Raw genomic sequence first — 274,790 nt, 5'->3', positions numbered from 1 at the left:
ACATACCTAAACTGCCAAGCAAATGAATTTTAAATCATCCAATCCACAAAAGTCTTCATTTTATCTTGTTTGGAGCTATGTAATCACCACTGATATCCATAAATAACTCCAACAATTACTTTCATTAGTCAGATTTTTAAAGGACCTCTTGAAACTCCAGCCAATCACAAATCTGAGAGAATGTGAAAATAACACTCCCTATCCATTAAAAAAATATGATGACGTTTAAGACTGAAGTAGCTAGGGTCTCAGTCTTATTTCTATGCAATGGAAGCAATGCAGCATCTCCTAGACTAGACTAGCTCTCTGGTTCAATACTGACAAAAGAAAAGAGCAGCTTTTCACCACAGCTAAGTATCCAGTTGACTGGAAAGTTTAAGCCATTGCTATGGGCTCTTTCTAGCCTGAGAAAGTTATTGCCCTGAAATTCAGTGAACTTTCTTCCTACCTTGTATAAGATCCTTGGATCAGGAGGCAGGGAGGGTAATTGGAAACTCCATGCACATACAGCCAAGCTGTCCTTAATTTGGATAGTATTACCTTGAGCTGGGCAAGACATAGATAAAGAATCTATCCTAAAAGCAAATGGGCACACCAGGAAGATATGTCCATTTCTCAGCACTATGCTGATGATCAGCTGAGTAGAGCAACCTTTCAGAAATATACAGCACAGAAACAGAGATCAAGGCTCACTGGAGACAGTTCACTGAAATACATATAATCTGTGATTTCAATAGCGAGTTTGAACTAAACGCCTCAAGCACAGCCCTACAGCTGCTGTTTGTCAGAGAGGTGTCCCTTGGAGTACAAAGAAACCATAAGCTATCTAGGGTCACTACCGAGAAAGAATCATTTCCTGGTAACATAGAACACAGCACATGGCTTAAAAATTCACACAGGCAAAAGGTAACTGCAACATGGCATTATACATCTTTTAAGAAAAGCAACATAACACTTGTTCTTCACTTGCTTTCAAGAAGTGCGTTGATCTCTGTCACTCTCTCTGCTTTGGAGGTTAATAGGCCAAGGTTGTAGATATGACTCTCCTGGCACAGCATCCAAGCTGGTGTCCTTGTACACATCTATGTGGATGAAGTGAGAGTAGCCCCAATGGCTCTAGATGCTGGATTACAGCAGCCAAGCAGAAAGAACTACCAGGTCTCGGGCCCTACTGAACTCAGAATTGCTCTGCAAGTTGGCAGAGCTCCTAGCTCCTTCCCATCCCTCCCCCTCTCCTTTTTTTTTTTTTTTTTAAACACGTTTTTCTATACTTCTTCCTCTTGTTTTGGGCAAAATGCAGATACCTGACTACACCTGCATTCCTGTAAAAGGAACAGTGTCTTGAGAAGGTGCTGCTGAAGAATTAGAAAGGGCACATTTGTAAATATGCTGACCAAGGAGACAACAAAGCACTGTAGGCCAGCAGAAAGATGACAGCCAAAAAGATATAGCTACTTCGAAGGCAAGAATTTTCCATACTGTCTGTGTTGTAGGAGATCTCAAACCACAACTCATTTCTACAAAATAAATCTGAGACACCAACAGAGCTGGTTGCTCATTAACAGTCCAGTTTATTCCACCCACTCCCCAAAAGTCCTCAAGTTCATGTAAAACAACTTCAGAAAAGAAACAGACATCTACTTTAGCTTAGTGGCATACGAAGAGTTTTAAGGAACTTTACTCTCTGTATACTGCTTACTGTGATGGACAACGTCACTTACTGCCACGTATTTAAAAAGCAAACAAACAAAAAGAACCCAAAACCCCTGCTCCAGCAGGCTTAAGAAATGGTAGAAGATAGTTTTGTAGAGAGACTGCTTATAACCAGATCAGAATTTCCAAATGAAGAATAAGCAGAAAACACTTCTGTATTGCAGTAAAAGTGAAGTCTAGACAACAGCATTTTTCACCATGTTTACCCCGCACGTAGCAGAGAAAGCGTTAAAAATTTAGCCTTCCCCAACAAGAAAAGAACAGCTATCAATAGAGTTAGTCTGTATTATAGAAAGTTATTTTTGCATGATGAGTACAAGACAAGATCCCCAGGCTTCTATACGACTTATGTCTGTCAGTTCCAACGGGCAATATGCGTGCATGTATATATATACACATACATATGTATATACATACACGCACATGTGGATTTTCATTTCAAAATATACAAGACAATCACATGCCTTTAAGAAGCTGCTAAATTGCAAGACTACTGCTGAAACAAATTTGTCAAGCAGGAGAAAAATTTGCCCAATAAGCACAGGTAAGCAAATAAAAATAAATAAATAAAATAATAATAAAAAAAGGTCACCTAGACTTTAGGTTATTCTCCTCTTGAGAATTCTTCTAATTCAGAGGAGAAAAAAAAGATACCTTTTGGTCCCCAAAAGGATTAGTTATTTTCCATTATTCATTCCAGGTATTATACTAATCCTCCAGGCCCAATCAAGCAATTCTAGCTTGAAAGCCAAAGGGAATTTTGCCAGCCTAAAGATTACTACTACATCCTCTTGTTTGTATTTCACATATACCTACTCCCAACTCCTAATTCAGAATGAGAGATCTAATACATACACCTTAGCTGTCCACAGATTTCTAGTGAAGAGACGATTAACAGTCATGGCAGCCAGGCATATGAATACAAGTCGAGAATGACATTTTAGTCTTTAAATGAAGACAATCTAGTTATAAGACTTTTGTCTGTGGAACACTCCCTTTTTAATACTCCTCACTGGAGCACGCAGTATATAGTTTTAGAGCTACCGTCCTTTTAGTATTTATGAATATCTTCTGGGTTAAAAGTAAAATAGATTTTAGGAATGCAGTATAATTCACTCAAATCCTACTAATTCCTTCAAAATATTTAAGTTGAGTTTTATTAGAACTGTGATATCAATAGAGAAATTAAAAACAAAAAATTGTTTTTATGTGTATATATAAAGGATCGGACTTGTTTCTAGATTTGTTCAACTCCTGTACAGTTTCTCAGTATTTAAGACCAGGATACACTTTTATCCACTATCAAATCTGAAAATCCTAGCTAAATTAAGGCATTTCAATCCTCAGGTGAAATAAGTGCATATCTAAAGAGACAGAAAAGGAACATCTAAGATACCAGCAATATATGTGATGACGGCAACTGCACGGAATCACTTATGAAACACTAAGATGATCTTAGCAGGAGATTACACTTCAAAGTCCAGAGAAAGGCAGAATCTCACAGGGGAAATTCCTTCCTTACCCCTTTTATTGAGGATCCATGTTGCCTCAAGCAAGAGATCAGCTAGACATCTAGACATGACACTTTCTGATGCGAGTACAGGTTCTCATGAATGTGCTCTCCCCACCTTTAGGAAACTGTCTTCACTTCAGGAATACCTAGCTACATGGTGCATGGGGAGGTCAGGTTAAATTCTAAAGCCTATGCACTGATTACCATTGGCTTAATGCAGAACTGCAAGTATTACGAATGTCTCCCAAATCATCTACATTTGATCATCAGCTCCCCCCTTCCGCAGGCAGAGAATTTATCAAAGAACCTAGATGAAAGTGTGTCTTAATCATTAAGACAAAATGATGATGTAGCCACCATCTACCTGCATAAGCTTTTCCATTGTTTGATTGAATTCTTAGCAACAGGCTCAAGACTGATGTCCGGGTGAGTTTTTTTTTTTAATCTTTTGCCACTATGTGAAAAAGATATCTGTTTTCCATTATCAGAGTGTAAATAGGCATAGTGATCAAGGTACTGCTTTGTTTATTGAGAAATGTCTAAGAGATTTAACTCAGGCCCTCATCATAGAAGTACTTTCTAGATCCTTAGTTTCACAGCTTCAAGTGTTGGCACCAGAAACAAAATGCAGGATTTGAGATGGCTGCCCTACTTCTGTTGAATAGTCAGCTTTTAATACATCAAGGATCAGATTAGCACCCATTTGCTACAGCAATGCACAGAAAGCTTCTGTTGAAATAGTTATCTATAACACCCTTTCTCACTTCTCTCTGGGTACTTTGAGTCTTTGATTTTTATGAAAAAATCTTGGTTCTTGTTTCCCAAATACATGTTGCCCTGTATTAGGATTAAAAATACATGACAACCCCAAAGAATAACCCCACCACAAAACCCACATAACCTATAACACTGTGCTCATTTAAATGGGCAATTTAGTAGAAGGTCCAGTCTTTCCTGATCAACACGTAATTATAACCTGCAAATAAGCCAGCATGAGAAATTCTTCATAATTCGTTAGAAATTCAGGTACTTGCACAGCAAGCCACCTTCCTATACAGGTTAATTTCCAATAAATATGACTTTGTATTTTCCACAAGACTGGAAAGTTCCCATGGAATAAAAGTTTCATCCAGCTAAGAAGCCTTCTTGTATAAGAAGCATCTTGTATATTCCTTGATAGACTGGTAAACCCATAATCTGAAGTCCTTGCAGTATGGCTGACCAATGGTCAAATTGCTCTTATAAAGATGACATAGTGTAACACTCACTGTAATATTTGACCACTGCTGACGGAAGATGGGAGATCTATATACCTTGCTCAGTGCTGTAATTCTAATATGACTGAATTAGGTCTAGTATATAGTCTAGAGGAAAGCATAATCCTATATATGCTTTCTACAAAACATAACTGGGGGGCAAGAAGAGGGGAAGGGAGGAAGGGGGGCACACAACAGGGGGATGAGCTGTACCCAGAATTTGGATTTAACTTTCAGTCATTATTTGCCTGATCCAAGTTCCAAGAGTTCTAGGGCCCTGTCAGATCAGATGAACAACCTGTCCTTTGGGAAGGAACAGTTTTCTGAACCGATTCCTACAGCAAAACTGGTTCAATCTTACTGACTTACAGCCAACTAAGTCTTAGGCCAGGGCTTTCCCTGGATAAGTTTTTTTCTACTAGCCTTCTCACAAGTTTAAGCTATGCACTGTGAACTTTTCATGAACTTTTCATGACTTATAGGAGAAGCCTGCTCTGCAACGTGGGAATTTCATTTCATTTCTGAGCTGTTTCGGAAGGCTGCCATCACAGGTTTCCAGCAACGTATTAGTCAATAACAGAGCAAGAAACAAACACTCATTAGGCCAGATAGAAAAAAATGACCTTTTAGTCTGGAGCTTTTTGCTTTCTTTTTTCGCGTTACAATAAAGATGGTTTTGTGGTTAAGACTTTGGTCTGGGACCTTAATTAAAAACAAAAACAAAAAAACTCCAAAAAAGTTCTCAAATATGACAGACTGCATATGCAACATTATGTGAATCATCTCTTTCTGGACCTTTGTAACTATATATATATACACACACACATACATTTAAATCTAACTAACTATAACCATTAAAGTGGGGACAGGAAACACCACTTTCCATAGCTAGATCAAAGGAAAGTGGTAATTTTTGCCCCCTGTACAAAATAAAGATCCAATTTAAGAAGGATGTTGGTGAATTTTTAAAAATAATTTTGTGAGTCTTCTCACTTCCTTCCTGCAGTCCAATCATCTCTTCTGTTTAGGGAGAAAATCTGACCAAGAGATTATGAAATCTATTATGATCACTTCCAATTTTTTTCTGTCAGAGTGTCAAGCCAAGAAGAAGAAAGTTGACTTCTTAAGCAACCATTGGGGGAAAACACAATGAAACCAATTCTTCAGCCAGCTATGCTGAAGAAACTTAGGCTTATAACAATTCATTATCATATTTTCTACATATAAAAAAAGCAGGGTTTGCAAACTCTAGTCAGCTACTGCAGTGAATCCACTTGAATAAACAGCAGCTAATTAGAAATTTACTGATAAAATGACAATGAAAATTTCTGCTCCAATGATAGGGATTAAACCATTTACAAACTGTTAAGTCTGTAAGAAGTGCCATCTTTCCTCCTCTCCATTCAAGTAGCTCTTACTTGCATGCAGAGTGATGAAGTGAGATTATTTATTAGGACCAGGTGAGGGACATGTTATGTGATCTATTGCATGAGAATCCAGACAAAGTTCAGCCCTTTGCGCTTCCAAAGTAGCGTGAAAGCTATGTATGAAGAAGCATATTTCCAAATTGATTCTGAATCAATTTCTAGTACTGCTATTCATGGCAAAATTCTCCTTAAAGTTATCCTGTAAAAGTGCCAATTAGAATTACTAATTTGGTAAAAGAGTACACAAGATTACAAAGCTTTGGCATTTAATAAATTCCTTTAAATACAAAGTAGTAAAAACTGAATGACAACTTGCAAATTAACTTTCCTCTTAAAAAGAACCTTCTGAAACACAGATAAATGAAGAAGATTCAAAACGAGAGTAATCTTTTCTATACCATCCAAGAAAGTTATTGCTCCCACTAGCAAAATTCTGCTTCTTGTAAGACTCTCCTGACACCCCTCCAGCCTGTCTTCTCTTTACAACTGCATATGAAAAGCATGCTTTCATTTTGTTCCTTTCACATTAACATACCAAACAGTGCTGATGAACTGTAAAAATACAGATACACCAGGCAAATACTAGAACTTGCTACTAAAATATGTCAGAAAAATCTCTGGATATTCCTGCCAGTTCTTTCACATTAAGAGATACAGACTTGGTATTACACTCAGTTCTGCATTAGCTAGCCAGCACGTTAACAGATGTCCTGCGAGCCTAACATTAGAACCCACATGCTTCAGAAAAACAAAGTACAGAAAGTACTAGTCACACAGTTCTTTGGTCTCCCCTGCTAGCTAAGTTTGTGGAGCCTGCTGCAACTGGTTTGTAAACAGAAGTGAACAGATCAAATAGAGGTCTGAATAGTAAAAGTGCAACTCCAAATTTGAACAGAGTTGCTTCTGCTAATTCAAGCCCAAATTTACCTCAGCTTAACCAATTAAAAAAGTAACAAAGTGGTATCTGAGACTTTCTTAAGAGAACATTAAAAGTGTAAGCCTTGGGGAAGAAAAAAACTTGCATCCAAGAAAAACTGCGATCCCCTCGACTCTTGAGAGATAGAGTCACTTCTAGGAATTAAAACCGTGAGTATGCCGTCCTTTGCTGTTGCTGCTGTGATGGTGGCTGTCCTTGTTGTTGCTGGAGACGAACTTGCTGGGAGTATGGATCCTCAAGAGATTTAACAAAAATAGTTGTTTTAGGCCCAGTCTTCCAAACAATACCATTTGAATCTATTACAGAGGACTCCACTGTGATGTTATGGGTGCCAAGTATCACAAAGTTTAACAGAAACTGAGTGCTGAAGTAGTCGTTGTGTGGTTCCACCCTCTGTTCCATTTCATTGGTCATGTTGTCAATAGGAATCTGAGAACACATGGAGGGTTAAAATGTCATTTTATATAACCCATTAAAAGGGATCATCTGCTCTCCAGTCGAAGAAGAGAAAGATTGTTATCCTCAATTTTCCTAAACTAATGCACATGTATGTTTGAGCCAATCTTGACATATTTTTCATTGATGAATGTGATTTGTGCATCTACCAACAGAAGCAAGATAGCTAGCACCAAGTCTTTTTTGTCCCAAGGTTCTTTTTTTTTTTTATTGAGTAATCTAAGTCAGACTAACGTTAGACACTTCCTAGTCATGTTATTCCTTTAGAAGCAACTGAGTTTTTAAAACAAAAGAAACACACACAATAAAAAAAAAACCAAAAAAAACAAATGGGCCTTTCACTAGATATCATGTTAGCAAAACCTGAACTTCAGACATGCCATCTTTGATAAAACTGTTCATTTGAATTTACTATGTATTTCCTCAGGTGCTATTTAATTTGGACAGCCTGTCCTCCTGACTTCCATAAACAAACAAAAAAACTCAACACGAGGATTAAGAAGTTCTGGGGGCTAGGCAGTAGAGAATAACCTACTCTCACCTTTTTTCTTGGGAGTTTCTTTGCTGCATACTAGGTCAAATTTTTCTGATCTCAAGCAGATTCCTAATGACTTGTTCTTATCACAAAAATCTCTTTTGTTTGGAATAAAAGTTGTTGCTGAAAAGATATCGGCATACAGCAGGCATCAAAATCCCAGATTGCTTCCAGGGCCTATGCCTAGCTCCCACCAGTGCCTGAATGTCAACTCTCAAGAGTGAGAGGATTACAGAAGAACCCCTTCATTTCAACCTGAGAATTCTGCTAAACTACAAAGCCAAACAAAACAGCAGGAGAATACAGCAAGAAAGCTTAGGATACTGTCTGGCTCTATATTACCCATACCTTATAGTCTTGTCCAGATTTGCTCTGCAGCACTGAAGATACGTTTAGACAGACGGACTGGATTTTACGGAAGAGGCCTGGTTTAGAGCCATGCTGAACCACTCCTTCCACCTTTAAGGCCAGTTGCTGATTGTTCTGTACTGCAATAGGCTCTGCAGGGTTCCTTGGTGATGGGGATAGAGCAAGCTGTAATACAGAAAACCAGACAAAAATGTAATCTTATGCCTTCTGAAAAGCAAAGGCAATTCATACATGAAAGGAAACAGTTCTTAAACTTCAAGGAGGGGTTTGGTATGGAAAATAGCAGATGGAAACACAGAACTTAAAGCTGAGACTCATTACTATGACAATTAATAAGCACATCAGCAGTACCAGACAAGGTCTTTACATCTGTTTTATTAGTTATACACTTTTGAAAGGAGTGAACAGTCTTCTACAAAATATGCACAGGTAAGCTCCAAACATATTAAGCTGAACAAAGCAGTAAAACGCAGTAAGTAAACATTTAAAAACTTAAGACTCATTTTTCCCAGAAAAAGGGAGCACCTGAGTTCAAGGAAAAGTCCCCTCTTTTTTTCCCCCCTGCTCATGATGAAGGTTGCATATAGCCATTCTTACCCTGCCAACTGACAAATATTACAGTTCTCTTCCAAGATAGTAAATGCCATTTTTTAAAGGAAAAGGAAAAACAATACAAGCTGAGAAAAGTTGCTTTCCCAAGACTAGAACATTATCTACCTTTGCAGACTCAGAATCAAGGGAAGTTCCACAGTCAGTTTTTTACCTTTAAAGCTCTGCAGTCAAACTGAATCCTATTTGCTTGTCCAAGTCACAGACTAATAGTTCTTAATAATCTTATGTACATATTATTCTAGCTGATCCAAACAGGCAAACCCAAGTGCTATTTGCAGTTAAGTGCCTTTACTAAAAATGCCGAATCTCTGTGCCTTTAGTAAGGCTATATCAACCTTTCCTTATGAAGTAAAGATTCTATGAATGGAATTTTTAAACCACATTTGAGCAGTACTTACCTTAATGCTTGTAGACTGCAGTTTTTGAAAAAAGTACCTTTGAAATGAAAGGGGTACCTTCAACAAGGCAATGACAGCACTGCATAGACAAGCTGTATGCTGTAATAAATGGAGCCAAACCAAATGAGAAATCTTTTATAGCACAAAGAAAAGACATGCTCTTAAAGTACTAAAACTGCAGTAATTTCCACTGAAAGACTGGAAATACATAGTCAAAGGATAACAGCCACTATGATGAGAGAGACTACATTAAGCCTCTCTGTTTATTTTCTACCCTTTAAGAAAAAAAGTATTCCGCTCTGCAAAGAACAAGGAGGTGATGGAAAAGAAAAGCCCAAATCATTCCTGCTTTAGTCTAGTATGTTGTTAAAGTCACCAGCACAGTATTGCTAGGCCCTCCCACATTATTCTCCCCCCACAAACCACAAAAAACACCCACACCAAAATCAAACAAACAAAAACCCCCCAAAACCCCAAACAAACAAACAAAAAAAACAGTGAACAAGACTGGCATCTACCACAGCTTACAATAATTTAATTTTTAGCCTTTTGTCTACTCTTCCTTCCCCTACTGCAGCATACCCTCCTTGCTCAGGTGAACAAAGTCAACACTATTGAAGTCAAGGAGCTGCACTGGTACGGAACCTGTGACGCTAAATTTATAGGGTTTACCTTAGCTACATTTTACTTAACTCATTTTTCTACACAATTTGGAATTGGTAAGGACTGCTGAATTTAGAAATAGGGCAAATAGATGCTACCCATGACATATGAACTACCCTGTTTCCATCAGCATGGTCTTCAGCTTTATGATGTTCACTGACAGTAAAAGAAGACATCATACTAGCATTGTAAAAGGAGAACATTATCAGCTTACTGTTTGCATTCAGTACACTTTACATTGTGTTGTCTGATGACCTGTATTGATAAGAGAAATACTATACTCACAGAACACCACACTGTCAACAGCTCAGAAACTGAAGCTAGTCTAGTGCTGGACTCTCCAGCACTGTATGTTGCAGGGGTAGAACTCCTCTGTAACAACAGCACAAACTAACAGAATATGCTTCACAGCTATTGAATGCGAGTGTGGTGAGAGATCTGACAGAGGCTTGATATTACTTTCAGGTATTTTGACCTCTATCAGCATTTGCTATATTCTTAGTGTCAGGATTTCTAAAACATTACTTTTCATCAGACCAGTAAGGTTACAGATTTTGTAGCATTTTTTTTTTTAATAACTATTAAAGTCTCCTTAGAGATCACTTGTGCTATTAACAGGTTATGTCAATTAACTGAAATGTGGTCTTTGGTTTCTTGACCACAATGGATATATGGAGGTGGTCAGTATGGGGAACCTTCATTTACACATTTAAAAGCTGTTACTTGCCAAGTAAGACACAGGAGCATATTTCCTGTTGAGGGATTCCACTTCTTCCAGTACATGGTTAAATACAGACATCATTCTTCTTTCATATTCACTCTCAACATGCGCTGTTCCATTTGAATTATATTCTTGGAAACTAGAAAATAAAATAAATGTATTGTGCCCAGCATACTCCCCTCAACCTAGTCAGAGATGTTCACTCTCAAACATGCCCAAGACGACCATCCTCTATTACAACTTTAGTTCCACTAAGAAATAACTCTGCTTTTTAAACTGTTTACTCTGTTTCTCTATTTTTCCACTACAAGACTTGCTCTTTACATTTAAACCCTTCTTTACTATAGCTTATTCACCACTTTCTGTCCTGCTCTCTTGCACTTGAAGCAGTTACAGGACTGAGATTGAGCATGCTCAATTGCCCTAGCTTTTATTTAAGTCTGAAGTGTTTATAATGCTTTAAAAAGTCTCATAACTCAAGGAAATATGAGAATACCAGTTAGAGGCAGCAATAAAATTCAGATTTCCTGGCTCACAATCAGGTGCTTTGAAAAAAATTCACCTCCTAGACACCCAACTTTTTGAAGATCCACAGCTTCATACTTTTTACAGCAGTGGTTAATACACCTTCTAGATGATTCTTAATTCATAACGAGTAGGGCAGAGTCTCTTGGGATGTCCACTTTTATTCACAGTTACATAACTGGACATTTAAAGAGATGTTTAGCCACATTATCTTCCATTTAATCTCAACCTGGAAGTTTCAGAGACTGATTCAACTCAGTTGCTTCAAAGCAATTTTTGTTAGGGGGCATAAGTTATTGTAACTAAAGGGGATGGATTTATATTAGAAGTTTAAATTAATCTAAGAGAGAAATTCCCAGGACTCTGAAGGAAACCAATGTGCACTCGAGAGTGCCAAACAGTGCATATGACAGTTAACACAGAATGACACAAATTAAAATAGCAACAGATAAATAAATAGTAATAAATAAAATTTTCTAATCTCTTAATAGAGGAGATTAGATAGTTGCTTTTTATTTTGATGCAAATCTGTATTTAAGACAAGTCCACTATATCTCTCCCAAGAGCACAATGAGTATAAAGAGCAGAACCTAAAAGACAGTCCCTACCCTGCCAGCCTCAGCACAGGTGCTCAAGCCTGCCCAGAGTAGAATCGCAAGGGTCCCTTGAGACATTTTCTGAATTCCCAGGCTTGAAGCCCCAAGGATTTGGGAATGAATAAAAAGCAAAGGAGCAGAAAGTTAAGTACCAAACCTACCTTGCAGATTCTGGATCCAAGATCAGGGCTTCTATCGCATGTGAAATCAACAGGCAGCTCTGCTGTTGTCTGATATTAATATTAAAGATTTAAAAGACTTACAAACTTGGTACCTAAAACAGGAGATATCATATTTCATTACTGATAGTTTTCTTTGGTTCTCTAGTTTTCATGAAGTAATCCTACAATCACTATTCCTTTAGTAAGTATAGGACAAGAACTACAAGAATCCCAAACTTTATGCTATTGGAAGTTTTGAGTCCTAACTTGTTCAGAAAGTAATTTGAAATAATAGCACAGCAATACTTATTTTCAAATATGTTTTAAGCAGTTCGTATCTGATTTTTACGTTATTAATTGCTTCAGTATTACTTTGTGTCTGCCTTCATAGAAAACAGGATGGTTAAGCTTCATTTGGCCTGCACAAGAAGGAAGAGGGAAGTAGGCAAATTCTGAGCTTTTAAAAGGATACAATTCTACATTCCTTAGAGTTGCTGAGTCTGCGTCAAAAGATGACTGATACAGATCTCCATAACGTGTAGCCAAGTTTCGGAATTCCTCCATTGAGAGTTTCATCTACAGAGACAACGTTACTAGTCAAGAAACAAACAAGCCACCTTTTCCCCCTGCCCCCAACTATGCTATAACATACCACACTGGGGGAGTAAGACAATATATTGTGGCAGAATATCTATAATTCCTACCTCTTCACACAAAGTGCAGAGTGACACAGAATTATACATGCTCTAAACAGATATTTTTCCTATATCAAAACACAAATACACCCTTTGGGGGTTTAACTCACTCCTTCCTCCTCACCCTGCCCCCAGTGAATCTAACTGCTCTGTCTTTCAAAGACTGCCTGTGATTCCTTCTTGCAGGTTACATGCATTTCAGGAGCAGACTGCCTTGGTATTCCATACTGTACCAAGTCAGCTGTCAACACTCACCAAAAAAATATTGCAGCATGATCTTTAAGTGCATTTTCTTCAGTACCTGAGGTGTTCCAAAGCAAGATGGAAAGGTTTTGCTACAAGTCTGAGTGTTCTAAGCAGGTTGCTACATGCATATCCTTAGAAACTGTGTGTGCATGAATACGTGGAAAAACACGCCCATACACACAACCTCAAAACAAGGTCTGCTGCAGATAGGTATTTTTATAGCCACAATGGAAAAAACAAGGCCTACTATTTAGCAAAACACTTTACTGCCACTTTTCACTTCTTTTGTCAGAGATGAATTTTGCTTCTCAGCAGGTATGTCAGAGTCAAAACAAAACTGCACAAGAAAGTGGAACAATGAATACATGCCTGGTTAGAGATGCGCCCACACCTTTGGAGATCATTTCCTGATGTCATAGCAATTGTTGTGGCAATAGCTGGTGGTGGACTTGTTTTTAGGCTGTTGCAGGTACAAATGAGTTGAGAAAAAGCTTGCAGGAGGTCAATCCTGAGTTTCACAAACCCACACTGAAAGCTCAAAGGATTAAGTGGTGTACTGGCAGCCTGAAACACAGTAATAGGAATGTCTGTAACAGAGGTCAAAAGCAAACATGGCAAAATAATTTTGCAACATCACTGAACCGTCTCATCAAACAACAGAATTCTTTAATTCTAAAAGCCTTTTTAAAACAAAAAAACAAAAACCAAAAAAACAGCTAGCAGATTTGCTCCACTAAAATCATACTCAATACAAAGGACACAGAAGTTTGGGTAATTACTAAACTGTATTTCAAGTGCATCAGCCTTAAAACAAATGTCGCTCAAGTCGCTACAATACAATTAGGGCACCTATTTCCTCTTTTTCCAAGGCCAAGTCATCAGGCTTCAAATGACAGTAGTCCAGACATTCCTTAGCATGAGAGAGCATACTGAATCGCTGGACAGACAGAAATACAAGGACTGAAGAAGTGATTCTCTCTATCAGCCGGAAGAGAAAGAATTGGCTGAAGTAACCTGCATCAAGTATAAGGAATGAAAACCTTTGATTTTCCTGGAACTGTGAAGTGGACAGGAACATTACAAAGGCAATGAACCTTGCGTTTAATGATGGCAGAGACAGGTCAGTGACAACTGAGAATATTAAATAACGGAATGCCAAGAGGGAAGACATGCTGCTATTTTACAGAACTGTAATTTCTAAATAACTGTGTTCCCTAAGAGCTTATCTGACTTGCATAAGCATCTGTGACAGCTTAAGACAGCCAGGAGGGGGCAAACACTAGTCAAGCCAAAATTAATTACTTATTTTTCATATACTGACACATTTTGAAAACCTCCCTCCCTCCTCCCAGAAAAGCCAACCCTACTGGGACCTTCTCTTACTCACAGAATGGATGCATGATATACTTATGCACGATATACTTATGCACATGATTCTCATTCCTCATCAGGAAAGGCCACTTCTGGAGGCAAGAAGTTATGATCCCTCTCCAAAACCTTATCAAGAGCCAGTTTTTTACTGGCAGGAAAGCAAACAAGTGTATCTCAAAACTTCACATGTCATCTGAGAACTACCCTGCTATTGACTAAAGTGAGGAAACATCAGCCAACTACAACCATTTTAATTAAACTACTGAGCTAGATTTCAACCTAAGAAATGAGACTATTTCATCACTTGAGCCATTCAGCCCCTCTTATCACTTTGCTTTCCATTCTCCGAGGGCATTAAAAAAATAATAATAAAAAAGATACCCACAACATTTTAAATGGAAATTGTTCAAGAGTTTATTCTGGAAGGGTGCTTTCAAAAATCCTCTGTGGAATGGACCTCATTGTACTGTAATTGCTCTGCAGAGACTGCATGCTTTTATAGAGAATAAAGAACCAGTACTTTCGATCAGAAAATCCAGACATTTTTAGTAGCACAAATTGGAATGAATTCTTGTAAATAGAAATACAAGTTTGCTTCATTAATACTGCAGTTTACATTATCTTCTACCTATACAGCCATGGACAATAAATGAACTACTGTACTTTTTGTGAAAACCACAGAAAAAGTTCTTCAGCTTAATTAAGTTCTTTAAGTAACACCACTGTTATCAGCATATTTAGAGTGAGTGCTACTTAATGCTCTGTTCAAGTTCTGTGTCTTCTCTAGATTACCTATAGTGAAAAATAGGCATAAAACTTCCAGTGAGATGCAAGTTCTGGGCCAGAAAAGAGTAGGCCCTATCTCAAAACCTTTGATAACTACACAAAGAAGCACTCAGTGAGACAGATGGAAACTGTGGCTGATACACTTTACAACACACCTCCCCTCCCCCCACATCCAACCTCTCTTCTGTAAAGTAATGCAACCTTTTTCAAGTGGCGTAACTCACACAAAAGAGAACTTTGCATAAAGCAATGCAAGAAGGATGTATACCAAAAAGAAACTGAGTGACTTTGACCAGATGAGATACTGTCTGCATATTTCATCACTGCTAAGCTGGGCTGAATGAACAGCTGCAGATTACCAGTATTGCGCAGTATTTCCAGCTTCAGAGTGGGTAACTACATAGGCTTTGTCACATGTGCTAAGAGTCTGCAGTGCAGGCTGGGCTCTGCAGTACCTACAGTGCTGAGTCATGCTCTACAGTGAAACAGCACCAGGAAAGCTGACGGTGAAAGGGGAGAAGGCAGAAGCCTTATCACGCACCCCTTAAGACACCTTGCTTCTCTTTGAAATGTCGAGTTCTGTAGATGCAAGCGTGTCTCCTTTTACAGCCAAGACAAACAACGTTAGGAATTTATCCAGAGTGATGCAACGAGTCAGCAACAGTCTGCAGTAAAACCCGGTTTTGTCTTCTCTGGCCCTTGAAATCTGTACTTACTTCTCTAGACCATAACAGCCCATAGGGAAGTGCTTTTCTGGGGGCAATACCTATGCAATGCACAGGATGTGAAGTCAGCATAGGAGATGAGGACAGTAATACTTCAACAGGAGAAAAAAAAAAAGTCTAGGAAAAGGCTAATTAAATTACTGAATCACAGAATGACCTATTTAAGCAAATTATTTTTTCTGCCTGTATTAAATATTAACACTTAATTAGACGGGTTTCCCCTCCCCCCAGTCTTTTAGATGTTAGGGAAATCCTGAAATGGTGAATTAAAAGCCTTATTCACTCAGCCAACAAATTAAAGACAAATACTTCAGGAATGATGGAGTTTTCTCTCAAAGGACAAAGGCATGAAGTTCATGTCCTTCCTGATGATTCAGGGCAGTTTAATAACAAACACTAATATCTGAACTGTCTTGACACTGACAGTGCTGGTAATGGCAAAAAAAAGTAAGCAGCTTCATTCAAAAGACACACCCCCCTCCCCAAACCCTCTAGCTATTTTCACAACTTTAGATAAGGAGAAACCATTTGCTTAAAGAAGGTACCATCTGAAATCTGCTGACTTGAAGAGACCGACTTGTCCTCCCTCCTCCTACTGAATTGGCATTGCCTTATATTGGTTAGGATTCCTTAGGATCATATTGTCAAATATAAGGCAACGCCAATTCAGTAGGAGGAGGGAGTACAAGTCAATCCTTCTCCACATCTCAAGAAACTAGCAGGCAGTTTAGACAAATTTCCAAAATTTTGTTTAGACAAAATCTAGTGATTACAACAACACTTACCCAGCCAAGACAATGGGTGGAAAAATTTAAGTAATGTAATTAAAAAAAAAAAAATTCTGGCAAATACCAGACGTGATTTGAATAATGAAAGAAGTGAGGGGAAAATTCAAAAAAAAACCCAAAAAGATCTAGCAAGTCACACTTAAGTACCTTAGCTACAGGATCTTCTTTCTGAAGATGCTGTGGGTTACAACCAGCTTTTCCCTGTAATCCTTTCAAGAAGTCCAGCAGATGCCAGACAAACTTCAAAAGTTTTTGAGAGTTTTAAGAACAGAAACTGAACAGCTCTGCTACAGTATACAGAATCAAAGTAGAAGATCTATGCTAACCGTCAGTGATGCTATTCCCTTGTGATAGGATTTTAAAGCTTCAGCAATGCAAGAAAGTGCTGAACTATAGTTGTCCTCTTGCAAACCTGTCAAACACTGCTCTGCATGGGAGAACTCCTTCAAACTGTTCAGCCAGAAGTAAAAGTGTTCTGAAGCCACCTGAGTCAGCAGGCTTTGATACAGTTCTCTGGCCATGTCGTGGTTGCCCTGTAATGACATGAAGGTTTGGGAAATGGGACAAGAAAGAAGGCTGTGGGTTTATAAGTAACGCATACAAATAAGAGAACAGTAACACCTCCAGAACTACTCTTCACTTTAAAAATAGAAACAGTAAAACTTCTTCCAATCATTTGACAGCAGCAGCCCTAGAAATAAGTAAAAGCACAGAGGCTTATGCCGTAGACATAGCAGCCTGTATAATTATGTACACAACACAGGCCAACAAGGTGAAAAACAAATCTAGAAGTCTGCATTTATTTTTGCTGAAAACACAGGACATAGATGAAAGCATCTTCACAGTAACATTGGGTTGGAAACTATTAAATCAGCCCAGAGCTTAAAAGCAGGAGCTCTGTTGGAGTTACCAACATAGTGCTATGCTCTGATCTCCCCTCTGCAACGTGTACTTTCTCTGTCTAAAACTACCCCAGCATCCTGTGCTATAATACCTACATAATTCCAACACCAGCTGCAACTTTACTGGAGGGAAAAGAAGAACAGTATCTTTTACTTCCTTTCTTCACATTGAAGAAAGAGAAGCTCATAGCAGGAGGGCCTGTATCACCTCCCAAAGAGCAGTCAGTCAAAACAGATTAGGCACACGTTCAAAAAAAGTATGGGTCATTACTTTCTTCCTTCTCAAATATTTCAAAAAGACAAATGGCTAGAGAAGCCACCCTAATGGGATGACTGCCCTGAATGGCATTTATCTAAATCAGCACTCCAAGGAATTAAGACAGAAAATGATATATTTCTTTCCCCATTGGTTTCCTCCCTCTGAGCCTTGCCATTTTTCTTACTTCTTTCAGTTCAAAGAAATCACTAGGCTTCCTTTCACCACACCAAACCGCTGTGCACCAGGTACTTTCACTTACCATTCTGGAAGCCTGCCTGGCTATCCTGTAGGCTGTCCATCCATTAGAAGCATTCTCAAGCTGCTGTTTGATAACAGTTTTGATTTCTGAAGATAAAGCTTTCTGACTGGAAACAAATATCACTGTGGCAAGAGAGACCTAATGAAGAGCGGAGGGGTAAGGAAGAAGGTTGTAATTCAAGAAGGAAAAAAAATACCTGTTTCCTAAACTATCAAAAATGATCTGCTTGATTTTGGTCTTAAAACTTTATAGAAGACTAAATGTATATTTTAACTGAAAAAAGTTTTCTTAATCATATCTTTTAAATATTTATGGCAACTCAAGTATTTCTTGTAGATTAAAGTCTGACTTTCATTTAAAGAATCTTTACTGCTGCCCTTAACTGGTATTTCTGAACGTTCCAAACTGAATTAACAATAAACTTATCATTTCTTTCTTAAAATTCAAATTCATTCTCAAATAGACATAAGAGCATATTTATTACACTATATTAAAAGTCATGGGGGACTATACATAAATTGAGATAGTTAACTGCCATTTTGGTTTTCTAGAAGGATTATTTCTTCAGAATACCCCAAAAATTTCAATAGTTAGGTTTGTCTAAACAGTGCCATCTGCTGGAAAATCTGATGGAATATATTGCATAGTTCATCTATATGAGCTATGAGATTTTGATGTTGAACATTAGCATACATAATTAAAAGTTAAAGCAAGGCTGAAAATAAGGCTATAGTCTGACACATCAACACGCACACAAACAGCTTAACTGCCTTTTTAAATAAGAGGCATGTACAGTAGTTTCCACGGACTTTATCCTTTAAGGGCAATTCGACAGAACAAGGAGGTCTTACCAAGAGTTCCTGTTTTTTATCTGTGGCAGATCGTCCAATGACTTTGTAGAGGTCCATTAGGTCTCCCAGCATCCCATCTGCTAAGACAGGCAGCTGCATGGCAATAGCTGCTAAACAGTGGCACATGAGAATCCTAGCAGCATCCTGGGCACTGTGCAACTGGGTCAACAGGGATTCAACCACTGACTGGCTCAGGTGGGGACGGCACTTGACCAACTTCACCATACAAGTTAATGTAATCTGTAATTCACATACACCAACAGATACAATAAACATAAGGTCTACTTAAAACAAAACAAAAAACCCAGAGACACCTAACCGAAAGTACGATTACAGAAATATACAGGAGATGGTATTTTCAGAACCATGTACTGTACAAAAGATGAGATCTTCTAAGAGCTCAGGCCCCTGTCTCTGAGCTCACAGCACAAGAACATATCACCAACTCAGGAGACAATACTCTTCTTTCTCATATTAGCCTTTACATGTAAATAACCAGATAACATTACTGTTAACAGCTTATGGAGTAAAATGAAACAATAACAGTTCTTAAAAGCATTGTATTCATGTACATTGTGTCCCCATCTGCAAAAATGAGGTTCTTCCCAAGATTCTCTTAGGCTTCCAAAACCAGCTCCATCTCATTTTCAAGTCCATGTTTTACTACAACTGTTTTTCTAACTGGAAGCATTCTCTCTTTTCTTCCTACAACAATCAACTTACTCTACAACTCCTGAGCGGAGTTGTATTACAGCTGTGCTCAGTTCCTCTGCCACTCTGAACTCATATTACTAGCAGAGAACAGAATAATCTTAATCTTGATTTCTCTCGTGACAGTACACTATGCTTCCACCAAAGAGGAGTTGGTGTAGTGTTCTTTCTGCTATATAAGCTGTTACTTTAACTTCAAGCTGTGCCAATGAAAGACAGCATTACTGTCACCTTTAAGGTTGCTTGAGCTCCTGGACTGTCATCTTGACTACAAAGAACAAGAAGAGACTCTAATCCAAAAACTGCATCTTGCTCCAAAGGCAGGAGATCTAATGAAAAGAAACAGATCAAGTAAGCTCATTTTTATAGTTTCTAATCTTACTCGATGTAATGCTTGCACTGGTGCTGCAGTGATGACAGATACTTCCTAGCACTTCTAGTTTACCTTATTTTGTTTAGAATCAATTCTGACATTCCATCTCTCACAACTATTCTGCCGTCATGCCAACTGTGACATTTTTAGGGTGTGCATAAAACCCTGGGCTGAGACTTCTAAATGACACATTACTCTTCAACAGATTTTGTGCCAAAAGTTCTCAAAGGCAAGGCACTAGTCTACAGCAAAGGTAAGACAAGCATTTATTTAGCAGAGTTCTACTATGCCCATTAATTTTCTCTAAATTAGAAGATGATGGAATCTTCACAATCATTCATGAAATCCTAGAGAACATTTTCTAGTAGACTACAGTCCCCATTCCCCCTATTCTATGGAAGGATCATGCTAGCACAGGATGAGTTTGCGTGTAAGACTAGTTAATATGTGGTAAGTGCATAAGCCTGACCGTAATGACCACATTCCACTGTTTTTGCTTTTAGTTACCTTTTTCCTGACAAGAGGCTGATATATTGGTCAAAATTCTCACTCCATGAGCTGCAATGCCACGGTTATTATGGTAACAGCACTCTTGTGCTAGTTTTACTAAATCAAATGATCTTGCAGTTGTAGCAGCTGTTCCTAAATAAGGACAAGACAAACAGGACAGGAAACAGCACAGTCAATAATAGCACAAAATCTTTTCAAGCACAATTCTGCACAAAATCTACACCAACTTGGTTTAGTTTTTTTATTTCCTATATCTTCATCCTATCCTCTAACACACACACAGCCACACACACGCATGCTTATCTTCTACATATATGAAGGCTTTCCCTCCTTTCCTGAGCAGCCAACTCTATACAAGGTAGACATGAGAAAGCATATTCAAGTCTAAAGGCCAATATTTCTGGGACTTGGAGGTCTTAAGAAGGATTATATCTGATTAAATAAAGCTAGTGAACATATTAATTATTAAGACGTGCCAGAATGACTGAAGAGAATGTACTAGTTTTCTTCATTTCTGCAGCCCATATAGTTGGGCTCATCATACTCATTAAGGCAGTCTGGCTTTCCAAACAAACAAAAAACCCAAAACAAAAACAAAAAACAGTTTTATCACCATCTTAAGAACGTAAGAAGAAGGATTTCAAAATGTCTACTTTACTTCTCCAGAATACAGTCACAAGGCAGAAGGTTCACCTGGCACTGAGGCAGGTCATTCCCACAAAAGTGTCACACAGCTTCACTGTGCCAGGGTAACACAGCAGCCCACTCTCATACCGTAAAGCCTCCATGCTACATTGCTCCATTTATTCATACTAAAAAAAATCATGCACATCCATGGTTTCAAAGCACCTTAAGTAGAAATACACGTTTGCCATTTGAGAGGCATTAAATTTCCTCATTTCATAAACAAAAGCTGAAAACTCAAAGGTAAACAAAACTTTCACATAGCAAATTACCTCCCTCCACCCTCCCCAAAAAATCAGGAACAGAATCTGAGACCATGACTATTCTTCAGTATACATAATACCATTTCAAGCTGGTTCACAATGAACATGGTCCAACTCTCAGCTAGTGTTCTTGAATTCAAAAATACTTTATGACATAAGTAAAAAGTCATAAAGTGTTTAAATTAAATTATTAGCAGGTAGCCAAACCATCAGAAAAAAATGCTAAAGGTAATAACTTCATATAGTTTTCTTACCTGGAGCACTGCTGAAGTACTGTTTAATGGCAATGGTCCCTGATAATGTGGAAAGAACAGACAGCATGCCCAGTTTCAAGCTGTCATAAGGAGTGTGAAGAGCAGATTCACAGAGTGCCTAAAGATCAGAAGAAGGGAGAAGATATGGAGGGAAGGAGGCCCCAAAAGCTATCTCTATATAAAGGTTTAGTTGCATTTGCCCATGAGAAGTTTTGAGAATCAAATTCTTGCCACAGAAAATACTATACAGTACTGAATGAATAAGTTAAAAATCATTACTTGAAGCATCAGTTTTAGTAGACTGAAGACATGGCTTGCAGAAAAGTGACAGTGGGTCTTGTACGCTAGCAAATACCCAGTAAGTTATTTATTGATTAAAAATAACGTCAAAAAAAGAAAAAAAAAAAAAGAAAAAAAAAGAGATCAGGTCTCATTGATCAAATGTTGCAAAAGCTTTTAAGACAGTTCTCCAGTCTACTAAAGGCCTATTGAGTATCCTGCCCTATCTTCTGTGGTCCCACAGAGTCACAAAGATACTACTGAATATGAGAAAATAGTTCTCAGAGACAAAGTCAAAATTACATTTGTCCTTTTCAGTACAGCTTTCCAGATGACATAACTTTGCAAATCCCTTACAGACACTCTCAGTGTTGCAAGAGAGCATTAACACATGCTCAATATTGTAAAATGAATGAGAATATTCAGCTCTGATGCCTACTATCTTAGATGAGCTTGTCAGATAGAAAAATTATTTTCTTACTGTAAACATGCCTACTACATTAGATGTGCCTTTTTTCAGTTATAATATTTCTCAAATGTTCAGTAATATCTGGCTACTCTGCTTGACAGAGTAACTTAAGGATATGGAGATGCATATTGTTCCCTCCTTAACCTCCCCAACCTGTTCTTCTTTTAGAAAAGAATTCCACAACTCATTGTAAATTTTTACATTAAAATTTAGCTTAAAAATGTATAAACCTGAATATTTTCTCTACTCCATGTATGCGGTGTCTTATTGGCCAATAACTTTAAGTCCTGGATTGCAAGCCTCTTCACAGCCTTCCTGGGGTCATTCTTCAAGTACTGCAACAAAAGCTGGACCTATAACAAGGTAAATTCATTGTTTAAGAGGAGGAGATGCTACTAAAACGAAGTCTTTTCAGAAGCACTCATGAAGGAATTTTGAGCATACTCAGCCAAAACTACCACGCTTGATCTGTCAGACTGCTTGCTACCTGGCAAAGCCTCTACTCAGGCTGTTATTCCATGGCAAGTGAAAACAGTCCAACAGCTGATTGTCATCATTCTACTCTCCTTCTCGTTCATGCACTCTTCTCTGTATCACCCTCAGTACCTAAAAGACCTTGAGAGCTGTTTCAGCTCTTTTAACTAACAGATACACTACAAAACATTCCCAAGAAGCTGTGTAAACAGTTTATACTGCCCTGATTATGCTACTAGCAAGTATTCAGGGCATTTGAAACTAACTTAGGTGCTCACACAATCTGCAGTCAACACTGATAGCAACTCAGACATATTGTATATGCCTCAGTAGCTGCCAAAAACAACACGAACAATTTATCTTGATTAAAATAATACTTAACAACATCTCCTTTACCGTGTTCATTTCCTGCAGATTTACAGAGATGGAACAGCAAGCACACATGAGAGATCAGGAACACGTTAGCTTTGGTTTTGTTCTCCATCTCCACTCTGACTACATCACTTAAAAGCAGCATAGGCTGCTGCACAAATACAACCTAAAGCACAATGCTTACTGCCATTAAAAAAAAAAAAAAAGGCACATCAAGAATTTCAATGTTGTTTCAGTTGGCTTAGGTTCAATACTAACAAAAGCACCCTTTGAAATAAAGAAATCGCTCATACCAAGAAGAAGCTTCAGACAGATCAATCCTATTAGTCTAACAGTAACAGACACCGATCTCGTAGAACTATGGAAGGCTGAAGAAAGGCCAACAGATTTTCCTGACTACTTTACAAGAATGAGTTAGATGAATCACAAGTGTAATAGTGTCCTGATTTACTGTATAAATCATGCCCACGAAGCACATATTCAAAACATAAAAGCATTATATTTTTCCATTGCTACTTTCTCAAAACTTGATTTATAGTCCTAAATTATAGGCAATAGATTCAAATTTCTCTGAGTTCTTTAAGAAATACATTTTTAAACGCACTCTACACTGTTGAAATATTCATCTGCCTGCATGCAAGGAAGGTGAAAGGCACTCCCACCGCCCAAGAGAGTACACAGCAGTAAGAAGCCTGGGTTTTTCAGGCAAGATGAAAAGTCTTCATAAGAAGTAGGGGTGTTTCCTTTCCTAAATGCTAGCCGATTTCCAAGAAAGACAGGTTATAAGGTATAAAGGAACCTTCAGATGTTTGAGGGGATTATCTGGAAATGAGATCAGAGAGAGCAAAATATGAACGCAGCAGTTTTTAAGAGTACTCTTTCTCTATAACATATAGGGGTGACCAGCCCAGCGCATCCATCTTGATTTATTTTCAAGATCAGCTAGGATATGTTTTTTTAAACTTGTTTTGTACTTTAAGTTGAAGGAATGCATTTAAGAAGAATTACCTGTTTAGGAATATCAACTAAAGAGGAAGCAGCAAGCAGCGTAAATGTATGCAGAGTAACAATGACCATCTTGGTAGAAGGATATGATGTTACCAGCTGCTGAAGCAGCTGCCGGGAGCTGGAGGCCAGGCTAGCGTCATGATGCATGTGCTGTAGAATAGGGATCAACTTCAATTTCAAGTCCACAGGTGTGGCTAAACCTGTAACATGGAAGGAAGATGTAGCCAAAGTGTTAGCCCTTTGTGTTGGCTTTCGGCAGTTACTGAGACACACCATATATATGTGTTGCTATCATTGTTGACTGCAAATTGTGCAGACTCCTGAATTAGTTTCAAATAACACCTTAACGCTGGCTAGCAGCATAACCACAGCAGTATCAAGTGCTTTCAGAGTTCCCTGGGAAGGCAGCTCTTTGCTACACTGCAGGTAATATCCATATTAACTCATCTGAAGCCACCTGAGAACTTACAGAAGCTCATTCACCATACTATAGATATGTTTTGACTCTTTCCCAACCAGGTATTTTGAAAAATTACATTTTAAAGAGGACATATATAAGAACCAGACATTGGATTATTTGTTATAGCTCATTTAATTTCAAAACTGGAATCATTTGAGGATAAGGGCAAGGTATTCTGGTAATATCCACACAGGGATAATGAAGAATTTTCAAAGAAATTAAAGCTTTTCCCTTTATCATTCAACATACATATATACCTTGAATCATCTCACTGATCTTATTACATATTCCTGCGGCAAAATCCCTGCAGAGAAAAGACAAAGTACCAAGTGAAATGAAAATCAAATGGACCAAATGTTACTTTTTAATAATAATAAAAAATTTTACAAAGAGCATTTGCCAAGACTTAAAGTATTTTAGAAACGCAGGACGTGGGCACGATCAAGCGATACAATGGGAGCTTTTTCAAATGCGTCAACATGACAAACAGCAATATATTTAATTGCCTAATACATAATTTCTGTAAAATAATCCTTGATATTCTTAAAGTCTGCTCTTCCACTTGCCCTTCCTGTATTTGTGAACTTTTCAATAGTACTTCAGATTAAAAAAAAAAAAATCTATTAAATTTGAATTCAGATTTCCTACAATACTATTATTGTACATAATTAAATGCTTTGCTACAAATGACATCACTAACACCACAGAAGAAAATACTGGGTTTCATGAGTGATAGTATCCATGGAGTTTCCATTCTCTGTAATATGAAAAACTGAAGAATTTACATCTTACTTTGATTGCGCGGAAAAGTTAGCAGCGGCAAATATAGCAGCTTCAACTTCCACATTATCATGGGAATCCAAACTCTGACGAATACTGTGATGTGCATTCTTCCTTTCTGGAATTATAGATGCCATGCTGCCTAACATCCTACAGAAATAAATCACAGCAGAATCAGGAAGCACAATGACTATGAAGAAAAGCAAGATGAAACCAAGGATGTAAAAGGACTGGTTAAAAGACTCTGTTCATATATAAATAAATGCTCTTTCATGTCTATTACAGAGACAAGTGAATGATAATAATAGGCATGTAATTAAAATTAACAAATACTGGCATGTGGCTTCTGTTAGTGGTCTAATAAAACCAATTATATTTTAGTACAATAACTTTGTAGCTTGAATGGGCACAGTGAAAAAGTTTTCTCACCAAGCATTCTTATAGAATTAAGAGTGCAATATGGTGCTGAGAACACTGAGTATTTTTAAGATGCTTTTAAGTTCAAGCTTTGATATCAGCATGACAGATTTAATGCTAGAATGCATTAATGGCTGTTTTCATAAACACATGAAGTATACGTTATGGGATTTAAGATCATAAATTGGGTAGTCTTAGGGGATAAAAGAGCATTAAGAGAACTGTTTCCAACCTTTCTATCCCTCTTCCCACTAAGACTGCAGAAGTAAATAACTGACAAGCATCTAGAAGGTCAGAAATGTTAACCACTATAAGAAAGCAATGTTTCCAGAGTGTTACCATAACCAAGTAAACAAATATCAAGCTTTCATCATTTGTTTGTAAGATAATTTGCTGATCCGAGATATTAGTAATGGTGTAATCCCTTTTGTGTAACTGCTAAAAAAAGGAACAAATCAAAGCACCTATACTTTTATTAAGAATATCTCAGAAGTATCTTTCAAGCACGTAGAGTCAAGTATAATCCAATTAAAATCAGAATGAATACAGGATTTGAACTGATGGCAATTTTAGCCAAGACTTATATGTTTATATACAGCTATCTAGAAATAAAATTCCTACCCAGACACAAAGTTTTGTTTTAGCCAACTTTTCTTTTCACATGCTCCTTACTGACACTACTCAAGGAGGACAAAACTGATCAACCGAAGATTTTCATACTGCTGAACCAACAACTATTTTAACCTGTGTTTCACTTGATGTATCTTGTGAATTGATGAACAATTCAAGCGTATTTGCAAACTGAGCAAATTCCTGAGGCTTCTGGCAGTTTGTCAAGGTGGCCCTTCACACCAGTCAGCAAGCACAATTTTATCTTGGAATACAGAAGGGAAACTAAGAAAAGCTATAGATATACTAGACTCATGTATTTCTGAGACAGTAGAACATCAAAACATAAACTCAAATAATTATGTCAAAAGAAGAAAGAAATGTATGTACAAGCTAACAAAAAACCCCTCCTCTGTTAGTGCCTCCCATCTTTCAATACTGAAATCAGTAACAGTTCTGAATGGATAGAAGAAAAGAATAAGCAAGGGAGAGAGAAGAGTGCTTTCTCCACATTCGAATTCACTTGCATGGGAGCTGCAAGAGGCAGTTAAGATGATAAAGTTGGTCAGTGTTACAAAGACAGACACCAAGGCAACAGGTCATTGACATTAGAGAGAGCTTAAAAGAAGATTTTTCATTTGAATCTAGGAAGGCCAAAGCAACGGATAATACATTGGCACTTCCTTAGAAGTTTTTGATCAGAAATTGTCAAACAGGAAACATCCAGAACAATGATCATGAAAAATAGGTGCAAGTGCAACAAGGTACACATAAATAAATTTTGTTTACAAGTTAACAAAAATTATTTTGACACATAATGAAGCACTTTGCTTTTCATCCTTGTCTAATTCCATCATATGCAAATGTATGTTGCATATAGCTGATATCTCATGCATACAACACTTCCGTTCTTTGAGTATATAAAACTTCAGTGTTGCGAATTCAGTTTTGCCTGGAGCCATCCACACAATTCTCACCATCATCAATTGTTAATAATCTTGTTCTTCTGGTCACAGATTCTTATTTTATTTATTTATTTTTACTCCCTTTAAGATGGTTGTCGCTGCATTTATCTTTATGCTCAATGCGGAAAACACCTCCTACATTTCATTCATGGTAATTGCAGATTTAAGTTATTCTAGACTAGGATAACTAGCTAGATGAACCTGGCTTACTTGAAATCTCTGTTATAAATACATACCGGAGTGTAATGGCCCGAGCAACTGGATCATTGCTATGAATTACTGAGAAAATTCTTTTCACAAACTCATCCACATTTAGGATCTTCTCTAAGTGCTTCTCACTCTGCTGAGTAACTTTGAGCACACATAGCCTCAGGAAGTTGTTTCTATTAAAAAACACATGCTTATCTTTATTAGACTGTATTATAATAGAAATTCCAAAAAAACCCACCCCAAAAATAAAAAAAACACACTTTAAGTAAGCAAAATGATTAGTAAAGATATTTGAGTTAATTAAAACAAGGCAATATCTCTAACTTTAGAGACAGTATTTTTCATTAGGCTGATATAGTTAAAAAGAGACTATTAATACACTACTTCTGTTTTACAGTACAGTTAACATCAAATTTAGGCCCAACTCTCTTCCAGGGAAATTAACCTGTTGACACCAATGAAAATGCACTGACGCAGATACTGTGTTGTACATGCTTACAGATGTAATTCTGCTAGAAAAGTGCATCAAAGATTAAGACATGAAGTCTAACCACCTTTGATAGGTGTGAGTGAATTCCTTTTCCTTCCTCTTGGTTTCACCTTATAAATCCTTATTAAATGATTTAAAAATAAACTTTCTAAAATAGCAAAAATGTATTTTTTGCCACATGCATCATTTAGGCATCAGGCACCTGAAAAAGCTACACATTGGTCTTTGCTATTCACATCATAACAAAGCAATTTGCAGACTTGAATGTTTATTTATTTATTATTTCTGATTTGGAAGGTGCCTATAGGGAAGGATTTGCATCACTAAACTTAAGAGTTAGCAAGTGAAGAGGTGAATCCTCAGTTCAGGACAAGTGGCAGGAAAAAATAAGTGTCTCTGATCACTCACAGCCACTTAAGCCACTAAGGATGGAGCAGGTAAGCTTCAACGAAGAGCGCCCAGTCCTCTAGAGACTAACTATCACTGTGCTGTTATCAAGCAAGCAGGGAAACGCCAAAGCTGCCCAGACTCCAATGCAGCAAGACCCCAGGATACAATACATTACTACAGGCCAGAGATTTGAAGCATTACGAACTGACTGATACTACTTACCCAACTCTGAAAACATCAGCTAGCTTTAGGAAAGCAGAATTAATGAGAATAGGGAAGGGATATTTCTGGAAGAGCCTGGGAAAACGAACGACAGCTTCGCACTGCTCCCCGAGTTTGCCAGATCTGAGGCCTGCGTGAGACAACAGTAATTACTGCGGACACCGAAGCGCCTCCACCCCCGCTGGGTCATTCCCGCACTCCCGCCGGAGGTAAAGCGGTACAAAAGAAAGCTCCCAGGATTCGCCCTCGAGGGGGGCCAGAGGAAATGAGGAGCGAACGCAGGGGGGAGGAAGGAGACCGCCCGGCGGGCGCCAACGGCCCCAACGGCCGCCGCACATGCCGGGCGTCACGCGGCAGGCAGCCCCGCCCCGCGCGCAGTCCTCGCCCCGCCCCCCGCCGCTGGGCGGGGCCGGCTCCCAGAAGGCGACCCCCCCCCACCCCCGGCCGTACCTTTGTCCAGCTCCATGAGGGCAGAGTTAGCGTCCAGCTCCTGCTCCCCGTAGCCCGCATCGGCCAGGAAGGACTTGGCGCTGGCAGCCATAGCGACCCCCCCGCAGCCTCCCCAGCCGGCCGCCAGGAGCGCGAGGTACCCAAGCCGCCCCTGCCACCGCGCATGCGCACTCACCCTCCCGCCGCCGCAGCCCGGAGGCGCCTAAAGCAATGGCCGCACGACTTGTGAGCAGGCGCAGGCGCCACACGGAGCGCGCGGCGCTGCGGACGCGCCACTGCGCGTGCGCGCCCCAACCTCCGCGCTGCGCAAGCCGCGGCTCCGGCGGGCGGCTTCGTCCCCGTGAGCCGCCGGAGGGGAGGGGTGGGAGCGGCCTCGCGGCGCCGCCCCTCCACGTCGCCCAATGAGGAGCGGCGGGCGGGGCGCGGCGGGCGCCGGCTGCCCAATGAGGGGGCGAGGCGCGTTTGGCGGGTCGGTTGGGTGGCGGGAGTTGGCGCCACGGGGCGCGCGCCGAGCGTTGGCCATGCTGTGCCGCTCGCTGCTCCGCCGCGCCTGGGCCGCGCCGCCCCGTGAGTCCCGCACCCGCTCCGCACCCGCCCCGTCCTGCGCGGCGGCCAGGCCGGTGCCGTTACAGTTACAGCCTCTTTGTCTCGCTGCAGGTCAGGCCGCGCCGTACCCCCTGCAGCACCTCCTGGACAGCTACCAGTGCCGGCGGGAAGATGACCACCTGTCCCACGGGGAAGTGGGGGTGCCCGTTCCTCCCTTCGGCTGCGCCTTTTCTGCAGGTAAAGCTGCTTCCGAAAGGCCCTTTTAGGGTCCGGGCTGGGGATACGGCGCACGCGTGTGCTGTAAGCATTTTTTTCCAAAGTTCTCATGACTTGGTTTCATGGTTTCTTGTTACCTCATTCATTCACACGTGCTTTCTTACATCCAGGACAAAACTAATTACGCGGTCAGTTATAACAGACAAACTTCTAGGCCGAAACACCTTGTAATTTTTTTCAGAAATTCATGAGATGAAGTGTTTTTCCATTGAAGTGAGCTGATAACAGTGCAATTGCATGTAGATGTGATATAAATCGGGCCATGGAATTCCTATATATCCTAATAGAAAGCATTCAGCTAAAGGACTAACTACAAAGCATTTATTTTAATGGCTTTCTATTTCTTTGTCCATGTCAAGGTTTGTCCTCTTGATATAGAGCTATGACAGTACTAGGCTAAAGATTTGAAAAACGAGGCTTTGTGCAAAATACATAAAAGCCAGAGTAGGATGAAGGATAGTGAGTGGCAGTCCAGGAGCAGGATGTATGCCACTAGATGTCCATTAGTGCTTCCCCATGATAGATGTCCATGTAGTATTTCCCCATGATAAATATGTGATGAATGAAGTAAGCATGGAAACTTAGGTCTTTGGCCTTTAGGTCAAAACTCTTTCATTTGCAGAACTAGTCTAGTACTGGTGTGAGCTTATCCCTTTCTCCGAGGCTGCTTCCTGCTTTTCCAACTCAGACCCATAGAAAGCACTGGGGGTTGTAGAAGTTGGGTAGTAATGATGTAAAACGGGAACTATCATAGCTACCAAAAGAGGCTGTTTTCTCAGAATCTAGTCTTTGAGCCATTGGATCTCCCATATATAGTAATTCCTGAATGGGATGTCTAGAAACGTTGTTTGACAATATCTCTGCGTTTTGAAAATGTGAACTAATGTGTAAATATTGTTTATTTCCTCCTCAATCTATTTGTTCTGTTAAAAGTGTTTGCAGCCCTTGATCAAGGGTGGAGGGATGGCCATGAATTATCTACTTAATACACAAATAAATTTCAATTTCTTTCAGCCCCGAATTTGGAGCATGTACTGGCAGTTGCAAATGAAGAAGGATTTGTTAGACTGTATGATACTGAAGCTCAATCTAGCAGCAAACTAATCTTTAAGGGTAAATATTATATAAAATATGATCTTCATTTGATATGACAAGTACATGATGTACTGGAATAAGAGAAAGCTTCTCCTAAGTTGTTTAAACATAAATATGGACCGTACTGACATCCTTTCATATCCTTTCATGAGTGTTGTTTACAGCGGTGTGAACGTGTTCTTAGATAAGCAGTACTAAGTGAATTGTTCTGTGCTGTTTTTCATGCCTAAGGCAAGCTGTTGACAAGTAACAAATTTTCTGATTTCAGTGTCTGATGCTCTTTTGCATTCTGCAAAATATCTTCACAGTGCAATGCACTGACCTCATCTTGGCTTTTCTTTTTCTTGTCAGAATGGCAGGCTCACTCAAATGCTGTCTTTGACCTTGCCTGGGTACCAGAGGAACACAGGATTGTAAGAAGTCTTTTGCCATCTAACTTTATTTTTATCACTTTAGCAACTTGCTGCAGAGAATGACTAAAGCTTTTTATTCTTTCCTTTGAAGGTCACTGCTTCAGGAGACCAAACAGCCAAGGTGTGGGATGTGAGAGCTGGGGAGCTTCTTGGCATATGCAAAGGTCACCAGTGTAGCCTCAAGTCAGTTGCTTTTTCTAAGTTTGAGAAAGGTAAATGTTGATATTTCCTGCTCCTCTGTTTTTCCCTCTTCTTTTTCCCTAACACATCAATACTTATGAGAGTAAAAAAAGAGCTTTAGAAAGCGATGGTCACAAATAGCACCGGCAGACTCTGAGCAGTGACCTAGTCAATGAAGTGAAACTAACTTGCTGGAACTTCTTTTAGGGATAGAAGGCATGTTCACTGTTAAGCTTTGCTGTTTTCTGGGGAAAATATATTATGATATTATATTTTTGCATATATTTATATAATACTGTATTTTTACAATTTGTCTTGGCTTTGAGGAAGTTAGAGTTACAGTAAAATTAGGATCTTAGGTGTCAGATGCTAGCAGGTGATCTGATGCTAGTATCTGCACATTTCTGATCTTGGACAAGTTTAAGACATGATATTGGAATCATTTAGTCCTTATTTACATACATTAGCATGTAAATACTCTTTTCACAGGCAGTTCTTTCTGCAGTAGTAGTAAGGAAAGACTAGGCAGAGTAAGGAAAGCAGTCAAAAAGTGTTACAGAAATCAGACCTTGATTCTGCATACCTGGGATTGGCATCCCAAGTTTGGGGGCAGAAGAGCCAGAGGCACATATGTGGCATTGTATTGGATTCAGTTAATTAAATTAACGCTTTTGGATGCTAATAGCTCTCTCCTTCTCTCTCAGCTGTCTTCTGTACTGGAGGCAGAGATGGAAACATCATGGTTTGGGATATCAGATGCAGCAAGAAAGGTAACTGAACTTTCAGATATGTACTGGAAGGGCTTAGTATCTTGTGTAAGAAGTAATACTCAAATGTACTTGTTGGATTGAAGCTTTTGCCACTTTGTAACAGTTTCAGATTTGCCGCATGCATGGTGTCCTTAGAATACACTGTATATCAGTAAGGAGATGTGAGGAGCACAAAATATATCCTTGGGTAGGACATCACTGAGATAGATTGGATGGGTGATAGTGATTAGTGCAGAGCCATCTGGAGGGATGAAGTGAAGTTGGGAAGTCTTTAGCCAGAGCAGGAAGGAGGGCAGAAAGCACAGGAGCAGAGGAGCTTGTGACTCCTGGGAGCAATCGAATGTATTGTGGGAATACCTGCTGAGCGCAGGGTGAGCTGGAGGGCTCCTTCTGCTCCGCTTTCTGTTTCCTGGAGAAGGTCTTTCTTTTCCTTCCCAGGTCATGCCCTTAAATTTCTTCTTGGTTCCCTGGTCTGTCTCCAGCAGTTTCCTGGCATGTGCTGCCAGAATATGTCTCGCAGTTTCATCTCTCTTGGGTTCTCTAGCTCTTGACCCAGCAAGTGAGGGAAAAGGGAGGCTGCACCTGGTGGAAGTGGAAGGTACAGGGGAAAAAAAGAAAATTCACTATCTTCTATGACAAAGCTTGTAAAGCATTCAGAGTTTTATAAAGTGAGGAGTACAGGACAAAAGAAAAAGAAAAATTTCCTCATAGAAAATGAGGAAATAGAGTGGAAAAACACTGGAAACCTTCCTGTGAGTACAGTTCTGCTCTGGATGAAATCTGCTGAATGCTCCTAATCAGGATGCATGCTGAAGACTGCAGGGCAGTGATTTCCAAAGGCAGTTTGGCTGTACCAGTTTTAGCTTCAGTGGCCAAGTTACACTGACTGCTGCAAATTTCTGTAGCATATGCTCCTGTTTTATATTGTGTTCATCTCATCAGTATCATATGTAACTAACAATTTTTGTTTTCAGAATGCATTAATGATATTTAAAGGTCAGTCTCAACCATTTCTTAGGAAGTTTTCCAAGCTGCTGTCTGTTTAATAAAATGATGGTAAGATCATGTTGGCATGGAAGTTATTGATTTCTTTCAGATGGATTTTATAGACAGGTGAATCAAATTGGTGGAGCACACAATGTGATTGACAAGCAGACTCCTTCAAAAACAAAGAAGAAGAGACAGAACCTGAGAGGACTTGCTCCCTTAGTGGTAGGTATCTAGGAGACAAATAAAATGTTGGCCTCTGTTTGGAGGACAATGTTATGCATACTAGTCTTCCTAAGAAGTTGCAAGAAACATCTAACTTAAATATGGTAAATGCTTCAATTTATCTTTGTAGAGGCATATTTTTGTGTCATGGTCACCTGTTATAGCTAACTTTAGACACTGTTTAATTGTCTAACAACCCCCATAATTGAAAGCCATCACTGTGCGAATGCCATATGAAAATACACCCTTTTTTCCAGAGAAGAGGGATGGCCAGCATTCCTTTTTGGGGGGGAGGGAGTGTTCTAATTTTTTCTTTCATTTTGACCGTACAAATGTCTGCCTCATTGGAGTAAGATCTGGGTTTATTTAATCTATTAAGCTTTGTGATGAAGGCAGCTCTGGATAATAATTGGCAGCTCTGGTTATTGTCAGCAACTGAAGGGTATAATCCTAAGGTTCTATTCAAACACTTGCCATTCAGTGGCAATTTCACTGGTGGAGAGGTTTGAAGGACTGGTGTGTCATGAATGGCATCTGATATTCCAGCTTCTCCTGCCCGTAGTGACCAGCTTGCTGGAGAACGTGAAACTTATTCTGACAGTAGAGAAAAACCAAGAGGATTAAGCTGGTTCTAAAGCAAAACTCAAGCTGGCCTATGGCCAAGAGGAGTGTAGATTGTCTCTGGCTGAGAGGAGGTTTCCTCAGTATTCACTTGGCCTTGAACTAAGCAGCAAGATCTTGCTGACCTTGAAAGAAAACAAACAGCTCTTTCTTTTCCTTTAAGGACTTCCAGCAGAGTGTAACTGTGGTGCTGCTTCAGGATGAACACACTCTTATTTCTGCAGGAGCTGTTGATGGGTAAGGAGGGAGAATGCATGCTTTTCTGTGCTGTTCTGCATGTTCTTTGTAGCAATTGGGAACACAGTCCTCTGGCTCAAATTAGTCTTCTGGGTATTTCTGGTTTGCAATACGTTGCTTTTAAGCATTGCAGGTGACATTGACTGCTCAATTCAAATCCCAGAGCCCCTAAAAGCCATACTTAGGCCCTGATACTCTGGTGTACAGGTACATGAGATGCCCTCTGTGACTTTTTTTGCAGGAAAGTCAGCTCTATCTGACAATTAAAAAGAATTTTAACAGTACCGATGATAACATTGCTTCTAGGTAAGCTCTTTTCTAGAATAGACAGAAAAAGTTGTACAGCTTAGAAATAGATGGGTCCCCAAGGTACGGGGAAGCAATGGCACAAAGAAGTTAGGAGATTTTTCTAAGATCACACAGTGACCCACAAAGCTACAGTTGCTATGAGGTACCTATGTAGAATCAGCAGAGCTATGCTGCCAGCTTGCATTACCTTAGCTGAATGCTGCTTTTCTTTCTTACTGGAGCTTGCAGCACTGGGACAAATTGTGCTTATGTGGTAGAAGTTCATTTGAGTGTCTTAGCTATGGGGCAGAAGGAGAACAGTTCTTATCATCTCTGTCTATTCTTATAGGTCTATTGGACAACAAGTAAACAAACTATTGTTAGTGAGCTGTTTTGGGACATTAGTGGATGGTTGGTGCCTGGATATGTGTAGGTGTGCTTGGAAAAACGTTGTCTTGAGTCACAAAGGATGCATTCTTTTAGGTGCCAGATCTGTTGTAGCATCTTGGAGCTCAAGCAAACTGCATCACTGATTAACATGGAGATTATCCACTCAGGTCTTGATTCTTCAGCAGGCTCCATGTGGTCAAAGCCTTTCTGAGGCCAATATGATTATGACTTCTCTGCCTACAACTCATGATGGAGGCTCGCTCCTGGAGGGCAAGAAAAACATTGAAGCAATTGTCAGGAGTACAAAGGCATCTTTGCCATTTCCTTTTTTACCTGAGAAAAGTTGACTTGCAGGGTTATGTTGTATCTTATGTTAGTTACAAAAGACAATGCTGCCTCCTTATTCATTCCCAGCAGAGCAATTGTTTTGCTTTCAGCATGTCTCTGGTCTAGTTTTGCTCACTTGTGCTCCTTATCACTGGACACTTCTCAGCAATGAGCAATCTGTCTTTCTGTATTTTTTTAGAAGGCTCTACCACCATTGCAAAGCAGATTTAGAAGCTGAAGACACTTGTACTTTTATATTTCAGTGTGATCAAAGTATGGGACTTGCGCAGGAACTACGCCACTTATCGTCAGGATCCAGTGCCATTCAAGTCTTTTTGCTACCCTGGGACCAGTACTCGCAAACTTGGTAAGTTATTGGATGATGCATTTGCCAAAGTGCAACTTGAATCCGAGAATTACTGAGAACCCTATCTCTTATATTTATAGCCAATTGTATATCAGATTGACAGATTCAGCAGGATTTTTTCATTGCCAGTACCAAATTTTCAAGTTGAATACTGCAAGTGTTCCATTTCTGCATCATTGTAGCAATGATTAAAAAAAAAACTTCTATAGGCTTCAACAGTATATTTTCAGAAATGGAGCTGAGGGAATAATAGAGCTCTGTAGGTAGCATTTAACTAATGGTTTTGGTGCATGAGTTGAAATCAGACTGAACTCCTTTGCAAAGAGAACAGAATGGGCTGGGTTTTATCAGTGTAGTCTTTGAAAGCTGAGTAATACTTAAAGCTGTTTGTTACCATAAACCATAGTGTTCTTGTTTGTGCTGCTCTATACTTCTTTGTATCTTAACTCCTTACAATGCTGTGATCAACTACAGTAATTCCAGATGTCTTGTCTAATCAACTATCTTGATGTAATGATTGGTATCACACTCAGGAAGATGAGGGAAATCCTCTAGGAGCTGGCTATGAAATAACTTACTGGCAGGGAAAGATTCTTCTAAATCCTAAATCACTAAAAAATTAGAGAATGGCTTATTTTACTGAAGTATGAGGGTTTCTATTTATTTTAATCTGTTTCTACAATTGGATATTCCTGTTATGCATTTGTAACTACCAAATAACTGCTTGCCTGCTGTCAAGGTGAAAATTCTCTCCAAACCTCAGCCTGAATTGCCATAAGAAAATGTAGATATTGATCTAGAAACTTTCCTTCTCCAGCAACAGCTCTGTCAAACAAACAAACGCTCCCAATGACAATCTCTCTTATGTGATAGAAATTCTTTCCAAATTTCCCTCTCTAAGGATTCCTTTGAATGTTTCCCAAAATGTTTTTTATGGAGTTATTTCTTATAAAGAACTTCTGACTTTGTCTTTAGGATATTCTAGTCTGGTTTTGGATTCCACTGGCGCTAATCTGTTTGCTAACTGCACAGATGACAGTATCTACATGTTCAATATGACAAGTTTAAGGACCACTCCAGGTAAGAATGATATCTGTGGAAATAACTGCAAAAAAGAGTGCCACATACAGCAAGGTTACTAAACTCATCCACAAAACCAGGCATCTATAAAATCTAGCGGCAGGGAGCCTCGAATAGTGTTGCATGGATACAGACCTCTGCTTCAAATCTGATCTTGATCAGTAATGAAAAAAACATTTTATGAACTGCAGGTGATTTGTTGGTATAGGTATAAAGAGCTTAGTCTCAGCCTTGAGCGCTCATATCGTGCAAACCAGCATTGTAATTGCCACTTCTTGGAAGCCTGATTAGCAGTTCTCTTAGGCAGGCCAAAGACGAGGACTGTCATCACCTTATAGACTGATAATTGGCAGTGCTAACAAACACATCATGGAGAGTAACAAGACAACTTTCTCCTTTGCAGTGGCTTGCAGGGACAGCTTGAAGACATAAGAAACCTATTCCATTCTCATGAGTCTAAAACTATCTGGGAGAAAAGGCATCTGTTACAAGAGCTGTTCATATTTAGCAGTAAGCCACACAAGTAAAAGTAATAGCATAAGAACACATATAAGTGCAGATACTGGTTCACCTAGATTGAGGCTAACAATAGTTTGCGTATTGCTTCCAGTTATCTTGTTAGGAATGGTTAGCATCCAGCTGTTTTAAATCTGAACCGAGTTTGAATCATCCCCTTACTGACAGTCTCTGATTTTTCAAGCTCTATTAGGTGTGAATTCATGTAAAGTTGTCAGCTGGTATGTTGTATTCATATATTTTAAGATATCGCCCTCTTCAATTTAGCTTCTATAGCAGATTTCTGGGAAAAAGCATCTTCAGCATATTGTGGCATCTTCAGCTTTTTAGATTCCTTCAGTTTTGCATCTGTGACCTTTACATTGACAAGATGGGTCGCAAACTTTGATGGACTAAGCTTCTTTGTCATGGGCCAATGGATGCTTCTCAGAAAGCAGCAAATCTTATTAGATGCATTCCAGTCAGACAGACATATGATTTAGTTTCCACTGCCTTTTCTTAGTCTTTCAGTTAATTGAAATTAAATGAACAATGCACCCTTCTGTATGCTCTTCAGGAAGACAGTCCGGTGGGAATGCTTCCAAAGCTGAGAAGTGGTGCAAATGTTAAATATTAATAGATCAATTGTTGGTTTTAACCCTGGGTGTCACTGCTGAGCTGTGGAAGTATTCTCACTGGGCTGTGCCCCTAGAAGAATGGGTTCTCTCCAAAGCACAGGACACTCAGCCATCTCCCTCTTGCCTTAGTTTTTGCCTTGTATGTAACGGATAAAATCTGGAGAGAAATCCTGATTCACCCAGCCGGATTAAAAATGTGTGAATTTTCAGAATGGTTGTGGGAACGGTGTGCTGTTCCTCCCACAGAGGGCAGCACCAACCTTTGGGTTGGGTGTGAGTGGCTGGGGAACATGCTGGGCCTCTTTCCTCAATCGCAGCTACTCTTGTCTAATATTGAGACAGCTTTAGTTTGAAGGAGAATGTGAGGAAATCATTCTGTAATAGGATTTGCCTGTAGGCCTCTCTTAGGAGGATACTCACTGCTCTGTAACTACTGCATTGAAAGAGCTGCAGGTAAAAATCAAAGGGTCTTTTGGAGTCTGGCAACTTTTCAAAAAATGCCAAAGGCAACCGTGTGGTCTCTGCTCTGAAAGTCACCTTCCTTGCCAAAAACACTACGGAAAAGGGATTGGAAACCCTCCAACCATCTACTAAACTGCTGCTTTCTTGCTGCAGTGTCTTGGATCCTGCAATGTTTGTGGTGTCAACACTTCCAAGCTTCTTATGCCAGGGCTGGTAGACGGGAAAGTCAGTCACACGTGGTGCTAAATTGGGAAACTTGCCCTTTCTACCCTGATAAGAAGCCTGGATGTAGTGCGGCCAAGTGCTCTAGATCCACGTTCAGCTCCTGTGTTGGCTGTTGGTGCTTCCGGTTCTTGCAATAGGAAGAATGGCAGCTATTCAGGGTGATGGTTTCAAGGCTTTAACAGATCAGCCGAAGCATCACTGAGACTTTAAAAATAGGCAATAGACAAGCGTAGCTGACATAGTATATGTTTTGTTAACGAAATAAAGGTGCTGGCAGCAGGAAAAAGCAGTAGCAAATGCCTTTGTTGCTTCAGTGGAAGGAGGCCCTAGCTATGTCTTCTGCGTGGCTATCCCTGTTAATTTAGCAGGAGTGGTTAATTTGGCAGGATTGTGGCTATGGGAAGAAGAGACAAGAAATCTTAACTAGTGTGCTGGGGTAGCCCAGATGATGTCTTGGCCTGGTCCTGATATGAATGAACGAAAATTTTAATAAAATGGCCCCTGATTACTAGTGCTATGGAGAGAACTGTTCCGGGAAACCTGCTTTGTAGCAGAAGCTACAAGGGCTCCTACTGAATATTACTTCTTGGTGGCTGGAGCTTCAAGCCCTAGAGCAAGGGAGCAGCATAACCACTTTTTCTAGAGGATATGTGGCCAGGCAGGAAAAGCCTGTAAGATCAGCCCTGCTTATGTAACCAACTCCACAGCTGTACATTAAGGGGTGCTTTTATTTTCTTTTTTTGTCTCGCAGTGGCAGTTTTCAGTGGACACCAGAATTCTACCTTTTACATCAAATCCAGTGTTAGCCCAGATGACCAGTTCCTGGTTAGTGGCTCCAGTGACTGCAACGCGTACATCTGGAAGGTGAGATGCTTGGGAGAAACCCACGTTTGCAGCCCCAGGCTGGCTGCCCACAACTGCTCTGTTCTTTCATTTCGTTTGCTTTTCATGTTCGCACAGGACACTCCCTGCCTCCCACTCCTACTTATCGCAGCATGGGGTTAGCTCCTGGCATGTTGTGCCCAGAGTGTGTTGCTGTCAAAGCTCGATGTAACTATTTAATGTAAAACAGAGCTAACCTCCTGCCATCAATATGTCTCTCATCACTGCTGCTTATTGCAAGTTGCTGATCTTAATCTGGTTTTAATGGGCATTAAAATTCTCTTTCAATCCTGTTGATTCAGCCAGCTATGACAAGTAGACAGTTTTTGGTTCATATTTAGCAGTGGAGCGCACTAGCAAAAACCTAACAGTTTAATTGTCTTAAAGGGCACTCTTTTTTTTTTTCCTCCCCTTTTTTCCAGCTCTTGCTTCAGACATAGCTTTTTCTCATGCTTAATTTACAGTAGTTAAACCCTTTGTATTACAGCAAGGGCTCAGTCAGAGCCTTCAGCAAAATTCCAAAGCACTGTCTGACAGCTGAGAGGCTTAGTCACTTGGCATCTTGGCATCTTGCACTGGGGTGTAGGAAATGCAAATGTCACAAAGTTAATAGCAGAGACCTCAGATTGAAACATGCTTTGAGTTCTGTTCTCCATAATTTACAGCCGTATGGGAACAGAGTGGACTTTATATCTGAAGAAAAATAGGTAGAAACATAGGTGACTGAGATGTTTTACAATTTTTAGGGAATGCTGACTTGCTTACGCCTTTCATGATGAGTTTGAAAGTAAAATACAAACCTCGGAGCAGAGGGCCACCCTCCTGTGGTTGTGGTTTGAGCACATAGTCTCTTTGATTCTGAGCTCACTGTTCTTGTAAGCAGCTAGATTGCTTACTCAGAAGTAGTATGAGTATAGCAGCATGGCTAGTCCTGTGTTAAAACAGGTGGTGTAATTTTAGCCTTCCTAATGTTCTGAGCTTGTTCAGCAAAAATACCTGTGAAAACTTGGGTTGTGCATCTTGCATTCACGTTTTGATATTTTCCTGGAACACAGACTTGCTATCGCATGTGGGTGACAGATGTTGTTGCATATTTATTAAATAAATCATCCAATGATCATCTTTATTTTAATCCCATAGTCATGTTAGAAAGTGGGACTTTCAGTGGAACTCGATCTCATTTCAGATCTGTCTTATCCATAGACTCCTTAACTTGTTTAAATGTAGGCAGCTTTTACTGAGACTGAAATGTGTGCATCTCTTCCAGAGATGAGCACTTACTATGCTGTGAAAATATGTGGTTAGATATTTCATGAGCAGTTAACAGGTAATGTCGGAAAGAGCTTAATGAAAAGTGCTAGCTCTCCATATTTAGAGAGGAATGGAAGGCAGAGCAAAAATGTTGTCCACCTGATTATTTCTTTGAGGAAATTTGGCAGCAGTGCTAAGTTGCGTTTGGGTCAATACTTCCCAAGGAAAATCCTGAATGGACAGGAGTGCTGTTTCAGTCTGTTCCACATACAACATCACTTTCAGGCAATGAACATTCACTTTGCCTTGGTTTTTTTTTTTATTTTTTTTTTTATTACTAGTCTGATTAATGAACTGACTCTTGAACAACCCTAAGTTTATAAAAACCAGTGGGCAGAGAAGTTTCTCTCTACCAAAATGGTACATAGCTGGCATCCTCTGACTCCCTGAAAGTAGAAAATATCCCTTATAGATATGTGCTTCCATAGTTCCATTGGCCTTTGAATCCTCTGGTATGAGCTACTCCAAGGTGACTGTATTAAGTAACCCTTTGGTCTGTCCCAGTGTTGAGTTTTTTTGCTTCTGTATCATCTGATGCATAAAACTACGTGCACCATTTCATCCTGAATCTTGAAGATGGATACAACAGCTGTTTCAATGAGTAGGGCACCTGATAAAGCCTTATTTCCTAGGTTTTTCTACAGTTTCTCATTTATTAATAGCCCTAACCTCCCATCAATACCCTGTCAAATCAGGCAAAAAGGAGCATGAGCTGAGGCTAATCCTGACGTGTGCAGACTGGCCAACTGTCTTTGGCCAAACAGAATGGATGCTGCTGTAATTATGCCCACCTTACTCCATGGGAACATTGTCTTCACAGCCTCTCTTGTAAGCATGGAGCTGTTTCGAGATCACTGCCGTCTTTCAGGTGTGGACCTGCTGGCCAATTTCAGCCAAAAGTTGAAGTAGGTGGATGGGTCCCCTCATTGTAGAAAGCCTCGCTTTCTTAAGAAGCAAGGCTAAAACTGAGAGTTTCTGGACTCTAGCATTCCGGTGACATAAGGAAATGCAGACCTAGAAGTCTTGTAATTCTGTTTTTTCTAGCACTGAGGGAGAAAGACGCATTTTATTGACAATGTAGTCTGGCCTCTTTCTCCTTCAAATTCCAATGACTGCATCCTCCTTTTGTGCACAATAGTATAAATTAGGTGTAATTGGTTTAATTGACACTAGTGTACTGTAAAACCAGCATGAGTGTAGAATCTGGCCCAGCAAGTGTAATTCTCTTCCTTTGCTTTCCTATCAACAATCAATGGCCACTAGACTGCTATTGTGTCTATGTTATGTGTGTATAGCAAGACTGCTATTAAATGTAAATGAAGGTGTTCTCTGCACCAAGCTCTTCTGCAGTTTATTCCCTAAATAGGGATTTAGTTTCCATGGTATTGCATGTTTTGGCAGAGAAGGGAATACTCTGAACAAGGCATTTAGTAGATATTTAGTCAAGTGATTGCCTCTGCTATGCCAGGAAAAAGTGGCCTGTTATGATAAACCTGTTTATATCAGAACAACTTCAAGATTCGGAAGCTGGATATTCAGTTTTAGCTTTGCAGGCTGTTACAGGAGGGGATCCACAAGAGAAACTTGTGCGGAAACCCAAAGCCTTCCCTGTTGTCTTGCATCTTCCTTTGAAATCTATATTCCTTTTCCCACACAGTAAAGAATCTGTTCATTCACTTAGTCATGTATGCAAATCCTCCTCATAATGTCACATCAGTAATGGTGACTCATAGCTCCAGAAAGCTTTGCCTGCTGAAAGCATGCAAAACTTGGATGTAATCTGTTTGTGTGCATTTGTGTGTGTGTGTGTGTGTGTGTGTGTGTGTGTGTGTGTGTGTGTTTCTTCCTCAGGCCACCTAATGCTAGCTTCAGCTGTATCTCTCACTTATGTGAGCTGCAACTGAAGATTAATAATAATACTGTAGAATAGGAGAAAGCTTTTTATGAAGGGTATAAGAGAAATGGAGATCAGTTTAATGAACATGTGTGCTTTAGGGAGGTTTTTATGATCTCTTAAGAGGCTCTCTGCTCCAGTAGATTGGCTGGAAGAGGTGCTGCCACTTGGCAGCTACACAAATACCAATTCTAAAGCCAGTGAAGATTCATCTATTGGATTTTATTTATTTATTTATTTTTAATAAATCATTGAGACATTTGTAAAATAGCAGCAGAATATATTTGCCTGTTCTAATTCAAAGTAGGAGTTTCCCAAACTTTTAAGCATCTTACCTAGAACAGACAGGGTTACTTAGTGCAATAATATGCTCGCATAGTGTGTTGGGTTGACAACTCTCGAGGCCGAAGTCCTGTGTGCAGCAGGAATTAAACAAGTGCTTCCAGGCAAGTCAGTACATCTCAGTGCTGACCAGCTGCTTCACCTCTAGAAATGAAACACAAACTGATTCTTAGAGCTCAGTCAGTCATCACCTCAGAAAATCAGAAAAGATTGCCCATAGTCCTTGTTGTGAGGACACTTTATGGGTGAGGAAGAGTATTCAGATACTTCTGACAGTCCACGAAGTACTGAAATGAAACCATGGACTTGTACTATATGGACTACTGAACACCTGTCATGGAGTAGCTACCCTTACTAATGTCATCCCTATGAAATTAATTCCTACCTTGCTTTAAGACATTAAATCCTACAGAGAACATTGTTTTTCCACAACTACAAAGAGTACAGAAGCTGTGGTGATTTTTGGGAGTGTGACACCTCCCAAGATATCTTGTGCTGAAAAGAAGTTCTGTGAGTAAAGGAACAGGGATTTACAGCTGAGTTCTCCTCTCAGCTGTAATGGAATATGATGACAGGCTGAAAGCATTTGGCTTATCTATCTCATATAGAAAAGACAGAAAGTATTCATATGCTTCACAGGCGGACTGTGCAGTCCTTTTTTACTAATGTGTATTAGGCTGCATGTCTTCTGATTTTATACTTTTTTTCCTATGGAATTTTTAAGGTTTCTGAGCCCAGCCTTCTTCCATGGATACTACTTGGTCACTCTCAAGAAGTTACCTCTGTTGCTTGGTGTCCTTCAGACTTCACTAAGGTTTGTTTTCTAGAAAATTGTCTTTCCTGTGAAACAATATTTGTGACGTGACAACATCTGCTTTTCAAAATTTAAGTGGTGTTTATTTGGAAGGATGTTCTTAGTTAATAACTTCCCAAAATGTTCAGTTTTGGGGGCAGTAAACCAAACTCGTCATATGAATACAATATATCAAAACTTTTTTATTATTTTCAAATAATTTGGACTATTTGATAAGATCTAGCAAATTGTAAATGAACAAAGATGTCTCCTGATGAGAGCGTGTTACACTAACTCCAGGAGACAAAACTGTTTAGCTATTTCTTCAGGGCTTTCATAAGCCAACGGCTTGTTTTGTGGTTCCATGTTTATGTCTTCCTTACCTAGCTGACCATTGATACATGCGTCAGATTTGTACAGAGTGGCAAGCAGTTTCAAATCTCCTTTCAAGAACACATGTGGGTTCTTAAATTGTTATTTTTTTACTAAAGCTGAACTGTTCCTATGACAAATGTTTGTGTGTACACCCAAAAACCCATGGTGGAATTGTGTCAGTAATTATCCACTAAGTATCACTAAAAGGAAGAGAATTGTGGTAGGGAGCTGGGTAACATGGTCAGCCTAGCTCAGAATGAGAAATAACCCTGAAAAACCATAGTGTCCTAACCATAGCTAGAGTTTCTTTCACCCAACAGCATTAAGCAATTCAGCCACTTTCCCTAACTTTCATTATAGCACCAGGGCTTCAGAATAGCTTTGCAGTGCAGGAGACAGGAGTCTTGCAGACAAATGTAGGAAGAATTGTTCTAGTTGTAAGGGTGTGCAAGAATCTGTGAACTATCATTTTTAGATTAAATCTGTGGTATGTGTAGCCCAGCATCCTGATCATGATGGCTTGGAAATGCAGACCAACATAGCCTTTGAAATCTTTGTCAACACAGGTAAGAAACAGTTAGCTATCGTACAAATTCTGAAGCATGGAGACAAGTGAAAATGATAATGTTAAGAAAAGATGGGGATCTACTTGGAGTGATTTGAGAGGCAAAGTTGCTTTCTGTAGGAACAATATCGGTGTCATGGGGTCAGAGTAGAGACATTTTCCCATCCAGATTACTATGAACTTTGGCCACAGCATTTCTTTTTTGTTGCTGCTGATTCCCAAGTGAGTCACTAGACAATTGGTCCAAAGAGAGCCATAAAAGTGTGGGATGGACAGGTTCTGTTGCTTCTCTGAAATAGATGGCGTAGATCATTTTGGAATGCAAGAAACCAAGGCTGGAATCTAGACTAATGTTTCTAGCAGAGTTGATTTTTCTCTGCCAGATACTGCTAACATCAGAGTCTGTAGAGGTAGTGCTCAAGGCTAGTGCAACAGCCTTCCAATGTCACCTTTTCAGTGTGTTGCAAATGTTTGTCCCCAAGCAGAAAAGGTCCTGAATGACAGACGCAGCCCTAGATGCAGGTGCAGAAATGTCCCAAGTTGTTTTCAGTTTCTTGGAACATGTACAGTGGGGCATGACTGGATGGCTTTTTTGTCTGAATGGTTGAAATTTCAAAATATGCATTGGCCCTCCCTGAGCAGACTGTCATCTGTCACAGAGCTATGCTAACGCAAATGGTTACTAGTGGCTGAAACTTTTCTAGCAGGAAAACGTAAAGGCTTTTTGCCTGTGAGGCAGCCTTGCTCCTTTAAAATCAGTACACTCTGATACACTAAAGAAATAGGGTTGTGTTGTTTTGTTTGTTTTATGGGCAAATCCTGTACCCCCTCATCCAGGGTTTCACCCTGCATTCATATTGGCACGGTGTGTCAAGTGTAGCTGTTCTAGTTCAGTTGGCCTGTGAACCACTGGATGTGGCCTGGTTGCTTCAACAAACTAATTTATACTGTAGATTGCAACGTGCTCTGATGACAACACTGTGAGGATTTGGCGCTTACGACGTTGTGCTGAGGAGGAGAAGGCAGCATTCAGCAAAGTCAACTTGGTAGGCTGGGTCACTCAGAAGCAACCAGAAGAACAAGGTGGAGTAGGTATGGACCCTGGGGTATCTTGCTCTAAATTTTGGGTGTTCTTTGTACCAGCAGAAGCCTTCTGCCTGTCTTAGTCTTCAATTTTTTTCATATTAGTGAATAATTTGTATAACCAGCCAGATACTTCTACTGGTAAGTACTTCTACCACCAACTAGAGGAGCTAGCTGAAATATCTTACAGCTATGCTGAAGTCTCCATGACCAGACTGCATGGCAAATATTTATTAACACAGCTTATTGGGCAGCCAGATCTTCACTGGGCACCAGCAGGGTAATTGATAATTGATCAGGCAAAGCAGATGTCGTGCCTGCATGGACTTCTTTAACTGGCAGAGCTGGAACACAGAATCACAGGCTTCAGAACTGAGTCCTTGCAACTCCAAATAAAAAGGATTTGGTTATTAACTATTAGCAACACTTTTTTTTTTTATTTTTTATCACATAGTAGCTGAGAGCAGGAAGGTCATATGCTTCTTTGAATTTGATGTTTTACCTAGTAAAGGGCTAGAGGCACATATACAGCCCTGGAACTTTGAATTGTTTCCTCCTGCCCAGCAGATGAATTCTCCACAGTATTCTTTGCTACTGCTATTGAGTGTCACATTTCTTTCTTAGCTTCATACGGTCAGAGGTACTGACTGTGCTGTACCAATGGCACTCAGGGAAAAGACTTAAAAAATGCCCATAGCCAATCACCATGTGTATAATATGTTCCAAAAGTAATCAATAACATTCATCCATTCACCTGTTAAAACTAGTTAATAAATACCATACACTTCCAGAAAGCCCAGGAGATCAGATAAACTATGCAGCATACTTCCAAAACTAGTAGATGTGGGCTCTATCACTCTCAAGAATATCTAAGTTTGGTCTAGATCATTCTGATATATACATATAAAGATTTCCCAGCAGGAAAAATCTGTTCAGGATATATAGTGTTGCCTCAGTTCTGAACTGCTGCTCCTCTGCAGAAGAGAAGGTAGCCTCTGGACAGTAGTGCAAACCAAAAGAAAGGAGCCTTGCATCACAGCATTATTTTTAACTTGTCTGAAACTTGCATTGTGTTATGTTAGTGCAGGTGAATGGAATCCCCAAAAGTGAGATAAGATGAGCTTCTCTGTATAGTAGCTCTGAAACTAAGTATACTAAGTATACAATAGCTCTGCAGCAGCTGTTGATGTGACTTCCTGTGTTCCACCTATCTTTTCAAGCCACTCTCCAAATGAATTTCACCTTGGCTAACACAAATACAGGCTGAAGGTCTCCCAGTCCCACTAATGGGATAACATTGCATCTAACCTTTTGCTGGTGAGTAACATTCTTGCAGGAAGCTTGCAGGACAATAGGAGGGAGAGTGCCAGGTCTGCTCCATAGCTGGGAAATTGTGTGTGTGCATACGCTCTGCTTCAGAGAAGCCTGAGAAATCACTGTGTACTATTTTCAGCAAAAGAGAAGTAAGCCTAAATCTAGTCTAGAAGCCCAAAACCTAAAGTAGTTTGTACACTGAACTTTACAAGCCAGCCTTAGCAATTATACTAGAAAAATATCTTTTTTCTCCTTGTTCTTGCTGCATTAGAGCAACACAGGAGGGAAGAGGAAGTACACAGACCTTGCAAACGCAACGGCAGGCTTCCTGCTGACCTTGGCTCTTGAACACAAAGCACGTGCTGTTAGAATGTACAAGTTATCTGCAGAGACTGATTCAGAGCTGGCAAGCTGAGTACTATTTCAGACCTGCTGGAATGAGATCTAGGTAGTTTCCCACCCATTTATATGGCACAAATTGTGAGACTGAGGCTGTGTATTGACTGTTGACCTATATCATGAAGTGTGGCAAGCACAGTTTCCTTTTCTTTGGAAACTGCTTTTGTGGTTTCACTAAGTTGCACTACTTTCTCTATATTTTTGTGTAACCAAATTTCTGGAGCTGGCCTGTATCAGAAAAATTCATGACTCTTAAATCTGGAGGTTCATAATGTCACTCTAGAAAACTTACAGCAGAAGGGAGAGAAGGCAGGAAACATCTGAAATACCTGCTTTGGTGTTATGTAGGTGGACTACAGGTATTTACAGTATTCATTGCAAAGATGCTTGTGCATCCTAAATGGAATGGCAACATATGTCAAAACTGCTTGGATCTAGCTTAGCAGAAGCCTGAACAATGCATGCAATCTTACAGAAAAGTCTGATCTTTATGTTCTGTTTCCCAGGCTTCAGGGTGCAGTTGGTTTGCTTTTCATCATGGCATCCATCCAACCCTCCAAGACAGCTTTTTTCCTCCCCTGCCCGCCCGTTATCTGGTGACTCCACAGTGCAACTTTCAGACTGTGGCAGGATTGAGAATGCTCCTGTCCAGCTACTCATGCCATATTTCTGCTGTATGAATTTGCAGATGGTCATTAGGGATTGAGAGCTGCTGAGCTTGCTAGCTTTCTTCTGCCTCTAAGAGCTTAAATTTTTAAGTGCAACTAATTCTCCAGCTGAGATATTGTCTTGTAAGTGCTCATTAAAGTAAAGATTAGGAGAACCAATCTTGGCAGTGACGTTCTCTGCAACCAGATTGAAGCAAGTTGTTATGAAATAGCACATTTCTTCAGGAAAGGGGCCTTTAACTCTACTCTGGGCTTCAAAGTGATTTGTAGTGGGATCCATTAATGTGGGATCCTACTCAGTTTGCTGTGATGCACCAGTACTAATATGTATGTATATATTATTGTAGTAAAAGGAAGGACTGAAAGGAGATTAGTGTGGTATGTAATCAGGGTCGTGTAGGTGGTCACTCAACAGGTTACTTGAGAGAGTCTGGCATTCCAGAGAAATGGCAGGGCATTCCCACTATGCTTCTCACTGTCCTTATGAGGCACTTTACAGTATAACAGCTAATGCTGAGAATTAGGAGTTCTGATTAAGCCCCTGCTATACAGAAAACGTTTAGAGCCCTTGTGCTCAGCAGTAGAAATGTGTAAGGTAGCTAATGTGCTATCCTGTTCAACTGCATCACCTCAAGTTAGGTGAATAGAAAGCAGGCATTAAACAGACCCACTAATGTATTCTCTGCTGGAGGGTGATAGGGATTAAAACCCCTCTAATATTGCTGAGGACCAAGATGTTTGCTACCCATGATTCCCAGTGTTACTGTCGAGGTCCTACTGCCCCACTTGCAAACCTACCTATGACTACTTTGTTTCATGTTTTAAGAGGCTCAGCTCCTGTTTTAAAAGCAAGGGCTTTTACACAGTAGCTAGTGAGCTCTAAAGCCATTGTGACATATTTGTCTTGGAATCATTTGTTTTAGAGAAATAACTTAGCACAGTGAAAGATTTTATTTTCTTTAGAATTTAAGTCCTTGTGCAGGAGGTGAAGAATTTCTCACATTTGTCTAGGTGTGGTAAATAACTGGCTAATATCTTTGTACTAATACAGCATTGCAGAAAATTCTCTAGCAAAAGGGCAATAGGATGAAAGCATGTCCTTTCCTGTTCTTTTTATCTTAAAATATACAACTGTTAACACCTGACTAGGAGCATTATTCATATAGTAGGGCATTCTCGTATAAGGCTTCCTCAGTGTACAATTAGCTATGGGACCTGCTTACAATACCTTTGTCCCTCAACTCAGTTATGAAACCACTAAAAGATTTTAGTACAGTTAGGAACCTAATCTTGTCCTCAGGCAGCTTCTCAAAAGAGCTATCTGGACTAAGCCATTGCAAAGCTTCCAGCAGGGCTAGATAAACTTAGAAGATTCAAGACCTATTTTGTCTATCCATAAGTCCCTTGGCTGTAGTTCATGTAAGCAGTGCTAGTTACAGGAGGGATAGAAGTCAGACATCAAGTAAGCATTCTGTTTTATACTTACCAATATGATACAGTATTTTAAATAGGACTTGTGTTAGTTTAACTGAAATTAAAAGGATTTATGCAATTTGTAACTCAAAAGGGTATGTCTGAGAAGTGGGGTCAGTGCTAAATTCAGAATCTCCTACCTGGAAGGAGTATTTATAAAAGGGCTGTCTTTAGTCTGCTGTTCTGTGTTCCTCGTTAGACTACCTATTTCTCCTCTCGCAGGTCTGCCAACCAGCCCGCAGAGTACTCCTGCCAAGGTCTTCACAGTGGGCAACCCATGTATTTCCTCGCCACGTCCAGCTGCCTGTGCTCCCAGTTATTCTGGAGACCTTCCTCTTTCTACAAACACTCCAACAGGCTCTCTCAAAACCCAAATGGCCACAACCTGTACACCAGCAAAGCAGAGCAGAGCCAGCCCATGCACTTCTCCCAAACTGATACCTTCCTCCAAAATGTCCATTAAACATTGGGTTATTAGGACTCCGGGCTCTTCTTCTCCAGACGTGGGGAAAAAGGCTCCTTCTCCTAGGAAAGCCCTGGCAGAAGTCACACAAGGTCTCTTGGAGACAGCTTGCACTCCTAAAGCAGCGCACTCGCGGTTTGAAAAGCGTGCCAAAAGAAGGCTTGATTGCAGCAAGGAAGATGATGTGGGGCAGAAGTGTCTACAGACCTGTAGCTGCGTGACTGAACTGGACCATGTGGCTAAGAAATCCAAGTTAAATTTATGTCATTTGGCTGCAGGCCAAAAAGCTTGTGATGAAAGTTCTCTAAGTCTTGCTGAGTTGGATAAAGACCGTGAAGGCTCTAGCCACAGCCCAAAAGAGCCTTCTTTTCCTGAAAGCCCTATTAATCCATCAGGAGTTCAAACTCCCCCTCTTTTCAGATCTCCTTGCAGGAAAGGGGCTGACGTAGTAGATAAAGAAAATAGTTCACCTGAAAGAAAAAACTGGCTGTCTGCTCTGGGAGAGAAGCTAAGGACTGGCAAAGCTGGCATCCGGAATGCACCAAACAGCCCCCCATCATCTTGTAATCCCAGTGCAAAACGACAAGAGGCGGCAGCAGTGGCCACTTCACCGAAAGCTGTAAGTAGAACAGTTAGTCATGGTGGTAATGAAAGAGGTTATTGCTAGTTACCACTCTCTCCTTGTTGCGCACGTTTAGTTCTCTCCTACTCAGGCATTTCAAGAATTATCTGATCCATTTGATTACGACAAAAAAAAAAAAAGAGAGATGATTTCTGGCCTAAATAAGCCCCAATACTGGTCTAACAAACACACTAATGCTTTCATCTACTAATCCCCCCCATACAGGAAGAGAATTTTCAGAACCGTTTGGTCCCTCATTTGAAAGGGACTTAAAGCACATAGGATATAAGATAATCCTTGCAGTCCCTAGTTGGGTGTTCTAAGGATGTAGCCATCACCTGAAATAAAACTTTGCTCCAAGAAGCGTAATAATGACAGCACCTTTCCTGGCAGATGTACTGTTTATATGTGTTCACCATCATATCTGCCTATTTATGTTCCTGCAAAGTCACTTCAGCATTGGAAGAAAGAGCTAAATTTTATTCTAGTCCACGTAGCAAAAGAATTTGTTATCCGTGTTAAAACTGTGGGGCTAAATTCTGCCTTCGATTCCTTCTGTTGAAAACTAATAGAAAATGAAGGCATTGCAGAAGAGTCAGAGGGCAGGATGTGACCTACATAATCCTACTTTTGATGCATGAGAAGCTCATCCTAGGATCTGAAAGTTAAGCTTATAAAGCAGTTAAAAAGTTGGCATGGGAGATTGAGGGTTTAACCTGCAAACTGAGATATGATGATTACGTGTTCAAAACAAACTCATCTGTTCTGTGAAACTGGACTCCAAATCCTACAGTGTCTATAACTTAGATTCTTATTTCAGTAAATCTTATGTAAATTTTCAATCATCAAATTTTAGTTGTTCTCGCAATTGAGTATCTGATGCTAGAAGTTGTTGCCATGACTAAGGGTTATTTTGGTAAAATATCTCCTGCTTTACCTGATTTCATCTCTTTCAGCACTTCTGTCAGATGTGAAGTGGGCAAGCCACCACTCCTTACCTTTAAGTCATGCATAGGATTTGAGCTCTTAGTATTGTGGTTGGACCAAGAAATCTTGGTAATAATAAACCTAGAACTGCTTGTGCTTGATACTGTACATGTTTAAACAGAAGACAAAAAAGATTTGCCCTGGAGAGAGATTACTATGGAAGAATTCTCTCTCCACCCACTATGCTTTAGCTCAAATCTCAGGATGCTCGTGGCCAGTGTTGCATGCAAAGCCTGATAAGGTGCTTAGAGTGCCACCAAGACTCATTGATCTATTATATCTTGGAAACCTGCAGCTCTATTGTGTGCTGTAGACAAGCTCAAACCACAGCAAGAGTGCTTCTCCTAGGGCAGTAAGGCAGCCCCAGGTTTTAGCCAATGTTTCCTGTAGCTACTAAGCTTCTTATCTGTAAGACAAACAGATTATAGCAAAGAACCTCTCATTTAGAGTCTTATCTGAGGGACTAAACAAACTGGAGCAATGATGGAGGGGAGACTTTAAGACTCCTGCAGCATTTGAAGTGTTAATCTTGAAAGGTTTCTTCATATTGTTTTTTCTAGGCTGTAACCACTTCAGTTTCCATGAGGAAGATCTGCACATACTTCCACAGAAAGCCACAGAATGACTAAAGCAGGGTGCAGCAGTTGTACCTGGTGGATGTTGACACTGTGGTATCAAGACCAGATTTAGCAACACTGACAGAGCAATGCATTGGGATTACTCAGCTTGTTGTCAGACCTTTATAAACATGGATTTTTATTCTCCTGTTTTTTAAACCTGTTAACACTTGAAATCAGCTGAGCATGGAACACTTACCATGAGTGTCCATAAGCATTGTGTCTCTTAGTGAGTTCAGATGATGGATTTTTCAATACAGTTTCTCTTTTATAAAGAAAGCTGAGTATTGTTCATGTGGCGACTGCTGAATTCCAAAGGCAGGAGCATATTTGCTGTGCATTGTTGACAGGCATGCACAGCTTGTCAGTTCGTGTTACTAATCTGCTATTGAAATGCTCTCTTAAGAATCCTGCGGAAAGCCTGTGCACCCTCTTGAAGAGCATGTGTCAGAATGGCTGTGGAGAAGCTCTTACCGGGGGTAGACCTGAGCTGAGCCACTTTGTGCTGAGTGGTATTTCTACAGCTGTTCCTCTAGCACAGCAATGACTCTGATTTTGGCAGGAAAGTTATAAATGTGGCTTCCTGTAAACGTAAAAGACTTCTAAATGCCCTGCGTATCTGTCTCCATCTGATGGCACAGCTGGTGATTATAGGAGACAAAGTACAGTCAAGTATGTGATGCCTGTACTCCTCTTGCCATCCCCTTCCCTCTCAGTCTGAAAACTTCTGTATTTACAGGCTTAGCTGACTTTTGGGCCATCAGCACTACAGCTGTTAAGGCTGTCAACCTGTCATCTCTTTGAAATAAAGTAGTGGCAAGGTGTGTTACAAAGGGTTGGTTTAATCCATCCCAAATGGGCATTCCATAACAGATGGTTGCTCAGTGACCTCTCACAGATGCAGCCTGTAGCAAAGGTGCTAATAACTGCCTATAGAATAATTTCATAACACTTTTATAAACAGCATTTATAAAATAATAGTTTGTAAGTTTGGGGGGCACTTGACATTTTAGAAAGCACTTGCCAGTTTACATATTAATAATAAATGCTTTGCCATCTGTAAGTCATCATTGATGCTAATAGAAAAAGGTCACTAACTTAAATGAGATCACAGTCCTGCTGGCTAATGATACTAACTCCTAAGTCATTGGTTTCCATAGGAGTAGCTAATAGAAGATCCACATCTTAGATTGGAGCATTTAGTCTTGCTTCTGGTATAACGGTTCCTATGAACTTCTTAAAAAACAATCTCTGAATCTCTATAAAGTCTTCATACTGCAAAAGTATTGACGTAATTGAAGGGAATATAATCCAACTAATTCATGTTTTCTGTCTGCAAATTTCACACCTATTCTTCAGTGCCATTGAGTAGTATGGTACCTGAAAGGGATCAGAGGAAAACATTTTGCTTTATATTTTATTTTATTTTGTGGACTGTATTTTGCAAGGAAATAAATGACATGGGAGAAACTGGCTTTTGTGAAAGCTCTCTTACAGCTGTAAAGCAAAAATAAGTATATAGTGTGTTTTTAAAAAAAGTGGTTGTCATCAAATTGCAGCTTTTGGCCAGAGCTAAGGTATGAATAGGAACAAGAGCAACTTTCAGACGGACTTAATTCTGTCTTAATTGTAATTAATCGGAGCAATTGTGTATGGTTCAAAATGCTTTGCTTACAGCCTGTTTTCCCTGCAGGATTCTTCCATTCCAGTTTGTAAATAGCAGATTGCAGAGTAAGGAGATCTGGACGCTCTTGAAGTACCTGAGAGTCTGGTCAGCAATTTTGAAAGCAATAGGGTTTCATGATCCTCCATATCTTTTGCAATATTTTCCTCCTCCAGATATGTCCCACACGCAAACCATTATCTTCTGTATCTTGTAAATGATCATCTATGGTGATAAACATTAAGGGGTGAGCACTTGGATTAATCATCTTGCATGGGACTATGAGACTCTTCCTTCTTTTAAAGGGTATTTGTTTAGTGGAACAGCCTGTTTCATGGACCACCAGCCATAACTTCTTTCCTCTTAAGCTGAACTCAACTTGTCTGAGAGTCTAAAAAAGAAACTGAAACTTATATCCTATGGCCAAGCACCTTGGTCTTACAAAATCATGATCGCAGAAGCATAGAGAAAGAGTCACTGATAGGAATCCTACATTAAGTGGTTTAAGATAGCAAGTGCTGTCTTTACCTGAGATACTTGCTGAACTAAGCATCAGGACTTACGCCCTCAAGTACCTCTTGTTCTGAGCCAGCAGGCTGTATTTCTGAACTATTTTCTAAAGGATTGCCAAAAACTCTACTTCATGTTTTATAATCAAATGAAGCCTTTTGAGATATTGTTCCCAAGCCCTCTCTCTCTCTGCATATGTAGATGCCACTTTATGCATCTTGCTGGGTTTTCCATGCAGACGCTGCTGCTGCAGATGTCTCTGCCCTCAGTGTCTGCCTTCTAATTGTCACTTGGAGACCTGCTTGTGTATGTGTGTGTGCGCGTGCATGTGCATGCACATGCATCTCTAGGGCTGAGGCACCTGGAAGAGCAAGGATCCAGGACCAGCTACTGGATTCGCTGTGTGTGCAAGGCCAGTTGCTGGATGGATCCATAGTGTGCATATATGTGTGTGTGTGTGTGTGTGTGTCCCCGAGCGAGGTAAACCCCAGTTTATTGTTCTATTCTTGTTCCCGCAGGAGGTGTTAAGTATCTAAAAAATAGACTAATAATAGTCAGATGATCTCCCTGCTCCATAGGACTGTAAAGGCAGATACACCGTATGTTGCAGCGATAGCAAAGTAGGCCTGTGTTGACCAGAGTTTTGGCAAATATTGGCAGAATGTATTACTGAATTATTCAGTGTCACCATTATTTTTATTCTGCTAATTTTCTTGGATTTACTGAGGGAGGAAAGGAGAGTGTATGCAGTGAGATTAGAGAGTTGATTGGATTCGTTAAAGCAGCATGTGACAGAAATAAATCAAACAAGCCCTGATTTGCTTGAGTAGACTTTGATTTGGTGTAGGTAGCTGATAGCAAGGTGGTAAGTGAAAGTTAGAAGTGTAGCATTGTAGGAAACCGGTTGCTTGTACACAGGCAATTTTAAGAAGTGAGACTGGGGTAACAAAGAGAAAACTGACATTTGCAGAAGTAGGCAAGGAAAAAAAAATAATCCACCTAAGGATAAAACTAAAAGAACAAAGTATATTGCATAAGAGATACAATTAACAGGAGAAACTAAATTTCACACGCGTGTTACTTGCTTAAAAGAAAGAGTAGCAATTGGGAGGCCCACATGCTGCCTTTGTGTCAGCCTCCTGTCTAGATCCTGTAGTTTTTTCCTCCGTGAAATGGGGTGCTTGTCCATGCTTGCCCATTCTTTCAGATTAAGATAGAATATGAGTTTAAAGGCAGTTCCTGATCCTTTTGCATACTGGCACCCATATTCCAGAATAAGGAGTGCCTGGTCTGGTTTAACCTCATCTGCTTTCGGAAAGCAGTCGGTTTTGACAAAGGATTAAGATGAACCAGAATAAGGCTTCCTTGTTTCAGCATAAGCCTGTCTTTTCACAGAGTTATTCAGAAACAGTTATTCTGAAGTAACAGTTCTTCTGTAACTCCGTACGTAGGCGATCCTTAAAGAAAGTGATGCAAGACTGTTAGGTGAGCAGTATTATATAAAAGCAGTGCGTATTTTCAAGCGAGAAGGCAGCAGGAAAACTTTTCTGTGTGACAATTCCCTAATTTTCTTGTTCTGGCATCTCAAGCCGCGTCAGCTGGAAAACAGCGGCAAGGCGAGCAGCTCAAGCGGTGCACAGCAGCAGCAGCAGCAGCAGCACACTGGTTTGGCTGTTAACGTGCTGCTGCCACGGGAAGGTTAAGGCCCTCCTCTTGGCGCCTCGTGGCGAAGCCCTCGCCTCGCTGCTGATCGAGCAGGACTCGCTCGCTCGCTCGCTTCCGGGCATGCATGATGTCGTGTTCCACTTTCCCGTCGCACTCAGGCCCACGGCGGGTATCTCCTTCGGCTCCCACTTGCCCGGCCCCGGGCGCTCGCTCAGCCGGTGCCGGTGTCCCCTACCGAACAAGGTGTATGTAGCCTCCTTATAATGTTTTTTGCCTGGGAAGCAGAGAAGAGTGAGGTTTAAAAATAATATTGTGAGCTTAATGCTGCTAAGCAGAGCTTGCTCGATCGCAGATGGAGCTGTAACTCCCTGCTTAGTCCCAGCACAAGTGAGCTGAGGACGAAAGTCCTTCATTGCTCTTATGCAAAGAGACAATTTCGGTGGCAGCTGAGGGCAGCATTAGTATTCATGTCTTGGCTGCTCTGGCAGCAAGGCGGCTAACTTGATATCAACTGTGGCACAATGACTGGGTTTTATGGAGCTTGTTTTAATATATATCACAAGTAGCCGACCGAGTGGCTCTTTTTCCCCATTTCCTTGGGGTATCTACTCTTCTCTCCGATCCAGCAATGGGGCTTGGGTTTGTCTCACCATGGTGGTAGTTTTGAACCACAGGCAGGTTCAATGCCTGGTTGATTTGTCCTCATGCTGTAATACTGTATTGGTTTATTTTTCACCTGACCAAAGTTCCTGCTAAATTCAAGTCATCTGTGTTTACAAATACTTTATTGTGTAATACAATAAAGCTTTTGCCAGTGTTTGAGCAGGACCAAGGATTTGCAGCTGAGAAATTTCCACATTAGAAAAGTGTTACCCCAAATGAGTAATGGAAATTATTTCTGCTTCAGGAAGCAAAATGATGCGAAATGAAAGAGAGAAAGAGAGAAGACAGTTTATATGGGAACACAAGTACGTTCCCTTTTGCCTGGGCCAGCCGACATGGCCTCTGCCCTTCCCCCGGTTGTGTGTCTCCCTGCAGCGCGCGGCTGTGCCAGAACATGTTCCCACAACTTTTCAACCCATTCAGCACAGAGCCTGCCACTTTCCTGGCTATTTTTGTGTATTCCTCTCCACAACAAAGTGCTGAGGACAGTGATAACGCATCCTCTCACCAAGCACACGCAGCAGAAAGCAGCCTCAGCTGCACACAGGCTGTTTTTCCAGTTGCTCTTCCTAAAAACTGGATTATCAATATTTTATCCTTCTGATCATAAGGGCGTAAACTTGAAGTTGTGTTGTTCCTGGCCACAACTCTGTCTCTTAGTAATCCCATATTATTCTTGTTGACAGTATGATATCTGCATCTAAGCAAAGCCCTTTGCAGCCTGCCTTTGCCTATTACATAAATAAAGTGGCTCATCTACTGCTGAAGATTAACCACCTCTGGACTGGAGCAGGACAGCTATTTAATTATACCGAGCTAGAGCACACAGTGGTTTCTGTGACACCTCCATCTGTATAGCGGTATTTTAGCTTTGCTTCAAGTCTGTTTACCAGATATGCTATAACACTGGTAATGATTTATGCTTTGTAGAAAAACCCCTTTCTGCTATGATATGTCCCAGCTTTTTTATTGCTCAGCACCACTCAGGTGCTGCAAACCATTGCTATAGCAGAGCGAATAATTCAGTCTCACAGTGACCAGGTGTAGGAGCTAGCATCAAATCCCTGTGGTTTCCCAGACTTGGTGACACTGGTACACAGTCTCCTTTCTGGAGTTGAGGCACTGCAACACAGTGTAAATAAGCCACCACAAGTGGTTCTGTGATATTAGCTGCCAGTGACCAAGACACCACACATCCTTTGAGACCGATCGGCAGCCAACTGATGCCTCACAGCCCAAACTGGCACTGTTTCAGGCTGTATCCTGGTGAGGAAAGAGACACAAAAGCAAGAAAAAAGGTGGTGGTTCCACTGCACAGAGCGGAGGAACCTCACCCGCTGCAGCGGGGGCAGGAAGCGACGGGATCAGAGATCAGTTCACTGGGTTCCCACCTACGCAGAGGGACATTTTCAGGAAAGCCTCAGTCATTTAGGAGCCTGCACCCCGGGACTGCCAGGCAAGTGCCGACATGACACTTGGAAGCAGGAGTCTTTCAAGGAGCTTTGACCCTGACAAACATTTCCACGTTAAGGCCTAAGCCATGGACTAGAGTGGGGGTAATTGTAGGTGGCCAAAATCTGGAACTGGTCCTGTGGAGCCCTGGGGAGACAAGTGATGAATGGGCATTTTTCACATCAAGGTCACGCACAACAGGAAAGCACTCGCTGGTGGGTTAGCTCCAGGTTTGGGAGACACATCCACCAAATCCCCCAAGGCAGCCAGGGGAAATTTTCTATTCAGGAGCAAAAAATGAGACAGTTTTGGGAGCTGCCACCCATGGTTGGTCTGAATTATACAGATGAAGGCCAGACTCCAGCAGACGTGCACCAGCAAATCTCTACTGACACTGGAGCTCTGCGAGTCTGCACTAACTGAAGGTCCTGCCCACTGTGTTACAAGTTTTAGATTCTAATTTCTATTTACTCCCTATTTCCCTACAAGGCAAATCTCACCTATCACCAGGCTGTTGCTTGAAGAGAGAGTTGTGTTATGTCTCCGGTTTCACTTTAAAAAGTAAAAGCAAAACTTGAATGTAGTCCTTCCAAACTGCGGTATCAAAATACATACCAAAACTGTGCTGTAAAAATATTTGGAATGCTAAAAATAGGTTGGCATTTGAATAGCTGTCGAAAAGGGAAGCATTCCTATCCAAAGCCAGCATGACCAAAGCTGTTTATTTTACATACTCTTATTTCCAAACAGAACTGTCATCTCCCTGTAGGGTTTTGTAAGCCCAAGTACCACCTGATGGCGGTTCCCAGTGTAACTGAAGCTGGGTTTCCACTGCTGTCATCTGTCTTCCTGGCTAGACCTCCAACTCAGGCATCATTGTCATCAAATTGGAAAAATTTTTCACTGAAGGAAACTATGAAGGGTGAGTTAATGAGAATAAAAAATCGCAATTCAGTTCAGCCCCAGGACAGAAAAGACTGGTATCTTCATATTGAAGCCTCTGATATTCTTCTCTATTATCTTAAAGGCAGAACTTACTGATTTATCTAAACATCAGAGAGAACAACGCATGAAAACAGTCACTGTTCTCTCAGTGCCCTGTGTTGATGCACTTGCACTTTGCTCATTTTCCATTACTGAAGTCATGCTGTGGCAAATCAAACATTAATGTGTAAGTCTCTGCAGCATCCTATTACAGCAAAATAATGATACCTCAGATGCACTTTTTCCAACTGAACTGTAAGTACCAATGTATTTCTTATACCTCTTCAATCAATATTCATCTTTAAGTATGACAGACCTTCTGCACTTCTTATGAAAGCATTGCAAAGAGCCAGAGCACAGGGGAAGTAGAAGTCCCACATCACAGAGAGGGGGACTAATGCCAAAAGGTGTGATGAAGACAGTGCTGTGTGAACCCAGTGGAAAGGCGAAAAAGCAGCAGATGATAAATTTTCTTCTTTTTTTCTTGTCCAATTTAAGTCTCAAATGTTTTGTACCACATTATTAGCAAGAAAGCAATCTGCTGCCGGTAGAGTTTGAATATCTTCTATGGTACTTTACATGATCGTATGTGTGTGCTTCTAAATAAAATCACCTTTGCAGCAGATGACTGCAACAGCCGGATTCACACTTTTGCAAGGCAAAAAGCTTCACCTGTGTTCTTTCTTGCCAGTATGCCTCACTTAAATTGAGCCTGGCGGTTTGATGACTGCCTGAGGTGGTTTCTCTGTGTGCTAGGAGAATCATTTCAAAAGGCTTACTTGTTCTAAAGTGCACCAGAGGAAGGTGGGGAAGTGCACTGGCAAGGGAAGAGATAAACAGTGCAAACAAGAAGAGCAATTTAATCTTTTTCAACTGTATCTCATGTCGGCTGCAGTCCTACTTTCCCTGTGCAGCTTTGACATAATCACGATGCAAGCAGTCAAACAGGAAGTGCAGTAGCACACAGCCCCACCTCAAAATACAAAGGCTGAAACACCCACACAAAGAAGAAGAGGTACGCTCCCTTGGTCGTAATATGCAAAAAGTTCTCCTCTGCTGTGTTCGTGATTTCTCAGCAGCCTATTACATTCCTCTGTCAGTTACAGCAGGAAGCTACAGCCCTTGTTCAGGCTTACCACAGATATGTTTTTTGCTTAGCAAGCCTGCAGATGAATCATTAGATAAACCAGATCATGCTCTGCATACTAGCTCGCAGCCAGCACACCCCGAGGAGCAAGGGCAGCAGGGTGCTCACGCACCTGCCAATGTCTGCAGGACAGGACCTGAACACCGTTGAGCACCGTTCCTGCCAACAGTGCGGACATAGCAAGGTCCTTTGCGGGTTATTTGACATTTTTGTGCTTGTTTCTCCTCCTTTAGAATGAGGCTATACCTCTCTATTTAACCTAATGCTGGTGGAATCGGACACCTGCAAAATGCTTTAAAATCACTCCACAGAAGCCATGCATCCTCTGGAGATGTGCATTACGAGGCCAGGGTCCCTGGTGGAAAGAGAGAGAGTACATTGCCCCCAAATCCAAAGGGGTAACGTAACCACAAGCTTCCTGTCTCAGAGCTGGGGATGCCGGAAAATGCTTCCTGGGTAACTCTCACCCTTTCTGCCACTTTGCTGGGGGAGAGCTGAGGGGAAACCCAGGCAAGGGTCACTGCGGCAGAGCTTTTAAATAATATTTCATGCCATCAGCATCTTAAGACAGTAAAAAGGAGTGTGTTTTACAGCACCATTTCTCCATGGTGAGCATTTTATTACAGTGATCCAGGTTTGCTGAAGCTACCCAGAAAAAAAGTCATCAGGTCCAAACGAGCAGGTGCCAAATCACTAGAAAAGTTCTCTCGCTCTCAGCAAGTTCTTGGGGCGCTGCCGCAAGTCACCTGAGAAAGCAGGCAAGAAAATCACGCTCAGATGGTCCTCTCACCTCCGGCAGCGCCAGGCCTTTCACCGGCGAGGAGCCCAGCCAGCCCGCAGGGCTAAAGGGGCATTAGGCGCCACGCTTGGGGGGTGCTCCCGCGTGGCGGGTCTCGTGCCCCCACAGGCGCCCCACCTGCCCCTCTGCAGCACAGCGTTTCCCAGGCTGCGGCGCCTGCAAGTTACACAAGCTTCTCCTGTTTTGCTTTTATTCTTATGACTATTACGAGAACTTACGCGTTGACCAAAACAGGACGTTTCCTTCCTGCAGCACAGCAGCTTGGAAAAGCCTGGACCTGTTTCAAAAAAAGCCCCCAGAGGTGAATGAGCCGAGGTGTGTCACAGCTGGTTAACAAAATCCTTGAATGTGAGTAAGCCTCTTCTTCGAACTGCTTGGCAATAACCTTTAGCACCGATGTCACTCAAGGTCTGGGATATCAAAATGCAAAGCAGACAGGTCTCAAAGTCTCTTCCCCCTGTTCTTTCACCTCCTATATATTTTTTATGACTAGACATTTGCATTTTAAAGTAACAAAGGGAGGAAAATTACACCTTGTGGGAAGTAAGGCACTGTTCGCACAGGTTGTCTTCTTTTCTTAATATGACGTTTGCTGCACGTTAAGGGAGGCCAGTTTTTGTTTCTAGCAAAGCACATCCCCAGGAGAAGCGGGGACGAGAGACGAGGGCCGGGAGCACAAGAACAGGCCGTTTACACACAAGTAGCTAAATAGCTGCAGCGAGCAGAAGGCAGGAGGGGATTCGAAGGGAAGCTTCTCTCCAGGCAGAAGTCCCCCCTCCTTCTGGCCTCCTGCGCAACCGGCAGAGAGGACACAGCTTCTCTCTGCACGAAAACACATCCTGAAGCGGCAGCTATTTCTCTGAAGCATGATGGCGAGAGGCAGATTCAGCCTGGCTGGCCCGTAATCTTCAGCCTGGGCGGCACTGTGGTGGAGAGCAGCGCGGGGGGCCGCTGCTCCTTGCGCCCCCCTGGCTGCACCGAGGGACATCCCTCTTCCCCCAGAGCCACCAAGCGCGTTTCGGCTTGTGGGCATGCAAGCGGGGCTGGGAGACGTGGCTGCAGGCCAGGGTGCCATGCCCATGCTGCGGGCAGGCAGCCGGCACAGTCAGTCTTTTCATTTCATAAATATGGCAACAGAGTTTGCACAAGGTCAGAGCCAGGAATAAATTCCATTGCTCAAATAGGAGCGAGCTAAGTTTCATTCACCCGCGGCCCTTCCAGCTCCATGTCATCGCCGTTTGCTAAGGGTGACCTATTATGGGTGACCTCGAAGCTGCCCTGGCAACCAAATTCACTTGCTATCTCTCTTGCAAGCTTGCAAAAGCACCTCAAGTACAACTAGTGCCCTCGCACGCCCGGCACATTTGCTCCCAGCCAGGCATGCTTGCAGCCACCGTGCATGGCCTGTCTTTGGGCAGCAGCGTGGGTGAAAGCAGAGCACAGGGCGCAGCGTGCTTGGGGCCTGCAGGGAGGCTGCCCTTTGTGGTGGCACGCATATAACCAATGTGTCAAGCCCCTGGCCTTGGCTGACTTTTCTACGTCCGTAGATCTACTGCTTACTCCAGCCACTGCTCCGCCAGCCAAAGCAGAGACAGCGGGTAAGCACTGCTGCCCAGGAGCTGTGCAGCCCTGGCAGCACACGGCACATTCCCTTTCGGAAAGCGGAAAACTGCCAAAAGGCTTCTCTTTGGCTCAAATAGGAAAATTCAGTTTCAAGCATCTGGAAGTTGCAAATAGGTTTGAGCATTTGCCAAAAAACAGCAATTAGAGACTGTGCTAATACATGCGTGGAAGAGACAGAATTAAGGCATCATAGGCAGTTTTTTAAATCTGGCATTTCAGCAGCACTGAGCACTTGCCTTTGCAACTTAAAAAAGGGAGTGAAAGAACGTTAAATACTCTCTGCGTGTGTGTATGTTCAATACTGCAATCATATATTAAAGAAACATTAATCTCGCTCTGCTACATCTTTCCCAGATCATATAGAAAAGACTTATTTTGGAATACCTGAAATATGCCAGGGTCGTTCACGTTAGTAAATTATGGGCAAATCAACTGTCCACATGCATAGCAACTCATTGCTGAACATGGGTGTGAAGGAAAGGGAGAGGCAAAAACCTCTTTTTCCCAGAGCTGCTAGTCTTCATGCAGTTCTGAGAAGGAAGTTACCCGACAAAAACACATTTGATTTGAACAATGAATCTGCCTCACTTCTGCGCACCAGTGTTTGAGATCTGCTAGGATTAGCCCTATAGTTGAAGCTAAGTTAGTACTCACACACATTTATCTCTGGTGCAACAGCTGAAAGAGTCATTTGAGGTCATGAGGTTTTGACTAGAGAGAACATTTGAACACTGAAATAATAAAAGAGCTTTCTGCATTGCTGGACAACAGATCATATTGGAAAATATGAGTTCAAAGTCTTAAAGCTGTTTGGGTGAAAGAGAATTAGGTGGCTTCATCTTCATACTGGTTTAGATACCTCAAAAAACCCATTCTCTGTCTTTGCTATAGAGAAGCCTGGACTCAGCAAAACTTAGGTTGCTCCTTCCTAAATTATTCTCTGTTCATCACTTTAATTTAGATGAAAGGTGAGAGTGTGCGTATATGCTTTCCAAAAATAATGTAGAATTTATATACGCCAGGCCATGTGCTACTTGGAAACCCCTTAAGTTTGGCTGCTGATATGCAGATAAGTGAGTAGGTGGCTTTCTTCTTTCTTTGGAGTAATTTGGGTGCTTTTGAGATCTACAACACAAAATTTCTCAAACTCACTATCTAATAATCCTTTCAGAGAATAATGTCATTCTCCTGCTGTGATACATGGATAAAAAGGAAGAAGTTGTCTTCAGAATGGAAGGTGATATAATTTACACAAGGAAACGCTAACGTTGAAAACTGACTTCTGAAATCTGATAGTTCGCTACTGTGCAAATTTAGAGCTACTGTAGTCTCAGCCTGCAGAAGCAAATTTTGAGATCCTTCAGAAAAATTAAGCAAATTACATCCATTTCCAGTTCTCGTCACATACACTACTCAATTTTTAATTGTCGTCCATATGTGCACCACAAAGAAAGATATTTCCTGCCCTAAGGAATTGTCAAATCTAGGTAAAGGCTGATGAAAGCATAATATGTTTTAGGTAAGCCACTTACATATTTTAATGGTATCCAGTTAAACTTTAAAACATACCTGCAGAATTAGCAGGTACCTAATTGCTCTGAGCAAGAATATGTATGTTCAACGCACATTAAGGATACCTGCTGATAGCTTTGCGCTATATTCCTTCAATATCTCTTTGGGGGGCCTCAGGCCAATTTGAAATCTGTTTGCTGTTTATTTTCATCTCAGGCTCCCTTAGTGACCACATCATTTGTTCATTGATGGTGCACTTTGAAGGTTCTATCAGTATAGTTGTATTTACTTACAGACTCTCCAAGATCTTTTTAGACGCCAAGATGATAAGCATCACAGAGAGCTTGTGAAGTAAGCTAGCAGTGTTCACCTCTGATGAAAGCGCTAAGACAAGAGGAGCTAAGGTTATCACCAGACAGCATAAACAAAGTTATCTTCAAGGGGAGTAAACATCCATCTCTTGGCATGGATGAAGGGTGGGAATTATGCTGAATTAATTTTCTCTGTTTGCATCACTGTGGACTTAATGTGTTTGTATAATGAGTTTATAAAGAGATATTCAGACATTTACAAAGAATTTCTTCTTCTATTTTCTGTTCTAAATATGTTCTCATTTAAAAGACTGAGCCTTTAGCCAGACTCTGAAGTCTTTAATGAGAATTTTGCCTAAGTAATAAAATTAATAATGACTTCAGGTTTTGGCCCTGGATAAAAACAAATGTTCTTCCTGTGGCCGAAAAAAATAATCTATTGATATGAAGTATCTAAGTAGTCACTGACACAATAAATCATTTCAGAAATCACTGCCCACTGATCTTTTCATTGCTGCTTCTGACAGCACCAAACAGAGCCCTATAGTTTGAAACGGACATAATACATGCTTTAAAAAAACCCTTAATTACACAGTTTTTCCAGTGCAACTATTCAAACCTCTCATATGACTAATGCATGTTTTTAAGAGAAAGCCTCATATCAGGACCCCCTCGTGTGAGACATCTGTGAACGAGCAGCAGTGACGCTCGCCGTGATGCTGGCTGGCTCACCTGTAGAGAGCAGGAGAAAGCAGGAGCAGACAAGCACATGGTAAAGCAGGGATACACTTTGCACCCAGAGTACTTTTCACAGTACCCTCTCCTTTAGAGCAGATATTTCCTCTAGTTAGGGAATATGGCCACTGACATTTCTCTGCCTCAGTGAAGCAATATCCCTTTTTGAGAAGGGAACAGGTTATCAGGCCTACGATGCAGCGGCTCTCTCCTGGGCAGATGTGCTGGAAGAGCAAAGGGTGCTTCTAACACATCTGTCCAGAGGCAGCAACAATTCGGTCTCCTTATTGGATAATACCACGAAAATATTCATGTTGCATCATTCACTTCAATAAATCACCTTCTCCCTCATGACGTATTAGGTGATAGTACTACCTTTATATAAAGCATAATCAATGCAGCCAACTCAAACAGTTCCTAGTCTGGTATAACAGAAAGATCACCTTATAATTATCAGGGCTCAGCCCACACACATAAATACCAGTAAGCTAGAGTACTACATTGCAACTTCTGTCAATGACTGCTCATAGTTAATTATCTTGCCTACTCCTCCCTTTCAGAAATCTCTTCAGGGGACAGTTTTATTCTCCTGGATGCTGTATACCCACATAAATAGAAGGGACCAGCACAAGAGAGGGAAAAATTCCCAGAATAATCTGCTGAATTTTTTCGCTTTGTTGAGTTTGATACTCTGTTCCCTAGTTGTTCTAGCATCTCTGCACTATGGCAGACTTACTTCCTCTAGGTGGGTGAGGTAGAACAACTTCCTACGCATTTTCTGGCTCCTCTGAAGAATATGGAGTGAGATGCCTCCTCCAGAAACACAGGAACGGCTGGATCCATAAAGATGCTGGGTCGCTTTGTGTTTGTCAGCTCAGCTGTATGTCACCCGGGTGCACACGCTTTCAGGAACACGGATGAATGAGACACAAACAGAACAAAACATCAGGACTGGCCAAGCTAGATGGTACCCTTGCCTCACTGAGATATTCAGAGAAGATGCACGGGGTGCTACCAGGGAGGACAAACAGACATTTCACTAGACTAAAATCTACTCTTTTTTCCACACTACTGAGGGAAAGGACACTGATAAGTGACTATTTCCATAAGCTAGCCTTGTTTTAGAAAACATGATACATTCTAAAAGATCAAATTTTTGATGTTTTTCAGCAGTTTGGGAAAGCACTATCACTCTGCCAGTACCTCCAGTCAGTAAATCAGCCCATTATCACTGTGCAAGGTCTAGCATTTTAACAACAGGGCATTTTGTTGCCCAGGAGAACTGAGATGGCTTTTAAAAAAGACTGAAAGACTTTATTTCTCAAATACATAGGAGAACAAAAGAGATGGGTAGCTCTATTTTTGTAAATTTGTAAAAAGAACAATTCTTAAATTACACCATCTGCACACTCAGACACCTCTCTCTCTCTCTCTCCCCCATGCACTCTCTTATCCGGGGAACAAATGTCTTATCTTGGATGTCTTAAATCCTCCAAACCCATCAACAACGCAGTGCTCAGCGCTGTGACATGTAAATCTCCCATGTGGCTCAAGTCCCTCATTAGTGAGATACCCTGTCAGTCACTTCTGAAGTTGCAGGAAATCCCTCTACAGGCATGCGATTCTTTCTCCATCACTACTGAAATGTGTCAGTCTAATCCCCATCCCGAGGAAAACAGTGAGAGGTGGGTAAGGGACTGGCTGTATCTCCTGGCGGGAGGCGCAGCGCTTTGCCCTGTTGCTGCCGCCTGGCAGCCACCTCCGCGAGGCTGCTGGACTATCCCACGTGGCAGGAGCCGGGAAGTGGTGTAACCGAAGCACAGCTCTGTTGCATCAAGGAACAAGCTTGGCAAAAGCCTTTAAAAAGAAGACCAAAAAAATGTAGGCGCTATTTTTTCTTTTTTGCTGGTGACCACAGCTTTACACAACAGTGAAGGAAGGAAGTGAAGAAAGCGGGTTGTCTTGCTCTATCTCACCAACAACTTTCTGTGGCTGCTAGTGAGGAGGGCATCTCCTGAAATGTCTGTTAGGGTATTTAGGTAAACACAGCGCTAGGCATATCAAGAATATCATGGGCAACACCAATCATATCTCAGGGTATCTCTTTGCCCTTTTTAATTCGGCCCCTATATACAAACATTAGGCATATTGACAGATAACTAAGTGCCATGACTAAGCTCCCAGATGGGATGAAGCAGGATAGGGCCTTGCCAAGTGACTGCCCAAAGTTATGTTTGTTTTATGAACCAGATTTATCTGTGCACAGCTCACATGGAGATAAGAGTAAGATTTACCTTCCATATACCACAGCTAAATTAATTGCACATGCTTATTAGCTAAGTAGTTTGCAGACATTTTTTTCTTCTGTCTTAAGACTCATTTATGATCAGAGGGGAGATGATGCATAGATGCCATTTTCTTAATCAGTGTCTCTGCTCCTTGAAGGGAATCCAGTTTGATGGCTTTTACGGAGAAATCTTCATGTGACCTGTTCATACAGGATGTTTTTCCACAGTACTGGGGTAAGTTTCCCTCCAGCCTTTCCACAAGCTCCCTCAAGGCACTGGGACAGGTGTCTCTACATAGCAACCTCCACAGCTAAATCCTTCCTATAGGCAAGTTTTTTCCTTTCCACAAAGAGATTAAATTCCATCCTAAATACTAATCAGGCACCAGCTTCTAATTTAACATCCAAACCTCCATTTTCAAAAGTTTCCACCTTCTTTGTGCCATAAAGCTCGCTCTTCCTCACCAGCAGCACTGCTGAGTATCACATCAGCCAGTTTCCCGGTGGCTGTAAGAGGGGGGAAAGAAATGGAGAGAGACTGGCGAGGGTCCCCCCAGCGCTGGGCGTGTTTCAGCTGTTCCCATTTTAAGTGCAAAGCCTTCTGCATGGCAGTTGAACAGGAGACTTTCCAAAACCTGCAGGAGGCTGGGAAAGAATCCGTCATCACACAGAGAATCCCAATGGAGACAGAAGAGCTGGCAAGCAGGCGCATGTGGAAGGGACCCTTTTGTCACCGCCAGGCACTGTTTCCCAAACAAACACCCTATCCATTCGTAAAAGATCATTCATTACCTAGTGGTGTGTGTATGAGGCTCTCTGCCCAGCCAAAGACGGCTTGAAACCTTTTTTAACAGAAAATATTTTCTAAGATCCGGGACCTACAAACCATACTAGAGTCTTGCAAATAGGCTTATTTGCAGGGATAAAGGCTCATCACGAGCCTGAATTTTACAGGACTAGGCCTTATATTTCTCCTTGAAGTCCTTGCAACCGTTTTGTTCCTGCCAAATCCCTTTCTATCTAGATCCTGCTCTTACATTCAAACTCCATTTCCTGTGGCTTTGGCTTGGCTGGGTTTCGTGCTCTTTTTCCCTTCTTAATCCTTCAACCTTCTTTTGCTGTTTTGTTTTTTTTTGCACCTCTCAGGCTTGTAGCAGTTTGTGTAAGCAGACTTCTGCACAGCACTTAAACGGCAATGCCATGGGTCTGCCCAGAGTCGACAGCATTAGTTTGCAAGCATGGGAAGAGGCTGAGAGAAACCTTCCATGTTTAAATCTGAGCACTGAAATCATTATAATGGACTTTTTTTTTTTTTTTACAATGATGATATCTCAAATCGCCTACAAGATTTCAGGCATAGACTTTGTATGTCTGTGATATGCATTAAAATCAGTTCTTCCCAAGCTTTCTTTATAAGCAGAGAGCTTAAGTCTTTACTTTTCTTCACTTCTCTTTCTACAGTGGCTGCAATAACATCCAACTTCGAGGAGCAAAGGGCTCCTGCTTATGTCTATCAGTGAAAAACCAAAGCACAGAGGGGACCAGTGTTTCCAGCAGCACAGGCACATGATAATTAAACAGCACTAACTACATATCCATCAGTGCAGGAATGGCATACTTTCCTGGTGAGTTGGCAGTGGCAGGTAATAAAGCTTGCTTGCTTACACTTACATTATGAACAGACCTATTAAGAGCCTCTCCTCCCAGAGGAATGCTGTATTATATATTGAAATGAGTCTGTGGTCACCCAGCATTTCGCAGGTATCCAGCTGTGCTCTCAGCACACCCTGAGCATGCAAAGGTTTACCACACCTCCAGGCAGAACTTGAATATTCTTGCTTAGAGAAGCAGGATCCTCCTCACTGGAGCAAAGAGAAGGTCCTTTCACTTTTAGCAGGATCTGGACCACAGAACAAAGGCATCTCTCATTCTCTTCAAGGGAAGATGGTTGTACATATAAGCACAAGCCCCTACAGGGGTTTTCTGCTCAGTTTAAAATCCTCCCAATTACTTCACCAGTCTCTTAGCTAATAACTCATTGATTATTGTTGCTAGAACTCCTCCTAAACAGATTAAATATTTCGAGTGCCTCAGAGAAAACTATGTCCCCTCACTGCGCTGACATGTGTAGAAATGCCTCTCATACTTTTGGATCTAGCTTATCTTTCCCAAGGGCTGGGGCACGACGGTTCTTGGTTATTCTTACCCCTGGTATGCAGGATGTAACTTCTGCCTTCCTCCAGAGAAGAAGGAGGGCAGAATCTTCCCCCATTCATTCTGTTGAAGTTACAGTATTTCAGATACATTATTAATGTTAGTGTTATTAATTGTTTTAGAACATATTTTTACTGCCTTATGATATTTATGGACTTTATTGTGAATCATCTAACTACTACTTTCAGGCATATTTCCTTTGAAGTCAGAGATGCATCGTAAATGCTTGGAATCTCAGGAGCTGCTAGGATTTAGGATGTATGTGATGATGATTAGCATTTCCTTCAGGAATTTCATGTTTCTGGGATATTCTTAACATCAGGTTCTTGTGTCCCTTGGACATTCAAAACTCCCAGGAGACCTAGGGAAGTTACAATCCAGCCAAGCCCATATATTCCCACAGTCCACTTTCTACACCTCATTAAAAAAGTGATGCAGGATTTCTCTTCAAAGCTTCAGCAGCCCTGCACATTAAAAGGAAACCTTTCAGAACCAAACTAGCACACACAGTTAAGTACATGCAGTACTATGAGAAGGATTATATTGCAATAGGAGAATACTTCTGCATAAAAACTGTAACAGAGAAAATATTTTTAAAAAGTGGCACAAAACAAACGAGACCAGAAGCTCTGCCTGACTCCAGACAAGATTCCAAGGTTGTCAAGGATTCATCTGTGCTTATAAGTTCTGCTACTTAATTATGCTAACACAGAGCAGCGAGCCTTTCTGGCATAGCTGCAGTTACACTGGTATGGCTTAGTCCAGTTACACAAAGCAAAACAGGGTATACAGGCATAAAATATTTCATAGCTCTGTATGCAGAGTGCAGTTTTTACTGGCAATATATATCAACAGAAGAATCATATCCCTGGCAATAAAGTCTCAGTGTAGACTAGGTATAAATCCCAACTAAAGTCACGCTTACTTGAACCTGATTATTTCACTCTCTATCAGTTCTCCCAGGGGATCTCCTTATCATGGCTCTCCTTTACCCTCCCTGCTGCACTTGCATGTGCACTTCCACAGCTTCCGAACCTCTTCCCAGGTTTGAATCCAGCTTGGACTCCTCCCAGTTTTCTTGCAACACTTTCAGATCAAACCAGTCCATTTAAATTTCAGTTTTCTTTCCAACAGCCACTTCCTCTTCTTTCCTATCAGATGGGTTAACAAACCAGCTGCAGTAGGAGGCCAACACAAGCCCAGTTATTCCAGCAGGACAGGTGGGTCTTAGGCAATACTATTACCTGCTTATTCCTGCCTTTTGTATATTGAAAGATATAAAATGAATATAATTGAGGGAGGTGTAATTTTTATTCTTGGCATCAGACTGCCCACCAGCTTATTTTCCATTGCAAAGAGGTTTCCCTAAGAATAGACTATTTTTCCCCACACAAATCCTCTCTAAGGCTCTTGCACATTTAGATTTACCAGATATTTGAATAGGGAGTTAACAGCCACCCCACAAAACTGAGTAAGGTACCTACGTGTGTACGTCTACCTTCCCTACTAGTATTAGTGACGTGATTACTCCGGACCCTGGGAGATCACTGTTGGTATAACGCCTCTGTGCTGCCTGAAGGAGATGGGCACTCCCTCACCCCCATGCACGCACACCAAGTAAGTCCTTCTCTGAGGCGAAGACAAGCTGGAGGCAAAAAGGGACAAAGTCATCGATCTAAAGCAAAGTCTGCCACTGGGCTACCTCTGAGGATGTCTCATGGCACAGTTGACGCCAGTAGCTTGAAGAAGCGTAACTTATGAAAAATGAGTATGTGGCAGAACTGCCTACTTATGTTACTACAGCCTCACTCCCTGGGGAGATCTTCTCCAATTCTTGGTACTGGTAAACTTCAGAATTATTTCTCTGCCAGTTGTGTCAGCTGCAGGAGCCGGTTGTTTTTCATACCGGAAGTGAGGGGGAACTACCAGCACTTCAGCAGTGTCCTCCCTGCAGACAGGGTACCTTCCCAGTTGCCTCACAACAGGGCTCAGGGAACCAACCCACAACCCCAGCCAAGAAAACTCGCTTTCGCTCAAAACACCTCCAAACTTATATCTCTGGCAGCTGGGGAAGCAAACGGTCATGCAGTGTTGAGTACACTGTGGGGTTTTGATCCATGATTACTTGGTGTTGGTCATATAAATAACCTAATAACAAACCAAGGAAAGAGTCCAACTAAACTGACATGACTATTAAAGAAAAAAAGCCCAGCTTCAAAATTTGTCTTCCTCCCACTTTACTCAGCTTGAGTTAGAGCAGGCAGACTGCAAAACCCACAGCGGCAGAGGCAGGGAACAGGAGCGTTGTGTTGATTCAAGCTTTAGCCAGGACCCTGTGATGACCCAGCTCATAAAGATTAAAAGCACCCTAATCCTTGAGGTAATGAAGTAGGTGAGTGGATAGGACTTAAGATTGGTGGATACTTCAGTTACAGTTTCTGTACATTTTGCAATAAAGAGAATTCCTTTGACTAACTAATGAACTTATTTTTCCTCCTTTTTCCCAGCCTGTCTGGAACTAGAGTTATCCTCTCAAAAGGTCTTGATCCTGTCAACAATTCTGAGAGGGACACTAAATGCCACTATACAGAAATGGCTTAGCTTTCTCCTATCTGTTACTCATCTTTTATTTACACTGTAAGCTGTTCGACTAGAGCAGGGACAACTTCTTCTTATGGATTTGCACACTGGATTCAAACTACAGCTCCTATATTTCACTGGGACCACTGGCTGCTGCTGTAATGAAGGTAAAAAGCCAACAATACAAGGATATGCAGAGAGAAAGTCTAATGGTTACCTGAAAAAAGCAAAGAGAGATGGCAGTAGTCCAATGATAAGTGACATCTCGGAAAGTTACACAACAGTGATAGAGACAGCAAGCAAAGCACCAACAGCACTCGTTATCAAAGGAAAAATTACAGGACTAGCGGCTGCAGGCAAATACAAAATCTCTGTAGAAAGGTGGTTACTAACTGCAACTCTTCCAGCTCTCCTTCCAGACTTAATACTTGGGGGATCCCCTCCGAACACTGCAGGAAAGTACATCATCCTAGACATTTCTGTGGCTGCCAGCCTTGAACATATTGGTGTTTTGCAATCAAAGTAGCAAAGACTGCAATTACTCGCTCATCTTTCCAGTCTTTATTTTGAAGAAGGTAACACTCTCAGCTATAACCGAAACGATTAAGACAGCAGAAACTGTGGAGTAGATGAGTAAGTAATAACCAGCTGACTCATTTCCTAATTCAGAGATGTCTGGAAACCTAAATTAGCAAGTCACAGAGCAAAAGACTTTATCTTTCAGCAATTTCACGTTTTCTTTTTGTTCTACATGAAGAGAGAAGTCTGCAGTGAATGGGCCTTGTGGCAGTGCCTCCCTAAGGCCATTTATGCCTTTTATCCTGCACTTTGTGGTATTTACAGGCATACTATGTCTTGGTATGACAGTGCCTGGCTAGGGAATCTGCAATACACCTTCCTGAGCTGTTGGCACCACATGGCTCTGTATTTCTGGGCCTTTCTTACTCTCACAGCTGCAGGTTGCCTGTAGTTTGGGTTGTTGTTTTTGATAATGGTCAGTGGGATCAGGATTGATTTTAAAACAAAATTGCACTGCTGCAAGGAAGGTTAAGCTTTAATGAATAAATAGAGTGTGAATTAGAAGAACCCACAAACATAGAAGTTCCTGCTTATGTTCATGAGAGAACTTACTGTCTGAAGGTGGCCTAGCTGAAATGCTCAGATGTTTATTTGCATCAGATTCATTGAGGATTTTAGTAATACAATATTAAATATACAGCTTTTGTTAAATTGGTCTATGGATGTTGCCAGAACTTGAGCTGGACATTTCATAGCAGGGATGGGAGAAAGTTATTAAGGGGTCTTCCAAGGTAACCATCAAAACCAGGTATTCTTCCAATGTATTGATGGAGGTACATGCTGAGATATGAATTTAACTGTCTTGCAGCCAGAAGTGAGCCACTAAAAGCAACCAGAAACACAGAATTCTTATTAACCATAAGAAACAGGCCAAGATATCTGTGGCCCATAGGGATCATGATAACATGAGGTCTCTCAGATGCTGGAGTAAATGGTTTCACAGTGAAGATATCAGGCATGTTAAAGAGTGACAGGGATTTTCTCTTAACTGTAAGCCAATATGGAACAACTGAAATCTTTGAAAGAATTATTTTATCCTCCAGACATGACTCTAGGAACCTGGAGAGAACATTGACAATATAACCAGCACTGGTCATCTTCTGGGAGACCCCTCAGGAGCCAATCCCAAACAAATAAGGGACAAGATTGATAACAAGGCTCAGTCACCAGGTAGGCTGCTAACGTGACTAGGAGAGGGGCTGGAATCAGAGTGTGCTGGCTGGCCTCCTCAGATACAGGACTATCTAGAACAGACAGACTTTACTGAAAGCAGCCAGGCTTCACTATGGTAGTTTCAAGCCTGACAGGGCTTGCTCATCGGAAATTACATTTTTGCTTAACCTCTAGTAATCTCAATTTATCTTCAAAAGTATAGGATAGACATGTTTTTCAGAAACAAACTTCTCCTACAGAATATACTGAACTCTACCAGCCACTGCTGACACCAGCCTGCTTTTCTCTTCAAACATGTTGACATGTTGATTCATAAATGGAATTCAAGGAGTCAAAAACTAATTCCACCACCCTTTGCAAGTCCTAAGTATCCCTTCAGTTGCACAGAAACCTAATTTCAAGGGTCTAAGTAGAACATAAGTGCTACAGGGTTTGTATTCATCCCTGAACAGGGGAATTTTTATTAGAATATTTTAAATAACTTGGCATTCTGGAGGGAAGCTTTATCTTGGATGTATCCACAGAATTCATTACAAGAGTAAATACATGATACAGAAATGGTTCACTTCACCTTGACAATTTGCAGTAGGATTTAGGAGGGTAAAAGATAAAATGTTAAGGCAGATATAAAAACTACTTCATTTGAATGTAATTTGAATGTCCGATAGAATGTCCTTGGTAGTCCCAAATCACCAGAATAAACGACTTCATTCAGAAATGAGACCCAGGGAACATTATGCAGAGTTTCAAATTAAGGAATACAAAAAATTGAGCTAGTCTACATTATTCATAAAGGCTGGCCCAGTGAAAGGCCCGAAGAGGCTGAGCTTTCTGGAAGCTCAGTGATGTTCCCTGATCTCAAGCAATTGGAACCCATATATCACTCATTGACAGGGGACTTCAATACCTACGGCAGAGAAACCCAGATAAAAAGAGGAAATATTTAATACCATAAATAATCAATAACAAACCTGAGCAGAGGAAAAGAATTTCCAAATCTATGAATTAGTTGCTTCATTCTTACATTTATATATTACTCATTTGTTCTCAAGGGTTTATTAAATATAGCATTGTTTCAAATTTGAGTATAACAAATCATACCAAAATCACCACCAAAACATATGGTCTACCTACAATTTTGGCTATTATAGAGTGTGCTATTTTGAGCTAATTCAGTTATTAGCAACAGTTTTGCAAACACTGTGGATACTCTAGTAATTCAAAACAGGCCTTATACGTATTTGCCTATTGTTGCAGTAGAAGCGATGCCGCATCTAGGTGCTGCTGGCCTCGCCAGTGCTTGAGAGCTGCCCCTGTGCCCCTCAGCCTCGCGGGCAGGCTGGGGTGCGGTGCCTGCACAGCAAGCTTGAGACTCCCCAGCAGCCCCAGCACGGGCAGCAGTGAGAGGCTTCCTGCCTTCACATCCTATACCTCTGGCAATACCTATTTTTTGTCTTTCTATACTGTCTCAAACTGGCTCTCCCATAAGTCCTTCTTCTCCTGCCACAGGCTTTATTTCCATCCCTATTACTCAGCTTCTGCCATCCCATTTTTCAGTTATTACCAGTCAAGCTCAGGGAACAGCAGCAGCAAATTTCTAGCTCAAAACCAATGTCTATTGAACAACCTAGACAATGCTTTTGTTTAGCACATCATCTTTTCCTCTGCCTTCATCTGACCTGCATGCTCAGGCCACGACTCTGGAAGGCCCCTTATACAATTATGTCCCCATTTATCCTACCTGTGTTGCTTCTTGCCTGGTTTTCCTGTGAAATTCCTGTGAAATTCCTAGTTGTCATTAGCATGACTGTGCATACACACCCTGCTCAGTGCAAGTGCAATAACCTTTCATCCAAGGTGACACATTCACCTTTCTCCCTCCCTCTTTATTTCAGAGGTGGAAACTTTAACTCCATCTGACTCCAAACATTGACTGAAACTCTTAAACATCAGTACCTAGTTGTCCCCTGTTCACAGAGAGACAGGCACTGCAAGAATGCAGCTCATTTGTAAACTGTCTCTCTCCGCTGACTGTAGAGGGAGCATAGATCCCAAAATCAGGCACCTTAGTTATGTGCCCAAAATTAGTTTGCATAAATGCAGGCAATCATATGTGTTGATTCATATGAGTTTGGGGGTCAAATATTATATCTCATTTGGAGTAATTACAGTATTTCTGTAGGTTTATTCAGTACCCAGGGTAATGGACCTGGAGCTACACTGGAATATAGAAAAAAAGAAGCATGTACAGGAGTTGTATATATGGTGTGGAAGCACAGTCTCTCAATCCTTTGCAGAAAAACTGCCCCAGCAAAGGATCCTTTGCGGACTCCTCTGCGTTCTGCATCCCAGAACCTCATGGCTGGATCCGGGCTTCATGAAAAACAAACTCGCTGGTTGTTAGAAGGGGCCAATTCAGATCTTGAATTCTCCTATCTGAGTTAACACGCAAGTGAGCCCTCAGTTAGGAGTGTTCTCTACAGACTGTTATCAATAGTGGGAAGATATCAATTCCCCAAATTAGGGGTTTTTCACCACTATGGGTAGGAGTAGTACTTTTATCTGTATTTATTCTGAGTCCTGGAATCACATCTGATTCTCTTCTGTATAGTTACTCTACACTAAGCCAGTGAGCACAGCCCAAGGATTTTGTTTTATTTGTTTAAAATATGCTTGCAGCCATGAATTTTTGAAAATCACACTCCTTTTCAACTGCTAAAGGAACACTCTGGGAATAAAAACTAGTCCAGCGGCTTTCCAAAAGGAGATATATCATAAAACTAAGTAAATGACAAAGAAAAATGGGCCACTGGAAAAAGCAGAAGGAAAATAGTGCAAGGTAATAACATAAGCAATCAGAAAAAGCAGGCAAAAAGATATACAAGGAGAGCTCACACCACTCTTTCAGTGCACAAAGTACTCAGACAAGGGCAGCAGTATTCAAAGGAACCCGCTACATAACAGGACCATTGTCCAGCTGCTTTGTTCTTCTGTTATGAACGTGGATCTAATATCAAACACTGCAGTTCCTTGTTAGAACATGAGAAACTAATGCTGGCCACACACTATGAAAAATAGTGAGTTTCTATCTGTATTTAAATTTTCTGGACTTTGAATGAACTGACCTAACAGCTGAAAAAACAGTTCAGTCCTATTTCTGAAATCCCATTTCTGCCCATCCTAGTAGTTCAGAGCAGGTGATGGTTAGTTGTGAAGATACCAGTGCCTTCTCCTTTCAAAAGAGATGTGATACAAGCTCTTACTGATTGGCATGAATATGTGTTCAAACAGACAGTTTCTCTGAGCTATCTAAAGTTCTTACTTCTGTGTGGTCCAGACGTGATGGTAGAAACAGGAAAGTTAATTACCTTGCAGGTTTTCCTCTTTAAAAATATTCTCCAAGAGTCTAACTTCTGGATCCTGGCACAAGGCTGTGGGAATACTACTGCTGTGTTTGGTCCTGAATGGCACTGGGAGTAGTAAATAGCAAAAGCTGTTTCTTCTTACTGGCCACAGAGATAAATCAGGAAAAAGAATAAAGGGGGTATTTTAACATCAAAATTACCACATATTACACATTACAGCTTAGCTAAAAGATGTCCTAATATTGCATACTGGAAATCTACTCTGACTTAGTAAAAATATCACTCAGAGCTAAACTGTAAATTATGAATAAGTGACTGAATCTAATTTTGAATAGGTAGCTGCGTAATACTATGCAGACAAGACTGATTAGTCTTGAAAGTGCTTCCATGGGGCACATGGACCAACTCCATGCAATACAGAATTCAGGTTTTCTGTCATGCATAAAGCCAGACTCAAACATCTAAGATCCATGAGTCAAGTTGGGAAAATGAAATGGAGAAATGTAGAAACAGTGTTTCTCACATTTTCATGTTTTTCTCTGTAAACATAAAACCTGAAAGAAATTTTTAAGCTTTGATTCTTATGTAGCTATGCAACTCCATAATTTAGAACTAAAAACTTCACGAAGTATTACTAGTCTCACAACCTATTTGGCAATGCTGAATGGTGAAAATAAAGCAGCTCCATAAATCAGGGTTATCTGGGGTATCCAGCATATATATCACACTAAATTAGCTGGATTTGTTTCAGATAACTAGCAGGTCCCGTTTAAGGCACACATTCCTTGAAAGTGAAGCAGGTCTTGTTTGCAGAGAGGTTGTGTCCCTCGACTTGTGCATAAAGTAAAATCCCATTTAGCTGGCAGCTTTATCACAACACAAAGTATGTACAATTATATTTTTACAATTCTTGGACCATGAGGGAAAAAAAAGCCCTATTAAAACGAATGTTGCTACATAAACCTTCTGCAGAAATCTCAGTGGTAAAAAGAATATTTGCATTATAAATCGAACACTTTACCCAATGCATAAGAGTCATAGGAATTTATAAAGAGTGAAAGAGCTTTAATGGCAAATTTGAAAAAGATATCTGTTCTGATAAATTAAATTAACTGTGTGAATAAAGCATCAGGCTTCATTTATTTTGCAAATGATATTACACTTGTTTTCACATACAACATGCATTGTTTATAGCTCCACGTTCACTTTCTTCTCTCCACAGACCAGGAACACAGCAAAGCGACCAAATTATGAGCCATCATTGCTAACTCCCTTTCATTTTAAAAAATAATAATTTATAGCAATGATCATGCTCTGGAGTGCAGGGTCATTGCGTTCTCTAGAAGGGCCGGTCTGGGGCCATCCCAAGAGATGGGATGTTATGAAGCACCAGCCCCCATGGCGCTCCTGACCCAGGGGGAGGCATGGGCAGGTCCTGCACGCCCAGGGCCAGGCCCCATGGTGCTGGGAAGGTCATAAGGACATGCAGGGGATGTCCGTGGTAAGTAAGGTCCTGTAGGATATAGGACACATGCCATAGGAAACAAGGATCCATTAACTCTGCTGCTCAACTTATTGTTCATTTCTTTAAATTAATCTGCAGAAGAAAGATCCTTTTTAAAAGTCTCAACAACAGAAATCAAGTTTGCAAGAAAGTGTTGTCAAGAAGCCACTATTTTAATGTCTGATAGTTTCCAATGCATCACATTGTGACATTACAGTATGGCAATATTGATACTATCCTAAAATAGTTTCTGATGTTCACATAATCTGTGGCTTTTGCATTCTGAAACTCTCACTCAGACAAAATTCCCACTGCCTCATTACTGGGAGCTTTACATTGAACGCGACCTTAAACGCCTCTCACTCACAGGCGGCAATGAATGACAACTGGAGAGCATAAGGAGTTTTCAGTCGTTTTCTCTGCTCCTCCAGTGGAAGCTACTGCCTCCAAACAGGGACGAACAAGCAGTTTATGAAGCCATTAATCCTTAGCACTGAAGGGAACAGTAAGAGCAATACGGTGAACATACTAGCACTATGGTTTGTAGTCAGTTAGCAATGCCTTCTACTTTTGAGAGCATTATAAAACTGTGCATTTCCTTGCCTTCTCCCTCTCCCCCCAGCCTCCTCTGTGTAAAACTACTCTAATCAAGAGGAAAGCAGCACACCTTAGGGTACCAGCCACAGGAAAATGTGGTCTGTACTCTTGGAAAAACCCAGAATCACCAGTTCTTGTGAGACTTGTTGAGGAAGGGGTAAAATGGGAAGTTTCAGAATCTGGATAGCAACCACAAGAATAGCATTCTGATTTATTTTAACCATTTGCTAACTAGAATTTGGGAACCTATGATTTATTTTCTGTTGAGAAGGAAACTGGTGACAATTATTACTTTGTTCAATTCTATTTATAAAGAAGGAAAACAACCTGTTTGCTTGAACACAGAAGAGACAGATTTTGCTCACAAATCCAATTACCTTTGTAGCTAGCATTCTGCCCAAAGGTCCTAATTCATTATATTATTTTTCACATTGCCAGACTATTGGTATTTCTGTGGCTGTGGCCATTGCTTTTTTACTGCTCTATCTTGGTTTCTCTTTTTTTTCCTCCCTTCCTTCACAGAGCCATGAACCTTTACCAAACAGCACCCAAAAAAACCTCTTTACCCATGTATGCCTGTGTTTTGAAGTTACTACTGTTCCTGTTATGTGGTCCAGAAAAGAACCCAGTTCTTACACCTATCTTAAGTATAAACAAGCTGTTTTCTCACTGACTACTTTCAAAATGGTTTTATCCAACCCAATAAACACTCAGCAAAATCACATTCAATTCATGTTTCTGACAATATCAGCAATGAAACTTAACTATATAGCAAGTTAGAGAACAATGTCCTAGCTTGGGACAAAGAACTAGGAACTCCTAAATGCTCTTTTCAGCTCAGAACACTGTGCTTATGATTTTTCCTTAGTTTTCTTCTCTAAAAAATACTTACCAGCTTATTAACACTTACTCCTCTGAAGGGCTAATTAATGCTTAGACGCAGCAAAATGATAGCAGCAGGCAATCTGATTAAAGACACTCAGCATGATATGACAAAGCAAGGCAAAGAGCTTCAGATCTAGTCTGCACAGCTAACGGCAACAATAAATTCCTACAGTGACAGGCTGTTTGCAGTTAAAAGAGATCAGTGGCCAGTGAAAACAGCAAATGTAATACAATAAACATGGGTTAGAGAGAGAGCGGACAGAAAGAAGCTTTTTAAGAAAAGACTGAAGATATTGCCAGATCTTCAACATATGTGAATTAGTATATCTCCAGTAAAAATAAGGGGCTTATGTAATGTAATAGAGCTAAAAAGATGGCCCCAAACAATTATTAGAAAGTAGGATGGTAATAAAAGAAAAAAAATTAAAACTAATTTCCCTTTGAATTATCTAGTTAAAAACCAACACTTTAAACTGTGTGCTTATTATTACTCAGGTGGACAGAGCATTACAAGGTTATGGTTATACGCTCAACGCCCCCACTCCTCCAAGTGCTGCTGACAGTCTCCTCTTGTAATCTGCACAGACTCCCAAGTATCTTAAGAGCCACAACACTACTCCTTGAAGGCCTAAAGCTGGTGAGCTGTGGTACCCAATTTCTAAGGTGTGACAAATGAAGAGCCAGAGCCTGGGAAGCTTTCCTTCCTAAAGGAGTAACAGTCAGACAAAAGGAAGCAAAACACATATAAATCCTGCAGTTTGGGACTGCTTGGCTGAGGGGTAACTGTGGGCTGTAATATACATATAATGCAAATGAATCTGAACTGATTTCCAAGTGCTTCACACATTAAAGTTACTTCTGTACTGTTAAATTAAACATTTCTGAAACCAGTTCCTGGCAATGAGGCTAACAAGCACGGAAGAAGCTGTCTTCATGCCAGTGAGCTCCCTCAGCCTCATGACCAGGGTGCCACATGTGCGCTCTGCATTGGCAAGGGTCCCTGGGTCAGCGGCATCTGAGGAAGGTTTGGGAGGGCTGGCCGGGGCCAGGCACTGCTACAGCAAAATCACCACAGAGGTGCCAGTGCCTGGGAACAGTCCCTGCACCTTTGAATTTACTCGTATAGGCATAGCCTCGGGTTCACACTGATCTTCACAATCCTTTCCCCTAGCTCCAGCCCTGTGGGTATTTTGGCCTTGAGAAGTTGAAGGCCTGGGCAGATCACATCCAGCACCTGTGCTGGGGGACCGCCTTGGGAAGCTATCTCCACAGGCAGTGTAGAGAGACAGGCAGCTCCAGAGGCCCTTCAGCCCAGCTGAGATGTGACATCCCACCGCAGAGTGCTTGTCTCACCCTGCTGGGTCTGGAGGGAGCCTTGGCTAGCAGGCTTCTCAGCACAGTGTCCTCTAGTGTACCTACAGTGATCTTCCTGCATTCCACTTCTCCTCAAAGTCGAGGTGCCTTTCTTTGACACTGCAGGGTCTCATGATTAAACAAGATCCCTTTCTTCCTGCTTTAAAATTAGCTTTTCTTTGATTTCATAAATCTTCTTTGTTCCCTCTGTGAGTCCTTTTGAAACCCCCATATTTTAGATTTCTGTTCCTTTTTCCTGTTTGAGAAATTTCCACTTTATCTGGCACAGTCATTAAAGTTAATGACTGTCCATTACTCTGACAAGTATGTGGTACAGACCCAGGCAGCAAATGGTCTGTTCCACATTACAAATATAACATATTCATAACAACATTGTCCAAAACTCATAAGCTCTATGTAGAACATATTGGCCACCCTATATGCATGGGATCATGTTTAAATGTTGTTTAAAAAAATGTTTTAGTCCTTTTCAAAAACAGACTGCAGGACTTATGTTTTAACCCACTTTAGTCTCCTAAACAACAGCTAACCGGCCAAGTCAGTTAGCTCAGATATTTAAGTAAGGCTTTTGTTACAGTGATTTTGAAATGTCACCTTTTTTTCTAAGGAAGAGGTAGTCAACGGTAATAATAAAACTGCTAAAACAAATATCAGTGTTTGAAATCCCCACTGCCTTGTTGGATACACAAATATTAAAGACATTTAAATGACAATATAGCTTGGTAACATTTAGCAGTTATATGTGTAGACAGCAGTATAGTCAACACAGTACTACAATGAAGACATTTTTTAAAAAGTCAGGAACTTATACATCTTCTGAAATACCTCTGTGGTAAAAATTGCTGAAGACAGAAAGCAATTTATAATGTAGAATATACATTCAAAGGTATGAATGGATTACTTCCAATCACAGAAATCAAATATATAAGGTTATTTTAGCAATTTGTCTTTGTTATTTTGGATACGCAGTGAATATTAACAGAAGTTGTCAGATGAAATGATCCTGTCTTCTACCCATCAGAGCAATCTACAAAAGTAGTCAAGTATGTATGTATTTGATTAAGCAGGAAGATACCTTTGAACTATATCCCCCTTTTTTATGAACACTTTCAACTTGCACAATGGAAAAACAGGCATAGACTTCACAGCATGACACCTGACACACAGCCCAGTACAGCCATCAACGGGACAGAATGAAAAAAATACTACACAAGAAATTCAGGGCAAGGCAACAGTACTTATAAAAACTCTGCTCTCAGTCAGTAAACTTACTAGTGATGCTTCTTAACAGGGATTAAATCCATAAGTCAGAGTAATCTTTCTTAGACTTAAAAGAAGCAACAAAGTCTATTTTTGGAAGTCATGTTGTTGAAAACAGCAGAGTATTTTGGGATCAGTGAAGATCCTGTTTTATCGAGGCTTATGTTGAAAGAAAACCTAATATTTTTTCTGTCTTATTTTTCAGATACTGCATATCAAGTATCAGCTTTGGTGCACTGATGCTATTTTGTGAGCCACCCATGTGAAATATCTTTCATCTACAATGTAACCCGTGTCCAATACCAATTCTGTTTTTTCCCTGAGTGCATGAATTTATCAACCATGAAATACTGTGCTATTTCACAAATTTCTAAGCTGCCTGGTTGCTTTACTGTGCAGTATTTATAAGCTCAAAGATGTGACCCCAGTGGTGGCTCCCCAGAAGACCCCTGTTACTCCCCAGTAAGCTTCCACAAGCAGTGGGGTAATGAGCAGGCAGTGCACACAGTGACAATATGACGCATCCCATGGAAAAAATAACAGCAGTTTTTTTTCTTAAGAAAGTCCTCTCAATCATTATTATTCTAGGACAAGCAGAGAAAAAGAGTCTCTGAAATTTTTCCTTCCTTACAAGCTGGCAGCTTTCTGAGAGAGAATGGAGTAGCATGTGTAGTCACTGCAATCTGTTCTGCTCAGTTGCTGGCTAATTAAGCCTTTAGCTAATTTAATTTTGAAAGATGCTTTAAGTTAGAATCTGAAAACTCTTGTTTAGTAATACAAATGAGAACTGAAAACATATGTTACTCAGCTGAGAATGAAACAGCACTTGTTCAAATAATCTTAATGGAGGCTGTAGGTGTCACTGACAGCAGTTAAATGTTAGTGCAGCAGCAATTTTGACTCAAGGCAGACTACAATCTTTTAAAAGTGTGAAATAACTTACTGGTAAACTCAGATGTTTGAAAAGGGACACAAAAAATGAGAAGGTTGAAGTAATAAGTGCTGGGATTGAGTGGAAAAACCTTCAAAAGCTTTCTCCTTTGTGAGGAACAAAAATCTTTATCCTAGAAAATGTGCAAGAATTCAGTTTTGTTCTGGTTGAAGAAATGTAAATGCAAGTTTCTAATAGTTTGATTAGTAATGTGGAATATTTTTCCAAATGCCTTGAACTAACTGTCTGTGCTAAGATATCAACAGAGTGACAAGTTCTGCCACTGTGTCTTGGGCTTTTCCTGAAGGACTGAAAAGGACTGATGGGACTATGTACAGGAAACTTGAACAAGGCTTCTTTGTGTTGTAGCATGGTCCAAGCTAGGAGAATATTAAAGATGTGCCCTTCATTTACTCCATAAAGGCGTTGAATCATCTAAACATTGTCCAGTATGCTCATTCTCCAGTAAAGACCAAATTTTGAAGAAATGCAGTTACATACAGTGATGGTTTTGACAGTAAGGCTGGCTTGAGAAAACCCATCCCTGTCCACTTACTCCCACCTCTCTAAAGGAGAGGAGAGTTGTAACTTCCAAATCTGACTTTGCACTGAAGCCAGGGTACTTTGTAACTGCATGGTAAAACCTACAAACTTTAGAGCATATATTGAATGATGTTCAGTATACAAATTATATCTTTTTCATGCTTTTACATGACTAGGTAAAGAGCAGTATATTTTCAGCAAAATTTCAAGTTGGAGTCCATTATACTTAATGGGATTTTGATCAACTAATTTTATACTGCTAATGAAATGGCATGTATTGTACAAATATGATTGGCTTATCTTTTAAGAATACCCAAACATGTTTAATATTCCTGACATTTGGCTACCTGTTTGCTTTCACAAAGCTCTTTCTTGAAAGTGAAAATATAGCAATATTTTTCCTGCAATGTTTAATTTTCTGATTCTTAAATTATAAAGCAATACTGCTATTTAGATTGCAAGGACAGCAGGAAGAATATGTACTCTGTTTAAATCTTCCCTTTCTGAAAACATGGTTTGTTTATTTATTTATAATATGTGTAAACACACTAGATACTAGGTTTTGTAAAACAGAATAAAAATTAAAGGAGCAAACTAGAGTTATGAACTGAAATTACTACAGCAGTATGAAACTTTAAAAAGCTAATATTTAGGAGTAAAAACATGTTATAATGATAACTGGTAGTTCTGGATGGAATTCATCACTTCCAGAAATGGATATGCTGCATACCATCTAATTATTCTCTTATTACATGAAGTTTTATTTTTCTCAAAATCTTCATCTTTTTAGCTGGTGTTGATCTAAGATGTTAGGAACGATTGCAGTCTACAGCAACAGGGGAAAAAATCAGTTGTTTAACATGTCTGACTCTTGGAGATAATTCAAATGGAAAAAAATCCAGGTCATTGGCCTTTTTAAATAGACCCCCGGCAGTATTTACTCCTCCATAAATAGCACAGTCACATGAAATAAAACTGTGTTCAGTAAAGCCTGCAAAACAAAAGAACAATTTACAGACTGAAACACAAACTGCGGCTCATGTGTTCAGTGGGTAGGATTAAGTAAGCTCGCTGCACGGTCTGTGCTTAGTGGCTGTGGTGGCGGATCCACTGGGAGGAGAGCACGCCAGGTCACCTAAGGTGCTCCCTGCGCCAGCCACGGGGTCGAAATGCTGCGACCCTGCCCTGGGCAGTGACCTGCGAGACAGCTTGGCTATAACGTCAGATTGCGCTGCAGCAGAAACGAGCACGGCTTCCTTCACCGCCATGCCACGACTAAGGGCACATCTACATAAGCAGGATTCACTGGCATTACTGTGCTGCTATAATTCAATGACTTACGGCTGTATTGCTGTAGTAAAGGCAGTAAATTTCCCCCAGGTAGGCAAGTCCTAACATGAATGTATGTACTTCTGAAATCTTAGGAAGACTGAGTAAGTTCATTTCATCTGCTGGCAAAAAGAAATTTTTATGGATGTTACAGGCAAAAAGACAAATGACTAAATTATTATAAACATTACCAAGATCCCTCAAAAGCTTGCTTCAATCTCTTTTGTGTGTTTACCCTCTTTCAATCTCTTTTTGTGTGTTTTGTTGTCTCTTTTAAGTCTCTTTTGCAGCTCTCACATTATTTGAGAAAAGCCTGAAAACATGAAACAAATGCACACTAAAGCTTTGTAACCTACATGACAAAGAAAAGGAATCCACAAGTATGCATGACTGGGTTTCATTCATTAACTGGGGAGTGGAAAGACTGATAATAATTATTCCGTATTTAGGACTCCTCCTGATTAGTAGCACTCATCCTGCTTTTGCAAAAAAAGTTTCTAAAAAATGTCACCGAGAAGCTGCAGCTTGGAACTGAGTGTGGATACAGAGCAGCCGTTTGCAAACAATGGTTGTCAGGCCGCTTGCTCGCAGACCGCGGAGAACTGGCTGTGCACAAGACTTGGCTCTTTGTTTCCAGTTGCTAAATCACAGTAGAGACAGAGGAAAACATAAAAATAATTTTCAGTTATTATTTGTCAAGTAGGCAATTACTAGTTCTGACATGGGAAGAGAATTACAATTTGAGATGCAAAACCAATTCCTTATAGGAAGCGTTCTACACTGTCAAAGCGTTCCCAAACACCAGTCTAGCGAACTCTTTCCACCCTTAGATTTACTGAGATTTAGCCATTCTCTTCATTTCTCTTTGTTACAGCGTATATATCTCTTGGCCATGTTTTGTACTTTTCTGGCTGCCACATTCATTAAGTTTCCAAGAGCAGCTGATTCTTAGCATGCAGTAATTCTTGTTAGCCTGCTGAGAACTTGACAGAATAAACCTTGCTGTTTGTTTAATTCCTTTCACTGAGCATTAGGAATTATTTCTGAAAGAACTCTAGCTTCCAGGTGTTCACTTTTTAAATGCAAACATTTCATAACAGAAATAGTTCCTTTTAATATTCTAAATGTTGTGTTGAACAATCTTTATAGGAGACTGTAAAGCTGAGGACAGTGCTAGTTGGCATCTTCCAAGATCTGGTTTGCCACAGACAGAAACATTAGAAAGTGGTGGTAGAAAGGCTGCACTTTTTTTTTTTTTTTGTATTTCAGTAAATACAGGTGCCATTTGTTACCTTTAAAAATATCATGAATTCACTCTTCCTGCTGAAAATCTTTCCCATTTCAAATATAAAATGCAAACAAATCTTCAGCACAAAGAACAAACTAATATATATACATGTTCATGTTCTGTAGATTTTTGCTAAGGGAATATCATTCTGGCAAAGATGCTAAACAATTTTGAAAGCTTAGTTGTAAACGTATGCCCCAAAGGGATGCTCTGCATCTTACTGATCCAGATAGACTCCTGTTGAGGTCTCAGACCTCACTGTTTCCACCCCAAAAGATAGTTCAATATACAAACAGAATTAAGGAGTTAAATTGGGATATATTTTCATTGGATTATCAATTATGATAATCTCTGTGTGTGTGTGTGCATGTGTGTACACACTTCTTAAATTTTATATTTGCAACACAATCAAGTTGGATTAGCTAAGAGAAGATTTAATCAAAAACTTTTTAAAACACCAACAAGAATCAGATCTAGTTTTAACAATCCACTGCCTGCACATACACAAGCACATAGCTTTGCCTGGAAAGGCCATAACAATGTATTCATAGGTATCCTGAAGGAAATCTAACTCAGAGCCCTCAGAAGAGAAGGTCCTGCCAACTAATCTCCGATTTCCAGTCCCATGATTTCAAATCCTGCTCTAGGAGGAAGATAACAGATGGTCTCTGAGATAATTGATTCTATATTATTTAAGGATTTATCAAGCAAAAGATTTAGGAACACTTCCGCTAGACAGTGACTAGCCAGTGCAGACCAGAGAACATGCAGACATTTGCACACTTTAACCTGAAATATGTGAATAACTAACTTGGTTTTAGTGGCACAGTCCAAGTGCTTAAATCAATGCATGCTTGAAAGAGCAGAGCCTCAGCCCAGAAAGTATTTTAAGTTAGTTGAAAAAACACCTTGAAAAACCAATGGAATAGTGCAGTAGTAAATATAAGCACTGTTGTGACCCACAGGGATTTTCCTTTAAATTTTTCACTTTGAGAAGGATATAGAAATAAGTTTTCATAACCTCTTTCTCCACAAACCTTCCTGGCTGAGGGTTCACCCACTTATGGCATCCTCTTTACTAAAATATTCCTCCCACTGCCTCTGAGAACTAGATTTCTTGCAGCTCGACCTCTAAGCATCTTTACAGAAGAATGGGAAAGCAGAACTAGCAGAACTCCTTATCTACTGGCAACGAGACAATTCCCTGACCTCTGTAGCAACCTGATCCATGAAGCCCCACGCTTCCAAGACAAGTTTGTTAGAACTCTAAAAGTTAATGACACATCATGTTCTCATTCGTATTTTCAGAGGTCTCACTCCTGGAAAGAAGATGCTAGGAAGACACAGGAAATAAGTCTCTATGATATAATGAAAAGTACTGCAAATGTGACTTTTAGTTAAATCTGTTCTAGATTTTTGCTTCTCGATTTTGAATGATAATGATCATTACTTCCTAACCCTTTGACTTTTCTTCCAAGTACAGTTAGATACACACAAAGTTTTGCAGGATCAATGCTTCAGCGTATATTGAAGGCTCTGATTTAAGAGTTGGAATAGCTTGGCATAAAATTACCATTCACAAAATTCTCTGTGGACATCTCAGACTTTTATGAATTAGATTTGGAGCCAGCAGCTTATAACCTGGCATCATCACCGTGTGCCTTTAAATACACTCTAAAAACCATGAGGTTCAGAAGCTGACTCACAAGCAGCTCAGACAGCTGTGTAGGAAGCAGCATGTGCAGCAGGCAGAGAAGGGCAATCTTCAGCTTTCTCAAATGTAGCTGCTTCAAATTGCCAGTCAGAGCTCTCAGTTTCATTTTTTCTCCTAACATCCCAATCCCATAGACCTGTATGCTCAACTGACTTTATTCAGCCACGTAATTCCACTGACTCCAAATGCTCATTAATTCAAACATTACAATTTCAGTTTGTGAAATTATAGCTAGTCCACAGAGCTGCTGCTGATTCTTTTCCAAAACAGAAGAGTTATATTAAAAAAACAAAAGAAAATTCAACAGCTAAAAATAGATTTGAGAGAAGAAAAACACTGTTTCTTTTTGTTGGCTGACTCAGATTTCACTGATATTTCTTGTATGTGTGATATATAAAGATAAGGTCTGAAAACATTTCCAGGTGCAATCAGTATGGAAATTCCATCTTTGCAAGACTACAGCTATTATTCACATAGGCTTCTGCATCATGAATTTCAACTGCCAATGGATTTTTACAACACTGTCTTATCAGCATGGCAGCCATTCCAAAGCCTAGTAACCTTGAAGAAAATATTTTAAAGCTCAGAAAATACTCTTATGTTACTTAGCATTTATATAATGCTTTTCCCTAACAGCTTTCAAAATATTAAATTGATGGAACTTTAAGATAAATTCCTTTACACTGCAAAGAGGCAGCAAGAGTTGAGTTGCCATTAAAGACTGTATAGGACACACCAGACTGTCACTTTCTAAAAATGGGTGCAGCAGAAAATGACAGCTGTTGGAAGCAGGCAGGAACAAAGGCACACGCCAACACAGCAACTGGGCCTTAGTCCTCTCAGAACAGGAGCTATGGCCTTTGAAATGAGATATGAATTAACCAGGTAAGGAACGCAAGAACAAGTACATGAGTTCGCAGTTTAAAGAACAAGTGCCTAAAGGTATCCATTTTGTTTGTAAAATGGATTCTGTAAAATATATATTCATAAAATTATAAATGAAATGAAAAGTCTACCTACCTACAATAAAGACAACAGCACACTGCAATTGTCCCTCTGCTTAGGGAAAAATAATTTATAGATACATTGGATACTCTAGAATACCTAGAAAAAAATTCTTAGACTACTCTCCACATTTTCTGAATACTAAAGATTAATTAAAAGCAAAAAAAGATGAAGGTACACAGGTAGTCATGCATTAAAAAGTAAGTAGAGATGGTGTTGACATAGGAAAGAAAAAAGGAAAGAATGATAAAAGGAAACAGTCCCTAAGGAAAAAGCTTTGACAGTCTTAGCTTTCTATCTTCGCATAAAGCCATAACCTACACTTGACTTTTGGTTTACTGATTATACATCTGAAGTTTAAACTCCAACTCATGAAATCATGCAACAAACACATAGTTACCTCACAGTATTTACAACCTACCAGAGACACTGAGATTTGAGCATGTATTTAAAATACCACAAATACTTATTTTCTGAATTGGTACCTAAAACTATGCATTAAGAAGAAATGTGTTGATATGCATGAAACTAGTCTGCGATCTCTACCTGAATGACTACAAGCTAAGGCATCCCATACGTTTATGATTCAAAAGTGGGGCTGTTTGGATATGGAAATGGGACCAGGTAAAAATCAGATTTTCATGCAGCCATATACTGAATGCTCAAACATCATGCTTTTCATTTGGTGTAGCAGTTACAATTCCTGTTTTCCATGACAGAATTTCAACTGGAGTTATAAGTTGTACTGGAATTTTACTCTTTGAAACACATTTGTAATTAAGACCCTAGACCAAAATTCTGCCCCCCAGGTCAGTATTTCATCTTTTGTGCAGAAAGATAAAATTTCTCCTATTTCTTTCCCCCATCCTTCCATCTATTTTACTCATACCCCGGTGTAAAGCAACATCTCTTGCTACCCACGGGCCTACAAGATTCAGTATTCTTATCCTAAACCACCAACAAAAAAAGAACAGATATTCACCCTCTGAAAGTTAAGCCCGTGCTTGCTTCAGACAATTGCATGCGCTGCAGCAGCCCCCAAAAGGAGGCTGTGACTCAGTCTGGGAGAGTAAACACCATGGTAACACAGATTTGTAAAACTCAAACTCGGCGGAGACAAAAACGTGAGGTGTCAGGACAAGCGGAAAAAAAAATTAGAAGCACTTAGAAAATAGCTAAGACCAGCGAAGGGCAACATCCCACGCATAAAACGTATCCACGTTCCAGTACAACTCTGAGCGCACACCGTCCGGGGTTAAAAACGCCTTTTGAAGTTTTCTCGGCGAGGAGCATTTCGTTACCGCACGCGGCCGCTAACGGCTTGCTGACAGGCTCGAGCCTAACTGCCCTCCTCCCAGCAGCGCTAGTAACTGCAGCGCAGCGCAGCCCTGCCGGCTGGCCCGTGACACCCGGGGGACGCTGAGGCCGGCAGCCCCAGCGCCTCCCGCGCACCCTCCGCACCACCGCCGGGCTCAGCGCCCGGGAGGCGGCGAGGAGCCCGGCGCAGCGCCATGGCGCCGGCGAGGCGCCCCAGAGGGCTCCGGCCCGGGGAAGCTGGTCGCGGCGGCGCCTCCTCCCCCCCCGCCGCCGCGGGACCCCGCGCCGCCGAAGCCCAGCGGCAACACCGAGGCGGCCCCGGCTCGGGGAAAGGCTTCCACCGCCGCGAACGGGGCGCCGCCGTAACGGCTGCAAGGGGAGACGCGCGCGCGGCGGGGCGTGGCGTGGCGGGCGCCTCGCGCGCCCAACGGCTTCCCTCGGCCGCTTCCCTCTCTCCGCGGCGCGAACGCCTGCCGCTGGGCCACCCCACCCCGCACCTTCACTTCTCCTCCCTCCCGCTGTCGCTCGCATTTTTACCTCGTCAAAGATAAAAACCCGCCCACCCCCTCTCGGCCCCATCCGGTTGGGGAAGCGTGTTGTCAATCACTCCGTCCCCCGGAGCTCGTCCCCGCTCCCGCGTTCTCCCCGCCCCCCGGCCCGGGGGGAGTGTCCACGAGCACCTTTTCCCATTGGCTGTTCGGCGCTGCCAGTCATCTAAGCCGCGGCTGCTCCTCCGGGCTCTTCTTGCCCCCCTGGCGGGTCGGCGCTGCCCCGCTCCGCCCCTCCCCTCCTCTCCCCTCAACTCTACTCGCGCCGCCAAGTTGCGCGGCCGCTGGCTCGGCGGCTGCGGGGCCCGGGCGGCGCGGCCGCGGCGGGCGGAGACACTCGCGCAGCCGCTGGCGGAGCGGGAGGGGGCAGGATGACGGCGGCGGCGCGGGGAGCCCCCGGCGGCGGCTGAAGGCGGAGAGAGGGCGTGTGGAAGCGCGCGATTGGGGACGGGCGGCGGTGGAAACTGCCTCCGCGGCGCGCTCGGCCCGGCGGCGGCCCCGGCCGATGACAGCGGGCTCGGCGCGGGCCGGCGCAGGCGAGCCCGGCTGAGGCGGGCGCGGAGCGGGCGAGGCGGGCGGCGGCGCCGGGCCCGGCCCGCCGCGGCTCTTGTTGCGCCTGCCCCGCGCAGAGCGGGAGCCCCGCGGCGTCCCGTCCCCCCCGCCGCCGCCGCTCAGGGGAAAGTTTGGCGTGTGCCCGCCCCGCTGGGCGAAGTTGTAGCCGGGTTTGTTGGCTTTTTCCCTCCCCTCTCCCCCCGCCTCCCCTGGAGCCGGCTCCGCGCGGAGAGGAAATCGCGAGGGAAGCAGGAACTGGGGAGCGAGGCAGCGGCCCGGACCCAGGAGGCTCGTCGGCGCCGGGCCCGCCGCTGCCCGAGGCGGCGCAGCAGCTCCTGCCGCTAGGACACCGGCCCTCTGCCCCCCGGCGTCGGTGCGTGCGCGGGCGGGCCTGAGCCAGCGACCTGCTTTTTTCTTCCGTTTTCCCGCTTTTTAAGCCCCTTTTCTGCCCGCCCGCTTCTCCCTCCGCTTTGATATATGCTTCTGGAGAGCGACGTCCCCCCGCGCCGCCTCACCGCCCAGCCATGTCGGCGGCCATCTCTGCCGCGGAGAAAGTGGATGGCTTCACGCGGAAATCGGTGCGCAAGGCGCAGAGGCAGAAGCGCTCGCAGGGCTCCTCGCAGTTCCGCAGCCAGAGCAGCCAGGTGGAGCTCTCGCCGCTGCCCCAGCTCAAAGGTACCGCCGTCCCCTCTCCCCCCCCCCCCCCCGCGGCTACAGGTGCCCGCGCCCCCGCGCAGGGGCCGCGCAGGAGCCGCGCTTGCCCTGGCGCAGCTCCTCCTCGGCCCTAAGAGCTCAGGATCAGGGAGAAGCGAGAAGCAAAACCTTGCAGCAGGCGGCGGCGCCGCCTCCCGCGGGGGGGATTTTGCAAAGAGGAGCTCTGCGCCCGTGGCATGATATCCTGAGTTGTCGGAGAGGGGTTTGCCTCTGCCTTGCTTGGGCTTTCCTGTCTTCCCCGGTTCTTGAATGACTTTTTTTTGCTCGTCTGTTTTTTAATGATCAGGAGCTGCCACAAAGCCTTTCTCCTGCTTAGTGTGGTGCAGGATCAGTCGCACAGTGAATGAGAGTTTTTGGATGCTGGCCTCACTGAAATTCCCCCAAAATAGTGGAGGTTTGTCCTGTGTCCTGAAGCTAAAATCTGAAAAGACTATGTTTGTTAGAAGATTACAAAAATAATTGTAGCCTTCCACACCTTTAAACATCAAATTGAGGTTGTACGTATTTTGTGTTGTTTTTAAAAGTTACAAAAATAGTTATTAAGTAGAGAATATAAACTTGTTATTAAAACCAAGTATTTGACAAGGGCCTTAGAAATACGGGAAAGGTGTTGCCTTGACGTTACCCGAAATACTACATTTATTGATGCTAGTGTTGGTCTTAAGATTTTTGAAGCTGTATCATATGATGGTGGAAAGAAGTCTCAACTTGCAGCAAACATCCAAAATTTAAGTGCCATTTGGCCAACTTAAACATAGTCTTAGATATCAAATAACTCTGATTTTTTGCTGCTTGATTTTTATGGCTTTTACAGTCATGTTTCATATTTCAAGACTTTTTTAACTCTTGAGTGGTAGGTGTACACAATAGACAGTGTAAATCATGAAACCGTCTTAGCAGAAATGTTATTAAATGCAAATAAGCTTGGGGAGGAAGGTAACAAGGGAGTGTGTCGTGTCCCCCCCTCCCTCCCATATCTGTTGCAGTGACTGTGGGTGTTCTTACTGCTTGGTTAGGGTTTTCGGGTTTTCATTTCTCTGTCAAGTTCTGTCCTATCTTGGTAAGCTAGTTTAATTTGAGGAAACTGGAATAATTGTTTTAATTCTTAACCAGACTAATTTGTTTGAGATCAGAATTCAGTTTCTGCTCTTGGTATGGCTAAATTTCTGTATATTTTTAATAATGAAAGACTAATTTGCATAATGTTTAGACAGTGTATTTTGCTCAAACATGATTTTTATAATACTGCTACTGATACCTTGTAGAAGCACTTGGTAAATATCACGCATAGGTGGCAGACTTCAGGAGGTTTTGGTCCTGATTCTGCAAACAGTTAGGCATACATGCTTATGCAAGAAGTAATCCAGCTTAAATAAGTAAAATGTCCAAGTTTACATTCTTTGCTGAATTGGGACTTAATATTAATTTTTTACTCTGTACAATTAAGTCTTATAGTTTTGTGAGTGTGGTTTTAAAGCTGTGTTCTTGTAGTATAGAGAAATTCTGCGTGGCATCAGTAGCTCAGACATTTGGAAATTTGAGGCCATAAACAATCAGAGGAATGTCTTCAGTTATTCAGAGTTTCATTAAGAATTTAAGGCAATTCAAACTACTATGGAAAATAACATCTGGCTTTGTGCTTATGGTTTAAATTTAAAGACTCTTACTCTAAACCTGCTTCAGAATATAAATTGTGAGCAAAATACAGAACTGCTTTTATGAGTTAGCAAAATAAAAAGCCACTAGCGACTATCCTGGTTAGCCAGCTATCAGAAAGTCAGGCAGCACACTTCTGCATATTTTCTCCCTTGGATCTGTGATGTTTGAATATACTGAGAATTTGAATTGTCCTGAACATAGCTGTATGATGTTTTGCTGCTATGAGACAAAACGTAGCGTATGATGTTTTTCTCCCCTTCTATGTGACTCCTTCTCTTCATTCCTCCCTCTTAAACATCCCCAACCCACCTCCCAAAACAAAAGAGCTTCTAGAAATAAAGTGTTTGTTCTCCAGAAATATATGGTTTTATAAAACTTGTGTTCTAGTCACGTGTCTTGAGCAAATGAAGCTTTACTTTATTACTGAACTCTCCATTTGCTTCAAAGAATAGTTGTGATGCTGCCAGTGTAGTGTCATCTGTGAAGTAACAGCCAGCATGCCCAGGGAGGGGCTGAAAAAGGAAAGTGTAGTCATTACGCTAATGCCTGAGGGTGCTCAGCATGCGTTTATGAAATTAGATTAAGACTCTCTGCTTTTTCAGGTAAATTCAGATAAATGGTTAAACACAGATGTTGGAAGCCTGTGTTGGGAGGAATTTTGTAGGTGAAAAAGCAGTGTTTGGCGTTCTACTGCTGTAAAATATTTCATCTTTTCTATAGTTACTGTCTTGTTTCATTGTTTCAGAGAAAATAAAATATTCTAAAACTCCCAGACAGGTTTGTCAGACTGGCCCAAAATACTTGCATACTATTGTACTGGAAGGAGAGATCTTCTGAAAGAAGAACTAATCATTTACTTCTAACAAATATCTTACTGGGTAGATGGTTTTTTTTTTTTCTTTTATCTAGGGAATGTTGTGTATTTGTCACTAAAATGGCCAGATCAGATTGTGTAGCATGCTTTCCCAAGCTTCTAAGTAGTATTGTTTGAAAGCCTGTAGACAGGTAATATTGTTAAAAGTACATTATTTTCGGTGTGCTGCTGTTGTCTTACCAAAATTCCTTAATTTAGCTGCGTGATATGTCACCACCAGGAGAAAATGCTTGTCTGTGCCTAGTAAGTCACTGTCCCAAGTGGTATTGTACTGTAACTTCAGGGGTTTGGGGGGGGGGGGGGGGCGCAGAATTGTGTGACTCAGTTAAGATTCAGCTTATTTTTGTGTGTGGTGTAATATTATGTGTCAGTTTTAGATAAAAGCTCAACAAAGCCTAGCTGATATCAGGATATATAAATTAGTAATGTGTTCTTCAGTTAAGTTAGCAAGTTTCCTATGTGTTTGTTATTCAGGACAGTTTCCATTTTACTGTATTATTTAAAAGCTTACTAAAGCTGTAGCAGGTTGTGTGGTTTGGAGTTTTGGGGGTTATTTGGTTTTGTTTTTTAGCTCCTCTGCCTTTTGTTACTTTATAGCTTACAAATCCTTTGAATATGGACAGCCAAAAAAATGCACTGGTTAACAGCAGGATTTTGTCATTTAGTGGACAATCCTGACACTGAGTTTAAAGAAATTTGTCAGAGGAAGTATTATTTTAACATTTTAAGAATTGGTAATTGTGTCTTAATAATTTAGCAAATCATTTTAAAAGACTGTAGTAGCACATGCAGTTAGCTTCATTTTTGAAAGCAACTTGATCTTGAAATCAATATCACTCATTATGATATAAGTATGCATACATGTTTCTGGTGTGTATTTTTTTTTTCTAATGTGTGTGTGGGGGGGAGTTGAAGAAGCATGTAAAAATGGTGAACAGAAGTGAGGAAAGAAAAATTCTTGTTTCAAACATACAGCTTATTGCTTTTATTTAGCATAATTAATATGGTCTGTTGGATCATAAAGCAAATACACCTTTTACCTCTGTACCAAACATGTCAAGTACAGCTGGAAGGAATAAGCATTTCCTGATATCTTTCTATGATCTGCTCAAGACTGAAAATCCTTTTGGGAAGAGATGGGTCACCCCAGACTTCTTTCCGTATACAGAGAACAAAACTAATGAAAGAAATTCTTAGTGTTCACTTCCAAATTAAATTGTCTCCCCATGGAGAAAACTCAGGCACTTACAACTGAAGAACTGGAAATTGGTTCAAAAATCTGTCAACTGTAGGCTGGGGGGGGGTTATAAGAATCTCTGTGGGGCAGAGGGTTATGGTGGGAATGGTGAAGGATACTGGAATAAGATGCTTATAAGATGACTTTCTAGTATGCAGTTTGGACATCCAAATACAGGGGCCAAAGTGAGTGTTAACAATAGTATCCTCAACCCTTGAGAGAGAGAGCGAGCTTGTTCTTAACTGGAAACCAGGTGCAGTGTTCAAGCTGGGCTTTTGTGGAAACGTTAGAGGAAGACTAAATAAACTTGATTAAAGGTTTAATTTTAATATTACTTAAATTCATTGGGGTCAGTTCAGACCTTAAACTTCTGATGTTTTGAGTCATACAGTATGTATTTCAGAATAATAAAAATAAATGGAGCTAAAGAGCTTAGGGGGTTTTATTCTCATACTAACATTAAGTTGCCTTTGCTCTCAAAAGGAAAACATCCTTCAAAAATTTTAGAATGGTTTACTTTTACTACTGCCTTTGTAAATATTTGTAAGTGAAATGACAGTTCTATGTCTCTCAAGTTTGCGTTGGTTTCTTGTATTCCAGATGATTCATTGCTACTTCCTCCTCTGTAGCTCCCTATCCTATACCTTTTGTATTCAATATCACTTGCAGCTATAATCTTCCTAGGTAAGATTTTCTTTAAAAGGCTTTGTTTTGGTTTTGTTTTTTTTTCCCAGATGAAGAATGAGGGTGTTCTATAAAGAATTTTGGTTGAATTCTTATGTATAATCTCAACAGGGCACGCAGTTAGTATAGTCAAAATTTCTGTTTAGTGAAGTTACAGTTTTGAAAAATAGAGGAGCTGTAATAGAGAAGATTTAAGAATTTTTTAACATTCTAATATAGTTCCATGAAAAATGGACTGTTTAATTTTTTCTATATTAAGGAACGTTCTTAGTTTATGGAGTGGAACATTTGGTCTTTAATTCTTAAGCAATTGACCTTTCTTATCCTTAGACTTGAATTTTTGGTCTTAGAATATACTTCCATCAAGAGCAATTCCTAAATATAGAGCCTATTGACAGTCTTCACATGAACTTTTCTATTTAAATCTTTCACATCTTCTGTGTGCCAGCTTAGTATCAGATTTCTTTTTCCATATTCGTTGCTTTCTAGTTTAGTCAGATATTAGTTTTGCAGGTGCTGAATTTAATGTTAGCTGCTGTAAGAAATATTAATGTAATTACTGCTCCAGGCTATCTGATCAAAAGAACATGACATCAATCTACAACATCCTTTTTAATATCTATCTATGTTAGAATTATTCTGTGCTTTTGAAAAGGTGCTGTACCAACAGTTCTGGAGAGATTAATATTTTATTTAAGTATAGAAGAGGCCCTTCCATTGGGAAGGGCATAAAATTCAGCTTCTGTGCCAATGTAATCCTGACACTTGTTTTAATCTAGCAGGCTAAAATTATATAATTTTATATATATAATTTATATATATAATGTGTGCGTGTGTATGTAGTTTCATAACAATGCGTGGAGTTCGAAGGTTGGAATCACAGTTTAACTAAACAAATAGGTATTAAGTAATGTCTGTTGTGTGACACCCCCTTGGCAAACCTCTCTACTAGGAACTAGACTGACAGTGCCAGCTTCTTTTTAATGTCCAAATCATTGTCTGATTCATTGATTTTTGTCAGAGAGTCACTGAACTACTTTCTATTAAGTTTTGCTGAGTTCATGGTCAGTAAAGTATGTTGTCTAAGGGATGCGTATTTGATGCCTCTGACTTAAAGGCAGAGCCCATCTTAGTTAAGGTCACATACAATTTTCCTTCACAAGACCTTATTCTCAGCTGCTTACAACACTGCTAAACTGTTTGGGCTGAAGTTTTCCATGCCAAGTATGGACAGTTTTTTTTTTTTTTTGTTTCGGTTTGGTTTCTTTTGGAACTGTTCCTCAAGCTAATTTTTTTAGTTTCAGAAAAAAACAGTTCAGCTGCTTCTAAGACTAGAATAAAAATGAACTGTATATTGTCAATATTAAAAATCTTCAATTGTCTTGACCTCTAGTGTTTGCTGTACTTTGGACCTTAGCTTATAGCTCTTAACGAAAATTGATCTAAATTGGTCCAAGATTGATCACTTGCACTTGCCCAGGAGCTTTCCTAGCTCAGTAGCAAGACTGAGTCAGTATCTGCTATACCTCCTTCATGCTCTATGAAGAACCACCTCTTTTGCGGCTGCTATGCATGGTTTTTCTTTACTTTGCTTGTCTATAGTTGTGCCAGGCACTGCAGCTGAGTGTATGGAAAACTTGTGATTTATTTTCCTACAAGCGAGAACCCAGAACTGTATTGTGGGTGACAGGACAATGTGGCAGTGGTAGGCTAAGCAGAGATGGTAAGTGGGAAGAGAGGGCAGAAGGGTCTATAGCTGAAACTAGCTCCTCTGCAGTAGCTGCAGTAAATCTGGAATTTTGAGTCTCAGACTCCTGTTCTGCTAAAGGCTGGCTTTGAAATTTTCTGAAAATGTTTCCTATCAGGCTCTTTTCTAGTTTATTCATAGTTGGGTTTTTTTGTTTGTTTGTTTTGTTTTCCCCTGTAACCATGATTTTTGAACTTCCCATGTCTCTGAAAGTAAATCAATCTTCCTGAAATTTCACAGACTCAGATTCTTTTTTTTCCCCCTCTGTAAATCAGGAATTGATTGCAGATAAGTCAGTTCATTAAATGAAAGCCTATACTTGAGGATTTAAAAATTGGGAAAGCTTAACTGCAGTTATTTTCATAAAAGCATGAAATTTGCTGTCAATCCTTGTGTTTAAAAGTGCTTCTGGCTAGTATATGTTGTGGGGGAACTGAAGCAGAGACTGGCTGAGGGAATGTAGGTGCAGAATGCTAGGTCTTAGCTTTGCGAGGGTACAGAGGCTGTGGGGAAAAGGCAGCAGTCTGCTAAGAATCACAGGTGACCTGTAGCCTGCTATGAAGTAGCATGTGCTGCTGCTACGAATATAGTAAAGGGGAAGGGGTTGATAGCAGGACTGTGCTGTTCCATTGTTCGGCTGCCATCAGGAGAGGATTTCCACCCCATTCTTGTCTAAAATTCCCACTCTTTGCCATCGTTTCTCACTGTCTCACCAAGTAACAGTGGTGAAATCAGTAGTTTTGTCATAGCTTTTGTCAGCTGCGTGATAGGGTTCAGAAGGGAAATGTGAATTTTGCTGTGGAGCTGGGAGTGCAGGTAACAACAAAAATTGTATTTGTGTGTGTAGGTTCAAGAATAGTGCTGCAAAAGGAGTATTTGTTAATTTTAGTAAGTGATTACAAAACCCTCAAGAATTAATAGCATTAAAGCTACTCCCCACATAATGGGAAAACTTTCAATTTGTTATGCAAGTTTACTTTTCAAATTATTGATTAAAAGCTTTTATATCTGAGACCATTGTGTGCTTGGAGAGTTGACAAACTCTGGATATCAGAGGTGAAAGCAGCCCAATAGATGTTTGCAGAAGTGTTGAAAGAGGAAGGTGGAGTGAGTGGTTTTGGAGAAAGACAGTATAGCATGGCCTGGGGAAGCTGATCTGGAGGAGAGTGGAAATAAGAAGTCAGAGCAATTAGTCAGAGTATGAAACTTTACGTCTGCCCTTGCAGTAATTGAGAGCCAGCAGGGTGCATCACTGCATAAGCAAGTGAAATTTTAGAAGTGATTTTAAATAGGTTACTTTGTTTCTGTAGATGGTTGGTCCTTTAAAAAATGTAAATCAAAAGTGCATCTTTTATTGTATTTGTTTCTTCCCATATAAAGTTCTGTGAGAAAATGGAAAGAAATTTGGGTTAAAAAAGGTTCAGTTGAGGGTAATTGAGTAAAATTTTTGAAAGCTGCATGATGTTTCTAGTCTAAAAAAAATTCTGTGCTTTTTAAAAATATGGCATAGGTGTAAACTTTTTACATTAAGATTGAAGTCCTGTAAAGTAGCATAAATTTTGGCCTTACTTGTATGTGATGGGAACAAATGAGAATTGCACGTAAGTGTTGAATTATATATGTAAAATGAACTTGTGCATTTCAGCATTGTTATATTCAGTAGAGAAACAGCAGCTCATTTTAAGCCCCAAAGTTAAGATGCAAATGCTAAAACTTTCTAGAGAGGTGGAGGTTGAGTCCCACAGTACAATCAGGAAGGGCAAGGTTTGATAATTTATATTTTTCCCTTAGGAGAAGAAAGCAGGAGTGAAATAAACTTGGTACACCAAAATGGTGTAAATTGAGTGTAAAAAAAAAAAAAAAAAAAAGTAGCTAGGAGATTTTGCTGAACTGGAATCTATTTGAGTGTAGGATCCCTCACTACTGAACACTTGGTGTTTACAGACCTACAGTGTATGGTAAGAAGAACAGAACTGTTTAATAGAGTATGGTTAAAGTTGATGAAAAAAGTGGTTCAAACGGCCTTTTATTTATAAGGCTGGATGCCTAATTTAAGCAAAGTGGGTAAAGAGATCCTTGAAGTGCTTGAATATTCATCTGCTCAGGATGATAATCTATTCCCATTGAGGTCAATGGGAGTTATATCGCTGAATGTAGCAGAGCCAGGATTTCACCTGTGTTTCCAGCCTAATTTAATGTTGGTTCTTCCTACTACAACATATATATCATGATTAAGTATCTTGTTATTTCATTTGTCTTAGAAACCTTTGAAAATTATGAAATATTAGTTTAGCCATTTCTTAAAGTGTACATTTAACCAGGGAATTAATCCAGTATCTGTAACTTCCACCCTGACTTACACAGGGAGTCCAGGGAAGAGGACTTTTTCCCTTGGCTTTTGAAGAGCTAAACTGGATGTTTCCTCTGGCACAGATCTCTTATTAAATTACTCCCCTATACATCCTCTTCACACATTTAAAATAGTGTAAGTGCTAAATTCACTGCAAACTGAGATTCTGTACTTCTGTAAAGTAATGTTTAACAGCTACCCCTTGGTTTCAAAAAAGGTGTCTTTGTATTGCCCTCAATGCTGATTTTTGCCATGTGGAAATGACAAGGACATTTTGTCAGATTGGGGTGGGAGGAAACTTGATTTGTAGTGTTGAGTTATATTTTCTAGTGTGATGCCAAGCTGGAGTAACTTTAGCATTTTACTCAATTTTATTCTTGGATTAGGTGGACAAATAAGTGGTCCAGGAGGGAAGGAATACAAGTTAATAGCTTAAAATCGTACACTTTAGATCCATTTATGACATGCTTCATTAGCAGCACTCAGTATTTATAAAATACCATAATTTCAGTCAAACTGGAGTTTTACAGTTGACTTAAAGGGAAGTTATTCAAATGGTAAGAACAGTTTCTATCCTTTCAAGTTTAAAAGGTGCAAATGAAGAATGTGTTTTAGTCTTTTAAGTATGCTCATATAAACTGAGGGTGTATTTAAATGCTGTGCTGTGTAATGGTTATTGAGTTTAAACATTTACTTAACATGTATGGCATACAACTTTGTCACCTGCTTTTTGCTGTCCTTATTCCCTAGTATTTACTTGTACATACAGAGTGCTACAGCTGTTGAAAAAAAATAGGGAACAGAACTGTTCAGATTACTCGCCTTTAAATTTTGAGCAGTGTAGATGTGAAACAGTTCCTTGAGTCTGCAACCTGAAGGGCGTTTTGCAACTTCAAAATGATGTGTGAAAATCCTGAATTGTATTTAACACTTAGATTTCAGTAAATGGTATTTCTGTAAGAACAAATGTTTGTGTTTTAAAAAAAAAAAAAAAGTTGACATGTCTGTTCTGAAGTTGACAGCAGCTATTGTAATTTGATACAGTATGTATTTTAGGAGTAAGCAGCATCCTACTAATTTGTTCCCTTCTGATCTTTTTTTGATCTGGCAATGTCAGAAACAGTCTGTAGCCTCTCTTCCTTTCTGTAGAGTCTCTGGTGTTTTGCTGGTGGTTAATTTTTCGCATGTGTTAGCACGTAGGCACATGAGTGAGTTACAGGGAGTAAAAGTTGTTGTGTGCTAGCTTATTCGTGGTAACTATTTCTGTGCTTTAGCTTGTGGCATGTGTCTGATCTGCGCTAATAACCTTTAAAGAGAGAACCTGTTTATATACCCAGAGCTTTACTTTGACCTTAATTTGCTCTCTTTTGTCAGGAGAGCATTTTGAAAGCATGTATGTTTTACCATAACAAAAGCCTTTGTTACTTTCCATATAACGAAAGCTATTTAGGACTTGTATTTTCTGTTTTTGGAAAGCAGTTCCAATTCTCAGGCCTTTGTATCACTCTTTGTAATTTTAATTTACTTTGAAGGTTGTCATCTATCCCATCTTCACATCTTCAGAATAACAATTTCCCATTCCAAAAGCCATTTACTGCCCCCCTCCCCCAGTCTAATGGTCTGGCTGTGCATGAAAATTTTGTGGCAGGAGGTAAACACTCTTAAATTTAGCACAATCTTTCTTAAAGAGGCAGGGTTCCTTTTTTAATTATTTTAAGATCAAAATTACTTAAGATTGATCATGAACTGTTAAACCTCCATCAAGCCAGTGAAACCATTATTTGGGATAACATCTCATGTGGAAGAGAGAATGCTAATTCCTAAAGCCTCTGGTTATATTCAAGATAGGTCTGTCCTGGCATATAATCAGTCATTAAAACTGCTTGATGGTTTTTAAATGAAGACAGCAAGTATAGTTATGGTGTATGCCAAAAACATAAATGAATGTGCTGGGGAATGTAATAGTTGGCTTACTTGTGGAAGAAAGCTTGTTTCAAATTCAAGAGAAGTAGCATAAGTGGTTTTTTGAAAACTTATGCTTCAGCTGTGTAAGAAGTAAAATTTCTTTGCCTTTTATAATAAGTGCATAGTATCATGCTGAGCCAAACTCTTGTATATGGTTACTCATATGCGAATTGCTGAACTCCTCAGTACTTCTGTTAAAAGCAGTATTGAATCAACTATGTCCCGTCATTGGACAATATTTTTTTCTGGAGTTTTTTATTGCATGTAACTCTCTGAATTTCAGTTAGGTTCTGGTGATCTGCTCTTCTTCTGTGATAAATGCTGTGATGGGAAATGCTTGTATGGTTCATGTAGGTTTTGTTAAAGCTGATTTTCATGGTGTTTTAAGTTACCATTCCAGTGGTTTGTAGTGTGTGGTGTGTCTTGCCATTCTTTTACTTTTTGAGGACCAATCTTGTCTTCTGTTTAAAAAAAAAAAAAGGGGGGGGGTGGGGAGGGGTAGGAAATAGGACTATTAAATATGAAAGCACTCCAGCCGGTTGCTTTCTTATGTTCTGAAGTATCTCGGTTGATTTAAATCTTCATTAAAATTGGCAGACTTAACACATTGGTAGCCAGAGACTATAATTATATAAGATTGTAAGAATGTTTGGAAGATGGTAGAAGCCATTTAGATAGGAAGATGCTTACAGTTTACCATCGTTCGGGAGAGCCTTGTCGCAGAAGGTTTGTGACAGATGTTTTTGGATCAGTACTGGCTTTTCAGGTTTTCTGAACTGATTTGTTAAGGTCAAATGCTGGCCACCTGGAGTGGGAGAACAGACTAACAGAACAAACACTCTGTGTTATTGGATGCAATATAGCTTTTCAAAAGTACTTCTACTGTTGCAGTAAACAATTTTAAAATTCTGTATAGCGTAGATAATTTTGTAAATTAAGTTTTATGAATAAAAATCATTATTGATTGTTATCTCTGTCTAGTTTTACTTCTCAGATGTGATCTCCCCTCCCCAAGATAGCAAGGAATTAATCTTAAATCCATAATATTTTAATGAGAGAAACTTATGATTTCTTAACCATTTCAAAAAGAAATGGAGATTTACTTGGACTGGTGGTTTTTTTTTTTTTTTTTTTTTTTTTCAGTAGGATGGTTATTTTTGAAGTTTTAATTTGGCTTTACATGACTGGTTGGAGAAAGACTTATATTAACAACTTAGTCCCTACTGCATGTGTTTTACCTGTTGATCACATGGGGAGTTGCAGTATATTTTTTAAGTATTGTTCATGTGGATCTCCTGGTTGTCTCCAGGACTTGCTTTTCAGGGTAGTTTACCCGTAAGTGGAAGTTCAGCAGATGTTCAGCTCATTGGCTTGATTGCTCCCTTGCAGTCCTTTTGATCTCCTTTTGAGGTAGAGAGGCCAAGTATTAATGTTAGTTAGTGCGTGTTAGTCACATACAGGATGGACCAGTGTGCCTTCTGTACCTTTAATTCTTTGTCACGTCTTTATTTTGGTATGTGGTATGGGCTTCCTTGTAGCGTAATACTTGAGAGAACGGTGTTCTATTTGGTTGTCTTTCAAACCTCGCCCCCAAGTGAACCAACCTACACAGCACCCTATTGTATAGGGAGCTGGTGAACTTCTAAGACAGATAACGATGTTCTATCCGGCTTGGAAAATCTGAGCTCTGTTTAGTGAAAACATGCGAAGAAGCTTACTCAGCCCCTTCCAGAATTCCAGCAGTAGCTGTAGGCTTTGGGTTACAGGTAATTTGAAAATACATGTTGTTGAACTCTGCGAAAAAAATTGTCTATCAAGAAATAGCATTTATTCTTTAGGTGCCAAAATTTTTCTGTATGAAAAAATGAAAACACTGATGACAAGATTCCTTGGACCTGAGGAGTTGCATAATTACTGCTCTGAGTAGCCCCACAAATTTCTGTTGGGCTGTTGATCCGCCAGCTGCTAGAATTGTGTTAGCATCTTGTGTGGGCATAAGAACATTTTGGACTTCCAGCACAAATGAGTATACTCTGAACTTTTATACATGGGCAACGTTTTTATTTAAAAAAGGAATCTAAAGCTGCTTTCCAAAAAACCAAAAATGTGTTATTCAAAAAAGCAACTAACTTAACTGCATAGTTAGGATTTTCCAGTTATCGCATACCTTTAAGGTTGGATGATATGGTTCCAAAAGAGACAGTAAACTAACTGCTCACTGCAGCTGAAAGAGAAGTCTGCTCCCTTTGCTAACCTTGGGCCAGACCTCATGATCATCAGACCCTTCCAGAAGCCATTTAAACTCGCTAATATGGCTATGTTATTGAGTTAAAGCAGCTCACAGAAGAGTCTGACAAGTTCCAGAGCCAGTTTGAAGGATGGATGTGACTGGGAGCAGAGGAGGGAAAGGCAGGAATAAATGAGCGGGGTTGGGGGAGGGAAGGAGAGACACATGATGACTGAGACCTCTTCCTTTCAGTGTCAGCCAGCTATTTAGCTGCCTGTCAATCTGCAAATGTACGATTTGGAAACCTGGAAATACATTCTGTCCCGTGCTGCAACATTAACTGAATCAAATACTCCTTTTCTTAACAGTGCTTCAACATGCCTATAATGTAAACGCTGACAGTCTACCTTTCAGATGCTACAAGAGATCAAGGCAGTAATGCACATGAGAACTCCACAGGATAAAAACAAATCTTAGATTTAGGTCAAGCAGTACTGCCTATGCTTGATTTATGTTAGGTAGGCCAACATTTATCCAGACTAACCCCCTTCCAGACTAAGAGTGTCTCTGAAAAGAGCAGGCTGTGCAACAGTACTGATAATTTACGGAAATCAAGAGAGAAGAAATACTTGATGCCTCAGAGGACGTGTGCTCCTCTCTTCGAATCAGTGTCAGGTCTTCATTCTGCTCCAGCAGATCCTTCCACCATTGAATACAGCTACATATAACACAGTAAATGTAACTGGAATATAGAGACTACATGCTAAACTTTAAACTGTAGAGTATGACATAACTATGGCATGTTCCTTGTTCTTCTGTATTTCAGTTTGTCAGGGAATTATGCAGAAGTGTAGGATTGACCACCAGGTTCAATTTAGTGTAGGGATGGTTGCATTTTGGGGTAGTTCCTTTCTGTTCCCTAACATCATTGTCCTCCAAGCCTTTAAAAAGGCTGTATGTGGACTGTTCTAGGGGGCTTTCAGAACATTTTATGGTTGTTTCTCTGGCTTCTGCATCTCCATGGAGTAGCATTTTTCAGGAAAAAGTGGAACTGTTCAATTAGAGATATTTTTTATATATATATATATTTATTTATATTTATTTATTTATTTTTATATGTAAATAATGTGTGAGAGGCTTTTTGTTTTGGAGGGAAGGGCGTTTTGTTTTTTTGTTTTTTGTTTTTTTTTTTTTTCTCTCCCCCTCTTCTCCTCTCTGAATTGTGTAGTTGAGAGAGGAATTTTTATAGACTTAAATTCCAGTTTCTGCTAATGAAGCAGGGATTATGTTAGATATTTTGGCTTGGTACAGTAGATCTTGGGTAAACAATTCTTTTGAGAAAGGAGAAATATCCTTCTTTTCCCTGCAGGAGCAATGCTTGTAGACATATGAGATAGATAAATTGAGGGAAGAGGTCACTGTAGTCTCACTGTTAGTGATATGATGCTGTTTGTATTTCCAGCTGTATATTAGTGAAGTAGCTCTGTGATTGTGAAATCTTTCTTTCCCCCATCTATATTTTGGTTCAGCCCTTCCCGAAATAAACATTTCTTAACTAGTTACTCCATGCTCAGAGCTGAATTGATAACCTCATAAGTTTGAAAGCATTCGATTTAGAGATTAAATCTGTATATTCATCCAGTTTTAATGCTTAGTAACCTCTGCACACAAGGAACTTCTGAGTCAACTTGTTTGTAATGTTTTTATTGTTCGATATTATGGCTGCTGTTTATAATGACTAGATTTTTGTAGATACTGGAAATAGTTGGCTGAGATTTTAAAATGCTGTAAAGCACAAGGATCAAAGAAATACATTTCTAACTGATGAAAATAGTTCTAGTTTCCATTGTGGAAATGACCAGAGGCAATGAATATCCTTAGAAAGCATTAAGGTATAAGCGGATGGTAACTTACAATGATTTGTGGTTGTCAATGTATTGAAATTTTTGACTTTAGGATTTCCTACCATTATATCTGGTTAATGACTGCCTTTTTGTGGTTACTTAAAATTTCATTACCACCTTCCTAAGGATCTCAGATTAACTGATGAACAACCTTTCAAAGAATGTAACAGTGGATTTAAGGAATTTCCTAAGTCATGCTTCTGTTGGGCAGCCTCTAGAAAATGGAGTTATGAGGCAAGTGGATTTTGATCTCCTAGTTCAGGTGGTGTCTAGAGCATATTGTGTGTGCATGTGTATTTTTTTATGTGTAAATCTTGAAACTCTTCTGAATAGGATTAAATGCTTTTGTTCCCTTTTTTGTGTCCTTTAGGTTTCCTCATGTTTGTGGGGGGGGGTTGTTTTGTTTTTATTATTTATTTATTTATTTATTTATTTTTTAAGGGACTTTTCCAACAACATACAGAGAGTCAGGGACAGGCTGGTAATAGAATTCAGGTTTTGGGTTGTGTTTTCATTTCCAAATACAGCCTGTCAGCAGGGTTATTTTACTGCAGCATCCACTGTCTACTTTGACATTGACTTCTATGGACCTTGAGCTGTTTATGGTATTTGAAGAAAAGCAGTTATCTTGAACCTCAGCTGTATGGTGTAAGTCCTAATGTTAAATTGAAAATGGTTAAAAAAGTCATACCACAGTTGTTACGCTACTAAAGCTAAAAGTCTCTGGTGTTGATGCAATTATAGTGGCATAGTTTATTGTATTCATAGAACTGGAATAAACTACTACAGTATGATTTGTTTTTATATATATATATTTTTTTGTGTGTGTGTGTGTAGAGTTGTCTAGCCTCAGTTGTGCTGGGATAGTTAAAGTAAAACATAGTTGAAGACAAGGTTTGAACAGTCAAGTACTCTATCTGATGAATGACATTTCCCAGCTCACTTGATCGTTTCCATGGTACCTCCCAACATGCCTGGAATAAATGCACTATATGTCAAGTAGGGATTGAGCACGAAGACAGGTAGTGATGATAAGTAACAGAAAGCTAGTTCTGCTTTTATTTGTGATGGCTGCACTTAACTTTTCTCTCTTGTAAATGTCTTTATTTTATGATTTCCCCTTAAGTATGGATGTATGCATAGAAGAGAATAACTTCTTTTGATTATCTTTTAAATGATATGAGTAACAAAACTGATCAATGGACAGGTTTTTCTTTTGAGAAAACATGTCTAATTGAGATGGATCAGATTGCTAATGAAATGATGCGGTGACGTGTGCCTGGAGGGATGCAGTCTCTGTTGCTCTAATGTCTAAATAAAAATGACTCTAATGTCTAAATAAAATAATACAGGTTTTTCTTTGATATTACTTGCTTTTAACCTTAGTTCTTTAGTTTTTAACTGGTACTAGGAGTATACAGATGATGTCTTCTAGTTCTTGAAACATCTAGGTAGATTTTTTTTGGTCAACAAAACTTCAGTTTATTGACCATCAGATAAATGCACTGTACTGGTTACCCCTCACTACTGCACTTTTGTAATTTGGGGTATAACTGGGTTTTTGGTGAGGGGAAAAATAAAAGTAGACTTGACTTCTGTTTGAAGATGGCTATCAGTTTGGGGTTAGCGTCCCCCCCCCCCCCCCCCCAAAAAAAAAAAAAATTCCTATGTTGGTTCCTTAAATTAGGCTTTTGGGCTTTTATCCTCAGCGTGTCACTATGTTATTGCTTTGTTGCTATGATACAGTAGTTACTCATGCAATCCTTTGTAGCGTGTTAGAAGAGCTGAGTTAAAATGTTATGTAACTTACAAATGTTTTTACAGCTGCTGTTCATTATTTTGCAGGGTGTAACAATTCGTGTCTTCGATATCATGCGATTTGTAGTTATCTGAGTGAAATAAGGGTTTTACAAGGTCTTTGTTCAAAAGAAAAATGGTTAAAATTGCAGGATTAACATTCAGTAGTATGAATTGTTCTTTATGAGGGAGCAGTAATTGCCAGCCTTTTCAAAAGCTCACTGAAGTTCTTGTGCTCAGTTAATAATAGGATCATAATTGTCAAATTATGGCAAAAGGGAATAAATACAAATATTCTGGTATTCGAACCTTGAGGGCAGAGTGAGCAGTTGGAATTACAATGGAGGTGTTTCAGTCCGTTTTAGCAATTATTTTTTGCTTAGACGGAAACTAAGGAGTTCTATCAGATAATTACTGAATATTAAAACCACTGTAGACTGTTGTTCCATCCACTAAATGGACTATGTTTTGGTAAGAAACTTGAGGAACTGACATTATCAAAGAGTGGTTGAGTTGTTAAACTTATAAATTTAATATGAACTTGTTTCATCAGAGTAATTCTAAAACAGTAAAGAGAAGCCTGAGGTCTTTTGGCATTCAGAGTTAAAACTGAGGCTTAAGATCTTCAATATAAGGCAATTGTCATTTTCTTGTCTTGCAAATTTCCTTACGATAAAGCGGCAGCGATAAGAAGAATACTGGAATGAATGACTGAAGTTAAAAGATTAGATTGAAAGAGCCTGGCTATAGACAGCTCTGAAAGTTCTTCACTGGGAAAGCATGCCTAGTCCTACTTAAAATTGGAAATAAAAATTTTTCACCAGAACGAGTGATATCTCAACTGACTGATAGATGAGCTGATGCTATGTTGCCAGAGTGGCTTAGAAGAACCCCAAGAGGCAACTCAAAACAAAAATGAAGGGCACTTGGGTTCTCTGAGTTCATACTACATCGGATAGCATTAAACTGATTTCTCAGTTAAAACCACATCTACTTTTGTTGTGATCCTGCAACTTTTGAACAGTTATATTTTGAATAGTTATAAAGACTTATTACATTTTTGAAGTATACAGTACTTATTAGATCTGTAGCAGATGGATTATTGTGCAGTACTAATGGAGGAATCTAGTTTATCAGGTTTTAGATGGACTGCACTTTAAAATAGAAATGCCAAGTTATAGGCAAACATTTTTGCTTAATAGACCAAAAAAAGCTGGACAACTCTACAAGACTAAGATCATAATACATTATCAAGACCAAGGCATGAAAATTCAGGATTAATCCTTTTGAAATATTGAAGCTGATTCTTAAGAGAAACATTCATCACATGATGTCAAAAGTATGTGAAGTATTTTGCACTGGGATAAAAAGACAAGGTTCCTTCCAAGTAGATTTTGCAGCTTTTAAGCAGGTTAGGTAATAAAGTATTAGGGAACAGAATGAGACAAATCAGATGAATGAAAGGTTAGGATGATGCACTGTTTCTGTATATGATATTTTTATGAGGATGAGTTGATACTTATTGCTCATCTACGTATTTTACCTAAAGTTAATTCACTTGCTTGTTTTCTATTGAAAAAAACAAAACCATTTACTGCCATATATTTACTCAGAATTGAATGCTGGGTCTTTCATTCTAATATACTTAAACAGGCATTTATTTTCAATTGTGACAGTATTGCTTGCTAACTTGTCTGCCATACAAAATGCAATTCCTTGTATTAAAAATGTGATAATAGGTTATGCAAATTTTAGCCAACAAAACAGACTTAGAAGTCCCCATTTTATTTGTACAAACTTAAGTGGCATTTTTCCCCCCCATTTATAGATGCCACCTCCAATGAACAGCAAGATCTCTTCTGTCAGAAGTTGCAGCAGTGTTGTGTACTCTTTGACTTCATGGACTCTGTTGCAGACCTGAAAAGCAAAGAAATTAAGAGAGCAACACTGAATGAATTGGTTGAATATGTTTCAACAAATCGTGGAGTGATTGTTGAATCAGCTTATGCTGACATAGTAAAAATGGTAAGTAAAATCAAATTCAATGCTCTTTTTAAATTTAAATTTGAATAAAATATCTTCAATAGTTTACAGTTGTGATAGCATCTAACAGCATTGCTGTGGGTAAATCTGCTTATAAAACATAGCATCATACATTAATAATAACTTGGCCTATAGGATTGTTTAGAAAGGCTTGTAAAAAAAAAATATATTCGTAATTCTTTAATTATTAGCTGGAATACAATGCATGCAGGATAATGAAAATTAAAGAACTGGTATGCTGCATACACTTGCATTTTGGATAAGCTTTGAAGTCATACTCATTCAGAAAATGGAAATATTTCAGTGCTGCCTGTCTTTGTTTATTTGAGAATGGCAGTGGAAGGAGGGGTTGAAGTTCTCTGGGAAAGATGCTTGCAGATACTAGTGTCAACAGAGAGGTTTATCAGTGTAAGAAGCTGACTCTATTTTGTAAATACTTCACATGGCTCTTTGTCGCTGTTTGGGCCTTGGAGCACTGTGCTTGAGTAGTGCAAGTGGTTTGCTCAAGTTGTAAACCACAGGATGAGTTGTACTGTACAATTTCTACAAATGGCTTGTTGAATAAGCACCGAAGTATTTGTGGTCATTATCTGCTGACTTCCATTGGCTTCTGTTACTCATTCTCAAACATTACGTAAGTGGTGTTTTATATATACCTTTATTCCATGTGCAGGAAACATAACTGAAGGACTTCTTAAATAACTTCTAGAATATTGTCCATACTGACTTGTCTAGAGAGTTGAAAGGTTAAAAACAATGTGCTTAGGGCTCTTGCATTGAGGCAAAAGGTTCTCTAAACTTTGCTTTGGTATACATGCACACAATGCTGACTTTAAAATTAGCTATTGGGTATGTAGGCAGACCAGTTTCAATCATGTGGCCTGCAGCTCTTTTATAGTAATAGTTTTCTGTATAGTGGAATCTGATGTTGTTGTTGTGAGCAGCTGATATACAAGGTCTTATCTTTGCTATCAGTAAGTGAAGAAATCTTAACGTTATACTGAAAGGCTAGGGTTATTGAAAAACCTTTAATTATTCACTTTGGCTGTTTCACCAGCCACCTGTAACAAGCTTTACAAAAAATCTAGGTCACAGTCCCTTTTTAAAAGGAGCTATGTTTTTTGTCGTGAATGTCCTTTACTCAAAAACATTAAGGACAGAGTGCATCCACCTATTCCTTGTTTAGTTGAGGGGGGGTTGTGTGTTGTGTGTTGTTTGCTTCCCCTCCCTGCCCCCACTGCTGGTGGCAGCATGCCTGAATCCTTGCAGTCTTTTCTTACTCTGTGTCCTCTGCAGCCGCTTTTTGAAAGAGTATACTGTCATGCTTGTTGAAGGGAGAAGAGATTTTCTTTTCTACTGAAGTTGTTTCCTCTTTCTGGAGCTAAGGTGTTGTGCTGTTCTTTTGAGGTTACTGTTGTGCAAGTGATTAGGCTCTGTGGATGCTTATTTTTCTCTCCATCAGACTTCCATCTCCTTTCCTCCCCTAAAATGACAGAAAGTGAAGAAGGCCTTAAATACTCAGTGAGAGCTTTTTCAGAGCTTGAGACAAAAGATCTCTCCAAGCCTGAATAGTATTTCTAGTCTCCCTGGCAACTGGCAGCAGACAAGATCTTTGCTCTGAATTGGGACTGAGTACTAGCCTTCAGGAAGTACTCTGGATGGTTCTCTCCCTCCAAACAACATGTGTGTCAGGCTTGAGGATTTCCTTTGTAGCAAAACCTCCAAGAGACTTAGAAGATTTTTTTTTTCTTTATACTGTTTCTTTTTTCTCTTCAGTGTTGCTACTTTAAAAGAAAAAGCATTTTAGCTTTCTGCAGAGTTTGAAGGATGGTGTATTTGAGGGGAAAGAAGAGAAATCAACCTTAGTGAAACCCAACTCCCATCTGACTTGTAGTCAAGGTTGAACAGATTACATGGAGGTTCCCTTACAAGAGCCAGAGTAGAATCAGTGGCAGAAACAGAGCTAATTTCTTTCCAAAGCCCCTTGTCTTTCCCTAGGCCTGGGATCCCTTTTCTTCAGCTTGCAGAGGAAGCAGCACAGTTTCATTGGAGTCGCCCGAGTTTTGGGGAGGCAAAGTCAACAATCCCTTACAGATATCAAGAGGAAAATTATTGTTGTTCCTGACCAGTGCATAGGCAAGGTCTGTGCAGGTGAGGAGGTCTCCTAGCATTCCTTCCCTTCACATGGTCTCTGTAACCATGACAGCTGCTGAGCTGGTACCATACAATCATGTCTAGTTTAATTGTCCCTACTTTGCTTTGATCCTGAAGTAGGGAGCACTGGTTGAAATGATAAAAGTACATTTCCAGCCACCAAGGATGGAACCAGGTCATAAAGAATACCTTTTTGTTTAGGCAGATATGCAGGATACATGCTGTAGGGGTTTTTTTGTTTGTTTTGTCCCAAACAACTTGATTGTCCTGTTATTCTTTTGTCAAAATGTTTGAACTAAGAACTAGGGAGGAGTTTTGCTTACAAATAGGTTTTTGAAGGGGTAGCCATGGTCTGTGCACCTCCTTTCTAGGTCATCTAAAATTAGTATGTAAAAGCCTTTTATGACTTGTATTTCTCAAATCACTGTTTTGGGGCAAACCCCACTTAAAAATGAAAAGGGATGTTTTAAATAGTAGGAGAGGGTATTACAAAAGAACTTGCCCATAGAACAATAGTGGGGTTTTTAACCTAAAAAAATTTTCAAAAAATACTATTAGCAAGATGTTAGTAGAAGCAGATGAGACAGGGAGTAAAATTATTTCAAACACAATGAAGTAATTGAACCAATTCTTTAGGGAGACCGGCTAACACAAAAAATGGTATACATTTTGTTCTAAATTTCAGATTCCTAAGGAGACCGATAGTGCTAGTGGAAATACTGAATACTCTGAAAAATCATAAGGCTAGTTTTTAAAGATTCAGCAGAGAGAATTGCTATTAATTTCTGCTACAGAAGTATGGTCAGTAGTTAGTACCTTTGTTTTGGACTTGACATTTTTACATTCTGGAAGAAAACTTGTTTGATGAGGTTCTGTGCTAAAGAGTTGACTAGTTTAGTAAGATGCACCTAGAAATAAAAGGATGCATTTTGAGGAAATACTAGCAGAAGACAGAAAAGCAGAGATAGGGGGCCCCTAGGAAAGTCTCAGGGGTCTAATTTGAATTCTGGATGTTTATCATGGGTGTTTTTATTGAATAACTAGTAAGCATAGACATTATCAAGGAACAGATCTGTGATTATAACCTTGGTTTTCAGATTCTATTAAAAGCCAAATTCTCTTAAACTCCTCCCTCTGCCCTCCCCCCACCGCAGCCAATTTTACTTCCACTCCAGAATCCTAAGTCCCTTATCTTTACAACATTAAACAACCACCTTACTGTTTTTTTTTTTCTGCTGTGCAGTAAAGCAGGACACCTTGCTCTAACACGCTTCCATACAGAGCATCATTGGCCTTCTGTAGGGCATCAGCATCTGGAGCTTTAACATGTACCAACAGAAGACAGCAAAAGCCAGAATGAAGGGCGTAGGGGGAAATGAGAAGTCAGTTAATTTATCCAGTGGCATTATATCTTGGTTAATGAGGCAGCTGATCCTTTTATGCAGAGCCAGCTGGATGACTTCAGGATCTTTTAGGTCCCCTTGCAAGATCCTTCTGACACCTTGGAGATTGCATGGAAGTCATGCAGAAGCATTGGCTTCAGGCTGTCAGGCATTCGCTTGTGTTTAGTAGGCTCGGGTGGTTAGCAGCTATTTGAAACAGACTTGAGCTAAAAGACTAAAGAATTTGGAAGTTGGTTGGAAAAATGGGGCTAAACCAGTCTTTGCAAGGAATGGTAGAAAATGCAAAATATGAAATTAACTTCATGTTCTCTGTTGGATTTTATATCTATTTAACACCAACACATAGCAAAGCAGATGACATCTAGCAGATGAGATGATGCTTTATTTTGGCAGCTGAAAGATTGGCCTTCTCTCCAGACTTGTATACACTTGGAAAATCCCTGAAGAAACCTGTTAACTCACCCTTTTGAAGTTGTTTTGATAAGACTAGATCATAGTTAAAGTAACTTGGTAGCCATTTTTCTTAATTTTTCTAGGTTGCTCTGTCTTAGAACTAAAGCTTACAATTGCTATGTAAAGTTATTTTTGACTTCTCAAAACCTTGAGACATCTTGAAATTACAAAATGTGAAAAACTATATACTTCAGTTCTTTCTTAAAAGTAAAGAACATGTTGAAATTAAGGAAAATGAACTGTGAAAATAGGTATATTTTGGGGATTGGCTCTCTTACATTTGAAGAGAGTTCTGTTTAAAACATAATTAGTAGTCATATTGTATTTGGTGTTTTATATAAAACCTTAGCTCTTGGAGACAACTAGTTAAAAGAAAATCTCATTCTCCTTAACAAAAACTAATTTTTCATCTTCATGGTTTCAGAGGAAAAAAACATATGACCCATGTCTGTCTAGAAATTAATAAGAGTTAGGCAAAAAACTGTTTTCTCATTATTTTCATGGGCATGTTTCAGACTTCTGAGTGTTTGAATTTAGCAGTTTTGAAAAGCTGAAGAATAAAAGTCAAAACAATTTTAAAGCTGATTTTGCTTCCTTTATCCAAGTATAAGCTAAAAGCAGTACACTGCTTACTGTGGGCTGTGGAAGCTTAAATGATACAATTAAACAATTTTTTTTCTTTTACAGATTAGTTCTAATATTTTCAGAACACTTCCACCTAGTGATAACCCAGATTTTGATCCAGAAGAAGATGAACCAACTCTTGAAGCCTCATGGCCTCACATACAGGTATATGATTCCTTTATTTTCAAGTGTTCTTGTAAGGCAGGAACTGTGAATGGATATGTGAGCAATTTTGTGCCTTTCATGAACATCAAAATTACTTTTTACAAGAATACAATTTAGTGCCTATATACAGAAGAAAACAAAACTGGTGCTTTTGTTATATGTATGACAGAATATAACTCTTGTCTGGAGTACTTTTTTTTTTTTTAACAGAGTGATTGAACTGTTAAAACATGGTATATGTATGTCTTAAAGTATATGGATATTTTAGGTAATTATGTTTTTTATACAAGATGCCTGTTTTCTGTTTTCGTTTGTTTTCTGTAAAATATAAATGGATATTACTGCTCACTTTCTTGCGACAGCAACAAAAACAGAGCAATAGCCTTTATTTGTCTTTTGAGCAAGAACTAGATATCTTCTCATTCCTCTCTTCCCGGCCCCCTCCCTCCCTCCCTGCAAAAACTTTACAATATAGGCGTTGTTGTTTGGTAACAGTTGGTTAGTTATTCCATTGTTGCACTCCTGTACCAATCTCGTGATTTTTATAGCATTGCTGTATCAATCACATGATCGACTGGCACTAATGCTGAATTTTTTTGAATTAACTGTTAAAAGTTGAGCAATCCTAAATCACTTGTCATTCAAGTTCATATCATGGGTAATTCCTTGCTGAATCTGCAAAAAGTAGCATCTGTTACATAAAACGTGTTACAGAGCAACTCTTACCAGTGAGTAGAAGATGAATAGCTACTGCACATCTGCATACCATCCCCTCCCTTCTCTTAAGGGGCTCAAAATGCTACTCTGTGGCTATAATTTTACAGTTCTAATGTAACAGAGAGAACCCTTATTAAAAAGGGGACTTCTAGTATTGGCTACAAAGCATGTTTTCAGGACAGTATTTGAAACTTAAACCAAGCACGAAAAAGTTACTGCGGAGAGTAACTATTCAGGCTAAAGGCTGTGATGATAATCTCACTTAAACAAAGAATGTATGGCTGATTTATCATTTGTAGAAGAAACGGCTATAACTGAAATAGATGGCATGATAAAGGAAAAAGGGGGGGAGCACTAATGCATATGTCTCTTACAGTCAATAGAGGCATCATTTGCCTTCAAAATACCCCTGTCTCCCAGGAGTAAAACTTGTAAATGGTAGCTCAGTGCACTTTAGGTCATAAGTAAATATAGTTCTCTCTACAGCAAGAGTTGTGGTTCTTGTGATTAGCTCAGTTTGTGCTTTTGGCTTGTCTAAGAGAAATTGGAAGAGGTTTATATTCTGTGGTACTATTTGAGATTGTATTTTCACTTTTTTACTTTGCCTTTTTCTAAATGAGTTTTGGTCAGGCCGTCTAACCATTGGTCACGGATTTCCCTCTCCTGCACCAGTTACTCATGCTGTCTTTGGGTTAGATTTGCTCATTGTACCACAATGGAAATAGTTTGTGTGTTCCTCCTGTTTATTTTACAGTTCATGTTTTGGATGTACAGTTCATATATTGGATGCTAGCAGACTGCGCTTGGTAATTTATTAATTGCCCCAGGAGCACAGCTTTGTGCTCTCTAATGTCTAGGCCAGGGTGAGATTGTATCAAACTGCTGGAAGTATCAAATTGTGTGTGCTTGGGGAGGTGTGTGTATGGGGGGGGGGGTCCACACCCATTCCCTCCAAATCAAAACTCTGTTACTTTTGGTATAGTCTGAGGACCTGCTTGCTTTTTTTTGCTGGCGGTAAGCTTGTGCCGTTTGTGACGGTTCTGTTACAAACCATATTCAGACTTCTCGCCCATGCTGCTAGGCACATGGTTAGTTTTCTAGGAGGTAAAAGCAAAAAACTGAATCGCCACTCTTCTCTGTTTTGTTGAATCTGTTGGCATTTCTCTATAAAATAGTATGATAGATAATGGCTTATTAAGCTACCAGCCTGTATAACCACTGCAAAAGACTGTAGACCTTCAGAAAAATGAGTGCCACATGTAAGACAGCTTTCAAGCAATACCTAAGATGGTTCTTAGCAACCAAACTGGGTTGAACAGGTTGGCATTAAAGCCACTGTATATTTCTGAGCTTAGGTAGCAGATGATGGACTTGTTAGCTTAAACACAAGTATGATATTCTAGTGGTCTGTACAAGAAAGAAGGTTGAACCATAGGAGGAGCAGGAGTGGCTTGTCATATCTCTCTGACCCAAACAAACCAGTTCTCAAAACTGAAATTATTAAATCCAACAGTTCTCTCCCCTGAGAGATTTGGTATTTCTAGTGGTAATGCTTCAGCTAATATGAGGAAAGTTGAGCGTACCTATCTGTCTGTATTTTTTTTAGGGAGAAGCAGCCAAGGGTCTGCTGTGGCTAGAATCCATTCTTACCCCTAGTTGATACTTACTATTATGCTTTTGAATTCGTAAACATTAGGGTACAGGAGAAGGGAGAGACTGACTGGAGAGGAATGGCCATCGCAGCTTGCTTCCTGAAGTGCCTTGGATAGTTTCATGCATTTCCCAAGGATTTCCAAAGTTATTTGATCCCTTTAATGAGCTATATGTGTTCTAGGAGCAGTGAAACTAATTATCAGGAAATCCAGAAGATCGAAGATTCTGTAAACATCAGAACTGCATAATTATTTCTTCAGTATGCAGAACTTTCCTGTGACACAGCCCAGAAACTGGATTTTTGAGCACTTCTCCCCCCCCCCCCAAAAAAAAAAAAAAAAAAACTCTTTAAGAGCACTAGCAACATTCTGGGTGCTGGAATTGCGTGTGGTTATTTGAAGTATTCACATGGTAACTGACAGCATTCGTCCTGTATTAGAAGTGAGACATGTAACTGGTTATAATTTGTCATCATATATTGAGAATCATGCATTAATGCTGATTTGTTTTATAAATGAGACATATCTATTCTAAGACCTTGTTTTCAGTTCTAATTTATATCCTAACCTTAATCTTGGATAGTTTATATGTAGATGTTGTTATGCATTAACATTGTATGTATGCACTGATGTAAAGCATTATGCTTTAGCTTAATTCTTTTGCTTGGTTTGACCTGTTCCCTGTATCTTTTTATAGAGGAGTCACAGTTGTCTCCCCTTCCACCTCCTTTAGGAGAAACAAAACATGCTATTTAGTCTTCCCTCGTAAGAGGTGCTTTGTCCCATAATAATTGTAGTGGTTCCTTCTCTGTATCTTTACAGGTCTGAGTATCTATCCAAAACATGTAAGACTGTGCATCTCTTATGTTCACTGTCAGTATCTTCCTGGTATATCCCAGGGTTTCATTTGCCATTTTCATGGCTTCGTTGCATAAATAGATCTTAGTCATCCTGTGGTTGACCAGTATTAAGGACCTGTCCCTTTCTCTAGCTTAGAAGCTTGCTAGTGCTTAGCCAAGCTTTTTCTTGGGCTGTCACTTTGCAGTCACTGAATTTCATCCTATATCTATTACTCTCAGTCTTCAGGATCTTGTCCTTTCTTCCTGATGGCCTGATACTTTTTCTTTGGTAGCTTCCAACATTATGGCATCATCCAAGCAGCTAACAAATGGCTATTCTTTGTCATGGTTATTGATAGAAATATTTAATGAGATTTAATTCCAAAATTAATCCCTGTGAAGCTGTCCTAGTAACCTCCCTTCAGCCATATGTTTCCCGTTTCAATACAAACCACTAGTGAATTTATATAATTTTCAGCTTGAAAATTCAGTAGCCATGGTTGATCTGTTTCTAAGGTGGAGGATGGAGTATGGAAACATTTAAGATCTTATTGGATTAGCTATTATTAAGCTTTAAAAAAAACCAACTGTCCTACATAGTCTATTATGCAACTGCATGCTATTACGTTGATGCGCAAGAAGACAAATTTCCTATGACTTGCAGCTTCAACATTCCTTTAATACAGTTCTGTTATATGAAATCTGTGTACTTTCAAACTCCTTTTAAATTGCTGATACAGAAAGCTATTGTTAGTCTGGGTCTGAGGAAAGAAAGAGTAAAGGGATCCTCCTTGGGTTTTTGAGGTCTGCTCTACTGATGCAGCATACCTTCCCTGAGGCTATGCATAAGCTACTGCAATCTCAGTCATTCTAGATAAAAAGTACTTACTGTCAAGCATTTCCTCAACTAAACTTCATAATTATAATTATGAACTACTTAAGTATTGGTCCTGAGAGAGTTTAAGTACTCTTAGTGGTAATAGTTAAAATACGTGCCTGTGAATATGACCACTGCTCTGTATGGGTAAGTCCAATCAGTGTATGTAAGTCCAATCAGTGATGTCTGTGTGTACCTAAATTGCAGTTTAGTATTGCTACTCATTGATTAACTAACCAAAAAGAAATAAGATCTAAGAAATAAGCACTGAGAAAATAAGCAGTGAGCCTTGAGTGTTTCTAAATTTAAGATATTTTTCCCTCTCAATTCTGTCTGAGTTAAAAGATGCCTTATATCTTCATATTTTATAAATTGGAGAGTTGTGGGCGTCTTCCCCCACCTGCCGCTGTTATGGAAGCACAGAATTTTGTGTCTTGGACTTTTGATGAACTCAAACATAGGGGACTTGTGCTTCATGCTGCTCGGCCAGCTCAGGCCCTCACTGTCCTTCTCTCCTGTCTCTTCACCTGTGGGCCTTGTGAGGTCCTACTGAGTGAGGACTTGAACTCTGTAGTAATAACACTACAAAATATATACACTACAAAATATAAATACGCTACAAAATATAAAGGATGTTGAATATAAATGTGCAGAGGGTCCTGTTGTTTGAATTGAATATCTAGGATATAAAAATCTAATGGTATGCCAAACCCTAAGTCTGTGTGTATTTATTCAACTTTCTAATATGACCTTTAATTTTTAGAGCTTGCAGTTGAAACCTAACTTCAGGAACACTTCAATTAGCAGACTTTTCCTAATCTGGTTTTGAGGAATTTTGTAATGTTACAGTACTTAATTTTACTCTTGGTGTTGTTAAAAGCATTTGGAATAAATTCTTAATATAACAAAAAAAGGGAAAATATGTAATACATAGAACTTTCACTTGATTTGTCTAAAAGTGATATTTTCAGTAGATTATTTATTAAGCTTGGATTTTGGGGGTTTTAAATATTCTTGATACTTACTTAGTTCTTTTGGTAAATTCCACTGAAGACCATAATTAAGAGTGGTGTGTTAGGCCTCAGTTCTGGAGGCATGGCAGGCGTACCTTTTAAGCACGTGTGAAGTCAGTGGGACTGTTTTTGTGTATGTAGGAGCTTTTTGTTGTCGTTTTAAGATCTGTGTTATGGTGTACTTATTAACTTCTTCAAATTTTTCATTTCAATGCTTGTAGTTGGTGTATGAATTTTTCCTGAGATTTTTAGAAAGCCCAGATTTTCAGCCGAGCATTGCAAAGCGATACATTGACCAGAAGTTTGTACAGCAGGTAAGTAGAGATTCCCCCCCCACCCGCAATTTAAAGATCACCTCTCAAACTGAAACTGTCTGATGAATGTATAGTTAAGGAGATATTAAAGCATGCACACACACACAAACCCCCCCCCCCCCCCGGTAGAAATTTATCATGGTAAAACTTGCAGAAAAACTGATTTTTTGTTCTGTGAAAAGCTAACTTTTTAATACATGAAATGCATTCCAGCATCTGCTAGTTGTTACTAGATAGTGTCTTATTCTTTATTATCACATGTTCTATACAGAAGAAAAATTAGGTAAAAAAAATACATAGGAAAATTGAGGGAAAAATTATGCTTCACTGTACAAAAGCAACTGAGCAAGAAAATGAACTGAGATTGTATATTAAATGTAACTTATCAGGGACATAGGCTCTGTGCTTTGAGTGACACTAACAATTCATTATCTTTTTGAAGTAGGATAGCTTGAAATTTTAGGCCCCAAAGGTTGACTTGTATTTTCTACTTTTGTTAGTTTAGCCAAGACTGGTAGGTATCATTTGACTAACTTTATGTAAAACAGGTTATTGTATTTTGGTGCTGTATCTCCAATGTCTTGGGTACAAACCTGTTACCATCTTAAACTATTGTGAGCCAGTTTTGGTGGAGAAAAAAGATAAACTTTTAGAAAATAAAGACTGTAACCCTTCTGCTTTCACTTCAGTTTAGGGACTCTTTTGCTGTTTACTCTTTTGCACCTTGCTTCCCTTCCTGTGGAAATCCTAAGGGGGAGGGAGATGAATAGGAAGAAGACGCTGTGGGTCATTTTGGCTGGAAAATCTACAGGCAGTTAGGGCAAGAAGGATTTGCAAGTTTGAGATGGCAGTGTTTTGTGCTTCCAAAGAGATCTGAACTGGCTTTCCTAGCCAGGAGCAACTTTGTCATCAGCAGGCAAATAGGAAGTTTGAAACAACTGCCTTTGGGTTGGGAGCAGCGTTGCACTGTGGAAGGGATAAGGGAGAGAGGTACCAGGACCTAGTGTATATGTAATAGAAACTCAGTTTTCTGGACGTTCCAAATCCAAATAAATGAGTTATCAAACAGCAAAAACTTAACATTTGCTACCATAATAATTTTTGTCCAAGGTTATTTTGGTATTTTCCCATATCTGTATAACTCTGTTTTCAAGGAAAATTTCAGTTTCTGAAGAGTATGCAGTGGCAGGCCATCACAGTGCAGTAATGTAAAGTAGGATAATGTTTGAGTACTTTCCCTCCCCACCTTCAGAAATTGTATTTATATTTCTGTTTGTTTGGCTTTACTGTTCTGGTTTAAAAGCATTCCCTTCCTGTCTGTCTTGTTTGATTTTTCTCACAAAATCCAGGCCTGCTGCTGAACAGCTGGCCATGAGTAGTGAATTTACTAGTTGATCCGTGTTCTCTTAGAAGCCATCTTCCAGAGTTTTTAATTCCTGAAGTTTGACTTGATCTTTCTTGAGAGTACAAGAAAGACAATGCAATGAACAGCTAAACAGAAAAATGTGGAGTAGTGACACTGAGAGATACCTTCTGAATATAAAAATGAAATGAGCCTGAGCAAAGTTCCTGAACAGCTGCTTCCCCTGCCTTATGTTGCTTGGTATAGACATTCATACATTTGCAGACCTGGACTGAACAGGAGATAATAGTGACTCCTTGAGCTAAGTTAATAACTTCTTTAGCACAGTTAGCATCTCTGAATTTGCTCTTACTTGGACATACAGGAAAAAAACCTTAAAATAATGACCTGTAATGGAATTGGAATGTCCTCTGATCTCTTCAAGCGCATATGGTCTTTTCTGTATCCTCAAAAAACTTTCTACAAGAAAAAAAATATGGAGTATCTTGCTGGCTTATTGGGGCATTTAGTCTCTATTAGCAAAGAACCAGAACTTGTCGTTTCATAGCTTATGCTTAATTTTGATGAACCCTCATTAATCAATCATTATTTCTGAAATTTCTTGTATCCAAAGAAAAGCAAACATGTTCATCACCCGGAATAGATAAGCAAAAAATGGCAAGAGACGGGGAGGTTTAAAAAAGGGGAAAATACTGATACTAGATTGAGACAGAAATTATTTAACTTCTGCATGCTGTGATTTTTTTTTTTTTCTATAGCTTAGTTTTTAGCTCTGTTAAACATATCACTTTCTTCTCTCCCTGAGGAAATGTGCATAATTCTTATCACCATCCATTTATCTTGCAAAATGATTTTGCAGAGAATTATGCTTTTGCTTAACTTGAAAGACATGAAGCTTTATTTAAATAAGAAGTACAAGGTTTTAATTAAGAAGCTGTAATTATCTGATGCAAATGTGATTAATCCAGATTTCTTAGAAACCAACTGCAAAGCACTTACCTAAGGTTTGATAACCTCATTCTTGATCATTTCATTCTTATTTTGATAGTGTCACTGCTATTGGAATGGCTTTGTTGAAGTCTGTATATGGGCTTCTCGATACGAAGAAAATAAAGCTTCTGGGTTTCATTTTTATTTAAAAGAGAAAAAAAAAAAAAAAGGTCTAACTTTGAAAATAATATTGGACATCCAAACAGAATTTCAGGTCAAACTGATTCTAATTTTTTTTAGTGCAAACTCATAAGCTACGGGTAAAACTCAAATCAGTTAGTAACATGACAACAAAGATTTTTAAAATCTTTTAAAAGTAATATATTTCAATTTAATTTTTAAAGTTGTTGGAGCTTTTTGATAGCGAAGATCCACGAGAACGTGATTTCCTAAAGACAGTTCTTCATCGAATTTATGGAAAATTCCTTGGTTTAAGAGCATTCATCAGGAAACAGATAAACAACATTTTTCTCAGGTATGCTATATGTGTGTGTGTGACTAGGTTGAGGCTTCCTGGCTCATCTCTACAGTGATTTGTTCTTGAAATACAAAACTTGATTTTGGTCTGTGATCGGCTATCAAATATTTGATACTTATTGAAGAGTATTTCTTTAGAATTTCTGATTTCTGTATCGCTTTGCTTGCCTCTTTTTGTATCAGGTTTATATATGAAACTGAGCACTTCAATGGTGTCGCTGAGCTTCTTGAGATATTAGGAAGGTAAGTTTGATAAGATGGAGAATAAATATGAAATGTTATTCTGGGTTATTCTGAAAGTTTCAGCTTTCTTGCTTTGGGAGTGAAGGGGAAGAACAGAATTATTTTAGTAACTAGTGAAGTACTGTCACTGATATCTAATAGTGTCTGGGCTACCTTGTGACTATCAAATAGGGATATGGAATATAAATTGTCCTTTTCACTGCAAATTTTAAAGATGGTCTGCAAAATACTTCTTAAGAGTCCTTGTTTGTCTCTGGCATGATATATGAATATCAGAAAAGCTTGTGTTTCCCCCCCTCCCCCCCTTTATTTACCTTTGGAATAATCAGTAGTAGCTACTCTTGGTCCTTTTCTGATAGAGTTTTCTTTGGTTCAGAAAACAAGCGTTAGCTTTTGCCCTCATGTTGAGTGAAATGTTTTCATCTTCAGGCTGGTTTACTTTAAATTTTAATTGTGAAAGCCTTGTAAGTGCTAGGGTTTGTTACCATTTTTGCCCTTAATTCACTAATTTTATTTTTAACTTTAGAATTTTATGTGGTAGCAGTTTTAGTATTCCAAAATTGTCACAGATGTATTTCACAGTAGAAAAATTCATAGATATTGCTGATTCAATTGAAAATCCCAAGCTTGTGAAACTGTAATGGAACAAATCTTCATGAAAATCAAATGAAAGGGATACTGTTGTTTTGTTAAGTTTGTCTAAAATCTAGAAACGATCTCAAAACAAATATTCTAACTGCAGCATTAAAGTAGTTTTAAAAAAATTACATGCCATCAGGTGTGTGGTTCCCCCCCCTCCCCTTTGCAAGTTACCTTTAAGTGACTGTGGGTGAAAAGGATCAGCTTCCCGATGCATCTGTCAAAGCCTTTACAGTTAGACAGCAAGATTTTCTGTAGATCATTTTACCAAGTGGAAGTCATGTTAAAAATACTTCAGCCTAACAAGTATTACTGAATTTCCATTACGAGTGTCCCGTCGTTCCCCTCCTCCTCCTGCCCCCCCTGCTACCAAGAATCCAAACTTGCATGGTACAGGCACTTTAGAGATTGTGCGTATGTAAAGCTACTTTGTGGCCCCACAATTATTAGGTTTAGAAAATGAATTAGAAATTGAACGTCTCTTCAATTTACAGTATTTCTTGATCTGCTGGGAAGAAATTTTTTTGTATATATAAAAATAAATTCTGCCTATTTATGTTTTCAGTATTATCAATGGTTTTGCACTGCCACTGAAAGCAGAGCACAAACAGTTCCTCATGAAAGTTCTGATTCCCATGCATACTGCAAAGGGATTAGCTTTGTTTCATGCACAGGTAAGTTTTTACATATTTCCAAGAATTTTTTTAGTATTTGCATTTGAAACTAATGAAAATTTAAAGTAATATGTGTTTTAATATCTGTATTCCAAAATACTTAAAAATGTAATCACTGAATATTTTGTTAAGATCTTACATATAAATGTTAGTTTTGCGATAGTATCTAGCATATATTAAAAGTGAAAGAATATAGCAGTGAGTCAGTCATGTCAACTAAAATGGGAAGGTTTTTTGGTTTGCTAGTCTGTCACACTTAAGTTTAAAACTTAATCCCAGGGTCTTGTTCTGTTATCACTTCCTTATGTGAGCTAAATGCTGTGTATAAAGGAACCTTGAGTATGGTCACTTGTTTATTTCAGGAAATGCACTTTTCCCCCCCCCCTTTAAACCATTCCAGTTTGCCTTATTTATTTTTGATATAAAAAGCTGAAATCCCTAGTATCTTTTTGGATCAGGTAGGAATTATGTAGCTCCATGACATCCTGTCAGAATGCTGCAGTTCCTTGGTTCACTTTTGTTCTTATATTTAGCACAGGCATTCAACGTTTTATTTGAATAATGTACATCCTTCCCAGGCATATTGGCACTTGAGTTTTGAATACATTTTATGCAAATTAACAAGTAATTCTGCTATGGCTAATTAAAAATTTGCTTTGTTAACTTAGTCAACTGACTAATTTAGCTCCTTATAGACAAAAGATATGAGGAAATGAGTTTCTAATTAAAGTGGATCATTATGACTATATAGACTACAAACAGGATCAAGTGAAGGGCTCAGTTAATTCCTAATTCTCATTAAAAGTTTTAATTAAATCACTTGTCTTTGTGGTTTATTACTACACAATAGGCTGCTTCATGGAATGAGTCAGTGATATGAGAGGGAGCACTCGCTTGCCAAAGGTATCCTCATTGATAGATCAGTACAGCCAGCTGTCCGCTATTCTGCGATACACTTCCTCTGCTGCATTGCTACCTGAAAGAGTTGTATTACCTCAGGCTGTACTGTGTACTTGAAAGCAGCATTTCATTTGTTGATCAGGCTATTCATCTATCCCTTCGTAAATCGCTAGTCCCATGTATCAAAATACCATCTGGAAATTAAAGAGCAAACTCGCTGTATGTTTGCTGTTTCACATTGTCCTGAAGATGCAAACCATCATTAATCCCATTTTACAATAAAGAGTGGCCTGGTTGCTTTGTTGCAACAGTACAAGTTTAGATTACCTTAAATAAAGCCTTAAAGCTGATTTAAGTTTGAGTCTGTGTCTTTGAATAATAGATATACTGCACAAAAATGCTTTAATGGGACGTCTTATTATTCATGTGACATTTACTCTTTTTTTTAATCTACACATATCCTTATCTTAAGAGTTAAAAAAACTAGACATGTTATAATTACAGCACTGTAATGATCTGGTTTGGTATAACAGACTAAAATGGAAAGATAACACTTGAATTCAAACATCCTAAGTATGGAAATATATGTGTAAGGCATGTAAATGACTTCATCTCTGCTTTATATTGGGAGATGAAAAATACTGCAGTTTCTTAAAACTGGTCTTAATGGAATCTGGCATTGTAACTACTTCAATAATAGAGTTATTGTATGGTTTCTGCACTGAGCAAAAGTAAGGTTGCTTAGTTACGTAGCTCCATATTTCCACACTTCTAAGCACAAATAGATCACCTTGGCCTCAGACAGCCCCTGGGGCATGAACCGCTGGAGGCCGGGAGAGCGTGCTGGTGAGGTATCACCATATGCTTCCCCGCTTCCTATGCTCTTCTGTAGGCGTTTGGCACTGGCCATTGCTGGGGGCAGGCTGTTCAGCTGGACAGATGCTCTCTGATCTCTTGTGGCCATGTAATATGTTAAGATTTCTTCCACGTTTTGTAATTCTGCCACTGAATTTTGCAAGCTGTAGATGTCTAGTTTTGCGCTTGAGCTATGTGTGTTCAGACAAACCTGTTTAAAAACTCTTTTGTTTGTTTGACTGGAAGTATCCTCTTTTTTTTTTTTTCTTTTTTTTTTTTTTTGGTACCCCCCCCCCCCAATATAGATGTTTGAAAATTCCAGCATATTCACAATGTAATGTTAATACAGGAACTGAAATTAAGAAGAATCTATCTGAATGCTGGATCTGCGTTAAAGAAATAAACCATCAAGTTTAAAAGCAATTTTTTTTTTCTAGGATTGAAAAAATCCTAAGGTTTTGGTATGCAAGAAATCTTTGTAAAATAGAGCAGGCCTGTATATCTTGCTGTTTTAATTGCTGTTTTGTTTAGTTTGGAAGAATTTTAAATGGCTGAGTAGGGTTTTTTTTTCCTGATTTGAAATGCTTCCATTATAATTTGTGATATTTAGTTATGCTGTAATATCTAAACAGAGTCTGTTTAAACTAAATAACTATATGACTTATATTCTAGCTGGCCTATTGTGTTGTACAGTTCCTGGAAAAAGATACAACCTTAACAGAGCCTGTAAGTATTTTTCAGTTGAATATTTTTGTGTTTTTAAGTTGAACTAAATATTTCAGTGCAACTCATAGTACTGCCATAAAGTTCTAATCTGTGGTATCTTGATTAATGATCTATAGGCATTTTGGGTGAAAAGAGTGTTTTTTTTGTTTTTTTTTGTTTTTTTTTAATCTAGGACAGGTGTTAAGAGAATTCTGGGTTTTGAAAGTGCAGTTATTTTTTAACCTGTGACCAAGATGGAGCACAGATGTAAATAAAAATTTGAACTGCTGAGATCATGTGGATCACTTCATATGAGAAAGTATTTAACTACTGTATTCCTTCCCAGTAAGAACTGAAACTTCAGTATTTTTGATGCTGCTGCCTTGTGCCTAACCACTACATAAAGCTGAAATACTTCAGGGAAATAAACAGTCCCAAAATAAAAGTTGAAAAGAATAATAATACTTCATTTAGATAAAAAGAATTTTAAATTCCAGATGTATTTCTGGTCTGTCTGGGTTATTGCAGGGCCTCTTGGCAGTTACAATACAGGGGCTTCAGGCATCAGTGGCTTTTGCCAGACTGCATCTCCCATGATGCATATTGACAGTTCAGCTAAACAGGGGGTTTGCAGTGCTTTCTTTTACAAAGTCCATAAAGAAAAATGCAGGCTCAGGGCAGCACAGCAGCTCCTGGGGACATGAATTCATGTCAGACCAACTAGAACAGAAACCATTTGTAGTTTGATAATTGAAAATATTTTCAATTAAGGATATGTTGAAATTTAAATACTTTATTCTGTTTTTTTGATTGGAAAAATGAAGAGCTTATGCAATTTTCTTATAAAGAAAAAAGAAATAGTTTTGTGGAAACGATTTAAGTTTCACCAGCCAGACTTACTGTGGAAGCTTGTTTTCTGCAGGGTCACTTAGTGTTGATGATCCTCAGCAGAAGGCAAGTTCTGCTGTGGATGGTGGAACTAGGCCAGACTGTCTATGAATCGGTGCTATCTGCTTGAAGCATCTTCCTCCCCGCTTACTGCAGTATCCCCAGCTTGCTTCATTCATCCTGTGACACCCATATCAAGCAAAAGATTGTGGATTGTGCCTGCAAATTGTTGCCAAATAGTACATAATGGCTGAGTTTTGCTTGCTTCTCCCATGGGGCACTAATTTGGGATTCTCTGCCCAGCTACCAATTTCCACAAAATTTTTAGGAATTTAGATGAGAACCTTAACTGTATCTATTTTACAGTTTCAGTTGAAACTGGTCAATGAGCTTATTTTATTGGGTAGGGAATGTGAGCAGCAAATGTGCAGTATAACATAAAAACCTGTAAGATCGATTTTTGTCAAAGTGACAAAATCAGAACTTCCTGATGTGAATTGTGATGCAGAATCCAAGGCCAAACTTTTAAGTGAGAAGGCAGGGCTTTCTCAGGTAGCAATGCCATAGTACCAGGTTCTGAGACTTCATCTGGACCATTGTGTAGACAATTCTGGTCACCTTTTAATCAGTAAAGTGAATTCAGAATGGAGAAGATACAAGAACTGACTGCAGAATCACTGCCTAAACTTGCTTTGGTCACTACTCTGAACGTGTAACAAACTTGGGCCTATAAAGAATGAGTAAAAGCTAATAGATGATAGGAAGTGAAGCTTTAAGAAACTTTTCAGAAATGCTTGAAATGTAAATGTTAAAATTTGATGGGGCAACTGATGAAATAGTATTTGGAGGTTTTTTGTTTTATTTTGGGGGGAGGGGGTTTTGCTGTAGGTCAAGTAATATTTTAAGAACTCCATCAGAAGGCTGTCTTCATGAGTACCATGCTCTTATTTTTCTGGCAGGAACTGTCACTCAGGGTCAATGTAGAGGGCATTCAGTCCAGGCTCTTGTAACTATGGTAGTCTGCCTCAGGTCAAGCCTGATGTTTGTCAAGCTGACAAGAAGGGTTCATTACCTAACCCTGCTAAGTGCCGCGGCCTTTGCATGCAAGGAATTCAGTTTTGTGAGAATCAGGCTAGTAAGTAACTTGTAAATAAGAGCTGTTGTTTAGCAGATGCCTGTTGCTGTAAGTCAACTCCATAGGAAGTTTGACATAGCTCAGAAAGGAGTAATAAATGCTTGTGGATTTTGTCTAGTAAGAGCAGTGAGACTTCAGCTCTGCATTCATGCAAGTATTACTCGGAATAAAATCTTTGAGCACAAATGTACATGTATCAGCATTTTGATATGAAAGCACGGTCAAGCTGGAAATTATGATGCTATGCTCTGTAAAGAGCAAGGAGTAGGTATCTTGTTGAGTTTTGTGCTCTTATACTTGGAATGTGTTATTTCTTTATGAAACTAAGAATCTGAGTTTATGTAGCTAAGTATGTTGAATACTCTTACTATAATAAGAATTGGAAACTGGACTGCTGTAGCTGACTCAGTTTTATGCTTCCAAAACTGCTGAATTTATGCTCCAGCTAAGTGTGTATGGTTGGCTCTCACTGCTTTTCTTTAGCAAATGTACTTGTCGGAAATTTTTTGGCTTACTTTCATTGCTTTGGGGGAAGGGAAGGTGTTGGCAGAACACTTGAAAATGTTTGGGGGATTTTCTTTAAAAAGACAAAATCTCAATAGTATGCAACTGAGTCATTTAGTTACGAGCTAATGAATGGAAAATGACGCTAGATTTACATAGACTACTTAAAATTGTGAACCCAGAGCAACAAGTGCAATTAGTACATGTAAGTCGGACTCCTCTTGTGGGTGGAGGAGAAGCGGGTAAATGAAGGGCTGCCTGATCGGGTAATCATAGCGAGAAGGGGGAACTTGGGTTTTCTCTTCCCCACATCGCTGGGCCACCTGCCCTGGTTGTCCTGCTCTGTCCGTGGAGCCTATGTGCTCAGGGTCCCGTGGGAGGCCGGCTTAGTGCCAGTCGAGCAGTTCGGGGGGCTCTGCCTTTGTCCAGCCTACACAACTGATACCTTTTGGGGCTGACTCAGGTCTCCTACTCCATTAGCAGTTGTCGAATGATGGCATTTGTTTGTCGGTTGTCAGCATCTTTCAGCCAGCTAGATAAAACTGTAGAGGGATTTTTACAGTTATGTACAGGCTCTGTAAGGGACCTGTTCTTCTTTCTGTGTAACTTGCTTTCTTTTCATGGATTTGAGCCTAGGACTGACTTAGCTGACTAGAGTTTCCTCCTTTGCTCAGTTTCATTTAAAGTGATGCTCAGTCCTCTAGAGCAAGGGGTGCACGTATCTTAGGATGGAAAGACTTGCGGGCACTTACAATGCAGATGTTTTGTCTGTAAAGGGATGCAAGTTAGTATTGATAGTACACATCTTTGTGAACAAAACAGCCAGCTTGGAAGCTTAAAAAAAAGAAATCAACAGGGAAAATGGGAAAAGTCAAATTTGGATGATTTTAGCCCAAATAGATGAGTAAGTCTTACAGTTGGAGGTGATCAATTAGGCACTGTTGTATCATAAGAGTAGAGGTCCTGTCCTCAGAATGAAAGCTTGTAATGCTCAGAAATGTTTCTGCTTCTGAAACATGCTGAGTTATGGCTTTTTTCAGCCAGCACTAATTTAGTGATTTAGATGCCATGTCAGATGTTTGTTTCTAGGAAATAAGTCTCCAGTCTCTTATTTGTTCTCCTCTCCTCTTGGGGGCTGTACTTTCTGATTAGGCTTCCCCAGGGTTTTTTCCAATCTTATATAAGATTGTTCCTGTGTCTCTATTGGAAACTGATTTTCTCTGTAAATTCACATCTTTATTTCCCAATTTGCAGTCTTGCCATTTCAAATTCTAGAAGAGAAAAGGTGGTGATGGCCATGACCCCTCTGTATAGTCCTGTTTGTGTAGCCAGTGTCTACTGCTTTCTCTTGGGCTTCAAAGCCTGAAGCCAAGACAAGTGCTCCCCAAAGTACGGATCAGTAGAAGGCAAAAGATATTCTGGGAAATCCTAGCTACGGGGGAGTTAACATCAAAGCTTCACAAATATGCATTTATTGTATCAATTAATATAGGTACTAGAGTGGGAGTGGAGCATGAATGGATAATCAAAGACTTTTTAAAGTGATAAGGATGTAAATTATTCTGAAAATAATACAAGATAAATAAACAAGATAAGAATTTAAATGAGACCAGGCAGTATTTATTTTCAGTGAATGGAACTATATATAGCTGTATTCCGTTTTGGATAAGGGATAAGGAAATTCAAATTGGTGTTTTATTTTATTTTAATAAATCTTACCAAATATGTAATAGAAACTTGTTCTGGTTTAACTTGTTTGTATTTTTAATATAGGTAATCAGAGGACTGCTCAAATTTTGGCCAAAAACTTGCAGTCAGAAAGAGGTTGGTTTTGTTTCTTGTTCTTACAAAATGTAGAGCAGCAGGTTCATATACCTCATCTCTGTTGCACTTTTCAAGAGATCTGGCAGAATTCTTGCAGTTCTCAAATTATTGGGATGCATGCAATTATTGGGGTCATGCAACTCAGTGCAATTTTGTTTTTGTATCTGTCAGTTCTTACTGTGGTGGTGTTGTCTTTTAAGCTATATTAAAAGTTGCATTATATTTAAGATCTTTTATAGAGAAATAATTTTTCCAAGTGAAGAGCACTTTAGTAGATAACTACTAGCTCAGAGGTAGTCAGTCTGCAACATGCTGGCATTTGATATTTGAACATCAAGACAACTGATGCGGATTTAGCGACTGAGCTATTGAATAAAATTCTACTTCAGTGCAAATGTCTAGACATAACTGCATGTATTAGTAAAATGTATATATATTTCTTCTGTATAAAAATAACTTTAAATGGTCTTGGGAAATTCATTTTTCTGATTGTCTTTCTTCTACATAAATAAGAGCTTGATGACTTACTGTGCCACCAGATCACACCTCCCTGGTAGCTCTTTAAAAAAAGTGGGGTCCCTTAACATCATTGTCCCCATTTGTGTGAGCAGTGTTGAATTTTCTATGCTACCTACCTACTGCTCTGCTGGTGGTAATTTAAAACTGAAATTAACTATCTACCACTTCAAAAGCTACTTTGGAGATCTCAGATAATGATAACCTTTGCAGCCACTTCTGAAGAAATAAAAGCTTTTAGCATTTTTTTAAATATTTAAAAAAAAAAAACTGAAAAAGCAGCACTGTTGAAGCGTTGAGAGCAATTATACAAAAGAAACCCAAGATGGGAGCTCTAACGTGATAGCTAAAACTGATGATTGACTTCCTTCAGATTGCAAAAAGACTATAAACTGTGGTTGTCTAATAGAACATAATTACATACTGTGCTCTCTGCAGGATTCATGACTAAAGCGTAAGCTGTATTTTGTTTGTCTATATTGGAGATACAAAACATTCTCATGCTTTTTGATATACTTTTTTTTTATATAAACAGGTAATGTTTTTAGGTGAAATTGAAGAAATTTTAGATGTAATAGAACCAACACAATTCAAAAAAATAGAAGAGCCTTTATTTAAGCAGATATCCAAGTGTGTATCAAGTTCACATTTTCAGGTAAAAAAAAATAAAAAATAAAAATTAAGTATAAAAATAACTTGTAGTAACTTATTTTGTGGTTTTTGACCCCTAAACTTTATATTTCAGGTTGCAGAAAGAGCTTTGTACTTCTGGAATAATGAATATATTCTTAGTCTGATTGAGGAGAACATTGATAAAATTCTACCAATTATGTTTGGCAGTTTATACAAGATCTCCAAAGAACACTGGAATCCGTATGTAACATTTAACTTTTCCTGTGGTATCAGAATAAATTGTATTAGTCTACTGTTTCAGGTTTGGATCATAAGCAGATAATGTGTCTTCCTTTTGACTTAAATCAGATGAAATCAATGAGATTATAGGCGCTAAGAAAATATCCATTCCATGAAGTTGAATAGTTGAGGTTGAACAGAGGTATATGTGTTTGCAAGACAGACTTCTATCACAGATAAAAGTGGGGGAGAAAATTGCTCCCTACTGCAGTGAGTCAATTATTTGAATGTGGGAAATGGATTTCATTCTCAGCTATATCATGAGGTCATTGTTCTGTATTATGATGGACAACCGGAATTCACTGAAGAAGTATGAAGATATTGGATGATGGTCTTGATACCCTAATCACATTTAATCTTGAGTATTGGCTAAAAATGTAAATTAACATTACTTGGACTAAAATAATTGACCAAGGGATGTTTCTGCTGCATTTGTGCTTCATTGTCCTTTACTCCTTCAGATGAACTGAATTCTAACAATCAGTGTCGTCTTAAGTAAGTCTCACTGTCCAGTGAGGTAAAGGGAAAAGATACTATCATAGCAGAATAGTGCCTACCACTATAAAGGATGGTAGGAATGAGAAATGAGTGACTGCTTCATTTTATATTTAATGCCACATGTTAAGTGTTAGGATTTCTGATAGTGTTTGAAAGAAATCATCATTGCATTGAAGCATTAAAATGCAAAGTTTGCTTGTGTCCAGCATCCTGAATTAAGTTACAAGTCCATTTGCAGAATGTAAAGCTCATATAGGCAAAAGCCAAAGTAGGCTGGCCCTTTCATAACTTTGATAACTTTAGATGCTCTATTTTAAGCCCTTTATTTGAGAATCTGAAATTATTCTGTATGTATCTAGATTGTGTATCTATTTGCAAACATATCAGCCGAGACAGATTGAGTGTAAATTTTGGAGAACTAATTCTTGGAGCATCAATGGTTTTTGGGACCTCAACAAAAGTGAAGGAAGTTCCTTTTCCCCAAGCTGCAGAAAGAAGTTGCTGCTTTATTTTAGGAAGCACAAGACTTGAGATAATTGGGTGCCTTGAGGGCCAGGGTGTTTGGGGCAGAAAGTACATCCCTTTGTAATCCATACTGGAGGATAGAGAAATGTGCTTATATCCTGTTCAGTATGGTCCTAGCTACTCATTTTGAATCAAGCTTTTCCCCTCTGAAAACCAAAACTCTAAATATGCTCTTGTCTGCAAAACCACATTAAAAACAGTGGTCAAAAAAAAAGGTGTGTAGAGGGGCTAAGTGTACTGTGCGTTTTGAATGAGTGTAAGGTCTCTGATGATGAATAGTTGGGAGATGTCCTAGTAGCACAGTGGACAAAGTGTACTGCAAAGGCAAACCTGGGCCTCTGGTTACTTCCTTAGAATTTTCTTTCACTCATTTTTCAAGGTGACAAGACTGCATGGCACCCTGCTCCACAACCTTACAACCTTACTGCTGTGTGAAGGTGAACTGCTAGTGAGGGGAAAGATGGGGAAGACAGTTTACTTACTTTTTTGATTAGCGATAAGCTTAATGATAGGCACCCTTTTTAATGGTTAATTTTATTGCTGTTTTTTACATTCCTATATGTAATAATTAAGAGTGGGATTAAAGGAGATAAGTATTACTATACTTAACCTATTGAAATAAAAATACCCTCACAAAAAACAGTGAAAAGGAAAAATAATACCTAAATGGAAATACTGACAACCATACAAAATAGCCAGTATCACTTACGCTTTTTTAAAAAGTAAATAATGATTTCATGTGTTTTATTTATCTGATGCTCTAACTTAACTCAATTCTCTAGTGGCGCATGTGCAGCAAAACTGATCTGCTGTCCATAAACACTTCTGGTAGAGCGTTTAGTAGCTATCTTAAACCATATGTCTGTCATTCCTCTGCTGTGTTCTTTTGCCTCATCTTGAAGCTGTTAGCCAGGAGTTTTATAGACTCTATTTCAGATATTACAAAACTGCTGTGAAAACTCAGTTTAGTAAATATTAACAAAATTGAATGGCTTTCTATTATAGAGCCACAGTAATGATTACACCCTGGGTGATTGCTAGAGTCAGGAATTTAAGGTTATATAGCCATTTCAAAAAATTAAATGTATTTTACTTGTTTACAGAGAAAGTTTAAAGAATTTTGTTTCAAGAACTCATTGACCTTACAGTAGTGTCTTAAATACAAAATTCAGAGTCCAAAAAGGAAACTGAACACTTGTTTACCAGAGATTATTTTGTGGTCAGTAATCTAATGGTGCGTTCTTTCTGTTCTAGAACTATTGTGGCACTTGTATATAATGTGCTGAAGACACTGATGGAAATGAATGGCAAGCTTTTTGATGAACTTACAAGCTCCTATAAAGCAGAAAGGCAAAGGTACTGAGATTTCTTGCAAACATATGCTGATAAATACGTATCTGAAATGTGCCAGCTGAAAAGGAACAAATTTTAACCGTTGTGGCTATGGGGTTCTGCAGTAGAATTGCCAATTGAAAATTTGCCGCAGGCTGCCTGGTGCATCCCTGGGGTGCGGAGCACCCAGGCAGGCGCGTGTCGGCGGTGTGGAGGGAGCTGGAGCCTGGGAGGCAGCAGTGGCGGCCCTGGCTCCCAGCCCTGCCGAGTCAGGGAGCACCTTTGCCTTCTGTGTGGGAAAACTGAGCTCAGCTGGTGCTGCAAGGGGCTGCCGGGTGCTGGCCCTAGCACAGCAGAGGGACTTGTCTGAAGAAAGCCGAGCTGGAGAAAACTTTGTAGCTCAGCTAAAACCTCCTCTTTATCCTGCTAACCCACTGAACAGTAGTGTTGGTGCAAGGGATGGCAGGTTATCCTAGGCCAACTGAAACCATGTGCTCAGTCTCCTTTCATTAGTTCTACTTTTCCTCCCATGATGCTTGGTTTCTTAATTTGTTTGCATGTGATAAAGAACCTCCTTAGTGTAGTTTTCAACAGATGACTGCAATTCTATAGGAGGTGATTGAGCTTGTCAGAGCAAAGATACTGTTTACCACTAATATTTATCAAGTTGTACATTCATCTTTTAATAGAAGAAATTGTGCTTGCCTCTAAGAATAGCTTTGGGGAAAAAAAACTGAGGAATTACTGGATAAAATCAGTTGTTTTAGATAGCTGCATCTATACATTGCACTTAAAACACATTTGAAATTGATATTTCACTCTTTCTACAGAGAGAAAAAGAAAGAATTGGAACGTGAAGAGTTGTGGAGAAAGCTAGAGGAATTAAAGCTTAAGAAGGCTCTGGCAGAAAAGCAGAACAGCACTCACAATGTGCTGAATGCACACAATACAAGTGCCAAATAAAAGAAATGACAACCTCTACTCAACAGACATACTTTTTTGTACCCTTTTGAAATATAGAAAAACTTGCAAAATAAACCTCATCAGTATAATAGAAATAGCCAACTTTTTCCTCTGGCAAAATGTAAATGAAAAAATACTTAAGTACAGCAGTTAAGTGATGTCATTACCACAGCATATTGTAAATTTGTCTAATTATTGATATACTGTCACTTCCAACATTTCATAGAACTGAATTATCATCCTTAATGAGTGAAATAATTATGGGAGTGGTGAGAACTATGACTTGAATTTTTGATTGTGTTGCACATAGGTGGTATAGTTTGCTATGTACATTTTTTTTTCCTTGTTTTATACGTGCTTTTTCACATTGCTGCATACTTTGGTTAAGATTATAGAAAAGGCTTCTAGTTGTGCTGTATTTTCTCAAATAAAACTAAGGTACATTACCAGTAACTTGAGATATTTGCTATGTGCCCCTTGCAGCATTGAAAGGCACTCAGATATGGTGCTGTTCTTGAATTCCAGATTGAATTTAGATTTATAAATAGCTCACAGTAGAATGAGGCAAAAGTGGAAAGAAAGGGAGCTCCAACAGATTCTGGTGGTTCATGTGTCTGACCCACTCTGGGGTGAATGCCTTGAGCCTGCCTTCTCCCTGCCTCTTGGTCGTCCTCCTGCAGCTGAGGATGGAGCTTCCTTTGCCAAGCCCATCAATGATGCTCCTCATCAGCCCAAGGACTCCTGGCACAGTAGTGCAGTCTTCTACAGACCATCTCAGACATTTCTGCAGTAGCTTTAGTATCTCGTGGCCTGGAGAGTGAGACCAAAGTTGGGATCCTTAGTAAGGAGGGAAGACTGTCAATAACTAGTTCCTTGTTTTATTTAAAGAAAATGCAGTCTGCTTCTTGAAGGTGGAAAGTTGATTATAGAAGTCTTGTCTGTTTTACTTGATCAAGTATTTTTCACATCTTTTATCAGAGTACCATTCCAATCTCTTAAATTGCAGTTGTGTGGAAAACTTTTGTAATGAAAGATCTTTGGGGAATTGAGCAGCATTCAATAAAATCTTTATGTTTGTATTTAGTGCTGTATATCACATCTTTGTGTTTATAAAGACCAAGAGAATTAGAATGGCTCTTAAAAAAAACCAAAAACCCACACACTTAATTACACCACATTTGTTTAAATAACCTGTAGCTTTTTCACTGAGTGACAGAAATGAGAGCTGCAGGTCACTGGGGTCTAATCTTTAGTGAAGAAGGGTGGCAGGCTTTGTTCTGACCTGTTAAGAACAAAGCATGGGGGGGACACAACAGCTGAGGGAGGGGTCCTGCAGTTTTTTTGCCTGTTGCTTGGCTGTTTTACTGATTTTATTCAGTTACCAGGGAGAAGTCTATACTACAGTGTTTGAGTTGACTTTTACATTAAAAAAAAAAAAATAGTTTACTTCTATTATTACTTCATTCTTTGTCTCTAAGTGGCTTCATTTCCTCTATAACGCTGCCTGAAGAGGTAAAACAAGAGAAGCTCTTTATCATTTAGAGAGCCTTTATCATTTACAAGATGCTCAAGAGTGCTGATCTAGGGGCTGTTTTCCTTAAGAGCAGCACTACTACATTGGGGTGGTTGCCTGGATAGTCTGAATACTGTAGAGGAAGCCTCAAATACTTAGAGGGGCATTTTTCTCACAAAAGGCAATGCAAAGCCACTCCTCCATTCAACTCTTGCACGGGCTCCAGGGCACTTCATGTGACCTGCAGACTTTGCAGTTGAACAAATCAAGGTTCAGGAGTGGCTCAGTGAATACTTAAGAGGCTTGTACAGTCTGAAGACATGGTGATACTTGGCACAGCAGAGGCTTAAAAATTGTTTTCCAGTTTCACGTTTAACAAGTGGCTTACACTTGCATAGCTCAGTCTGATCAAAAGCAGTTAGTTGTTGCTGCTATTTACATGTCAGTTTATGAAAAGACTATGTAATCAGCTGACTGAAGTACGCTCTGCCGTGGTATATGCTGTCCCAAAACTTGGGGGGGGGAAAAAATTCTTTAACACTTTTTTCATGGTGCTTCCTGAAGCAAGATATTAATCTGTAGGTTTTGTAAGAGTATGTTTTGCCAGTTCATGAGGAAGAGTAGTATTCAAACACATACCTGAGTTTAGTTCTTCAATGCTCTTTTTTTTCTTTTGCCATAGAAGTCAAGTTTCAGATGCAGAATATTTACAGCTGTCCTACAATTTTAAGGAAACAGTATCTATGCAGAAGTTAGATTCTGTAACACTTACCTTGCTGAGGTTGAGACAAATTGTTGGCATTTGTAATTGTTACGAGTTGTTCAAACTTTTACAAATATGAACTTCAAAAATAAGTAGTAGAAAAAAAACACACAATAGCTTTAAGAGACTATTTCAAATAAATTGGGCAATGCTCGTTACTGGAATCACACCTAAAAATAGGTGTATGTAAAAGAAAGGTTTCCTGGCTGGAATCAGAAAGCCTGTGCTAGCCAGTAACATTTCCTCATAAAACAAAAGGTTGTGATAGATGAGATGATGTAGTGACTGAAGTCAGCTGCTACATGAAGCAGGTCAAAAAGTATCTGAAATACTGAAATACTGCAGCAAAGAGTGCATCCTCACCTAACCAGCCTTCATCCCCACCCCACAGCTAGTGCCCAGTTGTCTTTCAAGGCAGCCTGTATCCTTCTGCACCTTGTCAGTATAAAAAAAAAAAAAATAGTAGGATGTAGCAGGGTGATCAGTACCTGATCAAAGTGTGGTTTCTAATTTTGTTTTTTAATACAAGAAATAAATGCTGTAATATCATCATTTGTTAAGAACCCCCCCACCCCCATCCTTAAAACTACTCACGTATTTCTGTGACAGCAAAGATTTAAGAGCAAATTTCTCTATTGTGTTTGCTAAGGACAAGTTATACCACTCTGTATTTGGGTAAGCACATGGATAACCTGACTAGGAGTCAGTGGAATACTTTCATATCAGAGCATGCAGCATCATGTAGCAAAATCAACATGGTTCTTAATTGACACCAATCCTCTAAGTGTGCTTTTCCCACAGTTTAGATGTCCTGTTTCCTTACCACATGAGCACTTAAAGATGAAGTAGCTCTCAAAGGGTTTGCTTAAACATCATACTTCTTAGTCTTTCTCTGCTTTCTCCCTCCCTCCCTCCCCTCCCCACCCCGTTTAACCCCATTCTCTATTCACTATGCTAATGCTGAGCCAAATTTCATAATCGATCAGCTGCGGTAGATACAACACCAGACCAGTTTAAGAGCTGGCATTGCAAAATGCCAAACAAATGTTGACTGAACAGCACCTGTTCTTGCATCCAGACATTTCCCACCCTCCCACCCCAAACACTATGCTCAAGTTAGCTTACACTACAAAATTCAAATTATGAACAGTATGAGGCACCAACACAGGACCCGGGGGAAGAGGCAAGGCATCCGGTCACAACAGCGCAGCAACGCAAGCCTGGTAACTGCAGGTAGCAGGGGGCTGTAATCCGGTCCTGCCTGCTGCTCGCCCCTCACCTGTGTCCAGACACCAGAGACCCTGCACTCTGCTGCCAGGCCCTAGCAGTTGGTAATCCCTGCAGCCAGTACTGCTCTTTGCCTTATTACAGAAAATGGCTACTCCCTTTTTCTAAGGTTATGTGCGGTCAATAGCACTGCCATGATTTGCCCTAGAAATCAGCTGAAAGTAGTAAATTTTATTCCAAAATGCTTCTTACTTTTAAGGAAACACACGCACACAAAAAAGGAGGAGGTTACTCTTGATGAACTAACTTACTTCTGTTTTAATTCACGTTCCTCTATCAGAGGCTGGAAGCAGCAACAGCAGACCTGTTTGGCATGCACTTCCCCTTGCAACAGCCCCTTCAGAGCAAACATACTGGTGCTTGCTGCCCTGTAGACACTACAACTCTGAGTCAGGCATCTTGCTTCAGAAAAGGACTTACAAGAAAGAAAAAAAAAATACAACACCAGAGGGCAGTTAACACACATTCAGTCTATGTAACAGAAAATCACATTTATATGCCAGGCTGATGAGACTGTTTTTCACTTTGTTAGCAAAAAAGTGCAAGCGAGAGGGGAAGAACATAACAGCATAGCTCAGATTTAGACTTTGAAGTCTATCTTCAACTCAGATGCTAAACTATTGAGTCAGACTGATCAGGAATAGATTTTTGTTTTTCACTTAAACTTCTTCCCTTAATATTCCTATCTGGATTATCTCCTGTACAGCTCCAGCTGAATCTAAGAGCAGGTAATCTCAGACAATGCACACAATAGCTTATTTTAGGTATCTTTTAATATTAGGAGTCAATACATTTTAAATCAAAAATGACATGTAATAGAATTCCAGTGTATTTTGTTTTAACTCATACCTTGGAGACAGGAGGCAAGACTGTTTTGTTCTGTGTTCTTTACTCCTTGACTGTGTTCACTGGAAGGAACTGCATTATGGCAGCAGACGCAGGTCGTAGCTCATGCAGAAGTTAAATGGTCACCTGTTCTGAGAAGTATTCAAACACTGTCCAGTTTTAGAACTTAACCACTATAGCACTGACTTTCTGAGCGTTAGTGAATTCTCTCCTCTCCCACCCCCCATGTATTGAGGTAAATGTATTAAATTTGGATTAAAAGAGCATGAGATTGTTAGATCTGTCCTAGGGTTAGCTCCTTTCTGAAGTTCAAATGTCAGTTTGCTAGGCTGTGAAAGTGTTCTTCTGAAGAAAATATACCTGGTTTACATCTTTAATTGCTGTATTGCTGATTGAAGTTTATTCCAGTTATTTTCTATTCCTTCTGCTATGAATACTTAAAAGGCAGTCTTAGTCTCAACTTATGTGGTTCATTACTTGACTTCTTCTCTTCAGATGTCTCTTTCGGATTTTGATCATCCACTTAACACTTAACTTAGCAAAGTCTGCTGCCTTAAACAGAGCCAAAAAGATACCACAAAGAAGAGCAATCATGTTCCAAGGATTTGCTGTGATTATCTGAAAGAAATTAAAAATATTATTCCCTCTCATCTGACTCAGCCAATATTATACCTGTTCAATCACAACCAATTCCAGTTTTCAAACTGAAGTGTCTTGCAGCATATGCCTTTACTCTGTAGTGCCTTCTCCAAACAAACATCTACCTCACTCCATGGTCTTTCCAATTCCTTCAGCCAGGAAGGAAATACACTGATTCCAGAAGATGTCTATACTAGCTGCTAAATTCTTCTAGACTATTTCAAGATGGTAAATTGTTTAACAACTTCTAGAGATACAGGTAAATTGCTAATTTTAACATTAGGGATTAAACTTCCTATAATGTATTATTTAAAGATTTACAAAAATCACCAGTAACATTAAAGGAGGTCTTCAAGAAGACAAAGCACTCACCTAAAACACGCCACTACTGAAAAGTTTTAACAAGACAGCATGGTAATGCTAAAGCAGGTTTTGACAATAGCAACTGTTTCTGTAGACCTACAGCAGTATTTTATCTTTCTATTTTTAAGTAAATTTGGGTCAAGAGTACTTAGTGTATTTATAGTTTTCAGTTCTCCTTGTACCTCTAGGCATGTGGATGACTTCTAGGATCTCAGAGGAAGCAAGCAGATCATCGAAGAGGCTTAGCAATAAAGTGCTGCAGCACCCAGCTTTCAGCTTCCCTGTGCAATCTGTCCCTGACAGCCAGCACAAGAGAGGTGTCATTAGATCACCATCAGAGCAGAGGGTCTTAAAACACAGGGCTTTCTGTATTTGTAAATCCTCTCAAAAGCAGCAGCCCTAGCTGCAAGTGTTTGTGAGCTAGGGCTGAAGCTTCAACAGGAGGAAACAAGCACCTCTAACTCGCTGGATCAAGGACAGCTTTTTAATGAAGGCAGAGGTGTGACCCCCCCATCCTGCAGGAGGGGGCGAGAGGAGCCTGCCTGCGTGGAGGGCCCCAGCACAGATGCACCAGCAGCAGTGCAGAGGATCAGCGACCAAATCCTGCCCTGCACTGTCTACAGTCACACCCTGCTGCTGGGCAAGAAAATGAGGATTCCAGAGAATTCCGTGGATTCCTTGGTGGCTGGCTTGAACGCACCCACCCACAGCGGCCCACACACCTTTTAAGCACTCCCATGACTGATAGCTGTCTTGTCTGGTACGTTCAACACCTTTGGCTCCAGCATACTTAAGATCATGAACTAAACTGTGAAGAAGTACTTTGTGCATTTTAACGCAGTACCAAATTCTGTCCAAATAAGGGGTTAAAAATACACTAGCCGATCGATTTTTATTATTCTGATTTAAGTCTAGGTTTCTGGCTTGTCAATTAAAAAGAAAAGTCATTAAATCAGTTTATTCAAGCACACTTATCTAAGCAAAAAGTTCAGACTTGACCTGAAGCTAGAATTTGCTGAAGCATAGGGGGCACATGCTTTCTCTTAGCAATGTGTGCATCTAGCTGCAGTAAGAAAGCTGAGTGTCACCAAGCCACAGAAAGGCTTCGAATGGTCTTGACCCCCAGCATTACTGATTGTAAAAAAGAGCTTGGACTAAAATTTTAAAAGTGACCTCACTCTTCCTTTAGTTTCCCCTTGGAGTGAGGGAATAAAGGCATATGCGCACGCACCACATACATACCCGGTCAGGCAACAATTCAAGAAAGGACTAGTATATTACTCACATCTTGAACAGTCTGTATAAAAGGATCTTTCCATTCAAATACCACAAAAAACAGCTGGTCGCTTCTTGGTTTAGTTCTCTGGTCAATATAGTTAACCACACTAGTCTGGAGAGAGGAAGAAAAGGTGCATGTTACTTTCTTTGATTTTTTTAATACAGTCTTCTGCACAGCAGCAAAGGCTTGGAGGAAGGTGGAAAGAGTAGATTTTACAGCAGGGTGATCGTTAAGGGACTTCAAATTCAGCCTTCCCCTACCTGGAACATTAGGCTCCCAAAGCATAGAAAGTTCAGTATCCTCCATCTGTTTCATGTCACCTCATTCTTTTCCTATTTCCCATTCAGTGAGACATAGCAATACCATTTTTATACTAGTAGCCAGGGCCTTTGTTTTCTTTAGTAATGCTTTATTGTACATACTTGATGCCCGTCAGCTAGTGCCTACAGGACAGCAGGTACCAACACAGCATGATGAAGGCACAGCTCTGGTGCACGCACATAGTGGCAGCACAGGGCTTAGCCATGTACTAGCACTGCAAGTCTTAATACTTTACACACACTTAGTTCAAACATTCATTTTTGTCCCCACGTTCTCTTTAAAATCAGAATGGCAGAACAGATATATGGCTTGGCTTGATGTGACCAGGCAAGGGCAAAACAGATTTGTTCCAGTTTGCAGGAGGTCAACAGGAGGTTTGGTACAGTCCAAGGGAGAGCAAGAGATACCAGACCGCAGCCTTCATTAGTAAGTTACTGCCCAAGTGACTTACTGAATGTACTTTGTTCCAGCAGAGCCAAGAATACAGAAGTTAAACATAGCCTACAGTATTCTTGGATTATTGCAGTTAGCTTTGGAAATGCCTTTATACACCTACTTTTAAAAATTAAAATGCAGTTTTTCCCCCTCAAGGGCAGCAAAAATTCATTCACATAGGGTGAAGAGTTATTTGGAAAGTTTTTAATGAATGAATGCTAAGTTATCTTTATTTGCCAGAGAACTACAGGTTGGTCACAGAAAGAATGTTTTCTTGAAGAATCAGTTGTAGGGATAAACTAGATACTGGCAACTGCAGAATGAAAGTGGAAGGTGAAAAAAAGCCTAGAGTTTAACGATCAAAAACATATTTCCCAGTAACTAGGTTACAGTTTGAAACTGGCACTGACCTATGGAAAGAGCTTTAGCACAACTCCAAAGAGCTTTTATAAGCAGGGTACCAATTAGGTTATCAAATTAGATGTTACAGCCACATGAAAGCATGATTAGCCTTATGAACCAGAATCAGCAAAGTATTGAGACATGAGGCCCCAGAAAAATATCTCATCTTGTGCACACACGCACACCCCAAAACCCAGAGGGAACTACACAGACTTTGAACACGGGCAATAATAACGCAGTCTGCACTAAACCCACTACTGCTAGGAGACGATATAAACCATGCAAGAACCAGACAGTTACTTATCAGGAAAGCACACTGTAGATACAGCCAAACAACTGAGGGAAGGACTTGTCCCTTCTCTAAACCTCAAAGGAGTATTTCCATCTTGGTTTGTACACAAGGGAGTACTGTTGCTCTTCCTAGATTAGTTTAATACTGTACCAGAAGTAACGAATCCAACAGCATTGTTATTTCATTTCAGGACTATAACATGGACTATACATATGAAAACAGTGATTCAGCAGACATTAAAGCCTCTCCTAACAGCTTATTTACCATGGCTTAGTTTCTTTATAAATACCTTAAGATTTCTCTCAGGCTTCCTTCTCCCTCCCTGCACATACACCACATTTTTAGGCTGTGAACACATAGAAGCAGGAGTTACAACACTGTGTGTCCATTCAGAGCACTTTAAGGCTCCACCACCTCATGTTTTCCAACCCACTCTGGTCAAACACCTTTGCTTCAGATTTATCCTATCTTTGTCCACTACAGTTCATTTAATTATTGAAGTGTACCATCACTACACTCATTGAAGAAAACTGCACAATAGAAAACAAGCAGAACACAATTTAACCCACTACTTGTAGGTCATATCTTTCTGCTATGCCATCTCCTAACTTCACATTTGAAAGGCTAATAGACTTCCTTATTCAGTTTGCATGGACATTGTACTGTCTTGTACTGTCAAATAAGACAAGTGCAATTTATGCCTGAGCTATTTCAACTTCTACTATATTATTAATAGGGATCTGGAACCTGAAATTCACATTTGTACCTATTCCAACTTCCTAGTTCCTAGTCCATAACTGCTGGACTAAATACATGCTTACAGTCAAGAAAAGATCAGCTTTTCTGAGTTTGAGTCACACTTTTGTTTCCAATCTGAGATGTGTTAGACTTGGGCACACAAAGAAGGACTTTCAAAATTCCTTCACTAGCTAAGTGCCAAACGGCAGGTGATACGGAGCTGTAGCTGGTGAAGGACAGACAGACAACTGCTGCCAGGGCTTACATGACAGCAGGTGCCCGACACATCCTTTCCTCTCCGCCAGACTAAGGCCATCATTGCATGGTTTTGGGATTCCTCTCCTGCTGTCCTCCTCCTGAGGAGCAGAAAGGTCCCCACCTGACAGCTGGTGCTCTGCAGCACTGCTCTTCCCTTGAGGCTTTGCCACAGAAGGCCCTAACTGTGAGAACTGAAGATACATTTCTTCTGCTTCATTTTGGTCTCTGCAAAATACTCTTTCCAAGTGTGCCACAAGCGAAGAGAGAATGTACTCTCTTAAAGATATACTCTTTGAAAGGGACTGTTCTTAAAACTCTCATTTCTTATCACCAGTTTCTTGAAAGGAAGGGCAATGCTATCAGTTCTGTAGACTCTTCCTCTCCAACCAACACTGGGAGCAAGATAACAGACTCAAACACAATTCTCCTGTCCTTTAGTGTGAACAGAACAGGAATGAAAGTCAAACAGTGAGTTTATCTCTAGCTCTGAAGTCTGCATCTTCCACCTGTATATTTTCTAATTTTAAATGATGCAAGAAATTGAGTTATTCCATGTTTATAAGGCTACTCAACAGATAAAAATCCCAAACCCAAACAAAAAGCAGACATCAGGAGCGCTACAAAGGATACTCTGCTTATGTTTACCTCTTCATTCTAACATCAGCCCTTCTGGTAACCTAAACAATACCTCTTTCCATTCCTAGCTATTATTTAGACAACTACTTTGGAAATCCTAGCCTTGAACTAAAGGTAGCTGTGTTAATATTTCTAAGAAACCAATCCCTTCAGAGCACAGGTTTCACTTATAGTACAGTCAAGGGCTGGATTTTCTGGCTTCTCCATTAGGACATGTTTTTCTGAGATGTGTCTCTAGGCACATCAAGGTATTTATGCTTTTATAAAACCTCTCCATGTTAGGAATGAACACAAGTAACCATACAGCCAGTTCAGATTCTGAAACTGCTCAGTGACAAGTGGTATAAAGAATGCAATGAAACAACAGCCAGTTTATTGATATTGCATTAAAACAAAAAACAAAAAACGAACTTTCTCCAACTCCTGCTGCCATTTGTTCCAAGAAGTGCTTCTGTCAGCCAATTATCATCCAGAAAACCCCAACTTTTTGGCAGTAACTAGTTTTTAATTAACTAACAGTGCTTCAAAAAACTCTTCCTGAGCATTTTTTACCTCTTGTTTGAATTCAACAGTCTCACTACCATCTTCTTCTTTGGTTTTCACCAAGGACATCTTGACCCAAGTTCGAAAGCCTCCAGAAAACTTCCAACTGGAGTACGAGCTTTCACAGTCCTTCATGAATTCTGCTTTTTCTGGACTAAAGGAAAAAACATTATTTTACTGACCAAACTCAGTACCTGAGCACTGCACATAGCACAATGTCAGACCCACAGACATTTCAAAATACATTCAAAATTCTGTTTAAATTTCAACTGCTGAAACATACTCCATCTAAAACATTGTCAGTACTAACGTTCTGATGAATGTTAGTGCTTGCACTCATGCTCCCAGATGCAGAAGACTGATGTGGCTTCCCACCACCCTCCAGTTCTGCATCCCCCTAGGGATTGCTCTGCTTTGTAGGGGAACTTGGTTCTGCTCAGGACTCCTCAGAGAGGGAAGAACGCGGCCAGGAGCCCAGGAATCCACCTGCCGCAATGCCAGGAAGTGGGGCATTGGGGGGGAAGTGGGAGATGAAGTAGTATTTTCTCCAGCCAGTAACTGGAGTTTTTCAGAGAGTGGGAAAAAACTCTGTAGGTGGAAAGGATAACAGAAGTGGTTCTAAGAGGTTCATGTAGAAGGAGACCAGGATTTAAAAGAAGCCTTGGTCCCCTGTTAGCACTACCCTGTTAGGTCTGAGCTACTTCTCATTTCTCAAGGTTGGCTAGTTCACATTGGCTGTCTTGCTCCAGTAGTGAGGTACTTAGAAAATAAATACTTGAGGACTGCAAAGCCCAAGCCCTTTAATGGCACCAGTTGTAGGATATAACTTTGCTCTGAACAGAGCTAACAATGCTAATCCTTCACCATCCTCCTTCATGATGCCCAGCTTTGCTAATTCTCAGTTTACTTAGTTGAGTTATGTTAGATTAAAGCCTAAAATACACAGGCCAGGATCATGCCTCCATCCACTTCTTTGCTTTCCTGTGTTAGGCCTGGGCACAGGAAGATGGGCCTGTTCCAAGACACTGACTGGCACAGTACTTCTTTTGTACTTTATGGAAATGAGGACTTAAGGTAACAGGTTTGTGCTGACAAATACACTCTTACTTCTAAGCTTTGGCTTCTGTTAGAGTGGTGATGTTGGAATGAATTAGAGCCGTGACTATCACTAGCTTTAAATAGCTAGTGAAGGCATTAGAAACAGTCTAGACCCAGGGCAGGCTGCTTTATCCCACATCTCTGGGGTGCATATAAACCAGCTCCAATGCAAACATACTTAACATGCTCTGAAATTTACGTTTAGCATATTCCTAGTATTTTAGGAACAACATACCTTTGATGTAAGGCTCTGTAATAACATGGCTGTTCTCACAATGTGCAACCACAGATATTTGTAGGTGCAGAACAGCAGGACTGGTTTGTGCCCTTTTTTAATACTGTGACTTTGAGCATTTTAGGGCTTCCAATACCCATCATGTAGGTGTAGCTCTATGATATGGCATACCTGCTCTTCATCCTGTCTCTAGCAAATGCACAGGGCACACTGAATTAACCACTCTGATTGTTTATTTACTTGGAGCTCCTCTGTACTGTGATTTTAGCCACTTGCTTGCTTTCTCCATGAAATAAGCCTGTCCTTGCAGCTGCTTTTTAATAAGGTTTCATTTGAAATGAATGGGTGAACCACAGTGATGAGTCATGAATCACTAAAGCACAGACTGTTGATTTTCACTAGAGAGATTTCAGGTTGGAGAGACGTGTCAGGGTAGGCTGGTCCTTTGAGACAAAGGAGCAAAACAGGGTTTTTGACTCAGCCAGGATAAATCCATCTTCGTAGGTGAAGGAAAAAAGTTCTTCGCCCATACGGCAGAGGGAGCACGTGGCTAGGTCTGTTGGGAGACTAAAATAGTTTGGTCTTTCAAGAGAAAGAGGTAAAGAACAGCAGAACTGAAAACAAGGTTCTGTCTGAAGAACAGACCAATCAGGAAGATCTGCCCTGCACCACCACTTGGTGGATTTGCGCTTTTCTCGTGTGTTTTTCCCTTAGCTTTCAGAATTGGGGCTCTTTTTCTTCCTACAAACCAAGATCTTCTCTACAAGGCAGCAGGAGCAGACACGGATAAAAACAGTAGCATACTGATGGCTACTCTGTACTGCAGTGCCTGCTCAAGCTTAACAGGTGAACAAGCACATATTGGTAAGAAGCGAAACCCAAAGCCATGGCTCTCAAGTCAGGGCTTCAAGTGGTGGAGAACTGCGTGGTGCATACATACAGAAAGAGGAAGCATTTCTGGAAAGAAAAATTAATACGCTTCTCTCCATATCGAGACAGATTATATCCTAGAGCATTTTAGCTGTTTGGGAATATCTTGATCTATTTGTAGCATTAGCCATTGGTTTGGTCATCCCAACAGGATGGCAGTACACCTCTCTAACCCGCACAAAGGAGTGGGCAGAGCATCAGAACAAAGCCTACTGCCTGACTGCTCCCTGCCATACAAACCAGTGACACAGGGACACCTAGTCTGACAAAGACTTCTCCTCCCTTCAATATGTAGCTACACCAGTAGCTGATGGGACAGATTCAGGAAGAGCATGGTGCCTTGCTGCTCAGAGGAACAGACATAATTAGCACTCTGCCAGCCTAGTCATATGCCTAAGGCATGACTAAACACAGCATCCTGGAAAAGCTTTCCAAACCAATATGGAAAATCCAGGCAGGAAGACACGAAATAAATCTTAACATTACAGCCACAACTTCCATGGTAAGCAGACAGCAATAGCATACTTGGCCTTCGACAGTAATTGTAGGCTTGAAAAAGAGAGCTTAATTTCTTTTGAGGAGAAGTTGTGGAGGAGTGATCTGAGAAGGCACCTCTTTGCATGCACCCACAATCCAGACCATTGCCACAGAGTCAGGAAAAAAAAAGCAGGCAGAGCAGAGCTACAAGCTTTGCACAAATAATAGCAGAGGACAAATAATGCAGTTTAAAAAATACATACAACTAAGTGAATGAAAGACAGACAAGGGATTTTAATCTGAAGAACAACTCACCCCAGAAAGACAGTTTCTTTTCAACTCCCTGTATTCACCCCAAAGACAGACATCCTACAAACGCTACACGCTTACTTTGTTTATTAAGTTCCTCCACCTATTATACCTTTGAACCTTATACTTGCTTTTGGTGTACTGTAAGATTCCTGGGCTCTCCCAAAATATTAATGGTACCTCAACACCACACAAAATAAATAATGAGATTCTTACTTTACAGCAGAGAAAAGAAAAGTACAAGGGACCACTGCCTCAGTCAGGGACAAAATACAGAGCGCTGGTCTTCCCCAGCCAGCACTCTCGGTCATTACCAACAGTGCACACTCCTACCAGGGAGCGCACTGCCCCCATGCAGACTGATCAGCCTAGACCACAAGAGACTATATCTGTCCAAACTGGGGATACCTAACCTATGCCTGGATGGGCTTAAGCCCTGCAGTGGATCCTTCTAACCCACATAACCATAAGCTATTTTACATGTTAAGCTGACAATAGTTTTGACGGTAACATGTTTAGAGAATTTTTTTCTTAAACCCATGTATTACACTAATAACAGTTGAGAAAGGAACTTATATTTTTAGCTACACTTTTTTGGTAATTTGCAAGGGTTTCATTATTTCCTTCCCTGCAATTAATATGGCACAGAGAGCAGCTGCCACTGTCTTAAAAAAAAAAAAAAAAAAAAAGAGCCAGCAGCAGTATCACACCAGCTCACAGTTCAACAATAGCACACAGCCCAGCAATGTTCTGTGAAGGCCAGAAGAACAAAACTAGGAAGCAGTACCAGTTCAATGTAGTCTGCCGATCCAATTTTAATGCAAGAGCTGCAGAGAATAAAGGCCTTGAAAGAAACAAGTGGAGCTTGCTTGGGTCCTCACCACTTGCTATGCCTCAAAAAAATCCACAGACCAGATCCCTAGGTGCCATTTCTATTATTGCTTATGACTGATGCTTGCAGCAGCCTTCATGATATGATTATTGCTATTTAAAGCGAAAGTGAATTGCACATAATGATGCCTACAGAGAAACTGTCGTGTAGATACAGTAGGACTCTTTCCACCAACTTTAAGGGTTTTGGAATTGTGGTTTAAGTTGATGGAATACCCTAAAAACACACTTTACAATAGTCTACTCATCCAGTTCAACCTAAGCTGTTTGCAGACATGGCAAAACTCTGTAAAGATATTTATGATATCTGATGAATTTTATCATATCTCGTCATCTTTAGTAACAATTACTTTACATGAATTGCTAGATGCAGTGTTAGTAATATGCTCTCATAACCAGTTAGTGAGAGACTTCATCAGGCAAATTAGTTAACAGGGGCCCATAAGTGAAGGTTTAGAGCTTGTTCAGAAGGACAAAATTTACATTGTCAACACACTACCGTTTCCAAGGATATTTTAGTCCTGACTTCCCATCAGCTAAATTTAGCATTGGCTGACCAACCAGAAGGAAGTCGTTTCTATTTTCTCTTCTGCTGCAAGCTGGACAGAAGAAGAGCATTCCACATAACATGAGGTTTCACATGCACTTCACTGTCAGGAGAAAACTTAAATTTTCAACCTACCCCGAACCTGTCCGGTTCACGTCCTGGGACACCAGGACAGCAATACGCAGTACTGAACAAGAGAAGATACACAATTTACACTAAGGTCTGGAGAAAGCTATAAAAGAGATGCTAACAAAACACCTCTGAGCACAACTTAGTGTATTTCACCTAAACATGCAAATCATTTACTCCTAAGTTTAAAGGCTTGCATACCTTTTCTAATTTTTTTGGTATCCGAGTTAGTTCAAAACCAGGATCAAATCTTATTCCTACTACCTGCTGCAAACAGGCACAAACGATGCTTCCCCAAACAGACAACAGCACTTCCTACCTTTTCACACTGCTCCAAACATAACCCATGCTCAGCCTTCACTCTCCCAGCTTCAGCTCCGGTGCCTTCCAATACTGAGATGAGGCAGCTTCTTTAGGAACAAAGTGGCATTTCCCCCTTCTCTTCCATGATCAATTCTGTCATTTAACCTGTTGATCAGGCAAACCTGGAGGCAGGAGGCTGGGAGCCAGGTTTCTCCCAGGCAGCTTATAGATGCTTACAGCAATCAGCTGATTCGTCTACACTGGCACAATCTCAGTCTTTGAGCTAGCACCTTTCCTTGCACAATGCATGGCACAAGCATTTGGGATAGCAGCATGCAGACTTGCATCTTGCTTGCAGGAGGAGAGACTAAGTCAGCTTAAATAGGACATGCATGTCTTAACTTGGGAAGAAACAGTCCTCTAAAAAGGCTTATCAGCAAATTGGTATAATGAGCACAGAAATGTGGCTTTCAAGACTTGGGTATGCACAAACCAAGTTGAGTCTTGATAGGCTGGCTCATTCTACAAGGGACAGGAACCAGACGCAACACAACAGTGCCTTCTGCTCTGCATTTCTCCAAGGGTGGTCTCAGGCAACAACCTTTGTGCCTTGAAGTAAAGAAACAGCTGTGTTCCTCGCACAAATTAGTCCCACTGCACACTACCTCTAACTGCAGCGCAAGCCACAGAAACTGAGAAAATCCAGCACAGAAGGAACAAATAGCACCTTCTACATCACTGTTCTCAGTTGGCATTTCCTCATCCTGAAATATCAACGCTTAAAATACCTGGAACATTAGCATTTTCTGAGTTGTTTTAGTACAGTTACAGAAAGTACACAATGAATGAAGCTTAATGTCTTTCTCTCCCCCACTGTAGTAGAAATGCTTTGTAGAAAGCAAATTCAGAAAATTGGTCTCTGACTGCCCAGAGATACTGTGACTGTGAATACTTATAGTATTTGCTCTGAGAAGCACCAGTATGATCACACCTCAGCCTCCAAGAATGCTTTGTTACAATAAAATCTATAGTGTTATTTCTCTTCCCCTCCCTCACCCTATTTCATCCTGCATATGCCCTTTATCCCCTGTCCCTTTTTCACTTTGTCTCTGACCATTATCAAATCAAAGCTTTCTGTGAGGCCTCACTGCAACTAATGCCTTTTGGCCAGCGTTTTAATCTGGATCACAGAGAGAACTGAACTTGGACTGAAATTAAAAGCAAAAATTAAATAGTTAAGCATGGGGTTTATTCATACAAGCCTGGAAAAGGAGAGGGATTTTCCAGAAAGATCAACACACGATTAATTCTGCTCCTATTAAAACTAGTAGAAGGCCGATTAGTTACTCTGACGACACCATCATTAAACCAATAAGAAGCACTTTTGAAAACATCATACATGGAATTACATCATTCTGTAGCATCTTACATAAAACCAGTAATACAAACAAATATGGTTAATCTTTCAATGAAATCATAATTAACCCATTTGGAGATTTGACCTTTACTGTAATTTAAAAAAAAAAAAAAAAAGGCAATTCAGAAACACTAGTGCTTTCAGTGCGTTTCATAATCACGCTGCCTAGGACAGCCCACTTCCTGATCAGCCACAGCAGCAGACAGCAGCAAGCCACACACACTTCAAACTTAGAAATTAAAGCCACAAATGACCGAAGCATAGCTGAAGGGCAGTTTTTGTCACTGAAAATATCCTCAGTTAATTTTTTTAAAAAGTGAGCTGAGCAACCAGACACCATTTTTGCAAGACATGAAAGTGTATCAAACTAATCCAAACATACCAAAACTTGATGGGAATTATCATAAAAGCCTCTGTAATTTTCACTTAAATAACCCTGCTTTCACTAGTACTTTTGTGATAACAAGTTCAATGCAATTATGGGCTCATCCCTTTATTTCTATACATACCTGTTGATGAACTCTTGGAAAGAAGAAAACAGAAGGTAGTCAATTGCACTAAAGTCTTGGTCTGTTCCATTCAAATGAAACTGCAAAAACACCAGTTCCTTTTTCTTCACATCACGAGGGCCTTGAACAACCAAAGCATATTTCTATAAGCAGACAGAGAGACAGTGAGAATGAGAGAGGAATCCTCATTTCCTGTTCATGAATTTGCCATCTGTCACAAATGCCCTATAGAAATCCAATACACACAGAGATTTTCCAGACCTCTAATAAGTACCATCTATTAAAATATCTACCAAGAATGCCAAGGCATACTTAAAGTCCTACTTTTAGTGTAAGAATGAGGTCTTTAAATCAAGATTTAATGTTTTTTTTTTTCCTAAGAAATCTGCTCTAGTTCTATCACAGTCATTTGGCTTCATGTGGGGAATTAACAGTTAAAGCTCTGCAACTTGCATTCTGCAGGAGGAAAAATCAAAACTGTTTTGAGCATTAAAGTCTAGGAACTTTCAGCTCTCAGTTTGAAATAAGTTAATTTGGAGTCTGATGTGGAGAACGCAGGGCTTCTCCTTGAGAAAGAGGACCAGTTATGTAGCCCCCAACACTTCAAGCAAGCTGCTGAAAAAAAGACAGCGAACAGAATTCAGCTTGAAGTGGTACAGCAATTGTATCAGACAGCAAGGTGCTCCTTGAGAAAGGACTCAGTCAACTTGAACAGAGCTCTGTATGGTTCAGAGGTCTGCCTCCATACCTCGCCACTGAGTTGCAAGCTGGAGCCTGTTGGATCAGCAAGCTTCTAAACGAATCTACCCTGCAGCATAACATGCAAGCTCTTAGTTTGCTAAAATGTGCAGAAGGAGAAATAGTGGCAGAAATGAAATACCAGACTTGCACCTAGAATATCTTAGTTTTAAATAAACAAGAGGAGCTACTTCCCAGAAAGAAATGGTGACTGGATGAAAGGCAAAACATGAAGGGAAGAAAAGCTGACCAGTTTATTTCTTAGTGTTTAATTTCCTTAAAAAAAACAATCTGAGCAATAGCTTTAAATGAGATACAAATGACCATATTTCATACTATATTTTCTGAACATTTATCCATACAGAAGCTAGATTTGCTGCATTTTTAAGGGCAATTTAAGACAGACCATCACTCAGGCCAGTAACATGGGTGCATTATCTGATATTCTGTGTCTCAGTGTAATGAAACACTTGGTGTTCAATTAAGACTTTTCCAAGTGTGACAAAAATAGTATTTCCTTTCCAGCAAACATACAAAAAGAAAGAAGCTATCCCTGCTTAATGAAATAACTGCTACCGCTTTCAGTCAAAGCTAGATTTACGATATCAAGCAGATTGCTTGCCAGTTCATTTAGGAGAGGAAAGAAGCAAGAGTTGCACTGTCAGAAATGAGACTTATTTCGTTCTTTTCAGGTGCTCATGCTACACACACATCTACATAACAGCTGATCATCCACAACATGTATACACACACTGACTTTACATTTCTGAAAACAAAGAGACAAATGGCTTAAAAAAAAAATAGAAGCAATAGAGTATTTGCAGCACTTGGTATGTATTTTTACTTTCAAATTACAAACAAACAAAAAACACTGAATAAGTTTTGTTTTATTATTATTACCATAGTTTGATTAGTAAAAGGGTCTGTGTAGTTGATTCTCTGAGTGCTGCACTCAATGTCTCCTGGCTGACCTGGATTTATCAGAGGCGGAATGTGATCATAGTAATGATGCTTGCAGCTAAGCAGCCGAGCCTTGCCTGGGTAAAAGGCAATACCTGTTTTGGAGGAAAAAAGTTGAAGACAGCTGATTTCTTTCTCAAGTACATGGATTTGCATTTTGGGATTTAATCCCACAGGATGCTGAGCTATCCTGCCAAGATCCAGCAAAGAATGAAATTAAACCATGTGCTTCAGTATTTTGCAAGGGCAGGAGAGCAGTGCCAGCCACATCAGGACAGAACCCCTGCAGCGTGCTGCAGAAAATCTGGGTTCATGCTCTGTTAAGATGATTCAAAGTTCACAGAAGTTAATAAATTTCACTAGTCCTCCCAATTAATCAGTCCTGCTGGCCCCAAGTGAGAAGAATGCATAAGTCAGGAGATCACTTAAGTCAAGTGGGGCATGAAGTGCTTCAGTGTGTACATGTTTTCAAATATTATCATTTAACAAGCTGATCTAATGAAAGTGAAAAGATGCTCTTTAGAACATCTAGTATCTTCTGTTCACTAAATAATATGTCACAATAAAAATCAAAGCCATCAAACAAGTACAAACAGTTACCATCCCTTATTACTTATATCATCAGGTGGGCAGGACGCTTCTTCACCTGTATGGAAATTCATATATTTGTGTATACCATAAATCAATGGTTGCAGACCAATAGCATGCATTAAAAAAAAAAAAAAAGTACTGTATTTTTTCCTCTTCTCCTAGAAGGCTAGTAAAAAACAAAACCCCAAACTAATCCTGTTATGCCACATTTAGTATTGGAAACAAACTAACTTGAAGATAATCTAGATCAATTACTGAAAAAAACTATAATCTGAGTTACTAGATATGATTCAGTAACTTGCACAACTGAAATAACTCATCCACCAATACGTGAGATGTCAAAATAGTCAGAATACTTAAGTCTACAAATGCTTTATCCCCCTCTTCAGTGCTCCAAGCTTGCAACCTGGAATCTCATCACTTAGACAGAACAAAGGAGTAAAGGGCTGCACTAATTTAGGTTCTCTGATGTGGCAGGATCCTTTGCCAATACTTTCAGATTTACAGACACGTTGCTCTGTTTCTTTAAATGATGTTTTCTCCCTCTTGTTGTATGAAAAGCTCACATGAAAAAACAGGGAAAGGCCTGCTCTTACAGTCAGATCCATACAGGCCAAACGCAAGAACCTACTTACAGAGCTGAGCCTAAATGACCATACAGAAAAACAACTACAGGAAGCTGTCAACAGCATGAAACACTCACCTTTTAGCAACAATTGCTGGAGGGGGTATTTGTAAAATGCCCTAACACTTCAAACAGAAGTGTTGTTTTTAAATTGGAAACTGACATACAAGTAGCTTCCAATGCTGTTTGCACTGCATTTGCTAGTGCAGCTCTGTTTATGAATGGTTACTGGATAATTAAAAAAAAAAAAAAAAAAAAATAGAAGTCACTACTCAAAAACGCTTTTGTGGAGTAATCCCTCCTGCAAAGTGCAGCACAGTGTTCTGATGCTACACTGCATTTTTATGCCAACACTCTTCTTTCCAGTCACATCATGCTGTCATTGCCTACTGATGTAATACCAAGTTGTAAACAACACAGAACAGAAGCAGAAAGTGGCACTGTGATTATTTTGTGGTTGTTTGATAAATCCACCTTCTTCTTTACTGTCAACAGTACCTGACAGTCTATTGCAGGGCTGAGGTCCTAGTACAGATCCTATGTGCTACCCTACTCGATGAAACAGTTTTGGGAGTATTTCTGTAATGAATGATCTTCTTACCTCTAAAAAAGGGCCCATTCTAGAGTCTGCAAAAACTTATCTAGGAGACATAGCATAAGATTCCACAGCTCCTGTCAGTGATTTATTGGCCAGAAAAGTCAGTGACTAATTGGCCAAAAACTTACTGGCCCAAAAGTCTGTCCTATAACGTTAACATTCCACGCAAAGTCAAGACACCATAAATTAAAGAAGACTAAGTGAGAGATCTGGGTCAAAGCATCATATGCACAGTGGGCTCTGCAGAATTAACATCAAAAATTGTTCCATGTAAAACGATCCAGGATAAATGTGAACAGTAACTTGACACATTTGGTCCATTACCAGTCTTACCAGGTGCATCATACAAGGACACTTCCTTATAAGAGACAGACATCACTGGGTGCTTGAGCTTCTCCCTGAAGTCAGTGATGGTTTGGTAGACAAGGAACACAGCTACAGCCATAAGCAGCAGATAAATGAACAGGAGAATTACTGAAAAAACATTCTTTAGGCAGGTCTTGCTGAAACGCAAATAGGGGGCACTGGTACCCAGTTCACTCTCTGGAACCAAACAGAATATGAATTAGGACTTTAAAATACAGACTTTTGGGCTGAATTTATGCAATATTCATTTAAGTTCAATAGCTTGAAAGGAGAGCAAACCACCAGCTCAGTTTGATTTAAAAAACACAACTATGACTGTTTTTGCTGAGCAGTCAAACAGCTGTTTCCTTCTCAAGCATAAGGCATGATCATCCAGAGACCGGGCCTCTTTTTCATATGTTGTATTTGGCACTCTGCTTAAGGACAAGGAAGGCAGAAAACGAGGTTTATTTTCAAGAAGGCCAGCTCAGAAACAAAGTTCAAAGTTCATGGAAACAAGTCTGCAGATGGTCAATCTTACCTCTTGGAAAAAAAACAACTCACTTCCCCCCCTCCCAGTCTGAACTGATTCTGACCACGTTTAGCATATAAGTCAGCAGAGAGATTTAATATTCTAATGCTCTTACACAGCTATCTGCAGTATATCTCCACCACTGTAGAACTAAACTAGATACTTGTTACCCTCTCATTTTTGAAGTCCAAATCCTAACTCCTTGTGCTCATTACATAAAGTTTCACAAAAGAAGGATTCTTCCAATTACATCTAAAAAGAGACACATCTGGATCTCTCAAACTCTGCCTTCCTTCAAAGCTTACTTTCTGAAGATCTTCACACTAATCTCAATTGTACATGCACAGCCACACAAACACTACTTTCCCCTGCCCCTTACTTTCTCTACTTCTTTTGGTAATATTTGTGAGGAAAAAGTTCAGGCATTCTTGAGTTCTGCATGTCACAGTTTGACTGTGAGCGATACATAGCTGAATACACAAAATGAGCATTAAAAACCAACATATAAAAGGAGATAAGTAGGCATATTTTAAGTTGACTTTTCTGTGCGGTGTAATTTAATGAGTCAGGCCCTCTCAGGCCATGCCACATTCTGCTTTTCAACCATAAGAGCACGGTTTGCTGTTTATTCCTTACCCCAGCAAACACTAGCCTTTTAATAGCTCCTGCAGAACACATACCCTCTTATAAAGGTCTATGGTCACACGCATGTTCCCAAGTTCACTGTCACGAGATGGCAGTCAAGGAAATTAGGATATTAGCAAGCACAAAATTGCACTACTGAAAAAAAATGTAAGCCTTGAACAGCTGCAAAATATTTGGGTGATACCCACTTCAGGTTGGTTTACCCTAATGCCTAAATCTGAGTTGCAACAAACATATTTGACAATGCCTTCCCCTCTCCACCAAAAAGCAGGTCTGAACAGTCTAACTAAAATCTGTTTAAAAGCACATCTGTTTAATATTGCATCTTGCTCATCTGGCATGAGCTTCACTTACAATTCACTGCCATCATAGGTGCTGCAATTCAGGTAGGATGTGTCCAACATTTAAAAAAAAAAAAAAAAAGATGTATTAAGCTATCTCAGAATTAGATTTTCTTTTATCTAGCACAGTTCATGACAAAGAAATGTTCTCATCTCAAACCCTGGAAAAACTCCTTGACTTTTCATTGGTATTTATTCCTCATCCACACAATAAGCTATTTAGTGTCTCACTTGCTGTCAGAAGTACAATAAAAAAAAAAAAAAAAAAAACTCACACAGAAACAGCTTATCAGGCACTTAAAGTCGATGATTTCTGGGTCAATAGCTCTCACCTGGTAAAATAACAGAGCTGGTATCTTCATGATCTTCCATCTCTCCTCCTCCCTCATCTGTTGGGTTTTCAGATACTTGCTCCACATCTTCACTCAGCTGCATAGTTAAAACAGTGGTTCAGTTTCCATATGTTCTCTCAACTTGCAATTGTTGCAATTTCTACAGTACTAATAAAAAAGGCTCCAACTAACCAAATGCACAAAAACAGGCCCCCATCCCATGAGCACCCAACCTCTGTTCCACTTGTTCACAATATAAAAGCCACATTTATGTAAACCCAAAGGTAAAAATTAAGTAACTTGCCCACTGCAAAAAGAGAGAGACAGCACATTAAATTTAACCTGCTTCTTTTCTGCTGCTTCAACAATAACATCACCTTTTCTTTCAAGATCAAAGCTATTGTTTTCCTGGCAGCTTCAGCCCACTTTAAACTCCCAGTTAGGGCAATGCCTCTGAAATAAGCAGGAACTTCGTTCTGTCACTCAAGAACATGTTTCTAGGCATAAACAAACCACAACACATACTGGCAAACAGAGCATTAGCACTTCTTAATAAAGAGGTGCATAAGGAGTAAGTTACATTTTGACAGGTATTAGGGCAATAACTCAAATGCAGTCTTAAGCCATACACGCAGATGGGTCATTACAAGACAACAAACAAACATCTACATTTCTGGTACTTATTTGTGCTCACTGTACACATTATTATATATTAGTGGTTACGCAACTGATTAGTCTTCCAGTGTTTCTAAATCAGCAACAGAGACCAGAGGTTTTCTTGTTTTGCTATTCAGAGCTCAGGGCCCAAACTGCCAAGACACTTCTGTCAAAGCCAGAAGCTTGTCACATCAGATAGGCATCACAAGAGATCATGAAGTATTAGACAGCTTTTTTTTAAAAAAGTATCTCCCATATATTTCCCAAGTTTCTTTCGTGTCAGGGTACAACATACAAGTTGCAGCAAGGTAATGTAGGTCACAAGCTTACAGCGTATCATGTGTTGCACAGTTAACTGCTGCAGCTGAACACACGGTATCACCTACCTAATTAGGTATGGGAGATCAGCCTTGTTCCCAAGCCAAGGCAAACGTGTGCACAGTGAACAGCATTCAGCATGGCTGCTGCCTTAAGTTTTACACCCCCAACTTACTCAGCAGTCGCGTGCATGTATCCATAATGATGGGCTTTTCTTTGGTCCAGCTTTAATTAAGTATTGAAATTATCATCATTATACCATTAACAAATCATCATTTGCACTTATTAGAAAAGAGTAGACTCATTCACACATTGGAAGACTGAGGTAAAGTCTCCATCATCTCCTGCCACAGTTCTGTATTCACTTCCACCAGACAATGCAAGTTGAAAGCAGTTACCCAGTTGTTTTAAAACGCTCTGCACATAAATAAAGCATGATTTCCCACAGTGTGAGACACAGGGTAAAAGGGTAAATAACAGGTTAAAATGAGCTCATTTGCAGGAGACTTTCCCAGGTAAAACTAAAGATACTTATTTCAATTATATTAACAAAATAAATTAAGAATCTCTGTTCCTTTTTGTAGGATCACATCAGGTCTATTTGTTTACCTGACCCAAAATAAGTTGTTCTGACACAGGAAGAGTATTCATGGAACCTAATGTTCTGGTTTAGCTAAATCAGCTTAAAAGCTAGTTCAAGTTACACTCGTGCAAATTCCTTATGCCAGAATTGATCCAAAAAATTTGATGTATGTTACAAAGTCACTGCAGTTTCCTGACTGACTGCCTCTCCTCTCTGCATCAGAAATCATTCTCCTGGTACAGACACCTCATCAACTGAGGTTATACAGCAGGTAAGTGAATTCTATTCCTGATAGGAAGAAGATCCCACTACAAGTTTAAACAAGAACACAATATGCAACATTTATTATCTCCCTCTCTAGAGCATCTATAGCAACTCTTTTATATGTAGGAATAGAGAAGAAAAAGCCAGAAAAATGTAGCCTTTCAGCATCCTTTAGAAGCAAAATACCCAGTATGGGACTATATTTTTTGTACTTAATGAAGCAGATGTAAGTTCATAAGCTTTTTACGCTTAAAACCAGCAAAGGACTGCTAGTCAGAAGCACAGAGTACTGTACTGAGTAAACTGAACTGGCATACAAGACCACCAGAAGACAACCAATTTCACCGTGAATCCCAAACACCTGACTTGACAAGAAGGGAAGTTACATGAACCCACTGGGGCCATGAAGAGGCTAGCCCTGCTCACGGCTCAGACTCGAGCGCTGCGTCCTGAGCCTGCAGCGTTCAGCACAGTCGCTCTGCAAGACACAGCAGCACAGACCCGCAGACATGCTGAGCTACAGCCTTCTAACAACTGGGAAGCAAGCACATCACTGAATGGCAGCTGATTCTGGTGCCTCCAAGCATGACAGAATGCCCAAATCAAGGCAAGAGACACCAGTGGAAACCAGCATACACTAATGGTATTCACTCTCGCAAGCCAGCTTCTCCTACATGCTATTTTTGATAAACGGGTGAAGCACAGTGTTAAAGCAAAAGGAACACCAACTTGCAGGGTAGATAAGCTTGCAATAGGAGGCTGAGAGATAGGGTAGGATGTCAAGAACAGGAAGAGCATGAAACAGATGGTTCAGCCCTCCCCTGGGCTCAGCGCATGCAGCTGAAGGAGAAACAGTTGCAGGAGCCTGCTCATGACCCAGCAGCTCCTTTTCAGTCATGCACCAGCAGGGAAGAAAAGGCCCTGGACAAACAGGAGTTCAGAGAAGGAAATTCCAGACATTTTAGCATCCCACCTGGAGGCAGAGGCATCAGAGATTGCCCTAGGCAACAACAGAGAAGGGATGGAAATACAGTTGCTGCACTTGCACACCATCTAGACTGGTTCCAGAGAGTTTGGGACAATCCAAAACATACAGAGCAGTGCCAGTGGTGGCTGGCACACATGGGAGAAATGTAACATGCATAGTCCAGTCCATACTTTCAGCATCTGCGTGACTTCATTAACTCTCTCAAGTACTCCCCCTAAATACAGGCTCTTACATGAGTTAGTGCCATCCTGATAATCAGTGGACAAAACCCTCATAAATAAAGAGAGCTTGCCCACGCAGGCCTTTTGCCGGTCCACTGCTTCATCACCTTTCAGTGCCTTCTGGTCTGACACAAAAAACAGAAGCTGAAACTAAACGGACAGTACTGAACTAAGCTAGAGCTTATTAATGAAGCCCCAAACTACCTACCACGCACAGCTCTGTTGCAGGAAGGTACGCAGCTGTGCTCCTTTGCCTGCAAGATACAGCGGTGATCTGCTACACGCTTCTACTGCTGGTGAGCGCAACACAAGTAACTTATGTTTCTAGGAAGGCTGATAGAAACGAGCAACGAATTATGGTAGCCTTGAGTCTGCACATTGATATGCAAACTAGGTGCTGCGTCAGGCTCTTGGCAGGGTGATAATGAGGCCTTCAGCTCGCAATCTGAAAGCTCTGGTACCAAAGTCACTTTTCATGCCCGACAGACTAGCTCCCCGTTATGAAAGCCTCAGCTACAGAGCGCGCCAGCCAACCGTACATCTCTCATATGCTTAAAGTATTACTGCTGATTATTTTGACCGACTTTTTAAAGGCAGAATATGAGTTAGCGCGCACCCCAAATAACTGCTTACTTCTGGCACGCCGGGATGCGATTCGGCACCTAGATCAGACAGCTCTAGGAAGGGCGCTTGGCCACAGCGCCGAGCCAGGGCACGCCTGGGGCCGCGCGGCGACCCGCGGCCCCAGGCGCCTGAGCCGAGGCCACAGGGGGCCGGCTCACCTGCCGCGGGCCCCGCCGAGCCGGCAAGCACCGCCGCGGCGGAGCCAGGCGCGCCGCGCCGAGCCGAGCCGAGCCGAGCGGCCGGCGCTGGGAGCCGCGGCGCGCCCCTACCTCGCGGTAAGATGCGGAGACCTCTTGTCTTCTCATGGCATCGGCGCGCGGAGGCGGGGCCGCGGCGGGGAGGCAGCCCGGCCGCGGGGCGGCGGGACCCGAGCCGCGCCGCGCCGCGCCACCCCGCCCGGGCAGGGCAGGGCCGCGCCGCGCCGGGCCACGCCGGGCCACGCAGGCGCCGGGACCCCCCGCCCGCCTGCTCCTTCCTGCCCGGGCGCCGCCGCCGCGGCGCGGGGGCTGCTGGGAGGGGTAGTGCGCTGCGAGCCGCCCTAACGGCCGCGGGCAGCCGTTGGCGGTGGCCGTTGGCGGCGGGTCCCCGCTTTAGAACACGTCAAGTGTCGTAATGCTTAAACCAAAATCAAGAGTTTGGGTTTTGTTTTAGCTTTCAAAACTTGTTTAGCAATTTCTGCTAAGCTGTCCTCCTCTAAATAGCATGAAGTTGTCCTACGAAGTACAGTTTCTTCTCAGATGTATAAACAGGTTTTTGTGAGATGTCAGGACATTTCACCCCACTGAAAATACAGAAGTGTGCTAGGGAGAGCTGTGGGTCATTTCTACACTTTATAACACAAGTTCTCAACTAGATTGGAAAAGCAATTTAAAACAGCTCTACCAGCTCTAAGTTGCACATAGTATTACTTTTTTTTTTTTTTTTTTTTTTTTTACTGCTCAGGGCTGTTACCAGAATACCAAAACAACAGCCTAGTTTGGCAAAAAGACAAACTTCTGTCGGGCTGCTATACGTATCCACCCATGCTACACTGACTGCAGGAGCAGCAGCAACGGGGTGCCCTGGGGGGATAAAAGCCAATACCACCTAAGAACTGACTCACGAGCCATCCATCCGCAAATGCCTGCACAGCTTTTTCTTTCCCGGCATGTAGGTAATTGCTAACATTTCATAATCAAGAAAAAGCATGCAAAACATTTCTTGCATTGAAACACAACATTGTAGTAGTTTTCTGCTCACTAGGTAATTTTCCTATGCCTAAGACCCACATCTAATAAGTTAATAACTCAGATTTGAAGTCCTTTGACAACAACATTCCTAATATATAGTTTCTCCTTTTGGAAACACAGTATTTTAGATCTTGTTATGTATTTTGCGTATGGTTGTGGTTCAAAGGCAGACTAACTCAATCCCATATCGATAACACTTCAGACACATTGGCGAGTATTCAGCACTTGTTGCACTCCCTTGGAGAGACACTAATAAATAATTATTTCAGAATAAAAGGTAACTCTATAATGTGACTTGAGCCAAACTGACAGATTAGTCTTTTGCATGATTCCCAGCAGCATGGGTCTCTGCTGCAAGCCATGCAAGTATTTGCAGGCAGGCTGGCAAAGTCACTGGGCAAATGCCAGAGCCCCTTCAAATGCTGTTACAGGACATCTTTCTCATGTGTAACAGGAGTGTTCAGCAACTATTTTGTCCAAAGCCTTACAAAAGGGCTCTTTTCTGCTTGACATTTTGTATCTGTCCTGAGGGGCATGCAGTCAGTGAGCAAAGGGAAGTGACTGACAGCCCGGACAGGAACCCCATGCTGAAAGCCAGCTATTGTTTAGACGGTGTGTGCAAACATCACTATTTAAGGGGGATCACAGTAATAAACCTTGTAAACCTTTGCCATAACAGCATCAATACACAGCTTGTCTCATGAGATTGCTTAACGCACCTGCCAGCAGCCTGTAGCAGTCAGCTTCCCAAGGGCATAAACACTTCCCTCCATGCCCTGGCCCTGCAGGGTTGGCCCAGCTCTTCACATGGGGATGCTGCTCATTGTCCCCACGTGGCATGATGACATGCCCCCGCTCCTCTGTGCATCTGGTCTTGCTCTACTTTTGTTGTCCAGAAGAGAACTATGGATATTTTGTTTTGTATTACCTCCTTCGCCTCTGCTTTCCACCAGTGTACACAACTGCCTTTAGGCAGCCAATGGAAAAGGGCGTTATCCCAGGCAATGGGTGAAACAGGTATTCTCTTGAGGTGGATTCATGCATTTTACCCAAGAAGTGTTTAGAAACAATCCTTAAAACAAGACCAAACCCATTTCTGTCTCCCTGCTGAATCTGCTGACCACTAGGATTCGTGCTACCTGATTGCGTTTAATGATTTGTTGTGTAGTGGCACAGCTTCAGAAGAGTGCTCCCATCCTTCATTTCTTCATGATTAGGGACTCTTTTGGGAGATGTGGATGTGAACCCACTCAGCCAGGGGAGAGAGCTGAGACTACACTTCCACTGCTTGCATGCGGGCTCTGCAGAAAATGTGGCTCTTGTTGCCACCGTCTCATCCTCCTATCAGTTCCTAAAAAGGGGTAAACCCTGCCCGGGTGTTAAACGACTGGCTGTGGGCGCTTCTCCTCAGCAGAGGATTCATTGCTGTTCCTCCTAAGTCAGGAGCGTCGTCCTCCTGCAGCTCCGAGGAAAGTGTCCCAGGTCCAGAGAAGCTGGGGTTTGGGGCTTCCTCATGACCTCAGCATCTCCAGCGGTGAGCTGTGCGAGGTGTCCCTCGTTGTGTTCACCGTTTGGATCCTTTTCTGGTCAACTGTTTGAATCCTTAAAGCCCTCACTGCCAGCACTACAGTGCAAATGTGATATAAATATCTAAATTAAAAGTAGTTTGTAGTAATTTTATTCTACATAGAATAGGAAACACCAAACTGATTACCCTTTGCCAGCCCAGAATGTTTCCCTATGCTGCATTTACAGTATGGAGAAACCATGTCCTTTGGAACTTTGAATCTGTTCTTTTTGTATTTATTGTCTCCTTCCTCAAGTTAAAAATGTCATTTTATGTCGCAAAGATGAAACCTTCCTTATTTGTGCTGATTTTGTGCATAACCATTCGAAATAGCAAGCAGAGAAACTTTAGAGGCAAAAAGATGGAAAGGAGGGGATCTCTCGCTAGCTGTTAAGTGTCCGTCCCGGTGCTGGCTGCTCACCCGCGGGGAACACAGCCCTGCGGGCCGCAGCCTCTCATCACCCCCCGCCTGCGCGGGGCCGGCGAGTTATTTAATCTTGGCTTGCGCTCTTCCCGCGGACGTACCGCTGCTCCGCGCAGGACGCAGGGAGGCGCGCCCGCCGCCCTGCGCGCTCCCGGGGCCGCCGCGGGGGCGGGGGCGGCGCAGCCCGGCCCGGCCCCTGCGCGCCCCCTGCGCCATGGCGGGCGGGCGGCGGCTGGCGGCGGCGCTGCTCGGGGCGCTGCTCGGGGCGCTGCTGAGCGCGGCGCAGCGCGAGCTGCGGTTCCGGCCGGCGCCGGCCGAGGCCCCGGTGCGGCTCTTCACCGAGCCCGAGCTGGCCAGATACGCCGGGCAGCAGGTAGCGCCGCGCCCGGGCCTGCGCGGGGCCGCGCGGGGGAAGGAGGAGGAGGAGGCCGGCGGCGGTGCGCAGAGCCCCGCTAAAGCTGCAGCTGCGCTGCTCCCCGCCGTCAGCGGTCACGGGTGACTTGCCGCTGAGGCGTTTGCGGGGAGGCGGCTGGCACGCGTGCGCTGCTGCCCGGCGCTGAGCTGCCCGCCGTGCGCGCACGCCTCGCCCGCAGAGGGGATGAGACGCTCTCCCGGTTGTGCCTGCTGCCTGCTTGACAATGTACTCGCGCCAGGGAATGCCGGATTAAAATCAACTGGACCCAAAATAATTGTCTCTCAATCATGTTAGTTCATTCGATCAGATATGCAGGGAGTTTTTTGTTTCTTTCTTCTACAAGACTGTAGAATTAACAAAGGAATTTCAACTCCAGAGTTTTTAGTTTTCTGTGACACACAAGTCTCAACTAAAGTTCAAGTTTGAGACGATAAAATCCTGTATCGATACACAGATGTCCTCTCCTTTGAAAACCTTGCTGGCCCACCTTCTCAGGGTATTCTCGAGGTACTTGCAAGGAACTAACCATCATCTTACTGACTAAAATGTATCTTACCAGCAGAAGACAAAGCAGAAGCACTGGCTTATTAAGTAAAACAGATGTCAGCAGATCAAATTTGTGTGTTTATCTTATTCTCTTAATCAAAGGAAGAATGCTGTTTGCCATACACCTTTTTATCTTCAGCAATATCCATCTGCACTAAGAACAGAAAGATGTAGTTAATCATCTTCAAGCAAACAAGTGTCATGAGGTGACTTGCAAGATGGAAGTGTCTACTATGATTGTGACATTTAGGTTAAATAGATTCTGCCATTCCATATGCTTAAATCCTCAAAAAGCCTCTGGGACAATTTAAAGTACAAGCAAGAAATTTCCAGAGAGATACATGTGTGTTTGTTGGTATGTGTGTGTGTGTGCGTGCGTGCGTGTGTTGTGTGTATATATAGAAACAAGAGACAGAGCTTTGCAACATAAACAGGGTTTTAACCCATGTCTGTTCTTCTACTATTTACTATCCAAACAGAACAAAACATTTCAGTATGGAAAGCAGGAAACAGTCATACTCTTCATGCATGCTAAGTTTATTCAGAATATAGCTGCTTGGAAATACAATGTCACCGGAAGGTAGCTTTCCAGATAGAACTGCAGTATTTTTCTAGAGAGCTGCTTGTGATGTGGGAGTTCACAGCCTCTATTCTTTTTTTCCTTTTATAGCCCCTAATACTTTTCTTGTTTTTGTTTCTTTTCTCTCTGCTGCATATTGCCAATAGCTGACATAAACATGCATGAATAGGTAGCAGACGAAAGCTTTCAGAGTGGCCTGGTATAGAAATGCCATGTAATGTATTGCCCAGATACCCACAGACTTCATTTTTACCATGTAGCTGATTATGGGGTCAGATAAAATATCTTAGCTGTATATTTACTGTGCATTTGATTGTAAGCTCCTTGAAATGCATAGCAGAGAATTTTATTCTCTTCTCAGTGTGCTGAGTGCTTATGGATTTCACAGCCAAAAGCAGGGGTTTTTTTTACCTACACTTAAGTGTTGAGGACCTACAGACTTTCTTTCTTTCCAGGAAGGACAGCCCATTTATCTGGCGGTGAAGGGAGTAGTATTTGATGTCACTTCTGGAAAAGGTGAGTTTGTTTGTCACTCTGCTGTCTTTGTTTTCATGATATTGTTCAGTCATTTTTTAATATCATCAAACTCTTAGAAATCTGAAGTTCAACTGCAACAAAAAAATATACTTTTTCCTTTTTTTTCTAATCTCACTTTTGCTCCTCTGGAACCTCCCAAGCTAAGGTTTTGTCAAGAACATACACTGGTCTGAGATGACAGTACATGTAGACAGACAAGGTAGTGTGGTCTAGGTAGCTTAGCCACTGACGACGGTAAGGCATGCCCAGGCCCTTGAGTCCTCACCAGCTGTGCAGCCTGGCCACATGGGAGCCAGGGCTACGGCATTTTCTTGCGCTGGGTACATGAATTGACTAGATCAAAGCTAACTGAGATGTGCCTGCATCACCCTACACAACATCAGTGTTGCCTCAGCTTCCTATCTCCTTTTGTGCTGGTGTTTGCCTACCTCTGCTCTCCAGTGGTCTGGTCAAAACTCTTGGAAGAGCTGTGACTTTAGATGGGGGGGGCCTAAGTAATTTTTTCTCTTTTAAAATTTCCTTATTTCATGAGACTTTATGGCTCATCATTTACACATCAACCATTTATTACGGTAGTTGCTGTCTGTGCCTTGACTAGGAAACAAAGATGTTTTAATTTGAACTGTTATTTAATTCAATTTACAATTCTAATATGGAAAAGACAGTAATACTTTTAACTATGTTAGCTAGTTGGAGTAATCTCTCTGAATTGTATCTTGGGTTTTTACTGAAAAAAATTTGTTATAATTAACAAGAAAGCTAAAACACTTGCTGTAAAATGTTTTGAGGGACCAATGGGGTCCTGGACATTCGCCTTAAGGTCATAATAGGCAAGTTAATGGTTTGCTGCTTTGTTTGTACTAAGCTTGTTAATTCACCTTATCTGGACATACATGTTGACTGATCTTTAAATCCTAAATTAGACAGGGTTTGGCACTGCCTATGAGAATGTAAAGCATAGTTCCCTACATAATAGATAGATTTTAAGAATGCAGTACAAGAGTTTAACAGCTGTATTTTACAGCCCCACCATCTATTTTTTAAGCACTGGGATATACTGTCAAAATAAGGTAGCAACTCAAAACTCAGTTTTGGAAAGAAAAAATCTTAGACTTGAGTTGTTGCTTTTGGTTCACTGAGAGGTGAACTGCATGAAAAGTAGCAGCTGAATCTACCCTCAACAATGTCAGAGCATCACTGTTTTGGTTTTTTTTTTTCCTCTGACAGAATTTTATGGAAAAGGAGCCCCATATAATGCTTTGGTTGGAAAAGACTCAACACGAGGAGTTGCAAAGATGTCTCTGGATCCAGCAGATCTTACTCATGACATAGTAAGAAACCGGTTTATTAGTTTAATTCCATTTTGCAAAGTTTTATTCTTTTTCTTTGTGTTCTGCTAGTCAATGCATATTAAAAGCTAGGAAAGATGATGAATGGTTATATTCAACTAATTTGTATTATATTAAGTAGATTCATATCTTTTAGTCTAATTTGAAAACAAAATGAATTAATATTCTTTAAATACATAAAATGATTATGTATTTACTGCTCATGAATGCTGTAGTCTTAACAGCCCTGGAGAGGGAAGTTTTTAATCTGTGGAACAAGTACATCTTCCATAAGTAAGCGTGGTAAGGGGAAATTACCTGCTGTTTAAAAAGATACTTCCAAAGAGAGTAAATCACTTTCTTTGTTAATTGGTTTAGCTTATCCTGTGCCACTGAACAGGCAGTGGACGCTAACTGTGACAGTGAGTTAGTTGTTGCTTGTTTGTGGTGTTATTAGCTTCATGAACTAACAGTTTGTTTCACCTGAACATATTAAAGTTTTGTCAAAGATGAATTTGAATGAGAAGAATAAGGTTACAAATTATACTATCAATTCTGTTAATTATGTTCTGCAAATTAAACCCAAAAGGTGACCCTAAGGTTTAGAGTAATCAACAAAAAAAGATAAATGCATGTAAATATCTGCATTTTTATTTCTTTGACCACATTTCATTTAGACAGGACTCACAGAAGAGGAATTAAAGTCCCTGGATGATATCTTCAATAATGTTTACAAGGCCAAATATCCAATTGTTGGCTATACTTCTCGAAGAATTCTGAATGAGGATGGCAGCCCCAATCTAGACTTTAAACCTGAAGATCAACCACATTTCAGCATTAAAGATGAGTTTTGATGAGCATTTTAGTATCTAGAGAATACCCACAGGGCCACGATAGAATGAATATTAGATTTTTTCCTGGAAGGAAGAACATTTTATGTAAACTATGTGTGTACACATTTATATATTTTTTAAAGAGAAAACTGATTGATGATAGCTAATTGTTGGAATGAATTCTGGAAAACAGGGAATCAAACAGATCTGTTAGTGGCACATACTTGTGCTGTTTGCTCTGAATTGTTGGTATTATTTCGTATGGAAGTTCTTACTGCTTGTATTTCTCTGTCTACAAACATATAATTTAAAATTACATTTTTTTAAAGAGATAAGTTTCTAATAGTTGAAACATCAGTGGTCATTGTGTAAATCCCAAGTTGTTTCCCATTCCTTTGAAAACTGAATGTATTATCTGGACCAGCTAACATCAATTCTCTATGGTTCAGTTTCTGTGATTATAGGTACTCGCATATATAAATGGGTGTAAAAGATGTCTTTAAAAAGGCATGTCTCTTTAAAAGGCATTGTGGGATTTAATATTTGACAAGTTTGAGAATACTGGAAATAAAAGCAGTCAATCTCTTAAAATGTAGTTACAGTGGAATATTTATGCGAAGCCTACAGCTATAAAACAAGAAAAACAAATCTTTTTCCCCCTTGAGAAATACTGTGACATTTTCAGTAAGACTCTTATTATGTTAGTTTTAAATAAATGACACTTCGTTTTTATTTTTTGAAATAATTATCAAAGATGTCATCTATATTAGATTATGATGATTTCCTTCTAGCTTCCTCCACTCTTTCTCTGACAAAAAAAGGAAATGATAACCCACTGTTTCCCACATACTCCTATAGTACAAATTTATTACACTAATTTAGAATCCTGTGGATATTTTTAGCATCTTCATATTGACAATTTCAGCCACTCATTTTTAATTTGTTAGTTTTTCTTTGTTTTCGTCTGGTTTCATCATTGCTCTTGCAATGAGGTGTGCATTCAAATATTCCTTTTTGCTTTAATTTAATATAAAACTCCAAATACTGTAGGGTAAAAGAAGTCCTCTCTTTATCAGATTTCTCTGGCAGTGTTTCAGCAATCAGAGGGCAGTAAAAGCTTATGCTGTATAAATTGCTGCTAACCACTGACTTTGACTAACTGAAGTAGAATGTAAACTCTCGTGTATGTGGATTTACTTGCTGCTGTGACAGGTTGAATTAATATTGAAAAACTGAGCAGCTGCTCCCAATTTCTCAGAGCTACTTTGTTCTATTTCTTTAGCATTTTGGCTGCTTTCTTCGAAAGAAAGATTTTATTACATGATTCTCTGTTTTACGGCTTGCATATTGTAGTGTGCTGGGAGAAGGGGACAGCTGCCTGTCAGTTAAATAACTAGAAAAGTTGTTTCTATTTATCATCCTTTGTTATACAATATTACTGATTTTACTGTAAATTCATTTTGTATCTTACCATTAGACCACATAAGCTGGAGGAGGGGCTCCATGGGCCATCTTGTTTTCTGCTGTTCTGTGGTGTTCTGGGGCAAAATAACTTAGTATTGAAGTAAAGAAAATGTTACCGCTTCAGAAAATCATTGCTGTATTGTTGTAACTGCTGATCTGTTGACTAGACACCAGCAGGAACTGGGAGCTGGCCCGCTGATGATGCCTGCCCACAGGTAGCACTGTATAGCTGCCGTCTCTGTGGGGATGTGTATGGGGTGGGTGATAACTGTGGGGCTTGTTCTTCTGTCAGCATTTCACAGATCAGTTTCCAATGTCTACATGTTTTTCTCCCTTCTCTTCCCTTCCTTGCATCTTTCCTTAGGGGCAGCTGCTGGAGATGTGCTCCTATGATTATTGTAAATGGTCTTGGCTTCATCTGAGATCAGCATATCCATCAGCATTTAAAAATTTTACACACGGAAATTTTGCAGCTGGATTGTAACACATCACCATTGAGTGGCTCAGCGTTGTTATTCTCTCCCTGCTTTTCCTGTTCATGCTCTGAAGCTCACCTTCGCTGATCCTGAAGTTAGATAAGGCATTTTCTATTTATACTAACTTTCAGGTGCATTTCAGTGAAGAAACCCTCCTGTTGCAACAGTGTTATTGAAATGGTGATACAAAACTCTCTTAGTATGAGATCCTTGCAAATTCAACCTGCCCTCACTTGTGCCTGTGAAGGGAGGGAGATGTCCCAGTCCTTCCATTCTCTTATTAACAAGAAGATTATCACAACTGAATACATTTCAGAATGCAAAATGTTTCCTTTTTGTTTTTATTTCAATTTGGGAACTGAAATACTCACTTCTGTTTAATCACTTCCTAAGTTATTTCACTTCAGGTTCCCATTCAATAGAACAGTGTTATGGTAATAAGGCTTTCAGTGGGCCACCAGAAGGAATATATCCTTAACATGGATATTCTTTACTACTGTTCACCACCATTAACTATTGTTACTGATAACGTGTTTACTGTCTAGTTTTTTAATGAATTCATAGTACCACAATATTTCTTTCAGTGTTAATATAATGGCACTATTTTATTTCTAAGGTTGTTACTTGTTGACAGCCTGAAATTTATTTTGCATAAAAGCATACTGCCTGCTATCACTGTTTTGTTCCATCAGTTGCATTTCCTTGACCTTTGCATTATGCCAGTAAGACAAGTGCTTTCACTATCTATAAATTGCACTCAAAACAATCCAACTGTGCAAAGCCCAATTTTCTCCCACCCACTGTCCCACAGCTTGTTTGGAGAATGATGAATTTCTTTTTAATTTATTTGGAGCTTCCTGCTAACATTGCAAATGTCATTGTTTTTGCTGTGCTGCTTCTAATCTGTGTCTTGTTAATTTAACGTGAGGGTTCGTATGATCAGAGGTTTTAATGAATTGCTGTGCCAAGAAAGAACTTACTTTAATAATACTTTACTCTCCAGAAAGTAGAGAAATATCAGATGGGTTCATCACTGAGAAGATGCATAACCTGAATTTTCCACTTGACACTTTTTCCAATAGTCCCTTACTTTTTGTCATAATACATTTGACTAACTTTTGTGATAGGACTTTGAAATTGGATGTTCTTATCTTAAGAAAAAGCTAGATTCTGTGATGCTTACTTTAAGAAGGATTTATCTGATTAACAACTAGAGTGAGAGGAATAATTATATAAGCAACTGAAATTCAGTAAAGGCATTCCACTGAGCTTCAAAATACACAAGAAATGCAGATCAAAGTATTATCTCCATTTTTGCAGTTGTAGAAACTGCAATTAAATGAAATCAGACTAAGAACATGTACAGTATGTTAGTAACAGCATTATTTTTCATCCTAATCAAAACAAGACCACTAGCCAGAAGGATATTTAAAAGAATGCAGGAACTTTGAATCTTAGTTATAATCCCAAAGGCTGACATTTTTCCAAGAAGCCCCTGGACTTGGGATTAGACATAAAATAAAGTTGTTCCTTTCTTAATAATTGTAATGTGTGTATGGACACCCTTCTTTCTGTGGCCCTTTGCTAAAATACAAGAGTTTCATCCATTTAAGTGAATTAATTTCTGTATCGGTTTTCTTATGCAGAATAGGCCTTCTTTATCTTTGAAAACTGCTGCCTAGGCTAAACCAATAATCTTTGTGGTCTGACAATATCAGTTGTCAATTTGGAGTACTGTAGGAATCAATGCTAGATCATGTTTCAGACTGCACTTGTCAGACCTGCCAGACTTTTACCTTTCAGTAAAAGTTAAAAGAGGATGCTTGTCTGTTTAAATACAGTGCTTTGTAGTAGGAGGAACTTCAGCGCAGTTTGTAAATCATCTCCTTTAACTTTTGTTTCAAAAACACCATCAGACTGTATATTCAATGAATGATAGTTTGGAAAGACCGTCAATTACTACAGTTTGTCCCTTGCAAAACTCCCAAGAGCATGCAGAACTCGCTTCATGGCGCAGGAGAAAAACAAGAAGAAAAAGGTTTAGCTGACTTTTACAAATGTATTCTGTCACTTTTATGGATAAACATACTATCTGAAATGCGTTCCATGTAATTTGCATCTGTTCAAGAGAAAACGGAAGAGAGGTGAAGAGTTTCATGTAGAAAGTCCAACGCTGATTTGAAGAAAAAAAAACATTCTAAAAAACTTGTGCGTACTTTTGTGAGTGGAAAAGCTGCCATTCAGTGGGATTCAGCTGCACATCAGTAGGATGTGCTGAGTCACGCTGATTAGTATCTGCGTGTTTTCAGACGAACACTGGCCATTCTCAGGGATATCTTGCAAGCCCCCAAATTTACATAAGTGTAAATCAGACACTTTGTTATCCACGATCCATTATGCTTTTGCTTAAATTGTTTTCTGTTTCTTCAGGAAGCAACATACAAACCAGGCGACTTATATGACAGATCCATGCACCATGAGTAATACTCAGATAAAGTAAAATGCACATGAACCTATAACCTGAAAGTTATTTACATGGTCTATTCCATATAGATTGAATACTTTCAAAAAGTCAGTCCTGGTCTGTGAATGCTTTGATTAACACAAAAAAATTCATAATAACTTTCATATTTGTAAAAACTACTTCCCTCAGAGCCCTATGTGTGAAAGCTGATTTAGATAGTTACAGACATATTATAGAATCTGAACACTTTTAAAGAAAAATCAGTGCTTTATTAAAAGGTGATCTTTTTTCTTTCTATTAAACCAGTGTCCCAAAGAACCAAGTGTATGATAGGTGGGCATCATTGCTAGAAGTACTCTCATAGCACAGGCATGATTTTGATCTTCTTGTGACAAAAAAAACCCTAACTAAGAAAACAGAATAGGTGGGTGTCACACTGTCATGCTATGAATGTTCAATAGCAACAACTGAGACAGTAATATAATAATAATAAAAAGATGTTTATTTCCTCACACAAGTTCTTGGATTAGTAACATCCATTAAAATAATGCGATTACTAATTTAGAAAGGATAACACAAACCCATCAGTTACTAATTTAGAAAAGATAACCTGAAACCGTCGATTACTGCGTTATTAATTGGAAGGACTGCTTATCCCTACTTGAAAGCTTTCTTGTTCCCTCCCCTAGTGAGAGGGCTCTCGACCTCGAGGAGTTACCTTAACCCAGCGTCCCAGGAAAAGGGGAGGGGGGGATACTCACGGTCCAGCCGGAGAAGATGGTCAGGTCACGTTCCCGTCCCTGCTCAAACTCTCCTAGCTGCCAAGTCTCTTTTTATACGGCTGGGGCTCTGGGCAAACACTGCTTTTGCCGACTTTTAGCAAGTTTCGCAATCGCAGGACTGTCTGTTTGTCTGCTCGGGAGGACCCTGCTAGCGAGGCAAGACCCCAACACCTCCGTATTGCTTCTTCCCTCCGCGGGGGTCCGTGCAGATTCCAGGTGGCAGACTTCACTTCTCCAGTCTTGTTAATGCTGCCATTCCGCAGCCTTGCGCATGTCAGTCCTTGCGCATATCGGTTGGTAGACGACTTTAGTCCTGTTAAGTCCTCTGTTCAACAGCTTTGTGCAGGTCAGCTCTGGTGCTATCAGTTCTTCTGCATATCAATTGACAAACTTCAGTCCTGTTAACTCTTCACCCGCCTGTCAGTGGGAAATGAGAATGTATCTTAGTGTGCTATTGGGGCAATTTTTACTGTTGAGGTAGATTTGGAAGAGCAATACAGGCAGTCTGATAACAACCACTGCTTCCTATTTTTGTTCCTGTCAAATAGAGTCAATGTTAACAATCTTAACTTGCACCCATACCTATTTGTTGATCTTCACATGATTATTTCTATTTTGGCCTTGCTCTTCCTGTTCAGTGGAAGGTGTGAGTTCTAATTTACTTGTTTACAAAACCTATGCTCAGATCTTCTTGGCTTGGATTATCTGTTGACAAGAAATCCACAATAACAGACAGAAAATGAGATTAACATTCTGTGAAAAATACACAATGTGCACCTGGATAAACTGCAGAGTTCACATAACAGAGCCACAGGACGTACTCTCAAATAAACAGTTCCTGCTGCCATTTCCCATAGGTTATTTGTAGCTGTTGCAATCAGAAATTCTGCATTGCTTATAAATGTTTCAGATTACTGAGGTCTGCAGTACTTTTTGACATGAGGTTTATCCTTCTGAGAAGTGAAAAATTTAGCAGAAGCTGGGTACAAGACAACTGGGAGATAAGTCATCTAGGAAAATCAAAATATGACATAATTTTCCCTCCACTAAAAGAAACCTCTCTCAAGAGCAGAAGAAACAATGTCCCAATGTCCTCATTTTACATTCCAGATTTTGCTGAAAGTTCTGTCATATTGTGGAAAGGCAGCAGAGAAAGCAGAAACCTGGATCTAACGCTAGTTTTGTGAAAATTCAGGTCTGCTTCTTGGCCTATCTACTGTGGCTTTAGAGGTTAAAACGATACAAATACTAGACTGATGAAACCGGAATACATAAACTGAATCCAAACAGGCCTAAACTTGTAGAAATGTCTGAATGTAGAGCTGAACTTAAAGGCTTGCACTAGAGTCCTTATTTTACCATCTAATAGACCCACAAATAAGATTTGTGAATAGTATGTGTTCTATCCAGTAAAGGAAAGGGATTTTTCTTTTTTGACACTTGGGCAGATAGAGTTAGATGATTAAAGTGAAAACTTCCCTGTACCTAGTTCTCTTATGCTCCTTTGCAAAGATACTAAATTCAGTTGTGTTGGATATACAGAGCTTAGTTACCAAGCCATTAGCCTGGAGGAAAACTTTCTAGATTAGATTGATAACTGTTTTAAAGTATCTGTGGCAGATCAAGAGTATGCTAGAAGAGCTAGCTTTCTAGTTGGAGGCTGGGGCTACATACCATTCATTTCACATTGCAGTGCTGTGTTTGTAATAATCATAGAAAAAGGCTAAGTAATGCAAACTTATTGATTACATTTAACCATTTATTATTTTCAATGATTGAATCAAGCTCCTAAAATCATAGTCTGATTTTTAAAAAATAATACTGCTCCATGAAAAGCAAAGTACTGATTCTGAACTACAGAGCTGTGCAGCTGTGCACCTCATATTTAAGTATACTTCATTATGGCAAAAATGTTAATTCAAGGGATCATATGATCAAATTGAGATAATATTCTTAGGTAACATACATTATGTTGGAAGTGGCAAGAATGCCACTGATTTTGCCTTATTCATTGTTTAACCATGCTCTGTACTGCAGAATAGTTATGCAGTATTTTTTAAAGAATGGGACAGTAGCTGTTTTAAGGCATTTGTAATGTATATTCGTGTTATACAAAGAAAAACGTACACGCATATCTGAGCTATACAACATATACAGATCTACCATTTAGACAAAAGCAACAGTGTTACAGTCTCTCTAAAACAAATTCTGTTCCATATACTTCTTAAACTGAAGGATTATATGCAAAACAGAAGTATATCAGTGGAATATAACAATCTGAGGCAGTGAGGAGGAAGGTAAGTGAAATTCTACTTATGGAAAGCAGCAGGCGATTATAAATAACCCCAGGAGAGTACAGTTTCAGAAGTGGTGAAACTTGCTGAGGCACTCAGAGAAAAGGTTGAACTTGAGAACGGAAGAGTGTGACATCCTCCTCGGATACGGTTCTGGGAAAATCAGCATGAATTAAACAGTTCGTGACTGCTGGCTCCTTGCTTGACAGCCTCAGTCTCATTTTGCAAAAATAGTGAATACATTTGGCTTTGATACCTTGCAGGTGCCTGGATTCATAGAAAATCACACCACTGCTATGCAGTCTATAACTTAGGATTTTTTCTCATTTCAGCATTGAGAGAGAGCCATTCTAGTTTAAGAAAGAAGGCTGCAGTTTTGCTGCTGAGGAGCTGACCAGGGACACAGAGATGAAGGTGCAATTCTCAGCTCCGCTATCACCTTGCAGTCCTTATTGCTAGATTTCCTGGCTGGTAAATGAGTCAATGCTTCCCTCAAATTCCCTTTATCCATCTTGCCTATTGGGACTGTCAGCTGCTTGAAGAAAGTAATGTCAGTTGAACATTAGGGCTGGTGGAGTCCTAAGCACGGCTGTAACACAAAGACTACTTATTGAAGCCATAGCTTTCATTTCCTCACTCCAGAGGGGCATCACCTTGTGGTGCTTCATCTTTCAGCTAAAGTGAATATATTTTACTCATATTTATCTGTGTCCGTCGTCAGTACAAGTTTGCCTATGTGTCCATTGGTCAATGTTTGTTTAAATACTGCTAAAAGCAGTGATGACCCCAAGACCATTTCTGACTCAGCCACTTAAAGACATTTTATAAAAGGTGCTTCACAACATCATCAAGATGTGCAAAATGGAGGTTCAGCTGGAACCTAGAGGTAAACATTTCATCCACTAGGCTTAGCTGCTGTATTTTAAAATAGACTCAATGATTTCAAATAGGAAGGAAAAGGCCTCTGATCCCAAAACAGCTGTTAGGAGCCTTTGCAGACTAAAGTACATTAACCTGAACTTCCGTAAGTATTTAATGGAACTTTTCAGCTTGGAAAAAAGTTAAAATTTAAGCAAGACTTTATCTATCTGAATAATTATATTAGTTGTATTTGCTACACAAAGGAATATATATTTACAAGAACATTTAATACATAGAGAAATAGTCACAATCTCTTATTACAGACCTCTGTAGCTCACCTTATTGCAAGCCCTGTCAGAGAGTATGGGTGTAATTTCCTCATGGTTTTGTGAAAACACAACTACAAACTAGTCTAGGTAAGCCTTGTAGATACATCTGGTTTATGTTGCCCTTCAAAAAATCACTCCCATTCCACTACACTGTTTGGTTTAACAACAACACAAATAAATGAGGGGTCGTCCTTGTTTCATAACTGGACATACTAATAGAGAAATGATCTCACTGAATGCTTTTCTTCACAGTTAGGAACCTGCTGGCCACTTCTTTTCTATTTCTGATTGCACAGACCATTCATAGTCACATATCATCTCTGTAACAACTCCATCAATTATTTACATAAATACTTCTAAATTCTACTTTTTAAAATATATTCTGTTTTTAATGCAATCTAACTGAAAACAAAGAGAGCAGCCAGCACCCTATGACTAGGGTAGTCTCCATGAGCCATTGCGAAGCACTTCTTGATCTGCAGACAGGGTTTGGAAAGCCAAATGAATTCTGCAGAATGTTTATATAAAAGCATTACACTCCATAACTTCCTCTAACTGGACTGTCCTTTCATTTATATCTTTTTCCATCAACTCATTTAGACTGACTCATTCCACCTAAAAATAGTTTGGATTTACTTTATCTTTTTATATTCAGAATAACAGCACAAAATGGATCATGCCTAAAGGCAGTTATCTGAGAAAACCTACCTTGTTATTTCAACTCATTCCTTTTGGTGTCTGAAAATCACTGAACCACATATTAAATTGTATAAATTTACATACCTGTGTCTGTAAAGGAAGTTATGTGCAATTCTATCAGTCGAGAATCTGACCCCCACTTTCTTAAGCTATAAAGATTACTCTTTAGGCCACAGAGGAGGTTTCACCTTTATATATCCTTTCAGAAATTGAGTGTAACTGCAGTGGTGTTAACAGAATCACCCCAGATTTATGTTGGTAGTGCTTTGATTCAATCCAAATCTGCTTGAGTTCTAATTTGTCCATGTGTTGTTTAAGTTTATACCTCTGGAACTAAAGGAAGAACTCTGTAAAGAGCAAACTCTTAGCCTGGCTGGGACCAATCATAAGGAAGAAATATAAGCAAATGTAGTTTACTATGCTGTGCCCTGCAATGTGGTCTTTTTAGAGAGGAAACAACAAAGAAGGGATTAGAGGAACTTCAGAGGAATAAGTGGGAATGTAACTGCATGCTGGAGAGAGCTGGCATGAACTTGAAAGGTAAGGCTTACCCCTTGCACACATTTTTAGTGAGCCCAAAGCTCAAAAATGTTTTGAAACACATCAGGAAAGTGAGAACAGCACAGGTATCATTTACCTGTCATTTACCTACTTCAAAACAGATTTCTGCTTCAAGCTATAAATAATTAATATCTCTACTTTTCAAATAGTACCTCACAAATTGGCCTTCTGGTTTATAAAAATCATCTTAATATGCATCATCACTGCTTTTTTTCAAGAAAGTCTATAGAGGGCAGCTGTCTGAGCTGGTGATGTTGGTACTTTAAATTTGTGCATAAGTGTCTCTCTGGGAGTTTTGTTTTGGTTCTATCATTTAATATTCATGCAAATCATCATTAACCAGCTGGCTGAGCAGTCTTAGCATCCTGCCTACAGACAAAATCAAAAGTTTATTCCTACCTTGCAAGCCTACATTTTCCACATTACAGGCTCTTTCAGCCTGGAATTCTATGTATAAACTAACAGGATGAAGCAAGTGGCAGAACAGCCAGAAAAAATATAAAACAAGAAAAAGAGGGTGTTCAGCACTACTAGTCAATAGTCAATAACATGCTTAAGCAATTAAATTAATATGAGCAGTTAATTATTCATTCTGGCCCATACACCAAGGCTCTGGCAAAGCTGACAATTCAGATGTGTCCACTAATAATAAAATGTGATGGTGCAAAAGGAGAGGGGGAAAATCCTTGCTTTTAAGCAACATGGAGTAAACTGTGCCACCTTAAAATTATTCATAGCCCATTGCATATCTGTCAAAATAATATATAAATACTAGGAGTACTAAATAATTTCAATGTCATTGAGAAGAAATATATTCATGCTAAAAGCAAAATCTGTAATTACGTTATGATTTTAATGTACATGTTTTTTCATGAAGAATAAGCAAATCAGAATAAGCAAATGACAATTAACACTCTAGACAATTCAATTACACAGCACCCAGCGAATCGCAAGGGATGCTGAGTTTCAGCTTCTCCTGTCAGGTGGAAGAAAATGTACAGTAGGTCCAGTCCTGCTGATGTGGAGCAAGCTGAAAAGCTGGAGGAGAATCAAGAAAAGGAAAGAGTGACAATGAGGAGGAGGGAGTGATCAGTGGAACAAGGAGAATGAGAAAAGAGAAGAAGCCCCAAAATTAAGCTAGAGAGAGGTAAAGGCAATTTTGATGATGACAGTTACAGCAGAGCACGAGAAGACCACAGCCAGCCTCATTATGTGGTTGGTTCCTGCCTCAATATATCAGACTAGTGCAGTGAGAAAAGATGACATCACATTTTAAAGAGAGAAATGTTAGAGATTTAGTTATATTTTATATTGTTCCAAGTGATTAGAAGAAATATATGTTGCATTGTATTTCTCCCCAGAGAAAGACAAATTCTGACAGCATCATTATTAGATAGCCCAGAGAATCATGCCCACGAAAGGACATATGAAGTATGAAGAGAGATGCTAGAAAAGTGGATCTCCCCAAGTACAATACAGATGTCATATGACAATAAAGTAAAGCTCAATGTAAATTAAATTTGCCAGCAGCTAGGTTTTCCTGAACCTCTAGGGGAGGAGAGGGCTGTTATTTTCCTTAAGCATGACCAATATGAGGCCTCTTCAGATGTTATCAAGTCTATGGAGAAAATAATTGTTTTATCAGCATTAGTAAAAATTGCCTATCAAGACTGTTAGGGGCTTTGATATCTAAAATTAAAATCCAGAATAAAGGTAGTAAAAAATACCCCTAAAGTAGCAGCAGCTCTTGCTGCATACCAAATAGCAACTCAACAAAAGAAAAATCAAAGCATCTTTCTTCTCAGACTCCTTTCTGGAAGCCACATTGCTGGAAGATTTCACCTTTTCTCCAAAGCCGTAAGTATGGCTTTATGATGATGTGGCATAGGTATTTTATTTTCCAAAAAAAAGTGTGTGCCCATTAGACTTTAAAAGCTCACAAGTCTCTATTGGGATGTTTCTGATCTCATCATAGCCACAAGCTACAGTTAATATTGTTTATTTCCTATAATTTATCAAATCAGGTTTTACCCTCAAGGAAATTTCATTTAAGTACTGCTCCTACACACAGTTGATTCAAAACAGCTAAAGGAAGTAAGAACAGAAGAGTAAAATATGCAATAATAGGTAACAGACTTAGAGAGAAAATTTGAGAGTTTAATTTCCAGAGAGTAAGCTATTTCTGTATAAGCAGAAATCACCTACAGGCAATTTTGCTTGTTTTTAGCAGCCTATTAACTTTGGTATTTATGAAAATATGAAGCTGTTCCTGTAGCAACAACCATAGCAAATGCTTCTTAAGGTGGTTATGAAGCATGAGTGTTTTTCCCTAGAAAGCTTCTTTAGAAGTAATTCAGAAAATTAAACTTACTTCTTATTGTAAATATGCTGTCAAGACAGTTAAAAGAGCAATCAAAGTTTGCCTCACATTTCAATCTGCATTTTCCAGGAATTTTCCCACTAGGAAACTCATAAATTTAGTAGTAAATTTAATTTAGAAAGAGTTCTGTTTTCCCAGTACTTTTCTTCCCTCATGTTCTCCTAGATGGATGCTTTCATAGCAGTTTCCTTGGTTTACTTTGTTTCTATGCAACCTGAAGTCATAAACCAATTTCCAACTGGTGCACATCAACAGAGACAAAGCACAGAAACCAGCTGAGCAGTGCTGATCTTGACTGGTTTAGAATCCAGTCCCTCCTCCTCACCCTGGACCACCAGAATCTCCTACATTATCGGCTTTGATGTTTTCTATGGTGCTCAGGAATCTACACATTTTGTATTATCTAGATTAAGCTCCTAAAGGGTCCTCTCTCATTATGAACATACTTACAGATCTAATTTTCCTCCATAATTCTTGAATTAGACAGGCATTTTTTTAGGACTGAAAATACGCTGGGACTTCAGAACTCCGTACTGCCCTCATCTGCGTACGTTATTATCCCTTTCCCTTCACATCTCCTTTTGCAAACATTTACTAGGGGTGCACTGCAGGGAGTCCTGACAATACTAGGACAAATATTGTTGCAAGACATGGTATAAGGTATAATGAACTTTGAAGCAATCACTAAATCTAATCATTGAAAGCCATAAAAAGAAAGCATACTTTGTGATGATGCTTATTTCTGTTTTGGTAGGAAAAAAACCCAACCCCAAAAGTCAACCCAAAACTTTTTTTTCCACTTGCATGCTAATTTGCAAAATTAAATAGCTCTCAAAGGGTTTTGCCGCCAGTCTAAAATAATAACCATATAATCTGGCTCTTGCACTAAATAACCACTTCTGATCATTGTGCTTATATACATGATCAGGATTGGGCACAGATTTTCCACAAAACTAACCCGGAAAAGCTAAACTCCAGGAGAAGTGGGGGCCTTAAAATAGTCAGTCTAGCAAAACACAGGTTTGTCTACACTAGACTTTAAGAACATGACAATTAGCACATCCCCTGTTTAGTGCTTGGTTTAGGCTGTTAAAAAAAACACTTCTGACATTCTTAAAATGTCACTGTCCAAGATAAAAGAGAGCAAAACTTACTGGAAGACTAAATGCAGTTTAGATTCTTTAAAGGGAAGTGAAGCTCAAAAATATGCTAACAGATTTGCTCATAAAAAGAACTTTTACGAAGAAATGGGAGGCATACAGTCTCTGCTTGTTTTCAAGCAGTTTGTGTCCCCTTACTGGCCACGCAGAAAATTGACAAGAAACAGAGTGAAACCCAAAGTCAAATAGAGCACAGTTTGTGGTCCCAAGGAGGAAAATGGTTTTGAAATTTAACTGAAGACAAGCCTAAGAGGCAGACAGACAGGTGTCACCCTCTGAGCACCAGCCACAAGGAAGACAAGTTAAAAAATCGAGCCATGTGGATGCAAAAACAAAGGTCTGTAAAAAATTTCAATGAAACGGTGTAAATGGCCAAGCCAGAAATGTTACAGCTAACAGCAGAGCAGGAAATCAGGGGAACACTTTGTAGAATGATCCTGAAACCAGGTTAAGAGCGAAACAGAGGGAGAGAGAGTTTTCTGAATATGGTGCTCATTGCGGAGAGAGGCTTGGATTACGACCAACGGAGGTGTCTCCTCATGTCTTCTTTCTGCTACGTTCAGGGAAACAGCCCTTCAGTTTAATTCCATTTTTGTTACAAAGAATGTACACAAAGATATATCACTTCATACCAATATTTCTCCTAAATGCTGACAGATATAAACTATAGGATTTCAAATACCGGCCAACCATTGAGGTCAAAAGTTGTATGATTTGTGTCATATATACTGAGAGACATAGAAAAAATCCAGTGAAGTTCTTGAAGACATCAGACTTTTATGAGTCTAAAATCCTCTCAGAATTTATAATCTAAGTTGCATTTTAACTTAAAGAATTAAAAAATGTAATATTAATATAAGGAGACATACTATCTCACAAAACACAGATGAAACTTTTCTGAAAAAAGTGTTAAGAACTGAAGAATGGGAAAATGATCTATTCATCACACTACCCTGAAACTTAAAGATCTCTGACAAATTCCTTCCCAGCCCCAAATTCCTGTATTATCCTAGGTAAATCACTAAACTCTAAATTCTCAGTACTCAGGTCCTTCTGAAAACATCACTTTAGGCTTCACTCTATTCTTCCCTACATTGCAGTTTACTGGGAAGCTACGAATGTGTTATGAAGTACTATGAAACTCTTTGATACTGCACTAATACAAGTCAGAGATCTTGAAGTTTTTAACCTCAAAAGGACTTTCAAAACATTTTTCTGCATTCATTAATTTTTCTCACCTCCTAATGCACAGACAAACAACGGCTGAAAATGTGGATGCAGAATGATCTTCATCGCTTAAGCAATACGGCTGAGCAAACCAAAGACCTGGTCCTGTACCCTTGACTCACGTGAGGAAAAAAGTTCACCAAATATTTATTTTTCCAGAACATTGTGTCATGAGAAGTTCTGAATGTGTCTCTTAATTCTGTTTCAGAATGAAGAAATGAATAGAAGTTGCAGATTTTTCTGGCAAAAGGAAAATCTGGTTCTCGTCTAGCTAAAGTTACTGCCAACTTCAACAGACTTGAACAAGGAACCATGGGGAGAAAAAAAGAAAACGTATCTGGTGCATTTCACTATCCAGCCTAACGCAGTATTTGCTTACATATTGTAACTATAGAGAATGGCACTACTGATTTTAACTTATTTTCTCAAACAATATTCAGTTATTGGCAGCAGGTTATTTAATATAGTTCTGCTGGCTCTGGAAAAGGATGGGGCTGATAAGAAATGCTTTTGTAACTTAAGAAAAATGCATTTCTCAGCTGCAGTTCTTACTTGTATCTTGTACTTATAATCTAGTGTGTTGGGAGTTGGCAATTCCAGGAATTGTGTCATATCATTTCAATCAGCTGGGCACCACTGGACAGCTGGTCTTTTCCTAGTGACCCATTTCTCTTCTGTAGGTTTTTCCTGCTCTGAAAGGCCACTCTTCATTCATGTGAACAGAGCAAGAGAGACATCCAGTGGCTGGCTCGTTTAAGTGTTTTTTTTTTTAACTTAACTTTAGAGACCAACTCAGTGATGTTTTTATGTATTCCATTTTCTTGTGTATGTAAGAAACCATATATACACAAACTTCTAGAGATACAGAACCAGCAAAATTTTTTTCCAGTGGCTGAAGCGCTATATATTTTTCTTGCAACCTACAGACTTCCTCACTGCATAATCCAGGTCCCCTGCATAGTTCTCCTTTTTTCTCTTAACTTTACTATTTTGATTCTAAACTTATGTGAATCGGTAACTTCCATGGAACTGCAATGATCTGTGTCAACTCAGAATCTCTTTCTAAATGTCTTGTCATTCAGACATACGCTTTTTGCATCTACAATCTTCTATGCAAATATTCTCTCTAACCTTAACTCTGCTTGAACTATTTAGTTTAATTTGTACAGTAAACAGACTTCCTAGTTTTACTGATATAAAATGCCAGAGAATTTAATGTAGTAAATCCTGATATTCAGTGGTTTGATCTTTGTGTAAAAGTAAGAAGAAAAAGATTATTAAATTAATCAGTAAAATTGGCAAAATATAAGCAATATTAATTTGGAAAAAAATTATTTGCAAAAAGCTACTTTGTCACTGATATATGTTAAATCATTAATTTTTTTAAGGGCTTGGCTCCTTACAATCTTCAAAGATATATATGATATATATACGATATATATATATATGATATATATATATATATCTGGTGAGAGAGCAAGGAATGGGTTAATTCTTCGAATTTAATGAAGAATTGAAGGCAGACAATTGCTGTCTTCACTTACAATTACATAAGATGAGGTGGCGGGGTATACTGTTAATGGCTATGAGCAAATTTCCCAGCTTCTGGAGACAGCATACAGATAATATGATGTGATGGCCCCAAATTAACCAGATATGCTACTTATTACTTATAAAAATATGAGAAGAAATTTGACTCTTTTTTTACCACATACGGTATGGAAACTCCAACACACACAAGCCAAACAGCATATCAAACTGCAATAGTTATTTCCAACATGCAAAAAAAACCAGAAGCAGACTCAACTCTTGTACTGTGGCCTCTGCTAAAACATTTCACTCAACTGTGCATTTCTTTGCAAAGTTTTTTAAGGAAAAAGAAAAGAAAGCAATGTCCACCAGGCAATTCTTGTTGTTGCTTAGTAAAAGTTGCTTGGTATAGTTTTTGTATCAAGATTAATTCTGTGCTTGAATTAAATATAAAATTTCTTGACTACCAACTGTCCACTGGACTTGATTTCAATCACTAACACCATTCAAATCTACTTTCAGAAAGGCTATAAATCAATAGATTCATGGAATTCTTCTGCATGTAATTTTCGTGTGACTGAAAAATGTGAGACAATAATTTTCCATTATGATTTTAAATCATATTTGATATCATTGTAAAGCCAGAGGGCATCCACTGAAGCAACAGAGCTACATCAATAGAAATCCAAAGCTGAAATCAGAATATTTGGTTCCGAAAATCAAGTGCAGTCTCTTTACTATTAGGCTTTGCACAAAGTTTTGGTTCTTTAAATATTTTATCAAAATATTGCTTTTCTTCTTCTGTTTCTAAAGGAGGTATCTAAGCAAGACAGAAGAGACGGAATTTGGAGTATTATTAGATATGCTGCAGACCTATTTTCATTTTGAAATCCTTTTTTAAAAGAGGATGTATCTTGGACTAGTTGTAAGGCAGAGCTGTTGAGGCTGTCTAACCTTAGGGATCTAGTTTAGCTGCCCAGACAGCATCCTTAATCAGCAGAGCCCAACAGGCAATTCAGAACACCTAATTCAGAGTGTATATTCTCCCTACTGACTATGTGAGGGCTATTTGGTTTCAATATCTTGTCATATAGATGTATGGGTCAAACACACACAGCTGTTGGTGAACATTATCTACATTTCTCTTATGCAGGTGGAGGCCCACAGCATTCATCTGAGATGCACAGCTTCATCTCAAGCCTCATTAGCAGTAGAAGGTCAGTTGTCAGCAAGCATCATGCCTTGACAAGCCTGGGAAGGGATGTTTACTTGAACTAATGTTTTTAGCTAAACACGGTCTCGTGTGCTGGACCACACATAAGTTAAAGTCTAAGCAACGCTTCAGTGTCTTAAGAACCTGTAGGATGCTGGAAAGCTGTGTGATACACAAAGCAAGCCATTGAAGCAAACAATAACTTAGCACAGACTTAGCACAGGCACAGAAGAATGTGGGTTTTTTGACAAATCACAGAACTTGCATTATTCCTATTTTCTCCACAGCAAACCCTTCACTGATGCAGTTACAGCAACACTTTGTAACACATTCAGCTGTGGCCCATCTACCAGACATCTGCCACTCCCCCCCCCCCCCAAATTAGCTTTGAGCAGAGTTAAATTAATTGTTCAGTTCTCTCACTCAAATGGCCTAAGCTGAGGATTTGTCCACCTGCCAAGTCTTGAACAGTGGTTGCAGAGACCAGAGAGACAAAAGCACTTCTGCTTCAAAGCACTTACAGGCAAACCCCAGGCTTTTTGCCCATTCACAAAAGACAGCCAAATCGTCGACATAGTCAGACGTTAGCAGACAACAAATCTGGCATCCATTTTAAGGTCTAGTCTATGGTATGGCAGAATAACATTATAGCAATGTCTTGTTAGATAACAATTTGGTGATGAAACACAAAGTCATTGCATATTCCAAGCCTGGCTCTTGCACTCATGTAAAGGTCATGCAGTTCAGCAGGATATTCAGAATATTGATGCTGGGTTTAGTCTGCCATGAGGCAGCTTTGCCTACAGAGTAACAGGAAGATTTTAAGTTGCCATAAGTGATGGCAACTGAATTCCTAGTGATCTCTCCTAATGGCCACAGGGCAATCAGCGTGCATGGTTAAACAGACAAAACTGAATCGCTCTGAGCTGCAATTACTAGTCAGAAGTGGCTTTTTCTGGAAAAGAGACCATAGATGAAAACTTTTCCGAGAGTTAATGGTGTAATTGGGCAACAGATGGCCCCAAACTGAATGCTGATTTTTCCTTTGTACAGTGTCATCTTTTCATCAGTCTGGACTCATGAAAATCATAAACTCTTACCGAATTGCTGTTCTCTGGAGATCAAAAGTCCCTCAGACTACTGATCCATTGAGGAAAAAAAGTAACGCTGGCTGGAGTTGGTACTCAGTGTCTTGGGAGAACTACGCTTCTTCCTGGGGAAGAGTGGGAAAAAAACGCATGTGAGTTTTTTGCTATTAGAAGAGTTATCAATTATGAACCAGGTAATTGGTGGAGTTATGACCTAGTCCTGTATATCATTACAGTTAGGTGGATACCAGGCAGCACTTTTAAATTGTTATTACTTTCTAGTTATTTAAAAAGAATGATTTTTTTAATTTAAAGTTAAATCAATAACTGAATAAACGCTAATTAAACAATAATTTAATAATTTAAGTCCAAATGTATTAACAAAACAGTCTAATATTCTAATGTTCTACATATTCTAATTATATGAAAAGTAAAGAACATTGGAAACCTGATTTCTTCCTTAGCCTCCATCTTGCTTTGGAATCTGCAATACTGGATAAATACTCACTATCTTCTGCTTGACTCTGTGTGATTCTGTGTGATTCTAAAAGGGGTGAGCTACATATGGTAAGAGCTCACTGATTTTTGCAAAAATGTAAAAAATACACACTTCTGAGACAGGATCCTCCCAAACAGGTACAATTGCCTATTGCACTAGGCAATGTATTGCTGTTTTTAAGACGGCATGCTCTTTGCATTGAGGGCCTTGCTTCCTTCAGCAGCCCTCAGACACTGTTAGTTATTGTTGTCACTTCACTCTCCATATAGAAAATAACAGGGAAAAATGACATCCAAAGCTTTACTGGAACTTTACACTTGAAACAGAGTGGTAGCTCAAATCTCATGACTCAAGGTCGTTTACTTTTCCAGCAAGTACGCTTCCACTCATAAGTTCAAGAAGCAACACATAAGTATGGGTAAGGCAGCCAAACAAAACTTAAAACTAAGCCTGAAAATGAATTATGTCAGCTAGGCACCACTATCACAGTTCAGAGCTGCCTGCACAACTTGTTACAAAGCTCCTCTGTTAAAAACTTATTTCTAAAAGCTCTTGTTATCATCAACCAACCTTTTCAAAGGAAGGTGGATCTTCATGAATAGTGTTACCGTGTGAACAACACAGAGAAGGAGGTGTCTGCAAGCACACTGCTGTGGGACACGACTGCACAGCAGGTTGGTCTGCCACTAGAGGACAGTGTAACGTAACCAACTGCAAACACCGCACTTGGCAGATGACCACTCCTGGCTAACCCTGCTCACAAAGGTGATAACCTGAAGACAGAGGACTTGGTGTAGCGAAGCGGGGAGGCAGAAAGAAATGGCCCGTTACTGATTTCCTGGGATGTGGCTAGGAGCATCGACACACCACCAGGGCAGTGAGAGCGCACCCAGTGCGCACGGGGCAGGAGTGCCAGTCTGAGGTGACACTCTGGGCTCCTGCCTTGGGCTGGAGATTAAGGAAAATGCATAAAGACTCATCACACCACTGCTTGGCACATCTTAAAATGCTGTCTCCTTTTCACTGTTGCTCTTACTCAGGCAAAATGGCATCAGCTCTGATGGGAAAGCTGCCCAGCTGAGAACTGAGTGAAGACTGGAGAAAGACTTCAGTGCCTGACCTATTAACAGACTGTTATGGAACTGAAGGGCTTGAAGAGTTTTTATAATAAAATTGGTGTTAACAAAGGAGATGTCAGGGGATATCTATTGTTGTTTATTCCTTAATACCTTTGCCTTCTCATTTCCAGAGAAAACTAGGAAAGAACTAGGACCCAGTTCTGATCCCACTCATGTTTCTGAGACAAGTCATTGACTTCAATGTAGAAGTTGCCCCTGATTTCTGAGTCTGAGATGAGCCTCCTTCTTTATGGCCCAGGTGAAGTGAGCTTAACAGTTTCATAAAGCTATTTAGCAGGTACAATCTACATTGTACAATGATAGCACTGTGTCCTTTGTCAATAACTGCACAGGAAGAACTTAGGCCTGGAGTAAGAGAAGTGTTACAGGTGAGCATAGCCTTTGGTGTGCAACGAGAGATGCAGGCAGACATTTTCTTACCACATAAGGCAGAACTTCTTGTCTCTCATGAACTTTATTTAATGACCAAATTAATTTGCACAAATTAATGAAAAATACACACGATAGAAACATAACAAGCACATATAAAAATAAGCAACATAAGTTGGCAGGAGGAAGGGTCTCCTGTTAAGATGCAGATGACTCAGGCAGTGACCTGAAGTGAGGAGAGCTATTTAAGCTACTTAACTATTCCATACTCTGACAGAAACCAAGCTATGATCTTGCTCAGGTTGCTCCAACTCTCTGTATATATTTTTCTGTGTATGAAATGAGAAGATGCTTATGTAGCTGTGAGAACTATAAGTAGAAAGCAGTGGAAAAAGAGCAAAATCTTGCTATACTACACTCGGATAAAGGAAGGCAAGGAACCTCCTTCCCTGCAGGAACCGCAGTCCTGAGGAAGTTGTGAGATACATAGGAAAGAAGTGAACACACCTGTGTCTGCCTGGCCACCGAAGTCCATGAGTGCTGATTTACAGCACAAGGAATAGCAGAACTTGTGGAGAGTACCTGGAGGGGATACACATCTGTGCAGCCTGACAGGCCATTCGCAGCATCTCCTGCTGCAGCACTGCCCAGGACACAATGGAGAAAAGGACCGTGAGATGACTGCACTGAAAGACAACAACATACAGAAAGTATCAGGGTTTTTTTTCTATCAGTAAACAGAGTTACATCCATTCCAGTCTAGCACAGAACATTATTCCAGAGTTCAGGGGCAATCTGAAGGTTTGAAGAGGTTTCTCCTCAGTCCGTTACAGAAGAAAGGGCTCTGAATGAGGGTCCACAGGCCTCTGTTCTGAGCAACAGTGACTGTCTGTAACTCAGCAATTCCCTGTGAAGTTACGCCCTCTTCCCTGATGCTCTGCACCAAAACAAGGTGTATTTTTACAAACATCTCTTTCAGCAACAGTGTTGGCTTTAACACCTTGTTCCCTCCAGCTTATTCCCACCTTATACCACAACCTTATTTGTGCCAGGACAACCTCTTGTATGGGCACATGATGAACTGTATTGAGGAAAATAACCCAGGAAAAAAGATTAAAAAAAAAAAAAAAAAGAATTCATTTGCTGATCCAATTCATTGTGCAGTCACAGAAACTGGCAAAAGTGAGTATGTGGGCAAGGGTGGGAAGCAAGCAAGCATGAACAGCTAGTGGATGGCACTACTGCCAAAAAGAAGTATTTGTGAAACCACAGCCCCAAGCTGAAACCTGATCATTAATCACTACTGAAGCATATTTAACTTTGGTGCCATCTGAAATGGTCAGCTCAACATTTTTGCCCTGAGCACCTAGAAAAAATTCAGGATTCTGGAGGCCTTTCCAGTTAGAAGATACTGGCAAAGAATTTTACTCGGAAAAGGTGACCAGTTCAATTACTCCCAGTTTCACAAAAAATAATTAGTTTTAACTGTTATTTTTAATAATTAGTATTAATTTATCATCTTAAGACATGCCCCCTCCTCTCATGCCTGTTACCCTTTTCCACCCTGCTAACTGGTCTTCCCACCTCATCAGTTACAGTGTAGCTGCACCAGTTGTTGGATCAGCATTTGCTACAAGCAGGGGACAGGAATAAGTGGCCAGGGCAGGAGCGGGAATCTTCTATAGCAGCCCTGCTGCTGAGAGCACAGAAACTCTCTGCATTGATGCCAGCTCCTTTTTAGGAGGCTTCAGACGACGGCATCCATCCCACTGCACTCTTCACCACAGTTTCAGCCTCTCTGCTGTGCCAAAACCAGGTACTCGACCTGTTTGAGTACTTGCACTCTAGCTGAAGGGGTAGAAACCTCCCACAGAGAGAAGGCAGAAACAAAAACTGGCTTTACTCTTTGTTTAGTTTTCAATCTACTTATCAGCTATGCTTTCAAGATAAAACTAAGAACACCTTTCACAGAGTCAGGTATTCTCCAGCTGTGCAAGAATGAAACAAATGAGACAGCTTTTTTTGTTCAGTGCCCTCGGCTTGTAAAAGAGATGCTAGCCCAAGAGCTCTTGCTCAGCTTTTCTCTGAGCTTACCCAAGACATGCTCCGCACTGTGGTTCTTCTTTTTACTTCTCAAACTCAGCTTTTTTCCCTCTGCATACATGCTTCCCCACTCCCAAAACTGCTTAGTATTGCCCGTTAGCCCAAATTGTTCCAATACCCAATAAGCCTGCGCTTACTTTTGTTTAGATTTGGTGACAAGTGCTTGGCTGTCTTTTAAACTTTTTTTTTTTTTTAAACATAAAACTACATAAAATAAGGGGCAGCGGTAAAACTTCTTGGTTTCAGGAAGGTCACCCCAATATTTAATAATGGAATATTCAGCCAAATACATATCCCTTCCTTCCCATTTCTGTCACTTCATATTGAAAAACAAGTTTTAAAAGCTTCCTTTAGCTGCAAAAAACCCACTGTCTGCTAGAATGAAGCAATAATGAACAGATATGTTGTAGGGTAATTCCAAAGAAAGATGTGCATTGCAAAACTTCTGAAATCTGTTCAATTCCATATAAACTAATCTTACATCACCTGAAAAGGAAAGGCTGAAAATTAGTTAGAAACAGTTTGTTTTTGCTGAAAAATAAATCTCCGGGATGGCATTACAAGAGCAAAGTAACAGTGCCAAAGCTATCCCAAACCCTTGCATCCAGCAGCGCTTCCCTTTGCTCTGCTGGGGTTTATTTTCACTGCTGAGCACATCAGGCTGGCATCCCATTTGCAGGTGTAGTAAGAGAAAGCCAAACCAGAACTCCCTCAGTACAATGTACAGCTCTCCGGCTTGGATGCCTGCATTAAGCCACCTAAAGGTCAGAGAAGCTGCAATTATACTCTTCGTCAGAAGAATTCAGAGGCCTCAGTCCAGAAAAATACCAAAGAAATTGCTTAGCTTTCATACAGAGTCTCAAATAGAAGTTTAGTAGTACTTTGCTAGATAGGATCCAACATATGGATTTGGCTTCCAAGTACTTTAAAGCAGATTTACTGGGGTCACTAACAGGGCTCTCTCTCTCACTCCTTCTACTTCACTCCAAGTAGTAGTACTCAGTTACGTGACAGTTTAATGCACACGCAGCCTCCTTTTAATATCATAGCTGTGCCTGAGTCTGCAACACCCAGTTTTAAAGTTTTGGACTGTGGTTTATGTGAAGTAAATTGGTTGCCTCAAGTAAAAGATCTCTCAGCTCTCTAGCAGATGGGGGTTCACATCAGGATGCTTTGCATCAGCAGTGATAGCTTGGACTTCTGTCTGCTCTGGCTGAAGTTATAGGAAATTCTCCTTTTGGTTTTAATGCTCTGTTAGTCTTAGCAAGAAGGTTTAATAACAATGGTTGAAATGCCTGAGCTGGCCTGAGCAGCTTCTTCAGCCCCGAAAGCTGCATTTCCATGTGAGAACTGAGATGCTGTCAAGATAGCATCAGGAAAGCCTGCATGTGGTACAGCACATACTGTATCTGTGCTAGGCATAAAGAGAAAGAGTCATTTCCCTGAACTGCTAGCATGATGCCTTTTCACAAGCATGAAATTCTCTGTTTTCTGGAAAAAGGAAAAAAAAGGGGGGGGAGATTCTCTTATTACCATATTGTGTTCCTCATACTGTCAAGTGACCTATCACACTGTGCTGAAGCATGTGAGCCTGGCTAAATTCTTCCACATTATATAATTTGCTTGTAACAGAACAAGCACTACACGTTTGCCACATTAGCCAAATGACTGAGCAGAGCGCAGCATTTAAAAAAATGTCAACTTTCTCCTGGACAGTCTTAAAAAACAAACAAACAAAAAAAACCCACTCTTCTACCATCCTCATTATAATCTTTGGTAGCTATTTTACTTCAGATTGTTTTCTGGGACATGAGATTTTCCCTGCCTGCCCTCCTCAAACTCTGGCTGTGGGAGCTTTCCCCTACCCAGGGCCAATGACAGGAGAGCAAGAGAGAGAGCTGCTCTGGGTCACACGAGCTGTCACAGAGCCCCAGTTTCATCTTAGGTAACTTGGCATGAGTCTGGAGCGGAAACATGTCGCCCAGCTATGGGGACACTTGCATACAATCACAGCAGCCAGTGAAGGGAGTGTGTCCTCCATCTCGTGACTTAAAGCGATGGGCATGCTCCCCACATCCTACTTTTGTCATGCAAATATTTGTACATCTAAATTCCATCTCATAGACTTTGGTGATGAGGCCTGCATTTGTACTGAATGATAACTTACCCAGGGAATTTAAAAGAACTACATAACTTGCAATTCAAGTCCATGAAGCTGTATTACAACACTATTTCTGTTTAATTGATTTGTGCCCCAGTTGGTCTCTTTTAAGTTAGGTCCCCCAGTGGAACAGATGGGAAACTAATACAGGCATGTCCAACACGAATATGTTGAGCACACGGTGCCTGTATACAGTGAATCAGCACATGATTCATTCACTTTCAGAAAGTAGTTGTGACCTTTCATCTGACTACTTCCTCAACCCTGGTACATACATATGTATATAACATATAGCAATTAAGAACCAACACACTGTGGTAATAGTAATAGCTCATCTCATGATTTTTTTGCTGTTGTGCTTATCCTTACTACATGCTCTATCAAGCATTTGTGTCATCTTTCGCTATCCTATGACTAATTCACCAAATCAACTAAACCATAGGTTGCCTTTCATTATGAAATGAGTGAAAGCACAGAACACTTAGACTTTTGAAATATCAGGTCCTTATAGGCCTCATAAAGATATAATTTTTTAAAAATATTATAAAAGGAAACAATATTATAAGAATGAAGAATACACCAATCTGTAGATACAGACTGTAGTGCTACATTTGAAAAATGACATTTATTTGTAAAACTAACTTTCCTTTCTCTCACTTACAATGTAAAGTGGAGCACAAGCAACCCGGGGCACAAACATTAAATTTTGTCTATGAACTAGGTTTACACTTAACATGTTAACCTCACTTTCCCTAATTTTACAGCATTTGTCCCCAGATGTTTGCACCACAATGTGTGTAAAATTGCAGGCATAAAATGAAAAACTAGACCAAAATTCTCTTAAGCATCTACTAGTAATATCTTGCCCAATTAGACATTTTGAAATAATTAATTAAATATTGGGGGAAAACCCCTACTTGGTTACCAAAAACATAAGGCAACACACACATGAAGAGGAAAACATATTTTAAATGCTTTGGAAAGGTTTGGCAAAAGAGTGAAACAGCACCTTTATTATCCAAACCCAAGATCAGCAGAGTTGGGATGGAGGGGAAAAATCAGAGTCATAATGGGCGCTATCAGGACATCCTACATGTACAAGAAACACAAAATAATTCAGTGCAGCAAAGCCTAAATATATTTTTAAGCGACATCATCCTGCAAATATTTTACCAATTGTGAAAAATAGTGCATTTTTCTCACAGTATATAAGACTTTGTAAACTGGTGCTTTAATGAAGCTTCCCCCCACCCCCCCTTTTTTTTTTAAATCTAATCAATTATTTCGTAGTAGCTCATTCTGGCCATGGATCATAATATTCTAGGGACCACATAGGTGGCACCCTAAAAACCCAGAGAGATGGCCTCTTGAAATGGCATGGCGCTGCCTGCTTATTACTAGGGTGTTCTACACGGTCCTAACTGGGAGTCTGCAGTGTGTTGGAGAATCTCCAGGGAGAGGCAGAATTGTGAAAAAGTTTGACAGCTAAAGAGGCGAAGTCGATGCAGTGATGATTTGCAATTATTAATGATCAAGACTTTCAACCATGTAAGCTAGGCGCCTGTTTTGCAACACTACTGCGGGTCACTCCAAAGCCATGGAACAGCACCTCCCTTTTCCCATGGGAATGTGGCACCAGTTTGGACGACCGGGTGCCTAATACGTTGACGCTGGAGAGTGCAATGGGTCAGAATGAGTCAACCCATGAAGCACTAGCTGAAACCATAGATTTATATTTCAATAAATCTTAGGACCCTCATAAGAAATCGGGTCCTATTACCCTTGGCACTGTACCAAGAAGTAACAAAGAGCTCCTATCACAAACAAGTCGCAATCTTAACTGCTGACAAGATGCCGCAGGTGGAGGAAACAAAAAAACAGGATTGGGACGGATAAGCATGAAATAGCTTGAAGAAAAGCAGAAGTCACAGCTTTCTGTTTTCCTAAAAATTCAGTTATGTCCTTTGGCAGCATGGCACAAATGCAGATGGCCTAAAGATACTCTGTTCATACTTACAGAGAAATTTTCTTCTTCACTGCAATTGGGAGTCTATTTCCCCATTGCTTTATCAGCAACAGAGTAGCACATACAAGCAGCTCTGAGGATGTTCAAATGCTGATGCAAATTCTGAAACAGCAGGAATGTTTGGCAGCTACGTGGATGCTGCAACAGGCTGACACCCACAGGCACAGATGTAACACAGTGAAATATACAGGTCTGCAGTAAACCCTGATCCCACTATCAAATACAGCTGTACCAGTCACATGCTGGGGATTTCCCAGCTGCAGAGTCTATCTCCCAAAGCACACGCAGTTAAAAACAATTCAGTCACTATGTAATCAGCAACCATGTGACAATTTCATTTTCTCTCTCAAAAGATTGAAACAAATTTGGATTCAAAAAGACTGTGGCTCAGTCACCAATTTTTTCTGCACTGTCACTGTGACTCTCTGCATTTATCACACTGCTGTAGGGTTGTATTTGCTTTTACAGTAAGTGCTTCTATGATCTTTATTCAGGAGGGAAATAAATGTTCTTACATACTCATGAGATCTGAACATTTCTTTAGCAAAATGATCTGGACAAATCATTTCAAGACCACAGTGTAAAATGTGTGACACTCAGGTACCACAGCGTTTAGGAATTATATCACCAGAAAAAGTCATGTGAAATCTGTATAATATGATGGCCATTTAAGAGGGTATAAAATAACTAGGAATTAAGAAAACAAAAGCCGGGGTTTTAAATCCTTCATATGTTCTAGTTTCTTTTGCTTAATGCTCCTCTCCTTCCTTAAGTGGAAGGCAGACAACAAGCCCACGAAGGAGTAGGTGCAGCTGAATTTTGTCTGCAGTCTTTTCCTCACTGCTTATCATATATCAGTATTTCTATTCTCTAGATAGGAAACCCTACAGAAAGAAATAATTTTTTTTACTTCCAGTTTCCTCTTTAGTTTCTCCTAATTGGAAGGTCTAAGCAGGACCAATACTAAAGTAGAAAAAAATCAAGTTTTTATTATAACATACGGGTATTAAGAAAACATGCTATTTTTGCTGGGAGTATCTGCTACAGATAGGAGAGTCTGCAGTGACAGAAAATGTGACAATAATTTTCTTTCAGGAAGGAAACAGGAAGTCAGATGAAAGAATTGCACTCATGGCCCTACCCTTGGAAGGCATTTGGTTTAAAATACTAAAGCAAGAAGGTGTATGTTCAAGCCACATTTTTATCATGTGCAACTGGCTAATCTTTCTGAATGCTGATCAAATTTGAATGCTCACTGCAAAATATACAGTGTGCTCTACTCCTGGAGAGCAGTCTTCAACATCACTAACAAATCACCTAGATGCTATAGTTCCTTCAACATCCCTCATATAATCCCACAGAATTTACTATTCCCCACTCTAAAACAGGAAAGAAGAACTCAGCAAAGTTTAGGATAAAAAGAAGGCAAGTCCTACAGTCACACAGGAGTTGGAGCCACAGAGGCAGAATGCACAAAAATAAAAGAGGACCTGCTGCATAAAACCAACAGAAACATTTACTTTTGGTTTCTGCTGTTTCACTGGGATGAAACAAACATTGGTGAAAAGTTTGCAGAGAGGACATATGTTGTAATAAAATATATCTGAAACCTCCTTTTTGCAGCACCTCTTCTGGAATAGATGACATTATCTTCAGAGTACATATGGTCTAGTGGATACCAGATAGAAATGAGCAGATGACTTGGGTAGATTTCACTAATGGGGCTTTTATGAAACCCACTCACCATGATAATTGGACCTCTCAGAAGAACTTTAGGAAAGGGGATGGTGCAAGTGCTACCCCTCTGTGTCCTCTCCTGTGATACACTGTGTTGCTCACACAGAATCAGCAAACGCTGGAGGTATGACGTGAACTGCTGGCATAGCATGATAGTGAAGGCTGGGTGAACATCAGCCTGTAATCGACTGGAGAAGGGGAGTATATGAACAAGACAGCCTGCATCTTAGAGGTATGAGGACCTCACTGTCTGATCTGGATGCAAGTGGGAGAAAGCAAAAGAATAGTAAAGTAGCAACCCTTGAGAAAGTTGGTAAGAAGGCAAAGACAGTACACACTCAAACTTTCCCTGAAGAAACTGGATCCATATAGCAAAGAATATTAAAAGATTACACTTTTGAGGCCCTTATGTATTGAGACTGGAAGAGATGATAAGCAAGAGAATATGAAATTATCATCCATGCAAAAGAATTTGACGCAATTGATATTAGCAAACATGGTGCAATGATTCACCCAATTTAAATGTTAAAAAAAACAAACAAACAGGAAAAACACTGACAGGACAGAATGAGTAGGACAGATGAAGGAGGCACTCCCGCATAAAGCCATGAGTATGGTACCTGTGTTAACAGTTATCAGTAATTTGCAACTTTAGTATCCTAAAATAGTAATTAAAACGAAGATTGAAATTGAGTGTGGGAAAGTCAAAAGTGAGAAGTTTCTTTAAGACAAATTCTTAGGATGGTCAAGAAGCTGTAATTCTACAGTCAAGGAAGAGGGTAATTTCAGCTAAAAAACCTGTCCCCAGCTTCACTGGGCAAGTGTGAGCAGCAGTTAGTATAAAAAAGCATTATATAATAAATGAAGAGAAACAATAATAATCCACATGAATTACGAGTTATAAAGGACAAAAGTTGGTAAGGCAAGCTAGAAACATTAGGGGATAATCCATAGCTGACAGCACCAATATAACCTGAAAATTTTAAAAGAAATGTATCAAGACTACAGTAATACTCCAATAATATACATACTTTGCCAGATGGAAATGATAAAATTTTTAATAGTGATGCAAGAGAGGCAGAAATTTTTAGAAATATTTCTATTCCATATTTGGAAAGATGTTCTTATGTCACATGATGATGACAAAGTATTTTCCAGTCCCTTAGTAACCAAGCAGGATGTTATACAACAGATACTAGAAATAAACATTTTTATATCAGCCAATCCATCTACCTTACACCTAAGAACTAAGACTAAGAAGGCCTTAGAACTAATAATGTTTATTTTTAATAAATTAAAGTATTCCCGGGAAATTCCATTTGACTGGAAAAGTGCTAATGTTGTGCCAATAATAACAACGACTAGCAGGATGACTCAGAGAGGTAATGGGTACTCAGCTTGATGTTACTTCCAGGTAATAAAATGGTAAAGCTGTAATAAAATTAAATTAATAAAGAATTAAAGTACAAGAATATAATTAGTATCAGTCAACACATTTTTATGGCAAACGGATCTTGTAAAATAAACTTATTGAATTGTTTGATGAGACAGAAGTTTGGCTGATAACAGTAATGGTGTAATATATTTGTGGAGAGCATTTGACTTAATGCTGTATGACATTCCAATTATGAAAATTAGCACAACACAATATCAATAAAACATATTAAATGGATTAAGAGCTGACAGACCTAACAAAGTAATAATTAATGGAGAATCGTCACTGAATCATGTTTTAGGGCTTAGCATTTTCTTCTATGATTTGGAAATAAATATAAACATCCATAATAATATGATTTGTGGATGGCACAAAGATTAGTAAAACGGTACATTAGGATAAAAGCTGAAGATAGTCACACAGAGCAATTTGGACCACTTGATAAGCTGACTCCATTGAAATTAAACATGTCTTAATACACTCAAATGCAAAGGGATTAGGACTATGCGCTACACCAGCAGCCAAATCTCTTCCCTGGAAAACACAGCCTAAAAGGTATTGAGGATCACAGTGGACAAATAGCTGACCTTGTAGCAAAAATACCAAGTATGATCCTTGTTTGTACAGATACCAATGTAGTGAATAGCCAAATACCCTTATACGACTACATGCACACTGGTGAAACCTACAGTGAAACACCACATCAAGTTCCACATTTTAGACAGAATGTTGTGGAAGCAGAGAGAGTCCAAAAAGGAGACAAAATGATTTGAGGATAAAATGCCTTACAGTGAGATGTTTAAAGAAAAGACTTAAAGTTCACTTGCTAACATCATTAACCAGCTTGACTTAATACTCTACAGAAAATATTAGCTCCTGCAGGGTTCTTTAGTCTAAAAGCAAAGTTCAGGTAGGAAACAAGGCACATTAAAAACCAAGTTATTCATAAGTAAAACTACTACGGGAATTTTTGATGGCAGCTTTGTTTCTTGAGGTCTTCAAGCTTGGATACTTTTTTGAGTGTTGTAGCCGAACAGGTAATTCAGTAATTTCTACTGCTGCTGAACACAAAATACTGGGTTCTATACAGGGGTGACTGAGTTATAATGACCTGTGATACAGAGAGCAAATTAACCAACTTAGTAGTTCCTTCTAGCTGGTTGTTCTGTGGATAGAGTAAATGTATTTTCTTCTCCCTTCTGATGAGGAAGTGAGCTGACACCACGCTACTAATTTTGGAATATTCTATGTTGCAATCTGCCAGAAATCATTAAAGATTATTAGATCCTCAGGCTCATGATCAGAACAGGTATTCTCTGGAAAGGAAAAGAAAGGGTTTTTTATTAAAAAAAAGAAAGAGGAAGAGGGGAGCAAAATTCTTAAGCCTGATTCAACCAACATTAATAGGTGATTTGCCATTGATTTGCATGGAGGCAGGATTTGGGCCAAAGAGTTCATATGAAAATTGTTTTATTTTTCTGATTTTTGGGTTCTTAACTCTGCTCACACTTTCTGCAGTGGCAGCAGCTTGACTCTGTGCATAGTGTAACAATGACAGTCACATCTTCCACTTTTCCCAAAATAACCATGTCATAAGCTGCTTCTTCCTTGTTTTATATATTTATAGACATCAAGAAGTCCATATAAAGCCTCTCCATAATTTGTTCACATACAGTAGCTTCCTTTTGATACATTTTTAGATCAATTGTGCTTAAACAATACTGTCTCAACCTACTGACCTTTGCTCTTGGACAGATGATCAAGAGAAATGCAAACACGGTACTTTTTAAAGGATGACAGCCAACACTTTGCACAACACTTGTTGAAAGGGCATGGTATTATTCTCTCTAATACAAAGAGTGTAGCAGGACTCCACAGTGGTGCAGCACTCCTGTTTACAAACTCTGCATCTCCTCTTTGAACAGTCTCTAAAGCAAGATAAGTTTATCAATGTGCAGGAAGCTTGAGATACTCACTCCTGATCTTCCAGTTTTCTAAAACACTGTGTCACTTTGAAAAAAAACAGTTTAAGGTCTCTTCGCAAATAATTTTGTCAAAGGGACATTTGTAAGGAATAAGATGACTCATCAAGGAAAAGCTGTGTCTATGTGCTCCCTTCCTTCTTTGGTACAAGGTACAAAAAAGCTGTAAACATTTGAAGAGTGTATTTTCCTAAGCCTTGGTGGTTATGTGCCTTCTGGCATATTACCTTAGAATATCAGTAATGTCAAGCCTACCCTTTCCTGAATTTGTTAGTGCAGAGGGTATAAACAGGCCCCACTTCTGGTTAACAGCTGTAGTACAGGAGCCTTTCCACCTCATCCTGCCATTCCCTGCAGAAATCACCGGAAAGTGCCTTTTACAGAAACTGCGAAAAAGAGGTGTGGCTAGGCACAGCTGGGCCTTCACGATTTTTCATGGTCTAAAAAGCCTGACTGCTAAAGCAGCAGAGTGGACAAAAGTCACAAAACACTCTGGAGACACCAGGATTTTTTTTACACAGTCAAAGTACAAGCTAAATCAGTCCCAATTAGAGCATTAAGCACTGTTGCATGAACAGATTTCCCCTCGCAGGGTGTAAAATACACTGAGAAAAAATCATCATAGTTTTGAAAAAAACAATTTTCAGCTACCTTGTATGCTATGAAAACTCCTCTGTTACGATTCTGGTTTGATCACCATGCAGCTAACGCACGTCTTACTGTGCACGGCACTTGTGTAGAATGGGAACTTTTTAGCCTGTCCCCACTGGGTGAATAGGGTCTTTATATGCAAACTTTGTTTTTAAATGCTGATTAGCCACATAATTAACAATCAGAGTATTGAGGAGAAAAACACTTGGAACATCTGCAGTTTGCAATGCTTATAGTACCTGGGCTGAGAACCCGCTGTGTATTAGAGTGTACACAGGCACATCTCACTACATCTTAGTGGGGAAAGCAGCAGCAGTTTCATCATACGCCGGATGATAACCCAGCAGGTAAATAAAAACCCTTCAGTGTTAAAAAAAACATTTCAGTGTTCACTGTGCTTTCTAAATGGAAATTATCGAGATACTGTATTTAACAACTATTTGTTTTTCAACATAGTACTAGATTACTAAACCATCTTGAGCTGTGATTTTAGAAGATGTTCAAAAGCTAAACATAGTTACCCAAGGACAGCCCCTGGCTAGGAAATCCCTAAAGAACTTCGAAGATATTTCTCCAATTTGTATTAGTGATTCAAACAGATATACCTCTTCCCTGTAACTCGGTACCAGGCTAAATCCCCCAATATTGTTTGAGAAGCACTGCACTATAGGAGGTTACACTGGCATTTTCAAGAGGAAAAAGAGGTACAGAGACCAGGTTAAATATCACTTTGGGCAATTACTATTATACTAGTTTCAATTTTCCTCTGAAGATCCAAGTAAACATGCTGCTCTACACTTGCTGACATACTGTGTTTCTAAATGCTGATTACAGGTAGACACATCTCATGACAGGTGAATACCACCCCAGCAATATTACTACTTGGGTGGGTACCACACAGGTATTCTGCAAGAAAGCTGAAGTATATACTTCAGTGCAAGACAGAATAATGTTACGTCTGCCTTGTAGGACCCAGATGTTGTAGAACTGGTAATATTGCAATTTCTGCTCCACTGGCAGAACTAGAGATACATGCAGGTGGCATATTCTGCAACTGGTAATTCAAAGGAGACTCCTAGAAACAAATCAAGCACTAAAGAGTAACACTGAGAAAAACGACAGAAGGAGGTGGACTTTGAGATGGAGGGGGGACAGACATGAAATGAAGGATGCCATGAAAAATGACTGACACATGGACAGCCAGGATAGGCATTTAAAGCAGTGTGAGAAAAGGCATGGAAGCCTGAGAAGTGAGGAAGCATATTGCTATATCATGTACAACTGAAGTCAGTGAGAGCTGGATCAGGACTCAAACTGGCAAAGAGTGCAGGATGTACGTAAAGGTAAAAGAATGGTGATGAATAGGGTGTGTGTTGGTGCTGATTTGGCAGGAACCTGGAGCTAACTAGTTGAGTCTTAGTCTGAATCTGATGGAAGATGAAAAAACAGTGCAGGCAGCCTTTTTTACAGCTATGTTAAAGTTGTATTAGATGAAATTCATTCTGCCTCAGCTGAAATTATGCTTATTGTGAATGCCTCAACCATCACAAATTCTCCTTCAGGAGGCTGCACAGCCCTGTCATATATATGAGTTGAATCTTAAAAGAAACTGCTTTAAGAGGGTCTTGTCCTGTAAAACCCCAGCAATGATCTCAGTAAGAAATGTCTTGAAGTTTCAGCAGGAAAAATGTCCCTTTCCCACTTCTGTCTATCTTGTCTGCCCCTTTAGGACCTTTGCAAACAAATGGAGAGCTGTGCCATGCTTCCTCACCATGAATAGCTCCTGCCACGTGACAGCCTTCTCGAACCCAGTGGCATGGCTTGCATGAGTTAGGATGACTGAATCCAGCTTAAGGACACTGACGATGAGCTGTTCCTTCCCAGTAACCTAAATTTTTTTGCTAGCCTCCAGACTCAGTTTTTATGTTCTCTCTTGACTCGCTCTGCCTTTCAGCTTGTATTCGAATGAGTCTGACCTAATCCACCCTTCTGTGCTGTTGACCGCTAGTAAGTATTCCATATTGCTGGTGTTACAGTGTCATGCTTTAAGAAAAATGAACAATGCAGCCTCTGTGACAGCACTGAGTGAACAGCACTTTTAAGGAGAATGTCCCAAATTTCATTACAAAGAGATAAAGCCATCTGGACCCTAAGATAGTCAGCTTTAAAAAAACCACAAAACTATTTTGAAATCAATTTACTAAAAAAAAAAACAAAAAGAAAAATCAGCTTGCTGCCAACAAACATTGTAGCCCTTGTCATCTATTACCACATGAACAAAGCACTCAATGACTGACTCCAATCCCATTGCCAATTATTATGACAACATGCAATATAATCATATTATGTTTACAATATAATACATGTGAGTATTCAATAGAGCCTGGCAGGACTTCAGTCACTGCCTCTTTATGCTTTAAATATCAATTTTTCAAACTGAGTTTGCTGTATAACATGCTTCTCTAATTACATATTGTACTGTATAGAGAACAAGAAATAATATTGAAAGTAATTTCAGGCAAACTTCTTAATATTTAGCGATATAAAAACAGCTGTATTCACACACATTGCAGCACCACCAGTCTATATAATGCCTTTATTCTACAAACATGCCCTATCTCATTCCCACAAACATTAGTGGGAAGTTTTTCAGAAATTTCAACTGAAGCAAAATCAAGACCAAAGGGCTAGTTTCAAAGGGGTTCTTGCCCTCACTGTTTATTCTACACTTGCAAATAACTGTAAGGGTAAATAAGGGGCACTTAAACATCTGCTTAATTTGAGAATGACATCAGATAACAAACTTACCAAATGACTCAATTTGTATCTGCAAAATCACTTGCAAAATACAAGCAGGAAGTTGCCTTGGAAAATATGAACTAAAAAGACATAAATATACTCAGACTGTCAACTACCTGGTTACTAAGAGATCCCCTTGTCAGCACACACTCAATAACTCTAAGATTTGTGGGCGGGCTACCTAGTTTGCAGATAAATCAGGACACAGGTGTCGGGATACCTAGAATATCTTTGTGCATGCTAGCTTAAGTTCACTATATCTAAGCAACAGCATACAAATAGGATTATAATGATTCTCAACCAAGCTTAAGTTCAGAAATAACACGGCTCACACAGCTCTTCACCTGAGCTAATGAATCCCGCTAGATTCAAGACAGCATTATAAAGCACCAGCTTGGATGGAGCTACACTGTGTTCCACTGAGCATCCAGTTTTAGAGACTTAGCTCAGGAGCAGCTAAGAATAAATGAAACCATTAAGTTTAAAAATTAAATTTTAAAGCAGCAGTATTATCCATAGCTTTCCTTTCTCCAGACTGGATTTCACACCAGAAGATGATGGGTAACTCTGCAATAACAGAAACAGAATGAAATTAGATAAAATAAAGTGCATAGTCATATACGTAGGGATGAGAATTCCCGTGACAATTTGGAAATAACAGATTAGGAGAAAGAAGAGGCTATATTAGTCTATCAGAGGATGACTATGAGCCATCACTGTGATGTGGCACATACAACACAAGGGTATTCTGGGTGAGATGTTTCTGGGAAAGATAGAGAAGTATTAACGTCAGGATACAAAGTGCAGATCAGAATGAGGGTCATATAAAGTCTTGTCACTCATATTTAAGAAAAATTAAATCAAAACAGAGCAATCACTGAAAAGTCTGTGACTTGAACTGCCAGAAAACACAGCAATAAAAATAAGACAAATGCTAAAGATGTAGATAAAAGGTCTATTATGAAAGAAAAGAAAAACATCTGATCAAACTATAAATGAGCTGACAAAATTCACTACTTTGAATATTTCCTACAATATCCTTTCCTTAATTAAAAAGTAAAATGATTAGCATTATATACTACTTTTTGTTTCTCTAGACATCAGTTTTAGTATATTTGTCTTTTAAACATGTCTTTTTTCCATCTTCTATTCCAGGACTATGGATAGCAACAGCTCTGAAATTTATTTCAACATGAGTCCTCAGAAATACAGCTACACTTCTGTTTTTTCCCAAGCTTTACAGGAAAACTTATCAGAAATGTCAGCTACCAAGGAGAAACAGAAATGACAAAGTTCAATTTCATCATGCAAAGAAAGTCTGTGCAACTATGAAGTCATATTACCAGAATCAGAAATCTTACTGTCATTCTTCAGGCAAGATCACTGAAAAAAACACTATCTCCTCCACTAACCCCACAGACTGTTTATATTCAAGGCTTACAGTAAATGTATGGTACTTGAAGTCAGACATAATGTCCAGCATTACATGGCACTTTGCTTCTTCAAAGTGCTGTGCAATCTTCCCTGATTACTCCTCACAGCACTCCTGGGAGGTAGTTGAGAGACCTATGTAAGGCCACCACGTAAATGAACTAGGATAAGAACATGGCAGTGCCCATCTCCTGGGAGAGGGTGTTGCCTATCAGGCCATGCTGCTCTCCTAGGAAGGGATCCTAATAAATTCCAAGCTTTATGGGAAAGATGTTCTATTTAAAAATTAAAAAATGTAAAGCACTCACTAGAGTAGAAAAAGGAAACAGAAATAAAGAATAACATGAGAATTCCAAGTTAACCCAAGAAACACAATTGCAGTGGGGCAGAATGCAGTCTAGAAGCAAAATACAATCGATACAGAGGGGAAAAAATAGTATTAAAAAAAGATGTTGTTTCAGTGATTGAAACAAGTATCTGGCTGCAACCTCAGATTGCAAACAGAGGTGATTAACTTGTTCTCTCCCCTACTGTATGATGAAAAACAGAAAGCTAAACATTAAGCAATGCCATCTAATGACAACATTTTTTTTCTCACAACAGTGTAAAAGTGGCAAAATATAGGTCTGTAATTGCTATTAGAATTGCTATTCAGTGGCTTACTCACCAAATAGACTGCTTACTCACCACAAGGGAGTGTTTTGGTACACCTGTGCTCCTGGAGAATGATGTTAGCACAAAAATTCTCCTGTTTTTTAATGTATATTTGCTCTCTCACAGTCCTTTCTAGACCTGGTTAATGTTATTTTAAAATTCACTATTGAAATTTTTGGTGACAATTTTCACTCTATTAATTTGTTTCAAGTATTAGGAACATTATATTGTTAAATAGAATAATATTAACATTTTTAAAGTTTATGATGTTACTGATCTAGGCAGAAATTACCACACAGGTCTGTATCCTAAATATTAGGCAAATATTATTTTCATTGATAAAAAAATTTGTCATGATTTTTTGAAATATTATTTTATACATAAGGAGTAACTGGAATCAGGTCAGCACTGTCCTGTATATACAGAGAAGACAGTAATACAACAGTACTACGCTGCTATGAAAAACTGAATCTTTCATTACAGAATTTGAACGTATTTTTAATAGAAAAGTAGGGAGTTCCTATTCTGCAGCTCAAAAAACTGAGACCTAATGGTAAATAGCTTCAAACTCGAGCTCCGTTATTCATATTTTACAGTATCTTATTCCATGAGTAGCCACTATAACTCACTGCTAACACCTTTGCAGTACAATAGTACCAGAAAGAAGTATGGGTGCAAATTCAACCTCAAAGGTTTTAGTGAGAAGTTAGGAAGAAATCCTGGCTTTGTCTTTTCTTGTTCTGCTCTCTAATTTTCAGATTGTCCAGTCTCTCACAGGATCATCTCTGATGGAAATACTTGAATTACATACCCTCCTCTGCATCCTATACTTACTTTCTGGAATGAATATAGTCAGAGTAATTTTTAAAAAATCTGTAGACTCATCTAAGCTACATCAGAAACTTATCTGGCCCTCTGTTAGTACAAGAGCAGGAGAAGAATGATTGCCCAATTTCTTTCCAACTCTCCTCAGATGGGTCAATATGACACAGTCACTGCTAGGAATAAGAGTATAGACATTAATGCATACCTGATCCTTAAACCCTGAGGCCAAAACAAATACTTGTTTCTAATGTATACTCTTTCAGAAACTATTAACTCTGAGAATATAAGACTTAGTTCTTTTTTCCCTATATTGAAGTGAGTTTTAATTCTAGTGTGTTTTTAATTTCAGGATTCACTTAGTTGAGTTTTCCTGAGCTTTTTTTTTTTTTTTTTTTCAAAAAAAGTCTTCTTAACATTTTCCCTCTGAATTTAAACTCTTCTTTCTTTCCAAGGTTTGGATGACATTGTAAAATGAATACTGTTTCTTTAAAGCTGACACAATAAGATCTTGCAGGCTGTCTTAGATTGCAGACCATTTTATTTCTCATAAGCATGCTATCATTAGCTACCTTTAGGAGAATGAATTATATTGATTGGTTCAAATCAAACTTGTGACCTGGTGGCAGTATTATATGTTTGTTATAAAACATCATCTCCTCATTAATCTTTCATTAGACAGCGTGATCCAAGAAGCCAGCAGCAGTCACACCACGCTTACTCTCTCTAGTGATGCCACCACAGAGGGCTCCCTTATTGGATCACAGCAATTACTAGCCTTACGATGCAGTTTCTGAAAACCTGATCAAATTTCCTCCTCAGTATGGCAAGCTTACAAATAATCATGTGCTGTTTCTTTGGAGAGGACATCACAGAATTACACGAAAATGCAGTAAGCTCAAGTCATTTGCAATTAAACATGTGACTCGATTCTGAGATGATGCATCTTCGTCTTCATTTACAGCATATGAAGCATTTTACAGAAAGCCTAAATACATAAAAATTAAGGTGTGTTAACAAGTTCCAGTCAAAAAACAGAGACAACTGCCAAACCAGTTTTATTCACAGGAGAAGAAGCAGAATCTCCAGTATGCGGATTGAAGGCATCTTGATGCCATGATTTAAAGGGACAGAGTAACAACTGCAAGAAAACAGCAGACGGTACAAGAAAGAAGTATCTGTTACTGATTACTTAATCGTTGCTAGAGGAGAACCCAAGAGGGGAACATCTAGTCTTCAGCTCAGTAACACATCGTAACAAGAGTTGGGGGGAAACTTGGGAACTGTGCAACTCTGAGTGCAGGGAACCCATGATTATTTGCATGGAAACAAAAAAAGGTTAAAGTTTTAGTGGCTGTGAGTCAAAAAGTCTTAATATACTGCCACTTGAGCCTACACTTTCAGGGATCCCAAGTCTTACAAATATAAGGGTGTATCTTCGGCAGCCATACAAGCTAACATTAAAATCTGAACACAAGACATCCCACTAACTTCAGCAAACATTAAAATAAAAAGCCTCGCAAAGAACAAAATAATTCTCTGTTAAAAGAGGATTTTAAAATGCACACTGCAGAATATGTTCTTACTCCTGGAGTTTGAAAATGATTCTGACTAAATCACCAAGTTTTGATCAGAGACATGGAGAAGCGACATGTACAATACAGCTTTGACAGACTGTAACCACTATTTCCTAAGGCAAGGCGACGAATGCCTTCCAATTCCACAGAAGTCACATCTCCTAGAAGGATAATCCAAAGCCACATCCATGGCAAACCCGCTAGAATAGTCCATTGTTGATATGACTGTGACAGGACAGACAGCCTACCTGGAGTATCAACAGGACTGACTTCCTTTCCCACATGAAAGAGTTCCCCCCAAAAGAGACTTCTAGTAAAACAGAGTACAGGTAGATTTAGATAATGATGTCAACTTGCAGATCCATCTCATTATGAGTAGTATGAAATGTCAGTGTGACATTTACTACACAAACTCCAGTGCTTCATGATTTGGAATTTGTTCTTAAAATGATCATTTGAGCTCTAGGAAACTGAAGTGCCTTCCTTTTTATTACGCTGTTGGCTCAAGCACTGATTAAGTACTTATCTCCTGTTTTCAACAGGAAACTTCTATCATTGCTCTCACAGGTCCCTTCATCAAAACACACATATTTGGAGAAGCCAAATGATACTACCATAATGTATATGATAAACTCCATCATATCATGCATAATAAAGAACAGCCCCTCAACTCTCACACTTAGATTGTGGTAATATTGAAAAGAAACATAGATGAGCTGATCCAGATCCTTATGAGCCACAGATTTGTTGTACAAATCTGGACGTAGTATTTGTTAGAAAAATTAGCCTTCAAATTTCATACTACCCTCAAGATCCTCTTTCAGGACCTGGTTCCTCAGTGATGAATACAGAGACTTAAGAAAAATTATAGTTGTACCATACTCTGTTAGCTCATGCTCAACCGCTCTCTGGAGCTACCGGACAAATAAGATGCGAGTATTTTGAAAAATGATGCAAGTCTGGTGAGACTTTACAGTGTGAACATGTCATTCTTAAGCAGAAACTCAAAGACCAATAAGAGAGGAAAAAATATACTAGCACCATCAACACGAAATGGAACAAGGTATTATTATATATCTTCAATTGTATATAACAACATATGCACTCATTTTAAAGAAAAGACTGACATTTAGATATTCATAATAGAAAATCATGCATTTTTCATAGCCTTCTGGTGCATTTGCATTACAGAATTAAACATTTTACCACCAATAGGTAAATGCAGCAAATACACTCCAATTCTAATGAAGCTGTTGTCACGCAGCTGTATTGCCGCAATGCCATAGGCCAGATTGTGAGCCAATAGATAGACTTTCAGAACCATGGTCCTGTGTCTTGACAAAATGCAATAATAATAATATGAATAAGCATAACTACCTAATTAATATTCATATATATATGCATACGAAAACTTTAAAATAGTGCAACTGACTTAGAAGTTACTCAGAGCTTACTTCACCCATAACTGAAATGTAGGCACCTGTGGGGTAAAAGGTGATAGCTGTGTAACTGCATAGCAACATTACACAATTGTTTTGTTTGGGAAATATACTCCAGCTGAAACTGCAGAAATAATTAAGCATCTATATAAATACATTTTAAGGATACAGAGGTTAACAACCTTGAAAAGAATCTTTACTGGCCACAAATGACTTCTCATTCCAAAAGGCACCTGTGTATAAGAGCACTCCATCACATCTTCCTAGGGGTAAGAATCCCAAATACAAAATTTTTAAGACCAAATCCTAGAACAAAGACATGTTCAGTGAATGCTTCTCATCAAAGTTTTTATCAAAGCTAATGGCCTAACTCACAACCCTGCAAAAAATCAAAGCACAGTCACATAAATAGAGTGAGACATGTCTGTTAATTATATGCATTATGAACATATTTTAAGCATGAGGCTGATAAGCTGTCATTTGTTCTTTTTAATTCCTGCAAAGGTACATGTTGAGGAATGACTGTGCTGTTAACTTGCTGTAAATTTTCCACCAATACTCTGTTTATTATTACCATACGGTGAAATGTTGAAACAGGAAGGAATTATATAATGCCCTGACTTTTAAACTACATATTATTAATAAGCCATCCTCAGGAAGTACTGGATGCGGGAAATACAAACTGATTACATTTAGAAGGACAAAAAAGGCATATTTTAATTTTCCAACTTAGAATTCCTTGCTTAAACTGCTGGAGATTAATAATAAACTGTGGGTGTCCTCCTAATCACCATCATACAAACCTACTACAAGGACGCCAGAGGCAGTTTACATTTTTCAACAATGCTATTCATTTCACTCAAGAAATCAGAAACAGATCATTTACAATAATAAACAATAATGTGACATATGAAAATATAAAAGAAATTACATAATTACATACTTTGACTGAAGTAACTGACTGTTACTGGTAAACCAGTCCACATAAAGCCATTTGTGTTAGAAATGGAAAATAATTTTCTTTAAGACTGGAATAGCAGAATGCTGATTCACACGGTACACGGCTCCACAGGTTTTTGACTAAACAATCAGAAGCTAGATTAGTTTCTAAGAGTCCTCACAATCCTTTTCTAATGGCACTAGCTCTTTTCACAGTACATTGGCAAAATTAACCCCTGTATATGGAGCAATGTGGAGATTGGTTCCAAGTGTCTTATTGCAAGATATTACAAGACTGCATGGGTGGAATATTTCCTCAGTTTGGGACACGTGAAGCAGTGCATGTTGATCTTCAGATCTGGAAATGTCCTGTACAAAAAGGCCTTGAAAGTAAAGAAACAACAACTACATTTTAATAAAACTGAAAGAATCTCATATCTCCTGGCTTCTCTCAGGCTTCTGTCTGCTTCGCTGGAAAACTGAAACAAAATGGAGAGGTCCATCTGCTTCTCAACAAAAAGACTGTACAATTCTGCTCATTCTAAGAAAACATATTGTATTTGAAAAATTATGTTTTCTGATAACAAAAACCCCAAATCCTAATTTCGCCAATCCCAAATTCTTTTATTTCCCCAACTGTAATTCTGTTTGTCTTTCATTCTTCCTTCTCCCCAAATCACGAGATTTTATTTTTGTTCTAAGCCAGGGCTCCTGATTTTCCTCTCTTTACCAGCTAGAAACACTCCAGTGGGACTAAGATATGTGAAATAAAATCAATAAAATTAACAAAAATCAGAATTTTCATATATCATCACAATCAGAAGGAATTCTCAAAGCAATACCAATACCATTCCTTGAAGTTTTGGAGTAAACGGGATGGCTTCATTAAAAATTAAGGCATTGTAGTCAGAAGAATGTTAATGTCTTGAGTGTTAGACCTCACTTTGCTCAGCCAGTATCACTGATATCATTCTATTGAATTAATAAATATGGCTGAATACATTTCCTGAATTTTGTCAGAGGCCTGGCAGCAAGCTCCTTGCAATATGGAAATCTTTTGGGAAGCTTGTGTAATGATAACCTTCCTGCTATGCACTCTGTGCAGAGCACAAGGTAAACAAAAAGTGCAAGAAAAATGCCGGATATAGACTTAGAGAAAAACCTGAATCTATGCTAATATAAGGACAATGACTCCTTGCATAAAGGATACTGTAATTTGTTTTTTATCCGAGAGGTGAACTAAACCTCTCATATTATCTTAACAAAATTCTTGTTCTTCATTCTATGCAGAACGCTATCTGCAGACTTTGATCCTGCAATCTTTGTGCACTTCAGAGCACAATTCTGGTGTTGAGCTCCTTTCATAAAAATCCAAACTCTCACAGGCTCAAAACAGAAATGAAGCAGGGAGGGAAAATGAACCTGCCTGAGAGAACTACCATTCAGCTGCAGTTCTCACCAGGTTAATCACAATTTGGGTCCCTAGCATTATCCATCCTGGTCATTGTTTTTTATCTTATATATGTGATGCAATACCTAAGCACTGTGAAGGATTAAATCCTTAAAGCCTGATAACAGCAAGCATTTAAACAGATAAGCCCAATGAAATAAGCAACTAAATGTGAGATGTGATTTCAATGAAGAAAGTCACACTATGTAAACTTTAGCAAAGGTTTCTACAGTTGAATTCCAAATATATAGTATTGTAAGAAAAGAGGAAATAACCCAGATAAAGCAAAATGGAAAAAAAAAAATTTTAAAGGTTAAGTTAGGTAAATCAGGTTATAAGAACCTATTTAGTGCATTCCCCTATGAAAAACTTAAAACATTTCTGTGGAGACCAGGGGCAGCTTTAAACACTAGTAACAGAGCAAGGCCTAGTTTAAAATAATACACATGCTGCATCTTATCTAGTGAAGTACTTTGCTGCAGCCAGAGTTACTGGGGACAATGGAACCTGATTAATTCACAGTTGGATAATTTTTCCATAGACAAGTTAGAACTGAACAGAGGGAATAACTCACCGGCACTAAAGGATGATAAAACAGATGTTTGGACTGTAGACTTCAACATTCATCTATAATCTGGATTGTTTAGTTTAGAACACATGGTATAAGAATGATTGGTAGTGAGAGGAAATATTCTGAAGAAGTTTACAAAATCTAATACGTATCTTATTCCAAAACCAGACTTTCTGCTTTATGAAACAAAACAAATTAACTTCACAAGGTTTTATGCCAAAACCCAATCAAAACCATTCACAACACTGACATCGAATAATTAAATTTTAGCTGGTCTTGTTGCAAAATCATGAGTTCATTAACTTTGTACTATTTCAACATCAGAAACGTCTGCTCTCCATGTTTGTACAGTGCTTAGCACAAGTCTTCTGATCGAGACATCTACATCAGTAGTAATACTAACATCTTTTTAAAAGATTTGCAAGCATGGATGAGCCCTGTTCACATCCAGCGTACATAATGAAATTCAAAATTAGATCTATTTTGTGTGGGTTTGGGATTTTATGAAGAGTTTCTGGCACAGCATAACTCCCTCCTGTGCTGTCATTCCAGATCACATATGTGAGAAAAACAAAACACATTCTCATGTACTTCCAAGTCTGTGGTATATTGTGTCTAGCATGGAATTTCTCCATAAGCAAAATTCATTTATGTAAATATTATTTACTAATCAAGTGTTTGGTAATACATTAAGCAATTCAAATACCTCCTATACAATCAACAGTGTACTTTCCAATGACCACAGAACATATGTTCTTCAGAGATTAAGAATTACCTACCACAGTGAGTCACACAAAATCCCAATACTTGGTTTCTTTCCAAAAAGTCTTACTAGAACACAGGATTGAAAAATAAAGATTTATTGTAAATGACTCTTCTTTTTGTAAGATGCCCTACAATTTTAATAATCAGGTGTAAAAAGGCTTCAATTGTACATGACAATATGGGCCAACATCCACTGAAAGGAAATTCAAATACATTTTCTGTGCCATGTAGGTTTCAGTAACTTTCCCTGGTTTCTTTTTCTGCATGATATAACTCTTGATTAGAAATTCATATAGAAAATGGTGAAGTATAGTAGTTAGCCTCATTACAATAAAAAAAAAGTTAAAAGATAAAATCCATTGGAATAGCAATAATTTACAGTTAAACACAAATGGAAATTTTATATGTATTCATATGTATGTATAAGTTACTTGTTATCAAATTGTATGATGGGTTCTCATCTAGAACACTAACTTGGTAAAGAATGTATACAAATATGGTGGTATGTATACCAAAGTATACTAATACATACACATGTGTACATTGAAATATAGTGATTAGACTGGAATCCGTATGCAACCTACCTTAAACACAGATACAGTATCTACCATGCAAAACAGAGGGTCTAATCCTATTCTAAAGACAGCACTCCCACTGATATCCCCATGTCATATGGAGAGTCATATTCATATATACATTAAAATAATGCTAACCACATTTTACTCATTAACAAACCAAATAACTTCTCATGCAAAATTTGGTGAGTTCGACACTGCTTAGTGAAAAATTTGACAGAAGAGATGAGATTATAGATTAGTATAGACACACATGCTGTGTTAATGGATGGTTATCTAGAACAGTTCTACTTGTACTTTAAAATGTACTTGACTAATTAAGTAATTATTTCTTATAATTAGGAATAATGCATATAGAATTGCATTAAGAAAGAGACTTAAATTCTAAACTCATGACATTAAACAGAATAGAATTGCCCGACTTCATGTGAAAAATTCCCATTCTCAGGTAAAAGAGATGACTATTTCAGTAGGTCTCTTCCACTAGTGCCAATGGGACCTCCCAGTGCATGCTGCCAAGAGGTAAACTAAGATTCAAGCAGAAGGCAGTGGACATATAAGCAACTATGAAGGGAAGAGAAAGTTTAATTTCACATGTGAAACTAATGGAAATTCATCATACCACTAGTTCCCAGAAAAGTGCTCTTATAAAGCAGAACTGCTGTCACCATTAAACAATCATTTTGGTGGTCATCCATATTGATCTACACGTGATGTGATCTACACATGACAAAATCTACACATGTATAAAAAAAATTCTGCCAATGCCATATTTGCATTTACAAAGTTCAGCGTTACTCAAAATATATATATCATCAGGTCCTATTCAAAGTTACTTTAAAACCTCTTGCGTACACTATTGCTTAGAACTTTTTGAAAGCATTAAGTGCAACCAACACACTACATTTTCTTCATGTAAGACATGTTCACACTGGCACAGATTTTTTTCACAAAAAAAAGAACTATACTTTTTTAGTCTGAGAGTCTTTTATTTTAGACTAACAGAAACAATAAAACCAAAGAAAAAGAGTAGCGTCTCCAAGAGTTGCCTTCATAATGGAAAAAATTATGTTAACTCATAGTAATTAAACATGCAGTCATAACAGTGGCTGCAGTATAATCCAGACATGCCTGTTCTAGCTTCAAAAGAGTTTGCTGGGATAGTTGTAGCAATCTAGGTAAGGCAGTACAGAGCTCAGCAATGGCTAGCAAATGGGATGCTTCAGGGAGGCACAAGCTCAATGAAATTGAAAACTTTGTAACAGCAGTACAGTTTGTAATTTTCACCCAAGATTAGCAAATAAAGTTTATAATTATGCTCCTCTATAGTCTTTAATACAGCCTACATGCTTGGATGAAAAGTGCCCTCACTTCCCTATGTTTTGCCTTTATATTTATAGGAATTAAGAATACCTCTATTTTTCAAAAGGCCAATACATGAGATCTGCATGTGGATCAACCATTACTTTTTGATCCAAGAGCCACTCCTGAAGGCTTTTTTGAACAAAACAAAGGGAGAAAGATTTTAAGACCTTTTTGCTCTCCTGTCCCCGACATTTGCCCATAGGAGTAAGGCAGACAAAAAATAGCTCCCAAGTGTTGAATTAGCACACAATCACATTGACATATTAGTAGGAAACAATTTTTTCCTCTATTATGGTTATCACCTATTTCTTCTTTCCCAGGTAGGGAATGAAAGAGAGACTAACCAAGAAAAACATTAAGACTTCAGAAGATTAAAGAAGTTCCATCAGGAAATTTTCCTTCTTAGAATTTTATCTGCGAGTAGAGATGTCACTAGAATATTCCAAGACACTCACTTTGGTTACTAATTGCCTCTTAGAAACATGTAAAACAACATTACTGCACGGAACAAAAATGCCCTCCATGATCTACTTGAGTGCATTTCTTTTGCTAGACCAAGACAAAAGCAACATTAACCAAAGAGATAGTAAGTATTGCTACTACAGAAAAATTCACCCACGCCCCAAATACACATTTATACTGTAAAAGCAGTGTAATGGGTCCTTGGGCTTTTATCTATACGCCATTCTCAAATGGAGCAACAGAAACTTCCATGGTGAGGAATATTATAAGGCCAGGGATGTGTACTATGTAGAAGGGAAAAATGGCTTTTTCCATATTTTGTTCTTAGAGTAGGTACATCTCTTGGTTGAGGCATGTCCCAGGCACTGGAGTCAGAGCATGCCTGGCACCAAATGGGAAGAACAGTCTTTTCTGTACTTTTGGCCAGAGCTCTAAGAGCAGATACCACTCCAACCTGTTTTCAGTTCTATCATGTGAGACTACTGTTGGATACATACAGCGAAACAGAAGAACAGGTAGAACACGCCCCATAGAGCAGGCAATCCTAAAAAAGGAAAACTGCTACTTTTCTTGTGTTTACAAATTCTTCTTTATATGAATTCCAAGATGCATTTGATAGATACTGAAGACAACAGTATATTTGAAAGACATGAGGAATATGTCTGCATGAGCCCTCAAAATGGCAAAGTGCTTCGCAACAATATGAATGGATGACCAAGTAACTGGTCTGCAGAATAAAATCAAAGGTAGACTTCCCTACTAAATAGCCTGCGCTATTCTGAATAGCAAGGTAAGCTAGAAACTTCTAACAAGCTGACACGTTAGCTCCTCAATAAGAAAATACTGTCCAAAAAGTATTTCAGTTAGAAAGCATCTGTGGAGAGGCCAGTACATACTTCATTCTTTCTGCATGTGAAATAAAGAGGAAAATACCAAGGCTTCAGTTTAGAATGACACAGAAGCTTGGACAAACAGTTGAGGCTGTGAACCTCTCCTCTCCCCTATGCCTATGAAGCTCAGGAATGAAAATGGAAGATTAACTGAAGAGAAAGTCAAGGCTTCTTTTTGGCAAAAACTTGGGTGAAATCTCAAAGGACTTTGCCCTTGTAGAAAAAGAGAGAAAGAGGCCCTGGTACTGGTGATCAGTGTATTTGTTTGTAGTTACTAAGAGTTACTGAGGTCTTTCACAGTAATCAGACCAGTGCCAAATAGACTTAATTTTACCTAGAGCCTGGGACTGATAGCAACTATCAATGTCATCTTATGTATGAAAAAACAGTTTCAGGACTTGAATAGTGGACAATACTGGAAAGCATCAAGCCTTGGTTCTTATTTGCCATAGAAAAGGTCATAATTTTATCTGAGAAATGCAAATGTATTTTTCTGTCTTGAGGTTTTTTAGTTATCGTTGAGATACTATTCTGGAAAGATGGAACATGCCTTCTCTTCCCCCAAGATAAGAGGCGTGCATCAGCCTTACTGAGGAGAGTTAAATAGTACTAAAGCAACACTCCAAGAGATATGAGTCTGTATGGTCTTAAGAGGAGATGGTCATGAGGGAATCCTATTGCTGTTTTCCATGACTTAATAGAAGGGTGTAGAGAAGATGAGGCCAAACTCTTCTCAGAAATGCGCAGTGATAGGACATGAGGCAATGGACACAAGTTGCAACAAGGGAAATTTTTACTAGATATCAGGAAATTTTTCACCATGAGGGTAGTCAAACTTTGGAACATATTACCCAGAGAAGCTGTGGAATCTCCATCCTTGGAAATACTCAAAACTTGACCGGACAAGGCCTTGAGCAACCTGATGTAAGTAGACTCTGCTTTGAGCAGTGGGTTGAATCAGATAACCTCCAGAAGTCCCTTCCAACCTGTATTATTCTGTGATTCTTGACGAGGTGCTCCTCTTGTCAGGATCAGAAGATGGGTCAAAGATTCTTTGAGAAAACAGTCCTGCCAGTATCTCTGGCAACTTCTGAATCCCTTTCTTAAAAAAAACATGTGCTACGTTTACCTCTGCCATGTTGTCTTGTGGCAAACCTGGAAGAGTTGTAGGAGCTGCTAATACGGAAACTTTGGAATTTGTCATGTGAGAGCCAGAAGAGAAACTATGGTCCCCAATAATAAAGAAATTAAAAACATACTTAATCAAGAAGAGTACTCCCACAAAGCTACCTATTTAACACTAAGCTATTCACACTAGAGAGAGCTGATCAGGGAATGTGGAAGTACAAGTTCCCAGCCACATCAAAGAAATAAAGGTCAGAAAGCTCTGCATGAGATGCAGAGTGCCCATTCTGTTCTGATGCTAATAATTTTTCCATCTCTGATGTCCAAGTTACATACCAAGCATAGAAAAGACACATGCAGGCATTGGAAGAACTCCCTCCTAGGTCTTCCCAACACACTCGTGCTACTGTTACAGTCAAAGACCTGTACAGCAAAGCTGAATTATATTAGAGGGGATATCTTAACAGAAAGTTTTCATCTCTGTCTAATGTTTTATGGCAATTGTTTGCAAGAACTGATAGACATTTTGCCCCTAAAATTAGAAATAGCATACTCTTCCTACCAAACTTCACAGCAAAGAAAGCAACACTGCTAGTTACTGCTTTACTTTTCTTTTCTGCAGTTCACTATTTTTAGTAAGTTTTGAAAGTATTATTTAAATGGGCAGAACATTTCATTATTTCAGTGCTCTAGGACGTTTCTTGACAACCAGGAGGAAGTAGCAGAAATGAAGTGAGTGTTACTTCAGGCAAAAGCTGAGTCACAGTTCCATTTCACTGCGCAACTTGCTGCCCTTTGTGCCCTTCCACCTACGGAAGGCAGCAACCTTTAGCTGTCTACAAGTTCAAAGTCATGTTCAAAAACCAAACAATGATATAACCAACTTTTGTAACATGTCACATGGGTCTGTAAGCATGATTTAGGGAAAGTTCCAAGTTTAGAAAATGTTGCTCTTACTATTCCATTTATGTGGTAAGAAACTTTTGTTTACACACTTCAATTGTAACATTGTATAGGATTGGGGGTTTCATCCTGAAAATATAAATGAGATATTACTGGAAACTGAGTAATAGCAACAATGGCCATTAATAGTCTTCCATTATGTGTGGGAGTATATTAGGAACTGCAAAGAATTCATCAACACACGCTTACTGTCACAGGATGATCGACTAAACCGAAGCCAATGAAGAGACTTGTGCAGCTTTCAATAGCACTTGGATCAAACAAGCCAATGATGCAGGAAAAAGAAAAGGTGATATTGAGCCCTTGGGCACATGCTAAATAAGGATCACTGAACTAAGTTCCTAAACTGATATATGGTCTCTGAGTAGTCAGATTCCCAGTGTTCTGAGCATTCACAATTAAAGTTAACTGCCAGTAAATCTGGCAAATGTTTCAGCTCCACGTTCGTTAGAGTTTATATACCCAGGCTTAGCAAACAGTGCTAAAAACCCTTGTCACTGTTGGAGACCTGTATATACTAGTGAACCTACTATTACCTATCGCTTATTCATTCAACAAATTGCTGTTATTTAAGATGCTCTTTCTTTTCTGCCAGGGTTTAACACCACTAAGCAGATAGAGGAAAGAATGTATAAGCAAATCTAAGCAGCTGTTTGCTAAATGAACATACTTTGTGCAGCTGAACTATACAGACAAAGCTATACAAGTACATAAGTGCCTAAAAATGTATTTTTGTATTCTATTTTATATATCTATGCTTCAGTGAATAGGGTAAAGTTGTTACTACACCTGCATGGCAAGCTCAGGTCTATATTGAATTTATCTTAATAGACTAGTGTAAGCATATTGTATAAAGTGTTCTTTGCCTCTCTCCTCTTCTAAACAGAAATTTCCCAGTTTCAGAAATGTTAAAGATATGCTTACAACACACAATTTGAGCTTGTATATTGTCTCAGCGTAGTTCTAACACGAATTCAACTAACCACAAGAGCACAGTGCTACACCAAAGACCCAAACTAGACACTACGCTGTGACATGTGGATAACATGAGCTTGTTCAGAACTAGCTTAGGTATCCCCACATGCGTAGTGCTAAATGGTATAGACATGCATAGCATACTTTAGAAAAGGATCAATCTCATCTCTGTAAAGTTGCTTCCAGTCTGCATCTGTTTGTACACAGTGAAACACTATATATGATTTATATCCTACGTGATCATAATGCCAATCATCAGAAAAGGAACTGACGTTCAGCATCCTAAAACTGAAGTCTGCAAAAAGCAAATACAAGCAGAAAGGACACACTGTCCTATTTAAATGTTTTGCAACACTTCACTGACACACTGTTGTCAGCATAAGTCACAAAACCTCAAGTTCATCCCCACTGCCAGATTTGTAAGACTGTCTTGTAAACCACTAGGCTTTGGAGAAAAGGTATCTGAAGATACCAAAAAGGACACAAGTGGCTTTCAGTGCATTCTCTACATATTATACCATACAGTGGGAACAAAAGGAAACTGTGCAGAAAGGGTGGAAAATATTTCTCCCTTTATGTGTGACTCTTATCTTTGAATTTACTGTGTTCTGTTTTAAGTTTATAACACAATACTGTGAGAACTAAATGCTCTGACTATTACAGATCTAAGTATTTACAAGAACCAGGTAAAGATTGAGAAGGAGTCCTCTTCCCAAGCAAATTAATAGTAAAACTCCCATCGACTAAGTGAATCAGGAGTTAACATCACAACAATTTAAAGGGACAGTTTATAGTAATTAATCATCCAAATTTCAGGGCTTTTTTGTTTTTGGTAGGAGTACCAGCACAGTAACATGCTTATTATAAATGCTAGAGCATTATAATAAAAGAGAAACTGTCAAGCTCAAGTTTGAGAAATGTGAAGTGAAAAAAAATGGTAAGAACAATTCCGAGTAACTTCCCTTACTCTTTTTACCAGAAATAGTGTAAACCAACACCTATGGTGCTAATGAGTTCCAATTACAGGATAGTGTCCCAGATCTGTGCCTGCAAAAGCCACCTGGATGCAGCTTTCCCACTCTAGTATTGAGGGGACCACCTTCGAAACAGCACTGTCGTACCTCTTCCTCAACCTTATGGAGAACTTTTATGAGGGGAGAAGAGAGACTGTAAGATTAGGGAACACGTATTATCTCCACTTTCACTCTTGGAGGGTTCACAAGAAGAGAATGAACAGGACAGTAGAAGTGTTAAAATAGTCACATCCCCCTAAAATAATGCAACTATGTGAGGTAAATACAGTTAATACTGAAGTGTTTCCCAGTACTAGATTCCTTGTTAAAAGTCATCAGTTACTTGTTGATGGCCTCTCATGCGCTCAGTGAGAAGGGATATGGAAATTAAGATTTAACCCAGTCTTTAAAAATTGTTTCTGAAAATTATTTAAAAATACAGAGTACTTACTAGCTTTAGGTCAACGTGACTTGTATTCTTTTATACAGATGGTCATTCTATTTTGTATCTAGATTTTTATTGCAGCACAATGTTTTACAAAATTGCTGTATTTTGTAACTGAATAAGAATCTGCAAAATAAAAATATCATTTAGAGTACTGTATCTATTAGAATACACATTTCCTCAAAAATCAGAAATACTGATTAAAAAAATGTGCCACCTAGTCTTTATGGTTCAAATGCATTATAAAAAACATTCTCAACAAACATCTGTTTTGTATTCACATCAGTTTGGTTTAAATACACATGTCAACAAATAACCCACATATTCCAAGTCTGAGTGAAAGCAGACCTTTTCAGCAAATTTAGCCCCCTCTAATTCCTTCTGAAATAAGTGGTAGTTCCTACTTTATTAGGTGCAAGGTATTATCCACTAACAACAAAAGACTCTCAGGAGACTTAAAAATCTTACCTTCAATCATCAGTGTTCACCTCATCTTGTTATCACTGATCTCAGTGCCATAGGAACACATTCTAATGGATCATTAAAAAAACAAGCATGTGTCTTTTTAGATTTGAAACTGTATTTTCAAAGGACTGACAACAAGTACAAAAATGAATCATAATAACCTTTATTACAGATGCACTCTCATTTTCAATAGCTGAAGAGTCTGCCTCTTTTCAGTGCTAAATAACTTAGCATTTAAGTAGAATAGCAATTACGAAACAAAAAAGTGTATAGCAATTACGAAACAGCAAAAGAATAAAAAGTGGATTTCTTTATCTACATTGTCAAGCACTCATGAAGACTGCACTGAAGATGGAGTAACTGCCTGTGAGGAAGGCAGCATACTACACTGTAATCACAGTTATGAAAACTAATTTGAACTACTGAAGTTAAAGCAAAACCAGACTTATTTGTAAGTAGTGTGTTCACTCTAGCACAAAGACTAAAAATTATTATTTTTCCAGATTACAGAGGGCTTTTAGGACATACACAATCATGAAGGATTCTTGCAATTCATTTTTCTGAAAAGTTAATAAAACAATGATAGATTAAGCAAAAATGAAATCAAAATTAGTTGTTTCAGAATAAACTTGAATAACAGTCAAATATACAAGTCAATCCCTAAAAAACATTTTATTATTTGTAGTATAAAGCAAATTAAAAAGTTTTTTAAAAAAATCCATTTATAATTGGGTATGTTGTACCCCTGAAATGCATTTTCAAAAGTAAATTAGTGATTTTAATGGGAGGAGGGAAGAAGCAAGCTTTTCTGGGAAAAGTCCCAGAAAGTATGCAAAGTTAGACAAAAGGTAATTAGAAAGCCTTAGAAGACCCCGCTTACAACAACATAGATGAGAGGATATTTGAGTTCAAACTCAAACCAATGTCCAGAAATACAATTTGCCTAAGGGGTACTAAGAAGAAAAAAACAATTAAACTACAAACAAAATCAGTATATTTAAACAATCTTAAAAGTAGTTACTGAAAGAGAATCAAACAAATTTTAAAACAAATTTCACTCTTAACATTGTGTAGCTTGTGTGTTTTAGGAGCCAAACCTGTGGCTTTTGGTCACACATCAATCCCTTTGAAGAAAGGAAACCAAGAACAAACAAACTCCCCCACCGCAAGAACCTATACACCAGGCTCTGCATCACTCAAGTCAGCGAGAGCTCTGCCATTAAGTTCAACAGGGACAGGATCACCCCTGACTTTGGAAAATGCTTTATCTTATTTATATTACTTTTACATGTAGGGCAGAAAGAAGATACCCTTTCAGAATCATGAATTAAAAATAATATTGTGTAAGACTAACATGCAGAAAAGCCAAAAAATGAAAGATGAAATTCCCACAAAGCAGCAATTCTCTCCTCCAGCATTTGTACGATGCATTCCTGCTGATAATGTTTAAATATATTGTCTTGACACATACGTTCAAGCATTGTTTTGTTTGTGCTATGTATTCAACTGAATGAACAATAGATTAAGGATTTCTTTTAAGCACTGCACTCACTGCAGATAATTGTTTCACAGTACACAGTGCCCTGTTGATCATCTAAATTTCAAAAAGGTAGCCATGATCTGAGTCCATTTTCTACTTTTCACATTTAATAAGGCATTCAGAAGCAAGAGAGTCAGACCAAGTTCCAAAGAAGGTCTGAATCTAAAGTTACAAAAACAGAAGCCCTTGGGGAGAACAGTGTCTTTTGTTTGCTTTTCAATTCTTTATACAACTGTTTCTGTTTTGCAAAACATTCCTCATTATGATTTACAGTATGCTGCATTTGTTTCTGTATGAACTGAATAAAGTTATCCACATTTTTGAATAAAGATCGAAAACCAGAGTGCCACATCCTACCAGACCACTAGCAATATTAAATAAAGGCAAATATCATGTCAGAGCAAACAAAAAAGGTCCAGTGGACATGAAGGAAGTGACACAGGAAGTTCTGGAAGAAACAAACAGAAAAGAACAAAAGTTTTGAAAAGCATGAGCTGCATCAGCAGGATTTCTGTGAATCGTTTTGACTTTAGTCTTGGAAACTTTGATTTTGGGGGGCAGGGGGAGGAAGGATTAGAACGAAGAATGCAGCAGTAAGGCGTTAATCTGTTTCTGAACTTGTGAGTCACATTTAATGTAAACTTTCAAGTTATGTTATTGGAAAACCGCAGCAGCAACAAAAAGTGCATAATTCTGTAATTCATTCTGTCTCAATAAATACTACCAGGTAACAATCCTAAACTGACCCTGTGAATGGACTAGATGAGAAAATGGAAATCATATAGATATATATAATAGATATATATTTTAGGATACAGTTTTTAATGTTAATTATGGAGGTATGATAACTTCAATTCACAGGTAGCTATGACAAAATCTGACAGAGCTGAATACTTCGAAATCTCACCAAGATTTGAAGACAGAAGTTTAAAAGGGACTTTTGATTAGTTATTCGAATTTCCAGTAACATAGCAAATAAATCTTACAAGTGGAGTAAATTGATTTGTGAGACTATTAGACTACAGCAGATTCTATGAATAGCTGTATTGTCTCAGTTCATACAGATCTTGCAGTATGAAGCACTCTGCAGAAAATAGTAAGAGGTCAAAAGAAACAGTTAAGTCCTTCAACGTGCAATCTCTATTTATCTTAGGTGTTTACACGATAAACATTGTTAATGTTATGCTCATCACACTACTATGAGGTAAAAAACATCATCTCTCTCATTTGTCAGAAAGCATCAAATGACTTACCTAAAGCACACTGTGGTAGACTTTATTCCCTAAGTCTCTTGCTCACATCTTAACTACTCTTTCCTACCTGAAAAGAAAAATGCGCAGGATCACTGGTAATTCTTGCTTGGAGACAAGAGATTATCACCTAATAAAATCATTTCTTCATTTCTCATAAAGTCATGAATTCTAGACTTTGGTACAGCTGGAAAAACAGGAGACTCCCATGATGAAAAAGGTTACAGAATACTGACTCAGTGTCTATGCTTGACCAAGGAGTGTTCATAAATAATGGCAGAAGTGTACACATTGAGGGATTTGTAAACCTTTTTCTCCACATTAATGTTCTCATATACCTTCACCATCCAGACTGCCTTCACTTTTACAAAAATTCTTATCATGTCCTTTCTTGAATCACATCTTTCCTCATTTAATTCACAACCACAGTGTAATAAATAGCTTTAAGGGTAACTGCCATACTCCACCTTGCATGACCTAACGATCTAATGAGAAAACGGTATTTCAAATACATTTCAAATGCATCATGTTTTCTCTAAAATGAAAAAGCCAAACTGCAAGAACTGACTTGACATGCAACTCTGGTTCTCAGTGGAAGGAACTCCTTAGCTTATGACTGTGAAAGAGAGAAACAGGAAGCAGAATGTTTAAGTCACAAACATAACTCACGTTTACCTTTTTGGAGAGCTCCCACAGAAAAGGGAAGAGAAACAAATTAGAAGTGTCACAGAGCCAAATCTCCTTTATAGCCACAGGAAAGTTGCAATTATAACATAGCAACAAAACAGCAACTCCTTCAGGCAGAACTGATTCACAAATATACTGAGAAACAGAAATCACTCCTCCTCTCCCTCTACCCTCAGGCTTATAATTAAAGGAAATTCAAGATTCTCTTTATTCCTACTGCTTAAAAACAAAGAGCCCTGTTGAGTCAGAAAATACACATCACTTTCTTAACTTCCACCAGAAACTTTCTAGTCTGTTCTGAATATGGATTCCCCATATAGGAGGCAAAGATTGTAGAAAATGGTTTTTTTTCATTGGACAAACAGATGTAAGTTGTTAAATGTATGTGAACTCCCCCTCAGGTCTAAGATGAGAGAAGCAAATTTCAAGCTTAGTACAAACTACGAAGAAGCATTCTCATAAGAATTAAAATACCTTGACTATGTTTAAAAGGTAGATGTTTTTAGAGAAAAAGGTGGTTAGCACTGAAAAGTGAGCAGGGGCCTTAATCCTTATGGAACTTGAAGAATGGTTCTTACTGTCTGCGGGACAGCAAAGGGCTAACAGGAGGAAGAAAGACAGAATTAAGTACCAAATTAATGTTTCTGTTGAAGCCACACTTTTTAGTGTCCACTGAAGTTTACATACATGTAGAGCTTCTGGGCTTGTGTTTTGGAGGCTCTCTGTAGGTCTACTTCAATTGCTTTCTGCAAGTGTTCTCCAACTGCTGAGCTGGCATTTCTGTCCTTCAGCTTGTCAGCATTGGCTCTAATTCCTGGTAGTTGTTTGGGTTCATCCCAGTGTTTTCCATGAGGACATTCAGTACATTGAGTAAGTATATCACTTTTTCAGACTTGACCGAGGAGCATCCACGTATCTTGATAGTTCTGCTGTAGAGGGCATTTATTATGCAAGATTTGCACATAATCTCATTCTATTTGGCACTCTCTGACTTCCAGGAAGGTTGCTTCCAGCGGTAAGGCTGTGGGAACTACTTTAAAGCTATGAAGGGCAAAAAGAATGTTCTAGGAAAACGTCATTTCCAAGCATAATACTTTTTCCAGGATAACATAATTATTTAACTACTTTCCACAGTGGTTCTAGTATAGTATAGTACATGACAGCCAGAGATGTACAATTAGTGCAGATTCTCTTTTGAGAAACTTGAAAATAATCTCAAATGAACTACTCTGTTAAAATGCAGAAAGAAAATAATGTCATGTTCTGGCTTAGATATAGTTCAAATCCTTTATTTTTCAAATACAAAAAAAGATGACTCCAAGAGCTTGCGCATGCTGATATGGACACATCAGCTCTATGGGAACAGAAGTTGGAACACATATTTTGCTTTCAGGCAGTTTTTAACCTATTTCACAGCATGAAAGAAACCTGTATTTGGTGCTTATTGCATAACTCCTGGATAATCTTTGTGTCTTCTACCTGCTCATTTTTCTCTCAGTCACAAACAGACCAAAAACTACCTGCTGAGGCATATGGTTCGAGCTCCTTGTTTCATATGGCATGGCATATTTGTTACCCCAAACTAAAGATCTATCTGCTGCCTGGTTTGTCTTTTGAAAGAAACGGCTTTGGAAGATGTATAGTTATTGGCTTCTAGGCACAGTCTCTTCCAAAAGCTACATGCAGAAAGGATCAAAAAAACCCAGTATCTTTGTAATACCAGATTTTGATAAACAGAGAATTATAAAGTCAAGTGGCCAAGTCCTGTCAACCAGATACTACTAGAAATAGTTTGCACAAGAGCCCTTCAAACAAAATAATTATAATACAACTTTTTTTTGATGTAGGATGATCCAGCTTTTGGAATGAAAGGCAAAAGAGCCAAGCCCAGCTCCTGCAGAGGAATGTAAACACTCCTATGCTTAGCTCTGTCCCCAAAAGACAGCAGCCACAAATGCTACAGACCATCCTCAGGGCCATATTGAATGGAACGGTTCAGAGATGGGCTTGGCAACCGGATTAGAAATGAAACAGCATCCTTACCAGATTCTGGATAAGCCAGTGCTTTCATTGCTATCATCGAGAGAAAGGCTGTAACATAAACAGCACCCCCGACGTGAGAGTTGTGTAATAACTAATTGCGAGGATTGTTATGGTCTAGTGGGTGTAGAAACTAGAGCCCAACAGCACACCTCTCCCTCCCCCCCCAAGCAATAAAGTGTTTTCCTTCGCTCATACAATTACGAACGCAGCACTGAAATAAGAGTACCTTGGACTGCTGGTTGCTTTTGCTCTCAGTATAGCTGTTATTTTTTCTACATAATATCCCACAAAAGGAGGTTAAGCAATGCCGCAAGACTCTCTTGCTGATGCCAAATAAAGAAAAAACGATGGCATTTAACGAAGCCTCCCTCTGTTTAGAGAGCTGCGAATTAAGCCGGAGCTGCCGACCCTCATGACTCAGAAGCATGACTACGAGCAGAAACCCGCACCCCAGCCGCTCCCCGCCCCGCGGCGATGGCCGGGCTGCCCGAGAGCAGGGCCCCGCTGCGGGCCCGGCGCGGCCCGGCCTCCCGCCCGCCCCCACGGCCCCTCACCTCTGTCCACCGGCCCGAGCGCCGCGGCCGGGGTGGGGTGGGGGGGAGCCCCCGGGCCCCCGCTGCGCCCGGCCCGGTCGCTAGGCAACCGCCGGCAGCCGCTGTCAACACGGCGGGGCACGTGACGGGGCACGTGACGTGGCACGCACCCCCCCCCCCGACCTGCGCGCCCTGCGCTGCGGCTCGCCGCATTACGTCACCCCTCACCCCCGCCCGCCTGCCGGGAGTGCCTATAAATAGCAGGGCCCGCCCGGCGCGCATGCGCACTGGGCGACGGTGCTGCGCACAGAGCCGCCTTAGGCAGCGGGGGCTACCCCTCAGCGCTGTCGTCACGGCCAAGGAGCCTGTAGCAGCGCTCGCCGGCCACCGTACTCCCCGCCCCTCGCGTTCTATTTTTATTCTTTTGTTTCAGGTCCCCGCCCCTCCGCCGCCGCGGGAGGACGGGATGACGTCACCCGCTTCCCGGAACGATGACGCGTCCACGCGGGGGGAGGAAACTGGAATGCGCGCTGGGGTTTCGCTTCCTTAAAGGGGCAGCGTCCCGCCGGCGGAGCTGCGGCGCGGGCGGGGAGCGGGGCAGGGGCGGGGCGGGGCGGCGCGGCGCGGCGGTGACGGGCAGGGGCAGGTGGCGGGGGGGGGGGCGCGGCGCGGCGCCAAACCGCTCTTTTCGGTTCAAACGGCCGTGACGCGCAGGGGGCGCGCCCGGCGGCAACGGGCGAGCGGCGTCGGCGGCAAGCTCCGCTCTTCGCCGATGAGCGGAGGAAAACGTCCTGCGGGGCCTCGGGCCGCTAACGCAGGGAGAAGGGCCGCGTCCGGCCTCTCTCGGCTCGTCCGCTTCCCAGGGGTCGCGATCAGCGCCAGCGCTTTGGTAGTAACCTCAGGTTTCACCTGAGGCTTTCTCCTCCCCGTCCCCCTTGAACAGCCTCGTGGACAAAGAGAAGACAGATACATCATGTCGTTTGTTACGCTACTCACTTTGATGTCTAGCAGAGCAGTTTCCTTATTTTAATCATTTATTTATTAACCGTATATTTATTTATTTACTTTCTTTTTACATTTTATTCCCCATGGTGCCCAAAGGTCTAGGTCTGCAGCCAGAAACCCCACTCTGCCGTGTGTTACAAACACAGGTAGAGACAGAAGAGAAATCTTTTAAGTTCTTCCCTAAAGAACTTCCCAGCTAAATGAGCATCACACAGTGAGAATATATGTCTGTCCGTATTGGGTAAATTAAAAATATAAATAAATCACGGAGAAAATTAGATTAATTTACAAAGGAAGAAGTCTTTTGTTTTCCACTTATTTCATAATTGAAATCTGGAAATGCCAAATACTACAATACAGGCTGTATAAGTGATTAATTAAATTACTTCTACCATGCGGAAGACTGTAATAATTCAAATACAAACCAATACAGCTCAGCAGAGTGCAGAGGGCTTTGAACTGTAGGTGTTGTCCATAGTAGGTTATCTCTGGACTGGAGATGTGCTCTGAAATAAAGCCCCTCACTCTAAGGTCGAGATGATGCTGTGGCATCATATTTAGATCATGGCTCGTAGAGAAATCTAGGGTGTACTTAGTCACCTATGACATGACCTTATATTCCCACTCAATTTAGTAACAACAGTTGGTTTCTTATGGGGCATGTGAGATTTAATTTAACTGAGTTTCTAGAAAAGTGGACAGAAAATCAAAAGGAATGAGATGGGAAGTCAGCAGATGAAGGGGAAGTGCTCAGAAAGAGATGTAGCTCTTAGAGAAATGTAAGTCTTCTCTCACAATTTTCTGTATATGTTAATGTAAATGTGCTTATTTATAAACAGATATTTTTGATATGTTGCCCTGTGTGAATTTTTTCCTACATTTAAGTTACCAGGGTATGATTTTCATCTTGTTTTTTTGCCTGTTATCTAGTTTTTAGCTTGTTTTTTTTTGCTGTAATAGGACTGTGGGATCTATTAAAACACTAAAACTCTTCTGTTCTAAGGAAAAAAAAATTCTACCATCTGAAACAAATGCCTTTGTTTACATTCAGATGGTATATCTTATTCATCAGGCTGGTATGTGTGGATATTGATATATGTTTGAGCATGTAAAATCCTGGTAGGCAAATGCCACAGTAACTAGCCTTTGTATATTATAGAAAAAAATGCCACTGTTTAGCATTGAGACAGCCAGTGTGCCACAGATGTTCCCCTCTCTTTTAATTCCGGAACAAGTTCTACCCTTATTATCCTTTCAACTGCTTTAAGTTAGGATAAAATATGTTGCAAGAACTTTTGCCTTGTTGAAGAGCTTCCAGCTTTTTGCACTGATGATCAAAAAAAGTGAGCTAAATTTTTTTTCCTTAATGATCTCTTGTATCAACTAAACAAGAAAGAGGTAAAATTAATAAAACATTGGAGGTGATTGACTCTGAAATGTAATCTAATTAGGATGTCAGTTTAAATTAGTCCCTTTCAGAGTTTGAACTAAATAATGCCAAAAGCTGTTTACATGCAAAAGGTATCTGCAAAGTTTTCCTGGGAAAGTCATTCTTTAAAATTCAGTATTTTTCATTCTCACTCTGATATAAATAATCAGGTAGTCTGTTCTCTTAACAATTTTATGTTCCAGTGAATCTGAATTTGATTGTCACGCAAGCTTCCTTATGAGTCATTATCATTATATCACATGACTCATTAAATGAAAGTTGTTTTTTCCCCCCTAAACCCCCTAACCTACTTCTGCTGTGCCAACAAGAGCATTCAGAAACTGGCGCTTAGGTGCAGCTCTGATGCAGGTTTTCTGTTTCTCTGTGACTCATTTGACATTAACATAATTATGTTACAGGAGTCAAAGTGATTTTCAAACTATGAGTAATGCACAATACTAGAGAGAATGTTTACAAGACACCAAGGCATATCAGCTAGCTGAAGTAACCAGCTGCTGATAACAGCTGAAGTAAGTTAGGGAATTAAAAAGTCTTACAATACAATTACCCTTCTTTGGACCCCAGAGTCATGTACAGTGCTGAGATAGGTAGTGTGCTGCGAAGAAGGATCCAGAACCAGCATTATACTGTGATTGGGATAAGACTGATTCTGTGGGTAGCTCACCCAAGAAGTCTTCATAGTTTTCTTCCCACTTGCATATTTATGGAAAAGTCGTGCTCAAATGATAGCAGTGATCTTTTCAAGAAGTGGCTGTATTTACCAGCGTTCGCTTCAAAATGCAAGTGACACACATCCTCTCAGCAAGGAAAAGCTCAAAAGGAAACAACAACAAAAAATATGAGGTCATCTCACAAATATTTTGAACCTTGTGTATGTGAGTAACGCACAGGAGAAAACTGGTAAGAATAAGACAAAATTAAGTGCTGTTACCATGATGAAATATCTTTTCTCTTTAATAAAATTACCTATCTTAAAGCTAATGATAATGATATCAAGAAGAGTGCTGGTGAATATATGCTGAATAAATACCAAAAAGGAGTGTCTACAAAATGTATAAGTCATAAGGGGAAAAAAAAAACCTGTAAAAATAAATCAAAGCCTTAGTGGTGATTACTTGTTTCAAGTGTTACATGCAATTTTTAAGAAGTACTGACATCTCAGAATTTTTTAAACGTAGTTTGAGAAATAGATTAATTTTTTTTGACTCTTTTTGGTTCACAAGTAGCTTTTGAACAAAACTGGGACATTTGCTATTTAGAAATTCATATACTTTTCTTGGATATCCTTCAGAGGAGGCCTTATAATGTGCTGAGAACCCAGAATTTTGTTGGTTTAATAAGTGTTGAGGATACTTGGTGTTTCCCAGGATTGGCCTGTTGAAGCTAGAAGCCTGATTTTAAAATACCAGCACAAACTGCAATTTCACTGAGTACTGGAACTGACAATAATCAGTTAACAGCTTTCCTGTAAAATATTCACAGTAATAGAAGTGGGAAAGAGAGTGAAATGCAGAAAAAAAACAGGCTGATAGCATAAGAACTGTTATTAGAAAGCACGTTTTCCATGAGACACATGCAAAGCATTAAAAAAAAATTCCAAAATGCACCCCATCTTCTAATTCACCAGAAAAACTGCTCAGGCCCCGAGCCAAACACTCGGCATGCTCAAATTATCGTCACTGACCCTTGCAGAGTTGGACGAGTACCGTAACTGGTAAAAGAGCTGTTGGTGGCTGAGGAAGGCTGGAGGAGAAAGGTTTGCAGCAGTATCTTTTGTTGACAATACTACACTTTTGCCAGGAGAGTGAGAGTCAAGGCTTGGAGGTTTTCTGTTTTCTCTGCTGCTGTTGTCATATGGTGTGACCTTGGACAAACCCTATTTCTGAGTTTCCCGCTTCTTTCTTAGGAAGAGACTTAACATCTGTGCTGCGCTTAGATGGCTTTAAATGGCAGCTGCTGCCACAGTGACCAGCATGAATGTATGTAACCCTGGTTGATAAAATAATCAGACCAGATAAAATAAACACACAGAACAATCCAAGCCCTATCAACAGAGCTTTATTTCCCATAGCACAACCTAGCAGTCATAGATTTACTGTGATTTACTCTAAAACTCATCCAGGAATTGTAGTTTTGTAACTGTTAATATCCACCACCACAGCCTCTGCATAGATGTATCGACTGAGTTTACATCTAGTTTCACTGCTTTTAATTATCGATATCCCTAACTACCAAAAGTCGCCTCTCAGATTGTTAAAAAATATAAACTATTATTACAAGAGCAGCTTTGTGTACTACAGGTTTATGTCCTCATATTCCTTATAATAACAGGTTATATTTGTAAAATAGTTCTGCTCAGTTCTATACCTACCTGGAGCACCTTAATCGAGCAGTCTTGAAAGCAGTAGCCCTGCAATGCTCTGCATTTCCAGCTCCTGCCTCGCTACTTGACTCCAGAGGAATTTCCTCCTCACACTGATGTTTAGGGAAGCTGCACCTGGGCACCCACCAGTTTGCCTTTCTCTTTCCTGGGGAAACTAGCATGTATGACCACATTCTGCGGTGACTTACAACCTGGGCAAATTCCAAGTATTTAACCTTTGTTCTTTCTTGACACTCTGCAAATTAACTTAAAATAACAGAGTAAAATAGACAATATGGAATGTTTGCTGGAAGTAATTGACAAAATTGAATTTCACAACTTTAAAATCTTGTAAATACTGCTTACCCTTACTGGTTAGTTGAGTTTTGCTGTTGTTAGCTTGTTTTGTAAGCTGAGTTCAAAAACAAAATATTCATAGATATTTATTCAGTATAGAAAATAGTTAGGATTTTAAAGAACAAATAAAAATAGACAGATCCATCAAGGTTTAGTTTATTTTTTTGACTTAGAGCAAAATTAATTGATATTAATTTTTGGAGTTTTCAGAGTATATGGATCTCATAACTAGGCTCAGTTTTTTTCTGTTATAAAAATAGCCATCTGAAAGTTGATAATACATTACTCTGAATTCACAGCAGAAGACATAATTAGGCCTGTATATCTTTGCCAACAGGAATGAAAAAAATGTCACCCTATTCCTTATCTGGATCAGGTCCTCATTGTATTGTCTTCCCTCAGACCCTCATGAAATACATGAAATATGTATCGGGGGTATTGTCCCCCACCGCTGAACAGCCAGGAGAGCACAAGTAAGCTCCCTCAACAATAACTTTCTATAAAAAGGCTGCTGAGGGGGTTGGAAGCATCACTACTAATGTGAGACTGACCCCATGGCAAAGGAAAACAGGCTTGCTAGCGGCATGAGCTCTATTAGGAAATAGTCAGGAAATCCTCAGATGAACTGCAAATATTTTTGTTTGCAATGGCGATAGCTCCCGAGGTTGTGTTTAGAGGTAGACGAGGGATAAGTTAACATGAATCAGGACGGCAGTCTCTGTGTGGGGGACCCGGCCTTCTCAGTCCCGTGGGCCAGAGAGCTAAAAGCATGCAGGGAAAGACCCTCAGAGGTCCAGTGTGGGGTAGTGCGGGGAGAGTAAATGCCTCAGTGGAGAGATTTGGTCTGCAGAAAACTCACGGAAGTCAACAATTTCTGAAGCTGAGACTTTGACTGTTCTGCTAAGTGAGGGTAACCTCCTGAAACGGGGGGGAAAGTGTCAGAGAACAGTTTTACACATTTTTCCTTCCTCAGTATCCCTCCTGCTAAGGGTTTCTTCCATGAGGTCATGTGTTAGGTCCCACAGATGAGTCTTAACACTTTTTATACTCTAGAAAGTCTACAGGGAGCATTACAATTACATCCAAGAAGTGGTTAGGTTGGAAAGCTTTTGGAGCAGGATGTATGGGTACAGCACAATGACAAAACGTATGCTAACGGTATGAAGAGATCTTTGATTTTATTCTCCCTGCACGGTTACTGGAAAGCTGAGCCTCTAAGAAAATGTTCAGGATTATAAGAAACATTTTTAATATATCTATCAGTCAAAGTATTTGCTAGATACAGATTCATTTTTATAATGTGTTTCATATAATGACTTCTCTTCGAAAACTAAATTTGACAAGCTGTTAATTTTAACGTTGAAAAACTAGGCATTAAGTTTTGTGCTTCATTAAAGCCCAGCCCTGCTAACACCTATGCATGTGCATAAACATATGTGTAGCACTGGAACCACTGGGATTACTTGTGTGATTAAAATTAAGCGTGCGTGAAAGTGTTTCAAGGTCAGGATTTTCAAATTCTCTCACTCATGCGTAGAGTAAAAAAAATCCTATTAACCACTCAGTCACCTAATAAAATTGCTGTTGTGTTTATTTTAAGGGACTTATTGCTGTTCAATAGGCAAAGTATCATATAAAACATGTAGATATCAAACTTGACATAATTAAACACTCAGATGCTGTGATTACCTGCCTGAGTGGCTGAATTTTCTAGCAGTGGAGAGAAATCCTTGCTCTAACGTCTTGAGTATAAGCTGGGATGAATACTGTGCCGAGGTGGTCACACTGTTATTTTAGAATAAGGTGGTATGTTTCACGGAAGATCTGATTTTTTTTTTTAATGTATTCATTTCATTTTTACATAAACACAAGCTTGATGTTTCCAGAAAGATTTAAAACTAAGCAGTACTTTGGGATGGCAATATGGTTTTTGTATACAAGATGTACTAAACTTTGCTAAATCACTCATAGAAAATGTTCACAAGACAGTCCTGTCAAATTACAAGTTCAAATTAGATGGTTATGGGGGCGTTGAGACTTTCTCTTGTCTAAACATTTTCCCACTGCTTTCTAAAAGAGAGTTGTCCCTGGTGGTGGTGCACTTGTATCATGACAGGGTAAAGCAAAATGGTTTTTCATGCCTTGTTAATAATTGCTCTCGTTATTGTAAAGTGTAAGCTTACTGAAGAGGCTTGGGGGCAACTGCGTTGCTGTAAAACTTTAGCCACAGGAATTTAGTCACAGTGATACCTAACTTCCAGGTGGCCACCGTTCTGCAGGGGAGCCAGGACCCTGTCTTGTGTGCCCGTGCCCTAGGCTGGAAGACCTCAGGAAGACCTTTGAAATCAGCCAGCTCAGTGTGCAGCGAGCAGCTGAGCCTCCCCAATGTGAGACAGGGCAGCCTTGTTCCCCAGGGCTGCGGGAGGCACCTCCATCCTCCCGAGATCCACAAACCTGGGTTCTCTGCCTTTGCTTTGATTTCTTATTTTCTGTTTAACAAGGCATCTCTCCCTTCTTACAAACCGTGGTGGAAGGATGAGGTAGCGCTGCTTCTTTTATGCACTCAGTAGGAATATATAAGACCCAGGTTCAGTTCCACTCACTGTCTGAAGAGGTTTAATTCACATTTCTTTTCCTCTGGGAGACTGCCTGAGCTACCCAGCTGTAGCCAGGAAGAGGAGCACCCTGCACGCTCCCTGCTGAGGCCACGCAGGAAACTGGGAGAGGACAGCGGACTCAAGGGCAGACTCTGTTTCTGGTCTTTGCTGCCAGGGCTGCTCATAGATTTTACACAAGCGGTTTTTAGAGCAGGAATGGAGCCCTGTTCTGATCTCTTTGAAGCAAGTACCCTAAATGTCTAGGCTAAAACCTGGGCCATTCTACTTAGTTTTTTTCTGTCTTCTTGAGTTTTGAATCCCTCTCTGCACATCAGCTTGTCCCCCATGGGTGCTTTAACTCTTAGCCTATTCTAAAAAGGCAGGTGGCCCCAGTACACCTGGTCTTTGAAAGAAAGGCATGACTACCCTGCACAGACGCTCACTCCCACGGCGTAGGAAAGGCATGACCAGAAAACACATACTTTGGAAGATATAGAGGAACAGTTAATATCAGGAACTCCCTGGACATAGTCCTGGGGAAGGCTCCTAGCTGTCTGGTAGCAACTGTATTTGAGCACCCGTGCAGAAATAAAACTCTGAGGTGCATGGAAATATGAAGTTTGCTGACTGCAGCACACACAGTGTCTGGGTGCCAGGTTGATTATGGTCCTGAGAAGGGGTTTTCTCTAAAGCAGTTTGGGATTTGCTTGCTTTAGGTTCCTACAGCTTGTACACTTTTTACAGCTGCCATCCTAATCCACCATAGGAGATAGTCTCAAGAAGAAGAGTATCCAGATTCTCCTCCTGCGGTTAATGACTGCTTTCTGGGTTTTGCACTCTGACTGTGTCCCAGATGACCCTCAGGAGAAACTTGCAGAAAGGATATTTCCAGTTTAAAACAAACAAACTATAAATATTTTAGTAAAAGGAAGGGGCGCGTACAGGGTGAACTTTGAGACATGCTCTGAAAATATGCTGCTGACCTCTCGCTTGACATATCTGTTTCCCTATTAGACTGCAATATAATTAGGGCCTGCTCTAACCCTGCTGCCTGTTTAATGCTTACATCAATGGCAATGTAGCCTCACAGACTGCAGTTAGAATAAGATATACATGTAAAGTCTAAAATAATCCATGTCATAGCAGAAGGAAGGGTAGTCAAGAGAGAAGAATACTTAGTCCCATATCTTGCTAGATATTTAGGTGTCTTACCTTATAAATGTGAATGGATGTTAGATCAAAGGTCTTTGAGAAGTTGGCCTCAAGGCCCAATTCTCTTTCCGTTAGCGCGAATGAAAAGCAGCCACGCTGAAGTCAACGAAGTCACACTGAGATGTGAAAGGAGAATTAGGACCGAAATGAAATGAGATTGAGAGCTGAGGACAAAGGCTCTTGTACCAACCAAAGAGGGAATTTGGTAAATAGGTGGTCAATATGCTAGCAGGTGGTCATGGTGGTAGCAGTCACCACGACGCTAATGGTTGATGACTGTTAGATGATTTGGTCTGACCTTCTGTGTATTGCAGGCCACTAACTTTCACCCAATAACCTTTCTTCTGAGCCCTGGGAGTTAAGTAGGGGGAGCTGTGAGAGGCAAGGACAAGTCTTGGACTACGGTAATAGAGAAAGTGTGGCTGTAACCCCCCAGTTTTTGTAAGCAGTCCATTTGGGGAAGACACATTCACAAATAAGTAAGATTTAATGAAAAATTAATACACTTTAATAATTAATAATTAATATTAAAAATAATAAATTTAATAAATAATGTAAGGAAGCCAAAAGATGTTGAGGTTCTCTTGTCATATAGTTTACAAGGATAGGTCTGGAGAGGAGGCCATGGCTCTGTCCTGCTGATACCCTGTGGTAGGAACACACGTGATGGGGGAGAAGCTGTGTGAGTTTGCAGCCTCTCTGCTCCCTTCATGGCTATGCCTAAAACACCAATACAACCAAAAAAAGTGACAGAAAACCTGGCAAGTAAAGGAAGAATCCTAATAAGGTCCTGGATAATTTAGTACTTGCTCAAGGACCCCGTTCCATGATCCCTGTCAACAGAAAGAGAGGGAAAAAAAAACTATCCTAGGACTGTATTGAAAGATAGTAACGGGCAGCCCTGATCTGGCAGCCTGCTTTTTTGGAGATTTGCTGATGACCTCCTAAGGGTCAGGGCTGAGATCAGGAGACCTGCTTTTACAGCACCTCTTTTAAAGATATGTATAATGGACATTTAAAAAAGGGAAGAGGGTAGTGTATAAACATACATTCAAGTTGGTGATGAAACCTGCAAATGCTTAGACATGTGCATGAATATTTTAAGGATACAGAGCATTCATGGAATAAATATATTTTTGTAATATTACTGTCACCTGTAATAATTGTAAACCAAAAAAACAACTCGAGTACATGATTAACCCCCACACTCTGCAAAGAAAACAGTACAAAAAAATCACGATTGTTGTGAAAGGCTTTTTTTTTTTCCTTTCAAGCACTCTCAGCCTAACACTTGGCTGATTTACAGCCTGAGTTCAAGAGACTTCTACAGACTACTAAGGAAATTGTTGAGAAAACTTTGGACCCTAAACAACCACTTTTGCACAAAGTGCAAATCAGCTGCAAAAAAGACCTACCATATTTAGATTTAACCTGCTAGTTTTGATATTCTCTTTGCTTTATGTTGATGCTTTAAAAGTAAAACAAAACAAAAACAACAAAAAAACAATTATCAAGCTAAGCCATCCCAAGCCAAATCCTTGGATGATGAAATGAAAGCAGTTTTGCCAATTTGTATCTGGGAGGAGTTGATGGCTGGTTTTCATTAATCTGTCATAGGTCTAGTTCCTGCTACAACTAAGAAGATGATTTATCTGGTTCGTTAAAGTGAGGTAGTTGTAGGAATGGTACTAAAAGAGGCATCCTCACCAAAGCCAGGAAGCAGAAGATTGAGCCTAATCTATGGTTTCCAAACAAGTCTTGGGACTGATCCTGCAATCCCAACTCAAGGAAAGCTCCTGCTGAAGCACCGGGCACAACTATAAATTCAGAACAGAATGCCAGGCTTTTAGTTGTGGATTGCCCGATATTTAACTGTGCCACAACACTGATGTCATTTGGAAGTGTGCTTAACTAAACATTTCGCAATTTCTCTGATACCAGGTGGAACATCTTAGCAAGGGGAAGAAATATCTCAGCATTAGTAAGGAAACTACTTTCCTCTCCAGAACATGGCAGGCATCTGCCTCATTAAAATGGGATAGTATGCCACGTTTTACTTTGATCAGCTTTCATTTATGGGAAAAATTGCTAAATTTAAATATACATGATCTACACTTTCCATTTATTGGAAACTGAGTCCTTAAAAAAAAGGTGAATCTCTCCTTTAATGTGGAGCAATATAGTATTGAATTCCTGTACAGAACACAGCGAAGTCACAGTGAGATCTGCTGAATACTCCTGAGCAGCCTTTACATGAGTATTTTATTTTTATATCTTTACTTTCTCTCATATGCTGATTGATGGCTGATTGTGTATGACAGTCCCTTTTCTATATACAAGGGTAGCGCAATCTCTTTGGTTAGCTAGGTCCTTACAGGTTTAGATGAGAGCATTTTAAACTAGTTTAAAACTGCTGTATGCATGCTGCTCATGTGTAAAGTATCACTAAAAATCCTTCAATATTTATCTGCAAAAGCAAGCAGACTCTGGAAATGATAATCAGGAGTTCTAGTCCTCTCCCACCGTGGGTGCAGCCCTGCAAAATTAATTGGGGCTGACCTCCTGCTGAACTGCTGTGGTATTAGAGAAAGAACTCCCACATCTGCCTTTAAATGTCTCGGTAAGTCCTAGCGATACAAAAATGCTTACTTTAAATAGCTACCTGTGTACAGGTTAGAAGTTATTTTCACAAGACAGCTTTCTGTCTCCAGAAATCAATAGCAACATATCCTCACAGGCACTAGGCAACATTCTGCTTCACCTAGCTGATCACCTCTGTTAAGCAGGATTTTCTCGGGTTTTTGCTAGTCCTGGAAGTCATAGCATAAGCAAGATCCTTTTTACATATGCTCTGTACAAATTATGATTTGAATAGTCCCATGCAGCACTGACAAAAAAGTATAGTGAAGCTATAAGGCATAGACTTCCTAGTTTAAAGTATACCTAGCTTTGAAAATCAGCCACTGGGTCTCATTTCTTTGGAATGGTTTTGTAACTCCATCATATTCCTAAGTCTGCCTTACTCTCCCAAAATATCCTACATTTGCTCATGTATTGTAAAGAGCCTGAGATGCTTCCACAGAAGACCATGGAACAAAATAATCAACTAATAACAAATAATAAATCAAACAAAACTGACCAGAACCAACCAACTAAAAAGTCCTTTTGTCCTGCAGTTGCCCTAAAGAATTTTCTTGGTTTTCATCTCTTTTTCATTAGTTTGCAAAATCTCTTTATATGTGACGGCTCTCCTAGCTCCCTGCTCCAGGTCCTGCAGTCCTACTGCCAGTGCTTTGGGTCCAGTTCTATTTCTGCTTTCCCTGGTATTTCTCATTTGCTACAGTGGGAGTTTAGTTTGTATAACTAAAGCAGAGCTGATCCTTTTATTCCTCCTCTTTATATTTTACATTTTCACCATGTGTAACAGTAAAAATGCCTGATGGGAAAGGCATTTCCTGTCAGTAAATGACAAGCTGAGTACAGATACAGAGATGAAAACTCTTCCAGCTGATCATTAAGCTACGAGAAAATGCTTTTCTTACTGGTCATCATTGCTTATACACAACATACATTAGCTACCCCTGCTGCTGCAGTGTGAATCACTTGAGGATGGAAAGCTTCCAGCAGCCTTGCAGCCGGTGAAGCCTATGGCTTCGGATACGTGGGAGTGCATTTGGGCATGCAGGGCTGCCTGTGCACATGGCCAGGCGCTAATCCTGTGCATTCCTGTTTAAGTGCAGGAAATGTTTAATTCTACGTAACTTTCTGAAAAAGTAAATTTAAATGGTTTGTTAAATCCCAGGCATATTAGAATCAGAGGAAAAAAGAATAATAAAAAGACAGTTTTCCTTAGAGGTGGTTATAAGATCCAGCATGACTTCTTGTTGGCTAGCTAGGCACTCCTCCAAAGTCCACTATTAATGCAAACTTTAGTGTTAACAGGTGGACAGAACACGCAGGTTTTGTCCTCCATGTCTCTGTGTTCCTTTAAGGTTATTAGGTTTTTACTTATTTTAATAGTTCATCATCTACACAAATCCTAAGTCTTTATAGTTTTAGAAAAATATAGTAATTACTATACGTTAAATATCTGTAAAAAATTAACTGATCAGCCCTTATATATAAGAAAACTGCCAAAATAATGATCTTGACAAAAGACCACAATATTATACCTTGTCAGGTGCTGTCATCCCAAATGTGTAAGAAAAAATATATTACCACAAGGATAAGTTATAGTATTTATAAAGGATAATTTTAGCTCTTCTCTAAACAGTAAGCCTCAAGTTCAGCAAGGCTTTTTGACTGGGACTATTTAGATGTGTATTTAATTACTATGCTGAATCTGGGCTTCTATTTGTTGGTTGAAACATTGTCATCTTTTTTAGAGTTCTACATAAAACTCTTGCACATAAGGAAAAAACACACAGAATTCTTACTGGGGCTGCTAAATACTACTGTGATACACACACTGAATAGCAAGAATAGATAATAATGTATCTGCACAGCATCCAGCAACAAAAGCCTCAGGTTTGAGACATATCTGAACGCTAATTAAAATAAGACATAAAAATAAAAGACAGCAGCCTTCTACATGATTTCCATTTGTGAATCTCAGATACTTCACACTAGAATGTAAATATCATTATCTATTTCAACAGACTGGGAAACAGAACCAAAGGAAAATGATCAAGTTATCCAAAATCACAAAGACCAAATTCAGAGGCACCAGCCCCCTCCGTGAGCCGGGGCTGGGAACACCAAAGACCGGCATGGTCTGAAGTCCCACCTCCCTCCCCTACTCTCTACTTGCAGCAGGGAGTTAAGCATCATTGCGATTGGAGATTCGTGGCCCCAAACTTCCCTTCTAAACTTAGACCCCTGCAAAGCATGCTTCAGGGATTGATTTTTTTCTTTTCTCTTTTAAAGCCCATGAGGGAGAGCACTTGCTCTGGAGGAAAAGTTCTGAGTTTGGTACCTGCCTCTGGCAAAGAGGGATGAAACTCATGTCCCCTCTTCCTGAGGAGAAACCATCTGACCATGTAACTATAAGCTGTGCTGCTTGGGGTTCCTCTTGACTTCTGCTGAAGCTCTGCTGTGATAAAGTGAAGAACTGGTTAGACAGTAAACCCAATGGTGCGTGACTCTAGCCTCAGGGTGAGGACATGCCCTGGAAACGGGCCCTCCTGGAGCCTGCTTCTCTCTCTGTGTGAGCATTGCACTTTAAATAGTCACTGGACAAAAGACAAAGCCTACATGGCTGTGGATTTCATTTGCCATTGGACTAACGGTCACGTGGGCATCCCAAATGGGTGCCACGAAACTCTGCGTCTTCGCCAGTGGCCTGGTCCACAGCCTCCCGCGCTCACAGAGCGGAGCGGAATCTGGGCTAGCGCTCCCATCAACAGCACGCTTCGGTGTTTGCAGTTAAGGCAGTCTAATTTTAAAACTGCGTGCAACCCTGTTGGTTTCCTTTTACTTACACTTTGTTCTTATTATCTGGGTGAGTTACTGTAAAGTTGAGGCCAAAAAAATAAAGCAGCGAAGATAAGAGGCTGAAAGTTAAGATCACTCATGCGTTCTTTTCATGGTAAGTCACATGCAAAGTAGGTGAGAGGACAAAAGATAAGCGGAGCGAAAGCTGCAATGCCAGCCTTGATTTTGAATCTCTTGTAGATCATAAATCTGTGTCACACATTTTTGTCATTTAAAATGGTGTTTATATCAAAATCAATCTTTAATAATTAGAAACATGTATTTGTAATTATTATGGTAAGTTATGGAATAGCTTCCCAGGCAGATGGGAAGAGCTGTTACGAGTATCAGTAATGATACTGAGGCCCAGAGTATTCTTCAGACACGCACAGTCCCAAGTGAAATCAATGTGAGCAGGTAATTTTTATAGGGGGCACTGGTGTGTGTGTGTTTGTGTGAAGCAGCATGATGATTCCATAATGCATCCAGAATATTTGTAACTTCTCGCAGTAAAAATATACATATTATGTCACTGTCCTTCTCTCACCCTCTGTGTTTACCTGGTGGGTTACCAGACTACAAACCATAACTGTATCAGTCCACCTAAGTTGAAGCTACACCTTCAGCAAGTAATTTCTAAACATATCTTTAAGTCAGTTCCATAGGAGAGTTTGGTACGCTGGCAACCACCATGACTAGATGCTGATTTTTCATAGTCACTTGGGGCTAAATTTATCTCTCATTGAAGTCGATGGGAATCTTTCCATTGACTTCAGTAACAGTTGGATCAAGCTCTAGTACTTAACTTTCATCAGCGAGCAGCTCTGTGCACATAAAGCCATTGACGAAGTTCAGTATGAATCTGTAACTGCTCTCACAAACAAAAATCTGGCATTCATTTACATGATGGAAAGGATGGTGAGGGGAAAGGGGGGAGGAGGGTCTGTAAAGACAGAGCTTTTCTTGCCATAAAATGGATGGGAATATAAGGACGCCCTAACAGAGATGTCATTTACACCCGCCTGGAGAGCAGTTAATACATCAAGCCTATCATTTTGCTTATTCAATGGAACCAGTGACTCTGCTTTATTCAGTCTGTTTTGAGATGTGATTCTTTCATATATGGGATCTCAAATGTGGGATCTCTTTTTGTTGTTTGTTACTATGTGGATGTATCCAAACAGCTCAGAAATTGTAATTACAGGCTGTCGTGCTTAGCCAGCTACTGTGCCAGTGCACAAAGTCCATCTGATAAAAAAATAAACCCTGAAAGATTTCAGGGAAAGGAAACTGTAGATATGGTTGGCTGGGCCAGTCAGTGCTCTCTCTCTCAGCCAGAGAGAGTAGATATTTGTGCTACTTGCCCCCCCAAACACTCCAAAAGCACTGCATGTAATAATAATAATTGACTAAATTCTGGACCATTTAATTTAGTAAAGTTCCCCTACAGCTCATGGTAGTTTTGGGCACCGGAATTTGGTCCTGAAATACACATCTTGTTGCACCCTCTGGCAATTATGTTACCATCTTACAAGCGGAGAAACAAAAAGTAAAATGATGGAAAGTGAAAGAGAAAAGTAAAATGACTCATTTAAACTCAGGAAGCTGAAGAGGCAGCAACAGAAGGACCAATGGGAGAAAATCTCTGTAAAGAGGGAACAGAAAGGGGGATGATGGAATCCAGGGATACAGTGAGGAAAAAAGAGAGAAATTAAAGGAAGGAAATAGGAAAGGGAGCTATTATTGAAACAAAATAAAAGAAATGAGGAAAGGGGAGAATGCCTAAAAAGGAGATAATAAAGAGTGGATACGTGGATTTAGAAGGAATATCAGATAGTGATGGTGACAAGCAGTAAGGAAGGAAATGTAAACTGAGGAGAGAAAAGCAAGGAGGAAATGAATCTTGTCTTCAGCATTAAAGAATAAAAGAAGTTAAAATTGTGCCCTTAATAGCAGCTAATTTCCCTCCACAAGGCACATGCCCATCCACTCGAGTAGTATTAAATGTACCAGGGTAGCAGCGTTTGCCATACAGGCTCTGTTAGTGCCTGTCCTCTTAGCTCCGTGGCTTTTAACTCCCTTCAGTTTTTGGAGCTCTCAGTGCTTCCCAGGAGAGGTCCAACCCTTCCATAGTGAATTTGATCCTAGCTACTTTAGGCTTGTTTTTTAAAGCCACCTTTCAGGGGACCCTGGGAAGTAGTCCACAGGTGCCCAAGGAGTCCCCAGATGGCAGCCTGAAAAGCCCTGGGCTTGATGGAAGCTGCTGAGGCTGCTTCCACTGCAGCATAGTCCCTTTGCTCAAGCAGCAGCAACCTAAACTTTGGAAAAAATAGTCCCAGGTTTCAACACTGCTGATGGTCTGGTCAGATGTGAAACTTGTCTCAAAACTAGTGTAGTTTGGGGGAACAGAAGATTCTTACCACATAGGTTCAGAACTGAATGTACTGCATAGCAAAAATCACGGCAAAAGTTAATTCCCACCACAGAAATATAGAATACCTTTCCTTGGCAGAGAGTCTGATTTTGTGCTGATTTTGCAATGTGGTAAGTCTGACTTCCAGAAAGCTCTTTCTGATGTATGTGCCATGAAGGGGAAAACTGGACCCATCAGGGTTACAGTAATGTCAAAACTTAATACAATTAAAGCCACTGAGCACCCAGGGAGACAGGTTTTACTCAAGATTTCCCTACACGTTTTATGTACATTTCATTGTATTTTCCCCAGACCAAGTGGGTTTAGTGGAATTGTATGACCATAAAACCACACAGGCTCTGGATTTTATGGTGTTATTCTGACTGAGATCATAGAGTTTCATAAATTTTAAGACAAGGGAGAGCAGAAAGCTTTTCATGGTGAGGATGCAAGTCTATTGCTCAGCAACTCTGTAGGAGAACCACATTTTAGTCTTATTCAAATACTCACAGTGTCTGAACCACGTGAAGGGATATGGAGGTAGGATTTGGTCAGGAAAACGTAGAGGAAGGAGTTCGCTCCTCTCCCTGTGGGCTGCAAGGACAACGCCATGGGATGCTCTAAAGGGTGGTGTTTCTCCACAGAGGGAAAACCCAGTACTGGACCTGTCCCCGCTCTGATACTGTAATGAAGAAACTGTGCCTGGCTTCAGGGAAGGCAGAAGTAATTAACATTGATTTCATGGCTGTGAAATGATTGCTGTTGCAGTGGGATCGTCCCCTGAAGTTTCTGGTGGCAGCAGACAAATGAAACGGAAAGGCACTGGTAAATGTTTAGAGGGAAGCAAATGAAAGGCATTTAATGAGATGTTGGAAAATGAACCTGGTAAAGAGCATTAGAGCATCTGGCAGCTGTACTGTTTAACCTCCTGATATTCTTAATAGTTATGTATAACTTCTCAAGAATTGGAGTCTGATCGTACATCTTTATTGAGTCAAGTTAGCTTTGGGAGCAGGATCGAACCTATGTGATATGCTGGAACTCAGTTTATTTTTCACTGTGGTTTCATTTTCTTTTTTTAAAGAAGAATTTCAAGCCAGGACATGTTTCAGTGGCCTAATCTTAAAAGTGCACAGGAACAATCTCTGTTTGTTTTGCAGGGAGGAGCTCTCTCATTTCAGAAGCAGTTCAAGAATTAACACAACTGTTTGCTGTCAGTTTTTAGTACCCAGTGTGGCTCGCTGTCAATAATGGTACCAGTAATGAAGAAGCATTGTATAGAAAACAAATGTATTGGCTTTAGTTTTGTATAACACAGTACTATTTCAAAACAAAATAATCATCTGCCTACTTGGGGAAGTGTTGTGATTGTTCAGCAAATGTTAGTGACCCTTAAACAACAGGATAAGAATACTTATCTTCCAAAGGTACTTCTAACCACACAGAATGAGGGAATTGGGTTTTTTTTGCCTTTATTATTCTGTGGCATTGCTCTACTTAGCTGAAAATACTCTAAATAAGTTTCCATTTATGATACAGCTAGTAAAATAAGAATGGACAGTTGCTAAATCTCTCTGTCAGAATTACAGCAAGCACCTGGTCATGACCACTAAAACTAATGTTGCTAAACCGTTTCCACAATAACTTCATGCTCAGAACTTTCCAACCAATTATCTTCTGAGATAAAATTTTCCACATTTGGCCTCTGTTTGGGAGTGGTATTTTTTTTCTTTTGGGTTTGAGAAAAATGATGCCAGCTGTTTTTGAGCAGGGCATGAATGATAAAATTATGCCCTTGTAGTAATAAAAATTTCATGGTGTGCACCAACCTGAAATGTAAAACTTGCTCTACACCTCTCTGAAGAGCAAAATTTTTGCCTGGAATTATATTTGACATTGATTTACATAGATTAACAAAGATAAGATAATAAACATGTTTTGAAAGAGCTGAGATGATTGATTTATCTATAGGTGAGTACCTGAGCCTACAGCAAGAAAAGCCTATAGCTTGCAAGAGTTGCAAGCTGAGGGCTGCCAGGTAGGTCGGAGGCTCACTACTGCGCCCCCAAAGTGCCTTTCATTGTGTGAGGAGAGCAGGGAACAACTGTACCTAATGCAGGAGAAAGCAAACATCATTAGTCCAAACTCACATTTCCTTTCCCACCAGATTTTTTTTTCTTTTTTTTTTTCAAAAGCAGACAATTATGTATAAAATAGCAGTGTTAAGATTGTGGAGTTGAGCATGCAAGCATGGTGGCATTTAAAAAGCTAAGATTGCTATTCACATCTGTGTGACCAACATACATATGCTTATGTACGTACAAATGTGTGCAAACACAGGCAGACACACACGGAGGTGAGATACAGACAGACTGACAATCAGACTAGGTCTAATTGGAATTTAATACCCTTGTTAAAATGCTCCAAGCAATTAATACATCCCAGAATAAACAACTTGAGACATATTATCATAATACAGCCTCGTTGAACATTATGAAATCAATTAACTTGTTGGAGCACTTGTTCAGGGTATAAATTTTAGATATAAATGAATATATTAATTAATACAAATGAATATATTAATTAATACAGTTAGGACATCCTCAAGCTTTTAAAGGTCCTGATCTTTCCACGCTTGGTAAATGAGAGAGAGACCTGAAGACCCTGTTAATGGCAGTTTTGCGAATATGGAATATTGTTGTGTTGGATAACAGTGTGCGTCCGTCTGTCTTTGCCAGCAAGTGGGCAAGTGTTTCTTTGACAAATCTCTGTTCCAGCACTTTGGGGGCTGTTAGCGGCAATTTCTGTTGTTTAACAAATCAGGAAGCTACGGAAACAGAATGAAACAAACCCGCTTTCACGGCAGCCAACACCACCGCGTTTCCCCGTCTCCTACGGCGGAGTCTTTGGTTTTCCCTGAAATCATAAGGACATTGAGAACTGACGTGTTTTAAGAAAAGGATTTTTTATTATTTATTTTTAGCTTCCTGTCATGCCATTAAACGGGTCTTTCCTCAGGGTAAAAACTGAAGTCGTCCTCTTCCACATGTAAACTGAACTTTTAGCTGACATTTGAAGCAGGAGGGAGAGAGGGGTGCGGGGGGGGGGGCGGCGCGGAGGGTTAAACAAATTTTCAGTGAAGTAGGATCATGTTTTTCGGTCCTTCTGAAAACTACATAATCTTCCCTTATTTTCACTTTCTCTAAGTCGTGAAAGGGACTTCGGTTCATTTTAAATCAGCAGCCCGCCCCGCGCGCCCGAAAACACCCGCAGGCTCCCGGCGAGAGAATGAGACAGGAGAGGAGGCGAGGGGGCGGCGCGGCGCGGAGCAGAGCCCGCGGCCCCCCGGGGCTGCGCGGCCCCCCAGGGGGCCCCGGCGCCTCGGCAGGGATGCGGCGCCCCCTCCCCTCCCCTCCCCTCCCCTCCCCGTCCCGTCCCGTCCCGTCCCGTCCCGTCCCCGTCCCCGTCCCCGTCCCGTCCCCGTCGCGCCGCGCCGCGGGGTCCCGCCGCCGCTCGCCACGCAGGTGCGGGGCGACCAGCCGACGGCGCGGCGCGGCTCGCTGCTCTTATAGTGCGCACTCGGCGCGGCTCTCCGGGCCGGGCCGCGCCGGGCCGGGCCGCGCCGTCCCGGGCCGCGGGGCCGCCTTGCATCACCGCCGCGGCCCCCCGCCCCCCCGCCGCCCGCTCTCCCGCGGCGGCTATTAATAGCATGACATCAGCCCGGGACTCGCCGCCAGAGTAAATACCAGCGCTGCCCACTCGGCTATAAAAGGGGGGTGATGCAACCGCGGCGAGAGGCAGAGGCGCGGCGGGCGGCGAGCGGGCGCTGCTCTCCCGGCGGCGGCGGCGCAGCGGGGACGGCGCAGCGGGGACTGCCGCGGCCGGGGCTGCCGCGGGGCAGGCGCGGAGCCCGCTCCCTCCGCACCCTCCCGGGGCTGGGAAACCGGCGGCGGCGGCGGCGCAGAGGTAGGTGCGAGCGGCGGCAGCCGCGGGGACCCCTCGCCGGCGGGGCGCAGCCCGCCCGCGCTGCTGCCCGCCGGGGCCGCGCAGGACCGGAGCGCAGCGGAGCGGAGCTGGGGCCGCCGCCCCCGGCCCGGCCCTGCCCTGCCCGGCCGAGCCCCCCGCGCCGCTCCCGGGGGCAGCCGCGGCCGCGGCCCCGGGGATGCGCGGCGGCGGCGGCGGCGGCGGCGGCGGCAGCGCGGTGCCGGGGCGGCGGCGGCGGCGGCGGGCGCGGAGCGGCGGCGGGCGCCGCGCGAGCCGGCGCGGGGGGCTCCGTTTTCCCTCCGCGCCGGTGGCTGCGGCGAGGCAGAGCCGCCGCCGAGCTGTTTGTTGCCTAATCGAGTCCGGCGTGACACAACAGAAAACTTGCTCGAGAGAGGGAGTTTCCTGCCCCGCGTCGGTCCCCCTCGCAGCAACAGCGTTTGAGGCGCTGGAAGCCAGCAGAGGGTGGCTCGGGAGCGATGTGGGATGTCAGAAAGCTTAAGGTCAACCAGCGTGCACAGAGGTTGTGAACTGTAATTGCTCCTAATGCTGTTTAAGATTAACCTCAATGGTTATAGGGGTTTATTGCATCAGCACCGGAGGAAAGGGAATTCGTGTGAAGACATAAAACCAAGAGGCTCAGTCAGCCATCTACAGCTCAGCAAAAGAGAGAAGACTTATAGTAGTCGTTTTTAATATTAGTATTAGACAACAATATGCTGAAGTAATAGAGCTACGGACTTCACAGCTGGGGACCGCATCCTGAAATTAAAATATTGGCAAACGAGATGTAAAAGTTCAATGTAGGTGGAAGACAAAAGAACAAACAAAAAGTAGGGGGAGGACAACTCTCTTTAAAATTGCTTGAACCTGCCAGAATTTGGAGGGAGACATTAAGAGAAAAGCTGTTAGCTGTAAAAGTATAAGGCAAGGAAGCATTAACTCACGGTGGGAGTGAGCCGTGCCTTTACGGTCCAGGTCTGTGACATGTTCAGCGCCTTCAGCTCCCAAGGATCGCGGGGGCGGTCGGGACAGCCTGGAGCCCGGGGCCACGCACTCCCCTGTCTGACAAAGCAAAAAGCAATAGTATCAGAGAGGCCCCAGTGTGGTCACACTGTAAGGCTAGTTATTCTTATTCCTGGTATTTCCCCAACTGTTTTAGGTTCTTTACAAACCCAGAGAAAATGAGACACTGCTTTTGGTAGCTTATAGACAGAGATAACATTTGGACAAAAACTGGGAGAAAGGAAGGGATAGCAAACTGTTGCATTTTTTTAATAAGAAATTCTAATTTTTATTCTTGTAAAACTTTTCTAAAAGCAGAACTCTTCCTCAGAAACAGGAAAACATCTACCTTACTGCTAAGGAAAGGAAATCTCTTTAGCCTACTGGGTAGCTTTGACATAAAGCTGAGTATTTTTATTATTTATGCCATGGTGAGTCCTACGGCTCTCAGTGCTAGAGGGGAACCTTACTGTGCTAGACACTGTCCACAAGCCCTGCTGCAAAGAGCCCCGAGCAGTGAACCGGCAGCATGTAGCCCCATGAAATGGGACCTGGCTGATGGCAGAAATCCTCAGATGAACCTCAGCCCCCCAGTAGGCCCTCCCTTCCCAAAGTCTGAGTCAATAGCGATGCCTTTCAGGATGTCGGGAAGGTCAGCAAGCTGCTCAGGCAGGAGAGCAGCAAGTTTCTATAGCCAAGGACACTTCCATCTCCGTGCTTCCCCTGCCGGTGGGCACCCTCCCACTCCCCCCCCCCTTTTTTTTTAAACCCAGGAGAGACCAATTAGAGTAACTGAGAATAGTATAGTATAGTATAGTACTTATTGGTGCCCTTAGCACTAATAGAAATCCAGTGTGAACACAATTTTCTCAAGCACTTGGCTAAAATATGAACATGGTTTCCTCTGGTGAGGAATATATGAATAAAGGAATAAACCACCAATGCTGGAAAACTGTTAGCCCAACTGATTATTTTTAGGCTGTTATTGTTAATTTAAGACTCCTGATTTGAGTCCATTAAACAGAATTAACTTTGTCAAATGAAACCATCACTAGCAGCCAAAGAGACTGACGGCGAACATAGCCGAGGTTTCTTTAGCTACTAGCAATGAGGGGTTCAGCACTGTCTGGAAATAGCCTGTTTAAATGTGTTGAATGGTTGAGTGTTGGTAAATGGTAGACAATGTTGGGAGGAGTTTAGCTGGAAATTATAGGGATGTTTCTGACTTGTTGGAAAAGAGTAACTGCTTGCTTTCTGAGATTATAGGATTAAAGCGTATCAGTACTTTAAATGTGACTCATGAGCAGGGGCTTTCTGAAGAGAATTACATAAATTTCCCAAGGCCTCTCTGAATAACAAATTGTTCCAGATAATTTCCCCATCTTTAATAACTAAAGGTGAAATCCTGGCCCCACTGAGGTCGACAGAAAAACTCCTTTTGACTTCAGTGGGTTCAGGATTTTGCCCCCAGAATGTGGGAAACCTTCAGCTGTTCTGTGGTCGCTGAGGCTGAAAGCGAGGGGACCCGTGCAGCCGCACAGTGCCGTTCTTTACCAACAGGCAATTCGCTGCACTCAGGCTTTTATATTTACCTCACTTAGCAATGAACCAGATTCAACTCTGACTTGCACCAGGGTGGATTTACAGAATGCTTTTAGATAGCTCTGAGCAAAATCCATCTTTCTGTCAAGGCACATGACCCCCAAACATTTCTTGCTGTGTTTCAGAGGTAGCGCACAGGGAATTGTATCATGCTGGGCTGACCGTGCAGAAATTTAGCTTAACCCACATTGCTACCCTGAGGCAACTACTTGCTTACCTGCATTAAGTTAATTATGATTGACTTTGCTGTAATTATTACAATTTTAATCAAGAGTAGATAGCACATACTGTAATTACCCCAACAGCTATTAAAAAAAACAAAGAAAAAAAAAACCCAGAAACCTGCAGCACAATGAAGAAAAGGAAAAACAGTATGGTAAAGTCCAAATGAAGACAAGTTGCTTTATGAGTAAGGGGAGTGATATAATCGGATTTCCTATGGCTTTGCAGCTTTTGTCCCTCGGCCCAGCCCCCTTAGGACACCCCTTCTGGGCAAGGGACAGTGTGTGCCGGCAGGACTGGCTGGGCTGCCTGCCTGGGGCGCCCGTGCCGTTGGGTGGCTCACTGCTGCTCAGCTCTGCCTGCCTCTCCCTCAGCCGGGTCATCGTTTTTCACAAAATGTGTAGGGGACCTCTCTCCGTCTTCCAAATTTGGTTGTCCTTGCCCAGCTGGCTGAAAAATAAATGAGGATGACTAAAAAGAGGAGACCGGAGAGCACTGTCGGCCAGGTTCATTTCCTTAGCAAAATTGCTGGAAATAAGGGAGATGTTTCTCCATGGGTGTCCATTAGCATAACTCCCCTGAAGTCTCTTCAGTTACACTGTTTTATATCAGCAGGAGATCTGACCAAAATGTTTAAGAATTTAAAACCCTTGTGGAGGGCACTTGAGGACAGTTTCAGATTTTACAAGAGCAAAGGAATGAAACAAATGACTTCACATTCTTTATGACTTCTTCCCCCCAACTCAGCCTATGCTTTGAAACCCCATCTTCATGTTTGTGTCAGCTCCCTCTTTAGGAGTTTATAACCAGATCTTAACAATCTTGTGCAAAAATGAGCAGGATAATTTTTTTGGCAGGTTCTGCTCGCACTCAGAAAACTTCAGCTTCGAGTAGAGCTGCTCTAGTTTTACCTAACGATAGCTGAGGTCATACTCTGCTCTGTCCATTTCATGCTGGAATTTGATGGTTTAGCTCTGAGGATGGAGAGACTCTTAACCTAATGCTGTGTTTTAAATAATAGTAATATTTGCCACACATTACCAGTGTAAAGCTTTACAGCATGTATATATAAACACTTTTTCCATCTTAAGTTTCAGAAAGATCTGGAAATTGTGTGATATGCTAATATTATTAAATACCAAATTGAAGTTAACCTAAGGCAGAAGTTTTTGCTAGTGATAAATTCTTAGCTGCTTGACTCCAGTGAGAGATGGGGATATGTAGGGAATGTGGGTTGAAACAATGCAAGAAATATAGTCCTATTTCACAGTTTAAAATATGCCTCTAGCAGATGGTTTTTGCCTTTCTAAAGTTGTTGAAAGACTATTATTATCTTTTTTTTTACCTTTCAGCAAAATGATGGTCCAACACTCTGGCCAGGTATCTGCATTAGAAGTCAGCGCCTCCGCAATTGTTCCCACTTTGTCCCCTGCAGGGTCACTGGGGTTCGATGATTTCACAAATTTAACCCCACTGGTGAAAGAGGAACTGAGATTCGCCATTCAGAATAAGCGTCAGTCCCACAGAATGTCTTCTGCACTGGACACGGTGACAATTTCTGAAAGGCCAATTGAAACATCAATCATGAAAACAGAGGTATGATTCTTTAAATTGCCTGTCAATGTGACTGATTAAATCTCTGATAAAATTTCACCATAAGACCAATAATTATATCAAATATAGACAACCTGCTCCACCATCTAAACATGTTAGTATGTTCAATCCTTCAAAGCCTGTTGCTTGACTTTTTCTGTAGGTGCTTTTGGAAAGCCCTATGGTATTTCTCATTTCAGTTAAGGGCTATAGTTGAATATTTTATTTTTAATTATGAACCGAAGGACAATGCTTTACAGTGATTAGAGCAAGCACTAACCTGGTTTCTCTGCCTGCTTGTGGCTGAACTTGGAGTAAGTCACTACAGTTCTACTTCAGTGCGGACAGTCCAGTAGGCCCCATGTGGGCTGTACTGAGCTAGATGCTGCTGTGCTTTGTCCGCGCTAGTTTTTTACTTTAATAGTCTCAGTGAAAAAACGTCTCTTATAAAGTGAGGGAATCGACTAAGTTAGGGATGTGTCTGTACGTTGGTTTAAATCAATTACTGCTGTTGCTCTTATCTTGAAACTCCTGAGGGAAAAAAATAAAACTTAGAGTGTCATCATATATCCCCTTACCTGTCACAGAATCACAGAATGGTTGAGGTTGGAAGGGACCTCTGGAGATCATCTAGTCCAACTTGCACTGCCTTTAGCTCCCTGCCTCATCCTGGCTTTCATCTTCCACTCTGCTCCCTGTGTTCCTTGCTCCTTTTCCTCCTTGCAAAACTCGGAAGAGATGGAGGTGTAGAAAGTACCCTGGCCAGTGTGGGAGAGACACTTGGCAATTTTTCTGAGTACCATTGATTTAAAATGAGCCATCACATGGATTGCATCCATTCAAAGTCCAGTCTGTTTTTTTATTGACAATTTTAATGGAGTTACTACCATTTTACTGTATTGCAAGCAAGGTCAGAACCATGTCCTTATGTAACTCATGATGTGAGTGCTAACAACACTACCTGCATTGTTTCTAAAAATGCAGAAGTTATCAAAATACAGATGGAGTATTTACTGTATCTTACTGATTGTGTGTGTCTGTTTTTACTGGCTAGTTTACTCCTGAAGAGGATGAAAGAAAAAAACGGAGAAGGGAAAGGAACAAAATCGCTGCTGCGAAGTGCCGAAACAAAAAGAAGGAAAAAACAGAATGTTTGCAGAAAGTAAGTCACTAGCTTTAATTTTTCTTGCTCTTTTATCCTGCCATGATCTGAATAGATAGTACAGTAGTACTGTCATAGCAGGAAATGCAGGAGGATGTTACCAAAATCTCTGCAAAACCTTCACAATCTTAGCTGTATTAACAAAAAAAAAAGTGAACATACTATATATTAAATCAGACCTGATTAAAACTGGAAGAAAGTGAAAGCATGGCAGGAGTGGAAAGAGATTACTGTTTCAGTGACCAATCTTTTCTATGGGAATAACATTAATTTGAATGTGTAAATTGAACAACAACAACAACAACAACAAAAAAGAATCAAAATCCCATTTCCCAAGCCTACAGACACCCACAAGTAATCTCCAACTTTCTTATGAAATGGGTGATGTAGTAGCTTAGCTTTGAGATTCCATCCTAAAACCTCAGTAGTGGCTTCACCTGGTCTGCCATGAGGTGAAACTAGATTACAGCAGCATCAGGCCTGTCTTTATTCCTGTATCCAGGGGTAGGGAAAAAAGTTGTGTTCTTACTTTGTTAGCTTAACATGGGTTTACAGATATGTGACATGACATTCCAGGGAGTTAACAGGAGGCATACATAATTTTGGGTCAATTTTGACCCCAAAAGTTCAGAGTAACTCTGCAAAAGATAGCAAGATTACTCTGCATGCATACCATTGTAAATGAGATCTGGATTTGGTTTTGCAACTTCTGTTACGCCTCTAAAGGACAAAGAAGGCAACTGTGAATCTGTTTTTCAGACTACAATAAACTGGGGGATGCATAGTTTCACCATTACAGGACTCTAAGAACCTTGTAATTGCTTCCTCAGCCAGCCATATGTTTTCTCACTGATAAAAGACTGCAACTATTAGGTAAACATTACAATCAGCTACTTAAAACACTCAGTCTAACAGTTGTGTCTGTACTTTCTGACTAGGAATCAGAAAAGCTGGAAACTATCAATGCAGAATTAAAAGCCCAGATTGAAGAGCTAAAGAATGAGAAGCAGCATTTGATATACATGCTAAATCTTCACAGGCCCACTTGTATAGTCCGGGCACAAAATGGAAGGACACCTGAAGATGAAAGGAATCTCTTTATTCAACAGATCAAAGAAGGAACATTACAAGGTTAAGTGATATGGCAAACATGGAAATATTTATAGTATATTTTTAACAGCTACCAGAATCCATGGAGGATCTGACTTAACATGTAGGATTCTATTAGTCAAGAGCCTTTAGGAAGGGCAGATTGCTTTCTTAAGCAGAAAGAATCATTTTGGCTTGACAACAATTCTTCCCCTTGGATGATCTGGTCTCAATCAAATCGAAGCGTCTTCTGCCTCAAATATAGGTTTTGCACCTGTCATACTTGCTGTTCCTAGGAGCTACAGACAACAGCTTCAGAAGTTTTAGCTCTCTGCTAGTATACAGTATCTGCACTCACGACATTTGTGCTAGAACACTATGACTTGCAATGATGCATGTGGTACAGACAGCTGTGCTGGATGGACGCTACCTTTCCTTATTGCTGGTGGGGAAAGCAGACTAAGAGTGTTTTTTTTCAGGTTTTGAAGTTTCCAGGAAGATGCTTTCTGGCAGAATGTACTGATATGTAATACTGCATTCTAACCAAACACGTATGTGTATACACACACACACACACACACACACACACACAAAGCCTTTAGTTCCAACTAAGCTTTGTAATTTTTTTTTCACAACACTTGTGTGGGTTTTTTCTGTGACTCATCTCAGAGACTGAATTTGAAAAGTCTGGTAGGTGTGACAAAGAAGTGTTTCTTGCAGAACATCCATGTAGCTAAGTTTGTGCTTTATGAGCTGGAACCCCACCTACTGTCCTTTGGGGACTATAATTTTTCTTTGAGTTGCTGGAGAGCATTTTGTACCACCACTTGGTGACTGGGTGAATTGGACCCTCTGGAGAGAGGAAACTAACTATGAAGGTATTTTGATAAAGGTTTTGCCTGAGTAAAGAACTGCAGGACTGAATCCCAGGCTTGTGAATCATGCAAAAAAAAAGAAAAAAAAAGGCATTTTAACCTAGGATCTGATCCTGCAAGCCTTAATTCGTGCTTCTAAGCCTCACTCAGAGAAGAGGTTCTATGGACTTCAGTAGGTCTGGTTATACAGATAGCTCTTATAAGGGCATGAAAAAGCTTTGTCCATCCTTGTCAGGATTATTTCCTATTGCCTGATGATTCAGAGGGGAAAAATATGATTGCAGTTATTTTATTTTACATTTGAGTGGTGACTACAGTCAATCAGAAGTGTTACTTAGAATCTGAAGAAGGCAGGAGTTTTGATGTAGTGAATAATTGTTTTTATTTTTTATTAAATACAAACCTTAGTTGTTTCTGAACTGGTAGAAGAGCTGCTGGACAAAACAGTTGAAGCTATGAGTGTTTAAATTCTGATGTTTCTGTGAAATTCTCAGATTGTTTAATCCTATAAAATATATCCTTACAATTTTCTGTAAAAGAAAATATCCTTATTTATCACTAATATCCTAATGAGTAAAATTAATAAATACTGCAAGCAAGATAAAACTGAAAACACAAGTGTTGTGCTGTTTTTTTGCTTTTATCTCTTGGTGTTTAATATTATATATTCCTAAACTTCAACAGCTGTATTTGAGACACCACTATTTAAAACCCTTATCCTTCCTCTTTTCCTCGGATGAGGTGCTGAGTATCTTGAGTGATTGGATGCAGAGATTATACCTTCCAAAATTTCGTATCTTGATCAGTGGTGTCTAACTGCTCAATGTCACAATTTAAGTGAAGCAGACAATAAGAATGGAGCTTACAGTACATAATATTTTACACCAGTTATGCAGTGTTGAAATTGTATTTTTATTCTAAAGGCTAAACTTAAAGATACCTCAGCCATAAGCTTCTTACTTTGCAAGTCCCGGTTGAGTATATCAGATATCATACCTGATCCTTATATGATCTTTATATTCTGCAACAGAACTTCTTAGTACATTTTCCTAAGATCTGGATATATTGTAATGTCCTACAAACTATATCATGTTTGAAAGATATGTACTTCATGTGTTTGAAAAATGAATGTATTAAAAAGACAACATATTAGGTCTGATTCTGTCCTGAGGATCCACTTTCTTTCTGTATGTTGGAAGCAGCTTCCGTTGACTTCAATGAGAGTTTTACTAATGTCCTGTAGGCTGAGTTTGGAGCCTCTGCTGCAACTTCACTGGCTTAGAGGGAGTGACATGGGGAATCAATGGGGCCAGTTGTTTGTCAGACAACGGATGTATGTGAAGCGTGTTACAATAGCCTCGCCCAACGAACGTTCATTGGCATTTGACTTCTGTCATAGGGAAGTACAAAACCGAGGCATCATCACGATATCATACTCCTTGGCTTTGCCCTTTGTGTATCAAATGCCAAGAGACAAAAGAGTTTGTCTCCTACGCTGTTGTAAAGTGTTACCGCAGAGACTAGAGTATAATTGCGGATTTCGTGTCTCTCCTTTAGGGAGTTTGTATGGTTGCTCTTAACCATATCACTGCTGACGCAGGCGTCATGCTTTTGTTGCTCAATGTTATTTACTTAGCATGCCAAATGTTAATATGGTACCACTACTATTGTCAGAAGATAATTATTTTTATTTCTTTAAATGTGCAGCCATAGCTGCTTTTTACTGTGTGTGTGTGTGTGTGCATGCGTGCGCCTGCACGCTAGTTTAGAAACAATGGTACTGAAGTTAATTTGACTATGCCCAAGAAAAGAGCGTTTAAAAAGCTAGAAAGGAGCAATATGTTGCATGAGTTTTCTAAAACTATACTTTATTCAGGAGAACCTTTAAAATGCATTAAAAGCAATTTGTTTTCTATTCTCAAGTTTGTTTTGATACTTTAATAAAAATAATTAATATATATTTACTCATGTGTCATTTAATTCATTCTAAGTTTCAAGGTCCAGGTTCATTTTCTTAGAACAGCACTATGATATTAAAAAACAAACCCATTTAATAGTTTTTCAACAATAAGCTTCTTATAAAGTGAAACTGGTACTGTTCACTGATCCTCAGGGTATAAACAGAGTTTTGTTATTGCAAGGTTGATCATGAATACCAGGCTAATTTCTCATTTGTGGCTCAGAGGTTAGATTAGGGCACTGGAAGTCGTAAATCCTACCCTTGCAACCAGCCAGCTGATAGTTATTTCAGCTTTCTGATTACCTGGGGTAATACTTTTGAGGGCTGCTGTAAAGTTTTAATGTTTATAGATTGCTTTCAGTGGTCAGATGGAAGGTACTAAAGAAGTATAGCATGATTAGGAGCTTTGTTTTGGGCGCGTGTATGTGGGGGGGGAAGCATGAGGAATGATGAACAAAATGTACTATCCTGCTTTTCCAAAACTAAGTATCTACACCCAGACAGAAGTCCCTGTGTTTTGACAGCCAGCGGCGTGGACCAAAAATTTTGGCTCGAATACTTTGCACACAGTCATAACTTGTAATACAGAGGTCAGATAGAAGGCCAGGAGCTCCAGGGACCAGGAAATTCATTGCAGTATTGCAAAATGTAGTTAAAAATACCAGTTGGAAGGAAGACCTAGGTTACTATGAGCCTGGCAATGCTGAGAGTTCTTTTTTCCTGTCAACAAATCCATTTACAGATGTGCAATCTCCAAATGTGTATTCACCCTTTCATATATTCTCCTATACCTGCTATCAAATTTTAGCTTTGAATACTTAATTCGCTTTTAATTTGGTAAATTTATAAATCATCTGCCTGCCTTCTAAGTTGTCTTCTGGTTGTCAACACAAGCTTGTCTTAAAAACCTTATCAACAGAATTAGGACTATGAATTCCTGAATTGATATTTTATAATATTGCCTTTAAATGGTGTAATCTGAAACCATCTAATTGTGCATGTAGCTGGTCTATATGTCATATTCCTAATAGCATCATTAGTACTGCTTGAATTAAAGATGACCTTGCATCTTCTCTGTGGGTCACACTAAATATGTGTGTGTACAGGCCCATGCAGATCTTAATGCATGCTGGGCTTTAGGCTGCATGTTCTTTAACGAGCATCTACTTTTGTCTAGTTCTTCTCTTGATGTAAGTTAATAAATAGCGATATTGAAGGTAGGTAAAGCCAATGATTTACACTAGGCTAGAAACATTTAATGAAACTGAAAGGTAACATATTTAAATTGATAGTAATGCTTCTACCTGGGCTGATCTAGAATTTAAAGTTATTGCCTAAGGGGTTGGCATTAAAATCGCTATGATTATTAGTTTTGTAAGAGAAACAGAGTAATGAAAAATGATTTATGGGTAATGAAGATAAACAGTACAGTTGTTAGTAACAAAAGAGTTTAGAAAATGAAATCTACTTCATCTTAAAAAAGTCTGACTCCTGAGTGGCAATTGTATCTCACATCCATTTTTTATTTTTTTATATTCTACATCCCATGAAGCAGTCTCCTGGACTAGGTACCATCAAGTCTCATTCAGTTTGCCCATTCCCATGTTTCTGTGTTTGCGCAGTGCCCCCAACTGGAGACCCTGAGAAGCACATGATAAAGGTGTTGCTCCTAAATGTTAACCTACACAGAAATACTTAATAGCATTCTTCATCAGCTTATAATGACAGCAATATCATACTTTTGTTTAAACAATAGACATCATTCCTTTTTAAAGTGTAGCTAAGATAAAGAGTGACAATATTAAAAAAATCTTCGTACTCGAAGCTCAGCTCCCTAGTGGACACACTGAGTCAGAACTGCTGACTTTAGTGATAAAAATAGTTATTTACTAATTTTCAGTCCTATTAGATCTTCAAAGCCAGCACAGTCAAAGGAGAATACACTGGATTCTATTCTTGATGCAGCATCAGTTCTGACTGCGTATCTTTATTATTGCCAACAATGATGCATGAACCGAAAAAAACCTACTGATTTTCAGACCCCAAGCTCTCAGTCAGAAAATTGATTAGACCCGTGAAATGAATAAATGGAAAATGGAAACAAACTGAGAGCTGAAGTTGCAATCCTTTTTTTTCTGCTTTTGAGAATTTAACAACTTTATTATATATCTAAATATTTGTATATATATATATTTAACAACTTTTGCAGACTGTGCCAAAATAATTGGTGCACCACCATATCCACTTAGACATTGGGTATGTCTACACAGCAAATAGTAGTGTAGCATAGCAATACTTTTATACAAACTAGTTCAGTACCAGGAACACCCTAGTGATGACAGCAAGAAGCTCAGCATGTGCCAACTGATGCCCCTGAGCAGGTGAGCTCTGCATGTTGCTGGCATCTGAGGTAGCTCATTTGTAGGCAGCTCAAGTGTCATTCAGCTCTCAGGTTAGTGCACCTTCTGGACCTGCCTGTCAAGTAGCTGCCTGGATTCCCAACAAATGGCTCTGCCACTTCAGACCAAAGGTCCATCCAGCCCTGTTTGCTTTGTACAACAGTGATCATAAGCAGATATCCACGGAAGAATAAAAACAGACCAAGCAGACATGACACTTTTGCTGGGTGCTCTCCCACATTCTGACTATTTTCAGCTCAGGAGTCACATTAATGCAACATGATTCTTCTAGTTAGTAACTTTGAGTAGCTTTTTCTCTCAAGTATTTGACTAGTTTCTCATCTACAGTAGCTTTTGGTGGTAAGTTCCATTGGCCTATTGCCACTTACAAGAAAAAAAGCTCCTTTTGTTTGTTTTGAACCTGTCACCTTAGCTTCACTTACAGTCCTTCTTCTTGAATTGGAAGAAGCAATACTTATCCATCCTCTCCATGCCATGCATAATTTTGTACCCCTCCACACTGTTTCTTCTTCAGGAAGAAAAGAGTCCCAGCCTGCTCAGTCTTTTTTTCATCCGGCAACCATTTCACATCTTTGACCATCCCTGTTATCCAGCTTTTCTGGGAAAGGACTGTATCTTTTCGAGTTCTAATATGTGCTTTAAGACAAGAGGACCAGAACTCCTCACAGTATTCAAGGTGTAGTCAAACCATGGATTAATACAGCGTAGTCATGTACGCTGACGCATGTAATGATGTACATTATTCCTTTCCTAGTAATTCAAGATTTGGTTTGCTTTTTTGACCACTGCCAACAGCACTGAGTTGATGATGCAATAAAACAATCTATCAAACCCTAAAATCTCACTCCTGAATAGTGATGGTAAACTCAGAGCCCAACATTTCATATATGAAGTTAGGATCAATTTTCCCCACATGCATCACCTTATACTTACTCCATTGAATTTTGTCTACCATTTTAATTTCCAGACAGTAAATCTCATAAAGTCTTTCTGCAAATCTTCTCAGACTGCCCTTATCCGTACTCCTTACTATCCTGAATAATTCCGTACCATTATCAATTTTCTCACTATACTGCTCACCCCTTTACCAGCTCATTTGTGAAAATGTTGAACAGTATAGGTCCCAGCACAGATTCCTGTGGAACTGCACTGGATGTTCTCCCTCTGCTAAGAGAACTCATTATTTACTCCTACCCTCTGTTTCCTATCTTTTAATCAAGACTTGATGCATGCATATGCATTTTCTCCTATCCCATGGCTACTTAGTTTCCATATAAACCTTTGGTGAGGGAATTTATTGAAAGCCTGTTAGAATTCTTCATAGACTACATCTGCTAGATCACCCTGATCCACCTGTCTGTCCACCCTTTCAAAGATCTCCAAATGGGTCTGTAAGCCTGAATTTCATTTCCTGAAAAACATGTTGAGTTTCTCCAAGTAGACTGTATTTATCCAGGTACCTACTGATTCATAGTTCCTTTATCTTAATTCCCATTTCTTTGCCTGATACAGATGTCAGACTGACAGGCCTACAGTTCCTTGGATCATCCTCCTTTTGTAAAGGTCAGTGACACATTTGCCACACTTCAGTCTACAGATACCAAGGAAGATTAAGTGAGAATGAGTTGCATGCTGTTTTTAGTAATTCAGTAATTTTTCTCTGTTTTCTTTGAATTCTTGGGTGAAAACCTGATTGGTTAGTGTTGATTTTTCTCTAAAACTTCACCCACAGTCACTTCAGTTTCAGACTGATCCTCTGCTGGCTCCCTTCACTGAAGAGCTGGGATTCCTCTCTTTGGACCCTGATCATCCTTTGGCACTAGATTGTCTAACAGACTAATTATTACAAATATATTTGAAGGATGATTTAGCATTTATTTCAATTTCTTTAGCCACTCTATTCCCTGGAACTGCTTCTGACAGGCTGCTTCTGCCCTAAGCTCTATCTCTAGTATGTCTCCTATAACAGGGCCTTCGTCATCCTCAGAACACATTTGGAACTTTTAGAGCCTCTGTAGGCCACTCCAACCTCTCATCTGGTATTAAGGAGCCATAACGCAGGTAAAAATCTTATTGCTGGATTTCAGTCCCTGCCCTGCTGTGTGACGGAATCACACAAACCACCCAATACCTCTATTTTTCCATCTGAAAGACAGGGATAATAACTGGTACCTCCCTTTCTAAAGCACTTTAACATCATCAAAGGAAAAGTGATTTTTTTTTTCTCAACCAGAAAATTGTGCAGTGTAAAAAAAAAAAACGCTAAAAATATCCTCCTTTTGAGAGCTTATCTCAATTAAAAAGTTATAGCACTGCCACTCTACCTTTCATACCAAGAAAAATAAAATCCCTTGCTTTTGAAGACTGAATCATTAAGGATCTTTACAAGATTTGTTCCAAATTGCAATGAGTTACTGCAAAGCTTTTGAAGAGAGAGGTAAATTTTTATTGCCACATTATTACCATTTACATTAAATTCTTCCAAAACCCCTGTATGAAATGGGACTCCACTCCAACCCAGACCCATGAATACATTTATTTCGTTCTGGTTTTCTTTCTATTTTTGATTTTTTGTATTCTTTGCCTTTGAGAGCAATGTTGACACTATGGAGATAAACAATTCATGAGTCAAATATATTTTAAAGAGAACAATTCCTCTAAAGAAAATAAATATAACCATAAATTACCCAGCTTACAGTGGAGTTACAGGCTAGTTCAGAGTGAAAGAGGACAAGTCAGCATTTGGCAAATTTGTAGTTATGCCCTCTGCATATGACAGGTTTTGCAAAAGAAAGATCTTACAGGTAGTTAAAAAACTCACAAGAATAACATGCTCCCAAAAATGAATAATAAAGGAGAAAACAAAATCTAAATTCTATTAGATAACATTCAGAAACACTCACACAATCCAAACTAAGAAACCCGATTAGAATGGAGACCCTGATCCTGCAATTGTCTGACTGCAAAGGATCTATTTTATGTGCAAAATTTACCCACAAGTAGAACCAGAATATCCCCGTCAAGACTTTTCCTGGACAGCCAGAAGACACGTTCTGTTGGTACAGCATGTGTATGCTTCACTTGATGCTTTTATCCAATACCTACTGCAGTCCAAGTTCTCAGGCCATTGACAATTGCTCGGTCAAGAGCTGAGAGCAGAACAAAAGAAAATAGTGGAGAAAAACTGAGCATACAATAGCCCCTGTGCTGAATGGAGCACAGCTATCTTTCATTGGCTAAAGCACAGATCCTTCCTCTCCCTGGCTTGGGTAAGCAGAGTGCTCTGATGCTGGAACAGCAAGAACTTCCCTTCTTGTTTATATTTACTATAACCATCAAAACCGAACCACTCAGGGCTTGTAAATCGTAGTAATTCGTAATTGTGTAAATTCCTGTGGTTTTATCAAGCATTCTCAAAGCCCCAGAGCCAAGATGTATGGGATGGAGTGAGAACCTCATTCCTCAGGATCATAGGGAAAGCCCTAGATACATTACTTCTGTATATTAAAAAGTTCAGAAACCAGGAAAAAACAAAAGAAATTCAAAATACATTAGGGTGTTAACATTTCATGTTTAGAAACAAATGTTCTGGAGTTTTCAGTTTGTTTGCTTGATTTTGGGGGGGGAATTTTTTTAAACAGGATTTTTTAATGTCTGGGTTTGGTCACACCACATTCCTTTGCTGACAGCGAAACCGTCCTCAGACCAAGGAAAGGGCGAGTAGAAAAAGTTATCAGTGCTGACTCTCAAGGGTTATGAATTTTAGTTTCAAATAAAAAAATCCTTAGAATTAATTGCAAGAGAAAGAAGAGATTCATTTAAAATTTTACCTGCCTTTCAAATAATGCCATGCCCCTCTGCATCTAGCTAAAAGCAGTGAGAAGCACTCTATTTTACACTTATCTTCTGTTACTTTTATCTGAATTTCTACAATATATTTTTGAGCCTCCTACCCCTCTGTGGACTGACCCTCCACTTCACATCTTTCCAGAAGCTGTTACTCAACTGAACAGAATGTTCCAAAGCTGGTTTATAGCACACAACATAATAGTCCCCTTAAAAAAAAAAGAGAAACTATTCCACAGGAAGCTAAAACAAATATTGAGTTCCACAAATACGTATTCAAAAGCAGGAAATGCCAGTGTTGAGGGTGCAAGCAGAAGTTCAACCCTGCTGTCTTATGCGTATGATGAAATATCTTCTAATTGCATGAGCGCTTATTTCCAAATAAGATAACATACCACATTTTTCATACTCTGTGTGTGCAGTAGTTTGCACAGTTCTGTATCTAATGCTAACAGAATCCTATAAGAAATTGTCCACACAAATGCTCGACAAATGAGATGATTGAATTCTTGCTCTCGTGTACATGGATTCACAGATATTCTTAACTAGGAGCTATTTATTAACGAAAACTGCAGCTGCAACCTCAGAGAAACAGGTATCCACACATCTAGGGTTCCTGAATGGAACAAGGGACTAATCTGAAAGTCTGTGTAGCACAAAGGCATCACATAAGTGATAATTATACCCTAAATAAATGTCTAATTAGAAAAGGTGTTGAGGAGGCCTTGGGGAAAGTGAGTCTTGCCGCTGGTAACGCTTTCAGTCAGTGTAAGAGCTAAAGTCTTATCTGTAAGACATAGTATCTGAGTCCTCTTCAGCACAGGTAAGAATTCTGTAAAAGCATTTGAGAGGGGCATGGTAAGCTTGCCTAGGGCAGAACAGGTCACTGTGGCAGAAGCCACAGATGAGACCTGAGCAAAAGCTAACAATAAACACATATCTTTCTTCCAAACACCCAGTTCTTTCTTCTCTCGTCCTCACCCCGCTCTCTACACTGCAGACAGTTCCTCAGATTCTCCTCAAGTCTCCTGGACACAGGCGACCATGGCAGCAAGGGCAGCCTTTAGCACAAATGAAGAAGATAACTACTTCTAGCACCAGCTCTAAAGAGACAGTGAACTACTACTGAGCCGCATCAGCTCTTAGCATCAAACACTTCTTTATGGGAGACCTTCATGCAGCCACCTCCTGTCATCCTTCCACCCTGAGCTCTCATCAGCAGCTTCCTTTTATTGTGTTTCTGAACCCTGGGCTCTGGAGGCTGCAGACACCCTTTCCCAGAGTGCATTTGGGTACTGAAGGTGCTCATTTCAATCAGATGAGCATCAAGCCTCACACACCCCACTTGGAGGCAGAACTCACTCAAGGGTGAGATGGTGTGATTTCTAGACAATGGGACCCGGGAGAGAGTAGGTGCAATCCCACATTTGCCTAAGGCATCAGTGTACCTATGGCCATGTGTGAGCAGCTGAAACACCTGCACAATGAAAAAAAGTGTATGAGAGATTTGCATGACTGGAGGGAAAATGATAAGGGGCTCGACAGAAGGATAGATTTGAATGATTCTCTTCTTTGGTTTCTCATCTTTCTCTCCCCTAGAAACCAGAAACTCCAGCCTAATGAGTATGGCACATATGACACATATTTAAATTCCAGGGTAACAAAGATACTTTTCATGCATGACAGTAAGTGCATCAGAGAAGGAGGACCTGTAACCTGTCAGAGGGCCATTTTTTTTATCTCTTTCCAAAAATACAGTGCCATCATTTAATGACATTTGAGGTATTTCATTGTTTTTTCAGACACTTTAAGGCGCATTTAATTGTCTTGCAAACTGAATTGTCTGTGCAGTGCCCTACTAGCACTTATGACTGCTGGGACAGTTATTTAGTGACAACCTTCTAAAGCACGGGCAAGCTCATTCCGGACACTGTGAGCTCAGACATGACAACGCAGTGACCACAATACCCTGGAAACTGGACTCCATCTAAAAGTTGACTCGTCACACGCAAAAACAGAGCAAGTTAGATTCTTCATAACTGACTTCTTCTTTCTGAATGTTCATGGACACTGAATACAAGGTAGGATTCCATTCTCTTCACCAAGCCTCTACTTCTCTTCACAGGCATATAGACAGTGTCCTAGGTGCTGAGAGTGTATCCACTTAGGTCAGGTGTTTCAGGCCGCTCCTTAAGCAGTCATTAGTGTACTACTCCTGCACGTGAATGGAGAAAGGATATGAATGTCCCAGGGACAGGACAAAACATCCTACCAAAAAACCCTGCTAGTCTTGATAAAGAGCCCTGTGATTTTAAAGAGAAATTTCAGTGTCTTCAACCTAGCCTCTGCTGTGTGTGATCTGAATAGTCACCATGGAAGAAACATTTGAGCATGAATTCCTTATGTGAGTCTTCTAAATATATATGCAGCTCCCAAATTACTAAGAAATTGCACATATATATATCTCCGTTCAGAAGAGTGCTTAAGTAAATGTGTAACCCCATGAACGATATCATATGTACCTGTGAACAAATGGCAAAGAAATTTCCATTTTTTTTCTGCAGATACTTAAATAAAAGTATCTTGAATTTTAAAACTGCTGAGTACATCTGGAGCCTGATAAGGCCAATGGAAACTGCAACTGCTCTGAGTTTTTAAGGAGCAAGCTACTTTTATTTAGACACCACCAATCTCAAAGCGCTTTTCAAAAGTAGGGAGGTAATATCTCTTCAGTATGTTGAAGTGAAGAAATTGTAAAAGGGAAGTGATATCATTTGTCGATTTGCTACCTACCTAATGCCTCTGAGACTAAAATACTGTCTTATATTTAAGCACTAAAATATGTATAATAATGTACTGAGTTGTTTTTCTTGTAAAAATTTGTAAATTTGTAAAAATTCTCTTTTTATTTTGCTTAATTCTTCATTGTATATTATGTACATATAACTATATGTAAGTATACCATTATTTATTCTCCTGCTAAGAAAAATAATAAACACAGGGAAGGCAAAATGCTGCCTTGCTTCCTCTGAGGAAAGCCCTACCTTCAGTGGTATCTTCTTGCTTGGACCAGAGGCACAAAGTCAGGCATTCTGCCTCATGGATGAATGCATATATATTCATACACATAAGCTAGCTCAGAAAAGCCCAGTTCATTGCCAGCTGTGGTGCGAGGCCAATGAGTTGTGCGTGCTCTCAGAATGATGCCACACTAGAGCCCGATGGTTGGACAGGCAGGCAAGCATCTGCTCAGAGCATCTTGCTAGAAATAAGCGTCTGAGCAGCTGCACAGACTGAGGATGCAGGTGACAAATCCTGGTGTTCATGCAGAGCCAGCAGAACAGAAATTTAGGGTTAGGCACCAGAGAATGGGGATTATGAGGACTTCAAAGGTGCTCAAATCCTTTTGGGGGCCTAACTCCAAGTAACAAGAAATCAAGAACTAAAGAGTATTTCTAAGTAGGGATATGTACGTGCATTAATAAGGAAACAGAAGGTAAGTGTAATGCTCAGTTTCCTTTAAAATGAGTTCTATGTAAAAGACTCAGTTAATGTTTTTAGGTCACCCTAGTAACATGACCAACATTACCATAGCAGTATCTTATATGGAAAGACAGATCACTTCAACTTCATGAAAAGGTAATTCTACTTCTCTGAGTCATGGTAATAAATCCATGCTTGTGGAGTGAAACGGACAATCACCAACTATCTTGAGCTCCCAGTGATGTCAGGTTAGCTGAATATTCAATATGCGTAAATTTCAAAAAAAACAGTAAATGTCATGCTTAAATTTATGATCCCCCAAAGGACAGCATGTTCTGAGCAATTAGCACAAAATTATTGCCAGAGATGTGATATATGAGAATAAATAAAACTTTAAAAAGATACAGATGTTAAATGTGTATGTGCCTTCGAGAATAATGTTAAACATTTAAAAATAACCTCTGTGATTATTGGTGCATTTAGATTTTATAAGATCTAGGACTCGCAGAGGACTCTGGTTCTTGTTCTGTGCTATACCACACGTGCTCCAGATCAAATTTCAGGGGGAGGTCTCTTTTGTCTCTTCCAGACTTTTAGTAAGAGTGCAATGGGCTAAATTCAGAAGCAGTGTAGCCATATGCATCTCCTCAAAATCTACAGGTCAAATTCAACAGTGTCTAAATAATGGTGAGAACTATAATCCTGGTGTCTGAGAGGAGCAAATCACTGGCTTCAATGGTTATCCTTCAGAATATGTAAGATGAGAATCAACTTGCTGGTAATAAACTGTTCACAGTTAGGTGCTGGTCAGAGTGATCGGCACTAGTTTAGTATGCACTGGCTTGGAAAATGAATACAACATTACCTTCCCGATGGCAGAAAGCGGCAGCATAGAGGACAGTAGCGGCAAGTGTCAATGAGAAGCACTGTGGCAGTAGGTAATAAATTATCCCTCCAAGCTCTGAACTGTATGCATCTACCTCCTCAGAAGATAAGCCACAATTTTAAACTGAAAAACAAGTACTGTCCCATCCTGAGATTGTCACAGGAACTGTTCTGGCAAGGAAAGCCAAAGGTCAATAGGGAAATGAGGCATTTCGCTTTCATTCTGACTTTCTGAATAAAAAGAACTAGGACTTGTTACAGTAAAGGTGAGAAAGGGTAGAAAACTACATTTTCCTTCTCTGGCTCTTCTCCTACCCTGAGCTTGTCCTAGCCTCCCCTCTTTGTCTGGGCCCTTCCCCTACCACCTCCTTATCGAAAACCCAAAGCATGAGCACCTCTGTCAACGCAGTCTCCTGCCTGCTGCTCCCAGGACTCCCAGCTCAACCCAGTGCGTTACCAGTTCCCTCATACCCCACCACACATCCCAGTGCTGCTGCTGCGCTCGGTGGCCGCTCTATAGCTTCTGCTGAGAGGCTGAGTGCATTATTAATGGCATTTATTCTAATAGCATCTAATGACCAGCCGGTGATGACACAAATAACAGGGGAGTAATCTTAAACAGTTTTCCCCAAATATATATGTTCTCTTGCCACACTCCTTCCTCTTTAGCATCTCCATTACACTTGTTTTGCAAGTTTGCTGAGTGCTGAATTAGCTCAAATTACTGCATTTTATCACATACTCCTCTTTTAGGAATAATTTACATACAATGAGAAACTTACTTACACCACAATTTAAGTCATTGTTAAACTTGTCAGTATGCATCATAATAAACAGTGCCTAGAAAACACATGTTAATTCATGGCTTTCTTGTGCCATCAAACACCACACAAACACACAGTAATGGACAACTCCGTTCTGAAGTCCTAAAAACCCGCCTAGAAAACACAGTTAGACTGGGAACAAAGGCGTGTTGCAACCCCCAATTTACGAGTGAGGACCAGGCAGAGTTTTTTACTGCTTCTTAGGGTTTGATCACAAAGTGGTTTTCTTATTTTAAAAGGATGGGAAGCTCAGGCCATGAAACTTGCTGCGAGATCTTTAGTATTCCATGGGTTCTCATTAAGTGGACCATTTCATTACAAAGAGTGATAACTGTTTTTTTACTTAAAAAAAAAATCCCTTAATAAAAAAGGCATGAGCAAAAGAGTGTTTCAGACTCCTGACACTAAAACCAGCTTTGCTGGTTTTTACAATGCTAGTTTTAATTTGCAGTCATCTCTGACCGCTACGTAACTGTGTTCCCAGTGCACATGGGCAAACGAATCCCAGTAATGTAAGGCTTTGCAAGGGCAACACACTAAGCTTGAGGCTGATTTCTTAAGCCCTGGAACAAACAGAAAGCTTCCTATTACCTCATCTTTCACCACCCTGCTAAGAAACAAACCACAGCAAAGTTCTGCCCTTCAGACATTCAAAAAGTTTCTGGCCAATCCAGATTTTAATCTGGATAGTTTGTGTTTAGTTCATCTCCCAGAGGTGGGTGCAATTTTCTCACTAACATATATCAGAGACATTCTCCTGCCTATAACTTTTTAGATGGCTACATAGACAACTTGTGAGCCAAAATCATAGACTGAAATTGAACAATCAGTTCAGAAAAATCTGAAATAAGTTTTCATAAACAGTTCAGAGGTAGACATTCATAAAGAGAGGTAAGAGGAGTTTCTTTGACTCTACTGTCATGCATCTCCATTTACTTAATACAGCAAAACATAGAACTTTATTGTACCAGAGTAAAAATAAGGCAAAGGATCACTAACATGCCTTTCAGGGACACATTAGCAATATCTATTGAATGGAACGATACATGAAACCAAAGTTTGGGGCTGGGGTTTAGATCCTACATCAGTTGGTAAAGATGGGAAATTATGTCCAAAAGCTACCTGTTGATCAGTTATTCATGTATGAGACCATTTAAGACAAAGGAAAATATGTTCTGCTTTTCAAACAGGGGAAAAGTTTATAGCAAATATAGCAAATAGCAACATAATCTGCACATAAAAAGCACAGAAAAATATAAAAAGAAAGAAAAATTGCTGGGGGGGGGGGAGAGAAATTAATTAACATTTCCAGAGAGACGATTTCCCTGGTTTACCCTCACTTTTGATAAAGTGATTAAAGATCAGCATATGCAGCCTTTGGCAAAAAAAATAGTTTCTTGCATCTCTTTTGAGTGAACTGCTGGCTGGTTCAGGAGTTAGACTCTGAAGAAAGTTCATGACTGGCTTCTCTAAGAAAAATAGTTGCCAGCCATAGGGATGAAGATACTGAAAGGAAATAGTAGGGACTCTGGACAATTAGGAGGGAAGAACACATTCT

General features: G+C 39.9%; 6 protein-coding genes and 1 long non-coding RNA gene across 21 annotated transcripts; 4 read left to right on the top strand and 3 right to left on the bottom strand.

Moving 5' to 3' along the window:
* Positions 1-6,158: 6,158 nt before the first annotated feature.
* On the bottom strand, positions 6,159-29,288 carry INTS7 (integrator complex subunit 7). Of its 2 annotated transcripts, XM_067293094.1 has the most exons (20): positions 29,155-29,288; positions 28,705-28,834; positions 27,629-27,775; positions 25,414-25,551; positions 24,879-24,925; positions 24,162-24,361; positions 22,538-22,660; positions 21,560-21,677; positions 20,356-20,490; positions 19,707-19,804; positions 18,765-19,004; positions 17,914-18,051; positions 16,820-17,026; positions 13,193-13,387; positions 12,355-12,458; positions 11,883-11,951; positions 10,607-10,739; positions 9,217-9,315; positions 8,186-8,371; positions 6,159-7,275 (listed from the first exon to the last, which is right to left on the bottom strand). In XM_067293094.1, the coding sequence occupies exons 1-20, from the start codon at positions 29,243-29,245 to the stop codon at positions 6,988-6,990; spliced, it is 2,886 nt and encodes a 961-aa protein (XP_067149195.1). In that variant the 5' UTR covers positions 29,246-29,288; the 3' UTR covers positions 6,159-6,987. The 2 variants fall into 2 exon arrangements, with proteins under 2 accessions (XP_067149195.1, XP_067149196.1); XM_067293095.1 differs by lacking the exon at positions 9,217-9,315.
* A 366-nt stretch (positions 29,289-29,654) lies between these two features.
* On the top strand, positions 29,655-54,037 carry DTL (denticleless E3 ubiquitin protein ligase homolog). The gene is made up of 15 exons (XM_067293093.1): positions 29,655-29,721; positions 29,812-29,937; positions 30,991-31,089; positions 31,423-31,484; positions 31,576-31,696; positions 32,369-32,434; positions 33,531-33,646; positions 34,431-34,504; positions 35,773-35,876; positions 36,852-36,956; positions 39,528-39,640; positions 43,930-44,019; positions 45,892-46,030; positions 50,098-50,957; positions 52,508-54,037. The coding sequence occupies exons 1-15, from the start codon at positions 29,676-29,678 to the stop codon at positions 52,574-52,576; spliced, it is 2,190 nt and encodes a 729-aa protein (XP_067149194.1). The 5' UTR covers positions 29,655-29,675; the 3' UTR covers positions 52,577-54,037.
* A 38,690-nt stretch (positions 54,038-92,727) lies between these two features.
* On the top strand, positions 92,728-139,111 carry PPP2R5A (protein phosphatase 2 regulatory subunit B'alpha). 2 transcript variants are annotated; one of them, XM_067293091.1, is made up of 14 exons: positions 92,728-93,348; positions 93,674-93,781; positions 111,660-111,856; positions 116,572-116,673; positions 121,993-122,085; positions 124,783-124,913; positions 125,099-125,158; positions 126,363-126,471; positions 128,899-128,952; positions 133,232-133,282; positions 134,334-134,453; positions 134,544-134,671; positions 136,988-137,089; positions 137,896-139,111. In XM_067293091.1, exons 1-14 carry the CDS (start codon positions 93,198-93,200, stop codon positions 138,026-138,028), a joined length of 1,539 nt encoding a protein of 512 aa, XP_067149192.1. In that variant the 5' UTR covers positions 92,728-93,197; the 3' UTR covers positions 138,029-139,111. The 2 variants fall into 2 exon arrangements, with proteins under 2 accessions (XP_067149192.1, XP_067149193.1); XM_067293092.1 differs by lacking the exon at positions 93,674-93,781 and having other exon boundaries at positions 92,729-93,348.
* A 3,235-nt stretch (positions 139,112-142,346) lies between these two features.
* On the bottom strand, positions 142,347-164,928 carry PACC1 (proton activated chloride channel 1). 6 transcript variants are annotated; one of them, XM_067293087.1, is made up of 9 exons: positions 164,820-164,928; positions 160,896-160,992; positions 160,577-160,597; positions 159,025-159,135; positions 156,827-156,981; positions 155,189-155,331; positions 148,353-148,497; positions 144,725-144,829; positions 142,347-143,055 (listed from the first exon to the last, which is right to left on the bottom strand). In XM_067293087.1, the coding sequence occupies exons 1-9, from the start codon at positions 164,853-164,855 to the stop codon at positions 142,894-142,896; spliced, it is 975 nt and encodes a 324-aa protein (XP_067149188.1). In that variant the 5' UTR covers positions 164,856-164,928; the 3' UTR covers positions 142,347-142,893. The 6 variants fall into 6 exon arrangements, with proteins under 6 accessions (XP_067149188.1, XP_067149186.1, XP_067149187.1 ...); XM_067293085.1 differs by lacking the exon at positions 160,577-160,597 and having other exon boundaries at positions 159,025-159,243; XM_067293086.1 differs by lacking the exon at positions 160,577-160,597 and having other exon boundaries at positions 159,034-159,243.
* A 3,056-nt stretch (positions 164,929-167,984) lies between these two features.
* On the top strand, positions 167,985-176,047 carry NENF (neudesin neurotrophic factor). The gene is made up of 4 exons (XM_067293083.1): positions 167,985-168,143; positions 169,767-169,827; positions 171,076-171,179; positions 171,854-176,047. The coding sequence occupies exons 1-4, from the start codon at positions 167,985-167,987 to the stop codon at positions 172,028-172,030; spliced, it is 501 nt and encodes a 166-aa protein (XP_067149184.1). The 3' UTR covers positions 172,031-176,047.
* Positions 176,048-176,892: 845 nt separating this feature from the next.
* On the bottom strand, positions 176,893-231,558 carry LOC106490488 (uncharacterized). 5 transcript variants are annotated; one of them, XR_010883684.1, is made up of 8 exons: positions 231,439-231,558; positions 230,885-230,932; positions 228,158-228,224; positions 225,368-225,429; positions 224,906-225,025; positions 193,052-193,230; positions 190,550-190,662; positions 176,893-177,612 (listed from the first exon to the last, which is right to left on the bottom strand). It is a non-coding gene; the product is annotated as an uncharacterized lncRNA (long non-coding RNA). The 5 variants fall into 5 exon arrangements; XR_010883685.1 differs by lacking the exons at positions 230,885-230,932; positions 231,439-231,558 and adding exons at positions 177,778-177,900; positions 229,473-229,878; XR_010883683.1 differs by lacking the exon at positions 230,885-230,932.
* A 20,546-nt stretch (positions 231,559-252,104) lies between these two features.
* On the top strand, positions 252,105-261,778 carry ATF3 (activating transcription factor 3). Of its 4 annotated transcripts, none has more exons than XM_067293082.1 (4): positions 252,105-252,251; positions 256,448-256,691; positions 257,743-257,850; positions 258,789-261,778. In XM_067293082.1, the coding sequence occupies exons 2-4, from the start codon at positions 256,452-256,454 to the stop codon at positions 258,984-258,986; spliced, it is 546 nt and encodes a 181-aa protein (XP_067149183.1). In that variant the 5' UTR covers positions 252,105-252,251; positions 256,448-256,451; the 3' UTR covers positions 258,987-261,778. The 4 variants fall into 4 exon arrangements, with proteins under 4 accessions (XP_067149183.1, XP_013805323.1, XP_013805324.1 ...); XM_013949869.2 differs by lacking the exon at positions 252,105-252,251 and adding an exon at positions 252,513-252,789; XM_013949870.2 differs by lacking the exon at positions 252,105-252,251 and adding an exon at positions 252,513-253,069.
* The last annotated feature ends 13,012 nt before the right edge of the window (positions 261,779-274,790 follow it).

Source organism: Apteryx mantelli, chromosome 3 (assembly GCF_036417845.1).
Source record: "Apteryx mantelli isolate bAptMan1 chromosome 3, bAptMan1.hap1, whole genome shotgun sequence".
NCBI lineage: Eukaryota > Metazoa > Chordata > Aves > Apterygiformes > Apterygidae > Apteryx > Apteryx mantelli.
This window is presented reverse-complemented; position numbering and strand designations above follow the sequence as displayed.

Coding starts and splice junctions, on each gene's coding strand:
- PACC1 (XM_067293085.1), bottom strand. CDS start 164,855: ATGAGAAGACAAGAGGTCTCCGCATCTTACCGCGAG. Junction 155,332..156,826: donor CTTTTACTAATCAAACTATG/GTAATAATAATA, acceptor GTCTGCTTATAG/AAATATGCTTTGGTTGTTCA. Junction 144,830..148,352: donor CTGTTGAATTCAAACAAGAG/GTAAAAAATGCT, acceptor TCCTCTCTCCAG/ACTAGTGTGGTTAACTATAT.
- PPP2R5A (XM_067293091.1), top strand. CDS start 93,198: ATGTCGGCGGCCATCTCTGCCGCGGAGAAAGTGGATGGCTTCACGCGG. Junction 93,782..111,659: donor ATTCCCCCAAAATAGTGGAG/GTTTGTCCTGTG, acceptor CCCCATTTATAG/ATGCCACCTCCAATGAACAG. Junction 137,090..137,895: donor TATAAAGCAGAAAGGCAAAG/GTACTGAGATTT, acceptor CTCTTTCTACAG/AGAGAAAAAGAAAGAATTGG.
- NENF (XM_067293083.1), top strand. CDS start 167,985: ATGGCGGGCGGGCGGCGGCTGGCGGCGGCGCTGCTCGGGGCGCTGCTC. Junction 168,144..169,766: donor CCAGATACGCCGGGCAGCAG/GTAGCGCCGCGC, acceptor CTTTCTTTCCAG/GAAGGACAGCCCATTTATCT. Junction 169,828..171,075: donor TGATGTCACTTCTGGAAAAG/GTGAGTTTGTTT, acceptor TTCCTCTGACAG/AATTTTATGGAAAAGGAGCC.
- ATF3 (XM_013949868.2), top strand. CDS start 256,374: ATGCCTCTAGCAGATGGTTTTTGCCTTTCTAAAGTTGTTGAAAGACTA. Junction 256,692..257,742: donor CATCAATCATGAAAACAGAG/GTATGATTCTTT, acceptor TTTACTGGCTAG/TTTACTCCTGAAGAGGATGA. Junction 257,851..258,788: donor AAACAGAATGTTTGCAGAAA/GTAAGTCACTAG, acceptor CTTTCTGACTAG/GAATCAGAAAAGCTGGAAAC.
- INTS7 (XM_067293094.1), bottom strand. CDS start 29,245: ATGGCTGCCAGCGCCAAGTCCTTCCTGGCCGATGCGGGCTACGGGGAG. Junction 22,661..24,161: donor TAGTTGATATTCCTAAACAG/GTAATTCTTCTT, acceptor ACCTTGTTATAG/GTCCAGCTTTTGTTGCAGTA. Junction 18,052..18,764: donor ATAAAAAACAGGAACTCTTG/GTAAGACCTCCT, acceptor GCTCTTCATTAG/GTCTCTCTTGCCACAGTGAT.
- DTL (XM_067293093.1), top strand. CDS start 29,676: ATGCTGTGCCGCTCGCTGCTCCGCCGCGCCTGGGCCGCGCCGCCCC. Junction 35,877..36,851: donor GACCAGTACTCGCAAACTTG/GTAAGTTATTGG, acceptor CTTTGTCTTTAG/GATATTCTAGTCTGGTTTTG. Junction 50,958..52,507: donor TGGCCACTTCACCGAAAGCT/GTAAGTAGAACA, acceptor TGTTTTTTCTAG/GCTGTAACCACTTCAGTTTC.